Raw genomic sequence first — 288,358 nt, 5'->3', positions numbered from 1 at the left:
CTTAGTCATTTTAGATCGAAGCAAATTCTTGGTAATAACCATGCATGAAGTCTAGCTAAAAAATCCAGTGTGGATGAGCAATGAACATGTCTGAAGTATAGAAAGAATCATAGGAACAGGGGCAGTTTATCAACATTTTACAAAGCTTTAAACTCCATAGAAATGTGTAGGACAAGATGACTGCATTTCTACATTTGTACATTCACAATTTTACTACCTGAAAATTTTCTGTGACTTTGAATTTCTTACCCTATTCTTCTGCTTAGTTTATCTAAGCTGCTCAAGGTAGTTTTCAAGCAAAAATAAGACTGTGTTTACCATTCAGTTTTAGTTTATTTCACATATTTTGAAGATAAAGAGGCAACCGAAATCATGATAGTGAAATCTATCATGGTGAACAGTGGGTCATTATTTCAAAGAAAAGTGCATATCAGTTTGGGAACCCTGATGTGTTTACTTACTTTTAAAGTACTTTACCATCTAATTAGTTATTATATTAAATATTAAATATAACTATATTTGATTAACCAAAACAAATTTTGTTTCCCTTCTAACATTAGCAGTTAAAGGCAATAATTTTCAAGCAAATAATAATTCCAATTCAGGGGAACATTAATACAGATTCCATCACAAACTTATAATGACTGCTGATTCACAAATGATTGTTTTTGGATTCTTGATCGTTTTTATCATTTAAATTGTATAAGCAACACTGGAACATTCACTTTTGTTTACCATTTTGCTGTTTATTGAAGAGATATCTAAAAGAAGATACCATGAATATTGATAAAGTAATGGGAAACAAAACATGCAAAACTAGTGCCTGGGTTAAGATGCCTCCTAATAATTTACGAGGCCCAAGAGATAAGACATGTTCCTTGTTACTCCTCAGGGAGCACTGTAAAAAGAGGGGTTACAAAGAATGAAAGACCAGAACATAAATTGAAGGGCTGTCAATTGGAAAAGACTAAGCCGTTGCAATCATGAATTGATAGCAGCCATTGATAGATTCCTGCTTCGGTTCTGTTCAAGGATGAACCCACTGACAGGCAGGTATAAAGGACCTGACCCTTCATTGTGGAATATTAGTTACTAGCAGATTCAAAAGGTGTGGGATTGAGTATTTATTACTGGACTTACTAGGTTCCAATAGATACCTGTAATCCAATATCACACAGCTAGCTTCACTTAAAATAAGTGTGTTATAAAACAATACCCGAAGTAATGAATATGTAAACAAAGGGGGTCACTAGATGAGGGAGTTGAAGCTATTGGAAGGGAATAAGAATGGGTGGGAAGAGAATAACTAGAATACAATATGTATGTTTGGTATTGTCAAAACAAAATTATTTTAATATGTAACTCAAACACAATTACTGAAAAAAACTTAAGGCACAGCTAATATAACTGAAAGATGTTGCTGAAATGAGGCTTGATAGGAATGCATATTTCTGCCATAATAACATAATTTTACTGTATGAACTTTTAGTTTTAAGTACTAATAATTTAGTACTTTTATAACTTATAAACTAAAATAATGTAATATACTTTTAGCTACAATAGAATTACAAGATTTCTACCTCCAACTTCTATGACACTCCCACTTTCAAATTGGTAGCCTCCTTCTCTTAATTATTATTATTGTTATACACGTGTGTACATGACATATATATGTGTGTATATACATATAAAACTTTTTAGTTCATTTATGTTGTGTTATGTGCATATAATTTGTCTTTTAGATATATTACAGTGGAGCAAATGTAATAAAACTTTTAAGTAGAAGTTGAATAGGAAAAGTTTGAATGGTGTCTACCCGAACTGAAATTTCCCTTCCATCTGATGTCCTATCTTCATGCAGGACTCACTGGACACATCTTACAGCAGAAATCTTTCAGTTATCATATAAATCACAGTCTGTGGACAATACTCTGAATTTAAATTTTTACATTAGACACGTTTCAAGGATAATTTACATAATACAGGTTACAGTCAATGTGCAAATTGTAATGATAGCATGAAATTGGAAATATAATTACTCATTAGCCAACCCTTCTTGCCAGAACGAAGATGATCCCTTGAGATGCAGCTTTATTTGAGTGAGAATTGGGACTGTTGCCAGAACTTTGGTACTGTTTTTTTCCTTGATTACTGGACTCTCTGCTGTGCCCTCCCTCTCTCTCATTCAGAGAGGCAAGATCCTTTGAACTATAATGTATACATGCAAGAAACACAAGACTATGGACAGCTTGCCTTTTGACATAAACATCACCACTCAACAACCAGAATCACAAAACTGTCTGCCTGACTGTAGAAATCATTTGTCTCCAGAGCAGAACTTTCAGAAGTGTCTGTAAACTAGAACTTCTCTCCAGTAACTTGAGAAGAACACTAATTAAGGCTTCCTTGTGAAACTCAGTGGATACTACCGTTGGTGACAGTGTTGTGAAGACAGAATACAATGTGCACTGTAACGACTGGAACCGGAAGCCACATCAAGTTGCAGACAACTATGATCTCTTAAAAAGTAACACAACTGAAGAAGGACATCCAGGCTCAAGGGAAATACAGACTGAATAATCAGGCTGAATACAGAGAGATTCTTTTCCAGAACCTCTGGCAGTTACAAGACCACACTGTCTCCTGCTATGACATAAATATAAGAGCCAGAATATTTTCTGTGGAAAAACTACCTGTACACTTCCCATACTGTTTGCCATAAAACACAAATATGCTGTGCAAATAAAGACTACATTTAGTATTGAATTAAGTATTGTGGATTTTGGATTTTCTTATCACATTTCCTCTCATTCTTTTTTTTATAATATCTTAAATCACAAATCTATAAAGTTAAAAATCATATGCCAACACTAATAACTAGGCAATATACAATTATATAAACATGTAAAGACACTAAATCATAGAATTAAACAACATATTTTTATCTTGTCTATCATAAGTACATTTATATACCAGAATGATATCACCTCAACTTCTGATAATTCACAAAGTAACAGTTTTGAAGCATGGGCCCAAACTTAATACTGATGAAATTTCAGTAAGAAGAATAGGATGTATATGGATAGAAAAGAGTCCATCAGACCATTAATGATAGGTCAACCATTGGCAAACGCAGGAAAGATGCTGTAAAAAACATGCCTATAGCTTTCTTCCGGTCTTTCTGCTTGCAGGAATGGTGGGATTCATCAGTCTGTGATGTTTTGCTATGGCAACCCTATGAATACTAATGCAATATTAGTACTTTTGGCATTGTTCTATGGGTTGAAAAATTTGAACTATGTATTTAAGTTTTGTATCTTAGCTTTTCAGGGCAATACCACATATAGAATGAGGTGTGAGAAACTTTTGTGAACAAAAACTTTAGGAATTTTTACATATGAATATATAATGCCAAAGACAGATTAAATGAAAAATTTGAGACCTATATAATTAATTTTTGAATTAGTGACTATGGGTTCAGAAAAAAATGCAGACTACTTTATATTTAGAATACAGTGGGTCTCATGATGCTCTTTAGAGTCTCACAAAACACTGAATAATCAGAGAAGAGGCACTATTATTTCATATTTTCTAATGTAATATAGTTTAATTTGTTTGTTTTTATTCCCTATTTAGATTTTTCTAGGCATATAGTTAATGGTCTCTAAATTTCATAGAGTATTGTTTTAATTCAGTAATTTGTCTCATATATTTATATAATTATTCCTTTTAAAATAAAACCATGTGAAGCTTTCTTTTTCCATTTAAGTCATCTTTACAGAGTTATTTGGAATGACTTTAAGGTAGAACTCCCAAGTATTTATATTTACACAGAAAATATCTTTACTTAAAAGTTGAATGTTGGTACTGTGTGACAATGTGGAAAATGTTTAGTCATTTTCAAATTTGTCTGCCTTTGAATACAAAGTGTATATGTTAGATAAAAAATTATATAAAAATGTATATTTGATAATATAAAACACATTTGATTTCAATATACATTAGATATTATGTGTTATTAGACAGTGTAAATCAGGCAATTCCCTCAAACAGATGATATATTAGAGCATGAAATTCACTGTAATCTTTATGAACAAATTCTAGGCAAGCAGAACAAGCCATGAAACTAATGAATGACAGCCTAAATGTGTTTCAATACATGAAAGTAAAAAATGACCAGATTTATTTTTATTATCTCTCCTTATTTCCTTAAGCCATGCAGTCTGTTATCTTGCCGATTGATCAAGTCTAGTTTACAGTTATAAATTGGAAATAAAAGTAAAAAGGTAAAATGTGAAGGAAACTGTGGATAGTGGAGTGTTTATTTTTTAAATCATTACATCTGAGTTTGCAAAGAAAAGAGGAGTTATGTATACAACTACTAAAAGCACCTTCAGTTCAAATATAGCTCCTGGGGAAAAATCTGTAAAGAAATAATGATGTAATTCACAGCCTTGTAAAATGAAACAAACCCTCTATGAAATAGTTAATTGATATGTGTTCCATACTTGTACGTGAAGGTTCAGTACATTGTTAAAGCTAAATCCCCTCCTGGGGCAATAACATCTACAAGTCAGCCCTGCTCGCTTTCCTGCCTATAACCCATTAGATGCCCTTGTGGAATTTGTCATCTGTCATATTTTTATACAATCCATTAACCACACTGGTAGATAACAATTACATGCCATCAAACAACTTGTGAAACCTAGACGATGTGCTAAAACTTGTCCCCATAGTTGTACTTCAGATACAAATATATACCAGCTAGTCTCTTTTTCCATGCTGCTAGCTCTGTGGATAGGTGACATATGCATCAGCCTTTCTTCAGCTGAAGAACGATGCATGACATGAAATAAGGTTTTTGCTTTAGAAGTGAAGTGTCAGGTTACCTTTCCATTATCTATTGGTATATCTTTCACAACTCTCCAGGGACATCAGATTTCTAAATTTCTTGTGCGCTTCCAAAATCAAGCGATAAATAATTCCAGAATCTACATTAGCTGTCTCATCTTCTATTACTGTGATGCTTACAAAGATTAAATTTATGTTGCTTTTAGGAAACTTTAATGAATAGTTCTATCCAGTCTAATGGTCTGTCCTGTGAGCTCAGTCAACACCATCTAATAAAGAGGGCTTTTCTGAGTGCATAATTGGTAGTCTTTCCTTCTCATATATTTGTAATATGTTTTGTCTTAATGTTACAATATACCCTATGTGAACTTACCTTGAATATTTTCCAACTTACTTGCTTATTCTGTCTCCAAAAAATTCTAAGTGTCGATTATAGATTTATATATCTCTTATAGATCTGCAGTATCATAAATTATATCTAACACCAGATGGATACTCAGTCACTATTTATATAACAAACTAAGCAATTGTAAATATTTTGAAAATTCCAAATTCTATTATCAATATAATTCTTGAGTGACCACCAATTTTCTATTGCTATAACAGAAAACCTGAGGTGGATAACTTTAATTAAATGTAGTATTGCAAGTACAAGTGCATACCATTGGATCAGGTGAGTTTATTTGTTTGTTTGTTATTAGTTTATGTTTGTGAGTACACTGTTACTTTCTTCAGACACACCAGAAGAGGGCATCGGATCCCTATATAGATGGTTTGAGCCACCATGTGGTTGCTAAGAATTGAACTCAGGATTCCTGGTGCTCTTAACTCCTGAGCCACGTCTCCTGTTTGGCTAAGCCACATTGCAGTTGATGGTACTGTCAGGAGAACATGAAAGAATCGGTGGTCACCTATCTGTACTGTAAGTTAGGCAGCTGAGTAAGAGAATGAAATATTTTATAATTATAATGCTTCTACAAAAGCATCTAAGGAGTGATCCAGGTAGATTTTAGAAGCCCATAAGTAATTTATTTCCAAAAGCAGTAATACCAACAATCTAAGGACCTCCATCTAGGTCTTGCCTTCTCACTCTTTCATCAGCTTTCACATTACCAGCATGAGAAGCTCATTACAAACCAAAGAAGTTTAGAAAATATCCTAAATGTCCATGTCTATTGTTCTGAACAAACTATGGCAAGTATATAGTTCAGTGTCATAGAACTGATAAAATCTCTACAGACATTGTTTTCTATCTTCATTTTGTCAAAATAATGTCGGAATGTTGTTTTATATGTATGTTCTGAGGTTCACTGATTATACTAGAATGGCTTCTGTCTAGGTCTTTCTCTTAGTATGTTAAAACATCATGACCAAAGCAACTTATTAAAAAAAACATTTAATTTAGCTTATAGCTTTGAAGAGTTAGCTTTTATGATGGCAAAATGATAGAATAGTTGAGACCTCACATTCTGACTCATATGGAGGATGCAGATAAAATATGTTCAGAATGAATAGGGTTTTTGAATCCTTAAAGCTTACCCCTACTGATACACCTACAACAACAAAGTCACACCTCTTAATCCTTCCCAAATAGTTCTACAAACTGGAGACCAAGTGTTCAAAAATATGAATTCATGCTGTCATTTTCATTCCAACCACTATAGCTAGTCAGTGTTCTCCAGGAACCTGGCTGTTTTGGAACCTTTATTTTCGCATTAAAAATATAGGCCACCACATCCAGTCTCTTAGAATGAATTTTAATGACTTGTGTGTACATGTATTTGTGTATGTGTGTGTATGTGTGTGTGTGTGTGTGTGTGTGTGTTGTGTATGTCTCACATGTTTGCCGATATTCAGAAGTGGTTGTTCAATTATTTATAGCTTGAGATAGATGGTTATGTGTGAGCTGCTTCAAGTAAGTATTAAAACTGAGCTCATACTGAGGAGTAGTAATCACTCTTTCTTGCTAAGAGTTCTTTCAAGTCCAAACACCCAACATATTTACATTAATTTCTCTGTGACTCTGATTCCTGTGCTTGTATGGAATCATGCTACTAAGTTATCTTATTTGTTTCTTTGTTTCTTTGTTTTTGCATCTGTAGATTTTTGGTGTGTCTCTTAAATTATTATGTTCTATTGTCTGTTTCAAGCATACCTCGAGCCTTGTTGTTAAAAGTAATTGGATTATAAATCCAACTTGATATGAGGAGAGAATGCAGTGGAAAATAGAGAAGTATTCCCCCATTGCTAGTGGGATTGCAAACTGGTACAACAACTCTGGAAATCAATTTAGAGGTTCCTCAGAAAATTGGAAATATGCATACCTAAAGATCCAGAAATACTACTCCAAAGATGTCCCACCATGCCACAGGGGCATATGTTCTCCTATATTCAGAGCAGCCTTATTTGTGATAGCCAGAGGCTGGAAACAACCCAGATGTCCCTCGCCAGAAGAATGGATACAGAAAATGTGGTTCATTTACACAATGGAATACTACTCACCTGTTAAGATCGAGGACATCTGAATTTTGCAGGCAAATGGATGGAACTAGAAAATGTCACCCTGAGTGAGGTAACTGAGCCCCAAAAGGACATGCATGGTATGTTCTCACTAATAAGTGGATATTAACCAACCAACCAACAAACAAACAAACAAACAAAATGTACAGAATACCCAAGGTACAGTAAACAGAATTCATAAAGGTCAACAAGCTGAAGGGCCAAAGTGAAGATGCCTCAGTTCCACTTGGGAGGGAGAAGAAAGCAACCACAAGGGGAGAGAAAGGGGATGGGAGTGAGGAGAAAGGAGAACATGATCTGGTATTTTTGTGGGGAAAGGACTGAAGACCTGAAGACCAGCAAAGAGAATAAAAACAGGCGACCTCAGAAGGAAGGATGTTGTGAAGACCCTCTAGGATATACCAGAGACCTAGGAAATGAGAGACTCTCAGGACTCAAAATGGGGAACCCTAGATGAAAGGCCCTACAGTGGGGAGATGGAACTTATTAAATCCACCTCCATCAGAAAGACAAGGCATCAGTGAGGGATAGGGTTGCTATCCCACAACCAGAGCTCTGACACATAATTCTTCCCGTCTGAAAGAAATGAAGGGATGGAAATGGAAAAGAGCCCGAGGAAAAGAAGGTCCAGCAACAGGCCGAAAGTGGGTTCCAGCTTAAGGGGAAGCCTCAAGACCTGACACCATTACTGCACCTATGGGACGCTCGCAAAAATAGACTTACCATGACTGCTCTCCAAAAGACCCAACAAGCAGCTGAAGGAGTCAGATGCACATATGTGCACCCAACCAATGAACAGAAGCTGCTGACACCTCTGGTTGAACTAGGGAAAAAGCAGAGGAAGCTAAGATGTAGGGCTATCCTGTAGGAGGACCAGCAGTCTCAATTAATCTGGACCCCTGGGATCTCTTAGGCACTGGATCACCAACCAGGCAACATATACCAGCTGAGACGAGACCTTCAACACACATGAGGCAGAATACTCCTCTGTCTGGCTTCAGTCAGAGAAGATGCAACTAATCCTCAAGAAACTGGAGGCCTCAGGAAGTTTAGAGGTCTGGTGGGTTGGGTTAGGTAAGGACATCCTGTGGGGACTGGGGTATGAAGTATGAAGGGGCAGGGAGAAGGTATGAGATGTGGAACCTTGTGGGGTGGCCTGGGAGGGAAATAAAATCTGGAGTATAAAAATTAATTAATTAATTAACTAATTAATTAAAAATATTACTTCAAAAATAGAGAAGTATGTAGAAGCAAAAAAAAAAACTCTTGAAGTTTTTATTTTGATGGTTTTATTTTTGTTTCTATGCCTGAATATTTTCTTTAAAAGAAAGTCAAGTATATAAAAATAAGCAGATGCTTCATAATATCCTATATTTCATTGCAAAGATGAATACAATTCCCCCATCAGCACAGGTTATATATTTGGGTCCTGATGGCTTGGCAGAGTACATGTGGAATATAGAAAAGTCAGTGGGGTTAGGATTTGTCCATTTGCTGATTTAGTTATTTTATTGGAGAGTAGGCATTTTCTATATTTTTCTGGCTTTCTTCAACTCACCGAGGATAGCCAAGGCTGAGTTTTATCTTGGCATGAACCTCAGCTCTCAGCCTCCTGGGAGGTAACAGTTGTGCCCAGATAGAACTGTTTTAGAAGGGAATTATAAAGACGTTTGTTACCATGAGTGGTTCAGAAGGAGTTGAATGCACTATATGGGCACACCCATTTGTGTTTCTGACCTATGTGGGCCAGAACGGATTCGTTTGGATATTTGCCCAAACCCCAAACTGTCTCTTTCTTATAGGGCCACTGAGCCACAGAACAGTAGAGACTAACTTCTCGGACTCAGTTCCTCACTCTTTCTCCTCCTAGTTGCCTCTCATCCCCTATGCCACTGTAAAGTTGAGGTCAATATGTCCTCTGGTTTCATGAGTGAAAGAAGACATGGTATGGGCCAGCCGATAAGCCATAAGGCATGTAGAGTTGAGTGATAATGAATCTATAGGGCAAGCTCACTATTCCTACCCTAGCGAACATGGAATTTGGGGGCAATATGATGACATTAATGAATTTTAATAAGTGATCCTTTGCCCTAGAGACCTTACCAATCCTCATATATACCCTGAGAAAGAACATCCTTGGAAATTATAATGCTCTGCTCATTACTACTTTTATGGATATTCACCTGAGTGTCTTTCTCACCCCCAGAGCTGTAATAAATGTCAGTTTGGGTCTCCCAAGCTTCCCCCTTGACTTTTCAAATCCCCTCTCCATTCCACATAGTATCACAGGTCATATTAAAACTTAAATTAGATTATATCATTCATTTTTCTAAGAATGGCTTGGCTCTCATTAGCCCTTGAGAGAAAATGTAAAACTGTTATGTGACCAATCCTGTACCACATGATCCACGTTTGCTGCCCCTTCCCTCTCCACCTTCAGATTTAGCTAATACTCCTCTCCTTTGACATGTTATTCTTCGGACATAGAGAAGATATATTTTAATTTAGCTTAGTTTATCTTATTTCATTAGTTCTGTAGTCAAATCTTACTTGTGAGCCAAGACCCAAGACAAGCAGGGGCTGAACAACAGAGCAAGAACTGAATTAGTTGGACTGCTTTGTACAAGTCTGGGACTAGTTGTCTGCACACAAATTTAACCTGTATAGAATCTCTCCATAGTCTTTTAACTTTTATTATGTAGGGATCATCTTTTTCTGCATAAGTTAAAGTTTAAAAGTTACTGATCACTCTCAGATATTAAACCTTCTTCCAGTCATTAGAGATGGAAGAGTTCTTTTCTTAGTACTTTAAAGGCTTCCATTGTCTGCACACTGTTGGGCGATCTAGCAAAGCAACAGATATGGCCAGATATAAGTAGTGAGAGATTCAGTGTTGAAACTGCCTTACACAAGTGGAAGTGCTGCTTAGGGTGAGACAAGGGAAATTATTAGAAAGGACAGGTATGAGACAGTAGTGACAGCTGCTCTCACTGGCAGGGATTATTACTCAGTGGGGATTCTCAGCTCTACTCCTACTCATGTGCAGTACAACCTTCTACTCAGTCAACTGTACATTTAAATTATATGTACAGATACTTTCACTGAGGCACCTAAAGTATGTTTGACTTAGATCAGACTCCAAATTGAGCCTGAGTAAATGTTAAATCTGAATGGAGGTTTGTGTCCTAGTTAAGTCTATACAAAATTAAGGAACATACATGATTGTCTAACTTTCAAACTTGGCTTGACCTTTTCCTTTCTTCTGTTGTATTTATTTCTCAGCCTTAGTCTGTGAATAATGAGGGTGTGGCCTAAATATATTCATTTTATTCCTTTCTAGCATTTACCATATTATTTTCTCTGTTGCTTTCAACAAATGAAGTTGCTTTGCTTACATGATAGATATTTGCAAACTTCCTATAAGTTTTTAAGTCATTTAACCTAACCGTGTTAATCTACTTGGGTGGCTATAAAAGCCAAATATCTTTAGACTATTCACTCAAAAACAACGGAAATGTATTGTATACTGTTCTAGAGAGAATCAAGTAATGATGACAGCAGTGGACAGTAGATGCTGATGAAGCTTTCTATCTCCTTGGTGTGTCCTCACATGGTGAATGGAGACAGCCATCTCCTGATTCTATCTTTGAGTTATTAATATTATTCTAAGAGGTTAAACAATTAACACTTAGTCACTTTCTGGTTGTTCACCTCAAGCCTATTACTTTAGCAACTAGAGCTTCATGCAGGGCTATGGGTAGTTCCCACAACTGTTCAGTTCAGAGAACTCCACATATCAAAGAAGAAAACAAGTTCAGTGTGTCAATGAAAGGAGAAATTGTGGAAAATGATTTTTTATTAAGTGCAACAAAATAAAATATGTATTTGCTCGGGCATGTCTCGTTAAGAATCCACAGAGCTGTTGAGCATAGATTCACAGAAAATTGGGGTCAATGTGTGTGCTCCAAATAGAATGTGGCTGAGGGCAAGGCAGAGCTCTGTTAATATCATGAGCAGCTTGATAGTCTTATTGGCTACAAGAGTGCTTTTAATGCTGACATGGCAAAGGACTCTGAGTATTATTATAGAAATATTTTTCTTTTATTTAGAAATATTTTTTTTATTTTTTACCTGAAAAATATATTGCTCTGGAAAACTTTTTCTTAAAGTAAATAATACCTAGAATTTAACTACATGACTTTTATTTCTATTTGTATTCATGATCTACAGAAATGACAGAGCCTTCTGCCAAGTCTTATTTTCATGCTTTTTAACCATGTAAAAAATGATTTTATTTTGTTAAGCTTCTGGCTGGAGATACTGAGATTTAACAGAGTTATTAAAATTGGTCTAATTTTAATAGGCCAATAGTAAAATAGATAACTATAAAAGACCAAACAAAACATTTCTTAGGTTGATAAATTATTTATTGCAAAATAAGGGTATTTTGTTATTTTGAAAACATCAAATCTTTGCATACCATTCGGAATGCCTTTGGCATTATACAGCTCTGTGCTATACTCATGTGGGTGTTCAATAAAGTCTAAGTGAATGTAATAGCAGTGCCATTCCAATCAAAGAGTCAGAATAAAAACAGAACATCAGTGCAAGTATACAGCACTTGATGCTAGGTTTATACAGAAGTCTGTGTACCGCATCACAACAAAAATTTCAACATCTGCTGGGATCTGCTGTCACAGTGCACAAGACAACAAAGATAATAAACCAAATCTTTCTGTCTGAGGTGAATCCATTATTTGCCTTCCCAGTCACTCATAAGGGGAACAGAGCAACAAATTTTCGATAGCCACTGGATTATTCAATAAGCCGTGTTACGCTTTATTCTCAGTCCAGAAGATTAGCATGCTTTGTTTATGGAAGACTATTGTAGTGCAATCCATCACTTAGTGTAGTGGTCCTTACTGCGCAAGTGTTCTTCTGATTCTGATTCTCTGTGGGCTTTTTCTTTTTTTGGGGGGGACACATTTTTAAAATATGCATTATCCCCTTTCTATTTATTGAAGATAGTGATCTTTCAGATTACCATCTATGTAATATCAACTCCTTCCCCCAAAGAATACTGGGTGCTGGGAGGAGTATAGTTTGCATATAAAAAATCTAGACACTGGGTTAAAATAGAGATTGAGATGAAAGTTGACAGGTGGATTTTGACTTTAGCCGATGCAAAGTACCTTAACTGAAAATGTGGGCTTCTTCCCTCCTCACCCCATAAACTTTCTCAGACTCTCTTAAAGAATGATAGTTCAGTCTAAGGGAGGGAAAAGCAGATGAGACTTGCTATAATTCTCTCCCACATATTTTTCATTTCAAAGCTCAAAGACTCTCTGCCTTTCATGGGATGTTCGAAGAGACCTCCACCGCCTCTGTCTTTGACCATACATCCTGGCCATTCAGTGCTTAGATCAGGACTTCTGTCTGAGTGTACCAACTCTAGCCTGAGATCCATCCTGCTTATTATCTATTGAAATACCTATTGCCTGCTGCTGCCTGAAGTTAATGGATGTTGTCAGTCATGGCTTCTGATAAAGTTGTTTCCTGTTTTGGTTTGGTTTGGTTTGGTTTTGGTTCATTGGAAGAACTTTGAATCTAGATTCCATGCTCTTTCTAAGATGACAATCCTTTCATGTTCTCTGGTGACAGATTTTGAGTGGAAAAAACCCTGGGAAAACATTTGTTTTATTTGTCATTAATAGCTTGTTCTATCCAAATATTAGACATTTCATAAGTTAAACATAACTGGTAGGAGCATGCATAATAAAATGGATTTTTCATCAATCAGCAGAGCCAACTCTCAACACCCACAGAGTCCATTTCCCTTATGCTTTCTAACTCTCTTGCATTTCTACATTCCTTTTAACATTTAGAGCTTAATTTGTGAACTACTATACCAGGTCAAATTTCGTATACAGTGCATCTGTACGGTGTTTGCTTGTGTCCTATTTTAATGTGTCACTGTATGTTACACACACCTGAGGCTGAGATACATAAGTGAATAAAGAGTGAAATTTGTGCAGCAGAACTTTTGGGAGGATTTCAGACTGTGGAATCTTCAGAGAAGCAGTCGAGCCATGAAAATCCATTAAGGTAATTCACTATATAAACAAAGTCAAAGAAAAATTCACATGATCATCTCATTAGATGTAGAAAAAGCATTTGACAAAATACAACACCCCTTCACATTAAAATTCTTCCCACTGCCCTGTTTTTATCCCCAAGAGATGATTTACCCTTACATGAACACTGCCTCAATAACTATCAAGTGTAAGAAATGTACTTCTAAAAATAATTTTCCAATTAAAATGATGTTATTTTATGAAATTAAAATATAATTATTTCCTTTTCCCCTGTATTATCCCTTCTCCCAAACCCTTACATACACACTTGTTTTCTCTCAAAAGCCTGGTTCTTTTGTTTTACTGTTGAATATATATATATATATATATATATATATATATATTATTTCCTAAATATATAAATCCAATCTGCTCAGAAAAAAATGTATTGGAGACATCAGGAATTCAAGGCCAATACCTAAACATAATAAAAACAATGAATAGAACACTAACAGCCAATATCAAATTAAATGGAGAATTACTTGAAGCAATCCAACCAAAATCAGGGACAAGACAAGGGTGCCCACTTTCCCTGTCTATTCAATATAGTACTTGACGTTCTATCTAGAGCAATAACACAAGAAAACGCTATCAAGGGAATACAAATTGGCAAAGAAAAAGTCAAGGTCTCACCCTTTGCAGATGTTATGATCTTATACATCAGCGACTCCAAAATTTCTACCAGAGAACTTCCAAATCTTGATACTATTACTAATTCTATGGTGTGTTTACAGACAGAAGCCTTGTATGACTACCCTCCAGCGGTCCAACAAGCAGCTGACTGACATGTAGATACCTACACCCAACCAATGGAAAGAAGCTGAGAATCCCTATGGTTGAATTAGGAAAAGGATGGATGAATTTGTGGATAGGGTGACCCCAAAGGTGCACCATCAGTCTTGACAAACCTTGACTTGTGGGATCTCTCAAATACTGAGCCACCAACCAGGCAGCATACATTGGCTGGTAGGAGACACATATAGTAGCAGAGGACCTCCTGGTCTGGCCTCAGTAAAAGAAGAAACATCTAACCCTAGTGAGACTTGAGGCCCCAAGGAGTGGGGGGCCCTGACAGGATGGAGGTGGGGTGAAGACATCCTTTTGGAGATGAGGAAGGAGAAATGGGATGAGGAATTGTTGGAGAGCAGCCCAGAAGAGATAAAAACTAGACTGTAATAAAAAGATTAAAGATAATTTTTTAAAAAGTGAACATTTGTGAAAGATATACCCAAACGATCAAAATAGCAATATTTATTTTATTATTTTACATAATATATGCAGTATCTTAGCCTTTCATTCTGCATTATTGTGTCATATTTCAAAATATTATCAGGCTAGACTTTAGGCTTTAAACAAAACTAAATCCTATGTGCACATGACTGAAACCTTATACTTTGTCAAGCTTTTTTTCCTCCTCTTTGCTGACCTTGTATCAGGTTTGCATATTAAATCACAATGCTTTCATTGTGATTATGGGGCAAAATGATTATATAACATTAAGCATCTTCAATAAGTAGGATTGATAGTATTATGGGTCTAAAAATCTATAACAGTATGAGTGCCACATAATGTGGTTTGAATGTGAAATGTTCCTTATGGGCTTGTGTATTTCAATACTTGTTCTCTTCCTAGGAGAAACACTTAGGAAGCATTTAGAGGTAGATTCCTAATAGAAGTAGTGGGTCATTGTGAGTCCCTAGAAGTTTATAGCCCTACCCTTCCTGTTTTCTCACTAGTTGCTGACTCAAGACACTTTGTGACCAGCTGGCCTCCTACCACCTTGATTTCCCTGCCTGTATTGCCTTACCTGGAAACTAGAATCACTCATTTCTCCTATAAGTAGTAGTACTTGGTCATAGTAACTAGAAAAGTCACTGATATATTTCTAATGTCATTTTCCAGTTTTGATAACACCTATGTGTTTAATTTAATTTGTATATAAGGTGGCTAAGGTAGATGTTGGCATTTGTTGAGTATACCAGAGACGTTAAGTGTTGCAAATCCCCTTTTAAGACATCCCTACAATTCTTCTAATAGATATGTACTAACATTTTTGGCCTAGCTTCTCTATATAATGCCATTTCTTTTTGCTGACCTATTTTTGGAGAGACAATAGACCTGTTCCAACAAACATAATGTCTATGTTAATAAATGCATTCCTTTTAAAGAATTGAGCTTGTCACTGCTATAGAGACTTTTAAAGGACTTTTCCCTAGAATTTTGACTACTATTATACTGTTGCAAGTGACAGCAGGTGCTCAAAAGAATATTAGTGAATCAACAAATACATTTAAATGTGATTTGAGATTTACTGCCATTCATTAATCTGCTATTCTATTTATTTTTCTCCTACTGCATGTTTTGAATAACATCTTTTATTCAAAACTAAAAAAACCCAAAACACTACTTGAAGCCTCCAGGAAATTTGTCAGGCTATATAGTAGAAATCTTACATGATACAAGAAAATAGGACAATATAAGTAAGATAGTTATTGAGACTATACATTAGTCATTTAGGAAGTTTGATGAATGATAGTGACTAGGAAAGTGTCAGGTCACAAAACACTTTGTCTTGTACAATATGGTTAAAGATTTTATATAGCACAGATTTTATGTCTCTCTGATATATAAAGACATTTATGCCTCAATATTTTAAATTGTATTCTGCTAGAAACGTACCCTCAAATAACAAAGTAAGTATAAGTCTTAGAGGAAAACGATACCAAAAACAACAGTAAGAAAACTGGAAGTGAGACAGTGAAGATAAGTAAGTCAATAAAGAATTTTCTCTCAGATGAGAAGATGGCTCAGTGAGGAAAGAACTTGCTGTGTAAACATTAGTTCTGAATTCAAAGTCTAGGAATCCTTACAAATGTTTAGCATAGGCTGTGTGCTTCTGTAATCATAGTATCATGATCAGGAGAATTAAGACAAGTGAACCATAGGGATGCCCTGGCCAGCAAGTCTAGGTGTAGTCAGAGATCATGTATCAAAAAAAATAGAGAATCAGGTATGAGTATATGCCCCGTAGCAAACACAGAAACCAGTAAAGTAAAGTGGAAATATTGCAAAAATAGGGTGGGCAATAGAGAAAGTTAATCATGGGGTAAGCGATCTGAACAGAGAAGTAAAAAATGGGGCTTCCTTAGGGAGAGATGGAGAAGTATATATGGAAGAAGAGACTAGCAAGATACCAATAATTTGATAAGGGAAGTGGGAAAGAGTGAGTACTTTAGAAAACAGGGAGAAAGAAGGAGATAGGTAAATAGCAATAGGCCCATCTGAAAATGCCACAAGGAATCATACTATTAACTATTTGTGTAAGGTAGAAAGCCTATAATACATGTAACTCCTCGCATAGATATACAATACATTATTTTAATGAAATTTTTCACCTGGACTGATGAACACCCTATACTAGATCTGAGACCTCTTTTGAGTTACTGGCAAGGATTATCCAAGAGTCTTTCAAATCATAAAACCTATTGTTGTTGCCCTTGGTCACTACTGGTCAAAGGTAAGCCCTATTGCTGAAATCAATATGCACTTTAGGAGCAAGAGCCACAGACTCTTGAGCTAGAACTGACCTCAACACCCCTCATTAAACTAGCCTTCATGTTACCAGAAGTTACTCAGCAAGTTTCTAGAGTAGACAGCAACCAACAATCCTACCTAGCTATGATTATCTATGAACAACATCAACTGCCAACTTGGCATGATAACCCTAAAGATTCAGCATTGATCTCCTACCCTAGAAGCAACCAAGAGTCAAGTCTAATGAATTGGACTTAAACCCCATTCAGGAAAGACTGTCCAGTGAGTGGCACAAATAAGGATCCATCCCATGAGTTGGCACCAATCCCTGACACTATTACTGACACTATGTTGTACTTACAGACAAGAACCGAGCATTGCTGTCCTCTGAGATGCTATACCAGCAGCTGACTGAGACAGATGCAGATACTTACAGGCAACTATTGGAATGAAGTCAGAGACCAATACGGAAGAGTTAATGGAAGGATTGAAAGAACTGAAAAGAATGGTAACCCCACAGAAAGACCAACACTATCAATTAGCCCCTATTTTCCAGAGCTCCCAGAGCCTAAATCACCAACCAAAGAACATACATGAGTTACTTCACGGCCACTTGCACATATGTAGCAGAGGACTGCCTTGTCTGGCCTCAGTGGAGAAGATGCACCTAGTCATGTAGAGACTTGAAACCACAGGAATGCCTGGGTTGGAATAATGTAGCAGAAAGTCTCACAGTCCTTATCTGAAATTAAACTTTGTTTTCATAAGGCTTTGTAGGGTCTTAGACTGGATATCCTAAATTTCTTCATGGTTAGTTGGGGTGAAAAGGGGATAGTAAGCATGATTAAAATTGTCAGGGAGGGAAAGATAAAGTTATATTTGATGGTATTTATATTTGATGCATTTATATGATAGGTAACTATTTTGAAGTTATTATCAGTTGCAGATATAGTGATTAATACTACCTAAATGAGGTGAGTATAAAAGAATAAATTTAGTTGCAATATTATGGCTATTATGGGAGTCAGGTAAGGTGGAGTAGGTGGATAGTGGTGGGTTGGAAAACACCCTCTAAGAGGCAAAGAAGATGGGGATGGTGTGAAGAATTCTAGGAGTAAGACAGGAAGGGCTGCAACATTTGGAATTAAATAAATAAAACAACTTATAAAAACAACCTGAACACTATAATAATAATAATAATAATAATAATAATAATAATAATAATAAGGAGAAGGAGAAGGAGAAGAAGAAGAAGAAGAAGAAGGAGGAGGAGGAGGAGGAGGAGGAGGAGAAGGAGAAGGAGGAGAAGGAGAAGGAGAAGGAGAAGGAGGAGAAGGAGAAGGAGAAGAAGAAGAAGGAGAAGAAGAAGATGATGATGAAGAAGAAGAAGATGAAGAAGAAGAAGGAGGAGGAGAAGAAAAGATGATGAAGAAGAAGAAGATGAAGAAGAAGAGGAAGAAGAAGTAGAAGAAGAAGGAGGAGGAGGAGGAGAAGGAAGAGGAGGAGGAGGAGGAGGAGAAGGAGAAGGAGAAGGAGAAGGAGAAGGAGAAGGAGAAGAAGAAGAAGAAGAAGAAGAAGAAGAAGAAGAAGAAGAAGAAGAAGAAGAAGAAGAAGAAGAAGAAGAAGAAGAAGAAGGAGAAGAAGAAGTAGTAGTAGTAGTGGTGGAGGAGGAGGAAGAGGAGGAGGAAGAGGAAGTGGAGGAGGAGGAAGAGGAGGAGGAAGAGGAAGTGGAGGAGGAGGAGGAAGAGGAGGAGGAGGAGGAGGAGGAGGAGGAGGAGGAAGAGAGCATACCTGGTATTAGAAACATAGTTAACTCAGTACTCAGTACACTAATTATGTTTTGGTACTTATGGTTATTGAAAGAAAATTTACTACAACCATTTATATATTAAGATGGCATAATCCCAAACAACAATCTGTAAACATTTGTCCTTAAACTCACAGATAAGTATAGTTTTCACCACTCATCAAGTAAACTTTGAGACAAATGAAAAGCACTCTAGAAGACATTGGCCAATTAGTGGAGAGTTGTAGACCATAGTCCCAATGGATATACCAATGGATAATCTCTTGTGTACTGTGTGGAAGCATAACCTGTCAATAAAAACATTGTGACCTATTAGAAAAAGATAAAAAACAGAAGGTGAGAATTTGCACCTCTGGGAGACAGTCAGGCATAGCAAGATTTGTTACCTGGACTCTAAGGACATAGGGCAGATAAAGAATAGTTCAAATAGGGCTGGAGAGATGGCTCAGTGGTTAAGAGCTCCGACTGCTCTTCCAGAGGTCCTGAGTTCAAATCCCAGCAACCACATGGTGGCTCACAACCATCTGTAATGGTATCCAAAACCTTCTTCTGGTGTGTCTGAGAACAGCGACAGTGTACTCACTCTACAGTGTACTCACATACATAAAATAAATTAAAAAATCTTTTAAAAAAAGGAAACTGAGGCACATGAACCTGGCTCTTCATCACTGGGCTCCCCCTTTCTTTCAAAAAATAAAATATAAGAAGGAAAGAAAAGTGAAAAGAAAAGAATAGTTCAAATAAGTTAAATAAGTTATTACAAGCTAGTTGACAAAGAAGCTCAACAAAATAAGTATTGTTAATGAGCAATAAGCCTCCAATGTGTTACTCAGAAATGAGGATGTGGGAGGAAAAGTCTACAGTTCCAGGATACATATACAAACACTCACACATGTGAGACTCAAGGAACACTGGGAAAAAGCAGGTGGGCAGATATAAGAGCCAGATGAATGGGGATTTTCTATGAGATTGTGTTTTCTAGTAATATCAGAAGCTACACCCATAAAGTTTTACTAACATCTTTGCCAAACATGAACTAAAAAAGGATGATACTAATGTACATGCCAAACTAGATAGAGACAAGTCCATGAAGCATCACTTCTGTACAAAAACTGTAGGCAACTGTGAAAAGCTGGGATTTTGCCAAAGGCTTTTTCAGCATCTAATGATACAATCATATGAATTTTTTTCTTTCAGTGTGTTTACATGGTGAATTATGTGGATAGATTTTCATATATTGAAACATCCCTGCATCCTTAAGGCGATGCCCACCTGTTCATGCTGAATATTATTTTAATGTCTTTCTGGATTCTTTTTACAAGTATTTTTATTGAGTACTTTAGCATTCATATTCATAAGAGAAAATGGTCTGATGTTCTCTTCCTTTTTTGAGTGTGCAGTATAGATATTAGACAGACTGTGGATTCATAGGACAAGTTTTTCAGTGTTTCTTCTGTTTCTATTTTGTGGAATAGTTTGAGTATTGGTATTAGCTCTTCTTTGAATGTCTGGTAGAATTTTGTGATGAAACCATTTGACCCTGTTGTGGTTTTGCTGCTGCTGTGGTTGTTGTTTTAAAAGAACGTTGGTGATATCTTCTATTACTTTAGGGCTTATAGGGCTGTTTACATAGTTTACCTGATCTTGATTGAACTTTGTTAAGTAGTATCTGTCTAGAATATTATGCATTTTGTTAAGATTTTTCCAATTTTGTAGAGTACAGACTTTTAAAGGAAGACCTAAGGTGTCTGAATTTCTTCAGTATCTGTTATTATGTCTCCCTTTTCATTCCTGAAGTTTGGATAAATTTGGATACTGACTCTATGTCTTTGGTTAGTTTGGCTAAGAATTTGTCAATATTGTTGAGTTTCTCAAAGAACCAGCTTTGCTTGCATTGATTCTTTGTGTTGTTTTCTTTGATTCTCATTGATTGATTTCAGCCCTGATTTTGAGATTTTCCTGCCCTTTATTCCTTTATGGTATGTTGCTTCTTTTTCTCTAGAGCTTATGGGTGTAGTTTTAGATTGTTGGTATGAGAACTTTCTAATTTCATTATGGAGGCACTAATTGCCTTATAGAGTTTGTCTGCAGAGATACAATGCATTATTTCAATTTTCTTGTATCTCTTGAGATTTCCTTTGTGACCAATGGTGTGATCTCTTTTGTAGAAGAATTTATGAGGTGCTGAGAAGAAGGTGTATTCTTTTCTGTTTGTGTTAAGTATTCTATAGGTGTCTGTTAGGTCACTTTTTATTTATAATGCTGTTATTTCATTATTTCGCTGTTTAGTTTTTCTCTGGATGTCAGTTGGTGAAAGTGGGCTGTTGAAGCCTCCTACTATTAATGTTTGGGTTTGATGTGAGATTTAAGTTTTAGCAATTTTTGTTTTTACAAATGTGGGTGCCCTAGTGTTTGAGGCATAGATGTTCAGTAATATTATTTTTATCATTTTACACAAGCATTATTATATACTCAAACCTTCATCTTATATGTGAGAATTTACTCAAGGATAATAAGAGTGTCATCATCTGGTATTATGTAGACTAAAACACAAATTAGATGGAGAATATTTAGGTCAGCAACACAAGAGGCACATCTATCAAATACCAGACAAAATGATTTTTTTTAGATAAACAGATATACAATTTTTTTGTGACAGTTCTATACTCTTTTAATGTAAGAACAACATTAAGTTCTAAGAGTAGAATCTTTGCACACTTTTTGCATATTTGTGTCATGGACTGTGAGTAAAATATTTGGAAGTATATATTGATTGAATTGTCTTGTACTTTTAGACCATGCTCATTTTTCTTAACGTTTAAGGATTGACGGGTGATTTCTCTTACTTTGTGCTATATCTGCATGGTAAACAATTTTAAACTCATACCTGATCTTGTCTCCTCTTGGTCTACCAAATGTATCAATTTAGAAAATCAGTTTTGCATTTGTGTTTTTATGTTGGCCCTAGCAAAGTAGTTTTGTAGTAGATTCTAATACATTCAACAATTCAATGAATGCAGCTAATGCTCTTCACAGAAGATGGGACATGGAGATAAATATGTCTGAAAACAAACATTGCTGTGGTTGATCATGGCATGGTATATAAGAAAAAATGTGTGCAGTTTTAGGAGCATCAAGGCCATTGGAGACAGAACAAAACTAAAAACAAAAACAAAGAAACAAACAACAAAAAAATACAAACTAAAATTCCAACCCCAAATATGATGCCTCTAAATTCTTCAAAAAAATACCTCAATAAAATTTCAAGTATAGATTTTTTTCTTAAAATCCTCTTTATAAGAGTTTAGAAAAATCAACCATTGTTTATGAATTACAGACTATGACATAATAATAAATCTCTGTGAGTTTCTAAAAATGTCAATATTGTACAACAGTAGAAAAAATTATCATTGCCCTTGATTTAAAGTTTATATATATATATGTAGATATGTATATGTACATATATATACATACATATATATAGTGTGTGTTTGTATGTGTGTGCATGTGTGTGTGTTTAGTTTCAAGAATAAAAAATATCTGAAAGCTACTTCAGTACATTTTGATGCTCAGAATGACATCACATATGTTTCTTTAAGATAATGAGAACGTGAGTCCAGGTGTGAAGCTGAACATATTTGAACTATTGATGATAATAATGTTGCATAGCAGCCAACAATGGGGTTGGCAGTTAACAAAATAAAATTCTTAAACCCTCAAGTTTTAAGGGTCACTATTTTATTTACCCCTAGTTCCAAATACTATATAATTTTTAAATAGCTAGGTTTTTTTAAAAAAAACTAAAGTAAAGCAAAATACTTTCTCTCCAATTGGGTCATGGCCTTCCAATGCAAATATCAATTCATATTTAAGCTGGAGCAACGATATGCTGACACCATAGAAGTCCAGCACTTGTAAAATTCAATGTTTGATAAGAGAGCACAGGAAAGCTTTATTAAACAAGGCTATGAATAATGTATGATATCCTCATATTCTATATCACTTAGAGTTTTCCAGATAAACAAAATTGGTAGCATATACAATCTCTGGAAAGATAGAAAAGCTTCAAGCTACTCAGTTCAGGAGATAAAGCCTCAGAAGGACAGTTAGATGGGGAACAATTATGTAGTTCTGGTCTGAGGTTGAAGTCTCCTCAAGGTACTTCATGGGTAGTTTCTGGATTTATTCTGCACTGAAGTTCAATGTTCACAGGCAGTGACAAAAACAATAGTTGTACTCATTTAAAAATAATGGAGTTTTTGTGTACTGGCAACTAACTCTTCTGTGCTCTTTCTTTTATGACTCCTTGACTTCTCTTTCACAACTTCTACATTGAAGGTACATTGTCCCTGTTCAGCTGCTCTCTTCCATGTCAATTCTTCTTAACAACACTGTCATATTCATATGTGGAAAGATGCCTTGCTAATGCACCAGGTATCTCTCGGTCTAATTAAGTTGGCAATTAACATTATCCATCATTTGTTCTGGAAGGAATGGTGTAATCACAGCACTTGGGATATGTAAGCAGGGGATCAATTCAAGGTCACTTTCAACTACATTCAAGATTGACTGGAGTGACATGAAATATGGTCTCAAAAAGGCAAAACAAACAACCAACCAACCCCCACAATAATATGCATTATTGTATTTCTGAAGATATATGTAATATTAAATTTGGAAGAGACAATCATTTAAAGTTTGATTTAGCTCTTGTCCAAAACAGGTTGTAGACCAGATAAGGAAATTCTTGATGAGTTCTTTCCTGTTAAAGCATTTACACTAGAGGACACAAGTTGTTTTGAGAGCCTAAGATTATTTTGTAAGGTATAGGGAATATCGGAATATACAAATGGAACATAGAGAATAAATTCAAAACAGTCATTGCTTCAGAAATAGAAAAAGCTTGACCTTCATTAACAATACCTACAAAGCTTGCCTCAGAAGGGGATATCGACAATATGAGTCAATATTTGCCTCAAAGAGTAACAATAATTAAAAATATTCATATTGATAATTACATCAAATATAAACTGATTCGTGACTGATTTACTGTGCGCATTGAAGAAAAGGCTACTCATTGGTAAATTGCCACAATTGTTTTTTTCCTGTGACTATCAACGTCTGGCTCATTTTCAAATATCAAAGTTTTCTTCCAGCAAAATCAAGTGTTGCATAAAGAATGTCCATATGCTATAGATACAGAAAAAAAAATACTGTATAGAGATAAATTCTACCAGCACATGTGAAATTTCACTTCCTGGTTATTACTGAACCACAGTTGTTTTCATCTAAAGATGATATTTCTTACCAACTTTTTCATGTATTTTGTTCATATTCTATTTTGTCCCTCAACTTCTCTCCAATACTAACCCTCTCTCTACCAAGCCAACTTCCATGTTCTCTGTGTCTCTGTCTTTCTGTCTCTCTCCCTCTCTTCTTCCTCATGAAACTAATTTTTTCAAGCCTTGCTTTTAGTGATGGTTCTTACATGTTTTAAAATTCCTTGTAGCCCATCATCCACCAGAGGTAGTGGAAAAGAAAGGATACAGCAGGGGTAGAGGGCCTGTTTAGGAAGGTTCTTTGGAGAAACTGTGTTATCTGGTAATTGGCAGATTGGTTCGCAGGTTCGCAGACAGCAGCAGCTCGATGAACTTGCAAACACTTCACTGATACACCAACAGTCCAGTTCCGTAGAGTGGGGATAGCAACAGTGGTGACATGACCTAGGAGAGACAGCCAGGCTTCAGCAGGAGGGATCAACAGTAGCACCAGGAGAAGCTCTCAGTTGTGCCTCTCTCAGGAAAGAGAAGCTCAATGAAGACAGGAGTCCCACAAGTGTTGCGCAGCTAACTGTACCAGCAAGTCATGCTTTGCCTCCTTCCTTCTGTGGAGTCATATTTATACCCTCCAAACATCATGGTGTCCTCCACATGTCTTACCTCAGCACATTCATCCAATCACTCTGAGTTCAGAGAAATAGTCCTTTATGCGTCTGCCTTAGCCTTTCACACTTGTGTCCACTTTAATGCTAAGTCCCTCCATGTGTTTGCCCCAGCAAAACACCATCCAACTGACTTTCCAAAGAACACTTAAGTTTTCACTTCACCCCCCCCCCACAAAAAGACAGAAATAAAACACATCGAATCTAAAAAATTTCATAAAGATCATGGAGGCTATTTTATATTTGCCAACTATTCTTAAACATGAGACCAGCTTTGAACTGTGGTTATAGAACAAGCATCGTTCCAGTGGAGAAAACTGGTATTCTTTCTCCTAACAGGTATCACCTGCAAATAGCTTTCTGGTTGGTGGTGAGACTGTGTCTGCTTTGCCATCTCTGCACTTCAGTTCTCCTTGGTTTGAACTTGCAGAAGTATTAGGCATGGTGACATAATTTCTTTGAGTTTATTTGTGCTTAGTCCTCATATGCATGGAAAATACTGTTTTCACAGAGTTGCCTCCCGTCTCTATCTATTCAAACAGCTCTACCTTCTTTACCACACTGGTCCTTGAGCATTGAGGAGAAAGGCATGAAAAAAACATCTAATTTTAGAGCTGTGTGCACCAAAGTCTCTTATTCTCTGCACGTTGGTGGATATCTGTGTTAAGAACCACTGATGGCGAATAGAAGCTTCTCTCAGGAATGTGTATAACAATTAATCACTAGAAAGCACTTTGTTGTTGTGCTCACTAAGCTGAAATATAGAGGTGGATTTTCAGATTGGCACGGGATCTATCCACCCTCTGCTTTTTGGCATCATTAACAGTGTCAGTTGGGGTTTCCATCTAATAAAGTGAACCTTATTAGAGACCATTTGTAAAACATGGTTGGCTACTCCCACATTATTTGTGCCACTGTGTAGCCAATATTTCTTGCAGGCAGAACAATTGTAGCTGCTCCCAGGGCCCATAGCTAGGAGATATTGAAGAATGCTTTTCTCATCTTGTTTCAAGTTTAACAATATGAGTGTTTCTTGGTCAGGATGAAGCGTCTACATAGGTTCAACTTCTCCATCACAGATGACACAAGTATGTGGCACTTTTATCAACAGTGTCTCCTCTATCAGGCTGTCCAGGACAATCAGTAGCCTTGCAGTAATGATGATGCTTTCTTTCAAGAAGTGTGTAGGAAGACTTGGGCCAATGATTCAAGAAGATAGTACCCCTTCCTGGCCCTAAAGGTTTTACTTGGTAGCATGTGATGTCTAGTTTGTGCCTCTTCTCCCTTGTGATATAGCAATTTCATTTGAATTCTTTATATGTGTGCATATATTTAAATAGACACCTAAAGGAGCTTTTATTGTGGCTTTCAAAAGACTTTAATTGTCAGTTTTTTTTCTCTCTTTCCCCCTCCCTCCCTCCCTCCCCCTCTCTCTCTTTATATATATATATATATATATATATATATATATATATATATATATATATTTCTTCCTGCCACTCCATCTCTATACCCATCATCTTATTACAGTATTCCCATTATTCCTCTATAAAATTATATTTTTTCCCAATCTTTGGGCGATCTCATCTTCTACAGTAGTCCCTTAACTGATCTCTAAGGATATTCTAAAATAAGAACACATATCTAAAGTTTTAAAACTTGTATCCACATGTAAGAAAAAAAGGAACAATATCTGTTTTTCTGGCTCTAGATAAACTCACTCAAAATGAATTTTTTCTAGCTACATCCACTTACTTTCAAGTCTCACTTTTTCTTAACAATGGAATAATATTCCATATTATAAACATACCATATTTTCATCAACCATTAATCAATCAATGAATACCTAGGCTGTTTACAATTTCTGACTGTTATGAATATATTAAAAGTGATCTTGGATGGATATCTTTGGAGTAAGATGTAGAGTCCAATTGGACATAGTTCTGTTCTAGTTAGTTTACTATGGATATAATGGGTCACCACAGCCAAAAGCCACTTGGAGAGGAAAGAATTTATTTGACTTACACTTTCACATCAGTGTCTATTTCCAAAGGAAGTTAGGACAGAAATTCAATTAGGCAAAGAGTCAGGCCTAATACAGAAGCCAGGCATGGGTTTGCTTAGTGTTTTGGTTATCATGGCTTGCTTAGCTTGCTTTCTTAAACAATTCAAAAGCATCAACTTGTGGTGGCCCCACTCAAAATGTGCTGTGCCTTGTCCTATCAATCACTAATTAATAAAATATCCCAATATCCAAGGAACATATGTGGGAAAGTCCGAGGTTCCCAACACATGTAGCAAAGGGCTGCCTCGGTGGGAGAGAATGCACCTAATCCTGCAGAGACTCAATGCACCAGGGTCAGGGGATATGGGAGTGGAAGCTGCCATCTCAGAGACAAAGGGGAGGTGCAACGGGGAATAACCCTTTGAGGAGAACCTGGAGGGGACAACATTTAGGGGTAAATAAATAAGTAAGTAAGTAAGTAAATAAATAAATGAATTTTAAAATGCCCTACAGCTGGATCTTATTGAGATTTTATTTCATCTGAAGTTTCCTGCTTTCAGATTACTCTAGCTTGTGTCAAGCAGATATAATAGGATCTCTGTTACACCTATTTTCAGCATTTTGTGGAACTTTCATACTGATTTTCATCAGGATCACCCTCTGCTTCCATAAGCAAGGTATTCTTTCTCTGTATCCTCACCAGCCCTAAAACTCTCATGTTTTATTGACCTTGGCCATTCTGATTCTGGTGAGATGAAATCTGAATATAGTTTTGGTTTGCATTTCTTTGATGCTTAAGGATGGCGAGTCTTTAAAATTTATTTCTCTGACAATTGTGTTTCATCTTTAAGAGCTCTGTTTAACTATATGCTCTGTTGTAATGGGCTTATTTTTTTCCTTGATGCTCAATTTTACAGTTTTAAAATATTCTTTTACTAACCCTTACTTAGATGTATACCCTTCTATCAAGAAAATAAATGTTTGCCATTTTATAGCCTCTTGCTTTGCCTGGATGGTGTTGATCTTCTGCAGAACAAAATCATTTTAGCTTCATGGACTGTAATTTATTAATTATTGTTCTTAATGTACTAGCAATGTCTTGTTCAGAAAGTTTTTCCCTGTGTTAATGAATTAAACTGTGTCCCCTATTTCCTCTATTATTATATTTGAGTATGTATTCTTATGTTGAGGCCCTTTATCTATATAAAGTTCAGTTTTGTGTAGGGTAATAAGTATAAATCTATTTTCATTCTTAAACCTCCAGCAATTTAACTCAATCAGCACCACTAGCTAAAAATTCTCTTATCTATAGTGTATATTTTTGGCTTCTTTGTAAAAAGAAACAAATCAAGTTTCATTATGTTTATGGAATTATTTCTAGATGTTCATTTTGATTCTCTTGATCAATGTATCAGTTTTTATGTGAATAATATGTTGTTTTTATTGCTTAGCTCAGTGATACAACTTCCAGTCCATGATGGTAACACCTTAGTTGTTAGGATTGTTTTATATAGTTTATTTTCTGTGTTTCCTTATGAAGCAGAAAGTTGGTTTTCAATTTTTTTGTAAAGAAATTTAGAGGAACTTTATGAGGATTACAATGAATCTGTAGGTTGGTTTTGGTAGATTGGCAGTTTTCACATTATTAATCCTGCAATTCATGTACACTGAAGGTCTTTCCATCTGCTGATATCCTCTTCAGTCTCTTAATACTTACTATGGTAGTTTTTCCCCTGCTTTGCTAGAGCCATTCCAAGTTGGTTCTTGTTTGTTTGATTGATTTTGAGGTTGTTGTAAACGTTACTGTTTCTCTTTCTAAGTATATTTCTCATTTGTATATGAGAAGACTATTGGATGTTTTTCTCCTGCTAGAAGAAAGTAATTATGAGCTGTGGGAGAATCCTAGTAGCATTAACATGTATAAAATTGTGTCCTCCAAAAATAAAGATACTTGGCTTTTCGTTTCCTACATGTATCCACCTTATGTTTTCGGGTTGTCTTACTGTTCTAGCTAAGCCTTCATATAATGTGTAGAATAGGTATGGAAAGAGTGTACAAGTTCTTTATTTTACTGAAAATGCTTTGACTTCTCAGTTTGAAATAATGTTGGATGTGTTCTTGCCATAAACTGCCTTTATTATGTTGAGGTATGAACCTGTCCATGACTTATTTTTTCCAGTTTTTTTCTTTTATTGGATTATTTTAAATTTACATTTCAAATCTAATTCCCTTTCCTTGTTTCCTGGACATAAGCTCCCTATCCCATCCCCCTCCCCTTCTTCTATAAGAGTGTTCCCATCCCCGTTCATCCCCCATTTCCACCCCATGACATTCCCCTTCACTGAGGGTCCAACCTTAACAGGACCATGTGCTTCTCCTTCCATTGGTGCCCATCCTCTGCTACATATGCAGTTGAAGCCATGGGTCAGTCCATGTATAGTCTTTGGGTAGTGGTTTAGTCCCTGGAAGTTCTGGTTGGTTGGCATTGTTGTCCTTTTGGCATGTCAAGTCCCTTCAGCTCTTTCAATCCTTCCACTAATTCTGTTCTCAGTTCAGTGGTTTGCTGCTAGCATTCACCTGTTTATTTGACATGTTCTGGCTGTGTCCCTCAGGAGAGAGCTATATCCAGTTCCTGTCAGCAGCATGCACTTCTTAGCTTCATGAACCTTATTAGTTTTCATATATATATATATATGGCATATGTGGGGCAGGCTCTGAATGCCTTTCCTTCAGGCTCTGCTCCAAACTTTGCCTCCATATCCCCTCCTATGAATACTTTTGTTTACCCTTTTAAGAAGGACTGAAGGACGGAAGCATCCTCGTTTTGGTCATCATTCTTGAGCTTCATGTGGTCTGTGGATTATATCCTGGATAATTCAAGCTTTTGAGCTAATATCAACTTATCAGTGAGTGCCTACCAAATATATTTTTTTGTGATTGGGTTACCTCACTCAGGATGATATTTTCTAGTTCAATCCGCTTGCCTATGAATTTCATGAAGTCATTGTTTTCGATAACTGAGTAGTACTCTATTATGTAGATGTACCACATTTTCTGTATCCACTCCTCTGCTGAAGGGCATCTGGGTTCTGTACAGCTCTGGCTATTATAAATAAGGCTGCTATGAACATACTGGAGCATGTGTCCTTGTTATATGTTGGAGCATCTTTTGGGTATGTGCCCAGGAGTGGTGTAGCTGGGTCCTCAGGTAGTGTAATGTCCAATTTTCTGAGGAACCTCCAGACTGATTTCCAGAGTGGTTGTACCAGTTTGCAATCCCACCTACAATGGAGGAGTGTTCCTCTTTCTCCACATACTTGCCAGCATCTGTTGTAGCCTGAGGTTTTTATCTTAGCCATCCTGACTAGTGTGAGGTGGAATCTTAGGAATGTTTTGATTTGCATTTCCCTGAAGACTAAAGATGTTGAATATTTCTTTAGATGCTTCTCAGCCATTCGATAATCCTCAGCTGAGAATGTTTTGTTTAGCTCTGTACCCCATTTTATTGGGTTTATTTGGCTCTCTGGAGTCTAACTTCTTCAGTTCTTTGTATATTTTGGATAATAACCCTCTATCAGTTGTAGGATTGGTAAAGACTTTTTCCCAATCCGTTGGTTGCCGTTTTGTCCTAACCACAGTGTCCTTTGCCTTACAGAAACTTTGTAGTTTTATGAGGTTCCATTTGTCAATTCTTGATCTTAGAGCATAAGCCATTGGTGTTTATTTCAGGAAATTTTCCCAGTGCCCATGTATTTTAGACTCTTCCCGACTTTTTCTTCTATTAGTTTGAGTGTACCTGGTTTGATGCGGAGGTCCTTGATCTACTTGGACTTAAGCTTTGTACAAGTCAATAAGAATGGGTAGATTTGCATTCTTCTAGATGCTGACCTCCAGTTCAACCAGCACCATTTGCTGAAAATGCTCTCCTTTTTCCATTGGATGGTTTTAGGTCCTTTGTCAAAGATCAAGTGACCATAGGTATGTGGGTTCATTGCTGGGCCTTCAATTTTATTCCACTGATCTTCGTGCCTGTCTCTATACCAAAACTATGCAGTTTTTATCGCTATTGCTCTGTAATACTGCTTGAGTTCGGGGATGGTGATTCCCCCAGAAGTTCTTTTATGGTTGAGTATAGTTTTTGCTCTCCTAGTTTTTTTGTTATTCCAAAGCATTTGCAAATTGCTTTTTCTAACTCTATGAAGATTTGAGTTGGAATTTTGATGAGGATTGCATTGAATCTGTAGATCACTTTTGGCAAAATGGTCACTTTTACTATATTAGTCCTGCCAATCCATGAGCATGAGCGGTCTTTCCATGTTCTGGGATCTTCTTCAATTTCTTTCGTCAGAGACTTGAAGTTCTTGTCATACAGCTCTTTCCCTTGCTTAGTTAAAGTCACACCGAGGTATTTTGTAATATTTGGGACTATTGTGAATGGTGTCATTTCCCTAATTTTTTTTCAGACTGTTTATCCTCTAATTAGAGGAAGGCTACTGATTTGTTTGAGTTAATTTTATACCCAGGCCCTTTGCTGAAGTTACTTATCAGGCTTAGTAGTTCTCTGGTGGAACTTTGAGGTCACTTAATTATACTGTCATATCATCTGCAAATAGTGATATTTTGACTTCTTCCTTTCCAATTTGTATCCCTTTGAACTCCTTTTGTTGTCTGATTGCTCTGACTAGGACTTTAAGACCTGTATTGAATAAGGAGGGAGAGAGTAGGCAGCCTTGTTTAGTCCACAATTTTAGAGGAATTGCTTCAAGTTTCTCTCCATTTAGGTAGATATTAGCTATTAGTTTGCTGTATATTGCTTTTAATATGTTTGACTTTTATCATGAAAGGATGTTAGGTTTTGTCAAAGGATACTTATGTACTTAATAAGATAATCATCTTGATTTTGTCTCTTTTTATTTTCTGTTTGTCCTGGATTACATTTATTGATTTACATAACTTGAACCATTCTTGTATCTCAGGGACGAAGTCAACTTGATCATGTTTGATAATATTTTTCTAAGTACTTTATTGGAAAATTGCTTATATGTTCATGAGGATATTTCATATTTTTATTTTTTGTTGTGTAGTTTTTTGCTTGTCATGTTAATAGTTGTTTTTCAAAAACTTTATATTATCAGTTAATATTTTATGAAATAACATAAAGAATATAAAAACTATTTCCTTTTTTTTTATTAACTTGAGTATTTCTTACATACATTTTAAGTGTTATTCCCTTTCCCGGTTTCCGGGCAAACATCCCCCTCCCCCCTCCCCTTCCTTATGGGTGTTCCCCTCCCAACCCTCCTCCCATTGCCGCCCTCCCCCCATAGTCTAGTTCACTGGGGGTTCAGTCTTAGCAGGACCCAGGGCTTCCCCTTCCACTGGTGCTGTTACTAGGATATTCATTGCTACCTATGGGGTCAGAGTCCAGGGTCAGTCCATGTATAGTCTTTAGATAGTGGCTTAGTCCCTGGAAGCTCTGGTTGCTTGACATTGTTGTACTTTTGGGGTCTCGAGCCCCTTCAAGCTCTTCCAGTTCTTTCTCTGATTCCTTCAACGGGGGACCTATTCTCAGTTCAGTGGTTTGCTGCTGGCATTCGCCTCTGTATTTGCTGTATTCTGGGTGTGTCTCTCAGGAGCGATCTACATCTGGCTCCTGTCTGTCTGCACTTCTTTGCTTCATCCATCTTGTCTAATTGGGTGGCTGTATATGTATGGGCCACATGTGGGGCAGGCTCTGAATGGGTGTTCCTTCAGTCTCTGTTTTAATCTTTGCCTCTCCCTTCCCTGCCAAGGGTATTCTTTTTCCTCATTTAAAGAAGGAGTGAAGCATTCACATTTTGATCATCCGTCTTGAGTTTCATGTGTTCTAGGCATCTAGGGTAATTCAAGCATTTCGGCTAATAGCCACTTATCAATGAGTGCATACCATGTATGTCTTTCTGTGATTGGGTTAGCTCACTCAGGATGATATTTTCCAGTTCCAACCATTTGCCTACGAATTTCATAAAGTCGTTGTTTTTGATAGCTGAGTAATATTCCATTGTGTAGATGTACCACATTTTCTGTATCCATTCCTCTGTTGAAGGGCATCTGGGTTCTTTCCAGTTTCTGGCTATTATAAATAAGGCTGCGATGAACATAGTGGAGCACGTGTCTCTTTTATATGTTGAGGCATCTTTTGGGTATATGCCCAAGAGAGGTATAGCTGGATCCTCAGGCAGTTCAATGTCCAATTTTCTGAGGAACCTCCAGACTGATCTCCAGAATGGTTTTACCAGTCTGCAATCCCACCAACAATGGAGGAGCGTTCCTCTTTCTCCACATCCTCGCCAGCATCTGCTGTCACCTGAGTTTTTGATCTTAGCCATTCTCACTGGTGTGAGGTGAAATCTCAGGGTTGTTTTGATTTGCATTTCCCTTATGACTAAAGATGTTGAACATTTCTTTAGGTGTTTCTCAGCCATTCGGCATTCCTCAGCTGTGAATTCTTTGTTTAGCTCTGAACCCCATTTTTAATAGGGTTATTTGTTTCCCTGCGGTCTAACTTCTTGAGTTCTTTGTATATTTTGGATATAAGGCCTCTATCTGTTGTAGGATTGGTAAAGATCTTTTCCCAATCTGTTGGTTGCCATTTTGTCCTAACCACAGTGTCCTTTGCCTTACAGAAGCTTTGCAGTTTTATGAAATCCCATTTGTCGATTCTTGTCTTAGAGCATAAGCCATTGGTGTTTTGTTCAGGAAATTTTTTCCAGTGCCCATGTGTTCGAGATGCTGGCCTAGCTTTTCTTCTATTAGTTTGAGTGTGTCTGGTTTGATGTGGAGGTCCTTGATCCACTTGGACTTAAGCTTTGTACAGGGTGATAAGGATGGATCGATCTGCATTCTTCTACATGTTGCCCTCCAGTTGAACCAGTACCATTTGCTGAAAATGCTATCTTTTTCCATTGGATGGTTTTCGCTACTTTGTCAAAAATCAAGTGACCATAGGTGTGTGGGTTCATTTCTGGGTCTTCAATTCTATTCCATTGGTCTATCTGTCTGTCTCTGTACCAATACCATGCAGTTTTTATCACTATTGCTCTGTAATACTGCTTGAGTTCAGGGATAGTGATTCCCCCTGAAGTCCTTTTATTGTTGAGGATAGTTTTAGCTATCCTGGGTTTTTTGTTATTCCAGATGAATTTGCAAATTGTTCTGTCTAACTCTTTGAAGAATTGGATTGGTATTTTGATGGGGATTGCATTGAATCCGTAGATTGCTTTTGGTAAAATGGCCATTTTTACTATATTAATCCTGCCAATCCATGAGCATGGGAGATCTTTCCATCTTCTGAGGTCTTCTTCAATTTCTTTCCTCAGTGTCTTGAAGTTCTTATTGTACAGATGTTTTACTTGCTTGGTTAAAGTCACACTGAGGTACTTTATATTATTTGGGTCTATTATGAAGGGTGTCGTTTCCCTAATTTCTTTCTCGGCTTGTTTCTCTTTTGTATAGAGGAAGGCAACTGATTTATTTGAGTTAATTTTATACCCAGCCACTTTGCTGAAGTTGTTTATCAGCTTTAGTAGTTCTCTGGTGGAACTTTTGGGATCACTTAAATATACTATCATGTCATCTGCAAACAGTGATATTTTGACCTCTTCTTTTCCGATCTGTATCCCCTTGATCTCCATTTGTTATCTGATTGCTCTGGCTAGAACTTCAAGAACTATATTGAATAAGTAGGGAGAGAGTGGGCAGCCTTGTCTAGTCCCTGATTTTAGTGGGATTGCTTCAAGTTTCTCTCCATTTAGTTTAATGTTAGCAACTGGTTTGCTGTATATGGCTTTTACTATGTTTAGGTATGGGCCTTGAATTCCTATTCTTTCCAGGACTTTTATCATGAAGGGGTGTTGAATTTTGTCAAATGCTTTCTCAGCATCTAATGAAATGATCATGTGGTTCTGTTCGTTCAGTTTGTTTATATAATGGATCACGTTGATGGTTTTCCGTATATTAAACCATCCCTGCATGCCTGGGATGAAGCCTACTTGATCATGGTGGATGATTATTTTGATGTGCTCTTGAATTCGGTTTGCCAGAATTTTATTGAGTATTTTTGCGTCGATATTCATAAGGGAAATTGGTCTGAAGTTCTCTTCCTTTGTTGTGTCTTTGTGTGGTTTAGGTATAAGAGTAATTGTGGCTTCCTAGAAGGAATTCGGTAGGGCTCCATCTGTTTCAATTTTGTGGAATAGTGGTTAATATTGGTATGAGGTCTTCTATGAAGGTTTGATAGAATTCTGCACTAAACCCGTCTGGACCTGGGCTCTTTTGGGTTGGGAGACCTTTAATGACTGCTTCTATTTCCTTAGGAGTTATGGGGTTGTTTAACTGGTTTATCTGTTCCTGATTTAACTTCGATACCTGGTATCTGTCTAGGAAATTGTCCATTTCCTGAAGATTTTCAAGTTTTGTTGAAAATAGGTTTTTATAGTAAGATCTGATGATTTTTTGAATTTCCTCTGAATCTGTAGTTATGTCTCCCTTTTCATTTCTGATTTTGTTAATTTGGACGCACTCTCTGTGTCCTCTCATTAGTCTGGCTAAGGGTTTATCTATCTTGTTGATTTTCTCAAAGAACCAGCTTTTGGTTCTATTGATTCTTTCTATGGTCCTTTTTGTCTCTACTTGGTTGATTTCAGCTCTGAGTTTGATTATTTCCTGCCTTCTACTCCTCCTGGGTGTATTTGCTTCTTTTTGTTCTAGAGCTTTTAGGTGTGCTGTCAAGTTGCTGACATATGCTCTTTCCTGTTTCTTTCTGCAGGCACTCAGCGCTATGCGTTTTCCTCTTAGCACAGCTTTCATTGTGTCCCATAAGTTTGGGTATGTTGTACCTTCATTTTCATTAAATTCTAAAAAGTTTTTAATTTCTTTCTTTATTTCTTCCTTGACCAGGTTATCATTGAGTAGAGCATTGTTCAATTTCCACGTATATGTGGGCATTCTTCCCTTATTGTTATTGAAGACCAGTTTTAGGCCTTGGTGGTCCGATTAGCACGCATGGGATTATTTCTATCTTTCTGTACCTGTTGAGGCCCGTTTTTTGACCAATTACATGGTCAATTTTGGAGAAAGTACCATGAGGAGCTGAGAAGAAGGTATATCCTTTTGCTTTAGGATAGAATGTTCTATAAATATCCGTTAAGTCCATTTGGCTCATGACTTCTCTTAGTCTGTCGACATCACTGTTTAATTTCTGTTTCCATGATCTGTCCATTGATGAGAGTGGGGTGTTGAAATCTCCCACTATTATTGTGTCAGGTGCAATGTGTGTTTTGAGCTTTAGTAAGGTTTCTTTTACGTATGTAGGTGCCCTTGTATTTGGGGCATAGATATTTAGGATTGAGAGTTCATCTTGGTGGATTTTTCCTTTGATGAATATGAAGTGTCCTTCCTTATCTTTTTTGATGACTTTTAGTTGGAAATTGATTTTATTTGATATTAGAATGGCTACTCCAGCTTGCTTCTTCTGACCATTTGCTTGGAAAGTTGTTTTCCAGCCTTTCACTCTGAGGTAGTGTCTGTCTTTGTCTCTGAGGTGTGTTTCCTGTAGGCAGCAGAATGCAGGGTCCTCGTTGCGTATCCAGTTTGTTAATCTATGTCTTTTTATTGGGGAGTTGAGGCCATTGATATTGAGAGATATTAAGGAATAGTGATTATTGTTTCCCTTTATATTCATATTTGGATGTGAGGTTATGTTTGTGTGCTTCCATTCTCTTTGTTTTGTTGCCAAGACGATTAGTTTCTTGCTTCTTCTAGGGTATAGCTTGCCTCCTTATTTTGGGCTTTACCATTTATTATCCTTTGTAGTGCTGGATTTTTAGAAAGATATTGTGTAAATTTGGTTTTGTCATGGAATATCTTGGTTTCTCCATCAATGTTAATTGAGAGTTTTGCTGGATACAGTAACCTGGGCTGGCATTTGTGTTCTCTTAGGGTCTGTATGACATCAGTCCAGGATCTTCTGGCCTTCATCGTTTCTGGCGAGAAGTCTGGTGTGATTCTGATAGGTCTGCCTTTATATGTTACTTGACCTTTTTCCCTTACTGCTTTTAATATTCTTTCTTTATTTTGTGCGTTTGGTGTTTTGACAATTATGTGACGGGAGGTGTTTCTTTTCTGGTCCAATCTATTTGGAGTTTTGTAGGCTTCTTGTATGTCTATGGGTATCTCTTTTTTTAGGTTAGGGAAGTTTTCTTCTATGATTTTGTTGAAGATATTTACTGGTCCTTTGAGCTGGGAGTCTTCACTCTCTTCTATATCTATTATCCTTAGGTTTGATCTTCTCATTGAGTCCTGGATTTCCTGTATGTTTTGGACCAGTAGCTTTTTCCGCTTTACCTTATCTTTGACAGTTGAGTCAATGATTTCTATGGAATCTTCTGCTCCTGAGATTCTCTCTTCCATCTCTTGTATTCTGTTGGTGAAGCTTGTATCTACAGCTCCTTGTCTCTTCTTTTGGTTTTCTATATCCAGGGTTGTTTCCATGTGTTCTTTCTTGATTGCTTCTAATTCCATTTTTAATTCCTTAAACTGTTTGATTGTGTTTTCCTGGAATTCTTTCAGGGATTTTTGTGTCTCCTCTCTATGGTCTTCTACTTGTTTATTTATGTTTTCCTGGAATTCTTTCAGGGATTTTTGTGTCTCCTCTCTATGGGCTTCTACTTGTTTATTTATGTTTTCCTGGAATTCTTTCAGGCATTTTTGCGATTCCTCTCTGTAGGCTTCTACTTGTTCTCTCAGGGAGTTCTTCACGTCTTTCTTGAAGTCCTCCAGCATCATGATCAAAAATGATTTTGAAACTAGATCTTGCTTTTCTGGTGTGTTTGGATATTCCATGTTTGTTTTGATGGGAGAATTGGGCTCCGATGGTGCCATGTAGTCTTGGTTTCTTTTGCTTGGGTTCCTGCACTTGCCTCTCGCCATCAGATTATCTCTAGTGTTACTTTGTTCTGCTATTTCTGACAGTGGCTAGACTGTCCTATAAGCCTGTGTGTCAGGAGTGCTGTAGACCTGTTTTCCTCTCTTTCAGTCAGTTATGGGGACAGAGTGTTCTGCTTTCGGGCGTGTAGTTTTTCCTCTCTACAGGTCTTCAGCTGTTCCTGTGGGCCTGTGTCTTGAGTTCACCAGGCAGCTTTCTTGCAGCAGAAAATTTGGTCTTACCTGTGGTCCCGAGGCTCAAGTTCGCTCGTGGGGTGCTGCCCGGCTCTCTGCAGCGGCAGCAACCAGGAAGATATGCGCTGCCCCTTCCGGGAGCTTCAGTGCACCAGGGTTCCAGATGGTCTTTGGCTTTTTCCTCTGGCGTCCGAGATGTGTGTGCAGAGAGCAGTCTCTTCTGGTTTCCCAGGCTTGTCTGCCTCTCTGAAGGTTTAGCTCTCCCTCCCACGGGATTTGGGTGCAGAGAACTGTTTTCTGGTCTGTTTCCTTCAGGTTCCAGTGGTGTCTCAGGCAGGGGGTCCTGCCGCTCCTGGGCCCTCCCCCACGGGAGCCCAGAGGCCTTATACAGTTTCCTCTTGGGCCAGGGATGTGGGCAGGGGTGAGCAGTTTTGGTGGTCTCTTCCGCTCTGCAGCCTCAGGAGTGCCCACCTGACCAGGCGGTTGGGTCTCTCTCTCACGGGGTCTGGGAGCAGAGACAACTATTTCCTTTTTTGATGATCTTGTATGATTCTTCACTGAATTTGTCCATCTCTCCCTAGACTTGTTGTTATTGTTGTGAAACTTTTGATTACTTTTCTATTTTAGTAGAGGTATTATGGCTGTGTGAATTGTGTGTTTCAACTTGATTGAATTCTGATAGGTCATATATAGTAAGAAATTAATCCATTAATATTTCCACTATGATAGATTATGGACTTTTGAAGTATAAGCATATTCTTTTCTGAATTTCCTTGGCATCTGGTTTGATGTCTCATTTTCATTTCTAATTTTTTTATTTTGGATCCCTTTTTCTCATTCCTTAGTTTTTGTAATGATTTATCAATCTTAATTAGGCTTTAAAGAATAATCACTTGCTTGTTTCGTTGATTGTTTTTATGTTATATTTTTGTTTATATCTCATTAATTTCAACTTCTAGTTGTTCACTTCCTCCTTTTTATTTCACCTTTTGAGTTATTTCGTCTTGATTTTCTAAGTTTTCAGGTATATTATTACATTATTAATATATGATCTCTCCAGATCATTTGATAGGCACTTAATGCTAAGACCTTGATTCATAGAACTCTTTTGTACCCCATACGCTTTGGAATATTGAGCTTTCATTTTTCACTTAACTCAATTTTTTTCCCTTTTGATTTATGTTTTTCATGAGTTGTTTAATTCCCACTGGTTTGTGTACTCCCTGCCATTTCTATTACTACTTATATATAGATTTAGTTTATGTTGGCCAAAGAGTGAAATTTCTTTTTTTTTTCCGTTTTTTTTTTTTTTTTTTTTTTGCAACACGCTTTGGATCCTAATAAATGGTCAGTTGTAGTGAAAGATACATGGGCTGCTGAGCAGAAAGAATAAATTCTTCAATATTTCAATGGAATGTTCTGTAGATATCTGGTAGGTCCACTTGATGTATAAAGTTATTTAATAACAGTATTTCCCCATTTACTTTGTCTGATGTCCTATATATTGGTGTGAGTAGAGTATAAAGTCACCAAATATTACTATGTGAGGCTCAATATGTGATTTGGTTTTTGCTCTAGCAGCATTTCTTTTATGAATATGGCACCAGAATGTTCAATGAAGAAAGGTTCACTAATTGAATATCCACTTGAACTTTTTCTTTATTGAGTATATTCTGTTCTCTATTATTTTCTGATTAGTTATGATTTGAAGTTTAGTTTGACAGGAGTTAAAATATTTAAACAGATTGTTTCTTGGTTCTATTTGCTTGGGGTACACTTTCTCAATCTTCTACCTCAAGTCAGTTACTGTACTTGACAATAAGCTCTGTACCATTGAGAGAGGAGAAAATAGATCCTACTTCCTAATACGATCTATTCTCCTTTACCTTCTTAGACCAGATTTGAGGTTACTAGTTTCTAAAGTTGTTTCCTAATAGAGTTTATTAACATTACTCATTTTGTTATCGTGACTTTGTGTTGTTATTATTTGGACTTCTTTTAGTTAACAATTCTGAAATTATCCTCGTGTTTTCTTGGCTGAAAGAGACTATTTTCACATCAGATTGGAATTTCCCTAATGACTGTTTTTATGACCTGAATTTTCATAAATTTGATTTTGTTATGGAATTTCTTTTATTTCTTCTTCTATTGTGATCACTAGTTTTCCTGGGTAAAGTAATCTCCCCAGGCATCTGTGATCCTTTAAAACTTATAGAGCAACTTTCCAGACCCTTCTGGATTACAGTGTCTCCATTCAAAGCTGTTCTAATGAACTTACTTTTATGTATGTTCTGGTCTTTTTCTATTGAAGCTTTTAACATCCTTTCTTTGTTACAGATATTTTGTGTTTTAATTATTATGTGTCATGCAGAGTTAAGTCTGTAATCTGGTCTATTCAATATTCTGAATGCCTCTTGCCATTTGTTAAGCATGCCTTTTTTGCCACTTTAGATGTAGAAAATGTTCTTCTATAACGTTTTCAAAAATATATTTGGTGCCTTGAAACTGAATTGTCATCCTTCCTCTACACATGTATTTGTACATTTTGAGTTTTCTTACTGTCCAGATTTTATACATGTTTTGTGCCTGGAGATTTTTAGTTTTAACATTTCCTTTGATTAATTTTTTCTACCTTATCTTCATGATCTGACACTCAATTCTTTTTCACTTCACTCAGTCTGATGGTGAATCTTTTCTCAAGCTTTTATTATCTGATTATTTAAAGTTTTTCATTTCTATTTTTATATCAGTTGGGCTTTTGTTAAATTTATTATTTTATATTCCTAGTTGCTATTATTATTTCATTCAACTTCTTATAGATGTTTCCCCAATCTACACTTGGGAATATTTAAAGTCCTTGGATACCGCTGGGCATGGTAGCACACTCCTTTAATCCCAGCATTCTGGGGGCCAGGTAGGTTAGCAAAAGTGGGTGATATTTTAATGGCTGAAGGCCAACCTTGTCTACAAAGACAATAGAGAACAGTCAGGGCTATGTTACACAGAGGAACCCTATCTCAAAAAACAAAAACAAAAAAGGTCTTATTTATGCTTACTTTGAAATATTTGCCTTGTGTTTCAAAGTGTATAGGAATTTTACAATAGAGAAGCTGTTTTTTGGAGATTGCCATTGTCTTTATTGTTCACATTTGCTTTTGTGGAAGGGACCTGAGAATCTGAAGTCATTTAGTTCCTGGCATTTCTTGATGTGGATACCTGGTCACACTGTTATGGTCTTGCGTCTTTGCTCTTAGTCTGTCAGGCTGTGGATCAGTGAATGATGTTTATTTTCTAGTCGTGGAGCCCTTCTGGGTTTTAGTGTCCTGGCTCTCGGTGGTTGATGAACTGGTTGAAAGGTAGATGGATAAAAATAATCTTTGAGATTGCTGCCTGAAGTACTAGTTGGAACTCTAGCCCCAGACTCCATGCACTCTCAGGTCGGCATAGTAGGGTGAATACTTGAGAGCATTAGGGTGGATAAACCATGTTTCCTGCACCCTGACCTGCAGCATAAATTACTTCCTTTAGTTGTTTGATCAAAGGCTGCCTCAGGGTTGCTTTACTCAGCAGTTTAAAGCAACTATTATTAGTAAATGCATACACTGGATTTTTTTTTTTTTTTTTTTTTTAGTATTTGCAGTTGTTATAACTAGCAACCCAACTTAATCAGTTAACATTGGGAGATGTCCTGTCCGCACTGGCCAAAACACTTAAATAATAATAAAGTTTCTCGTTTGCTTTATTGACTTGACTTAGAAGTAAATGTGTTTCTTGAATGTACATGACATGTTCAGCAAATCACCCTGGAATATGGTTGCCGTTTAGAGCCTTTTCATACATAACCATCAGTATTGTATTTTAGCCTGCCTGCCATGCACGCAATGCTCAAGGTGCTTTGTTTCATAGAATGAAATTTGAATGAATCCCCTCAATCTATAAGCATTCCCCACTCTGTTCAGGACACCAGTTGCCTGAGGCAAACTGCTCTTTCTCGTGAGATCATTTCTAGTTTATTGTATTTCCTTCATGCCAAATTGTCTTGGTTTCAGATATTTCCAGGCGTGCTCCATTTCTAAGTGATTGGTTAGTTAGCAACACAGAGACGGAAGGGAGAAAAAAAAATAAAGGCATAAACAGCAACCGGGCCACCCAAGTGTACACGCAGCTGTTACAGACAGGACAAATAACACAGTACAAACAGTGTCTCGGTCCTGGGCAGCGTGCTCCTCCCAGGTGAGGCAAGAGGAACAAACAGGCTCTTTGGAAAGAACAAGTGTTGTTTCCATTGATGTTCATAATAAATCATCATTCAAAAGATTCTGTCAATAACACACTGCCCCAATCGCCTCGCGCCTGCAGCACTGTGCTCATGCTATGGCAACTAGATGAGCTATCAAAGCCTCATGCAGTCAAAGAGAGTAGTTTAAAGAGGTACAATAGCAGGCGATTTGCAAACAGTCCAAACCTTTAGCTTCTTCCCCCTTCCAAAAGTGTGCAGTGAATTTACATTAACACCTGCCACTGGAGATGAAAGAATGCATTTTGTACTGCAAGGGGAATGCCAAATCCTCCTATAAGGGCATCATTTTCCTAAATTATGTGATATTATGCCAAACCAGACATAGCATGTTACATCTAGTATAGGAGGTCAATTTGGATCTTTCCAAGATAAAAATTGGCACTATATAATTGAACTCGTAGACCTCAAAGATACCATCTCTGACTATTTGGTATACATTCACCAGATTAAATTCAGTATGCGTGCAAGTGATTTTTTATTGTCCGGGGATAATATATATCTATATGCTTTTTACTACCTACTCATTCAGATAACTATGGCATCTCAGATTTTCATGCTGTTAAATTCAATTTATTGCGGAACATAAGGGCAATTAAGGGAGAAGAGATGACATTATATTATGTGGAATGCAACTACAGGAAAAGAAGGAATACATTGCTACTAGTGCATTATATACAAACATAATTTTTAGTATTTTCCATGGTGAGGTGACAGATACTATTTCTAAGAACTCACTTTGTGTCAAACACTGTACCTAAAGTATTTACTCTAGGTTAGTATTCTCCAATAGATCATTAATTGAATCTTTCAATGGGTGTAGACCAAATAAACTAAAAGCTACAGTAGTCATAAGAATGTTACAAATCACAAAATTTACAATTATTAATTGTCTGGCGATAACTACATACTGTGTATAACAGAAATAATTTCCTTTATATTTTTGGAATGTTTTAATAGTTTTTAGTTGTTGGGTATCAAATTACTGGAAATTTAGTGGTTTAAAAGGAGGCACAGTGATTATTTAATTTTTTAGGTCAGAAGTCTTAAAATGCCTTAACTGTACTCTTGGAACTAAAGTCTTCCACACCACTAATTTTGAGTTGTGAATTGAGTGCTTCAACTGAGTGTTGGACTGCGGGGGAGGGGTTATCCATTTCCAAGCTCCTGTTGTTGTTGGCAGAATTTCAGTCTCTACAGTGTTACTACATTGAAAGTATTGATTCCTAAGACTGGAAAAGCCTATACTATTCCCTGACAGAACCCCCAACATGACATTTTTATTAAATCCAACAAGGAAGAGAGACTGATAGCAAGTTAGACGTCACTATTTTCTCTAGTACAATCACAGATCACACACTGAGCAGGGAAGTAATTACCCAAGATTACAAGTCTAGGTAATACAACATAAGACTGGTGATAACTAGAAAATATTAGAGAGTCTATTTGATGCATAACAATATTGATATGATGCTTAGTAGGGGCTGTGTTCACAAATATTGTGAAATTTAGACATTTTATGTTCCAGAAAATGTCCCACTATTATTGAGGAGAGTTATCCAGTGACAGGAGTTAAAGGAAAATGCCAAACATATCCATATCCATATCCATATCCATATCCATATCCATATCCATGTACATGTACATATACATTATACACATACACATACACATACACACACACACCAATATACATACACACCCAAATATATATATATATATATATATATATACACATACACACACACACATATATATATATATAATTTTTACTGGATATTTTTAGTTACATTTCAAATGTTGTCCGCTTTCCTGGTTTCCTGTCCATAAGCCCCTTATTCCGTCCCTCATCCCTCTGTTTCTCTAAAGGTGTTCTCCACCCACCCACCCACTCCTTCCTGCCTCTCCACCCTGACATTTCCCTACAATGGAGGGTTCAGCCTTGGCAGGACCAAGGGTTTCTCTTCCCACTGATGCCCAACAAGGCCATCTTGTGCTACATATGCAACTGAAGCCATGAGTCTGTCCATGGGTACAGTTTGGATGGTGCTTTAGCCCCTGGAAGCTCTGGTTCATTGGGATTGTTGCAAATTTCTTCAGCTCCTTCAATCCATTCTCTAACTCCTCAGATGTTCTATTTCATGACTTTGTTGTGGAGCTTGCCCAAGAGTCTCAGCATCATGGCCACATGTTCTCTCTCTCTCTCTCTCTCTCTCTCTCTCTCTCTCTCTCTCTCTCTCTCTGTCATATTCTGTCTCTGTCACTCTGTCTCTGTCTCTTTGTCTCTCTGTCTCTCTTTGTCTCTTGCTCTCTGTATTTCTGCTTCTTCATATTTATCATTCACAGATAGCAACAAGTCCTACCTTTTACCCCCAAATGACTTACATTTTTATATCCACTTCTTAGAAGTACTGAACTAATACACAACTGTAACTCAAAAAATAGTTTTATGAAGATATTAGTCACAAATTATATGGTAGTGTCATACTAGATACTATTACAAATAACAAAATCCACTAACCTCTTGTTGTTAAGAGAGGATAAGAACAAAAGTAGGAACCATACTTTTTCTGTTTCTTATGATAGAGAAGTGAGTGGTTTCCCTTTGGATTGTCTATCTGGATATAACTTGATCATCAATTTCTCAGTGTTCAGATTACTTTGAAATCAACTCTCAGGGGTCAATAGAGGCTGTCTGTTGGGTTCATATAAATTCTGGCTATAGGAAAGTCTAAACAGGAAGGAAAATGTTTAAAGGGCCTAATATTCCTGTGAAATACCCTGATATATTGTATGCTGTTCAGGCATGGAGGCCCTGCTTATAGCCATAACCTTAACTCACAAATGCTCTATTAGTTAATTTCCTTTTGCTGTGAATATACATCTGACCAAGACAACTTAAGAGAGGAAGGGTTTATTTTGGCACACAGTTACAATCCATAGTAGCAGGGAGGGCATGCAAGCAGGAGCTAAAAGCAGCTGGGCTCTTTGCATTTACAGAAGTGAAGGTGAGAGTGAGAAATGAATACAAGTGCTCAGCTTCCTTCGCCCTTTTTATTTAATCCTATATCTGATCCATAATGGCGTCATCCATGTTAGAGGTGATTATCTCTCCATTTAATTTTGAAATCTACAGTCCTTCACACACATATCCAGAGGGCTGTATGCTCTGCCATTTTAGATCCTATGATGTTTGGTTGTCTCCTCTGTGGTTTTAGATTTTAGTAGGTTGACAATCTATATTAAATATCACACATGCTCTGATGGGATAAAAATGTAAGCCAATCTGTCCCATGCTTAACTTCAAAGAGGTTATGTCATCTATGCTTTCAATGAATGGTAAAAATATGACCTTTCTTGTGGGAGTGTTGCCATAGGCTTCTGGCAATCATTTCTAGACAGGTTAGTACTAGGTGAAGGTAACATCAACCAATATCTCATTAGCCCAGTGTCTCATCTAATAACACTGATTGGTATTTAGACCTGGGATGAGGAAAAACCAAGTATGCTCATACATCTGTATTCCCAGGGATGCTACTGCGGCTTGATTAATAGCAAAGAAGAATTTATTCTACTTTATTTTTTATAATTAATTATTTTATTAATCTATATACTGAATTTTATCTCCCATCCCAGCTTAGTTGACACTGTTGGTCTTTCTATGGAGTTGCCATTCTTCTCAGCTCCTTCAATCCTTCCCCTAATTCTTCCATAAGGATCCCTGACCTCAGTCCAATGGTTGGTCATAAGTATCAGCATCTGTCTCCATAAGCTGCGAATAAAGCCTCTCAGAGGACAGCCCTTCTAGGTTCAAGTGTGCAAGCACAACATGGCATCAGTAATACTGTGAGGGTTTTGTGCCTGCCCATGCGATAAATCACTGGATGCCCTTTCCTTCAGTCTCTGTTTTCTTTTTTGTTCCTGCATTTCCATTAGACAGTAACAATTCTGGGTCAAAAAATTTGAAGTTGGGTTAACGTTCCCATTCCTCCACTGGGGGCCTGTCAAACTCCTGGAGGTGGTTTCTATGTTCCATCTCCTCACTGTTGGCCATTTCAGCTAAAGTCACCCTCATTGAGTCCTGGGAGCCTCTCACATACCAGGTCTCTGGGACTCTCTAGAGCTTGCCTTCAGCCTCCACACCCATTCCTACCCCTGTAGCCACATATTTTTATTCATTCGTCTAGTTGTCTGAGCTTCTCTCCTGCTTCCTTCCATACCTGATCCTTCTCCTCTTTCCCCTCCCTGACCCGTTTCTCACTTATCAGTGAGTACATACCATGCGTGTCCTTTTGGATCTGGGTTACCTCACTCAGGATGATATTTTCTGGTTCCATCCATTTACCTATGAATTTCAAAAAGTCATTGTTTTAGATAGCTGAGTAGTACTCCCTTGTATTTGTACGATATTTTCTGTATCCATTTCTCCGTTGAGGGTTCTTTCCAGCTTCTGGCTATTATAAATAAGGCTGCTATGAAGATAGTTGAGCATGTGTCCTTGTTATGTGTTGGAGCATCTTTTGGGTATATGCCCAGGAGTGGTAAAGCTGGGTCTTCAGGTAGAGCTATTCTCAATTTTCTGTGTAAATACAAGATTGAGTTTCAAAATGGTTGCAATCACACCACCGATGGAGGAGTGTTCGACTTTCTCTATATCCTTCCCACCATCTGGTGTCACCTGAGTTTTATCTTAGCCATCCCAATTGGTATAATGTAGAATCTCAGGGTCTTTTTGATTTGTATTTCCCTGATGGCTAAGAAAGTTGAACATCTCTTTAGGTGTTTCTTGGCCATTTGAGATTCCAACAGTCAGTTGAGAATTCTTTGTTTAGCTTTGAGCACCATTTTCAATTGGGTTATTTGGTTCTCTGGAGTTTAACTTGTTGAGTTCTTTGTATATTTTGGATATTATCTGATGTAAGTTTAGTGAACATCTTTTTCCCAATTTGTTGGTTGCAGTTTTGTCCTATTGACAGCGTCCTTACCCTTACAGAAGCTTTTCAGTTTCAAGAGATCCCATTTTCCAATTCATTTTGGAGCCTGAGCCATTGGTTATCTGTTCAGGAAAAATTTTCCCTGTACCTATGCATTTGTGACTATTTCGCATTTTCTCTTCTATTAAATTCAGTGTATCTGGTTTTATGTTGAGGTTCTTGATCCACTTTGACTGGAATTTTGTGGAGGGTTATAAATAAGAATTGATTTGCATTCTTCCAAATGGCAAACCACCAGTTAGACCTAAAACATTTGTTGAAGGTGCTTTTCTTTTTCTACTGTATATGGCTGTATATGGTTTTGGCCTCCTATGTCCCTGTTTAGAGCAGTCTTCCTGTGTCCTTGGTTAGAGCAGTCTTCCTGTGTCCTTGGTTAAAGCATTCTTTCTGTGTCCTTGGTTACTGCAGTACTCCTAGGAAACAGGCAGGCTGGGTTTGGGCAAGCCAGGCAGAATGATGTGGCATTGGTGCAGGTGAACGTGCAGAACAGAAGGGCAATGGGACTTCCCCAGAACTGACATAGATCCAACATATACCAGGCTCCGGGGAGGGGGACTTTCAGCTTCTATAGGTATTTTGGTGGGGTTCTCACCTGTGTCCCTGGTTAGGGCATACCTGCAAGGAGTCAAGCAGGCTGTGGGATATAGAGGCATGCACCCCGATCTGCTGAGTTGTTTTTTTTAACCTGGTTCCTTCCTTGTAGCTTCTATAACAGCTCTACAAACAGCTGTTAATGTATGACTTTAACCCAGCATTTTGGAGGTAGAAACAGGGCATTCTCTATGAATCTGAGTTTGAGGCCATCGAGTTCTACATAGTGTGCTATTTACTAAAATTATAAAAATATTAGTTCATGAATTTAAATGTAGATGGAACTTTGCATAGGTGAGAAAAAGAAGCTATTTAGTTTTTAAATAAGAATCCCAATACAATGAATAGGACACATCCTTGTATGATGTTGACCAATGGTGTTCAATAATTCTGTAAACCGTAAGGGTTTTGGGCATCACTGATTATCAGAAATCAGAACTCGATGCTATGGCACCATTTCTGAGGACATGCTTTGTCTTGGTAGTAGAACATGTGTAAATTAGGCTTGAACAGACCTGAAGCCATTTCCCTGTTGGCCAACTTTGTATTACTGAAAGGTGTTTTGGAGGCTATTGTGGAAATCTATTACGAGTATTATTTTCATACTTGGTTGTTTACTCTTGGCTTTCTACATTGTCACGGTTGGTGAAATGGAAAGATATAGCTGTTTTCAGTGAAACAGAATTTTTTTATTATTTGGTGTAAGGTTCATGTTACAGGAGGGAATTCACATTCAATGCAGTGAGTACATAAGAAACCAACGGCCGTGGAGGTCATTCAGGTCCACGGTTATGGTAATGAAACTATGGGTTCTCCCTGTGCTTAGAAAGACAGGAAGGGTTATAGAGCCTTCTCTTGGGATTCTAACTATTATTCTTCCTTATGTTCTTCTCCTCTTCTGTTCAAGTATATAAAAAGTGAAGCAGGTTGGGATGTGGCTTTGCAGTGAGGCAACTATTTGGGGGGGTTACTTGTATTCCTGTAAGTTACCCTTCAGTCTTGTTCTGAAAGTCTATTAAACTCTCATTTTACTAAGCTGAAATATTCTGGATCAATTAGTTTTGTCACTGATGGCCAACCCAGAGTCAACAGATCTTAGGTCATGTCTCTACAGAAAAGTTCACCTATGAGCATATATCTTTTAAATTGACATAAGATACAATTGCATTTTTTCATATTTATATGCAAAGATTGAATTCCACACTTGTAAATACGTTTTTATTGTACTATTGCATTCCAGGTACATTTAAAGGATTCCAGATGCATTCAAGTAGCTGTATGAACACTTTAAGCTCCTACTGCTTTCAAATGTATTCCCACGCCATTCTTCTAAACTAATATCATTATTACACTTTAGGATTTTGCATAATCTACTGGCAGCAATGATCAACTAAGTCAGAGAAGAGATTTAAGGCTGAATGTTTTCAGTGTCTTGTTTTAGAATAAGTAAATAAATCATGCCTGAATTGGAGATCTTGGAGTTGGGCTCATCAGAATTGAGTTCTCTCTTGCACAAGCAGGAATGCTAATGCAGACTGATGCCTTAGATGACTAAGTGCCAAAACTTATATGCTGCTGCAAGGCTGTTTGTGGAGTGTCAGAACAGCTGCCCTGAACATGTCTGTTGTTATAATACAACGTAGGCAGAAATGTGTCATTTGCAGCACGGAGCACATGGCTAAATGCCTGTCAGCTACTCTACTGTGCCCTGTTTTCTAAGGCTCTAAATAAATTTTTGGACTTAATGCTCAATTTCATGGCATTTGTTTCCCAACATGTTGTATTTTAATGTTGCTCATGATGGCAGCTCAAAAAAAGAGTATATAAAATTGTATTATGTCTATTCTCTCTAGCTATAGGTGTGTGAATGCACTTCACTTTTTATGGGGGTAGGTGTAAAAAATTGAAATTGGCAGATGATCCTGCTATTTTCAAAAATGCTGGCTTTTATTAGATAAGAAGACCCAGAAAAAGGCAAATTTTCATATTTTTAAGAGAGGACATAGATATAAAAAGTTTGTATATATTTTCTAAAATGAAATTTTAGGATCACCATACAGCAAGTTAGACTATGAATGTTATATATGCATATACATATCTGCTTTATGTAGCCATGGATGTCACCCACTTCTCATCTAGATCTCAAGTTTGTTTTAATCAAGATAAAGAAGAGAGAGCTGGAGTGAACTGGGAAGAGTGGGCAGCATCTGGCTCTATGAGTCCACACAACCCACTCCAATCAATACATGTCTCACTTGAAGCTCTCTTATAATCTACCTTGTCCAGTGCAGTTCTTTTAATTGAGGATACATCTTGCAAATAAATGGGTTATAACAGAAGGGAGGCAAGAATTTTCAATGAGACAGTGTAAGGAAAACAGTTGATAATATATCTATATCTATCTATATCTATATGTATCTACATATATTATAATGTTTCCCTGAAAATGCGACTATATTTATTTTATAGCTTCTGTTAGAGGTGAACATAAAATCCAGTGGGGGAATATGATTAGAATATGGCTGGAGATGCTGGCTGTATTTTGAGAAAATGTGATTGAGATGTCTGAAGAGCAATACAAAAACCCGGAGTAATGCATAAGGACAAGTAAAGCGAAGAAAGAGATAGACAGAAAGGGAAATTGCATTACCTGCACGTTACATCACAGGTAAGCTCAGAACTGTGATGCAGAACACTGGACAGTGAATCAACATACACATACTGTTATATTAGAAAGAACTAACTGGGGGAAGTAGTCAGTTTTCTGGAAGAAACATTCAAAATATAAAGTTAAATACATAAAATCATTCAATTAAGAACCATAAGCAAACGTGTGCAAAGGTGGAGGCATACATTTTGGTGTGTGTTTTATCAACTTCTTGCAATAATTCCTCATTTTTCTTTTTTATTTGTTTTGTAATTATTTGATATATCTTAGCAAAGACTACGAATACATGTTTTTTTTTACTACGTCTTTCGCTTTGTTTGATTCTTCAAATAAGTTTCTAAGTTTCTAAACTGTGCCTTCTTCAACCTTGCATTTTACATTATCCACGTGAATTGCCTCGAGGCTAAGAAACCCTAGAGAAGTGGACCAAAGAAAGCTAGCTTGCCGTCATCTATGGGAGGATCAAAGGGAGAAGAGGGCCTCCTTCTCCTTTCATAACTTACACAATCCAGTAGCTGACAAAGGAATGTAGCTTTGTGGCCTCAGGGTCAGTGCCCTGGACAGCAATGCTGGGAAATAAGGAGAGGAGAAGCTGATGGACAATGGTGCCCTCTCCTTTAATCCTGGCACTTGGATGCCTGGAGAAGGATTTCCGTGAGTTCAAGGCCACCATGGGAACGTAGCAAGACTCTTGTCTCCATAAACCAAAATAAATAGATAAGTAATAGAACTAAACAAAGGGGATAGGCAGCTTTATAGCTTGAGGCAATTTAAATTTACCTGTGTGTATACATTAGTGTGTTCATCAATTAAATAGTAAGGCAGTCCCCTAAGACTAGCATTTTTTTGGCACTGCAGAACTATGCTACACTGCTCCTTTTCTGTAAAGTTAACACTATTTCAGAAAGAATGTTAAGTGCTGGAGCTGAAAGATAAGGTGCTCTCTGACTTAGATGACTGGTGATTCCACTCATCTTTTGGAATTCTGATGGTTATTCATGATGTTCCGGGCAAGTTCTCTAGCCCAAGGTATAAAGAGCCTTCATTGTGAAAAAGGAAGTCAAATAAATGATAGTGCTCCTGAGTAATTAGGTTTCTGAACCAGGAAACTGAATGTAGAAAATGTACCAAATGGGAGTGATTGGCAGAAATGATCGATTGTGTTACCTGCCACACCATATCCCCTTAGCCTACTTAAGAACGTGTTCCCTCAGGAAATATTCCTTCAAAATGTTTTGTCAAGAAACCTCAGCTTCTAGGAATAAAAAAAAATGGTCGAAGATTGTGGTAATCTTTAAGGAAGCCACATTTTCAAGTTTCTAACTTCACACACAAAATGGTGAATTGGGTAGTAACACAGGAGAATCCATAAATTGGAAGGTAGGGAAGATGGAAAGGAATCCTGTATGGGAAATGAGCTGCGTTAGTCCTGTTGTGTGAGTGCTTAGAAACCAGCATTTAGGTCACAGGCCTCCTGGGGCAGAAACTTGTCTGATTCTATATTTGATAAGGTGCAGAGTGTATCTGGCATTAAGTTAGTGTGTTTGTCTATAGACAATAAAACTGTCTATTTACCTATATATGAACACATTGGGTACAATGATAACATTTTCCATTTTCACTAAAGCTGTAAAAGGTAAGTGCTGATGTCCATCAGAAAGTGTTGAGGCATTTCCTTCATGCCCTTTAATTCCCCAAAGGGTTAGACATTTTATTCTCCTTCTAGCAATCAACTTTTACTTTCCCAGAAGGACACTAGAGAACAGGTATTAGGGGCAAAACATATCTCTATGAAATTATTTGAAAATGTCCCCAACTGTTTGGAATCTGAAATAAAGAGCTGGATTCTTTCAGGGATAACATAACTACCCAACCACTTCAAAGCTGAATGGATGCCACAACAATGGGTATTAACTACTCCAATCAAAGGTAGCTTCACAGAGCCTACACATACTGTTTTGTTTTCCTTGTCAATCATCTGAACAATACAATTGCTAGTCACATTCATTTAGACAATCTGTTCCCAGAGAGTCAGTAGAGCAAATACCGGCAAACACATTGTTATTAGCATCCTTCTTAGAAAGCCATCAGAAGGAGCAAGTTGCAGTTGAGACAATAATTAATATACCTCAGCACATGTGTGCACTAGATTACATCAGGCAGAAATTACTCCAGGGCAGAGGCTGTTCTGGCTTCCTGAGAATGAATCTATACAGTACTAAAAAGGGTAATTCAGAAAGCAAACATGGTATCATAGTTTAGGCAACCGTTAAATATAATAAATGAAATGGAATGACAGTCAGATTGGAAAGGAAGCTGACAAAAATTCCCTTCAGAAAATGCTGTTTATGAGAGAAAGTGTTTGAAGGTGAGAAGAATATAAGACAGAAGTCCTAAAGACTATGGAGAGCTTTCTCTTTAAAAGATGGACACATAAGTCATTTAAAGATGAGGGTGAGAGACAGACCCTCCTCCACAGGATCCAATGGGAGCTTCTTCTGAAAAAAATTTTCAGAGCAACATTCCTGACATATTCTAAGAAAAAAGAAAGCACTAACCTTTCATAAGTTATCCTAGATTTGGTGGCGGAGGTTGTAAGTCTCATATCATGTAAATTAGTTCAACACCCCTGAAGAAACATATGGGAGACCCAGGTATTGGTTAGGGTTAGGGTCGTAATCAGGCCTTGCAGCTAACATGTGAATCAATTTGTCACTAAGTTCCAGGCCATACACAGGTGGAAGTGAGCCGTGCTTCTACAGGATTCCAACTCTGTTGGTTGCTTGCTGAGAGATGAAGAGCAAAATACTTTTCCAGAATATATAGAATTAAATCAATGTCCTAAACCACCATTTTGATTCCATACCTTAAAAGCTACCTATAATCCAGCACTCTTGCCCCCATCTTCAAAGTTGATGGTTTCCTACATGCTGAAGAATTTTTACTTAATATGTCTACCTTTTTCTTCTATGCCCTCTGCCAAATGTTGATATCCCAAGACACACACTATTTTATTAAGCAAAACATTTATATATTACATGCTTTAGGAAATCTCCAATAACATGGTAGACTTTCCAGAAAGTAGTCCATCTGTAGCTTTTGATAACTAGTATCATAATACTTCATAGTACATATAAATTATGTTTCTAGTGTGTATTAAGGGATATAGTTATTACAATACTACTCACCAGAGAGTTAGAGTACAGTGAACAGGCCATTTTATTTAATCACTCAATATAACGGTCTATTGTGAGTGACTACTCTTTGCTGTTGTCTTCATATGTCTTTCCTATTACCTTAATACGACTTTTTTTTTACATTTAAATGTTGACTTATTTTATGTGATGTCATTATAAATGATTTTTGCCAATATTGAAACCAGACTCTGCTGATAGCACACACCATTTCCCTGATTCTTCTCCTGGAAAAATCTTACCTGGTCGCTGCTCTTGTGGAGCTGTGTTGAACTCCTTATTTCGAGGCTATTTTGAACCTAAGACAGGTGTCACTTCGAACTCCCCGTGCGACATTCAAATGGATCATCTTGTGCTCAGTTACTTCAGGGCTTCTCTATGGTAAAAGAGATTACATTTAAATAACTGCCCTCCTGACAAACTTGTTCAAAGTTTCTCCTCTCCAAGGAAACGTGCAAACTTAATCTGACTGGGGAGGTACTTCTAAACTTGAGCAAAACCAACGTTTTCATATAGAAGCAGAATTTCTCTTGAGGGAGTTTACACAAACCCTTTTATCACTACACCATGGAATCTTCTATTTTCTCTCTGAAAAACTGTTATGCTGAACATAGCTTTGAACATTTGGTAAGAATTTAATTGTCCAAAAAGGTGTAAAAAGCCTGTCCAAATTACAAGGAACTTAAATGTTCAATATTATACAAATTTTTTCTAGTGCCTATCTCTTAGAAATCATGAAACTATTACTCATATTTTCCACGACAGCCAAGGTACTTCAAAGTCAAGCAATGACAACATCCTGTAAAATTGGTTCACTTTAGAATAAGAAAAGATTCCCCAAAGAGTCATAACCATTTCAGACCAACATATGACTGTTGTATCAAGGCTTTATACCCTATGTTTTAAATAGCATGAATAGTATTTCTGTAATAATTTGTGTAGTTATCAATGGATTCCACTACAGTCAAACAATACTACCCTTTGGATAAAATATCTACATACCCATAAGACTAAATAACATCACCTGCTGAAAAATAAGACATTAAGTTACAAAGAAACAAAGAGCAAATTCGGCCTTTTATTGTGGTTATTTATTAATGAGATTTCCCTGATTACGAAATTGTTATTAGCACTGACATATCTTGTTCGCTGCTATGCCAGAATCCATGCACACAAAGGATAGATACACAGGTCTATAAGGAGCTCTTTGCTCCCTCTAGGTTGTTCCATTGCCTATTAGAACTGTCTTATATTAATCACATGAAAGGTCACGTAAGCATAGCTCCCCATCCACTCAGGTTGGAAATTGAATATAAGGTACTACATATGCTAAGCAAGAGCTTTACCACTGGGCTGTATCCCCATCTTGTAAGTCTGTCTGAAAAACACACTGTTAAACTCAATTATTGTGAGTTCACTAGCAGAAAGTTCAAGTCCCCATTCTCTCAAGAATCAAATCTTTGTAAATATTATAAGATTTCTTGCAAAATACTGTCAATTATACTGCATTCCTTTATTTAGCCACCAGTTTATCACCACGCAGTGATCCATCACTCACTCAGTGCTCTTGACCCAATTGATAATGTGTGAGCTCGTAATTAAAACAGTGCAAGGCATGCTTTTTAGTTTTAAATAAAGGTCATAGTTGAAATAAATAAAACGTAGTTGTGAGGGAATGCAGGGGAATGTCCATTTTTCTGAAAGTGTAACTTTCTATGTAAAATGGTGTGGTTAAAGAATTTGCTTAAATAATTGAATAATGGCGAATTTTTACAACCACAAGATGGTTATAATCAGCTTAGTAAAAACAAAAATATGTTAGTTAAGGGAAATGAAAGCAGACATTATAATAGCCCTTATTTCAATACCAATGCTTTCTTTGTTTAGCCTCAGATCTTAGTGAAGATTAAACAGCCTTTGAAAATTATCCAAAATGCTCAATGTTTGAGAGGGAGGGGACCTACATTAAGTTGATAAGCCTGGTCAAATTAATTGCCGCAAAAGTAAACCAAGAAATCAATCATTTTGTTAAAAATAAATCAACTCCATTTAGAAAAGTTTTATTGGCTGTGTCAGCTACAAACCACTCTGGTTCTAAATATGTTTACTGACAAATCACTTTCTTACCTAACTCTCAGCTTTTAAAAAGTGGGAAGACTCTGTTACAATGCCATTGACGGTGATTTAGAAGTCTTTATTTCCCACTGTAAATAATCGACACATCTTTTTTTGGCTTTCCTTTCAAGGTGCATTTGAATTCAAACTATGCATCTCTTTATTATTATTCTGCACTTGTTCATAGAAATCAGCCACAGAAGCACTTACTGTCTAGATGCATGAATGTGTAAACTGCGAGCTCTCAGGCTTCCCAAGCCCTGTTGGGGAGCGGCATTGGCTTGGCCTATGGAGACGGTGAACTTTGATTCTTCTCTAATGCCTGTTCATTGTCACAGTTAACCTGCACACCTTAGGGCTGGGTGACCTGTAGAATATAAATTCTCTCCCACGTCTCATCACCCCGGGTAGCTGCTTTTAATCGCTTCAGTCTCCTAATAATCCTAAAGAGCCTGTCATCAAGTATGCTAAAGCACTGCCAGCAAGCATATTGAACCAATCTTAGAGAAGCATCCTTAGAGTGTGGTCTGTATTTCTTGTTTTGCCATCTTGACTGTCATGCTAACTGCATCCCTGAGTAAATGGGAAGTTCCACAACTCGCCTAGCACTTCTGATTTTGTTATGTTCCCTTATCGCTTGATTCTGTGTCTTTGAACTTTAACAACATCTTGGTGTCACTCTATAAATCAGGCAATTTACATAGATATTTAAATCATAAACTCAGTTATATTAATTATAAACTGACCACATATATCAACCATAATTCTAAAAGTATAATCAATTGAAATATAAAGAGGTTTTTAGAAGCACCACTGATATACTTTAAGAGGTATAGTTTATTATTATAAAATATAACCTTTTATTAAGATCAGCACCTTTCAAAGTTTAGTATGACCACTGGAAAGTTGATAATAATCTACCATAGATACAAGATAGGAAACAATGAAAAAAGAAAATCATATCTCTCTGCTCTGTTACTAAAAGCAGTCAGCTAGGATGTGGAAAGAGTTTAAAATCTAGCAGCAAACTGAATATGACACATAAAAGACCAGTACACATATCACAAAGCCAACACAATGCACACCATTCTATGCAGAAGTTCAATAGTACTGCTTAATAAAACAGCCTAATAACTTATTCTGCAAAAGAACCTAAGCTTTGGTTGATCATCCTTATTGTTCATTATTTACAAATATAACACTTGGCAGGTATGCTGGAATTGAGAATAACTTAAAAGCTAAGGCTGGTGAAAGTTGTAACATTAGATAACCTACAAATACAAACTGGAAAAAAATCAGTCTGTAGATAGCCTGTTTGTTACAAGACACAAAACAAAGGGGAGAGAGAACCTATAGAGACCATATCCAGTGGATAGGCACGGCTCCAAAATATTAATCCCGAATTCCTCCTTTCAAAAGGAAATGCAAGGACAAGGAATAGAGCAGAAACTTAAGGAAAGGCCATCTAGAGACTGGCCCACCTAGGGATCCATCCCATCTGCAAACACCTAACACAAACACTATTGCTTATGCCAAGAATTGCTTACTGTTAGGAGCTTGGTATAGCTGTCCCCTGAGAGGTTCTGCCAGAGCCATAACAATATAGACGCAGGTGTACACAGTCCAACATCGGAATAAGTATGAGGACCCCAATGGAGAAGTTAGGACAAGAATTTTAGGAGCTGAAGGGTTTTTGCAATCCTATAGAAATAACAACAATATCAACCAACCAGAACCCCAAAGTTCTCAGGGACGTACCACCAACCAAAGAGTACACAGAGTGGGGTAACCCATGGCTTCAGCTGGTTATGTATCAGAGGATTGCACTACCTGGCATCATTGGGAGGGGAGACTCTTGGCCTGTGGAGGCTTAATGAACCAGGATAGGGGAATGCTAGGCCACTGAGGCAGAAGTAGGTAGGGGGCTTGGGAAGCACCCTCATAGAGGCAGGGGGAAGGGGAGCAGGATAGGGGGCTTGTGGAGGAGAAAGTGGGAAGGGGATAACATTTGAAATGTAAATAAATAAAACAGTCAATAAAAATGGGTAGAAAAACTCTTTCAAAACTCTGGGCTAAGATGCTTAGGATGAAGGCCATTGTTTTCATTGCACTTTAGGTGTCTGTCATTTTGTCTGTGCAATTACTTGTCATGTCAACATTTATAAAACAGCATCACACTGAAAGGTCTTCTGCATTTTCTTGCAATTTTTCTTCTTTATCTGGCACACAGAGATGCAGGAAAATGCATACAGCATTAAATTCCATGGGTTTTTAAATAGTCTTATTTCTCCACACATAAACTACAGGATTTCCAGATTCTTCTGTATCCTGTTAAAGACAACACAATATTTTCAATTACCTATGACATGTTATCTGTGACATGTATACAATTGTATAGATATATACATGTATACATGTATAGATAGCAAAAATAGGTGGAAGTTAAACTCATCTACCCCAACAGTGATTTGCAGTCTGTGATGTCCCTGTGCTTTGGTATTTCAGAGAGGTCACTCCAGGAACTTTCTGGTCCTTTGCGAAGACAGACAATAGGGTATGAGTAAAACGAATAGCAACTGTGAGATGAACTGTGCATCCTAGGGTATACTGGAATTTCATTAAAAGAATTGCTGAGTTTAGATTTTTCTCAGCTGAATTCTGTAGTTGGGTGGCTGCCATCCATTCTTCAAAATAAGGAGAAATATCTTTACAGTGGTTTAATGCAGATTGATACATACACCACAGAAATAGATCTTCACAGATCATCTCATCGTCTGTGATTCTCTAAACCAAGAAAAGAGCTTCCCTCGTGGCAAAAATAAAATGAAATGCAAATTCATCATGGGCACAGTAGATTTATATACAAACCGAGCAGATTTTAAGCAAGAACATCTGTGTAAACACGATTGCGAAAGGTAATTTCAAGGCTACAAAGAAGAGTGAATGTGCTGATTGGATTTTAAAATAGATGTGTTAAGTATGCACTCTACTCAAATATGGAATACATGGCATAATTTAATAAGTTTACTTAATGAACATTTACAGAGCATCTTTAACAAGGAAAAGGCTTGTTCTCTTTTATAATTTTTGGTACAAATTATTTAACATTAAAGAAAAAATGACATGATGAAATTTTCTCTTTGAGTTTAGATTTTCATATGAAAGTTTATTGTGTATTAAACACTGTTGTAGAAGATATGCTTAATTCTGACTGAACTCCAGACTCCCATGAATTACAAATAATTCCAAGAAATCCTGGATTCTGTAAGAGCATACTCGAGACCCTTTGAACCCAGACCATCAAAAGAGGCAGAAAATGTCTTCCATGTAAAAATGGATCTGAATTCTGGAGAAATTGTCAATGTCTGTTATTGAAAGGAGAAAGTAGAGGTGCCATTAGGCAGACAATGGGATTACAAGTCGAAGTCATAAAGGTCTGCAATAATGTAAGGAGGGAAATACGAAAAGCTCAGCCCTTCTTTCTCTGAACACTCTTCTGCATATAGTGTACCAGTGCTGGGAGTAAAGGCATGTGTTAAGTGTAAGGTCCAATCATGACACTGGCATGCAATAGGGAAAGCCACTGAGAAAAACAGCCATAAAAGCAGGAAGGGTAAGTAGAGGATGTCTGTACAGCTTCCATTCTGGCCTAAACCACCACAGGGTGGGAAGCACATAGGTTATTCCAGGTCACAGTACATAGTTTAGACAAGTGAGGGCAGACACTCAAGCAAGAACTTCAAAGCAAAAACAATGGAAGAAAGATGCTAACTGGATTGCTATTGGGCCTAATCTTTGCTAAGTATGTTATACGCTTATGGTTGGACCCACTTCCATGAATTAACAATCAAGACAATCTCTTACCTACAGGTCAATCTGACTTTAACAATTCCTCATTCCAAGCTTTCATCTCACATGACTCTAGGCTAACTCAGACCGTGTCCCGGGAAATTAGTGCAGAACAAGTTTCAGAAAAAGACAATGCTACGCTTGCACAACCAGGCAATATGCAAAGCAGGTAAGGGCAGAGGACTGTATGTCAATGATGGCAGTACAGGAACTCAATGTTAGATTATGGGATTCTGGCAAGCAAAATTGGAAGGCCTGATTTGGGAAATAATGAGATAGATTTTATTCATAATTATAAAGATGGAAGCATTTTAGGAATGTTTATATCATAAACAACACAAAGCAAAGGATCATAACACTCAGCAGGGAGGCATTCTGATGAGTGAGCCACTTCCTCAAGCGCCTGAGGGAATGTTCAGCATGTATCAGGAAAAGGAGTCGAATGGGCTATCTTTGTCTCATAAACCATTACTGAGAATTTAGAACACACCACATCTGTGGAAATAATTTCCCCAAACGTTGAATTCACACCATACAAACTCATGGCTGACAAATATGCTTCCTTAACAACAGCACGTTCTGCTAGTTTCATCCAACTTTTTTCTATTCATCCAATCAAGTCCTGAACACAATGCATAATACTGTCGTCTGATGATCCTTTGTAAGTCGTCTCTCAAAATCCATTAATTTTCAGCTCATCCTTGAAACATTTGTCTCTAGATTGTAGGCTTAAATAAAAACAAAAACATTAAATTTTGCTGCTAGAGTGTTAAAAATGATTACAAATGATTTTTCTTTTTTGGGGGCATGGGACAATATGTGGACTCTCTAAACTGTGTATATGTTTTACGAAAAGTCCCTTATCCTTCTGTCTATTCTCTTGTCATCTCTACTTTTGGATTTTATTCCAAAAAAAATTTTACTGGAAAATTAGCAAATGAAAAATCCTTATCAATCTACTCAACTTCAAAAGGTTTTAAATGCAATTTTACTTGATATGAAACAACAAAATAACATATGAAATCACTGTATACTAATGAAAATCAAATACATTTAATCAGATTTTACTGTTTTTATTTCATAAATAAATTTAATATGTAATAATGGTACTAGAAATTGAAACTAGGAATTCACCTATGAAATAAATGGTCTACACATGAGCGAGGGCATCATCACTCTTGTTTTTGTTAGTCTTAATGTAAGATCTCACCAAGCCTCTTATTTATTTGTAAATTTATCTGGCTATTTATCTGTGTTGAACCCTACTGTCTCTTGGCAGTTCAACTTGGAATCAAACTCTTGATCCTCAGCTTTCAATATTTTTGGATTGTAGACTAGGCCCACCATATCCACATTATTTATTATCAATGATGTCTCCTCAAAAAGAACCTAATAGACATGAAAAAGATTAAACCTGTCACAAGCATGGGTGTGCATTTCTGCTAGGAAGATTAGTAATATTCTCCACACAAAATTCCAACATTATTAGAGTATACTTAAGAACAATTCTCACAAATTTAATTATTTATTCATACATTGATACTTATCTACTCTAGCTCTCATAGGTCTAGAAAACATTATGAATGCTACGTTGAGGAGAAAAATAATCATCAATTTATCTAGCTGTGAACCTTAAGAACTACAGCAGTGACTATCCTGGCAAGACATACCCAATGGTGTAGTGATATAATGAATGATACAGGAGTAACTAACCAGTTTCTGATTGGATTTCATGCCCATTCCTGAGATGAATTCCATACTTCATATCATTGTCAGGAAGAAGAACCTGTGGCTAGACAAATTATTGACCATAAAGGAGAAATTGCTACTACCATTCTCCTAAGTGGACATAGTGTAAATGTGATCAAAGTCTATTGCATGAAATTATGAAAAATTGATAAATTATTGTTAAATTTAAAAATGGAACAAAATATAAAGCCAATGGATTGAAGAATTGAATGAGATTATTCCCGTGACAATGTTATGTTAAAATAAAAATGAATATTTAGTATGATAATTATTTCTATATTATGTTCACTTGGATATTTTAAAATTTAATAAAAGACAGCCAAACACAGATATAAAGGGGTATTCTTAAACAGCATCACAGCTGCATACACTCAGTCTTCTTGAGCCTTTTCCTCTGCAGTTCCCAAGAGATAAAATTATTTTATGAATCTTTATTTTGGGACTGATTGTCTTAAACTTTCATTAAATTTCAAATAACAGAAAATGTTTTTTTCAGGTTTTGAGATGGCTCAGTAGACAAGTATTTCTACTAATCTTGTAGACATCTTGACCAACTCCTGACACCTAGCCTAACAGTTATAAACTCCTGTAATCTAGTTCTACAGGTTCTGACGCACTCTTCTGGTCTCCAAGGGTATCTACACTTATGTGTACCTACCCATTCACAGATACACATGTACATAATTTAAAAAGAAAAAGAAATGTTAAACAATGCACTTTGGCTGAATAAGGTAGTCTACTCAAGCTTCATGATACACCATATGGAGCAGGAATCTCTGTGCCATCCACAAATCTGTCATGTGACTGGCCTTGTCAATCAGATGGGAAGGTACAAAAAGAAATGAAGTCATGGATGCTACTAATTACCAATTTGTGTCACCCTCTAGCTCTAGAAAAATAATGAAACTAATTTCATAAATTTTGAGCAAAGCTATTCTTATTTTTCATTTAATGTGTCACACTGAATAATATTACTTATATTATAATGCAGAGTTGTCATAAAGTGAATGTAAAAGTATTAACAAAGCAAAGCAAAATCATAATAGTAACCAAAACAGAGTGTAGTAGAAAGAGAAATCAATTAATTTACAATAGACATGAAGAAGAATCTGGTAGATAAGATGAAGGTATTTTCAGAAGTTGTTTAGAGATAGTTGGGGAATATGGCATCCTTACTCTTAACTGAAATCTTTAAAATGTGGATTTTGAAGCAAAACGAAGTCATGGCCTTAGTTATCCTCCTTGGTGTGTGCTTTTGCTCTCTCAATACAAAAAGCCATACGCATTTATTTGACATTTCCATCATGATGCCAATGAGAAAACCACAGTACTACTAGCAAGAATGTATGCTTCAACGCTCTATCTGCAGACAAGTCTTGTAATGACCTGCAACTGAATAAAAGTCCGTCTCTGCTCTTTTAGATTTGTATGTGTTCATTCCAATCATCAGTAAGATGACAGTTGGAAATGTGCCTTCTCGAGGACCTTCAGTTATACCTGTGGGCCTCTCCTAAATGTCTATCACTGAAGTCTCAGAGACTCTCTCTCTCTCTTTTCCCTTAAAACATTCCCTAGTTAGGGTCAACTGGAAAGTAGGCTTTCATACATTTAATCTGTAGGCTCCAAGATCTTGGAACTCAAGCCTTTGAAACTATTTTATTTATTTATTTATTTATTTATTTATTTATTTATTTATTTATTTATTTATTTATAAGTTGCCAATTTATCGTAAAATAGAGCTAAAAAATGAAAAGGAAGGAAGGAGGGAAGGAAGGAAGGAAGGAAGGAAGGAAGGAAGGAAGAAAAAAGGAAGGTTTATAAGATCCTTCTTATTTGCAGAAATCACAATAAGAGTGATTACACACATTCCAAAACGACAATTGAAATCCAAGCATGGCCTGCGGAGTGTGGTCAAGCTTCATCATATGAGATTTCCAAATAAGTAATAAAAGTATTATGTTGGGGAAAAATCCACTCATACTGTTTATTTAAACATGTTCAAGCACATTTAGAAAAAAAAATCACATGTTAATTACTTTATTGTTTGAGACAAAGAAAGATCAAGATTTACAAAAATAACATAAAAAGAAGCAGGAAAAAGTATTTAATGATTTTAATGACTTAATTTACTGATATTTAAGAAAATATGGGGGTTGGGGATTTGGCTCAGTGGTAGAGCGCTTGCCTAGAGAGCGCAAGGCCCTGGGTTCGGTCCCCAGCTCCGAAAAAAAGAAAAGCAAAAAAAAAAAAAAAAGAAAATATGTTCATTTTATCAATCAATGAAATATCTTCCTTCTTAATCCCAGTTACTTGTTGCTTTATTCTTTCTTTTTCTATATTGTTTCTTGTACCTGATTTTTGAAAACATTTCTGCCTACAAATTTTTATCAGTGGTTACTACCTCCAAACTCATCTTCTCTTAAAATTCTTTTACAGCGTAGCCTCTGAGAGCAGATGCCATGAAACATTGGAGGCAGAATTAGAAAATTCATATGCAAGATATATTTAGCAAATGCAAAAATTGAATGAAAAACAAGAGTGGAGAAATGTTGAGAATAACATTAAAGTGAAGAACCTAAATAAGAAAAAGAGGTACAGATACAAAAGATTTGTGAAAAGAAAAAAAAATGAAGGAGTTTAATACAGTGTGTAGTAATAATATCTTCATACTAGTTGTGATATCACAGGTCCCGATCATAGGGAGGGATCTCAGAAGTCTTCAAATAATCAAAGTTAAGTCAAAAATAGCTTTTCATTGGTCTTCATTAGTATATGTAAGTTTGGTAGCTTACATACAGGAAAGTTTCACTATTTGGAGATGAAATCCCTTGTCTGCATTTAAAGAGGGCAGGAGGTTTTTGAGCTCAGATCTTGGGATACATCAGCAGGAACAAGATTTGGAAAGAAATGACAACAATTAATCTCAATGGCACTGTGATACAAGGAGGGCTAGTGGAGCATGAGGTGGCATCTGCTCTCAGAGGATACACTGTAAAAGGGTTTTAAGAGAAGATGAGTTTGGAGGTAGTAACCACTAATAAAATTTGTAGGCAGAAATGTTTTCGAAAATCAGGTACAAGAAAGAATATAGAAATGAAAAGAATAAAGCCACAAGTCCCTGGGATTAAGAAGGAAGATATTTCATGAGTACTGAAAAAGTAAATAGAAATCAGGAGAGTGTTGAGATTTTAACAGCCAAGGAGGTGAAAGGAACAGTGAGTTTTCTCTTTGTGCTGAAGGTAAAGCACACGCTGAGAGGAAAGCACTGAGTGTGCATTGAAATGGCTCAGGCTCTAAGATCAACAGTTGAAAAATGGGGCCACATGAAACTGAAAATGCCTTCTGTAAGGCAGAGGACACTGTCGATTAGATAAAACTGCAACCTATAGTTAGGGAAAAGAGCTTTACCAACCCTACACCTGATAGAGGGCTAATATCCAAAATATACAAAGAACTCAAGAAATCAGACTCCAAAAAAACCCAAATAACCGTATTAAAATAATGGGGTACAGAGCTAAACAAAGAATTCTCAAGAATTCAAGAGGAATCTTGAATGGCCAAGAAACACCGAAAGAAATGTTCAACTTCCTTAGTCATGTGGGAAATGCAAATCAAAAGGACTCTGAGACTCCCAGGTTATAGCATTCAAAATGGCTAAGATCAAAAAGTTAGGCAACAGCAGATGCTGGGAGGATGTGGAGAAAGGAACACTTGTCCATTGCTGGTGGGTTTGAAAGCTGATACAATCATTCTGTAAATAAATCTGGAGGTTTCTCAGAAATTTGGCAAGAATGCTACCTGAGCACACAGATATACCACTCCTGGGCATATACACAAAAGCTGTTCCAACACATTAGAAGGACAAGTGATCCACTATGTTCATAGCAGCCTTACTTATAATAGTCAGAAGCTGGCAACAACCCAGATGTCACTACAGGAAAAATAGATACAGAAAATGGGGTACATTTACACAATGGAATACTAATTAGCTACTAAAAATTAAGACTTTACAAACTTTGTAGGCAAATGAATGAAACTAGAAAAGATCATTCTGAATAAGGTAACCTAGTTCCAAAAGTACATACATGGTGTGTACTCACTGATATGCTGATAATAATCCCAAAGCTCAGAATATCCACGATACAACTGAAAGATCATATGAAGCTTAACAAAAGAGAAGACCAAGGTATGAATGCTTCAAACCCACTTAGAAGGTATTTTTTGGATTTTTTAATTTGCATTTCAAATGTTATTCCCTTTACAGGTTTCCTATCCATAAGCCCCCTATCCCCTTTAATTCCCCTTCTTCTATAAGGATGTTCCTTCTCCCCAACCATCCCCCCTTTCCTGCCTCCCCGCCCTGATATTCCCCCACACTGGGGGATCCAGCCTTCTCAGGACCAAGGGCTTCTCTATGGTGCTTGGCAAGGCCATCCTTTGCTATATATGCAGCTGGAGCTATGGGACTGTCCATGTGTACTCTTTGGATGGTGGTTTAGTCCCTGGGAGCTCTGGTTAGTTGGTATTGTTCTTATGGGGTTGTAAGACCCTTTGGCTCCTTCAATCCTTTCTCTAAATCCTCTAACAGGGATCAGTTCAATGGTTTGTTGCTAGAATTCGCCTCTGTATTTGTCATGCTTTGGCTCAATCTCTCAGGAGACCGCTGTATAAGGCTCCTGTCAGCATGCACTTCTTGACTTCATCAATGTTGTCTAGTTTTGGTGGCTGTATAGATATATGGGCTAGATCACCGGGCGGAGCAGGCTCTGAATGGCCATTCCTTCAGTCTCTGCTCCAAACTTTTTCTCCGTATCTCCTTCTATGAATATTTTTGTTCCCCCTTTTAAGAAGGACTGAACCACTTTGGTCATCCTCCTTCTTGAGTTTCATGTGGTCTGTGGATTATATTTTGCCCTAATGACAGTGTCCTTTGCCTTACTGAAGCTGGGCAGTTTTATGAGGACCCATTTGTCGATTCTTCATCTTAGAAGTTCTTTTATTGTTGAGAACACTTTTTGCAATCCTGGGTTTTGTTTTGTTATTCTGAATGAATTTTCAAATTGCTTTCTAACTCTATGAAGAATTGAGTTGAAATTTTGATGGGTATTGCATCTAATATGTAGATTCCCCAGAGGAGGAAGATGCTAGAAGGGTGAGGCAGGCATGTGTGTGTAGGTGGGGGAGCACCCTCTTAGAGGCAAAGAGGAGGGGGAGTGTAGGGGGCTTTGTGGAGGGGAGACCATAAAGGGGATAAGATTTGAAAAATAAACAAATAAAATTATTAACTAAAAAAAAGAAATTTTGAAAAATAAGACCTCCAGAAAATCAAGGAAAGAGACGTTTGGCCCATGACACTTCTCTCTGAAATAAACCACCTTTATCTGAGACTCAGAAAGTAAGTAGGAATGTGATTAATTTGATAATTCTTTTGCAGTTCTGTATTTGAAAGAAGTTATCAAAGACAAAAGTCCATGAACAAGATTTGGGACATAACAACGATTGACTAACTTGGTGACTGAGAAATTGTAAAAAAGTCTGAAATACTTGCTCCAGGGAATGGCTGTTGAAACTGGCCTGAGTTACATCTCAAGAAATAAGCCCAAGGCCCTTCTGGGATCATGGACCACATATGTCTAATGACAGTGGAAAAACAGGAACAGATGGATTATTATGAACGCTTAGTTTACAGGTGGGTGGTTAAAGAGGCAAAGAAGCTAAGAGTGTTGATAGAAAAGTGGTTATGTATCTGTACTGTAGTACTCATCTTGGAGACTCATGGACAACCAGAGGAAGAGATTAGAAACAACAATAGCAACAAAGGCAGCCTGGATGGAAAAATCTGCTTTAGGAAGAAAATGCTTGTAATACAAACCCAGCAAAGGATGCAGAGATCCACTGATACAGCAGCACGCACAGCATTACCTCAGCAGAGCAAAAGCTGGGGAGCTTATGTGTGCAGGGAGGAAAGGGCAAGCAAATTCACAGACTGAGAGCTGAAGGACCACCAGAATCCAAGCATTGGGGGGGAGGTGCAGTTGTGCTGACACAGGGAAAAACCATCTCAAAAGTAAAAGTATTCTAGAGCAAGAATATTTATAAATGATGGTTATGTGAGAATATAGCTATGGGATGGATTAATCAATCACGTGAAGAGGAGCACTGGCAGTACTATGAAAGAAAAAGATTTTTTCCAATATGCATGGCTGCTTTCTAACAAGATGTTGAAAACTTCTCAACTTTAAGTAAAATGACAAATGTGAGGGGTTTTGAAACAATGTTTATGACAAACAAGTGATCTCTCAGATATGAATAAAGCCCTCAGATATTAAATTTCTGTCACATTAAGTGTGGTACAAAGGCACATCAGTCTTCTACCTGAAGGAAAAGAAAAACATTGTAACCATTTGGAAGCCTGCCTATCCTTTCAAATTGTACTAGAAAGGGACAAGTTGTGTTGGAGAAATAAAACTTTCACAAATCATGAAGTAATGTATGCCTACAAGACTGCAACCTCCTCACTCCCCCTCTCATCTTTGCAATGTAAATGAGTTTGAGTAATTTTAACTGTTAAAAGTTTTACCAGGTAGTGGGGAGGCCTGGCAGGGGTTGGGTTAGCATCCTTTAGGAGATAGGGGAGGAGGAATGGGATGAGAAACTGTGGGAGGGTAGACAGGGCAGGGATAATTACTGGACTGTAAAAGAAATAAAAGTAATTTTAAAAAACCCTACAGTTGTTTAAAATAGAAAACAAACAAACAAACAAAAATTTTTACTCTAAGTTTAGTTCATTACATTCAAGTTGTACTGACTTTCCATGATTATACTTTATATTTTCAATAAACATAAGTATTTTGACACTATTTTTTCCTGAAAATGTCTTACGAAGATTGTAAAGTTTATGAAAAACAAACACAAAGATATCACAAACTGAAAGGAATCTGGGTAGGAATCTCTGGAACATGATAATTGTATCGTTCATAGATTCTGATGTGTCTTAGATATACTTTAAAATATGCATAACATTAATACTACCATCGTTGAATTTTCTGAAGCGTAAGAATGGAATATTAAGATTAAATGTTTTATTGCGAGTGACTATGTGTGCTGCTATGAAGCCTTAGCATATTGTTTTACTCAAGCTGATAATTATTTGACTTCTGCCATTAAAATCGCAACAGAGAAAATGAAGTGGAAGATTAAAAATGATCTGATCCATTTACACTGCTTAACAACAAACAATTCACAGGAATTGGGAGAAAATTGCACCTGTCTTGTTAATAGCAGGCTGTGCCTATGAGTTATTCACTTGACAGGCTTGAGGCAAAGACTTACTGACCAATGTTCACACTGAGGTTTTCACATAGAACCAGAGGGAGGACGGGCTTGTAGTCAGGGGAAAACCATTATTATCGATTATCCCTAAACTTCTTCTCTTCCCTGACTTCCGCTGTGACAAATAAACTCCTAGCATCTTCCTGTATCTGTATCTGTATATGGTGAGAATTTAGTCTCAAGGACAATTTTTCTCAACTGTTTCCAGTGATTGAAAACAAGTGGTTGTAATAAAAGTAGCTTTGCAGTCTCCACTCTCGCACTTACAGTTTCGAATGCTGTAATTATGGAAGCATCCGTGTGTGAGCTTCTGTAACGTATTATGACAGAAGATTATATTCCACAATAATGGCTAAAAATATGACTTCTCTCCTTTTCTCTCCAGCATTCCAAATTACAGTTTGACTAAAAATAGCTTGAGAGCTAAGACATAATTGTTCACTGAAAGTGGCATGTAAGTGTCTCTGTGGCTACCAATGTGTTGTTCTGAATTCGTCTCCAGTAATAAGGTTGCTTAATTTGGGGTAGATACAAGATGTAGTAGTGGGATGTTGGTCCATGTACATGTATATCAGCACAGTGTTCACACTCTTGGACATATAAGCTGAGGTTTGGATCCTTTAACTGTTAGATGCTTTGCAATGTGGTATTTTAAACTTTTCCAATTTTAAATATTTAATTTAGTACCAATCACCGTTAAATGGGAAGTGTGTTGTTACCTTATGTTTTGTCAGAGAATGACCATCTTCTATTTATGCTATCATGGGGAAGGATTGTGAGAATGTTAGACTTCTTTCTCATTAAGTTTCCATAGGCAATGATCATTTATATTGTTCCTTTATTCACTAATGTGTTTAAAAGGAGAATTCAAAGACACAGTTAATAGGGAAAGTAGCAACCATCTGGTATAGAGAGCCTGAAATCCCCATGTGCCAAATGCAGGAAAGTACTGTGTTGCTGTTGCTGTTTTTAGTGTGCATACCTTAAATTCTTATTTTTGTTTTCATAAAATTCTCTGGGAGGGAGTGAAAATTCAAGTGACTTAAAAGATAGTGAGGAAAAAGAAACTGAGATTTACCACACATTTCTGTTTGTTGAAATTCTGTGTCAGAGACTCAGAATGTTTGCCTTATTGAAGCTCAACTTATATATTTACCACAAATCTACCTTGAGAATATTCTAGTCTGTGAATGAAGGATATGCAGCTACTGCCTGGCTGCCTATGTATTTTGTTTTTGTTTACCCTCCCTTGTAGAAAACCACATTTTAATTGCTTCCAAACTCATATTAGTAAACACATGAACCATGTGGTAGAATTGGAAGAAGTCCAAAACTGGAATATGAAAAATTGGTAGAATTTTACCTTCCCAATTGGAATGATAATTGTTTCCCTGTTTTGACCATGAACGTGCTCCAGAGTACCCCCAAGAGCTCCCAGATACGTTTTACATTACAATGGTCTTCATAAGGTCACCACACATGTGAATCCAGCATCCCTGAGTACCATGGGTATGATGTACCATCTGGTGTCATTAAGAGCAAGAAAGCAATGTTCACTGGGGAATGCGATGAGATACTTTACACTGCCACAGCTGTCTTCCTGCACTGTGGCTTCCTGCCATCATGGCTGCAGGATCTGACATGACTCCAGGAAGATATTCATCCATAGAAGAGGATGAGGTTTCCTACACAGAGTCCCCTGCTACCTACTGTCCCCCTATTGCCCTGTACTGGAGCTAGTTCTAGTACTTGGCAGAGAAACTCAAATAAAGATAACGTCTAGGCAATCAACATCATTTCTTTGATTCATTTTAATCACTCTTTATGTTCCAGAAAGTTTATCTAAACAATTCGATAGTATAAGTTGCAGCTCAGCCACTGGGGAGCAGGAGGGCAGGTCACACAGACACTAATGGTTTTTGTGTGCTACTTATCTCATGACAAAGCCGTAGTTCTCTCACATCCTTAGGTCCCCAAAATCCAGAGAGCTTTGAATAGAACTCACTGGTCAGCTACATAAAAAGAAGATTGAGAAATAGCACCCTCAATTTTTCTTTTTATCAAATATGAAAAATCACAGAGAGAGAACAGATATAGAAATGATACTTTGGAATTTTTCCACTCTATGAGTTTGAAATCTAAGGAAGTGAAGAAACATCCCTTACAATGACAGAGCTTACATTAGAGACTAGCTACAATTCTGTAAGATAGTGAGTATACTTTCCTTCCCTTTCTCCTTCTCCTCCTTCTTCTCCTGCTCCTTCTCTTTCTGTTACTCCTATTTTTCCTTCTTTTTTCCCATCCTACTTTTCTTCTCCTCCATTTTGTCTCTCCTTCTTCCTCCTCCTTGTACTCCTCCTCCTTTTCTCCTCCTATGTGCAAAGGATGGTCTACTTTTCCATTAACAACAAATTAACATTAACCTGAATTGCCTTCCAAACAAAACGCCCGTAATTCATTTCCATAAATTTTATGCCACATTTCTAATCTTCAGTTTTGGTTCTTTTGCCGAATAAATTGCTCTAAATATAAAGAATGCTTTCATCAAAACTAGAAACCGTTTTTCCTCTGCCCATTTTGAAATTTTCAGGCGAAAACTAAGGACCAGTCAGGAAAACAGTAATATAGTTTACTTTATAAACTTTGGTTAGATTTAAGAATTCAGCAAACCATGTATTGGCGCTATTTTGTTTTTTTTAACTAAGGTCGTAGGTTAGAAATTTACATAGTGACTATTGATGTCCATTTGACATTTTAGAACTTTAATAAATATTTGTAAGCCACAGAAATCTAATTGTATCGGTTTGAGAGAAACAGGCAGGTGGATATAGTGGGAGAAAAAAAAGCAAATTTGAAAATTAGAATTCTCCAATTTTTTTTTTAAGAAAACATACCCTAGGAAGACTGCATAAAAGACTAGCAAAAGGAGAGTGCCCTTAAAGAGAGAGCAACATTATTTTTTCATTATTCTTTAAAAGAATAATTCTCTTATTTGAACTGCATTGGTCTGTTATCTTTCTGTTTCTCCCTCCAGTAACAAGGCTGAGATTGTCACTTCACTGACATGCAGAATTGGCCATTCTGATCCATTACTGTCTTTCAGGAAGCTAACCAGAATAAACTGGAGTTCCTTAACTCATGTTAAAGCTCACAGAAGGAGCCAGATTGGTTTACTAATGTCAGGGATCCATGCTAGTCCTTTGGTCCGAGGCAAAATAGTTACAAAGTATGAGCAAAAACACCTGTGCCCTAGAAAGTCAACAAAACTTGGTCCAGTTTCCTAAACTTGCCAATATTTTAAAGTTTTCTAATTGTAGTTACTTTGATCAGAAAAAGACATAGGTAATCCATGATTGTTTGGTTTGAATATGAACCCCTCCCAAGTGCTAAATACAGATCTTCTAGTTAGTGGTGCTTGTGGGGATGAGGCTTACTGGGAGGAAATATCTTAGAATATCATATTTCAAAATCCTCAATCTATTCTTCTATAGTTCCTGTCCACCAAATTATAAAGATCCTCCAATGCTCCAATGTTTGCTCCAACAATCATGATGTTTTGACTTACCTTTCGAACAGTAAGCATGTAGCTATAATAATTGTTATCGCTGACATTGTAAGCTAATATAAATACTTTACCTTTGAAGTTGTTTGAATTCAATGTTTATCGCAGCTATAATGCTTTAATCTATGAACCAGCTATTCCTCCAAATATAAACAAAATCATTGTAAGTTCTTTTATTCTCTCAGGAGACACAGAATTGGGATCTCAGTTAAGAATGAACATAACAAACCCAAATCAATGTGAAGCTTTTGAAGTGGAAATTTCTGGTTGCATCATGTGATACAGATTCATGTGATGTTTTGCTAAAGCAGCCTCTTAGGTATGTTTTGCTGAAGCAGGACCCATGATAGTACAGGAGATGTTAGGAAAAATTTAAGTTGGACACAACAAATAGTGACAGCACGCTTGCATAACTAGCAGTGCATTACTTCATTGGTGTCGCATCTTTGCTGATCTTTGCAGTATTGAGAAAGGCACAGCAGAGACCTTCTCCTGGCATTCTGGCTGGTTCTGGTTACTCCTGCTAATTAGTGCTGACTTGGCAGAGGCCTGGCTGTTTCTGCTGGATCAGGCTGCCTTTGCTCATACATGTTTGGTGACACTTTTTGAATTGGACTGCTGGTATCCTGACACTACTGAGCTGGAGTGCTGATACCTTGACAAAAAAGATTGGAATTGCTCAAAGAACTGCTTCCAGACAGTTCCACATCTCTGTTGTCTGACTGCCATCTTTTTGTCCCTTCCTATGGATGGTGGGCTACAAAGGGTGCTGAAGAGTATGAGAACCCTTATTAAATTAGGTTTTTAAAAATCTAATCCTACAAGTAGTTTACAGTGAAAGTAATATCAGCACATATATAATGGGATACACTAGTTTGTGTCATACTACAATAAAATTCAAAGCAGTTTAGGGCCTTGGGAAAGCAATTTAACGGATATATTGTTGTTCTAGAAATTCATGAGGGAGATTCTCAAAAGATAAGTCTTCCAGGTAGACAACTAAATGCAGCCAGAGTAGAGGCTAATAGATCTTTGGTACGAAAATGTTTATAGGTCCTGAAATAAGACTTGCAGTTTGAGCCGAGATGAGTATAGAGAAGGTGAATTGGCATTTAGAGTGTAGAACTAAGAAATGGAGGAGATCAAAGACCATGCATGCATGAAGTACTTTTGATTTTATTATGGGAGACATAATCAGTAAAATTCAAGCAGGAAAATGGAGCAACATAACTGCTACTGATAGTCATCATTGTGGCAAGATGGAAAGATGAATTGCATCATTGATAACGGTTCTAATAAGAATGATGGTTTGGAGTAAGCTGGAAGTGTAAAGGATGAATGTTAGGATCAGAAGTAAATATAGTTATTGTGTGTAGAACCTGAGGAAGCAGCGGACACGAGCACAGACCCAAGCATTTCAGCTTGAGTCGCTACTTGAGTTGAAATTGCACTTAAAAAAACAAATCACACTGGGCAAAGTACAGGTTTGGAAAACAGTAAATTCTTTGGCTTGTAAGTGGCATGCAGGTTCAGAAGCAACCACAAACATCTCAGGTAACTTGATTTACCAGTGAGTTAACTGCATTAATTATGAAAATTTGTAGGATACAGTGGTACTTCTATGGTATAAATAGAAAGTAGCAGGATTAGAAAATAAATTAGGAACCTTTTTAAACATTTAAAGTGCTGACTGCAGTGTCATTGTTTAAAATGCCATTGCTTCTGCAGAGCATGGAGTAGTTTATATCTGTTTACAGTTGCTTAGGAAATACCTACTTAAGGAATGGAATGCAGCCTGTGTTACCTTCCAAATTTAACCAATGCACTTGGTTTATCTCTCTGTTACAGTGTCTGCATCCTAAATCTGCCTTCTACTAAAAATGCCCTTTTCTTCAAGAAAGAAGAAAGCATTTCTGACTTTTTGCTTGTTTTTAATCTTAATATTCTAGTATTTAATTCAAGTAATTCTTTTGAACAGATAATAGTATAGTGGACCATATTAAAAACTGTGGGGCAGGCAAACGCTGTAGTTGATGCTGAATTGGAATCAAGTATAGACATTAGAGAGTAGAAAAACATAGTAAGGATGGTTATCTAATTGTATAAGAGACATACATATATCTATCTACATGCCTACCTGTTATCTATCTGTCTGTCTGTCTATTTATCATCCATCTTTCTATATGAATGCAATGCATCAATGTATAATGGTTAGGTAAATTTTAATGTGTGATAAAAAATATGAGGAAACATAGAGGTAGGGAAATAAACATATATCATGTCAATAAAGAAACTTAACATTTTGTGGGCTAGCAAGATTTCTTAGCAGGTTAAGGTACTTGTCCCAAGCCTAATTGCTTGAGTTAAAGATCTAGGATCCATATGGTAAAAAGAGATTATAAACTTTTAGAAGTTGTTCTTTTATCTTCACATGAAGCATAGCAACATGCATCTATATACACACACGAACACAGATACACACACACACACACACACACACACACACACACACAGAGCTGAGTGAGAGGCACATAGATCCACATATACACATAACCAAGAGGTGGACAAATAGATAAGCATACACAACAAAGAGAAAGGCAGACTGATACATACATATATATATATATATATATATATATATATATATATATATACAGCAGAGAAATACACACAAACATATGTGTGTGCACACTCACATACACACACACACATACCCACACATACTAATTATAATTAAAATTGAGAAGTAAATCTCCCATTTTGTAAGTAACTTAAAATTATAAATAAAATTTGCTTTGAGTAGAGAAACATTTTGTGAGTGACCCCCTCCCAGTACCCTCTTTACAGAGTCCCTTCCCTATCCTCTTCTCCTCTGAGCCCAACCCCATCCCAGACCATGAATTTTTCAGGATTAGGTGCATTCTCTTTCACTGCTGCCAGAAAAGGCAACCCTAGTAGGGAATGTATTCTACATCTTTAGGGACAGCCCCTGCTCTAGTGGATGGGGGCTCACACTCACATAGAGATTGAGTTGCACATCTTATACATATAACCAGGGGCCTCAGTCCACCTCATGTATTCTCTTTGGTTGGTGGCTCAGTCTCTGAGAGCTCCCAGGCTTCCAGGTTAGTTAACTCTGTTGGTCTTCCTGTAGAAGACCTATTCTTTCTATTCCTATTTCCTTCAGGGCCATCAATTTTTACCCAAACACTTTCATAAGAGTCCCCAACCTCCATTAAATATTTGGCTGTAGGTATCTGCATATGTTTCAGTCAGCTGCTGGGTAGAGCCTCTCACTTGATGGTTATGATGCTCTTTGAGAAGGTATAGATGTAAAGAAAAAAATTTTAATTAACTTGAGTATTTCTTATTTACATTTCGAGTGTTATTCCCTTTCCCGGTAAATGGGCCAACATCCCCCTAACCCCTCCCCCTCCCCTATTTTATGGGTGTTTCCCCTCCTCATCCTCCCCCCATTGCCACCCTCCCCCCAACAATCACGTTCACTGGGGGTTCAGTCTTAACAGGACCCAGGGCTTCCCCTTACACTGGTGATCTTACTAGGATATTCAATGCTACCTATGAGGTCAGAGTCGAGGGTCAGTCCATGTATAGTCTTTAGGTAGGAGCTTAGTCCCTGGAAGCTCTGGTTGCTTGGCATTGTTGTTTATTTGGGGTCTCGAGCCATTTCAAGCTTTCCAGTTCTTTCTCTGATTCCTTCAACGGAGGTCCTGTTCTCAGTTCAGTGGTTTGCTGCTGGCATTCGCCTCTGTATTTGCTGTATTCTGGCTGTGTCTCTCAGGAGAGATCTACATCCGGTTCCTGTAGGCCTGCACTTCTTTGCTTCATCCATCTTGTCTAATTGGATGGCTGTATAAGTATGGGCCACATGTGGGGCAGGCTCTGAATGGGTGTTCCTTCTGTCTCTGTTTTAATCTTTGCCTCTCTATTCCCTGCAAAGGGTATTCTTGTTCCCCTTTTAAAGAAGGAGTGAAGCATTCCCATTTTGGTCATCCTTTATGACTTTCATGTGTTCTGTGCATCTAGGGTAATTTGAGCATTTGGGCTAATAGCCACTTATCAATGAGTGCATACCATGTGTGTTTTTCTGTGATTGGGTTACCTCAGTCAGGATGATATTTTCCAGTTCTGACCATTTGCCTATGAATTTCATAAAGTCATTGTTTTTGATAGCTGAGTAATATTCCATTGTGTAGATGTACCACATTTTTTGTATCCATTCCTCTGTTGAAGGGCATCTGGGTTCTTTCCAGCTTCTAGCTATTATAAATAAGGCTGCTATGAACAGAGTGGAGCACGTGTCTTTTTTATATGTTGGGGCATCTTTTGGGTATATGCCCAAGAGAGGTATAGCTGGATCCTCAGGCAGTTCAATGTCCAATTTTCTGAGGAACCTCCAGACTGATTTCTAGAATGGTTGTACCAGTCTGCAATCCCACCAACAATGGAGGAGTGTTCCTCTTTCTCCGCATCCTCGCCAGCATTTGCTGTCACCTGAGTTTTTGATCTTAGCCATTCTCACTGGTGTGAGGTGAAATCTCAGGGTTGTTTTGATTTGCATTTCCCTTAAGACTAAAGATGTTGAACATTTCTTTAGGTGTTTCTCAGCCATTCGGCATTCCTCAGCTGTGAATTCTTTGTTTAGCTCTGAACCCCATTTTTTAATAGGGTTATTTGTCTCCCTGCGGTCTAACTTCTTGCGTTCTTTGTATATTTTGGATATAAGGCCTCTATCTGTTGTAGGATTGGTAAAGATCTTTTCCCAATCTGTTGGTTGCCGTTTTGTCCTAACCACAGTGTCCTTTGCCTTACAGAAGCTTTGCAGTTTTATGAGATCCCATTTGTCGATTCTTGATCTTAGAGCATAAGCCATTGGTGTTTTGTTCAGGAAATTTTTTCCAGTGCCCATGTGTTCGAGATGCTGCCCTAGTTTTTCTTCTATTAGTTTGAGTGTATCTGGTTTGATGTGGAGGTCCTTGATCCACTTGGACTTAAACTTTGTACAGGGTGATAAGCATGGATCGATCTGCATTCTTCTACATGTTGACCTCCAAAATTTGACAACTTCCCCTACTCTTCATAGGTCAAGGAGCACACAAGAGCCCCAGACACTATAGATAATTGTCACTACCCTGGTTTCCACCAGACCAAGACCATAACACTGTGTTGTTGAATATCGAAGTATTGCAGGATATTGAGAAATCAGCTGAAATGAGCTGTAAGTTTCCCCCCTCTGATAATTTATCACAGTGTTAGAAATTGTAGGCTTCTAAGGGGGAAAGTCAACAACCCTACCCTATTGTAGACCTCATGATTTATAATACTCTACTTGAGAAGATATGACCACTGGAATATTAGTGGCTGGGCTAGCATGGGTGTAAACAAACATCAGAGGGCAACTCATACTTAGTACTCTATACCTAGTCACGTACACATGGGGAGGTCATAAGACGCTACAGGAGAATCTACTAATGTTATTTTGCTAAATGGACATTGTGTCAAGATGTCTCTTATTTGTGTACCAAAAGGTCAGTGAAATCTCAGCCTTCATCAAAAAGGCTTCATTTTCTAGTGGGCCATAATTAATACAGAGTCTCACAACTGGTTGTAATGTGGAAAACAAAGACCTGTGCAGAGCATGAACTAAAGTAGGATCAATGAAAAAAATTATATAAATTAATTTTTGATGTTCTCTCTGTGATCCAATTTTCAACTTTTAATATCCATACATTAGAATTTATTCACGTATCGTTATAGTCCAGATTGTGTTTGTGTGTGTTTGGGTGTGTGTGTGTGTGTGTGTGTGTGTGTGTGTGTGTGTGTGTGTGTGTGTGTAAATGTTATAGAGGCTAATGGAAATAATCACTATATCATTTCTATGAAAATATGATGTCAGGTATGATAATGTATGCTAATGTGTCCTAGGTAGATGGACAGGGGATCCCTCAGGCTTACTTTTCAGCCAGTCTTATAGAGAGGACAAATCTAGGCCAATGAGAGACAGAGGAACTCTCTTTAAAAATCAAGATGAATAATACCTAAAAGGTTTATTCCTTGTGTCTATTGATAAGCATTAAATAAATCTCCGTGAGTTACCTGAATGAGTCATTAAATTTCATGAAGTAAATAATTAATTCCATCATTTCCACACATATAATTTACCAAAGAAAAGCTGGTATTTGAATTATCTTGACTGCAGGCTTAGAAATCTTATTCCACAAGAAGAATCACAAGTCATTGTTATGTTGATACTTAAGACAGGCTAATATTTCAGCTATGGAATAGCAAGTAACCTACTTTGCCTAATTGAAAAGAAGACATGTTAAACTGAATGCTTTGCTTTTAAGACACTGTACTGACTATTCATGAGATTTAAATGTTTTTCTGGGGGATAAATATGTGTTAAAAGCTTTAAAATCTTTCTAAATCTTTAGGAACTATTTGCAGCAAGAGTGAACATTTTTTTTTATATTGCTACACATATGGTTCATTTCCGAAATCTCAGCATTTAGGAGAAGAAAGCGAGAGGTACAAAATCTCAAGGCCAGATAATCTAGGGTACATAGTAAGCCCATTGGGGGCCAAAATGGACTATGAAACCCTATCTTAAAAGCAAACAAAACAAAAACCCCAAAAGAGGAAAGAGGAAACCACTTTAATTACTCGCTCAAGCACAAAATTTGGAAACACTGTTCGATCTTTCTTTCTAGCTTTTTTTTTCCCCATACGTGTATGCCGATATATATGTGTGTGTTTGATTTGTATGGAGAGTAAGCTAATGGAAGCTTCTACAGCAAGAAAACTACTTTGAGATAAATCACCATTAAAGGTTCTCAGCTAACCCCTTAGGCACAAAACTGCAAAAGACTTCCAGTCTCCAGAGGTTAAGTCTAGTCTAGGGGAAAAAAATAACAAGACTCATCCCATAGCCTGTTTCACCAGGATGAAAAAACCAGGTGCAAGGTCTGCATTTTTGACTGCTTGGTGCCTTGTTATTATTGTTATGAATTGTCACTGTATCAGGAACTCTACAGGGATTCAAGCTCTTCCTAGAGCCCAATCAAAGGATTAGTATGATTCAGGCAGAGATTGAATCTGTGGAAAATTGTCCATGCTGAGTGCTATTAGGAAGTGCTGCTGAGTGAGATTTGTCACTAATAATAATGCAAAATTACAGGGTCTAGAAATGAGAAGACAGTAAACAAAATGATATAAGTCATTTTAATTACTAAATGACAGTGTCATAAATTATATGTCATTTATCATTGTCACACCGAAATACTGAAGAGAAAAACATATCAGTATGAGCCACTCACTTGTATGGAATTGTGAGTAATATATTGTTGCAATAATTTTTAATATGTGACTAATGATTAAATTGAAATTTTTCTTAGACCATCACTATCTGTTTTTTTTAATAGAGAAGTGGCATTGTTTGAAGCAGTACTTTATATAGCCTGAAGAACTGTGGAAACTCTGGACAGTCTCTTTTATATAACTCACTGTTAGTGCTTAACCATATTGTGATGAATTATTCCACTTCTAATAAAATCAAGGTCTGGTGTTTCTGTTACCCTCCTCTGCACATTTTCCATAGATACTATTATTTTGCTGACTAGCTCCTATTGTTTTCAAAGTCTTTATGATCGGTAAGTCAGCTATGGCATATAATTTCCCTTGTTTTAAAACCAAGCATGTTTGGTAATTTTCTCACGTCTTCAAAGCTTACTAAAATGTCACTAACATTTGCTAAAAAAATAAGTGTAAAATTCCAAAAGAAATATCCAGATTTTTAATATTAATTTTACAGATGGCTAAAAACTATTACCTGTCTTGTAATAGCTATTCAACGTTAAATGTGTTTACTTTGAAGTTCTATCTCCCATTTTCTCTCTATCATCAATCATCATCATCATCATCTATCATCTATCTATAAGTTATCTAACTCTCATCTATTTTTAATCTATGAGCTAACTGTTACCAGTCTATGAGCTATGTGTTTAATATACACAGATACACATGCACAAACACACACACACACACACACACATACACACACAAGCTATCTCATCATTTACATATCAATCTTACGTTCTTGAAATAAAAATTTCAGTTTACACATAAATTTTTAGAAAATGATACTTATTAAAGAAAATATTCTAATCATGTTCATTACTTGATAGTCTTTCTGAAGCACATAGAATGAGATCATTAGGAAAAGGGATTGCCTTTTGTAATGACTAATAGTTAATCATAATACCCATTAAGATATGCATGCCCTATTCTTCTCTTAGTTTTATAGTATGCACATTTTAAAAGCTTGCTCCATGCCAGGTTGAAGTTTGAATAAAATGTTCAATAATTCACAAATGCTGTACTCCTCCCCAATTTTATTTTTTCATTATGACTGGATGTTCCAATGTGGGAAAATCATGTGGACGAAGTGACTCAATGTTACAATGTTTGATTAGATGATAGTGGAGATGACCTTTGTTCCTCTTTATTGTAAGGCACTTTAAGAAAGGTGCAAACTGAGTGTCACAGCAAATCTCTGGTTTAGGAGAACTTCTGAGTTCCCCTAAAATCAACCACTACATTGGTATTCACATCTGTTTGGGGTGGGATTGAGCTTGCAATGAGCTGTCAGGGTGTAGGCTTGTGGTGACAAGTAATGCTTTTTCCTTTTGCATCTGCATCTCCTAAGAAGAAGGGGTGTTCAGATATTTTTAAACTCTTAAGGGAAGTAGAATAAAAATAGTCTAGAATAGAATAAAAAGTGGCAGAATGCTATTTACAAAGAATAAACACAGTATTATTTTACCATTGTTTTTAATCACCTAAAAATAAGACATATCTTTTTACTTTGCTTTGAAAGAAAATAATATATGTTAAATATATTCAAGACAGTAATTGGAGAAAACTTGGGAAAATACAGTAGGAAGGATGAAGGAAGAAAAAGGTGGGAGGAAAATCTGGAATAATTGTTTCAGTTATGTATGCAATAAAATATATAACAAAATGTATAGTGATATATATTTTTAATTCTAGTACTCTGAAGGGAGAGGCAGATGAATCTCTGTGAGTTTCAAGCCACCCTAGTTTATAGGATAAGTTTCTTGCCAATCAGGAATACATGGTAAAACCCTATCTAAAAAAGTATGTGACTTTGAAAATCAGACATTAAAGAAAGGGAAAAATGTTAAACATTGGCAATGAAAGCCTCATAGTATCTATAAATAATTTTATTGTATTCAAATGTAAAATTTCTTCTAGATTACTTCTGTATTTTTAATATGTTTAAAATATTTCATAGGTACCATTCTGTCAGGGAATACATGCAGAGATAATTTCCATGAGTATTGGGAATGATCATGCATTGTAAAGACACATTATTCCAAGCACTTCTGATTTTTTTATCAACCATTTTTCGAATTCTTGTTTTATTTGATTTGATTTACATGTGCAGATCTATACGTAAATGTGTTTGTAAATATATGTGTGCAGGTGCCCATGGAGGCCAGGCAGGGGTATAAATTCATTTAAATTATTTACAAGTATTTGTGCGCAATTTGATGATGATTAGAATCCAAAATCCAGTCTTCCACTGAACCATTAAGCAGTCTTAACAGCTGAACCATATCGCCAGCATTCTTCTCAGTAACCTACTTTTTCCATTGTTCATCAATCTTATTCATTTAATCTTTTTTATTTTAAATCTGACTTCTTTATTCACTTTACATTGTGATCACTTCTCCCTCCCTCTTCCTCCTCTCATCCCAGTCCCACCCTCATATATACCTCTCTGAATTACCCACTCCCTTTCTCTTCACAGAAGGGAAACTGTTTTAAGATGACTGAAGTTTCACAGTGTCCCCCTGAATTCTAGAACTTTTAAGATTCTTTATGGCATTTTATATTCCTAAATAAACGGTACTCAGATGTGTGGGTGTCTCCTGACTTTTTCTCAAGAAACTTATTTTTCTTCAAAGATCATTTTTTCCTAAAATTGGTTTTGCATCCTGTTACACAATCTACAGACACTGTGATATTTTAATCACTGAAAGAACCCACAGCACTGATGACAAGGCCCTCATTTAGAGCTGCAAGGTTCTGAGCAGTATTCGGGATTTTCCAATACACAATTCTCTACAGTTCCTTACTTCGCTAACACTGATGTGTTAGTTGACTTGTTCATAGTCACATTACTCACAGCTAGGAAAACTGCTGTTCTATTTACAACACTAGCTCTAAATGGTATTTGGGGTTTCTTGTTTATTTCTTTCTATTGAAAATGGATTATTTTCTCATATAATACATCCTTAATATGGTTTCCCTCCCTCTACTCTTCCCAGTTCCTCCTAAACCTCCCCTATCATCCTCACCCATCCCCTTTCTGATTATCACTTGAGAAAACAGTCTTCTAAGAGATAATATAACACATAACAAAGTTAAATATTATAAAACAAAAATTTCAAATCGAAATTGGCCAATACAAACTAACAGAAGGAAAACAACCCAAAAGAAGGCAGAAAACTAACATACATTCACATGGTCACGAATTCGAAAAACGCTTAGTGAGAAGCCACAATACATATGCATACCACATGACCTGGTGCAGACCTGTGCAAGTCCTATGCACGCTGCCACAGACTTCATAAAGGGTTGCTCGTGTCAATTTATTGGGTCTTGCTTTTCTTTGCTATCTTCCATCCCCTCCGGCTCTTATATATTTCCTAGCTCGTTCTCCACAGCGTTCCCTGAACTCAGAAGCAAGGGATCTCTCTCTCTCTCTCTCTCTCTCTCTCTCTCTCTCTCTCTCTCTCTCTCTCTCTCTCTCTCTCTCTCTCCCCGTCTCCCGCTGTCTCTCTGTTTTTCTGTCTGTCTCTGTCTCCCTCTCCCTGAGTCTGTCTGTCTCTGTGTCTGTCTGTCTGTCCCTGTCTCTCTGCCCCCACCTCTCTGCCTCTGTCTCTCTTTCTGTCTACCCCCGCCCCCACATGTCTGGCTATGGGTCCTATCTGTTTCAAGAGGAAGCTTCTCACAATGGCTGAGCCAGTGAACTGATCTGTGTTTACAACGATATCATTAGGAGTAATTTGGGAGCCATTTTATCACTATGATTTTTATGTTCGTTATGATTTTTTAAAAGACTAGCAGTACTTGTTTTTAAAACCATAGATTTACAGAAGCACCCATTGATTATATATGGATAGCTTCCATGACCAACTATGAAATTACATCTGTAGAGTCAGGAATGAAACTTGGTTTAGTAGATTTTTAGTTAGCCAGGTTGATTCAAACTTCTGAGCTTTCACCTTAATCTATTTATTTTTTACATATTTAAATATGAGTAAGCTTTGGGAAAATGTTTCCTTGTGACAATTATCATAGCAAAGCTTAGGACATAACTACATCAAAATTCCTTTGGAAAGTACATGTCTTTTGCTGTGAACGTGTCGCCTCTTCCACAAGAATGGGTTCCATTGACTGAGACACACTGCTCAAGAAGAGGCTGAATGGAGAAGGTTTAGCATAGGGATAGCAGTCTAGGTAGCAAGAATTTGTAATAAGTAAAATAGCAAGTTTTTTTTTACAAAGTATTTAGGGCCTCTTTCATCAGGATGGGTTATATTGACTGCTAAAAATGCTCTGGAGTCTGGGGGATTAGGGCAAGCGCTGGCTCCACACAATAGCACAAAGACCATTAGGGCATTAAACAACACCCACACCAGCCTTCCGGGTAAATGGGTGTGACTTTTTCTGTTGAATTAAAAGGCCTGCTTGTTTAACAATTCTGGTTTCTCTGTGAGCAGATGCACCACATACCATTCGGTAGGCATATCCTTTTCAAGATCTGTGAAGTTTCCTCCTGATTTTATGGAAATTTTTCTATGCCATAGCTATGACCATTCTGTATAAATTTGGACTTCTCAGTAATCCAAATTTCTCTGCTTATTCCTGTTGCACATTTACTTTTTTGCCTGCACCATTTCACTTGACCAGCTGAGCTTTTCTTTTCATCGTCAGTTCTTTTTGAGCTTTCTTCAGTATTTTTTTCCCATTATCGATTTCTATTTTTACATCATGAGCTAAGTTGACATATAAAATTAGTTATCATGCTTTCCTTTTTGTGAAACTCTCTCTACTTTTTTTCTTTCCTTGTGAGAGTGAAATTATGGCATTCAATTATCAATCAATTAAGACACATTTTTCTGTTCAAAGTCCTTTTTTTTTTCCAGAACTTTAGTTTTATTGTACTTAATACTATCTCTAAGACTTAATTTGATCTCGTCTATTACACTCCACTCTAGGTTTTATACTCACCTATACAGCAGAATATAGAGGAATAAGGAAAATCTTGTTTTACAATTTCGTGTATCTCATTAAATAGTGAAATGGTTTTTTTTAATTATCTAGTTTTATTTTAGTGTATATTGGCTAAATAGGTGTTTACAAATAAACCATACTGCAAATGACCGAATATTAAACACATGAAAATAGGTGCAATTCTGTAAATATACCTTTCCAAACATTCCAAGGAAAGTATGCTAAAATATCCCCTGGGGACTCTCTTAACTCTATGCTCATAAATGTAAGCATGTTCCCTGTTCTATTTATTCAGAATATTACTAGAAACTGTTTCAAAAGATTTATGCAAAGCTTTTGTGGTTATGTGAGTTAATTAATTTAGTTGTTTACTATCTCAAATACATTGACCCTTCGGTGAATTAATTGCTTTTTGTTACTAGGAAAAAAAGAACTAAATAGAAAATTACTTGAAATGACTAAACAGATAGAAGTCATAGATAAAAATAAAATTAAGTTTACTCAGTTAATTTATTCTCTGATAGTTATTGAAAGTGGGGTTCGGTAATTCCTAAGTGAAACCTACGAGTAGACTGTTTAGCAGTTTCAGCTTCTCTCTCAACATCAGTGACATGGTTAGGGGTTAATATCTCATGGGTTACGAGTGTATGAGTTTACACACATACTCCATCCCACTGTATATGCACAGCTGATATATACAATGTTTATGCTGTTTCCTTTATGTGCTGATACTCAACGTGATGAGGTTCCTCTGAACGTTCCTTCACTTAGTGTTAGACATCAGAGAATACTTGGCTTTGTTCTAGTAGTTTTCTTCGTTTTTAATTAAACCAATAGCCTCTTTCATTTGATAATTACTGTTACACACAAACGTTGTTTGTCTGTCTCTCTCTGTGTGTATATATGCCCAAATATCATATGTATAAATACAAACTATTCAGCCCATTTATGCTGTAGGTTGAGTATATAACATTTTATCAGATAACCAATTAGTTTGCTCATATTTGGGGGAGGCTAATTCTCCCTCCCTGAGTAGTCTTTAGTTTCCTATAATTTATTGCCTAGGTTGGGGACCTTTGAGACTTTCACTGTTCCACATTACCATACCTATTTGTATTGTTGCTGTTCAGGTGTTGTTTCTGTAGACATCTCAATGAATGACTCTTATAACAGGTATCATGTTTTCTAGCCTTTACAATTTTTTTAAACGATGTTCCCTGAGCCACAAATTCAGGAGCTGGGTCAAAATGCCGACTGAGACTAAGTTCTCCATGATCCCTTTATTTTTGCATGATTTCCAGTTGTGTTTTTCCATGAAGGTCTCCACACTTGTTGTAAGGAGAGGATTGTTTTTTATTTAGGGTGAGGACTGTCCTTGTTGTTTGAACTAAGGTTTCATTTTTTAGAACAATCTGAGCTTAAAATTCTGGCCGTGTTGTCCTTCTGCCTGATCTGTATAATTAGCCAGTACTCTAGGATTATGCTGGCTATAATTTTTCAATTTATTCTTAAGATAATAGCACTTGTAAAGATCTCCCCATTGCCAATGTTACTCCTGTGAAAAACACTCACTTTCATGAGTATTTGCTGAGATGAATGATCTCTAATTTTTTTAAAGTAAAATAAATATCTTGAACTAAGAACTTTTATATCGTATATTCTGGACAGGGTTGTGCTTTTCCTCCTTCCTCCAAGATCCTCCCTATTTTCCAGACCCACCCAACTCCATGCTTTCTGTTTTCTTTCTCTTTAGAAAAGAAACAGGCAAATAAAAATACAAACAAAACCAAAAGTAAAAAGCAGTAGAAACATACCATTGTGTTTGAGCTAATGTGTGCACAAAATCAAAAGGACAAAATCAGAAACCATAAGATAAAAATAAAACACAAGTAAAATTTAAAAAAAAATCGGCCCAATCAACAAATAAGAGACAAAATTCTACAAAAACATGATAGATTTTCTTTTAGGTTGGCCATCTACTGTGGACATAGGGGATGCCCTTAAGGGTGGTTTATATATCATGTGATTCTTCTGGAGAAAAGTAATCTTTTCTTTGCAAGTGGCAGTCAATTAGAGATAGTTCTTGCTTAGTGATGGAGACTTTTATCTACCATGTACTTTTAGGGATGGGACTGAATATATATATTCAGTCATGGTATGTTCTTGGTGCCATCCTTGCCCTATGATTCTTACCTTCTTTCTTCTTGATGTTCCATATAGCCCCCTCAGCTGACACTTTTTGCCCATACCTATTTTTCCTGACTTTCCCACTGTCTTTCACAGAAATCAGAATTTATATTTAACTGGCTCGCTTTATTACTTAGTTTTATAAAGGCATACCTTTTAGCAGAATTCAAAATTGGTTATCATCTCTGAAAGGCATTCTTTAAGTGAATCTTGACCTACAGTCACAATACAAAATGAGGGCACAGTTGGTGCAAAAAGTTTTCAAATGGGGAAGGAACCATGGACATCTCACCCTCTGTATGCTCTCACTGGAGATCTAACTCACAGGGTTTACCTTAGCTGGCCTTCTTAATCCTAAATCGTCCTTTAAGCAAGTCAGAAATGGAGTCACTGCAGCTTCACAGAAGTCCAGTGGAGCCAGCATGCTGACTGAAGTAATGTTCTCACCTTGAGCAGAGGTTTTTCCTTATTGCTTTTTTTTTGAATTTAGCAAAGATGACTTTGATATACCCTCCCGTCTGTCATGAAAGACTCCACTTCCCCTGGCTTGTGTTCTTCCTGCCTGCCTCTGATTGACTTCGTGTAATCCTGATGTTCTCTTTGCTGTTACCTTTCTTGAAGCTAATCTCCTGCAGGGGGTCGTTCACTGCTTTATCATAATACAGTGATAGCTTGTGAGATCTTTTTTTCATCAGTAAAGCTGAGGAATTATCTGCAGAGATAATAAAAATATTTTTCCTTAGAGATGTCACCTCATTAAATCTTTCTGAGTTCTTTTGATAGCTTGCAAATGATACCTTGCCCACTTGAAAAATTAGGAATTTGAGACATTAAAAGTAAAACAGGTTGTCTTTCTATTGCAAGAAATTCTTCAGGATGAGAATATTATTCTAAAGTAGAATTCCAACTCTGTTTCTCTTTGCCATTAAACTAAGTCTAGAGAGGTTTATTCGGGAACTTATCCATTGCTGAATCACTGTAGATGATAAGTATGTATTAACTTCCCTACTCTTTCCCTAACACAGCAATAGTTCCTGAAATTTTCAGTTTTTGTGAAATATTTCTCAGTAGAAGTATCACAGTCCCAATATGTGTTTGGTTCCCGGTAGTGTATATGGGACTCCTATTGATAAGAGGAGAGATGATCAGTCCATGGTTGGCATATCCCTTCATACAGATCATGACACCATTCATCTTAGCACCACACTGACTCAAGAATGAATGAAATGACTACACTACCACTGGCATCACCTGTCTCATCAATTGGCATCTTAGATATTTTGCATATAAAGGTTTAGGATGATATAGTCACTAACTTGGATTTCCATCTCCTACAACTTTCAATCAGTTGGAAAGTAATTCTAACTCATTAAGAACACACTAAGCTACTTACTAACTTAGCACTGTTCCGATACACATCATTTTCCTCAGTTCCACAATGGTTGTTCTAGCAGCTGAACAACACTGTGAAAGAAAGAATGCTTTGTTCTTTGTTACAAAACCAGCTATTGGCTCTGCTAACTTTAAATGTTTAGCATTTTATTTAAATAAAGTATTTTATTTAATAGATTGGGTTGTTTACTGTACAATTTTAATTTTGTAAACATGAACATTGATACATAAATCAATATATATTTGGAAACAAAATTTATATAATTGGTATGTTTTCATAACTGGTTTGAATCACAGGAGCAAAGAATATCCTCTTATTCTGCATTTTAATCAAATACTGAAATAAATAAATCATGTCTTCTTTATACACATTACTTTATTTACTTGCTGGAGGTGGGAGCCTTACTATGTTGCCAAGGCTGTTCTCAAACTACTCAGTTCAACTCCTTTTTCCAGCTCATCCACCAAATAGGTTGTATAGAGGAATTTTCATCCAGCAACATGACTGCTCTGGCTGGGATATAGACAAACACTTATTACAAATCTTTATTTCTTAACATTGTAGGTAATTTTAGTCTGTAGGATGAAGCAACCATATTGGAATGTATTGTCCAATTGAGTGGCATATGAAATCAGAGAAAATGAAGAAATCTGAAAAAGATATGACAAAATGAGCAAAAGTAGGATATCCCCAACTCTCAGGAGAACAGCTTAGTAAAGAGAGTCTACTTAAGAGCAATTCAGGGAGAGAGAGAGAGAGAGAGAGAGAGAGAGAGAGAGAGAGAGAGAGAGAGAGAGAGAGAGGGAGAGAGAGAGAGAAACAGAGAGAGAGACAGAGAGAGAGACAGAGAGAGACAGAGAGAGAGACAGAGAGAGAGACAGAGAGAGACAGAGAGAGAGACAGAGAGAGAGAGAGAGAGACAGAGAGAGAGAGAGAGGAAGACAGTTCAGTCTAGTGAATTTGAGTTCTGTTCAGTTCTATTTACATCATTCATTCAGTTGGGAGTCATTGCAATGAGTACAGTGTAGTGGAGTTGAGTTCATTTGTGTGTTCACGCAATTCAGTAGAGGTCAACCGAGGCAGTTGAAGCCAGAGAATAAGAAGGAGACTGAAGATTAAAGCAAATTGTCAAAGTTAGTATGTGGCCAAGCAGAGCAATTCAGTGAAAAGCTTAGAGAAGCCAGATTGAATCAGTTAGCTTGGAGAAGAGTTTGAGCCAGAACGGTTGAGTCGAATGAGCTAGCCAGAGTTCATCTAGACATACAAAGGGCAAGATTATTTAGCAGTAGCCTGCAAGATGACAATTACTTCAGATACTCTTACAAGGTGGGACTGCAGGTGTGCTCCATTGTAGGAGTACAGGTGTGCCCCACTATGGGAATCAGGTGTGTCCCAATGTAGGATTGTAGGTGTGTTCCACAGTGCCCTACTCTGTTGATTCTTCATGATCTCCAGACTTTGGTTGTCCTTTTGCCTAGAAAATGAGGTATTATTTAAGAATGTATATGTTTTGCATTCAAAATATTTTAGCTTTCATAAGGTCAAAGAAAGTACAATTTAATAATAATGGGAGTTGTGATTTCATGTGTTTGGATGATTATATATTTTTACTTAAGTTATATATTTTTTCATGTTTCATATGTGGTAAATGCCTATATGTATTAACAAATCTATTAATGAAATATCTACTTATTGAATAATGTATTTGGATTCATTAGTTTGGTAAACTAATAGTTTTTGTTTACTCCATACCTCTTGCTATTATAAATTTCAATAGAATGCTACTATTACTTGAAAATAATTTAAAGTAAATTTCATGTTAAAAGTTCTCTAGTTATTATGTGTTTTGCTCTATAGTTACAAAACTTATTTTTAAGAGAAGTAAAAATATATTGACTTCTATTTTAATTAACTTTAGAGGAGAGGCTCATCTTAACTTTAAAATTTTAAGTTTTTTAATATAATCTGTTAATTTGGGAACAAAAGAAACATGACTATAAAGAGGGTACAGGGAATGGGGGTGCAAGTTATGAGGAAGCTTATTTTGAGAGATGACTCTTTTGGGGGATGGGGAAGTGTTAGAAAATGAAGCAACATCAGCAATTAAACAAAGGGCCTGAGAGACTGTGACAGACTGAAACAGATGTGTACTATTCTTCTTCAATGAAAAAAGAAGTCTGACCAAGGTCATTTAAGAACTAGGAAGGAAGAATTAATTTTAGCATGACAAAGAGAGATTTTGATTTCCCACACTGGGGACAACTTGAAGGAGACAGAATAGAGGTAGGAAGGATGGTGGAGAGAGCCTTGAAAAGGGCAAATAGAAAATGCATGGCATTTTTGCAGTGTGTTAATAATAACAAGCATGACCTAGATTCCATGTGGTGTGATTTTATAATAAGATAGAGGCAAAATGTACAGCTCTTCTCCAGGTGCGAAAATAGCACATGCTCTTTATGTAAAATTTTAGTAGATCAAAAGTGTAATTTCTTTGTATCGGTTTCTGCTGTTTGCTATTGAATAATTCGTTACTGTTAATTAGAATATGTAGCTGATAGCATAGCAACTTTATTCCACTCAGAGGAGGACCCTCAGATGACACAAAGTAGAGAAAGAACAAACATAGAATATTCCAGAAAAAGAAACCATTTTAACTTCTTCCACTGAATATACAAATGTGAAAGCATCAGGATTGGTTTCCCTTGATTTGAATCACTTTCCATCATAGAACATATTGCACTGACTTTGAACAGCCCCTTAATCATTACTACTTTTTATCCAGAGTAATAATTTCTCATCTGTGTCTGTAGCTGCCGTCAGAGAACAGAAACTGATTTTCTGGAGGTGAACATTCACAAGTGGTTTTGAAGGGCTAATGTAGGTGCTGGGAACCATCCTCTGGTCCTCTGAAGGAAAATGAGCACTTAAAACTGTGAGTCACATCTGAGTGTATGTATACAATATGAGTGAAATAATTTAGGAGCTGATACATAATATTGAGAGGGAACAGTGTACTATCTAGTTTTATGTATCAACTTGACACAAGCTGGAGTTTTCGCAGCAAAAGGAGCCTCAGTTGAGGAAATGCCTCCAAGAGACCCAGCTGTAAGGCATTTTCTCAACTAGTGATCAAGAGGGGAGGACCCAGCCCATTGTGGGTGGTGCCCTCCCTGGGCTGGTGGTCTTGGGTTCTATAAGAGAGCAAGCTGAGCAAGCCAGGGGAAGCAAGCCAGTAAGTAACATCCCTCCATGGCCTCTGTATCAGCTCCTGCTTCCTGACCTGCTTGAGTTCCAGTCCTGACTTCCTTTGGTGAGGAACAGCAATGTGGAAGTGTAAGCTGAATAAACCCTTTCCTCCCCAACTTGCTTCTTGGTCATGGTGTTTGTGCAAGAATAGAAACGTGACTAAGACAAACGGTAATAATCAAGAAGTGGCCTACCTTATAAATATCTTCCTATAATCTATATTCTATCAGATTGACAAATGTGACAATCAGATGTCAGAGAAAGTCATTTCACAAATGGTCTGGTACTTCTGTTTTCATGTTCTTGATCTGGGCATTTGAATTGCAGAAATCTGTCCATGTCAAATTTATGGTTTTGGTTCCATGTTTCCTTACTAACCTCTCTAAATGCCTCTTTATCTAAAAAGAATAACTTAATTTTTATCATTTCTTATATGATTTTTTAAAACGTAGATGTATTCAAAAACCGTGTGGGATAAATTTTGGTTAAGTGCCACTGAACAAAGCGTGCTTTTGTTTTCTGAATGTCTAGGCAAGGGGGGTTATATATCACAATTCTCTGAGGCTTTACTACTCCTAGTATAGAGCTTGTTACACCCTCTGAGGTACAAAATACCAACTGGTATGGGAAACAAGTATCAAAGACACAACCATGGATTCAGATGTCTTCCCACATTATTATTAGAAATCCCTGAAGGGGTTAAAAGTTTTGCTTAACTTCCAGATACAATCTCCCGGGATTTAAAATAAATGTGAATTTTCTAGAATGTACTAGCTAATTCTTGTGATCAGGAATGATTTGAATTAATATATTACAAAGAAACCTGCTAAATACTTTTTGAGAGAAAGTACAATTTATAAATAAAAATTTAAAGTCTGTTAGATAAGGCTTTCAGGATCATGGTAGAATTTTATTGCTTGAAGCAGAAGTAAATTTATACCTCATTCAAGCTACCCAGCATGCAAACAAATATATGTGTATTTTACAAAACCAGAATATAGAACTATAGAACTGTCTTGTTTCCTGTGGATGCTAAATAAAACGCAGTCTAATGTGGTATGGGGTAGACCGCATATTAATTAAAAGTACAGTTCATTGGTCAGGCCTGTTGTCAAATAAAAAAAAAAGAAAAAGAAAACAAACAAACCAACAAATAAATAAGCAACAACTACAAAAAAGATCCCTTCCCTCTGGTATAAGTTAGCTAAAATATGTATGTTTGTTAAATATTGCTACTATGTTTTAGCAAAATTAAAAGACTATATTTGTTTTTCAAAAGACAGTTTGTAAGACATACATGTAGGCAACAAACCTGTATAATAAACCCACATTGTGTCAGGAGGAACATTTTTACCAAAAACTTCCTTGGAGTAAATCCCTTTATAATGAAACCTCATTGTTCCTTTCTAGATGCAAGAGAAAGAAACAAAGTATGGAGAGCATGATTATGAAACTCATATTTAAAAACTCCCTCAGGATTGAAAATACCAATATTAATAACTTCTTTGCAAAGTTAATACTTATAGACTCTCAACTAAGTTGTTATCATAGTTGTTAACATTCAAAAGTGTCATGTAACATTATACATTTCCATGTATATTTTGAAAACTCATTACTTCTTGTGTCTATTTTATATTTCCCGCTAAGTAGGGTTTTATAAACTGTAATATTTTTCTCCTGTATGTAGCACGTAATGTATACTGCTATCTCTTTGCAATTTTATGACTTTTTTTCTCAAGAATAACATCCACCTGATTTCGCTTCCAGATCTATTTACTAGGTCCTATTAAGTGTCAGACATTACAGTAAAGCTCTTGGATACTGTCATGTGTGACACAGACACTTGAAATAAATTTTTTACTGAAGATGCTTAAAGAGATACATGCAAGAAGTGCAGACATCACTTCTGCTCACATTCTTGGCCCAAGAGGAACCCCCCCTGGAGCCCTCTGGATACAGGAACCCAGGAATAGACAGGGACAGGATAATTCCGGTTACCATCTGTGCCTAGAGCTGATCTCATCTGACAGATCTCTGTACCCAGACCCCCTGGGGAGAAAGCAGGACTCTCAGAAGTGTGGGCAATCCTGAGAGCACAGGGTAGATCATCACTTCTGCTCACATTCCTGGCCCAAGAGGAATCCATCTAGAGACCTTTGGACACAGAAACCTAGGAGCAGGCTGGGACAGGATCCTTCTGATTTCCACATAGGCACAGAGTTCCCTGTACCAGATCCTGCTGGGAGAAAGCCAGTCTCCAGGATGCTGACACACAGCTTTACAGGAGGGTAAAGCCACTGTCAGAGACAGCAAGACCAGCTAACACCAGAGAGAACAAAGAGGCAAGAGGCCAAGCCTAGGAAATGAAGCAACAGAAACCAAGACTACTTGGCATAATCAGAACCCAATTCTCCAATGAAAGCAAAACACTACAGAACAAGATTTGAATATATAATCACATCTCATGATGATTATAGAGGACTTTAACTAGGACATAAATAATTCCCTTAAAGAATACAGGACAAGTAGAATCCTTTAAAGGGGAAACACAGAAATCCCTTAAAGAATTACAGAAAAACACAACCAAATAGGTGAAGTAATTGGACAAATCCATCAAAGATCTAAAAATGGAAATAGAAACAATAAACAAATCACAAAAGGAGAGAACGCTGGAGATAGAAAACCTAATAAAGAGATCAGAAGTCATCACTAGCAGAATACAAGAGATAGAAGAGAGAATCTCAGGGGTAGAAGACACCATAGAAAACAATGACACAGCCGTCCAAGAAAATGGAAAATGCAAAAGCTCTTAACTCAAAACATCCAGGAAATAGAGGACACAATGAAAAGATCGAACCTAAGGATAGTAGGTATAAAAGAAAGCAAAGATTCCCAACTTAAAGGGCTAGTAAAAATATTCAACAAAATTATAGAAAACTTCCCTAACCTAAAGAAATGGATGCTCATACACATATAGGAAGCCTTCCTTCAAAACTCCAAATAGATTGGACTAGAAAAGAAATTCTCCAGTCACATAATAGTCAAAATGCCAAATGCATAAAATGAAGAAAGAATATTGAAAGCAGTAAGGAAAAAGTCAAGTAACATGTAAAGGCAAACCTATCAGAATTATACCAGACTTTTAACCAGAGACTATGAAATCCAGAAGATTCTGGGAAGATGTCATACAGACCCTAAGAAAACACAAATGTCTGCCCAGGCAACCATATCTAGTACCACTCTCAATTAATATAGATGGAGAAACCAAGATATTCCATGACAAAACCAAATTTATACAATACATTTCCACTAATCCAGATCTACAAAGGATAATAGATGGAAAATTCCAACACAAGGAGGGAAACTAAACCCTAGAAAAGTCAAGAAAGTAATCCAACAACAAAAATAACAGGAAACAACATTCATTATTCCTTAATATCTCTTAACATCAATGGACTCAATTCTCCAATAAAAAGACATAGAGTCACACACTGGGTACATAAAACAGACTCAAGATTTTGCTGCATACAGGAAATGCAGCTCAGTGACAAAGACAAAAACTACCTCAGAGTAAAAGTCTGAAACACAATTTTCTACACAAATGGAGTAGCCATTCTAATATTGAATAAAATTGACTTTCAACCAAAAGTTATCAAAAAAGTTAAGAAAGGAAACATCATATTCATCAAAGAAAGAAATTGTCCAAGATAAACTCTCAATCCTGACTATCTATGTGCCAAATGCAAGGGCACCTACATTCAGAAAAGAAACCTTACTAAAGCTGAAAACACACATTGTACCTCACACAATAATAGTGGGAGACTTCAACACCCTACTCCCAGCAATGGACCGATCATGGAAAAAGAAACTAAACAGAGAAACACAAAAACTAACAGAAACTATGAAACAAATGGAATATATATATATATGTATATATACATATATGTAAATAGATATACCTTCTTCTCAGCACCCGATGAACTGGCCTTAACAGATACAACAAGATTGAAATAATCCCACACATCCTATCAGGTCACCATGGACTAAGCCTTGTCTTCAATACCACCAAACTGGACAGAAAGCCCACATACACTTGGAAGTTGAGCCAAGCTCTACTCAAGGATAACTTGGTCACGGAAGAAATAAAGAAATTAAAGACTTTTTAGGATGTAATGAAAATGAAGGCAGAGCATACTGAAACTTATGCGACACAATGAAAGCAGTACTAAGAGAAAAACTCATAGCTCTGAGTGCCCCCACAAAGAAATTGGAGAGAGCATACACTAACAGTGTGACAGCATACCTAAAAGCTCTAGAAGAAAAAGAAACAAATACACCCAAGAGGAGTAGAAGACAGGAAATAATCAAACACAGGATTAAAATCAACCAAATAGAAACAAAATGAACTAGACAAAGAATCAACAACATCAGCAGATGGTCCTTTGGGAAAATCAACAAGATAGATAAACCCTGATCCAGGCTAATCAAAGGGTACAAAGAGTATATCCAAACTAAAAAATCAGAAATGCAATGGGAGATATAGAAGAGAATCTGAGGAAAGTAAAAAAAAAATCATCAGAACCTACTACAAAAACCTATACTCAACAAAATTGGAAAATCTGGATGAAATGGGCAATTTTCAAGACAGATACCACGTACCAAAGTTAAATCAGGATCAGATAAACCATCTAAATAGCCCATAACACCTAAAGAAATAGAAGCAGTTATTAAAAAGTCTCCCAACCAAAAAGAGCCCAGAGCTGGATGGGTTTAGTGCAGAATTCTGTCAGACCTTCAAGAACATCTTAACCAATGCTCTCCAAACTATTCCACAAAATAGAAACAGAAGGGACACTAGCCAATTCCTTCTAAGAAGCCACAATTACTCTCATACCTAAACCACACAAAAACCCAACAAAGAAAGAGAACTTCAGACCAATTTCCCTTATGAATATTGACACAAAAACACTCAATAAAATTATTGCAAACAGAATCCAAGAACACATCAAAATGACCATCCATCACAATCAAGTAGACTTCTTCCCATGGATACAGGGTTGGTTCGAAATAAGGAAGTCCATTAACATAATCCACCATACAAACAATCTCAAAAAGCAAAAACCTCACATGATCATCACATTACATGCTGAGAAAGTATTTGACAAAATTCAATACCACTTCATGTTGAAAGTCTTAGAAAGATTAGGAATTCAAGGCCTACGCCTGAACATAGTAAAAGCCATATACAGCAAACCTATAGCTAACATCAAACTAAATGAAGAGAAACTTGAAACAATCCCACTAAAATCAGGGACTAGACAAGGCTGCCCACTCTCTCCCTGCTTATTCAATATAGTACTCGAATTCCTAGCCAGAGCAATCAGACAACAAAAAGAGGTCAAAGAGTTACAAACTGGAAAGGAAGAATTCAAAATATCACTATTTGCAGATGATATAGTACTATACTTAAGTGACCCAAAAACTTCCACCAGAGAACTACTAAGCCTGATAAACAACTTCAGCAAAGTGGCTGGGTATAAAATTAACTCAAACAAATCAATAGCCTTCCTCTACTCAAAGGATAAAGAGCATGAGAAAGAAATTAGGGAAATGACACCCTTTACAATAGTTACAAGTAACATAAAATACTTCAGGGTGACTCTAACCAAGCAAGTGAAAGATCTGTATGACAAGAACTTTAAGTTTCTGAAGAAAGAAATTGAAGAAGATCTCAGAAGATGGAAAACCTACCATGTTCATGAATTGACAGGATTAAAATAGGAGAAATGGCCATTTTACTAAAAACAATCCACAGAGTCAATGCAATCCCCATCAAAAGTCCTACTCAGTTCTTCATAGAGTTAGAAAGAGCAATTTGGAATTTCATTTGGAATAACAAAAAACCCAGGATAGCAAAAACTATCCTCAACAATAAAAGCAGTTCAAATGGAATAATCATCCCTGACCTCAAGCAGTATTACAGAGCAATAGTGATAAAAACTGTATGGTATTGGTACAGAGACAGACAGTTAGATCAGTGGAATAGAATTGAAAACCCAAAAATGACCCCACACACCTATAGTCACTTGATCTTTAACAAAAGAGCTAAAACCATCCAGTGGAAAAAAGATAGCCTTTTCAACAAATTGTGCTAAAAACATTTTATTCTTATGCCCCGTGTAAACATCCTCGGCGTTAGTCATCCTTACAACCTTTTCATTCCTGAATCTTGTTTCTTGTGCTCTTATTCTTCTCCATTTTACTTTTTCTTTTTTATGTATTTTTAATGTTTTAGGTATATGAGAGTTTGCCTTCATATATGTTTGTGTATCACACATGCTGGCACTTGAGGTGCTGGTGAAAATGAACAGGACCAATTACAACAAGTGCTTTCAATCACTGAGGCAATCACTCCAGCTTCTATTTTCTTTCTCTATTCAGTTCATCTTCCCAGATGTTCAGAGATTCCATCCACTCTCCATGCTAGAGATGACTGTGTCTTCAGGGGTTTATGTTTTCCGTTTGTTCTACTTTGGAACATATATTTGCTTTGATAGCCTTCAATTTCCCAAACATTTGAAGTACTTTTATTCACCTCTATCAACACTCATTTCCTATTAATTTAATACAATAAAACTTTATATAAACAAAAATTAATAAAAGCATTAATATTTAAGTAACATCCTCTCCTATCAAATTCTCAGGAATGTTATCAAATATCTTACCAATATCTTCTAACTGTAAATTCCCCTTTACAGCATTTTGCATTTTAACTAATCTAGCCTAATTTTATCTCAACACGTTTTCAGATTTCATTCTGAAATATTTGATCAGGGTTCTTTACCAGACACCAGCACTGTCTGCTTAGTGTGTGGGCACCTTCACGAACTGCAGTTGTATTTGTTTTCTCAGAATTGTATTCATGATCTTCCTTCACTGTAAACCATACTTAAGAAAGGTTTTCTGTGAAATAATCTATAATATTTTTTGAGAAAAATTTTAAATAATTGATAAAGTTGGTAACATTTAAGTGAAAAATAGAACAGTATAGCTAATTAATGTTTTCATTTTCTTCATATATACATTTTCAGTTATTTTGAAAGAAAAATGAAAGTTCAGAGGAATGTATTTAGGGTTAATGGACAAAAGTATTTTCCCTGCCAGCCATTAACCTTCACATGGTGTGTTAATCCTAGGTCATTACTGTAATTATAAGGCCAGTGTTTAAATAGCTTGGTTGTACTAGTATATATGTTTTTGTACTTAGGTGGTATTATCATAATTAGCATGTGTATAAGATATCTGAAAAATTATGATTAACTTATTAACCATAAAAATTGGTAGTCTAGATTATCACTCATTTTCCGTTCCCATTATTATAATTAACTCGTTAGTCCAGTTGGAGTAATGTGAGAATCAGAGTTACTTTCAATAATAAGCTTAATATTATAGTTGAGTAGGCTGGGACTTTACTATTGAATTGAAAGTATTTCTTATTAGATGTATTTCATTCACATGAAAACAACTTCAAGGGTGCAGTTCTGCTAATCCCATGAGGAACTGATGTTAAAGAGAAAGGTGGTGGTTTAGAATATTTTGTAACACGTGCTCCAGATAGAATGTATTACGTTGGGGCTGTTAGATGTTGTAGCAGGTGCTGGGTCTCTGATAGTGTTTTAAACCCTATGATTTCCATTTTAACAATTCTAGCAGAATGAAGTCAACAGAGCCATAATGCAAGCATTTTTTTCCAACCAGGCTAACAACTGAGTGAAATCTGTATAATAGTAGTCCTTACTTTTTTTAAAGATTTATTTATTTATTTTATGTATATGAGTACACTTCAGACACACCAGAAGAGGGCACTGGATCTCATTACAGATGGCTATGAACCACCATGTGGTGACTGGGATTTGAACTCAGGACCTCTGGAAGAGCAGACAGTGCTCTTAACCACTGAACCATCTCTCCAGCCCAATAGTAGTTCTTCTTTTCCATCAAATTAGCACCCTACAACGTACCTCCTGCAGTTCTATGTTTTCCTTACCCCCTATAGGGTCACAGTCACTATCCTTTGACCTTCAACCAAGTTTTCTTGTATGCAGGTTAAATTCTAGAGTTTCTTTGATATTAATAATGAAATGTTATTTTTGAACCACTCTATATCAAAGGAGTTAATTAAATAGTTTTCACAGTATGTAGACAATCTGCCTATGAATAGCTTTAAACATACAAAGATGCTAACTGCAAGCCAGGCACTTGTAGACTAGCTTCTTCACATATTCTTTGGGTCATGTTTGCTTTCAGACTCCCAAATCCTAAAATAGCTAATCCAGAAACCTATGATGATTGCAAGAAATTGATTCCAATAAAGACATCAACTCTGGTTGACAATTCACTAAGCATAGTCGGCAGTAAGAAACAGGGTCAGAGATGTTGTATATGCAGGTCACGGGGTGAAAATCTTATGCTAAGACTGCTTCAAAATGATTTCTGATTTGATCTCGATATATTTGCTTTTAAATAAATGAGTCATGGAATTTTCAAGATTGCCAGGCTACTGGCTCTTTGACCCTAAATCTAACAACAACACTGTAAATAGTATCTTTGCATAAGGAGGGTAGGAAAATTTTATTTTAATATAGATAAGCAAATTTAAAACCAGAGGAACTTAGCAGGAATCCTGCTTTTACTCCATGGTTTCTGTGTGAACAAGGGAAATCATGCAATATTTCCATTTTATACTTATATAATTTAACACATACAAGTCTTTTACACATTAATAGGAGATGATAATTTACAGATCATCTATATTAGTGTATGATTATAACTGTTAATGTCAGAATGAAAATGCTTGATATTCTGCAAGGGAGAAATGTGAGGTTTATTACACATTGACAGGTAGATATTTTAGAGGAATTGTGGCTCTTTCTCCAGAGTTAACTAAACATATGGGGAACAGCCATATATAGGGGATGAGTGAATATGATTAATTTGGGGGATGAATATTTTAGATTTATCAACTTTGCATGCAGTTTTAACAGCATAACAATATTTAAAGTTTTCCTTTTTGACAGTAGTTTGTACTTGAATGCCATGCTTGATATGTACTTTAGTAGAATTGTATTGGTAAAAATAATTTCTAGAATTGCATTTTTTGCAGTTTAATTTATTTTTAACATCTATGTTTCACATGCTAATCAAACCCATCATTATCTTTAATCACCAGACCAGATTACTTGATAAAAACTAAATAAATGAGATGCTAATATCGTAGCTTCGGCAGACTTGGATTCTTTGTGGTCAAAAACTCAAGGCATATAATGAGTAAAGGGTTTCTTTGGTCATGATTCTGAACCAATGTTTAGTACATTCCCATAAGTAACTGATCTGACTGAAGGCTTGCTAGAACTAAGTAGTCAGGCTCAAGTCACAACAACTAAAAGCTTAGGAATTTTGGTTGGAGTGATGATCCAGGCTCCTTATTGTTATTTGTGAAATGGCTAACATATGTGTCCAGATGTTTTAGCTACCTTCTAATGGTCTCATTTCCCAGTAGGCAGTAGGTTTATCATGCTTTTCCCATTAATTTTAGCCTCCTCCCAGCATCTGTAACATCTCTGCTGTATGATTTCTTCTGCCACTTTTGTTGCAAGGGCAACAAAACTATTTTTGCCCTTGCACCTGCCTTGACCAGTTTCCAGAAAGAGCTGGGATTGTTGAATCCTGAGCATTATCAGGCAGATGTCTTACCCTCCAGAGAGGCTGGTGCTCCACTCAAGAGAGGCAGGTGCTCCACTCAAGTCCTCTTCTCATCACACTGCCATACAGTTTTATCTGGACTCTGCATTTTGTTCTATTTGGACAGCAACTAGAACTTTCTAGGTAAGCTATTATTTTACAATTTTGAGTAAGCTCTTTTCTCAGCAAAGTAATAAGTATTTGGGAGAAGTAAGCATCAATTTTCAGATCCCTTTTCTATGCCATTCCCCCTGAAGAAGGTAGCAGGGTACAGTTGCTCATCCTTTCCAAATGCCAATTAAGGCAAAGTTAACTGCCTCAGCTGCTTTCAAGTCAAGCAACCCCCAACTATATTTCTTTGTCTAGAAATTTTAATATATATGTATATATAATGTCATATAATGTATAAAATATGTAATATATTAATATGACCCCTTAAATTGTAGGAATTTATGTTTATATATTTGAACCACTATATCTAACAAGTGGGATGCTTACCAAGAATGATAAATACCCTGCCAACCAAGAAGACCCAATCCTAACCTAGTTGATTTCCTGTACTAGATACTGAGTTGCTTAAACCTGAGAAACAGTCTTTATTTGTTTGGTTTCATTTATTTAAGAGATAATAAACCTCACTAAACTCCAGGTTAATAACACAGACATAGAGAAAGGAAGCACACAGTATTTTGGTAAACTACATATTAGTGAAGCAAATCAGTCTGTTGATCTGAATAACTTTTATCCTCAATACAATGTCACTTTAAAGAAGTATCCCCTTCATTCCTGCCTGGCTGACATCTAACAAGCTTGAGAAGAAAGGGATGCCATGTTTTCACTGATATTACCACTAGTTAGATGCTCTCAACTGGCATTTACAATTATTCTCTATTAAGTATATGGAGCATCAGCTAATTTGTCTAAATTGTTCAAACCATGGTTAATTATATAAATTATTCTAATTCGTGCTTAATTCTTTCCTAAACTAACTGCACAGCATGGCAACAAGTGGCAAACAGGAACCAGGAGAAAGGTATCAGTATTTGGGAAACTTATACTGGCAACCATTCTCCACTTGCTGACAGAATGGGATGCAAGAATCAATGTAATCGAATTCCCAGATCGATGTGGAAGTTATTGAAGGAATGGAGGGACCCATGGCTCCAGCTGCATATGTAGCTGAAGATGGCCTTATCTGGCATCAGTGGGAGGGGAGGTCCTTAGCCGTGTGACGGGTCAATGCCCCAGCATAGGGAAATGCTAGGTCGGTGAGGTGGGAGTGGGTAGGTGGGGAAACACTCTTATAGAAGCAGGGGGGATAGGGTAATTGCAGAGGCGAGACCAGGAAGGGGATAATGTTTGAAACATAAATAAGTAAAATAACCAATAAAAATAGCTTTCTATAATTGGACGTTACCATCTTTTCTCTATTCTTGATGAAATGTTGACAGTTTAAAGATCTCAAGTAATATTCAGTTTACAATACTAAAATCATTTAGTTTTTATTCTTACTTAGTAATTGCTTTTAGAAATAAAAATTATCTCTGATGTCTACTGTAGCATTTTCTTAGTATTACCTGTTACCATCTAAATTCTCTAGCCTTCTTCCAATGCTGGCTCGATTTTTATAATATAAACAGGGTTGTGTGTGATAATATTTTCTTCAATTCTAAACAGTTATGTACAGAGCGTATATCATTTTAAATTTTTAAAACTAGATTCTACGGTATAATTGTTACCAGTAGGTCCTGTGTCTAAGAAATCATGCACAATTCAGTATATTTACTTCTGAGAGCATATTATAATGTCATTCCAGAAGAACAAAAGAATAATGGTATAAAGCAAATTGGTTTCACATATTAAAATCATTGAATTATTGAATTTTCTACAAAATCATTAAATTAGTTTTATGAAAGTGTGTAACCAGTTACACACACACATACACAAACACACACAACCACAATCAAACATGTGCATGTATCCTACAGTAACCAAACCTAATTTTACTTTGAACACACAAGGATTTAATCCATATCTTTAAAAGAAAGAAAAAAGATCATGGTGAACTCCATTACAAAAGTCACATTATTCTGACATAAAATAGAGCTTGACATTTGGCCTAATTATACTTTTCAAGTCTTTAATAATCTGCTTATCATTATGGATATTTAAATAAAGAAAACTTTTGATACCTTTTGCCCTTTTACTGTTTCATAGACTTCTTGGAATTAAAAAGGAAATTAAAGTTGTTTCAACTGGAAGTTTTAAGTGATATGTGAATAATAGGTAAAAATGCTGAAACTTCCCTGTCCACATTTTAGAGGAAGGCTATGTTGTATATAAATAAGAGCATCTCTCACATTTGCAAAATGCTTGAAACATTTCAAGGTAGAAAGCAGTGAAAAATTAAATTTTTATCTTTTCAACCAACTATACTCCTCTTAAATATTTAGAGATTTTCTTCATCCTCTTGATTCATATGGTTTAATATTATTTCAATGCATTTCCAGAAATCAACATGTAGTGTGCCTGGCAATGATAAGATCATTAACTTATATTAAGTGCACAGGGAAATCCTTTATTTATTTTTTCAGATAATCAATTAAGTTCTATAAGTTTGGCTTTGTACAATTCTTAGACTATTTAAACATCTATATTTTTGTTAGAATTATTAAACTAAAATTAATTTTACCTTTTTCTGTCCATATTCCTCATTTTATTTTAAATTCTGCCTACATTTTTCCTTCCTCCTCTGTTCCCAGTCCCACTCTCTCTCTCACACCCATAAACACCTCCTCTGTTTCTCTTCCAAAAATGGCTCACCTTGTTAGATACCACCCAGCCTTGATATATTAAGTTGCAGTAAGACTAGGCACCTCCTCTTTTATTTAATTTTTAATATTTGATATACAGAGAATATCATATACAGAGCATGTTACAACAAATGTCAATGTTACATATTTTAATAAAATTGCAACTTCTTTATGTAAATATCAATGAAGTGCTTAGGTAAACTATAAAATAATTATTTAAATAACAATATAAAATAAAGGTAAAGAGAAACTTGCTAAACTTGGTTGGATTCATCTCATAAAAATTAAAGAGTGATTTTTTTTGAAGAGTGTAAACTGAATATAACTATTTTTGTCTATCTTGTCCATAACTGAAATAGTTACAATAGTTTACTAGTTTTAATAAGTACACATAACAGATTAGGTCTGATGTACACTCTCTTCCATTTTATTTTAAGATGAAACCTTAATTCATGCCCTGGGAACTCAGCTATTCCCACACTTTAATATTTTAAATTTCCTATTGCAAGCACCCACATTAACACTGAATTATTAGCTATATTTGGTGCCTCTCAATTTTGGTGCCCTATAAAACACATATTAATATCAAAGACTAAAAATTGTTCTTAATGTCCTCTTCAAAATCTGAAACAATACTTTCCCTGACCCATGTTATTTAGACAATGATCCCTTAAATCCCAAATCCTTAAGCTGTAACATTCCTTAAATTATCAATAATTCCTTATTCAGGATATCTAAATAATTAAGATATAACAAATTTATTTTAATGTATTTCTTTGAAGCTTTAATAACTGCTTTAAATATTCATTTTATTTATTTATTTTATTCATTTAGTGGCAAAATGGCTTCTCAAATTAGTATTTCAAAATTGTGTTGTCTTTACTATATTATCCCAAATCTTGTCAAATTAATGTTTATGATTATATATGGAATAAATATGTGTTATATTCATTTTAGTCTTTCAAAAAGATCCTGGATTTATATTACTTAATACTTTGTCCCAACACTTAGTGTCCATTGGATATTAATTTAAAAATTATACCTGAATGAATAGTGACTAAAGAGACACAACATTCAATGTATTAGTAAATTATGCCTCTCCACAGATGCTACCATAATACAGATATACGTGCATGATGAATTCTACATAAAATAATACCTCATGTCTTATGATTATCCCTCTATTCCTTGTGAGATGTGTCCAAGCTATATATTCATTAAATTATTGGTGTCCTTTATTTTCTAATTAAATATTACCTTAATTTAGATATTTTCTCTCAGGCTGCAGAAAAATTCAAGCTTCATATCCTTTTGTTTTCTTCCAAATTATTATTATTACACTCTTCCTTGAGTAGCTAGTTATGTAAGTGGAACACTGTTTCTGATACATCTGTTTGTGTTTATATGTATCTTCAGGCTCAGAAGCAGTCATCTTCAACTACGCAGTGAGTTCAAGGCATGCTTGGTATACATGAGATCTTATGAAAGAAAGAAGAAGAAAGAAAGGAAGGAAGGAAGAAAGAAAGAAAGAAAGAAAGAAAGGGAGAAAGAGAGAAAGAAAATAAATAAATAAACATGGTAATTTTCTCGTGTTCTTTTTATCATATCAAAGTCATTAGCCCCAAAATTCTTCAGCTAATACATTCCTATTCACAGATAAGACAACTATGATCTTCATTTTTCTGCTTTTGCTTATTTTACTATTTGAATAACAACACTGAAACATTTTAAAATATTGATATATTTTTAAAGTCTCCAGCACTTAGGACTTAATGAACATTGCAGAAGAGAGCATGGAAATATCATAAGACCCAGAGGAGTATGCTGTGAAATTGTGTTTCTTAGTAATCTTAGGCCTATACCCATAAAGGTTCCAGATGTGAGCTGAACAAAGATGAAACTGATGGACATACCAAAGTGGCTGGAGAAAATCCCATGAACCCTTACTAGTACATACATACATACATACATACATACATACATACATACACACACATACACACATACATAAACACACATGCATGCATGTACACACAGAAATAAACAAAAAACTATACAGAATTGTGAAAAGCTAAGAACAAGAGAGATGGTCTTTCCCAGGGAAGAACGCACCATTTGTCCTGTGGCAAACAGCACTAAAAACATATATATGAGTAGTATAATATAGATTGGAAAAGTTATATCTAGAAATATTACGTATTATTACATATTATATATTATAATACATTACACATTATATATTATAATATGTCATTATATATTATATAATTGTTATACAGTTATACAAATATACTATAATTATATATAATTATATTATATATAATTACATGTATGTAATATATAATTACATATAATATATATGCATGTAGTTATAGTGAAAAATGAGGCTTTGAATTTGAAAGAAAATTTGAGACACAGGAGCATTTGAACAAAGGAAAACACAGGGAGAACTGATATATATATATATATATATATATATATATTTAAAAAAAACACAAAATACGTTTAGCTTCCATTATAGAACATTGCATCTTCATAAAGTTCTCAGAAATTGTGCTTCTCACAGAGCAATATAGTGGAAAGTATACAGCATAAACCAAAGTAGTAACTTCCCCATAGTTCTAAATTTGTTCTCACCTAAGTCTTAAAGATGCAGTTCTGCCCAATTAAAGAGCCTGTTACAAAAATAACACCTTGTTCTTCTAGGCTCAGCTACATACATCAGCAGAACAACAGCTTCAAATAAGATTAAAATATTCCAGACCTAATTACTTCCAAGACAGGATTCCTCCCTCATAGTTTACTATTGTCAGCAGTCTGCCGTCTCCCAGGAAGACACATGCTATCTTATAGCCTCGGCTTTGACATGGGAAGAGCTGTCCATTGACTTCTCTTTGACACAATGTCCTATATATCCTCAGCACTGGTTTCTCTCTCTCTCTCTCTCTCTCTCTCTCTCTCTCTCTCTCTCTCTCTCTCTCTCTCTCTCTGTGTGTATGTGGTTGTGGCTGTGTGTGTGTGTGTGTGTGTGTGTGTGTGTGTGTACACAAGGGAGTATTTATATGGATTCAAAAGTGCTCATGTGACTTTCAGTATATGTGAAGGGAAGAAGTCGGACAGAGTGCAGCTGTCTTCTTCAGTTGCATTTCATTCTACCTATTGAGGTAGAAAATCTCACTTGATCCCAGAGCTCATTAATTCACCTAGACAGTTTGCTCTAGGGGTCTCCAGTTTGTGTCTCTAAAGCAGTGGGAATACAAACAGACTACCCACACTTCTGCCTCATCTGTAGGATTGGAGAGACATCTCATTTTCACACCTAAACAGCAACCATTTAAACTCCTGAACCACCCCTTAACCCTTAATGTCATCTAGGAGGGCTTCAGAGGAAGTCATAGATCTCTGCAATGGAGAAATAGAATAGATTTTGCAGGTGGACTAGAGGTGATTGGGGATGGAAACAGGAGGGATCAGGCAATGCGTGGTGAGTCATGGCTGCAGGTTGGGAGAACAAAGAGAGATGAATGGAACTCAGAGGCGTTTGAGGTGATGTGAAACCTAGTGCAGTGGAAAGTCCCTGCAATCTAGAAGAGTGACTCTGTTGAGGGTTGTTAGTGATGGAGGATACAGAGCCTGAACTCAACATCTTTTGTAATCAGGGATGGCTTTCAGTGGAGGACTGGGATACCAATCCATCCATAAAACCATTGGTTGAAAATGTGTCCTGCCTGCACGATGTGCTGGAGTAAAGGTGATACAGAACTTAGGAGAGCAGTCAACCAATGATTCGTCTACTTTGAAGCAGCCCACACCCGAAAAGGGAACCCATGCTTGATACTGCCTGGATAGCCTGGAAAAACAGATTCGATGGCCTAAGGACCTAGGATAGAATTAAACACAACTGGTAAAAACAAACAAACAAATGCAATGATTCCTAAAGATATTGTGCTATACTCATAGATCAGAGCCTAGCGCAATCATCATCAGACAGGATTCACCAGCAACTAATGAGATCAGAGGCAGAGACCCATAGCCAAATATTTGGATCTTGGAAATCCAACAGAAAATAGGAAGGAAGAATCACAGGGGCAAGAAGGGTTGAGGACACCAGGAGAACAGTCCACAGAGTCAAAAATTAGGGCTCATAAAGGGTCACAGAAACTGAAGTGGCAGTCTGGTGTCTGGATGGGTATTCTCGGTCTTCTGAATATATTTTATGGTTCTATTGTTTGATGTTCTTGTGGGTCTCCTAACAGTGTAGGCGGGGTTGTCTCTGACTCTAGGCCTGCTCTTTGGACCCTTTTCCCCTTACTGGGTTGGTTTTTCAAGCATAGGTATAAGGGATTGTGCCTTTTGTACAATGTTTGTTTGATATCCTTGTGAGGCTTGACTTTTCTGAAGGCAAACAGAGAAGTGGATTTGGGGGAGAGGGGAAAGGGTCTGGGAGGAGTGAAGAGAGATGAGACATGGACAGCCTGTGTTATATGAGAGAAGGATACGTTTTGTAAATTACAGAAAAAATTAACTTATTTTAGTGAGTAGATGTCAGAGGACTACTTGCTGTAGTCTGTTTCTTTTTCTCTTATGCAGCTTCTTTGTATCTAACACAGGTCTGCAAGCTTTGTAGAAGGCCTTGATCTGAAGAGCAGTCTTGCTGCCTTCATCCCTCTATTTTTAAGGGATATGACCATTACTCAGTTTCTTGTAAAGTTTTATTTATTGTTTTATCAGCATAAATTCTATTTGCCTTTCCATAAATTTGTTTTATTTTATCATTACATCTTATTCTGTGGATGAATAGTTTTGCTAGTAGTACTTCTAAAATAATTTTGTTTCATCATACCTTTTTTAGCATTCTTTTTTATTCTCCATTCTGTCCCAACTTTGATACTAACAATTGCACTAGTCACCATTTTTCCCATTAGGCACTTGCTTCTTGGTGTTCTGTATAGACATCCTAGCCAGTGATAGGGTATTGGTTGGTTTTTGTAAACTTGACATAAACCTAGACATATCTTTGAAGAGGAAACCTCAATTAAGGAAGCATCTCCATGATACCGGCATGTAGCCAAGTCTGTGGGGACATTTTCTTGGGTACCCAGATCACTGTGGGTAGTGCCGTCACTGGGCAGGTGGCCTCTGGTTATACAAAGAAGCAGGCTGCGGAAGCCATGCAAAGCAACACAGAAAGCAGTGTGTTTCTATGCCTTCTACTTCAGATCTTGCTGCCAAACAATTTGTTGAGTTCGTATCTTAGCTTATTTCAATGAACTGTGACTCAGGACATGTAAGCTAAATAAACCATTTCCTCCCTGAGAGATTTTGAGTTTTTATCGGAAAAATAGCTGGTAGTTGCTTTTTTACTCCATACTTCAATGGCTGACATTCTTTTTCCTCCCCATTTTGGGAGAACTTGTGGAAAAGCTTTCTTCTGTTACACAAACACTCCAAATCCTCCACCAACCAAAGGCCCATTATTTCTTCATCAAATCCCATATCCTCTCACATATTTATGAAAGTTTATGGGGAAATTTTATTTCATGCTTACATGGCACAATTTTATTTCAAATAACATAAAGAAACTCTGTGGCAGAATCCTTCTGTTAAGTCTTTTTTCATGTTAACTGTGATTTAAAAGTGAAAATAAGTGTGTACTAATCTTAATGTTGTCCTCTTATCAAATCCAACACATTAAGACAGTAGAACTTCTGAACATAAAACTCTCTATTCTATACGAAAGTCATATTTGTAAATAAAGCCACATTTGGAGGTAGTAGGAATAAGATTTCGACACACTGACTTGATGGTCACAACTAAGTTCATAAGAAAGATAAATTAATGGGACTGAATTCATCATAGAATTTTGAAGCTCTGTAGTTACCACTAATAGAAGATTATCAAGAATATCAAGGGGTTGGGGATTTAGCTCAGTGGTACCACGCTTGCCTAGCAAGTGCAAGGCCCTGAATTCGGTCCCCAGCTCTGAAAAAAAAGATAAAAGAAAAAAAAAGAGTATCAAGACAATCGAAAACCAGAAAGAAAACCTAGAGCTCCGCCAGAGACCTGCTATTTGGAACCAGTATTCTTTAAGTTGAACAAATGCTCTTTTTAAAGAAAACTTTTGAAACTTGTAGTTTATTCTGTATTTTATTTATGCTGGTCCTTTTTACAGAGTAAACATGAAATAAAGGATGCTTCCAGGAGTGCATCCTCAAATACTTTAATCATCTGTCTCATATTTCTTCCATAGTCTGAGAAAGTGGAAGCCATGAAGAAGTTGTGAAGTTTTCTGTCATATGTAAATTCAGAAAAGTTGATAAGACACTAAATACAAGGTTGCTGTGGGAAGAAAGGCTAAAATAATAAGAGCCTTAGACCAAGAACAAACGAGTAACGTCTATCCTGTTTTCATTACTTTTGCTCCCTCTGACAGAGATAAAGTTAATTATTCTGAGATAAGCAGAGAAGTCTGTTTATTGAATATGACATGCTAGATGCAATTCTGGATTGCGGAATATTGTAATATTAAAGATCAAGGAACTTTTAATGGGTATCAAATGCAATTTTTAATTGAGCCCATTTATTATACACGTGAGCTGTGTTGAAGATTATCCTAAATCAAAAGATTAGGAAAGAGGGTAACAATTAAAAAGTGAATCTAATAAGCTGAGTCTTTTTTTACTTAGATTTTCCTTGAAGTATGTTACATGTTAAACAACAACAAATTACTTTTGCTGACAGCTAAAACTGCATGAGCTCCAAGCTCATATTTGCCTCCTTGCTCAGATCTGTCCTCTCTCTTTGACCTTCAGCTGATATCATACTACTTAGTCTTCACCGCAAATGCTCTATTGATACATTGTCTATGTGGTGCCATGACATCTGAATGAAGGATTTGGTATTTGCGCTCCAGATGCTTGCCTTGCTGACGCCATCTGGATGCTTGGCCTTGTTCTTATAAACCATCTGGGCTTGCTGCTACACTGTCTACTTTCCATCCAGATGTTTGAACATTAAGTGGACAAAGCATGTGGCATAGTCGGTCAAACATAAGTCCATACAAATAAGTAGCATTGTGTAAGTAACTGGAGTGACATTATCCCCTCTACTCATCTCAAATTTTTTGTAATGTAGTCATGATGCAATAGATGTTCTCAGATACATATTATTTTTTTAAATATCACATGTCAACAATTAAGAAATGTATAAAACAGTCATTAACATTTAATGAGACCCTACAATATTTAAGACATTTCAGTAGAAAAAATATGTAGTTTAAATTATTTTACATGAGGTTCACTGCCTTTCCCCTGTGCATCTCCCAGGGACCTGTTCCATCTGCAGGACACTGCCAGGCTAAGCTGCAGACACTCATACACGACATACCCCTGGCAAGTCCACAGAGAAGCAAGCATGTACATGATACCTCCATACTACAAAGCTCAGTCGTCTCACTCAGCTTCTGCACAAGCCTGCCCAAAGGACTGCCTCGACGTAATGCCCCAGCACACATACTATGAAGAAGATATTTCTTTTTTTGTCTTTATTAACTTGAGTATTTCTTATTTACATTTTGATTGTTATTCCCTTTCCCCGTTTCTGGGCCAACATCCCACTAACCCCTCCCCCTCCCCTTCTCTATGGGTGTTCCCCTCCCCATCCTCCCCCCATTACCGCCCTCCCCACAACAATCACGTTCACTGGGGATTCAGTCTTGGCAGGACCAAGGGATTTCCCTTCCACTGGTGCTCTTACTAGGATATTCATTGCTACGAATGCAGTTGGAGCCCAGGGTCAGTCCATGTATAGTCTTTGGGTAGTGGCTTAGTCCCTGGAAGCTCTGGTTGGTTGGCATTGTTGTTCATATGGGGTCTCGAGCCCCTTCAAGCTGAAGAAGATATTTCTATGTGAGTAGGTTGTATTGCAAAACAACATTCGGTGTAAAAACAGTCTGTTCTATTACCAAAGCCCACTTGCCATAGAGAAATGGTCTCCAATGGGAATCACTTACAGAAATCTGAAGATGTAGACTATAAAAAACAATTATTAAACCCATTAGGAAATTCAAGGAGCTTAAAGAGGAAATGAAACAATAGCTCAGTAATAAGTCAGGCTAGTGATAAATGCATGAATAATGTTGAAGACAAGATATGTCTGAATGAAATGATGAAGACAACTCAGGATTTGAAACTGAATTCAGTAAAAGATAATTATTCATAAGAACTTAAACTGAAACAAAGATATTATTTAAAAAATTCAAAAGTAGAATTGGAGAACACAGGTCAAATTTTTATAATAAATTAGGTAAAATGGTAGATAAAATAATGGATTACAAAATAGAATAATTGGACCACTGAAACAAAAACTGTGGGAGAATATTAAAAACACATGAATAACAACATGTAGGAACTAACATGAAGAGACCAAATCTTAAAGTTATAGTACTCAATTATGGAAAACCCAGTAGTCCCTCTGGTTTGAACCTACACCCAGAGAAGACATGGGGTGCTGGCTCTGCACCCACTCCTATAACACCCAGAGGGAGCCGGACTCCCAAGTTCTATGAAACACCCAAGATCACATGTGAGGTCACAACATCTGCACCAACAACAGGAGTAACTGGGACCCCGAGGATCCATGGACTCAGAAACCCCTGACCAGCAAGTAGCACAGATTTCTTCCAGTTTGAACCTGCACCTAAAGCAGACCTGGGGCATTGGCACTGCACCCACTCCTACAACACCCAAAGTGAGCCTGATTTCCAGGTGCTCAAAACACTCAGGATCACAGGTAAAGCCACATCTGCCCTAACACCAGGAGTAACTGGGTTACCCCAGGATCCATGGACTCAGGAATACCCACCCAACCAGAGAAATGGGTTTCTTCCAGTTTGAAACTGTGCTAGAGCAGACCTGGGACATTGGCTCGGCACCCACTCCCACAACACCTATAGGAAAATCCCAGGTGCTCTGACATGCCCAGGATCACAGGATCACAGAGGAAGCATGACTCCCAGGAAATGAGAAATACCCAGGATCACTGAAGATCTGACACACTCAAGACCACAGTTGAGGCCATCAACATCTTTCTCAATGCCTGGCATAACTGGGACCCCCATAGGAACCAGAGAAGCACAAGTCCTTGCCTGGTCAGAGGCATGGGTTACTTTCAGATTGCACCTGTGCCAGGAGCAAATCGAGGACACCAACTCCATAAACCTGCAACACTCAGTAGAAAAAAGACACCATTTTTGACAAATGGTACAGGTTCAACTGTTGGTCAGCATGAAGAAGAATGTAAAATGACCCGTTATTATTTACTTCTACAAAGCTCATATTCAAGTTGATCAAGGACTTCCACATAAAACCAGATACAATGAATCTAATGGAAGAGAAAGTGGGAAAGAACCTCAAACACATTGAGAAAAGAAAAATTTCCTGCTAAGAACACCAATGGCTTATGCCCTAAAATCAAGAACTGACAAGTGGTACCTCATAAAATTGAATTTTAAGGCAAAGGACACTATCAATAGGACAAAATGGCAATTTACAGATTGGTCAAAGATCTTTACCAACCCTACATTTGAGAGAGGACTAATATTCAAATATACAAAGAACCCAAGAAGTTAGACTCTAGAACACCAAATAACCATATTAAAAATAGGGTACAGAGTTAAACAGAGAATTCTCAATTAACGAATCACAAATGGCTGAGAAGCACTTAAGAAATGTTGAACATCCTTAGTCATCTGGGAAATGCAAATCAAAACAACCCTGAGATTCCACTTCACACGGGTCACAATGGTTAAGATCAAAAACTAAGGTGATAGCAGATGTTGGCAAGGATGTAGGAAAAGAGGAACACTCCTTCACTGTTAGTGGAATTGAAAGCTGGTACAACCACTTTAGAAATCATACTGGATTTTCCTCAGAAAATTGGACATAGTACTACCTGATGACTCAGCTATACCACTCCTCGGCGTATACCCAATAGATGCTCCAACATATAACAGGGACACGTGCTCCATCATGTTTATAGCGGCCTTATTTATAATAGCCAGAAGCTATAAACAACCTAGATGTCCCTCAACAGAGGAATGGATACAAAAGATGTGGTACATTTACACTATGGAATACTATTCAGCTTTTAAAAGCAATGGCTTCATGAAATTAGCAGACAAATGGACAGAACTTGAAAATATCATCCTGCGTGGGGTAACCTAGACACAAAAGAACACACATGGAATGTATACACTTATAAATGGATATTGGCCAAAAAGAGGCTCGAAATACCCATGATACAACTCACAGACCATGTGAAACTCAAAAGGAAAGAAAACCACACCAAAGTGTGAGTGCTACCGTCTTACTCACAAGGGGAAAGAAAATAATCTCTGGGAAGCAGACCAAGAGAGGGAACTGGGAAGGAGAGAGGAGGGGGAGGGAAAACAGGGGCTAGTTCAAATATGGGAGAAGAGGGGGAAAAGTACAGAGGGTCAGGAATGTGAAAGTAGGTGTGTAGCAGTGGGGTAGGGGGAACTAGGGGTAGCCACTAGAAGTTTCAGATGCCAGGGACCCAAAGAGGTATCCAGGACCCAAGAGGGAAGACATTAGCCAAAATACCCAACAAGTTGGAGATAGAACCTGTAGAGACCATGTCCAGTGGATAGGGTCGGCCTCCAGTTGAGGAATGGGACCAGGGTCACCCACACACCTCACAAATATTGATGCAGAATTCTTTCTGTCAAAAGGAAATCCAGGGACAAAGAGTGAAGCAGAGACTGAAGGAAGGGCCATCCAGAGACTGCTTCACGTGGGGATCCATCCCATGTGCAGACACCAAACCCAGAAACTATTGCTGATGCCTAGAACTGCTGGCATCTGCTAGGAACCTAATATAGCTGTCCCCTGAGAGGCTCTGCTAGAGACAAATACAGATGCAGATTTACAGACCCAAACATCGGACTGTGTGTGGGGACCACAAGGGAGAGGTAAGTGCAAGAACTGTAGGACCTGAAGGGTTTTGCAACCCAATAGGAAGAACAACAAAATCAATCTACTAGATGCACCCGCCCCGATAAAAAAGAATCCAATATCATTGTTACAACATCGTTCAAGAGGATTGCAAGACAAACCTTTTCCAAAGTAAGGGAGGATGTACTTAGGCAAGGAACAAGGAACTCACAAAATATGAAAATGGTAAGATCAGAAAATAAATTTATCATGACACACTATCGTTAAGATAGTAGCTATAAAACACAGAAGGTTAAAGTGTCAAGGAAAAAAAAGTGCAAGTCAGACCTGTAAGAATAATAGTGGATTACTCGGGGTTGGGGATTTAGCTCAGTGGTAGAGTGCTTGCCTAGCAAACGCAAGGCCCTGGGTTTGGTCCACAGCTCCGGAAAAAAAAAGAATAATAGTGGATTTCTCAATAAAAATTTAAAATCTGAGCAGACACTGAAACAATGCATTTCAGATTTAAAAAAAAAAAAACAAAAACTGTTGGCATTCTATAATACTGTACATAGTAGAATATCAAGTTCATAGACATTTTATTAAGAACATGTGTTTCAAGTAGCTAAAATTCTACACGCCACAGTAGTGTTTAACATGTAAACTCACAGTTTCTTGTAGCTATGTGAGGTTATATAGAAATAAAAAAATCTGTCTTATTATGTAAGTTTGAAAATTTAGTAGTCTATTACACGCACACATTATCATGTAGCCATTCATTTCTATTTTACTGTTGCTACTGCTGCTATTCCTCGTCCTCCTCTTCCTCCTCGTCCTCCTCTTCCTCCTTGTCCTCCTCTTCCTCCTCATCCTCCTCTTCCTCCTCCTCCTCCTCATCCTCCTCATCCTCCTCATCCTCCTCCTCCTCATCCTCCTCCTTCTCCTCCTCCTCCTCCTCGTCCTCCTCGTCCTCCTCGTCCTCCTCCTCCTCCTCCTCCTCCTCCTCTTCTTCTTCTTCATCTTCTTCTTGTAAGGGCAAGGAGAACATGACCTCAGGTGGGTAGGAATGTAGGGACATCGACATAGAATTGGTGAGTGTAAAAAATATGATAAATGTATACTGAATAAAAAAAACTATGAAAGTTAAAATGAACCCTAAGACTATTTGTGAAAAGATCTAAGTTTAGAAAACATGGGCTAAAAAAGAACAATGTGATAGGATCATTTCTGAATTTGATTTGTACATACATTTCTAAAGGCCAACTGTGAAAAGGGAGATGAAGGTCCAAACAATTTGACAAAGGAATTATTAAAAATAAAGATTTTACTTTGCAGAAACTGAATGCTTGAAACCTTAATATTTATAAGTGACAGGGAGCTATTGACCCAGCAGGAATAAAGGGGTCATCTGTCTACTTTCACAATATCACTGTATATGCCATGTATCTGAGATGTAAGGGATCAAAGATGAAATTGTACAACCATTAACAAAGATATCACACAACCCAGAAGAGATCACAGCTTAAACAAGGACTGAATTGAGGGATCAGAAAGTACAAGATTGCTTCAGGAGACACGAGTTAGAATTTATAAGCCTGAAGATCAGTAGTTTATAGTAGATGAAAGGCAGAGACACTAAGAATTAGCTCTCAGATATCTGACCTTCGCAGGCAATGCCCATTCCAGCAGTCACAGAGAGAAGGTGAGCAGAAGGAGGAAGGCTGAGGGATGTTAAGGAGAGTGCAAGCACCATAGTTACTATCAAAACTTCCTATGGACCCTTTGATGCATCAGTAATGTAAGCTACCCATAATGCAGATAGATGTAAACACCAGTTTTCTACTTGTAGAGAGTCTTTTCTGTTTGCAATCTTATTCTTATGGGAAAATATTATCTGTTTATAAAACTGTTGCTCTCCTGTTTAAATAGTCAGTAACTGCTGACTTTACTGCTGTGATCTAATAAAAAAGAAAAAGAAAAGAAAAAGAAAACCTTCACTTGGTGAACAGGAATTCAGGCTTAGGCAGTACCTGAGTTAATCCCTCTTCAGTAGAGGTGGGCTTGAATATATCCTCTCAGGAGCCCACTGGCACCTTCCTTATGCAAGGACAAAGAAGGTTACTGTGATAAAGAGGGAAGACACCTGAACCACTGCTTTCAGTGCAGGGAGGCTCTTTAAAAAGCCAAGGATTGAGTCAGGCTAACGGCTAGCCAAGAAGCTTAAATGATATAAGTTAGGTTCTACACAGAGCAGATATAAATGATATTCCAGCTCAGACATTGCCTGCAGTTTCAGATAAACTTTCTCTAACCATGTTTCTAAATGAACAAAGGTAGAAACTCTGGTAAGCTAAAAGTATACTGACTAATATGCTACTTCTGCACATGGGGGCCCTATTCCTGTTCCTCTTTATCAAGAACTCTTTTGTCCTAATCCTGCAGTATTTTATTGGATACACCAGTGGGTGTGGATCTTTGATCTATATCAGTACAATATAGGAATGAATGTGACTGTAAATACACATGAGCTCATGCACACACAGACACACACAGAGACAGACACAGACACACACACACAGACACACACACATGCACATGCACACACGCACACACACACACATGCACACACACACAGAGCTGGGGGTGAGAATAATGGGAAAGGGAAAGAGAAAAGGGAGGAGTGATTTAAGTGCCATACTTCCACTAAAAATGTCAAATTCTGCTTTAATGAAGATAATATTAGAGAAAACGATAACTAGAATCGAATATCCAGATAAGATACTTAACTTTTATATTGGGTACTTTTTTTGATTTTTGCCTTGTTTCATACTAAGTTTTATTGACATCTATCAATTGTATAAAATGTTTGCTTCTGCAGTGTCGTTGTTACTTCCTCTTTACATTGACTCTCTTGGGTCCTCACAAGTACCCATCTAGAGATCATCAGCTAATCCAGCTCTCAGAGAGAAAGTTTTCCGCTCTTCCTTCTCTGATGTTGTTGCTTGTAGCCTTGTTACACCGAGGAACATTCCTTCCATATCTAACTTGTTCAGAACATTTACTGTGAAGTGATGTTAGAAGTTATCAGTGGCTTTTGTGCACCCGTTTTTATGATGTAGCTTCTGTCCTTCCTTTTTTTGATCTATTAGATCATGTTTTTCATCCAGATTTGTTGACCGATCCTTTTATCAGTATAGTATTGTACTGAATTTGATATTATATCATTAAGGAACCCTGCACCCGTGTTAAGTATATTTGTAAGTAGATTTATGTGTATATATTCATTTATCCAGTGAAACAGGTTCCCTTCCTAATTCACACACGTGCACACACACACACACACACACACACACACACACACACATATATATATATGTGGTATTACACACAAACATGCATGTGTGTGTGTGTCCCATATATACTATACTTATAAATATATTTCATTCATTTATTGACTTTTTCAAGATGACAACAAAATGCACAGTTGCTCTTTATACCAACAACTGTCTGAATGATGAAGAAAAATCCTGTCATCCATTTTGGAATGTGATGCAGTTCACGAGCTTCCAGGGTTATTGGAAATTTTCTGGCTTCGAACTCTTATAACTACTGAGCCAAGCTTGCAGGTGTCTGTTGCATCTTTGACAGGGAAAGCAGCAGCTGTCTTTGTCTCTTACACTTATTAGACAAATGAGGAGACTTGTATAAAATACTCCAAGTCTTAGATTTTTAATTTGGAATACAATGTTAAGCAAACCATCAATAAATTTGAAACATTGACTAACAAAAATAATTTTGTTTTTATTTGTTTAAATAAAAGTTGTTAAAATTTGATGTGTATTATTCATTTTTATGTAACTGCTAGGAAAAATATAAGTTTGAATTGAATATATCACTTTCTGTTGGTTTAGTGGTTTGTAAAGAAAGATTTTAGGTAGCCATTTATGCATTCTATTGTTTTCTCCTAGTGTTTACCTACATAACTGAGGTTAGAGTTGAGTACTGTATGTAGCCTAGAAAATCCTTAAACTCACTGCCCTCTTCATTCAGGTTTCTAAACTCTAAATGTACAGTTATGTACCCCTTGCTTAGTTTATCTAAAAGTTTTAAATATATGCATATATGATGTGAGGTAATATTTGGGTCAACAAATGGCATTATATGTAGTGGTTTTCATTTGATGATACAATTGAGATAAAATTTTTACTGTCCAGGGTCATAAGACTAACTTCATAGTGCTAAGTGTCTTGATATGTTTGCGGTTAGGTTAATATAAGCAATCCTAAAGCACTGCCAGGCATACAAAAATAGACTATAGATAGCTACATTTAGTACAACATACTCTAACCTGACAAGTGACCATGCTAGTAGTTTATGCAACGGTACATCATGTATGGCCTATGTATTTTAACTTTTAAAGCTAATTGCCCATTTCTAACATGGGCTCTGTTAAGCTGGTTATAACCTCATAACTTTGGTGTTTGTCTGATGATTGTATACTTTCATCTTATTGTTGATGCCTTTATATACATATACTTTCCTTTATAATGACCACGGTGCACACAACATTCACTGTTAGTGTTGAAAATAAGAGGTCGCAGTGAATCTTAATTGTAAAATTACAATTAGAAATGATTAAGACATGTAAAAATGGAAAAGGCAGTGGTGATTACTACTACTCAGACACGTCCTTTTGTACCTCAGAAAAATCTAGAAGAATAAGGAAAGAAGACAGAGTTGCTAACTGATTCACTTCACTGAAAATATCAAAAACAATACAAATTCCTGAAGGACTTACACCAAATATCCAGAAACTTCTCCAAACTCATGTTAAAGAGGGGACAGATATCTCTATCAGTATTAATATAACCATAGCAAAATCAATACAATGGTGTTGAGAAAAATTGCTGGACCTAATAATGATGTTGAAATTCTGCTGTAGCTCAAGTAATTTGAGAATCATTACTCATTTTATAATGTCAATGAGAACATTCAGAGTGAGTTTGCTTATGCTGATATTAGAGCAACTGTAGACCTTTTGGAAATCATTGAGAATGAACATGAAGGAAAGCTATTTGTCAGGGGACATTATGATAAGGATGAGATGGCTATTTTGGAAATGGATAGATAAAAGGAGTTTCATCTATAAGGAAGCAGAGTCAATGCCAGACTTTGAAGTTTTTAATTTCTTCAAAATAGTTTTATTTGGAAGCAATGTTACATATTTTTAACCAAATACCTGGTGCCATAAAATGCCAGGGACCTCAAAGACCTTTCACTAAATACACAGTGTAGTTTTAATCAGAAGCACTTACTAGCTAGGGATAAATTAGCCTCTCTTCCAGTGTGCTCTCTTGACATGCTGTGTCAACAAAGCAGGCAATTACTGATTGGAAACTAATATTCTCTTTCTAATTTTGCTTATAACTGGTAATGATCCATAGTTCCTTATAAGATTCACCCCAGGATTAAGGTGGTTTCTGTCCTCAAACACCAAGGTTTTGATCGAACTAATGGAACAGGAATTGAATAAATTTGAGGGAGCACCTCTACATATGGTGTTACATTAGCTGAGGAAGGTGTTGAAAATACACTGACTCAGTTATCGACTACATCAGAAAAAAGGTCTAGGCTTGATGTCGTGCTATAAACGAGAGTGTGTATGCCCTTTTTAGAACTGAAGAGATCCACCATCACAACAATGTATTCTTCAAGGAGGAAAAGGAAGTAAAAACTCTATAGTCTGTTGTGAAATGATAACTTCCACCTTCGTGTGGATAAGGAGAGGATGTAGGACCCCCACAGAATTAGATAGAAGAGCCACCTATAGTAGAAAAGAGATTGCAGAAAATAAAACTGGAATAAAGGGAGAAAAGTTTTATAGTAAAAGATTTTGAAGCTTTTGAGCAAATCCTTAAAACCTGCATAGTCTGCAGCAAATGGAATTGCAGCACTGAGAGACATGGATACATCCCACAATTCTTAACTCAGAGACTGACTTCTACTGACAATCATGACAAATAAAATATTAGTTTTCTCCAATGGCCACTCAATGGGATTACAGCCCACTGTTAATGGCAGGTTCCATACCTAGCAATATATGGCCAAAACAACAAATTGAAACTTTGGCGGTTCTTTGCCTTACAATATTTTGTTAAGGCATTTTTCTTTCTTTCTATTTTCTTCTCTTTCTTTCCCCCTTTCCTTACAGGCACTGGGTTACACACTATAGCTTTCAGTTTTTTGTTTTTATTGGATTCCTATGTTTCTCTGCATCTGTGTGCAATTCTCTTGTTTTTTCTTTGAAACTTTTTTTCCTGTTCGTTGTTTTGCCCTATTCCAATTGGTCTGCTTTTGTTTTAGCTTTATCTTGTTTTATTATTATTCTTTAGATGCCTGCTTGTTTTATAATATTTATTAGCACTTTTCTGCATCCACTTTGAACGTACAGCTTTTTTTTCCTTTCTTCTTTTGATGTGGCGTATCATGTTTTGTATTGATGAACCATTCTTTTATCTGCAGTAAGTTCTTGGGTGTTATTCCTTTCAATGTGTTACTGGAGTAAGTTCGTTAGTGCATCATTAAAGATCAGTGTACCTATGTTAACTATATTTGTGTGTAGATTTAAGTTAGTGTTTTCATTTGTGTTTGCATATTGTTTTCTAAGGAAAGTGAGAAAGGGTATCTATTTTCCTGGGAAGGGCAGTGGAAAGAATCTTCTAGGAGATAGAGGATGGGAAACCATATCAGAATGTATTTTATGAAAAAGATTTATTTCATTAAAAAGAATATTCTACGTTATTCATTTTTATTTATATTTCAAACGTTATCCTCTTTCCCCCACCCAACCATCCACCCCTTCCCACCTCCTTGCCCTAACATTCCCCTACACTTGGGGGGGGTTGTCCAGCCTTGGCAGGACTAAGGGGCTTCTCTTCCCTTTGGTGCCCAACAAGGCCATGCTCTGCTACATATGCAGCTAAGTCATGGGTCTGTCCATGTGTACTCTGTGGATGGTGGTTTAGTCCTGGGAGCTCTGGTTGGTTGGTATTGTTGTTCTTATGGGGTTGCAAGCCCCTTCAGATCCTTCAATCCTTGCTCTAACTCCTCCCATGGGGACCCCATTCTCAGTTCAATGGTTGAGTGCTAACATTCGCCTCTGTATTTGTCATGCTCTGGCACAGCCTCTCAGGAGACTCCTGTCAGCATGCACTTCTTTGCATTAGCAATATTATCTGGGTTTGGCAGTGCCAGCGGCCAGCCCTGACATTAGTCTTCTTTCTCCTGTTGGTCCTTCTTGAGGCAGTGAAGGGGAAGAGCATTGGCGGGGCGGGGGTTAAGACTTCGTCTTTCAAGATATTTAGGGTTGCTTTATAATAAGTTTACTTATCTAAGTCTAAGTTACTATGTTACTATAGCTGATTTACTTATCTATGTCTAAGTCACTATGCTCTGCTACTGTAAATGACCCACCTTCTGTGTTCCTCTCAGGCCAGAAACTGCAGTCTTTGGCATTTAGCACCCCATTCTAAAATAGCAGGAGATAAAGTAGAGGATTAACTGCTAGAACCTTTTCCCTTTTGTCCCTATGCCTCTTGCTTGTCAGGCTAGGGGGAAGTTTGGAGGAATAAACTTCTATTTAACCAAGAGAAGTGAATAGCGCTTGCAGAAGGGAAAACTTTTACCTCGGCACATATGCATAAACTTACTTAAGTTCGTACACAGATTCGTGAATGCACATTTATTCATTTCCACTCAAACCAGTTGGGTTCGGGTTACAATTCTCACAATAGCATTCTTACACATACATATGCATACATTCTCACAATTACATACTTACACATACATCCATACTTACATATGCATATGGAGCAAAAGACCAAGCACCATTGCAGAAAGAACTCACTCATTCTGGATGAAAGATTAGCTCCAATCTTTATTGCATAGGGAAAGAAATAGCTTCTATCCTTTTAAAGCTAAATGAATTAAACCCAAGTTTGTAAGAGAAAAGACGTGTTCCTTTTGACAAGATTAAGCCTGCCTGGCTATTGAGAAATAACCTGTTCTGTCTCATGGTAAGGAAAAACCTGCCTGTTCTGCTCTCTCCAACTTCTTCTTTTTTCCTCTTTCCCTCTGCATTCTGCACATTGCTCTGTTATGTTACCTACAGTCTCTAAGTTGTTCCACTCTGCATTTCTTGTTAGCCCAGATCTTTTTTAAGCTCAGCTCTCCTTAGCTCAATTCACCTTCGCTCAGTCCTCTCCAGTTCAGTCCCTTCCCAGCTCAGTCCTGACTCTTTTTGTCCTCAGCACTTAAACATCTTTCAGAATACATGGTCAGTGTTAAAAAGTTCATCACAAGTTCACATGAAAAATCAAATCATAAATTGAAATAGAAGTTTACAACAGAGTATGTTTACATGCAAACCCATTAGGAGTAATTATTTGGCTAAATATCCATCACCTGTCTTAGCTCTACCGGTTCACTGAAGGTTTAAAACCATAACTAAGTTATTAGTGAAGTTTTGTATAGATAAACCCAGTCAATATTTTGTCCTCTGTCCTAGTATCTATAATAAATTGTTAGTTCCCTTATCATGACCTTTGGTTAATTGTTTTACAACCTCTTGGAATGTGCTCTTAGTAGGAGAAAGTCTGATTATCATCTAAGAGCAATTGACTAGTGACACTTGGGAGACTGGCAGAGTTCTCACTGCAGTTTTGACTATCAGAAAAAGACTTAATAGCAGTCCCAGTATAAAAGAGCTTGGTAATCACTGATATAATTTTAGGAATTCTTATAGGATCATCATTAAGACTAAAGAAGCCATCTGTTTGTCTATATAGCATCACTACGAGACAGTAGATCTTCATAGATCTGCAGAGATCTGCTCCAAAGGGGTGTGCTATTACTTAATGATTGTTATATATGTTTAATAATAACAACAGGAAAAGCATTTTAATAGCAGGAATCTTTCCTAAAATGAATCCCTTACAGCCTTGCTTAATAGGGGCAAACCAGTCGCAGATTATGTAATAATTGGAGGCTGGTTATCTCAGGATGATCACCCACTAGTTATTAGCTTATCCCGTTACAGCTCCTGACATGGCAACTCGATGTATACAGGCTGGATCTACAGGTTGGGCAGGCTCTGATTGGCCATTCCTTCAGTCTCTGCTCCAAACTTTGTCTCCATATCTCCTCCTATGAATATTTTTGTTCCTTCTTCTAAGAAGGACTGAAACATCAACACCTTGGTGGTGCTTTTTGAGCTTCATGTGGGTTGTGGATTATATCTTGAGTATTAAAAGAGGAAAATGCTCATATTACCTTTCAAGTAATCTATGACATACTGTTATAGAAAACGGCAAAAGCAATTGAAACGAAGCAAATCTTTACTGCGTATTCCTCAGAAATCCCTGTACCAGCACCATCACAGAGAAATGGCAATGCAATGCACTGGTGTGAAAGTAGACAGATGGTGCTGATGATGGGATCCCATCACAGCAATGAATAATAAGTGTGTATTGATTTTTATAAATTAATGCAAGTTAGAGAAAATTAAGCAGCAAGTTCTTATAGAATTAATATTTTTAAATATTTTTGATTCATTGTGAATTTCACAGCATGCACCCCAATTCTAATAATTTCTCTTCCCTTCCATATCCATTCAATACCCTCATAATCCCCCTTCAAAATAAAATAAAAATAATAAAAAGATTATCTCTCTCTGAAAACTATAGTGTTCATGGTGTGTCACACAGTATACTCTTGTCCAAACAGCTCACTTACAAATTCTTATTAACATGATTTATTGGTGTGATTTGAAGCCTTTGACTTCTGCAACAGGATGTATACTGGATTATCACCAGGAATCCTCTTCAACACCCTGATGTTGTCCCGTGTCATGCATATCCTGCAGCTTTGGTTCTGCAGAAATCGTCCCTTCACAAGCTCCACCAGGTTATAGATATAGTAGACGTTGGGGGGTTGGGGTGTGTGGCAACTCAAAGCTCTGAATCTGGGTTTTGTGGTAGCTGAGTTGGTCATGCACCAGTTCTCCTGCACCCATGACCTAAGGCCATCTATCCCAGGCAAGGAGCATGGCCAGCTCTCCTCTGCTTATACTTTCTAACTCTCCTTTGCTGCCGTAGTGAGGGACACAATTTGTTCTCTCACACCTATGAGACCAGAGCGAGCCCTTCTGAGTTGCCCAGGTGAGGAGGGCAGGAGCACCCTTCTAATACTGATAAGATCAGGGCCAGCTCTTGAACAGAATGACCCCAGTACCAGATCTCTCACCTTGACACCACCAGGGCCTTCTCTCCAATACTTCCCAGGTGAGGAGTGGTGCCAGCTTTTCCAAGTGTTGCAGCTGGAAAGGGAGAATGAAGATTTATAGAAGCAATATCTGTTTTGTTTGGCTATGCAAAGTATTTTAAATGAATGCTGCAGATGCAAATTTATTTTGAAAAACTATACATTCATAAGAGTGAGCAAATGGTAAGATATTACTAAAGAAATAAAATAATTCTCATGATTTTACTGTATCAATATAGTAAGTGATCTATACTTAGATACAATAATAATTTATAGTACCATACACGAATATACTTCATAACAATATTTAATAATAATACAATGTAATACACAGTCTGGAGTAATGTGAACTAACAATTCTTAGTGTGAACTAAGAATATAGTCTGTAGCACTGTAAACTAATATAGTCTGAAGTAATATTCAGTATTATAAAAAGGAAATGTGAACAATAGCATAGACTGGAGTGATAGACAGTGATTAAGTCTGGAGGACTGTCCAGACAATAATTCAGTTTGGATTACTGTATGAGAATGCAGGTTGGAATATTGCACAGTAAGAGTGCTGAAAACTATATCATGATATAATCTCCGTTAGTTTCTAAGAATACAGTCTTAGGTAATGTATAGGAATACAGATCTGTACTAATATGTGCAATGCAGTCTCTAGCACTGTACACTGATGCTCACCGGTGAGTACAATAAGATTTTAGTATTCCACATTCATTCACCTCTTACTGACTTGCTTATGTACTTTCTATTCTACTGAGATCAATTTAAAAGTGTACTCCATCAGTAGTGACATTAAAATAAACTAAGAGGAAAACTTTTTCTGAATGGCGGGAAAATAATGAAATTGCAGTTTATATTAAACTTAGAATTATAATCAGTGGTCATTAATCTGAAAATAATTATAGGCTATAGGAATCAAGGATGTAGATTGAGTGGGAACATGCAAGATTGTAGCATTGCCTTTAATTGAGAGGCAATAAATTTTCAAAAGGGGGCACAGGAACTGATTTATATGTGGAAATAGAAATCAAGTAAAATTTGTTACCTGTGAGCTTTAAATGTTCTGACACATCATAATGTATTTAAAGTAAATTAATATTGAAAGTTCACCTAATTTTTTTTCACAAAATGGAACTTTCATGGAAAATGAAAAGCAGAACATAGTTACAAGATAATTTTGCAAAAATCCCATCCTTAGAAGAAATAAAAATAAAATAGAAAAATCGTACATGGAATAATTGAATTTTATTATAGAATTGAGTAGTCACTCCCATGTACCTTAAACAGATTTGTACCATAAACAATACACCTTGATTAAAAGCCTGACAAAGTTTTTAGTGAATAAATGTCAATACCCAAATGCATTTAATGATCAATTATAAGGTTAGTGGAACAGATACGTTACAGACGCACAAAATGTTAGACAGGAAACGAAAAGCTATCAGTTCCATTAGAGGCTGAGAGTTAGAGTTCACAATTGTCCAAGGTTTCCGTAGATGGAGGGAACATAGATGAGGCCCTTGCTCTTCCTTATCTATTTGTTTGTTTGACTTCAAACAAGTAGCTATGACTTTGCAAGCGGTTTGCAAGTCACTTCTCTGCTCTTGATAAACTATAGGGATACATTTTTCTGTTGGTTGCATGATTCTTAAGTGTTTTAACGTATATGTGTTCATTTTAAAATTTAATATGAAGTCATAAGCTGTTTCCCATGAAGACACTATTCCATTATACTTGAAAGGGCCTATGTAATCCCTGAAGTACATTCTTCTACTTAAAAATAGTAAAGACACACCACGGAAGACCTTGGCATCTGATAGCTCAATGAGAAACAATGAGAATGTCCCACATATTTTAGAGGTTTAAGACCATGTCTCCATTCCCTTACCATCCATTGAGATCAATTGCACTGGTAATATGCCTCTTTCAAGATAGGGGGGCTGATACTATAGTCGACCCTGGTACCTCATACAACATCAACACTGATGTTATGGCAAAGCACTGTCATAGACTTCACTAATACCATCAACACAGTGAGCATGACCCATAAGTTTCAGTGCAATGACTCCCTTATCCTAACTTGTTCTGCTTTCCAAACACAAATTGTTAACAGCTATCCCAGAATGATCACTAAATACCCCTAGATTTTAACAAGATTAAAGATTAGAGGGAACATATTAACATACTCAAATCTGTATATCAAAATCCTACAAACAATAGCATGGTAAATGGAGAAACATTCAAGGAATTTCTACTATAATCAGGCACAATAAAAGCATATCAATGCTTCATCCTGTTGAAGAGAGTGCTGGAAGTCTTAGAACAGTAAGACAAAATACATAAAAAATAAAACTTGATGTATACAGAATATAGATTGAAAGGGAAGCACTCAAAATATCCTTGCTTGCAAATGACTTACTGTATATTAGTGATGCTAAGGCTTTGCCAGTGTAGGGAATGTCATGGTGGGGAGGCTGGAAGGGGAGTGGTTGGAGAAGGGGAACACCTTTGTAGAAGAAGGGGGAGGGGAATGGGATGGGGGTTTATTTGAAGTGAAAATAAAAAAAAATCCAATAAAGAAAGACTTTACCTGACAACTCTTAGAGCTGATAAAGTGGCAGGTTACTCAGTAACATTCCTCTATGCCAATGACGAGCCTGTGAGCAAAAGTACTTGAAAAAGAGTCCATTTGTGCTAGTCTGACAAGAAAAGGACATTGGAGTAAACATAACCAAGGATATGAAAGACATCTACACTGAAACTTTCAACACTGAAGACAGTGAAAAAGATACTAGAATACCATAATGACATCCCATGACATGAATTAAACACCTTTTAGAAATGATGCAGAGAAACTAGGTATCGAATACAGTAGAATTCAATAGATACCTATCTGATACTTGGCACAAAAATCAACTCTAAATCAGTCAAACGGTTCAGCAGAGAACCCGAGACTCCTGGAGAATTCATAGGCTACTAGTATGCAGAAAAACAAGCACAGGCAAGATCTTTTTAAATAGGCCTGTGGACACTCAGGGAAGAATGCCAACAACTGTGAAATGGGACTACATGAAACTATAATGCTTCTTTCTCTACAGCAGAAGAAACTCTCATTTAATAGAAAGCCAATCTACAGAAAGGGAGAAAAATCTATGCCTGCTATACATCTAGTAAAAGATTAGTGTCTGGAGTGTAAAGAGAACTAAAACAACTATGCTTCAAGAAAATAAACAACCCAATTAAGAAATTGGCAATGGTGCTGACAGTAAATTCTCAGAAGAAATAGGAAGAAATAGAAGTGGTTTATAAACATTATAAAAAACATTACATATTTTTATCCATTAGAGATATGCAACATTAAAAGTGTTTTGAAATTCCACCGCAAATCAAGTCAGAATGGTTATTGTCAAGAAAAAAACTTACAACAGAGTCAGAGAAGAATATGGGAACGAGATATTATGTTTATTGACTATTGTTAGAAATATAATTTGTATAACCTCTATAGAATTTCATGGTGATTTGGCAAAGAGCTCAAAATAAATCAACCTACATAGAAGACAAAACCTATATATAACCCAGTTATGAAGGAATCAATCTACTCCATGTACATTGTTATTCCATGACTAGGAAATGGAATAATTCTAAATGGTCATTGATTTTCCATTACATAACAAATATATGGTAGATGTATGTAATACAATTCTTTTTTAGAAAAACCACGTTACTTTATGTTCATATGTTTGGTTTTAATCCCAGATGTGGGATTAAAAAGCTACTACACAGCAGGTGACTGTGATTTGTTTCCTATGCCATCTGATTTTGTCAGTGGCTTTTAGTTTAATTATGGAGAATCTGCAAAAGGTATAAATGGGAGAGTACCAAGAAGGACTGTGCTGGCTGCTGTTCCGTCTACTACTCCTGGTTACCATTCTTGTGGTGGCCAAGTGTTTGTGAGCAAAGGGATGAGAAGAAATTGGAGATATTCTGATGATGAAGACTGTACTTGCCCCCAAGGAACTCTACATCCTTAATCAGCAAGAAGTAGTCTAAAGAGGTCTATATCCCCTTTTCCCTCTAACCTTCTTTCTCTCCTACCTAGCATTGGGAGGTTGGAAGGTATTAGGGTTAAAAAAGGGTTAGAAGGGTAGAAGTATAAGAGGGAAATGGGAGAGGGGTGGGGAAAGAGGGGAACATGATCTACTATTGGATAGGATAAAATGACTGAAGCCCTGAGGCCCAGCAGAAAGAATGGAAACAGGAGACCTCAGGAGAAAGGAGGTTGGGAGGACCCTCCAGAATATACCAGAGACCTGGAAAGTGAAAGGCTCTCAGGACTCAAATGGGGTGACCCTACATGAAATACCCTACAGTGGGGAGACGGAACTTGAGCCCACATCCAGCAGAAAGACAGGGCATAAAGTGAGGAATGGGGTTGCTTTCCCGTAGTCAAAGCTCTGACCCACAGTCCTCTTGTCTGAAAGAAATGCAGGGATGGAAAGAGAGAAGAACCTGAGGGAAAAAAGGTCCAGTGACAGGCCCAATGTGGAATCCAGCTCAAGGGGAGGCTCCAATACCTGACACCATTACTGAGGCTATTGGGAGCCCACAGAAAGGGCACTATCATGATTCCCTTCCAAAAGACTCAACAAGCAACTGAGAGTCAGATGCAGATATGTGCACTCAACCAATGAGCAAAAGCTGCTGTTGAATTACGGAAAAGTTGGAGCAAGCTCAGGAGGTGGGCAACCTTGTAGGAGGACCAGCAGTCTCAACTAACCTGGACCCTCCCTCCCCCGAAGATCTCTCAGACACTGGGTCACCAACCAGGCAGCATATACCAGCTGAGATGAGAACTCCAACACATACAGCAGAGAACTCCAGCAACTGTGTTCAGTCAGAGATGTACCTAACTCTCAAAATACTAGAGGCCCCAGGAAGTTTAGAAGTCTGGTGGGGTGGGTGTCCTGGAGACAGGCGGGAGGAGAGATAATGGATGTGGAACAGTCGGAGGATGGACCAGGAGGGGAACAAAATCTGGAATGTAAAAAAAAAATACCCCCACGAATAGCCAACACATACATATGATTGAATTCTACTTATCAATAAAAATACTTATGAAACTGACAGAAATATATTACACTGAATAAAGTAAGGCAGTCATGGGTTTGTTCTCTCTCAATCATGGATCATATATTAAAATATTTAGATTTTGGTATTAAAGTCAGAGTGTGTGTCTGTAGAGGCCAGGAGGTATTAAAGGATCCATGAGAGACATGAGAGGAAGAGAGTTGCCACACATGTGATATGTAAGCAGAGAAAGATTATGAGGAATACTTGGATTTCGGCAGTGATTGGGTGGGAAATGAGGTAATGTTATTGGATGGGATGGGTCATTCAAAACAAAGGATATGGGAATATACCCTACAGAATTCTCCCACTCTGTAAGCTAACTAACATAAAGAAGTAATTTTAAAATTTGTATGGGGGTGCTGAAGAGATGATTGTCAGGCTAAGAGTGCTTGCTGTTCTTTCAGAGGATTGGAGTTCAGTTTTCAGCACCCAGATTAGATGACTATCAGCAACTGCCTGTAACTTCATATTGAGGAGATTAAAAAAGGAAAAAAAAAACTCTATTCTTTGGACACACACACACACTTGCACACTAATACATAAAGATATTAAAAAATGAATACATAATTGGAACTGAAAGTTGACTCAGTGCCCTTGACGCTCTTGCAGAGGACTTTGATTCAGTTCCAAATACCCAAATGTTTGGCTCACAACCACCAGTAACTGCAGTTCCGGTGAATCCAATTTTCTCTTCTAATTTATATCAGTACCAAGGACATAGTAGTATACTTATATACATCCAAGCAAAATAATCATATATAACTTTAATTTCAAGTTGTTGGTTGGGTATCCAATAAAGGCTCTCGAAACTGGGGCAGTTTTCCATTGATTTGTTTTTTAATCCACAAAACCTTGATGGTAAAACTCTTCAGCTAATGACAGAACACTCTGGATGCACAACACAAATAAATCAAATTGTAACTGAGATAGGAACATTTGCCCTACTGACTTATGTTTACAATGTAGAAGCTGCTATGTTGTCTGCTTGAAAGATGTACTTATTATTGTATTGGGTCCATGGCAATTTTGCATGCAGTTTTCTTTTTTATGTTTGATTTGAAGCTTTATTCATGGGAAGGAATACACAAATCTCAAATGTTATTATGAGTATGAGCAAAATAGAACTTAGATGTATTGGAAGGTCAGAGGCACTTATGGAGAGCATATTAGTGATGTTATATTAATCAGAACCATAGCAAACTGCTTTTGAAATATTTATCTTTAAATCCTTATAGTAGTACTGCTCTTATCCTTGGTGAAAGAAACATCTTTTCACTGTAAGGACAGTAAGCCATGGTTAATATAGAAGTCATATTAGTCAATGTGCTGAGAAAAAGTGACTGTTGTGAGCTCACTCCTAATTAGGACAACTATGTTAGGTATTCTAAGTTCCAAAGAACATCATGACAAAAATACTACAAAACCGTAAAATTTGAAGATTTAGTAAGAGAACTATGGAAACTTTCTGTCTTTCTGGATCGGTTATGGTGTCAGTAGGAGAAGACTAATTGAGAAGAAGAGGCCTGCATGTTTAGGAAGGGGAAATGAGAAGTTAATCATAGTTGAATATGTTTATAATATGTTGCATACATTTATTAATTGTCAAAAATAAAAAATATTCTTTCAAGCCTACACAAATGGTGTAAGAAGATGAATTTTCAAGTAATTGTCAATGATGGCCATGTTTTACGTGCATCATATCACTCAATATTGAGAACCATCATTAGGGTGAATGTCACAAATACCTTCTTTTCATTTCTGAAGAAGAAAGCATAAAAATAGTAAAGCTGGCCAATCTTTCATAATGTAACATATAGACATGGATTCACACTACAAACTTGTGATTAGGGAGCCTATGTTATAAGTATACTCAGAACATCTAAATTGCATCTAGGCTGGGGATTTAGCTCAGTGGTAGAGCGCTTGCCTAGGAAGCACAAGGCCCTGGGTTCGGTCCCCAGCTCCGAAAAAAGGACCAAAAAAAAAATTGCATCTATAACATAGTCATTCTGATTTGCAATGGAGAAAATAAAATATGAAAAGGTCTTTAATGATCAAAAGAATATAAAACTCTAAAATTATGTCAGAAAATTATAGAGTTGAGCATAGGCAGGGTTGTAATTTATCATTAAGTGACAAGTTTAATGTTTTAGGGAGTTATTAAGTTTATAGTATTAGTTTGAGGATAAATAAATCACAGTTATAGAATATTGAGTGATCTAATATCTGAAATGATGTTTTTGTTTGTTTGTAGAGTGGTCTGCCCCCAGGCATCTGAGGCTACCTAGAACTTACTCTGTAGATGAAAATGACACTGAATTGATCTTTCTATGTCTTGATTTTTGTGCTTCGTAAAGGATGTTGTTTTAAATGAACATAGAATGAGTAAGGAGGGGATGGACTAAAGAGAAGAGGGAAGGCCAGAGAGAGCCAAAGGATGGAGGTGGGACAGATCCTGCGTTTATGCTATGACCACCAGATAACTGATTGGTTGCTCTCTCATCAACAGCCAGGTAAATGGGACAGCCTTCTCCTCTGAAGTGTTAATTCTAATGCTTCCCTTACCTTATAATTCTGAGAATTTCAATAGGAAAATGAAAAGCATTCAATGATAGCAAATTCCATATGCAATAATATATTATATAATAGTAAAAGTAGAGAGAGGAATGATATATGTTGGCTACTATTGAAAGGGTTCTCTCTGATAACGAATTGTGGACCAAAACATTTAATGTGTTCCTTACACATTGTACCATTAAAGAAGCCTGTGTCTCAAAATTGTCACTGTTATATCATCTACGGTTGTAGCTCTGGTTTCAGAAGGTGGGGGTGTTGTGGAAGGAACTGCAATTCTGAGAGCAGTGCACACTCTAGGCAAAGTAGAAAAATGTTAAGCGTCTTATGATTAGATTACTTATTACTTTCTACCTAATTTCAGAATTCTGTAGGGGCCTGGAACTCATATTTAAAAGGTGTGCACAGGATGCCATTCATTAAAGCCCAAGCAAACCTAGTTGGAACTTTATTAAAAATTGACTAATAGACACTCTAGATAATTGAAATGACAGCTTGTTTTGACAGCTGCAAGCAAGAATGTTCTTGTTCAAAACAGTGAGTATAAATCTCTTTAATTTCCACACAGAATAACCACGTATAGTACTAATTTAGTTCGGTCAGTTTAAAGAATATATAGTAAAATGAAACTCCGTTGCTGCCTGTGGAGGCTAGTAATTTGAGGTTTTACCAATCATAGGTGTTCATAAGATCTGGACACAAGAGCCTTGGAGTGGAATGGGAGGAAATGGAAATTCGCTCACGAGTGACCAAGTATATAAAGAACAGAACAACCATTATAAATAACACCGTGTCAAATTGGGAAATCATGAAACACTTTCGAAGGTTTTGTCGCCAAAATCCCCTAACAAGCAGCATGAACAGGGGCGCGTTTATCATCTGTAAGCCCCTGTAGGCATTTCATAATTGTATTGCCAATGCTAAGGAGTGAAACAGAAGAAATAACTTAATTTCTTAAGTAACAAAACGAGTCAAATCCCAGGTCAAGTATAAACCACATAACATGAAGTTGTATCAGTTTTCCCTTGTTAGGACATGGCTGACTTGGTTTTATTACATTTACATCCATAAAGGAAATCATAAGGGCAAAAGTAGGTGATGAGCAAATTAAAGCTTGCCAAGTGGATTCACATCAGATTAAAGAGGAAGCTGAAACCTACATGCCAATCTTGGGCTGTGTGCTTCACGCTCTCCTGATATTAGCTCACTCAATTCATGCATTTTATTTCTTTCCGGTTGCATCCAAGTAGTCATTTTATTGGAGACACAACAAGCTGAAAATTTAAATTTCATTGGTATTACACTTAACACTTTTTTTGCTGAAAGATTAAACTCTTAGAGAATGGAAAACCAGTCCATGAATTCTATGTGGTTGTATGTTGAAATTTATCTATTTTCTATGTTGGACAGATCGGTACAAGACATGTGTTTAAAACTGTACAGAGCAGAGTTGCCAACACCAGTTTAACTTTGTTAAATGCTTCTTCCAAATGGACTAGCAAAGGCCACTAATCTCACAATAAAGGTAATGAAAAGGCAATGTTTCTCTTTCAAATGAAACAAGCTTAAAAGGCAGAGAACTAACAGGTTGCTGCAGTCAGAATCACTCACAATGAAGAGCCTTTGCTTCTCTTCCTTCCTACCTCTTTCTCAGTGTAACCCGATCTGAATTCACAACAATGTGAGTGCAATGAGTTTTGAGATTTTCTGAGAAAATGGTCCTTTGTACTCACAGGTAAATCCAGTCCTATATAAAGTAATTCGTTTGACATTAAGTGTAAAATTTACTTAGTCTTTAAAATTCCCAGGTTTTATTTTTCTTTCTCGTTTTTGTTTACTTGTGCATTATAATTTAATTACAACATTTTTCCTTTCATGTTCCTCCATTCAAACATGCCCACATAGACCCTCCCATGCTCCTTCCAAAGCATGGTCACTTTTTGGCAGTAATTATTTTTGTGTTCATACCTGTATTTCCATATATGTATATGAGTATGATATACATGTATGCATGCACACATACATATATACATATATACTTAAAGTATTCTTAAATATAACATTGAACCAATATAATGTTCCTGTTAAGTATATTTTCAGGGCTGTTATTTAACACTGGGCATTTTGTTGGTGTGACCTTCCCTGAGGAGGAACACTTCTACTTCCAGCTATACTCTCTTACCTATACTTTTTGTGGAGGGGCGTCACTTCACTGGCCTTTCCCTGTCTAGTCTGAGTGGTTATGTTGGTATATCTATTTCATAGATTCTGATGTTAACAGAAGGCATGGTTTCACTGCAAATTTTCTAATTCTCTGGCTCTTACAATCTTTGTACCCCTTCTTTCATACTGTTATCTGAGTATTGAGTACTAGCCCATACCAACGAACACCATGGAACAATAACTCTACCATATAACTAATGGAAATCATACCTTGACAATAAGAAACAGCCCTCTAAATTAATTTAATACTTGCCAAACCAAAGGTATACCATGCCTGGTACTGGGAACTTAACCAATTATTCAGAGCTAATAAAATTGAAGGAGAATCTGCAATTGCTATGTTATTAAACAAGTATAATCTGTACAACAATCTATAAATAATTGTCCTTTGTACACAGATAAGTGTAGTCTCATCCCTTCATCAAGAAAACTTCTCTTTACAACAGAGACTACTACAAAAATAAAATAACAAACCAAAAGGCAGAATTATGGTGATGTAGACCTGTTTTCATCATAAAACATTCATTTCTTTGTTCAAAGCATAATATTTATATGGCATATGTTTAATATCTTAAATGTAAACAAGGACCATGACTTACTGATTGCTTGATATGGTCCATGAAAGAGTGTATTGTTATTAAAGTATACTGGTTTTATTCCTAAAACGTAAGGACCAACCAAAATATTTAATGTCAGTGAAGCATTTTATAAGGAAAACATACCAAAATATTTAAATATAATTGTAAGAAATGGGATTTTTTATTGAGTTGGAGTTTTCACTGATGAAAGTAAATTTCATTCAATATAAGATAAAAGATTATTTTAGTATTGATATTGAAAAATACACACACACACACACACACACACACACACACACCTCCTTTACTGTGTTTTAAAACATAGTTGGGGAGAAGTCAAAAGCCAGATTCACACTTAAAACACAGTGAGACAAAAGAGAATGAACAGGGAAATTGCATAAAAAGATTAGATGTGCATCAGTCTCACTCTTGCACATAAAGCAAGGAAGGCATCCATTTGATGTAGAGGCTAATCTGAAAGTTTAAGATGTAAACTACTGAGAGTTTCTGAGATGAAAGATGGCAGTAAAATTTTGGGAAGGAAATGACTGCCAGGCATGGTGATGCAATGGTGGCCCTTGAACTCCTAATCCATCTAATATGTGAGATGAGGTATGTTGATGGATTTGCACTCATTGCATGATCAAAAATACAATTCTGGATTTGCAAGAATGACAGAAGGCTTCCTCAACCAGAGTCCCGGGGATTCTTCACAAAGACCAGTCATTCAAGGTCCAAACGAGTAGGGACCTTGATATGTTTTCTAATATTTTTTGCATGGATATATTAGGGATGAATTTCTTTGCATATGCAACTGTACTACTTACAGGATAGTTGTGCATGGCATTCTAATGTGATTTTCAATTTTCAGTGGCATAGTGCAGTGAAGAATTATTTGCAGGATGAAAGGACAAAATGCAAACTCAAGACAGTAGATGTAGAAGGACTTGACAATTTAAGTATGAATAGGTAAAAATTGATTTTAATTAAAATTAAAGTTAATTTAAAGATTGATATCACATGAGAAAGCTCTCAATGCTGCTTTGCTGATATGAAATAAATAAATTTTAATAATGATTTATTTAAATTACCAAATAGATGACAAAATAAATAATTTGAAATTAAAATACTGGTATTAGACAAAATAAACTGCAGGGGATATTTATTTCAGTTTGGTTTTTTCATTTGTAAAGCAAAGAAACATAACAAAATATATTTTATAGAAGAGAAGATAATAATTTTGAGAAAAACGAAAATGGGAATTATCAATAGTAGGGGTTGGAAGGCTATGCGCCTTCGCTTTCCCTGAATTTTGTTATCTGAAAGTGTAATGCTGTGAATATATGCACAAGTATATTAACAACTATAACTCACATCTTTTAAGTGTCTTTATCATTATTTGAGAAATGAAATGCAGAATAATTGTCAGTATAGACATAACTGAAAAGCAGATATTTTCTAAGCAAGACATCCATAAATGAAATGAACGACCATGTTTCTTGCGTAATATAAGTCACAGGCTGAGTCCTGAAAGGTGATGACTTTATTCTAAAGTGTATTATGATAAACTATCATCCACGGCTCCAGCATCATGTCCAACCATCACATAGTTCCACGGGCCGTACCACCACAGCAATCCGGCAATTGTACAAATAATCTTACAAACTTCCCTTGACTCAACTATTGGAAGCAGTCATTAGAATGTTCTATAATTGTGTGATACTTTTGGATCTTCGAGAAAGTAAACAATACAGATGTTCAATACTATAGAGTGCTGGTTTAAGACTTGAAACATTACCATAAAGGATTGTATCATTTCTTCAGTATTCTACATATTCCTCCCTTAATGAGCCCATTCTTCCCTCGACTCCATTAGTCATGTGGACATAACTAGAGTGTTCACCATTGCCAAGCCGACTGGTATTATGATTATGTGGCTGGATTTGCTGGGCAGGTCACTCTGGGCATTGTTAGGCAGGTATATCTAACAGAATAATGGAGAACAGGTAAACAGTTTCAAAACAAGAAACAATAAAGATGAGCAGTATAATGAGAGGGGGGATGAAGAGGAGAGAGAGATAGGTGCACTCTGGATTCCAAAAAGCTTTCCTATTTCTGGTTATAGGTCCTTGTGATGTGCTTTTCTCTTTAAGTTTCAGTTTTCTAAAAAAAAAAAGACATTTTTATTGTTTATTTGTGTGTGTGTGTGTGTGTGTGTGTGTGTGTGTGTGTGTGTGTGCAAGTTAGTTGAATGACTTTTTTTTCCATAAGCTTATAAATAGGCAATCTAGTACAGTCTGTAAGATCCAGAGTGAAGTTTACCTTTCTGCTTTAGGATACGTTAAGTAATAAAGAAGTTACCACTGTAAATAAAAAGAAATGAAAATTGTTACTTCTGTGTGGTTAAAAAAATAACTCAATTTCTTATTTGTTTTTGCTTTTATTATATGTACCATGTATATTCTGTGTATTTTGTATGCTCAAAAATATGGTAAACTTTTATACTAATGATTTTTTAATATTTTATTAGATATATTTTTTACTTACATTTCAAATGTTATTCCCCTTCACGTATTCCTGTCCATAAACCCCCGTTTCCTCCCCTTCCCCTCCCCCATAGGGATATTCTCCCTATACATACCCCTTATTGCCTTCCCCCATATTCTCCTGCACTTGGGGTCCAACCTTTGCGTGACCAAGGGGTTTCCCTTCCACTGGTGCCCCAACAAGGTTATTCTGCTATATATGCAGTTGGAGTCATGGTGAGTCCATGTATAGCCTTTCAGTAGTGGTTTAGGCCCTGGAAGCTCTGGTTGTTTGGCATTGTTGTTTCTATGGGATTGCAATCTCCTTCACCTCTTTCAGTACTTCCTCTAATTCCCCCCAAGGGGGTCCTTTTCTCAGTTCAGTGGTTTGCTGCTAGCATTGACCTCTGTATTGGTCATGCTCTGGATGTGTCTCTCAGGAGAGATCTATATCTGGTCCCTTTCAGCATGCATTTTTTAACTTCATCAATCTTATCTAGTTTTGGTGGCTGTATATATATGGGCCACATGTGGGTCAGGCTCTGAATGGCCATTCCTTGAGTCGCTGCTCTAAACATTGCTTCCATATCCCCTCCTATGAATATTTTCCCCTTTTAAAAAGGAGGGGAAGCATCAGTATTTTGGTCATCCTTCTTCTTGAGCTTCCTGTGGTCTGTGGGTAATTTGAGCTTTTTAGCTAATATCCACTTATCAATGAGTGCATGCCAAGTGTGTTTTTCTGTGATTGAGTTACCTCACTCAGGATGATATTTTCTAGTCCATTCCATTTGCCTATGAATTTCATGAAGTCATTGTTTTTGATAGCTGAGTAGTACTCCATTGTGTTGATGTACCACATTTTTTGAATCCATTCCTCTGCTGAAGGGCATCTGGGTTCTTTTCAGCTTCTGGATATTATAAATAAGGCTGCTATGAACATAGTGGAGCACGTTTCTTTGTTGTATGTTGGAGCATCTTTTGGGTATATGCCCAAGAGAGGTATAGCTGGGTCCTCAGGTAGCGGAATGTTCAGTTTTCTGGGGAACCTCCAGACTGGTTTCCAGAGTGGTTGTACAAGTCTGCAATCCCATCAACAATGGAGGAGTGTTCCTCTTTTTCCACATCCTTGCCAACATCTGCTATTACCTGAGTTTTTCATCCTAGCCATTCTGACTGATGTGTGGTGGAATCTCAGGGTTGTTTTGATTTGCCTTTCCCTGATGACTAAGGATGTTGAACATTTCTTTAGGTTCTTTTTCGGCATTCAACAATCCTCAGTTGAGAATGTTTTGTTTAGCTCTGTATCCCATTTTTAATAGGGTTACTTGGCTCTTCAGAGTCTAACTTCTTGAGTTCTTTGTATATTTTCGATATTAGCCCTCTATCAGATGTAAGATTGGTAAAGATCCTTTCCCAATCTGTTCATTGCTGTTTTGTCCTAATGGCAGTTTCTTTTGCCTTACAGAATTTTTGCAGTTTTATGAGGTACGATTTGTCAATTCTTGATCTTATAGCATGAGCCATTGGTGTTTTGTTCAGGAAATTTTCCCCAGTGACCATGTATTCGAGACTTTTCCCCACTTTTTCTTCTATTAGTTTGAGTGTAACTGGTTTTATGTGGAGGTCCCTGATCCACTTGGACTTAAGCTTTGTACAAGGCAGTAAGAATGGATCGATTTGCATTCTTCTACATACTGATCTCCAGTTAAACTAGTACCATTTGTTGTTTTAGCTCCTTTATCAAAGATCAAGTGACCATATGTGTGTGGGTTCATTTCTGGGTCTTCAATTCTGTTCCACTGATCTATCTGCCTATCTCTGTACCAATATCATACAGGTTTTATGACTATTGCTCTGAAATACTGCTTGAAGTCAGGGATGGTGATTACCCCAGAAGTTCTTTTATTGTTGAGTATAGTTTCGCTATCCTGAGTTTTTTGTTATTCCAAATGAATTTGCAAATTGCTCTTTCTATCTCTATAAAGAATTGAGTAGGAATTTTGATGGGGATTGCATTGAATCTGTAGATTGTTTTTTGTAAAACGGCCATCTTTACTATATTAATCCTGCCAATCCATGAGCATGGAAGATCTTTCCATCTTCTGAGATCTTCCTCAATTTCTTTCTTCAGAGAGTTGAAGTTCTTGTCATACAGATCTTTCACTTGCTTATTTAATGTCACATCAAGATATTTATATTGTTTGCGACTATTGTGAAGCGTGTCATTTCCTTAATTTCTTTCTCAGCTTGTTTATCCTTTGAGTAGAGGAGGGCTACTGATTTGTTTGAGTTAATATTATACTCAGACACTTTGTTGAAATTGTTTATCAGATTAAGTAGTTCTCTGGTCTAACTTTTGGGGTCACGTAAGTACACTGTCATATCATCTGCAAATAGTGATATTTTGATTTCTTCCCTTCCAAGTTGTATCCCTTTGACCTCCTTTCTCTGTCTGATTGCTCTGACTGGGGCTTTGAGTACCATTGAATAAGTAGGGAGAGAGTGGGCAGCCTTGTCTAGTGCCTGATTTTAGTGGGTTTTAATTTTTGTTAGGTCCTAGTAAGAAATTAACCTGTTTATTTTAAAATGAGTCATCATATCAAATGATAGGAATCCCTCCCACAAAGGGGAAGAAACAGAAATTGCCTACAATAATGAAGCAATTACTTGCTCTACGCCATCAATAATATGAAGGAAAATGGGCATAGTGTGTCCAAGTGAGAGGGAGAAACTTGACTTGCAAATTGTCCAAATAAGACTGTATATGTTCTTAGTGCTTTAACCCATTTGACACAAGGTCTAGATGGACCCCATCCGTCCTTCAGATCATGTATTTGCATCAGAACATTTCAGAAAACATATGGATATTTTATTCTCATTGTATCTTATTTTGCCATCTGTCAGAGATGACCATCATGAAGACTTCTATTGAAGATAGAGCACAGGTAAATCTTGGTCCAGAAAAAGTTCCTCAGAAATCTTGATTCTAATTTTCATAGTGATTTGATACTTTTCCTCATTTAGTTATATCAATAAACAGCAATAAACCAACAAATAACCTGAACTCATTCATACGCGCGCGCGCGCACACACACACACACACACACACACACACAGACAAATGAAACGAGTACTGTTATTTGTCAAGTTCAAGTTTAGAGAGATACCAAGTTACAGAAACAGTGAAGATGAGGATGGGTGATAGGAACATTAGAACAGTCAGGAGATGGATCACCCAGCAAGTCAATCCAGAAGTCTTCTGTTTGAGAAGGAAAAATTCTTGCTTCTATTTCTACTACATATGTAATCTTTAATCTTGTAAACACAAAAGCAAGCATTAGACATGCAATTTATATTGTTTCATTTTCTGTCTGAGTGCATTGCAATCTTTAATGCAATTGCAATGTGCTGATGTCATATGAATTACATTTTAATCCTTAGAAAGGTTAACACCCTTTCTGGGAGCTTCTAAGGTTCTATATCTGTGGAGGTGGTAAAAGAGAAATGTGAACATCATCTCCCCTGTTATAAGAACCACAAGCAGTAATAGTAAGCCACTCTTTTATCTGCCCCCTTCTCTCTGTCTCTTTGTTTATATAAAACATTATTTCATATTGAGGCTTATGCATTTATAACATTAACAGTTTTGCATGCCCAATTTCTGATCCCTTGTTACCAAGCCTCTTTAGCTGTAACACCTTAATACCAACTTCTCTGTGTCAGATACAGTAGGACATTCCACATATGTTCTGAAGACCAGAAAAGTCATAAAATATCTCTAAATTCTTGTTTTTCCCTTGGTGACAACTGAATTTTTAAAGAAACTTACAGTACAAGCTATAAATTAGCAAGCACTAACTAGCTTATTTAGGATATTTTATGATCAAATAATCATTCAACAGTGAAATTTCTGATTTTGAGACTTAAAATAAAAATTAAAACATTAGGGGAAAGGTTATTGTTTTGAGAAAACCTATTGGTTTAGCATTGGACATGATATATTTTATAAAAATATATTTAATAAAATAAGTGGAAAGTAAAATTTTAATGTTAGTAGTATAAATTGATATACAAAGCAGAGGAAGATATAATAAGGTAATTAGAGATATTGATAATTTGAACAATATCATATATCCAGGGAGTGTAAAATTTTGAAAGCTGTACTGTACACATTGTTGGAATATTAGAATCTCAGAGTATACTTCCTCAGTGCAAGTTTTGGTTGAATAATTTGGTATATGACGAAAAATAAAGGAAGCATGTTTCTCTTCTGAAAGGCGCAGCTGTGGTATTTAAAGATGCACTATCAAACTCAGTTACTAACGTGCATAAGAGTTATAGCCAATGGAGCTTCAGAACACAATAAGAGTAAAGCATCAGAGATTTACACGTCTTTGTTATCATATTAGGGAGAGGAAAAAGTAGATGAAGCCACGTATCTTTTTCTAGAAATACGAACAATAAAACACAGGGAATAAATGACAGAACGATAGCATCAACACCTCACAAATCTTAAGAAATTAAAAAATCCAAACTTTAAATATGAACATTCCTGCTGTATGAAAATAAGAGTTAGACCCAGACTGGGAGAAAACATTGAAGGTACCCTATATGAAAAAGTGTTTAACATAACGATAATACAAACTGAACTTCAGTATCTGTAAAAGCACAACTGGATGGTAAAATACGCAGATAGTTAACCACAAAATCAGCAGAACTCCCTGCAGCCAGGGAAAAGAGGCTGGGCTTGAAGAAAGGCTAATTTGCCCCAATGGGAGCTGACTATGCTTTATTAACTGTTTCCAGTGACGCTGAGAAGTGTTTACCTTTGTTTATTTAGGAAGCTACATATTTGTCTTATGCTCTCTATGTTTTATTAACAGTAAGAATATTTTAAAGCACTAGTATGAAAGTTAAGTAGAGGACACGCCCCTTTAGCACACTCCTATATTTGGGCTAAGTTTTGTTAGAATATATTTCTCACTACGCACTCCTTTATTCACTAATCCTAATATTTAATTCCTTTCTCTAAGTTTGTCGCTAGAAGACATAGCATAACTATAGATTCATGCTACACTGAATGACTATATTTTCCACTTCCTTTATTTAGTTGATTAGAAATATTTATCAACTGAACTTTTTTTTTTCTCGGAGCTGGGGACCGAACCCAGGGCCTTGCGCTTCCTAGGCAAGCGCTCTACCACTGAGCTAAATCCCCAACCCCTTCAACTGAACTTTTGCAACTTGAAAATTCACACCGGGAGCTGAGATAACTGATATAAAAGTGATTCAAAATGAATGCATGTGCCAATATCTGCAAATAAATGTATAGGTGGGTAAGACATTAAGATTTTTAAGACATTCAGGATCATAGCACAGTGTTGTGCAAATCAACATAAGCTTGGTCCATCAAAGACCTTTGTAAATGGAGAAGAACAGGAACAATTGATACATATTATTATATAAATAATGCTGTGTTCATGTATCCAAGTGTCGTAGTCTACTCTCCTAATGCTATGATAATACACTGACCAGAACCAAGTTGGGGGAGAAAGGGTTTGTTTTTTGCCTTACTGCTTACATTCTATCAAGAAGAAGTCAGGAAAGGACCTCAAGGAAGGAACAGAAGAAATCAAAAACCATGGAGAAATATTTCTTGATAGCTTATTTCCCTAGGATTTCTCTGCCTACATTTTCTTTTTTATAACCTATGACTACCTGGCCATGGGTGCCACCTCTCAAAAATGCTCTGGCTCCTCCTATATCAACTATCAATTAAGTTTTGCCTTCAGATCAGTCTGGTAGAAACGTTTTCTCAATTGAGTTTTTCTCTTCTCTGATGACCATAGCATGTACCAAGTTGAAAAGAAAACTAAGTAGCACTACAAAAACTACTAAATTCATTGTCATTTTTCCCAATACTTATAAAAATGTATATCTAAGCAAAATAAATGAAAGAATGAACAGAGAAACTTTATGATGTTAAATATCATAGTAGCATAAAAAACTTAAATTAAGTATGCTTAAAAGTATAAAAATTTTCTGAATTGCCTTCTGCCTAGCATCCTCATAAGTCGTGGCACAGACTCAAGTCTCAAAATTCTGAATTTAATGCATTCATGTAATAATTTCAGACCTAATATTGTATAGCAAAATATAAGTAAAACCTGAGTGTCCTTCATACTCTTTTGAAAAAGAATCCATATGTGGAAAATATCTCATATGTAAATTGCATGCACTAGAACATAGTATACCCTGAGTCTTCCAGGCCCTTTTATACTGAAAATTATCTCAACTATAGAATTCTTCTAGAGCCATGTGTGTTATACACAAAAATTTATTATTAAACACTAACCTATTGACTCTTAATCCATAATAGTGTACCCTGAAAAGAGAAGTTTCTTACCAAAGAAGAAAGCCACCCTTCTTGGAATTAGAATTATAGATTATATTATATTATATTATATTAAATTATTAGATTATATTAAATCCCATACGGTATTAGACTTCATAGCACTTCTAGGTCAAGTGCTGCTGTAGCCAATGAACAATCGATAATGTTTGAGTAGGAAGCCTAATCATTATACATTCCACCATGGCCTTCAGTAAATTCAATAACCTTCTACTTTGATCATCTGTTTGGAATGCTCTCTTATCAACATTTGGTGGAATGTGACTGTCTCATTGGCATCTCCTTAATTTTCCTAAAACTTTCCTCAGTCTATAAATTGCCTTCTCAGTTTTTGTGTTCAAGATACTGATAGTGACACTTTTCAGAATGAGATAATATGTCACAGGACTTGATTAAATGAATTCCATAACTTCAAAAATGAGCCCTGAGACCTGAACATTTACATATTTTTATTAAAAATACCTTCCAAATTTGTCGCAGATAATTCAGGCAGGTATTTATTAACTGTGGATGCTGGGGAACAGAAATATGTTTACTTGTCCATTGTGCAATTCTTTACCCTTCTACTCCATTAGATAGTTTTTGGAAAATACTAGGTCAACGTCTTTTTACTCATTTTTTTAAATTGTATTTTTCTTGCACATTTCATGTATTTAAAATATGTATCCCAAACCCATACACCCTCCCTCCCCCCGATTCTATGAGAATGTTACCACTTCCATCCACCCAGTCCAACCTCAACGCCTTGGCATTACCCTATGCTAAGACTGAGCCTTCAAAGGACCAAGGACTTTTCCTCCTATTGATGATGGACAATGCCATCCTCTGTTACCTATGTGGCTGTAGTCATGGGTCCCTCCACATGTACTCATTAGTTGGTGGTTTAGTCCCTGCGAGTTCTGGTAGGATCTGGTTGATTGATATTGTAGTTCTTCCTATGGTGTTGCAAACCCCTTCAGCTCATTCAATTTTTTCTCTAACTCTTCCATTGGGATCCCCCTGTTCGTCCAATGGTTAGCTGCAACCATCCTCATCTGTATCAGTAGGGCTCTGGCAGCGTCTCTCAGGAGACATTCATATCTGGCTCCTGTCAGCAAGAATTTCTTGTCATCAGCAATAGTAACTGGGTTTGGTAGCTGCAAACCAGGAGAGATTTTATAAGGTGTGAAATATTTTCTTTAAAATTTTTCTTTGCCTACAACCTACAGAATGGCTGTACCTTGATGCTCAAGATGCTTCCAGGCAACTGAAAATATAGCCCATGCTATAAATTTCAGAAATAAAATATCATTTCACTATTCATTTAAATTTCAACTTTTTTTACTATCTACTGTTGTTAATCTACATGGCCTAACAGTTGACTTCACATTTCTTAACTACACTCTCGTTATTTTCATCCCCTATATATGTAATTCATGTACTTGTTACATATATTGAATTCTTTCTACTTGTAAAACTTATGTGTTTTCTCTTCTCCTGTACAAAACCAAGGTGACTCAACATGTTTTGAAGAACATGTGCTACCTCCACTTGGCAAGCAAGAACCCACGTTTGCCTGGCTATCAGAAGGCTTTGGAATCATTAAGCTCATTGAGTGCCCTTACTGTTCATAACTTAATACAGGAACACAGAATTTTGCTGATGAAGAAGAAAACCGGTAAGGGAATGTGCATCCCATATGTTATGCTGCCCTTTACACAGGCATTGTACTGATTCACAGAGGCATGATTTTTCTGTCATGTCAGTTGCAGTGAAAAAGAAGCCAGGAAAAGAAAATATCTAAAGGAGAAAGCTCCAGACCCTGTAAATATTCCTTTGGAAAATTTGCAAAGAAATTTGATAATTTTATTTTCACTTATTTTTAAATATTACATATCTGTTCAAATTGGATGCTGGTAATGTTTTATCCAAACATAGAGAACTTTCATGCAATGCCAAAACAATGAAGAATACAAGATTAGAAGTCCAGTTGGTATACCCCAGGTATGTCCTTTCATTCTAGCAGGAAAACCATCAGTAGCTTTCTTCTTTTAGGGAACGAAGAAAGAGACCCATGGAGATAATGTGGAGTTGTGTACATGTTCCATGGAGAATGCACACTGCAGTTAAACAGGGAAGTGGGGAGTGCTAAATATTAGAAACAAATTGACAAATGGAAAAATAACAAACTATAAGCCAGTGGCAGACAAACTGGCTCTGACTCGAACAGGCGATGCCACCAGTAAGACACTCCTTTCTTTCATATATTCTTAGTACCAAAGCAGCTAATAACACCAGACCAAGTAAAGGCAACTTCTAAGGAAACCCCTATCTATTTCAGAAAATAGATTCCTGAACATCCCATAGATGTGGAGTTAATGAAGCATAAGTACAGGAACTTTGGCAGCTGCAAGGACAAAAGGAACTTAGTATAATTGACAGTTCTTAACTCATGGACAAGGTCAAAGGGCAGCAATGCCAGCCCAGTAACTAACAGACAGCAGACAGACAGTTAAGGTCAATTACCAGTGAAGCCCAAGTCAGAGATATGCGGAGTTGTACTTTAATCACCCCTGAGTGGACAGCACATGAAGAGGTCAAAATCATTTCTCTGGTTGGGCTAGTGTGCAGGCTTAGAGTGTGGGAGTCTTATATTTATTCACTTCATTATAATGAAAGCTGACATACAGAACCAACTAGTCTTATAGGAATTGTCTCATCCTTTATTGCATATCTGCCACATAACCACTATATAAAGAAATTCAAAAGCTTTTCTTCTTTTGGGAACCCCTTCCACTCTTGGGTATGTTGTGTACATTTTTTTAACTGAATATTTTTTAATGTAAAAAGTATTTATTTATTTATGTTTATTTTTACACACTCAAGATTTTATTCCTTCCCAGTCTACCCTCCTACTGTTCCGCATCTCATACCTCCTCTCCATGCCCCTTGTCTCCACTAGGATGTCCCCAACCCACCCACCCTACCAGACCTCTAAACACCCTGGGGAATTCAATCTCTTAGGATTAGGTCCATCTGCTCTTATTGAACCCAGACCTGAGAGTTCTCTGCTGTGTATGTGTTGGAAGCCTCATATCAGCTGGTGTATGATGCCTGGTTGGTGATCCAGTGTCTGAGAGATCTCAGGGGTCCAGGTTAATTGAGACTGCTGTTCTTTCTAAAGGGTTGCCCTCCTCCTCAGCTTTTCCCTAATTGAGCCACAGGGGAGAGCAGCTTCTGTACATTCGTTGAGTGCAAATATCTGCATCTGACTCTTTCAGCTGCTTTTAGGGTCTTTAGGGAGGCAGTCGTAGTAGGTCCCATTTTGTGAGCACTCCATAGCCTCAGTAATGGTGTCAGACTTGTGGTGCCCCTGCCCCCTGGAGCTCGATCCCCTTTTGGACCTGTCCATGGACCTTCTTTTCCTCAGGCTCTTTTCCATTTCAATTCCTGCATTTCTTTCTGACAGGAAGAATTATGGGTCAGAGTTTTGACTGTAGGACAGCAACTCCATTCTTCACTTTAATGCCCTGTCTTTCTGCTGGAAGTGGGCTCTAGAATATCCCTCTCCCTACTATAGGGCATTTTATCTAGGGTCCCTCCTTTGAGTTCTAAGGGCTTCTCACCTCCCAAATGTCCCACGACAGAAAAATGGATACAGAAAATGCGGTTCATTTACACACTGGAATACTATTCAAGCATTAAGAATGAGAACATCCTGAGTTTTGTAGGCAAATGGATGGAACTAGAAAATATAATCCTGAATAAGATAACTGAGACCCAAAAGGACATGCATGATATGTACTCGCTAATATGTGGAAATCAGCCAAAAAAAAAAAAAAGCACACAATACCCAAGATACAGAGAACTCAAAATGGTCAACAAGCCGAAGGGCCCAAGTAAGGATGCCTCAGTCCCACTTGGGAGGGAGAAGAAGACAACCACAAGTGGGAGGGAAGGAGGGATGGGGAGGGGAAGGGCATGGGCTGTGGGGAAAATGGATCATGATCCAGTATTGAGCAGAGGGAAAGGACTCAAGCCCTGAGGGCCAGCAGAAAGAATGGAAACAGGCGACCTTGGGAGGTAGGAGTTTGGAAGGACCCTCCAGAATGTTGTGTACTTTTAAAAGATTTATCTTTACCCTAATTTTCCCCTCTCCCCTAATAGCTCTTAATAATTCTAGCCCTTGTTTTTCTATTTCCCACTACTGTCTTTATTTTTAATCTTCATTAGCGTGATCCAGCCAATGCAGGAGCCACTGTCCGAGGATGATCTTTAGTGACCTGAGTGTCTGGAACCCTAGCTTTCAGATTCATGCACAACTGAATTAAGAATTGCCCTGTGAAACTAAAATAATAATAATTACTATTATTATTATTAGTAGTAGTGGTATAGTAGTAGTAGTAATATTTTTATTGTAATAAACAGATATCTAGGAAGTTTTAATAGCTATACAATATATTATTTCAACATATAATAGATATATCAATATGAAGAGTATAATAGTGGCCTCTTCCTTAGAAGGGAAACAGCGTATTCCCTCAAGGAGCAGGTAATCTTTTGTAAGTCTCCATGGGTCTTTGTGAAATGACAAAGTATGTGGTAGACAGAGTTAATGAGATTTGGGATATGCAAAGTTATCCTCAAAGTCAGCAGAGACATGAAGGAAAAGTGATATGAGGGGAGGACTTTGAAAATCACCTGTGAGAAAACTAACCTCAGAGAAGATGCTGCAAGAAAGAAATGGTTCCAGAGACAGCAGTTAGTGGGTCTCAGGATGCTTAGGGCTAGGAATTCATATGTCCAATTCATACCGGAATGCCCACTGTACACACTGAGTTCTGTCTTTACCCAAGAAAATGGGTAGAAATCTAAATCCTTCCTTGAAAGGTTATTATGTCTAACTTAATTCTGAAAGAACCAGAGATCACAGTGGAAATAAGTACTAAGGAATGCATAGACTAATTCAAGACAGATTGAAGGTCCAAGACAGATTGAAGATGTGACACAAGTCTCATCTACTGCTTTTGTTTATTGCAGTATGTAGTGATAATTTCTTGAAGCTTTCTCTTACTCAAACCTTGCGTAAGAAATTGTCATTTAATTAGGAGTAATCAAGTTCCTTTCTTGTAACAGTTTAAACATCTAGGATAGGACAAAAGTAATTGTTTCCAACATTCTTGGTTATTACAGTATTCACCAAATAAAACATAGAAAGCACTAATGGTCACAGAATCTAAGCTTCAGAAAGTATCTACTATGACTACTGTCTTTTTATTTGGAATCAGAAAGACTCATCAGACAGGCGGTGTTCAAATGTCACTTCCAAAGTCAGTCTTCTTTTACTCCCTAGACCTGTGTACCCATTCAGTTTTGTTTCACTCTGACCCGAGTAAAAGTTTGTCTCAGTAATTGCTTTATTACTGCTATATTTATTGATATTAGAAGTCTTTGTATAGTTTTAAAAGTCATCTACAAGCATTAAGTTTCCTAGTGGTATAAAAATTTACCTTTAGTGTACCCAACTAGAAAGCACATATTAAGATTGTAACCATTCTATCTCAAAACTGCAGATATATGTCTTCATTAACATATATTATTTGTATAAAATGGGCTGGTTAGTATGTAGTTTGTTAAAATAAGTGAAATGTTACTGATCCAGTACTATTGAATGAAAATCATATTTGGAATACAATGATTGCCTAGAAATGCAAAGGAGAAACAAAATCCCATTTTATCTTTTCCTTGACTACAGGCAAATAAGCAGTGTTCATCAGATAGTCTCTAAATAACTTTCTGTGATCATAATTATGTGTGAAAGGTAGTTCTTTCAGAAATAACAGAAAGAAAAGTGTAAATTGTCATTATTTTATTTTCTATATTTATATGTTGTTTTGAATTACAGTGAACGCTAAAAATCAGTTTTTCTCTGCCTAGTTAAAACACAGACCCTCTCTGTGATATCTGTAAAGTTAATATTTCTTACCAGTCATGTTATGCAACCATCTACGCTGTTAACTTTAAAACCAACTTCACATTTAGAATCCATACAGTATACAATGCTGCCTGTGTTCCCTTTGTAGTGGTGACCTATATTTTTTGAATGGAGAAGCCATTCTTATTCGACAATGATAACTGTCTTAAATAATAGTTTCCCCCTTTAAATTCCCATTTAAAAGGCAGAAGTAGTCATCACTAAATAAAAATTCCTTTACTAGATTTTATTATCCTTCTGTTCTTATTTTGGAAAGTGTTTTATGTACATAGTGATATAATACATTTCATGCACTTACTTCGAATGGCATTCTGAAGCCCTCAGCAATGTTGTCTCTTTTCCAGTATTATTGTCCTCTTATTATTTCATAATAGAATTTGGTTTTCAGTGGTTTGCCAAGTGATTTCATTTAAATTCTAAATAGTCTAAATTTTCACATGCCTTGTCAAAATATAAAACATAAATGTGGGGGGCAACAGCAAGAAAAGCCTTCAATTGTCTGCCGAGAAATACTATATATTCTTAGAAGGGAAGAAAAAGAAAGGGAATAATATGAAAACCAAAAACTCTAGCAATATGGCATATCTACCATAGGACTTTTCTAGAAATGGCTCCCTAGACCAGTAATAATGTCCTGTGTTAGTATCTAACTAGATGTAGGCCGACCTCTTTTTGTTTTAACAGAAAAAGAAATGTAGATTGTAATGTAAATCATGTACCTAATGTCATCAGATCTGGAGACCTGGAAAGGTTTAGCCACTTCACCTGGATATAAAAACAGGCCTCTGCTAAGTGCAAGGTACTGTCTCTTAATCTGACTGGTAATGTCTTCCATAAGTGATGAGAAATTTTTATTAGAAATTATAGCAAAGCTGGTATAACTTCAGTTTCTTTTATCACAGACTTTTTAATAATATTAAAAGAGTCTCTGTATCAGTCCCTGTATTTACACCTAAAACTTGTAATCTTGTGTTCTGATCACCGGGCACTTATCCTACAGACTGAGAAGTTACAGGAATATACAAGTGTGTGGTCTTGAAGGTCATTACAATATTCCCAAAAGAGTAAGGACCATTTCACTTCATTTAGTAGCTAACACTAACCTGCTCTCTTCAGATATCACTGTTGGATGAATTTCTCCATAGTCTTGAAAATAAAGGTGCCCAGACTTCAAAACAGTTAAATAAAGCTTTATCCAATAGCTGAAAGCTAAAATATTCAATGTTATTTTTAGAGGCTTTTTGAATATTTTATTTTTTTTTAAATTCACTTGGGCCAATAAAATTTGTTGTTTGAATCCTCCAAACTAGAAATAACAGAGGAAGACTCCAAAAAAAGGGAAAAAGTAAATATAATATATGGTTCAAGTTTGGAATGGATGTGAAAATCTAGGTGGCGCAGAGTAACAGTAGCTCCAAACCAGAGAAAGACTTCCCATTAGTTAAAGCACCAACTTAAAACTCATATCATACATTGAGAGAGGTTAGCTTAATGATCTGTAAGGAACAACGTTTCTGTAGAGCATGTTTGATCATATTTATTCAGAGTCTCAAACTACCAACAAACACTAGAATGGAAATGAGGCAATCAATGACAGAAAAAAAACATAGAGAGAGAGAGAGAGAGAGAGAGAGAGAGAGAGAGATGTATGAGACAGAGACAGAGACAGAGAGACACAAAACACATATAGACACATAGAGACAGAAACAGAAAAAGGGTTCTTCATGTAGGTGTAGCACTGAAGAACAATTGTAATAGTGTTTTCTCACAGCAAACTTGCAGCTCTGAAGCCTTTGGAGGTAGATAACAATGTATCTTTAGTCTTCAAATCCCTCCCTCCTAATGAAGGATTGGAATAGGTCAGTTTCATAAACACCGGCTATCATGCTATGAGTGTGGTTAAGGAATGGCTCCTCACAGATATGAGTACCAACCTGTGTTTCCACACAGGGAAAAAGAAGAAACCCAAAACAAAACAAAACAAACAAAACAACAAACCCTCAAAACCTGAGGGCTATATCTGCGATGAAGTCAAGGGACAAATACACGGTAAATAAAATTCTAGGACATCGTTATGTTACTATTGATCTATCAAAATTCTATGTAACACTCACTATCTCGGATCTCTTTATGGATGGAATATTTTAAGACAATTCATTTTCTAATATCCAGCAGTCTGAACTATTTTTGCCTTCAGGTTTAGGAGGTCAATTTTTTGTTAATTCTGTTCCAATGATAAGGCAGAAGGTCATGGTGGTATAAGCATGTAGCAAAGAATGAAGTAGAAAAAAAATTGGGTCTGGATACAAAGAAAATGAAATGGATCAAGTAATCAAAGAATATGTTACATTTTAAATTACCCAAAGATAATTATTGAGGAAATCTAGCCCACAGTGGGCAAACCTGTGAATAATAGGTATGGAGAAAGGAGGAGAAACCCAGGGCAAAGGCACAGACACATGTTTAGCAAAGTCATGCAAGAAAACTTCCCAAATCTAAAGAAAGAAAGATGCTGATCAAAGTCCAAGAAGCATATAGAATACCAAATAGAAAAGGCTAGAAAGGAAACCCCCAATGGGACATAATAACCAAATCCTAAATGTACATAACAAAGGCAGGTTATTAAAAGCTTCAATGGAAATGGACCCAGTTACATATAAAGGCAGAAAAATTAGAGTAACAACTGATTTGCTAATGGACTCGGAAAGTCAGATATGAATGAACGGATACTATATCAGCTTTGAAAGACTAGACAGCAGCCCAGCTTCTCCATGTAGAAAACTACTAATTATAATTAAAGGGGAAAGAAAAATATTTCATGGTGAAAACAAATTTAAACAAGTTATGTACACCAATCCAGCTACACAGAAAGTACCAGACAACTTCAATGTCTCAGGCTCTCAGATCAACAACTGATAAATGGGACCTAATGGAATTAAAAAGTTTCTGGAAGCCAAAGGGCACAGTCAATTGGACAAATCATCAACCTACAGAATGGGGAAAAAAAACCTTCACTAGCCTCATATCCAATAGAGGGCTAACACTCAAAATATATAAGAAATTCAAGAAGGTAAGTCCAAAAAAACCACATAATGCAATTAAAGCATGGGATACAGAGCTAAACAGAGAATTCACAGCAGAGAAATCTTGAATGCCTGGGAAGCACTTAGAGAAATGTTCAACATCCTGGGTCATCATGGAAATGCAAATCAAAATAACCCTGAGATTCCACTTCACACCAGTCAGAATGGCTAGGATCAAAAACTCAGGTGAAAGGACATGTTGCCAAGGATGTGGAGAAAGAAGAACACCTGTCCATTGCTGGTGGGACTGCAAACTAATACATCACTTTGGAATCCAATGTGGAGGTTCCTCAAAAAATTGGAAATAGATCTACCTGAAGATCCACCTACACCATTCTTGGACATATACCCAAAAGATGCTCCCCACACCATTGGGACATATGGACCATGATATTCAGAGCAGGGTTATTTTTAATAACCCAAAGTTGGAAACAACCCAGATGCCCCACAATGAAAAAATGGATACAGAAATTGTGGTTCATTCACACAATGGAATGCTATTCAGCTATTAAGAATAAAGACTTCAGGAAATTTGCGGACAAATGAATGAAACTAGGAAATAACATTCTGAGTGAGGTAACTCAAATCCAAAAGGATATACATGGTATGTACTCATTAATAAGTGAATATTAGCCAAAAAGTACAGAATAACTGGGGTATAACCCACAGAATTTAAGAACTTTAACAAGCAGAAATGCCAAGTGAGGATGCTTCCCCCACTTGGTGGGGGAAGAAAATGATCACAGGAGGTAAAGTAAAGAAAGGATTTGAGCAGGACAGGGGATTAGAGGGGAAACAGAATCACATACGGTATGGGGGACAGGAGAGAAACACAAAGGGCCATCAGAAAGAATGGAAATATGGGAAATATGCAGTCTCAGAAGATAAGAGGTAGAAAGATCATCTAGAAAGTACCAGAGACCTGGGAGGTAAAGAATCTCATGACTCCATGGGAGTAAACTTAGATGAAGTACCCAACAGTGGGAAGTAAGAACTTGAAATGTCCACCTCCAGTAGATAGACACGGCCTGAAGATGAGGGATGTGTTACCAACCCACAGTCAAAATTGCTGACTCAGAAATATTCCTGTCTAAAAAAAACTTAATACTAAAAAATATTTTTCTTTCCCCTTTAATTATAATTAGTAGTTTTCTATATAGTCTTATATAGTCATAGCTACCTGTGGCTATTTAAAGCCACATGGATGTGGGTTGTCCTGCTCTTCATCCACCTTTCTTCCTCCTTCCTCCTTATACTGTCTGTACGGTCTCTAAATATTCTCAGCCCGCTTTCCTTTTTCATTGCCCAATCGCAGGTCTTGCCTTATCTTGTGCCTGCCCTCACCTAAATATAGATATCAACACATATATATGTGCTACAATCAAATATATATTATATATATACATATATATATATATTACACCTATCATGTGGTAACATGTAACAAAAGAAATATAAACCTAGAGATAAGTGAAGAGAGATGCTATCAAGAAATGCCCTGGTAGAAGACAATATACTTACAAGTAAATTAAAATCAAAGGTTAGATTTCAAGGTGGTAAATTTTTATCAAATATAGATTCAGAAGCAAATGATAAATAGATAGCAGTGTCTGATGAATGACAGGAAGTTGTTAGTCAAATTATATGTTTTTATCATCCATTTTAAGTATTCTTATAAATCAATATTAGCCTGAGTTTTATTTTTATTAATTATTTCATTTATAGATCCCAAATCTTGCTTCCCTCTTAGTCCTCCACACACATAGAATTCTTACCCCATTTCCTCTTCTCTCTGACTCAAAAAGGATGTCCCCCAATCCCTACCCTGGGAACTCAAGTTTCTAAAGGATTAGGTGTATCTTCTTCCTTTGAGGTCAGATAATGCAGCCCTCTGCTACGTATGTGTCAGAGGCCTTGGACCATCCCATGTATACTCTTTGGTTGGTGGCTCAGTCTCTGGGAGCTCCCAGGGATCCAGTGTAAAATAATGTGGATGTGAAAATGGAAGAGACCACCTTAATAGTCAGACACACTCCCCAATAGAAGGATGGGGACAACCACCTGCAAAACTTTTGACCTAAAATTGCTCCTGTCTAAAAGAAATACAGAGACGAGGAGCAGAGACTGAAGGAATAGCCGACCAATGACTGACCCAACTTGGGATTTATCTTACGGGCTGTTACCAATCCGATACTTTTTACAGATGTAATGTTGTACTTGCAGAGTGTAGCTTAGCATGGCTGTCCTCTGAGATGCTCTACCCAGCAGCTGACTGAGACAGATGCTGACACTCACAGCCAAGCATTGGATGGAGGTTAGGGACCGCTATGGCAGAGTTAGGGGAAAGACTGAAAGAATCGAAGGGGATGGCAACCACACAGGAAACCTTAGCTATTCTTACTCATCTCATACCAGCAGGAAATTACTCATTTCAGGCAGAAGTGCCTGGATTTGTTCTTCATAAAGATAAAGTCTGTATGAACTATCTCTAATGCCAGGGACAATTAACCTAATAGAAAGGAGAAAATATAAATTAGAATTGCTTTTTCTTCTCTAATCATTCTCTTCTTAAATATACCAAACTATAAACATTGAATAATTATTCTCACATATTTAACATCCACTTTCTCACAACACCAGAACCAAGACTTGTAGATACAGGCACTGGCTTGGTAAAAAAAAAAAAAAAAAAAAAAACAAAATCCCAAACCCCTACAAGGTTCCTAGTATTATAAACCAATCATCTTAAATTTTTTGGTAAAAATACACACATCCACAAAAAGCATGTAGCTTCAATGGAAAGCATCTTGACAGTTCTCACAATAATAAATAATCTATCAATTATACCTCTGGAGATATGGCAAGATAGTTTCAGACAAGAATTGAGTTCATATTGGCACTTATTTTTAAGGAAGCATTGTTTAGAACAAACAAAATGTGTGTGGGGGGGATGTTCACTGACAGATTATTGGATCAGCACAATTTAGTATAGATATAAAATGAAATATTTGATCTAAAACATGAGATTATGACTCATACTACAATGTGGACAGATGTTGGAAAGTAAGACAGACACAAGAGTATTTCATGGGGAAAAATGAATAAACCTCATATTCAGAATTGTGTAATCCCAGTAATATGAGGTGGCATGAAAGAAAGACAGTAGTGTAGTGGCTTTAAGGGGAATGGGGGGAAGACAAAATGAAATATTATTTATAAGTATAATTTGATGTGAATATGAAGTTTTAAATGCTTATTTATTTTTATTAGTGTGTATCTTTGGGTGTCTGCAGGTCTGGCTGTGCACCATGTAGGCATAGGGGCCTGCATATGCCAAAAAAAACAATGTTGGAGCCTAAAACAACCATAGTTACAGCTAATTTTGAGATATGTGTAGGTTCTGAGAAGCAAACACTGTTCCTCCACAGGAGCAGCAAATGTGCTCAATCAGTGAGTCATCTCTCAAACCTCTGTGATTTCGTTCTTGAAAAGAAATTTGAAAAAAATCTATATCATTTCCAAAACCTATAAGGTGATAGCAGAAGGCATTTTAATAAGTGGCAATTTTAGTATTTCATAGATGCTGTTCTTCCATTTGTTTGTAGCCCAGATCCACTGAGAAAACTAATTTAATCTAAATCTCCTCTATATCCTATCTTCCTTTGATATCTTGACTACTTCCTTAGTTGATACATCACGATTAATTAAAAATAAGGTTGCATAGGTGCAGATAAAATTTCAATTAGCAATTAATAGTAACAGTGTTAATGATTTAAAACTTTAAAAAACCCTAAGAAAAGCTCATTTATTAATGTGGTTTTAATTAATAATGAAATTTAATTTATATTAATCAAAAGATTCAGAGTTATTTAGAGCAGTTTCATCAGGCTCTACTCTGCCAGAAGTTTTTCTCTTTTGTTCATACCGTGTCTTTCATGGAGTTTTTATAATGATCCCATTTTAGCTTATATCCATGTAAATGAGCATACATATTTGGTCACAAACATACCAGTGGACCCTTAACAGCATGTTTATTCATTTTTATATTCTTGTCCTTGCAAAATTTCTAATGAATGTCTGTGTGATAATGTCAAAAATGTCATCAGGGACTCTTCACAAATGTTCTGCAAACAGAATTTTCTCTCCAATTCTTTCCATGTTGCCAACAATTATTAACCTCCTCCAATAAAACTATTTTTCCATTCACCTGACTCACTAATGATTCACAGTTTCTGTCCAAAGCATGTTTCCTTCTCTCCATTGCGTGCGCGCGCACACGTGTGTGCGTGTGTGCGTGTGTGCGTGTGTGTGTGTGTGTGTGTGTGTGTGTGTGTTTGTGTGTGAACACAAAAGTCCAAAGTATATCAATGGATTGGAGTATCATAACTCTTTCTAATATAGAGGTTTTGAATCTGGAAGTTGTGTGACTTCTCCTACTGCCATCTACAACTGAAGTTTTTTTTTTTAATATGGAGAACTGGAGAACACTACTAATTCCACTCAGGATATTAATATTCTGAATGTCTATGTATCATAACTTGTAAATGAAACTCTGGGAAGCTATTTTCCTTTGTTGACTTACATTCACATACAATGATCCTTTTGTACTCATTCCTCACCTTTAATTTTGACAGTGGCCATGGTTTTGAAAAGAACCTAATTTAACTAGTTAAGGCACAGTGATCTCGGATAGTAGCAGAATAAGTATTCTGAACTAGAAGAACGACAGTGGCCTCAGAACCCACAGGACAGAGTTCTAGTTTCAAAAGTCATCTTGTTTGGTTTCCTGTTTCCAAGCTCTTTACATACATGATATATTTTCAGCATCAACTAATTATAATGTCCTACTATTTTTTCATGGCTTTGATACGATTGTGATTCAGGAAGAATTATACTATTTCTGTTCCTTTTACTTTTGTCTTTGTTTCAAAGTTTGAGCCAAAGCCTTGCATATGCTAGACAAGATCTATACCACCAAGTCCCAGGACCAGATTATCTATTTTCTAGTATACAACTATCAGTTAGCAGAGAATGTAAGACATTCTAGTAACTGCTTAGATTTAGGGCAAAATTCCTAACCAACTTTTTAGGCATAAGGTAGAGTATTGAGTTAGTTATATGTAAGTATGGGGCTCCAATATAAGCAAGAAATTATGATATATTTATATATATCTTCTGGTAGCTATGAAGTTATTTAAGAATCCAAGGCAAAAATTCCTTTAGACACTAATATAGTTGTGCAGATTCTGAAAATGAAGTCAATCTATGTTTCTAGAATAAAGAATTATGCAGGACTCATGCCACTGAGTTCTTCATGGATATTACTGAAGGGAGGTGGCTATTACCCCCAAATTAGCCCTACAATATGTAACAAGTGTAGGGAAAATTTACTGCTAATAAATAACTGTGAGAAAGAGGCTTAAGACATAAGGGGCAGGAACATGGGAACTATTTAGGCAGATGGTAATATAGATAATTAGTTTTTAAAGGTAATGCATATAGCTCTTTTCCTTATAACTTAAGACTTTAATCACCATTACAGAAAACTCATATTTGTTGTCTTTGTTAGAATGACTTCTGTTAAATTTTTCTGTTTGTTTTATAAACTTTCTATGCTACCAAGTTTTACATTATGAAAACTATAATTTCTAAACTAATTTTTCTTATAAAATGTTGTTTGGGCCCAGGAGCGGCAGGACCCCTGCCTGAGACACCACCGGAACCTGAAGGAAACAGACCGGAAAAACAGTTCTCTGCACCCAAATCCCGTGGGAGGGAGAGCTAAACCTTCAGAGAGGCAGACAAGCCTGGGAAACGAGAAGAGACTGCTCTCTGCACACACATCTCGGACGCCAGAGGAAAAAGCCAAAGACCATCTGGAACCCTGGTGCACTGAAGCTCCCGGAAGGGGCGGCAAAGGTCTTCCTGGTTGCTGCCGCTGCAGAGAGCCCGTGGGCAAAACCCCACGAGCAAACTTGAGCCTCGGGACCACAGGTAAGACCAAATTTTCTGCTGCAAGAAAGCTGCCTGGTGAACTCAAGACACAGGCCCACAGGAACAGCTGAAGACCTGTAGAGAGGAAAAACTAAACGCCCGAAAGCAGAACACTCTGTCCCCACAACTGACTGAAAGAGAGGAAAACAGGTCTACAGCACTCCTGACACACAGGCTTATAGGACAGTCTAGCCACTGTCAGAAATAGCAGAACAAAGTAACACTAGAGATAATCTGATGGCGAGAGGCAAGCACAGGAACCCAAGCAACAGAAACCAAGACTACATGGCATCATCGGAGCCCAATTCTCCCATCAAAACAAGCATGGAATATCCAAACACACCAGAAAAGCAAGATCTAGTTTCAAAATCATTTTTGATCATGATGCTGGAGGACTTCAAGAAAGACGTGAAGAACTCCCTTAGAGAACAAGTAGAAGCCTACAGAGAGGAATCGCAAAAGTGCCTGAAAGAATTCCAGGAAAACATAAATAAAAAAGTAGAAGCCCATAGAGAGGAGACACAAAAATCCCTGAAAGAATTCCAGGAAAACACAATCAAACAGTTGAAGGAATTAAAAAAGGAAATAGAAGCAATGAAGAAAGAACACATGGAAACAACCCTGGATATAGAAAACCAAAAGAAGAGACAAGGAGCTGTAGATACAAGCTTCACCAACAGAATGCAAGAGATGGAAGAGAGAATCTCAGGAGCAGAAGATTCCATAGAAATCATTGAATCAACTGTCGAAGATAATGTAAAGCAGAAAAAGCTACTGGTCCAAAACATACAGGAAATCCAGGACTCAATGAGAAGATCAAACCTAAGGATAATAGGTATAGAAGAGAGTGAAGACTCCCAGCTCAAAGGACCAGTAAATATCTTCAACAAAATCATAGAAGAAAACTTCCCTAACCTAAAAAAAAGAGATACCCATAGACATACAAGAAGCCTACAGAACTCCAAATAGATTGGACCAGAAAAGAAACACCTCCCGTCACATAATTGTCAAAACACCAAACGCACAAAATAAAGAAAGAATATTAAAAGCAGTAAGGGAAAAAGGTCAAGTAACATATAAAGGCAGACCTATCAGAATCACACCAGACTTCTCGCCAGAAACTATGAAGGCCAGAAGATCCTGGACTGATGTCATACAGACCCAAAGAGAACACAAATGCCAGCCCAGGTTACTGTATCCAGCAAAATTCTCAATTAACATTGATGGAGAAACCAAGATATTCCATGACAAAACCAAATTTACACAATATCTTTCTACAAATCCAGCACTACAAAGGATAATAAATGGTAAAGCCCAACATAAGGAGGCAAGCTATACCCTAGAAGAAGCAAGAAACTAATCGTCTTGGCAACAAAACAAAGAGAATGGAAGCACACAAACATAACCTCACATCCAAATATGAATATAACGGGAAGCAATAATCACTATTCCTTAATATCTCTCAATATCAATGGCCTCAACTCCCCAATAAAAAGACATAGATTAACAAACTGGATACGCAACGAGGACACAGCATTCTGCTGCCTACAGGAAACACACCTCAGAGACAAAGACAGACACTACCTCAGAGTGAAAGGCTGGAAAACAACTTTCCAAGCAAATGGTCAGAAGAAGCAAGCTGGAGTAGCCATTCTAATATCAAATAAAATCAATTTCCAACTAAAAGTCATCAAAAAAGATAAGGAAGGACACTTCATATTCATCAAAGGAAAAACCCACCAAGATGAATTCTCAATCCTAAATATCTATGCCCCAAATACAAGGGCACCTACATACGTAAAAGAAACCTTACTAAAGCTCAAAACACACATTGCACCTCACACAATAAAAGTGGGAGATTTCAACACCCCACTCTCATCAATGGACATATCATGGAAACAGAAATTACACAGAGACGTAGACAGAGTAAGAGAAGTCATGAGCCAAATGGACTTAACAGATATTTATAGAACATTCTATCCTAAAGCAAAAGGATATACCTTCTTCTCAGCTCCTCATGGTACTTTCTCCAAAATTGACCATATAATTGGTCAAAAAACGGGCCTCAACAGGTACAAAAAGATAGAAATAATCCCATGCGTGCTATCAGACCACCACGGCCTACAACTGGTCTTCAATAACAATAAGAAAGAATGCCCACATATACGTGGAAATTGAACAATGCTCTACTCAATGATATCCTGGTCAAGAAAGAAATAAAGAAAGAAATTAAAAACTTTTTAGAATTTAATGAAAATGAAGGTACAACATACCCAAACTTATGGGACACAATGAATGCTGTGCTAAGAGGAAAAACTCATAGCGCTGAGTGCATGCAGAAAGAAACAGGAAAGAGCATATGTCAGCAGCTTGACAGCACACCTAAAAGTACTAGAACAAAAAGAATCAAATACACCCAGGAGGACTAGAAGGCAGGAAATAATCAAACTCAGAGCTGAAATCAACCAAGTAGAAACAAAAAGGACCATAGAAAGAATCAACAGAACCAAAAGTTGGTTCTTTGAGAAAATCAGCAAGATAGATAAACCCTTAGCCAGACTAACCAGAGGACACAGAGAGTGCGTCCAAATTAACAAAACCAGAAATGAAAAGGGAGACATAACTACAGATTCAGAGGAAATTCAAAAAATCATCAGATCTTACTATAAAAACCTATATTCAACAAAACTTGAAAATCTTCAGGAAATGGACAATTTCCTAGACAGATACCAGGTATCGAAGTTAAATCAGGAACAGATAAACCAGTTAAACAACCCCATAACTCCTAAGGAAATAGAAGCAATCTTTAAAGGTCTCCCAACCAAAAAGAGCCCAGGTCCAGACGGGTTTAGTGCAGAATTCTATCAAACCTTCATAGAAGACCTCATACCAATATTATCCAAACTATTCCACAAATTTGAAACAGATGGAGCCCTACCAAATTCCTTCTACGAAGCCACAATTACTCTTATACCTAAACCACACAAAGACACAACAAAGAAAGAGAACTTCAGACCAATTACCCTTATGAATATCGACGCAAAAATACTCAATAAAATTCTGGCAAACCGAATTCAAGAGAACATCAAAACAATCATCCACCATGATCAAGTAGGCTTCATCCCAGGCATGCAGAGATGGTTTAATATACGGAAAACGATCAACGTGATCCATTATATAAACAAACTGAACGAACAGAAACACATGATCATTTCATTAGATGCTGAGAAACATTTGACAAAATTCAACACCCCTTCATGATAAAAGTCCTGGAAAGAATAGGAATTCAAGGCCCATACCTAAACATAGTAAAAGCCATATACAGCAAACCAGTTGCTAACATTAAACTAAATGGAGAGAAACTTGAAGCAATCCAACTAAATCAGGGACTAGACAAGGCTGCTCACTCTCTCCCTACTTATTCAATATAGTTCTTGAAGTTCTAGCCAGAGCAATCAGACAACAAAAGGAGATCAAGGGGATACAGATCGGAAAAGAAGAGGTCAAAATATCACTATTTGCAGATGACATGATAGTATATTTAAGTGATCCCAAAAGTTCCACCAGAGAACTACTAAAGCTGATAAACAACTTCAGCAAAGTGGCTGGGTATAAAATTAACTCAAATAAATCAGTTGCCTTCCTCTATACAAAAGAGAAACAAGCCGAGAAAGAAATTAGGGAAACGACACCCTTCATAATAGACCCAAATAATATAAAGTACCTCGGTGTGACTTTAACCAAGCAAGTAAAAGATCTGTACAATAAGAACTTCAAGACACTGAGGAAAGAAACTGAAGAAGACCTCAGAAGATGGAAAGATCTCCCATGCTCATGGATTGGCAGGATTAATATAGTAAAAATGGCCATTTTACCAAAGCAATCTACAGATTCAATGCAATCCCCATCAAAATACCAATCCAATTCTTCAAAGAGCCAGACAGAAAAATTTGCAAATTCATCTGGAATAACAAAAAACCCAGGATAGCTAAAGCTATCCTCAACAATAAAAGGACTTCAGGGGGAATCACTATCCCTGAACTCAAGCAGTAGTACAGAGCAATACTGATAAAAACTGCATGGTGTTGGTACAGAGACAGACAGGTAGACCAATGGAATAAAATTGAAGACCTAGAAATGAATCCACACACCTATGGTCACTTGATTTTTGACAAAGGAGCCAAAACCATCCAATGGAAAAAAGATAGCATTTTCAGCAAATGGTGCTGGTTCAACTGGTGGGCAACATGTAGAAGAATGCAGATAGATCCATCCTTATCATCCTGTCAAAGCTTAAGTCCAAGTGGATCAAGGACCTCCACATCAAACCAGACACACTCAAACTAATAGAAGAAAAACTAGGGAAGCATCTGGAACACATGGGCACTGGAAAAAATTTCCTGAACAAAACACCAATGGCTTATGCTCTAAGATCAAGAATCGACAAATGGGATCTCATAAAACTGCAAAGCTTCTGTAAGGCAAAGGACACTGTGGTTAGGACAAAACGGCAACCAACAGATTGGGAAAAGACCTTTACCAATCCTACAACAGATAGAGGCATAATATCCAAAATATACAAGAAGTTAGACCGCAGGGAAACAAATAACCCTATTAAAAATGGGGTTCAGTGCTAAACAAAGAATTCACAGCTGAGGAATGCCGAATGGCTGAGAAACACCTAAAGAAATGTTCAACATCTTTAGTCATAAGGGAAATGCAAATCAAAACAACCCTGAGATTTCACCTCACACCAGTGAGAATGGCTAAGATCAAAAATCAGGTGACAGCAGATGCTGGCGAGGATGTTGAGAAAGAGGAACACTCCTCCATTGTTGGTGGGATTGCAGACTGGTAAAACCATTCTGGAAATCAGTCTTGAGATTCCTCAGAAAATTGGACATTAAACTGCCTGAGGATCCAGCTATACCTCTTTTGGGCATATACCCAAAAGATGCCTCAACATATAAAAGAGACACATGCTCCACTATGTTCATCGCAGCCTTATTTATAATAGCCAGAACCTGGAAAGAACCCAGATGCCTTTCAACAGAGGAATGGATTCAGAAAATGTGGTACATCTACACAATGGAATATTACTCAGCTATCAAAAACAACAAGTTTATGAAATTCGTAGGCAAATGGTAGGAACTGGAAAATATCATCCTGAGTGAGCTAACCCAATCACAGAAAGACATACATGGTATGCACTCATTGATAAGTGGCTATTAGCCCAAATGCTTGAATTACCCTAGATCCCTAGAACAAACGAAACTCAAGAAGGATGATCAAAATGTGAATGCTTCACTCCTTCTTTAAATGAGGAAAAAGAATACCCTTGGCAGGGAAGGGAGAGGCAAAGATTAAAACAGAGACTGAAGGAACACCCATTCAGAGCCTGCCCCACATGTGGCCCATACATATACAGCCACCCAATTAGACAAGATGGATGAAGCAAAGAAGTGCAGACCGACAGGAGCCGGATGTAGATCTCTCCTGAGAGACACAGCCAGAATACAGCAAATACAGAGGCGAATGCCAGCAGCAAACCACTGAACTGAGAATAGGTCCCCCGTTGAAGGAATCAGAGAAAGAACTGGAAGAGCTTGAAGGGGTCGAGACCCCAAAAGTAGAACAATGTCAAGCAACCAGAGCTTCCAGGGACTAAGCCACTACCTAAAGACTGTACATGGACTGACCCTGGACTCTGACCCCATAGGTAGCAATGAATATCCTAGTAAGAGCACCAGTGGAAGGGGAAGCCCTGGGTCCTGCTAAGACTGAACCCCCAGTGAACTAGACTATGGGGGGAGGGCGGCAATGGGGGGAGGGTTGGGAGGGGAACACCCATAAGGAAGGGGAGGGGTGGAGGGGGATGTTTGCCCGGAAACCGGGAAAGGGAATAACACTTGAAATGTATATAAGAAATACTTAAGTTAATAAAAAAAATGACAAAAAAAATGTTGTTTGGTAGAGTTGAGAATTTAGAAAACTATATGCATCAGTAAGGTAAGATACAATATAAGAAGGGTGATGTTGATGGTAATGTGTTACCTGACTCCCCCTTGACCTTGTTTTCTTGATATTTAAAAATTAGAGTGGTAAGCATAGTGGACCTTCTCCATTTCTTCACATAGCGATTCTCTTATGAAAGAATTCTATCTATATTACTGTCAAGTGGGAATCTTTTTCCCACATGCTCCGTGAATATAAATACTCCTTTAGAGTGGAAAGCAATGAGGTTCATTGACGAGGTTGGGGTGAGGTTCAATCATGTCTTGGACAGTGGTCTTCAGTGGTTGTTTCCAGACTCATATAAAATGTAGTGAACTGTGAAGGCTTCAGAAGCCTCTTGCACTGACTTATCATTTAAAGGAGGTTTGAGCCATATGGGAACAGTTGTATGGTTTCCAGAAGGAAATTCTAAATTAAAGGTTTCACCTGATAGCTTAAAAATATCACTCCAAACCCAGGAAATCTGAAATATATAGTACTCACAAAGCAATTAAGTTTCTCTTAAAAATATCCTACATTTAGATTTAAAGGTGACTGTAACTTTCAGAAGTGATTAGGGCATAAGCATTTGGATGCAGACGTATCATTAATAATTATATGGTAATGCTCCAGTTGGTGCATAAACACATGATTCCTGGCCACTGGGTATAAATGAGGCATAAACAAGCACATCTGGAATGTTCTCGATATGTAGGAGGTTGATTGATTGATAATAACAAATGGATCATACCTGGCCATTTAAAATGATTTAGAAGAGAATCCAGCTGTAAATAGGCTGTAAGGAGAATGCTGTATTATTAAGAGTAATTAATGAAATAAGTTTCAGTACAGTTTTGACAATGGAATTGGAAGCCTTCGGAGATGCCAAAAAAACCAGATTTTTCTCCCTAGACATAAGATTTTGAAGAATTAACTTAATGTCTATATAAAAATTCATCCTAAGAGAAATATTATGTGAACTCCTAAAATATAATAGAGGTTATATGTATTTGTTTTTATATTTATGGAGAACACATTCATGTTGAAGATGAATTGAAACATTCTTTAGCTTGATCACATTAAAGTTGAGGAATAAAAATGCTGTCCCCTGAAGTAGTTTTATATTTCAAGGGAAAATGTTTTAACATGATATTTTATAAAACTGTATGAAAAATGCACTGAATTTTAAAGAAGGAAACTGTAAACAAATGTCAGTAGCCATTAACCTCTTTTTATGCATTTGTGGATAAAGGTGCTAGCATTTCTGTATTTTACTCCTGTGGCTAAATGTATCTCCCTCACAGTGAGATGAGTTCAGTCCACTGAATGAGCTGACCTTCCCCTGAGCTGAATGGGGGTTGCAGTCACACTGTCCCATGAGCTGACTGTGGGTCATCATTACAGAACCACTCTGTGTCTGCTTCAGTATGACCAGGTCACCATCTGCTTTAAAATTCTGCATTGTAATTAACATTTGTTTCCCTTACAGGGTCTTGGACATAGTGCTAAGTGTTAAATGCCAAACTTTATTATAACAAAGACACAACGGATGCAGTTCTTCATCCAATCCCTTTCCCTGGCTTTCAATAATGGGCATCATAATTGGTTATTGTTTAGAATATAAAATACACTGAGATTTAAGTGGACTTTTACTGAATAATGTTATGGTCCACTCGAACATTCATTAAGTGTCCATATTTTTTGGACATATTTTGCCACCCACTTTAGTTTATCCAAACTCATTTCTATATTGTTATTTCTTTCAATGTAAAAACTACCCCTAGATAACTAAGTGTCTTATATTTATCATGATAATTATGAGCCAAGTGTGGAAACATACCTGTAAATGACAGCTCTTAGAATATGAGAGGAGGACACTGAATTTAAGGTCACTTCCAACTAAGTTAAGGTCAGTCTGAGTCACATGAAAGCCTGTTTCAAAACAAAACAAAGCAAAATAACTAAATTAGAAACTCATAATAATATGCTGATGCAGACCCATTTTATTGATTTTATCAAAATTTGTGTTTTCTCTTAACAATAATTGTATAAGGTAGGTATCTTAAACCAATTGTCTGACCTACAAACCATAGCTCAAATTACCAACACTTCTTGGGAGGTACTTACTTGAACCTGTACCTTCAGACTTTACCTTAGAGATTAACATGATCTTTTAATTAGATAGAATTTTTGTTTGAAATGGATTCATTTTAAAGTGACTTCAACAGTCATTCAATTATTAATTTTTGGTCCAATATGTTAAATATATTTATTGGGTTTTTGCATTTTATTGGATATTTTATGTGTTTACATTTCAAATGCTATCCAGTTCCCCAATTCCCACTTCCCATCTCCCCTTCCTGATCTTCTATGAGGATGTTCCTTCTACCACATACCCACTTCCGTTTCACCACCCCGGCATTCCCCTTCACTAGGGAAATGAGCCTTCACAAGGCCTTCTCCTCCTATTGATAACAGACAATGCAATCCTCATCCTCTGCTACGTAAGTGGCTGGATTCATGATTCAGTCCATGTGTACTGTTTGCTTGGTGCTTTAGTCCTCGGAAGCTCTCTGGGGTCTGGTTGGTTGACATTGTTGTTCTTCCTATAGGGTTGTAAACCCCTTCAGCTCCATATGTCCTTTCTCTAACTCATCCACTGAGACCCCATGCTCAGTCTGATGTTTAGCTGCAAGCATCCTCATCTGTATCAGTAAGACTCTGGCAGAGTCTTCCAGTAGACAGCCATATCAGGCGCTTGTCACCAAGCACTTCTTGGCATCATCACGGTAACTGGGTTTGATGTCTGCATATGGAATGGATCCCCCAGGTGGAGCAATATCTGGATGGCCTTTCCTTCAGTCTCTATTCCACACCTTGTCTCCATATTTCCTCCCTTGAGTATTTTATTTCCTCTTCTAAGAAGGACTGAAGCATGCACATGTTGGTCTACCTTCTTCTTGAGCTTAATGTGAATTGTATATTAGGTATTCCAAACTTTTGGGCTATTCTATGCTTATCAGTGAGTCCATATCATGTGTGTTCTTTTGTGACAGGGTTATCTTCTTCCAAAGGATATTTTCTAGTTCCATCCATTTGCCTAAAAATGCCATGAAGTCATTGTTTCCCATAGCTGACTAGTACTCCATATGTAAATATACACTATTTTCTGTATCCATCCCTCTGTTGAAGGATATCTGGGTTCTTTCCAGCTTCTGGCTATTATAAATAAGGCTTCTAGGAACATAGTGAAGAATGTGTTTTGGTATATGTTAGAGCATCTTTTGGGTGTATGCCAGAGTGGTATAGCTAGGTCCTCGGGTACAATTATGTACAATTTTCTGAGGAATCTGCAGACTGATTTTCAGAGTGGTTGTACCATCTTGCAATTCTACCAACAACGGAGGAGTGTTCCTCTTTCTTCACATCCTTGCTAGCATCTGAGAAACTAACAGTGTAGTATGTAGTACACACACAGACACAGACACAGACACAGACACACACATACACATACACACACCAACATACACATACACACACACACACACCAACATACACACACACACACTCACACACACCAACTTGTATACACACACATAAATATACACATGGGGGAGAGAGAGAGAGAGAGAGAGAGAGAGAGAGAGAGAGAGAGAGAGAGAAAGAGAGAGAGAGAGACTTGGGGGTAATAATATATGTGCACTTGATAATATTTCACCTTAATCATAACCTTTACCAGTGCTATTAAGTACACATTTGTGTGTGTGTGTGTGTGTGTGTGTGTGTGTGTGCAGAATGCCAAACCTGCTAGACTGTGTACATATTTCTGCATTTTTCCACTAATGTCAATATTGACTCATATTTTACTATAAATTGTGTGCTATTATACCTCATGACACCAAAAATGTGACTTTTGCATATTTACCTTGTAGTTAAACAGAAGAAGGACTATTATATAATTTGTTCTTTGCTTAGCATATGGGATATGAAAATTACAAAAAGAAAACAAAAAGTAGATAAAATTGTTCACTGTTCGAAAATCATAGCATTTTAGTTGGGTTTTCCATTGCTGTGAAAAGGTACTGTGTCTGTGAACTGCTTGAGGAGGAAATTGTTTATTTCAGCTTATAGCTGGTCAGAGTGGCAACTCAAAGGGGTAAGAGTAGGCAGCAGCTAATGCAGAGACCATGAAGGAGTACTTCTTACTGGCTGCTTCTTCGTGGATCACTCAGTCTGCTGTCTTGTATCACTGGAGTCCAGCAGCTCATGGTTGGCACTGCACACTGTTAACTGGATCTTCTGTCATTAATAATGAATCAATGAATCAATGAATCAATAAAATGCACCATAGGCTTGCTCTGAACATAGTAGAAGCATTTTCTCACTTGAAGTTCCATTTTCTAAAATAACTCTTAGCCTTTCTCAAATCGACCTAAAACTAACCAAATTGTCTAATTGTCAACTTACATACAAATGTCACCGCTAAGCCATAATCTCTCTCTTCTAGATTCCCCTGAGATGTCATGTTAATATCAATTATACAACATAAAACACGTTTCAAATTTTAAATGCCAAATGTTTTTAAAATTAAAATACTTGAAAAGTTTAGCCACTTCTTAACTTCTTTCTAAAATATTCAAAGTTTCTTAATTGTGGTTCCTGGTAAAGTCACAATAAACTTCCTACTTTCTTCCTTCAATAATGAAGAAACAGGACCTAGTAACAACCAGAACAAAGAAAAACAAAATTCCAACAAGGTAAAAGTCAATGTCAGGTTTCTGGGACTCATGGTTTTCTAGACTCCAGATGACTTGCCACAACAAACATACAACAGCTCCTAGGCATAGGTTGGATTTACTTGTCTGTTATTACTGCTTTTCCTTGGTACTGGCATCTCCAAAATGCTTTGGTCTCTGTTTATGGGCTGTATCTTCACAAGTAGCCTTCCCTGGGATCTCTTCAGGGATTCTGACCCATCCACATGATGTCAAGCCTCAACTAACCATGACCCTTTCAGTCTTGAGTCTTACACTGAAACTGGGGCTATACTTTCAACAATGGTGCCACCAGGCTTTTCTTTAGGGACACCAGCTATGCCACAGTTCCAACTCTCAGCTGTGCTTCATGGACCTCACTGCCATGCCCTCTATCCTTCTCTTAAGTAGTGCCAAGTTCAGCTATCAGCATGAGATACAGCCATGACACTCTGATCACAGCTTCTGTGGGCTTAGCTGGAGCAAATACTTTCAGAATAATTTCACCTCAGTGATACTGGTCTTTTTTTAATCATCCATAGTTTCTCAGGTCTAACTGACCAGTCCTTAATGTCCCAGTAAAGCAAAGGTTTCCCTTTAAGGAACTGATCTCTTAATCATAGCTGACACATCATCTCTAGTTGACCAGAACCAGAGTTTCTTACTTCAAAATATTGAAAGGTTTTCTGATCTGAGTGTTTGAAAACTCTCAAAGTTCCATTTGTGACTTCACAAGGTAGGCCTCTGTTACCTGCTCTGATTTCAGTATTATCTTGCAATTCCCACAGAATAGCACACTGCTTTACGTGCTCAACAGTTTTGCAGCTCAAAGTTCAAGTGCTACCACAATCCTCTCCAAAACCCATGGTCAAATTTACGACAGCAGTGTCCATAATAGGTACCAATGTCAGGAAATAGAATGAAGAGAAATGTTTTTATTCATACACATGTGAATTAATTGAAGTTTCTATTGCTGTGCTAAAAATTTATGAGCAAAAAACTTGGGGTGGAGGGAAGAGTTTATTTCAACTTAAAACTTTCAGGTCTCAGTCTGTTGCTGAGAGAAGTCATAGCAGGAACTTAAGGAAGGAATCTCAAGCGAGGAAATGGTACAGAGGCTATGGAGAAGTGGTGCTTACTGGCTGGCTCATCATGGCTTAATCAGCCTCTTTCTAGAGCACCCAGTACTACTAGCACAGGGTTGGCACTGCACAGAATGATCTGAGGCTCCCATATCAACATTCAATCAAGAAAACACTCTGTAGACTTATTTAGAGGTAAGTTTCATGAGGTCATTTTCTCAACTGAAGTTCCCTCTTTGAAAATGACTCACCTGTTTGACATAAATCCAGCCAGCACAAGTGGTTCACAGTCACTTAGCTAGTAGACCATTGCATGTTCCTTGGACTGGGCAATGGACCACTCACATTTTTCATAACTTGTCACACAATTATCCAAGGCATTAAAACAGAACTCGTCCATTGTGACATACCTAAATAAGTAAAATCCTGCCTTAGGGTGCTGTACTTAATGGCTCTTTAAGAAAAAGTCACTCTCTTCTACATTGGTGATGGATAATGTGACAAGAGTATTTCGATTAAATTCTAACTTTGGAATACTTAATAAATTAGTAAGAGCGATGTAAGTAAGTGCCACTCAAATTCACCTGTCACGATGCAGAAGGCTTCAACTGATCTTTCTCCCCTTTTGCCTGCTTTCCTGAGAGCTGCTAGCAGGTGAGGGGTCATAGCTCATGAAAGAACAGCATGAGAGCAAGAGGTAAAGTTCACATGTAATAATTCTCTGCTTATTTGGATCTTTTCTTCAGTCTGAACACTTGGAGAAGACATAGTTCTGAAGACAGAGACCTTACTTACCTCTCAATTCTTCACCATTGGTTCATTCTCTTTTTTAATGGTTATTTTATTTATTTACATTTCAAATGTTGTCCCCTTCCTGGTTTCCCCTCAGCAAACCCTCTATCCCTTCCCCCCTTTGCCTCTAAGAAGATACTCCTACACCCAAACCCCATCGCCTCAGTGCTCTAGCATCCCCTTACACTGGACTATCAAGCCTCCACAGGACGAAGGCCTCCCCTCCCATTGATGCCAGATAAGGCCATCCTCTGCTACATACGCAGTTGGAGCCATGGGTTCCTCCATGTGTACTCTTAAGTTGGTGGTTTAGTCTCCAGAAGCTCTGGGGGGGGGGGAGTCAAATTAGTTGCTATTGTTGTTCTCCCTATCAGCTCCTTCAGTCCTTCCCCCAATTCATCCATTTGGATCCCTGGGCTGATTTCTATGGCTGGTTGTAAGTATCTGCATCTGTATTAGTCAGGTGCTGGCTGAGCCTCTCAGGAGACAGCTATACCCAGCTTCTGTCAGCGAACTCTTCTTGGCATCAGCAATAGTCATTATTTCTATCAAATGTTTTTGTTCTTTTAAAGTTCATGTGGTAGAAAAATTATTTTCAGCTAGTGTTTTAGGTATTTGTTAAGGAAATCAAACATATACACACACACGCACACACACACACACACACACACATGTGCATGCGCGCACACTAATTATAGTAGCATAGTAGCATATGCCATACAAACAACCTTGTTATGCTCAATACAATCAAAAGTATGAAGAGATCTCAAAAATCTGGACATCCGGCCTTTGCACCTGTCTGTGGAGACCATATTCCTTCATTAATTTAACTGAGGTAGAAACACATGTTCACTGTGAGGGGCACCATTCTCTGGGATATTAAAAAAGAGAATGTGCACTAAACCCAGTGATTCATCTTGCTCTCTGCTTCCTAACTGTGGATAAAATGTGGCCAGCTTCCTCTTGACCCTGGCACCATGGCTGCCTACCGTGATGAACTGAATACCAGATTTATAGTCAGAAAAGCCCTTCCTCCTTCCTTGGGTTGCATTTGTGAGGGTATTCAGTCCCAGCAAATGAAATGTAACTAAGTTTAGTCTGATACTAAGATAAAATGCTATAATGATTGAAACTAAAGATAATCTTTTAAAATTTATAAATATAGCATTTTACAATCCCATATGTTACATAATATTTATGGAGAAATCTAAGTAGAAAATGTAAATGTGTATGCACACACACACACACACACATATATAATATGCATGCATATGAATTCTCAAAGTCTTAGGTAGAATGGTATACTTATAAAACTCACACTGAAAATTGAGGTTCCTAGGATTTCATCCTCTTTTCAATATTAAGAACATGTCTAAACTTCATGAAACTGCCTAATTTCTGTTACAGATGAGACTGTAAATATACCTCTAGGTGCGCATGGATGAAGACTTGCTGTCCTGGTTACAGAACTCTTGGCAGAGGAAACAACAGGAGGTGAGGACTATTTATGTTGTTTTAGATCACTGTAGGTACATTACTTAAGGATTTGTCCAATAACACCTCTTCCCCTTCCCCTCTCCCCGTCTTTTTCTCTCCATCTCCTTCTCTCCCCTCTCCTTCCTTCTCTTTGTGTGTTACTGTGTGTGTATATGTGTGTGTGTGTGTGTGTATCTGTCTCTCTGTCTATCTGCCTCACTGTTTCTGAAACCATAATTTTGATCTAGATTGAATACCTAGTCTCCCTAGTCTCTATAACAATGATGTTGACTATATAAACCTTGGTTCGGTCAACTTACCTCATCGGTCAACTCGGCATTAACTTGCTATTCAGAACTACTTGCATTGATCCTTGATTTATTTTTCTATATTTTTTCTCCTTTTTCTCACCACTCATCTTTTCTTTATATCAATATGATCTTCACATTTCTGATCATAACTGTAATAGGCAATTATTTATTTTCCTTATTTGAATCGTTGCCTCTTTAGTGCTTTATGGGATAGGAGCAATGTTTTATCCTTGGATAATTCTAATGTAGGTAGTGGAAATGATAGTGTAAATGCAATTGGCTGTACAACTATGGAAAAATTCACAAAAATTAGAATCAGTATTTATGTTCTGACTTAGCTTACCACCTTTTGAAATACTCAAAATTATTGTGATAGATGTTTCTGAACATAGTGTACATCATTGAACTAAGATTTACAGTGCATCCCTTGAATAATAATACAAGTTATTAAGAGAAAGGACATTCTCAATGCCGTGATTTCCCAGTTGCTTTTACTCCAGAGAATCTTTAACTTCCCTCTGTATTGTCCACTTTGACATCACACGGTTCACATCTCACTTTCTTAGGATTTGATTTTTCAGATTCTATGAGTAAAAGTATAGGTCTATTATATATATATATATATATATATACACACATACATACATATATATAATTAGTAAAGCATTAATGATTTGGGAAACACATTCTTGTACAGGAAGTTATTATGTTCTTAATTCCCATATAACTTTAGTCTATTTGATGTAACATTTTGGCAAATAGTATCAAATCTTCTTTTCCAAAAGAAATTCTCTTCAAGCACCATGTATGCTAAAGCAGTCCTTGTTTCTGACTATGGGTCCTACTACACCTGTACCTATTTTAATACTTATGACCTACAGTGGAAATCTTGAGTTAATAAGGTCCCTTTATATTATATGAAAGATATCTATCTTTTTGTGTTTCTTTTCTATGTAGTATAATATTAGGTATGCAGCAGTCAGTTGGTCAATACCTCATATATAATCACATTATATAATTAAATTGCTGCTAATAATTAAATGCGCTAATTCCAATTTCAGAGCATCCAAGTATTTTATACATTTCCTTTATTTAGAATCATTGATAGCAGAGCTATGAAGGGAGAGGCTGAAGTATGTTTACACACAGTGTCTAATTCATCCATTTTTCTTAATATGGGAAAATACTATATTAAGGTGTCATAGAATGAGGGATATAACAACAACAACAACAAAATCTTTGTTCTCGCATCTTCTTGTTTGTATCACAGAAGGGCACAGACCCAATATGATGTTAGGTGATTACTGCGGAGGTAAGATATTAAATACATATATAGCCTCACGTGACATGGGAGAGTTGAATCAAAATGAAAGCAGAACATGCATATTGTTTTTGCATTGTACCTGCCAATCAAGCTAAATATTTGTGAGGAACTGAGAAGCAATTTTCACTAGTGTACATTATACCATGTAGGTCAGATTCTTTTATGTAAATTTTTCACCTGGGTGTTTAAATTTCCATAATAAGGGTAGTTCTGAAAAGTATTGTTCTTTTTATTTTTCTCTCTTAAATTTATTCTGAGTTGTATGCAGCAAAGGTTTTACCAAGTATGATATCTATAAGATGTATTATTTTAATAGTTGCGGAAACGTAAGCAGAGTGTGGGTAGCAGTGCTATTACAGGAACATCCTCTTTATGCAGTAGTGCATTGTATCTTAAGCTTGGAAAGAGGTAATAGAGGCTCGGACATATGTGTTAATTGAAAATAAAACTTCAAAGTAGTTTGTCTCGTGGTGAGTCTCGATATTCATTAGCTTAAAGTAGCTTTTTTAAAAATTTTTCAATGGATCTAGTTGACAATTTGCACATTTTTTTAAAATCCGTTTTCCTAAAGTGTTCTATCAATCTTCATAGGAAAATCTCTTTTTCGTGTTGTGACTAATACTTTCTAGATTAATGATTTATTGACTAACTTGAGAGGCTCTAGAGACAACCCTGGAAGAAACCTTTGATTCAACCTGGGAAGCATTGTTAGATTAGGCTAGTGTCTTTGCATTTCTGTGAAGAATTGTATTGGATTGGTTATGTGCAGTGGGAAGACCCACCCTAAAATTGGGTATTACTTTTCCATGGGCAAGGCATAAGGTATCCCTAGGAAAGTTTTGCTTAGACCTCTTTGCCTTTTTCTGTTGCTAGAACATCTCTCTACTCTGCTACTGTTAATGCTTCTACCTTTGCCTAATATCAGAACCTAAGTTCTTCAGCTTTCCACTATGCACTGAAGGTTCAATAGCTACTTTGGAGTGTTTCATTTTAGACAGATTATGTTTCTATCTTTGTGCTCTAAGCAGCCACTGTGTTCAGTTGCTGGTTTCCAGTATGAAGAGAGTCACCTGGACAAGCCAGGCTGTGTTTGTAAGTCAACATAGTACATACACTTTTAAAATCTATTCAGTCTACCAGGTCTTTCCCTCTAGAGAGCTCTCACTAACACAAGCAGTTAGTTTTAGCTCCAGGCTTAGTCTTTCTTATGTGCTAGCATACTGCTTCTTTCTCAACAGAAAGTTATCAGACATGTTTCTGCTCATTTTTCGTCTAAGACAAAGAGTATCAAGCCAAAGACATTTTCCAGAACATCCATGATTTATTCATAATTACTCCTACAATTTTAGATCATTATATAGGAATTTAAAAAAATGAATATAGGAACTTAAAAAATGAACTATTTCGTATTTTTATTCGTTAATCATTTATTTCTAATATTCATAGGAATATGTGTATAGGAAAGAAAAGCTTCACATGAAAAAAATGAGAAAGAGCAATAAAGGATCCATTGAAATGGTAAAACCAGGTAAAAAGAAAAAGAAGACTAATGGACTACCCTATACCCATAGTTAAAAAGTTTTTTTATCTGTGTAACATTTTTTAGTCAAATAACAGGCTCTACTCCAAATGGGTATTGCTGTATCCTCTTTCAACATATGAAAACAACTTCATAAACTTTCGAAGCCAAAATTCTTTGGACTGTCTCTAATCATCCTCCTGTATCTAATCCGTGAGAAAAATTCCACTGATTCTACCTTGAAAAGAGTCTTCATCTTAGTTCTCTTTCCATTACTTTTGTAACAACAGAGCCAGATCCCGGATGCCTGGCAACAGTCTCTCTGCTGCTCCACCTGCATTTTCTGCATTTGCCATTGCTCCCCACATACTGTTTGCTTGAAATTGTTTCAAAAGTGTGAACCAGATCATGTCACTGCTGAAATTTGCAATGGCTCAAACCACACTGAAAGGCCGATAGGTAATTAGTAAGGACTTAGCCAGTTCTTATTTTCCTCTTCTGTCATTTTTTTCTCAAAGTTGCTATAAAAACACAGACCATTTTCCTAAGCAAAGTATTCTATCCTCTTTGAGATTTCAGACTGCCATGGCCCTGACTAGGATGTTGTTTCCCACCATTACCTGGATACACATATATTTTATAGATGGACCATTGTATTTCAATACCAAACTTGTGTTGATTCTGTCAATAGCTTGCTACCCTTGATAGACATCTCTTGCAACCAATCCATCTTTTATAACCATGGTTCACTTGCTGTCTCCTCTTAGTTTGGAGTGTTTGGTATATCATTACAGTATGCTTCACTGTTTTTACTTTGCATAGAATTAAGCCATATCTAATATGAAGATTTATATATGTTATTGACTATTTGTTTTCCACAAATACTGGTTTGTCAAAACCTTAACCTAAAGTTCCATTAAGAGATGGGATTTTGGGTTTTGATCCAACTAAATTGGGGTCATGATAAGGCAAAATGTCTAAAATTTATTTTCTTTGCTATTGGAATTGGCAAGGAAGTTGGCCTTAACCAACTCAGGTGTCCTGTTACTTTTATAGGATACTTTTCTGCTTCTATACTTGCCAATAATAAATATTTCCTAAGCCAAACATTCTATTTACTCCTACGAATAGAAACCAAGAACTTCTGAATGACTTTCATGACTTCAAACAAAGCTTCAACTTCTTACCTAGTTTTGTTTTTATTGCTCCTCCTAGTATTAGGATTATATGGAAACTTATTATTCTATCTAATGTGGTTTATAGACTGTCCTTACAATCCTACTTTTATTTCCATTAGGTTTTTGATAAATCATATAGTGTTTGCTAACGCTTTCTTCGGGTGTGTCTAGTACACCATTCCTTTTGTCACCCTTGGAGTAGTTAGTTTCAAAGATTTTATTTCTTATCTTGGGAAAGGTCATTGAATATTTCCAAAGTTAGATATAGTTGTTTCATTTTATCTTCTGTTATGCTCTGTATTTAAAAGCTCAGTGAAATGAAGTTCTACCATATCTTGGTGGTTCTTTGTACTGACTCTTTCAAAGTGAAAGGTTTATTATACCTGTATTTCCAAGAAGTGTCTTTTATATAGTGTAAACAATCAAAATTCACCAACTATGAATTTTAGGGAACAGACAAAACAGGACATCTAACAAGATGACGCTCCTAAAACTGCCCTCATGTAATAGCTGGATTGTTGAATGTTTTTAAAGAGAGTGATAATATGTTGGGACATGTACAATGTCCCTAAGAAGCAAGAGGAGGAAACATATATTGTAAAAAGCCAAATAGACTGATTCACCATTTCTTCCACCTGTCCTTAAGATTATGGAAAATTTTGTTTTATCCAGCTAAACTGACACTCTAATGGTGCCTTAGGCAATGCTACACAGATGACTGTTGCCAAGGAATAGCAAAAGCCTGTATATAAAAGGCAGCAGCCAGCAGGTAAATGTGCACTGAATTAGGTAGCAGACAAGCTAAAGCCAAGCCAGAAACACAAAGAGCACTTATTCACAAGCCAAGGCTATTCTTCCACACGGGCTTTGTGGACAAGCCTGCTGTTCTCACGCTGATTTTCTCTGTTATTCCATCCCATTCTGACAAGCATACTGCCAGCAGAAGCCATCCAGCACAGGCAACTCTGTGTTTCTAGCCTTTGCCATGTTTTTGTAACCCTGAAGTTTAACTGCCTCCCAGCTCTTTATTCCATTCACTTTTTTTCTTCTGTAAATGCATGCAGAGAGGAGTCACCAGAAAATTGTCTGGGACTGTAAATGAGTTAATGTTGCATAGCAGAGCTTCAGCATTGTCTTACTTTCTGCTCTTTCTCTTTTGTCTTTCTTTGTGTTTCATCTTTGTCGCTTAATTTATTTGTTTCTGTGGCAAGATTTCAACTTTCAAGAAAAGGAGCTTTTCTTTAATCTTCGTTTGCTGGTTTACAATGGCATATATTTTATCCCTTTGACTCAGTTCAGATTTGTACAAATTACTTTCTTGCTTTCAACTTTAGTTACCTGATAAAATGAGCTTGTATTTAATAGTGATAGCATGCACAGTTTTCTAAAGACCAGAACAAATGTTTTGTCAGTGTTATATTTGCTAAAAAGGAATCAAGGTGTTTCAGGATGAATGCTGTTGTGGTTTGAAAAAGAATAGCCACCTTAGGGTGATAGGTGTGAATGTTTGGGTCCCAGATGATGGAACTTTTTGGGAAGGATTAGGAGGGGTGATCTTATTGGAGGAGGTGTGTCAAAACATTTACAGTTCTCTAGAGAACTCTCTCTCTCTCTCTCTCTCTCTCTCTCTCTCTCTCTCTCTCTCTCTCTCTCTCTCTCTTTCCCTTGCACCCTTCCCCTCTCTATGCTTACAGTTGTTTCAACATGTAAGCTCTTATTTATTTTCTCAGTGCCATGCCAGCCTACCTGCCACCATGAACTCCACTATGATGGTCAGAAAGCCATTCTCTAAAACTATAAGCAAACTCCAAATTAAATGTTTTCTTTCAGAAATAAAAAAGTAACTAAGATAGATGCTACACTCTTCCTGTGACTTCTCTAACTTGGGTTCTTAAGTCGGTTTAGCTATATATGTACTTTACCTTCTGGGTTCAGTATCCCTGCAACCCACTGAAATGTTTTTCTTTCCATAGCACAACTTATCATTGATTTGATTGCTTTAAATTTTCTAATATATTCTGAAAGCAGGCTTATTGAGTGTGTTTGCAATGATTATATGTTAGGACAACTACAAATGTCACTGAGAAGCAGGAATAAGGACAATCTTGATAGGAACAAAAATCACATAAATTTCAGGAGTTGTCATAAATACAAGTAATAAACACACTCAGAAAAATTCAGAAAAATAATACCATACATAATAGCCAGGAAGGAGAAAAGAAGGAAAATAAGGAAGGTAGTATGGAGAAAAGAAAGTTAAGTAGGAAGGAAGGAAGTAAATGAGTAAGACAACAAAAACACCAGAGGGCAGAATAATTTTCTTTTCTCATGGATTGTTAGAATTAATATTATAAAACTTTCTATCCTATCATAAAGAATCCAGGGATTCTGTGAAATTCTTATCAATATTCTCATGCATTATTTCACATAATTGAGAAAAATTTTGCAGAGGAACAAAAGATTTTGGATAGAAAAATAGTACTGACCAATGAAAAAAATCTGATGAAATATCACCACATTTGACTTCATACTATATTATGAAAAACAAACAAACAATAAAAACAAACAAAAAAACCCTCCAGAATGACAGGACATAAAAACAAAAGTCATATTGATCAATAGAATAAAATTGAGGACCTAGATATAATCCAACACAAGTACATCTGCTTAATTTTTAAATGAATAATATACCCAATATTTATTTTATGGGCATGTGAGTGTGTTTTTGTGTGTGTGTGTGTGTGTGTGTGTGTGTGTGTGTGTGTGTATAACACATGTAACACATATGTACAAAAATCTAGCAGAGGTAAGAAGAGAGCCCCAAAGCCCTGGATGTCCTACAACTGGAGTAACAGACACTTATGAGCCCTCCAGGTGATTTCTGAAAATAATTTCAAGTCTAATATAAGAACAGCAAGTATTCTTTTTTTTTGTACCATTACTCCATTTTAATCTTTACCACTATGTTCTATCTTCCCAATGACACCTTACAAAATGTTTTACAGGATCACTCCTACATCCACCATGGTTTTAACAAAGTAGCTTATAATCCACACCAGATAAAAGACAGCTTCTTCAATAAATGGTACTGTTCAGATTATATAACAATGTGTAAAATAATAAAATATGGAGACAGGAACTGAAGCATAAACCAGAGAAATTGCTGCTTATTGACTTTCTCTTCATAGCTTGTTCAGCCTGCTTTTCTACACCATCCAGGATGGCCTGCTCAGGAAGGCACCACCTCCTTTGGAATGGGCCAATAGCAGGTATTCTTAAATGCTGAGCCATCTCTTCATTGCTCCCTACTGACCTGATTTTTGGCAAAGATGTCAAATACAGATTGTCAAAAAGATAATATATTTAATAGACGATGTTGGAATAACTAGAAAATAACAGGTAGAGGAATGAAACATGAAGCTTCTCTTTCACTCAATATAAATCCGTTCTAAATGGATCAAAAACCTCAGCTCTTATCCAGAAACATAGAACAACTTCTAGAAGAAAGAGTAAGGAGTCCATTTAGGGATATAAGATCAGGTAAGGATTTTCTTAATAAGATTATTGTTACCATGAGACTGAGAACTGTAATCAGTAAAAGAGACCAGGAAATTCAAATGCTTCATCTCTACAGAGAAAACATCTTTTCCAGCTTTACATCTGATGGAGGATTCATGTCTAGAATTACAGAAAATTAAAGAGAAGAGCACACTCACACATGCACATGCACACACACCAAAACAAAGCAAAATACTCAACTCCTATTAGAAAGTTGATTTTGAAACTGAACATATAGTTTTCAGAATAAAAAATACAAATATAAAAGTAGATTTGAAAGTGTTCACTATACTTAGCTATCTAGAGAATACAATTAAAATTCCTTTGAGATTGCATGTTACTTCAGTTGGAATTGCTCACATTAAGAAATCAGATTATAGCAATGATGTTGAGCATGTGATGAGAAGGAAAGTGTCATGCTGTATGATTAAGGGAGACTAACTTAGTATATGCACTGTACAAATAAGTCTGGTATTCCAAGCAAATAGTCAATCAAACATTACAAGAAGGTTAGATGAGGTAGTACACTCTTATAATCCTTGCACTAGAAACACAGACACAGTAGGATCTCTAATGAGACGCCATCTAAACAAAAAACAAAAACTATATGAAGGCCTACACTGTGAGGAACTACACCAGTCCTGGGAATATACTGAAAGGACTCTATGTTAAACAAACTTTATTTACACCAATTGGTTAGGGCACCAATATAACTATAAAGTGATGAATGACTAATAAAATATATAGTGCCTATATGAATTTTATTATGATATAATTAAAGCAGAAATTGTGGTACTGTTTAGGTAAATTGTTAACCCAGACTTTGAATGAAAAGTGTCACTTGTTACATTCTTCTGTGGATCTTAGATTTATATGTTTAATTTCAATTATCTATAAAATCTAGGAGAGTATAGATGGATCATGAATGGAGTTGAATAATACGTTTCTGAAGAGAAGGTCAGTGGTAAAATGCAGATGATATGAAGGTAGAAATAATGGGGATGTAGTTTTAAGTGATGATAAGACTGGAAGGGCAGGGCAGGAGGCAAGTCATTGGCTAGATAAATAACACGAAGGATACTTGAAACAACTCATAAGGAAAGCTATTATTATATAAATATGGAAAACTTTCCCTTGCATTGTTGTCATAGATATCTGGTGCTGCTATTGGCTTTTATTTATTTATTTATTTATTTATTTATTTATTTATATTCATTTTTAAATTCTTTAATCCTCTTTTACAGTCCAGACTTCATTCTCCTTCTGTTTCTTCCAGACCCCGTGACCATTACCCATTCTATGCATTCTCCTACCCCTTGTCTCCAAGATGTCCCCACCCTCCAACTCCCACCTCATCATACCTTCCTACTCTCTGGGGCCTCAAATCTCTCGAGGGTTAATTGCATTCTCTCTCACTGAGACCAGACCAGGCAGACCTTTACTGTATATGTGCCCAGAGCCTCATATCAGCTGTTATATGCTGCATGGTTGGTGGCTCAGTGTTTGAGAGATCTCGGGGTCTAGGTCAGTTGAGACTCCTGGTTTTCCCATGGGGCCACCCTCCTCCTCAGCTTTTTCTAGCTTTCCCCAATTCAACCACAGGGGTCCTTAGCTTCTGTTTATTGGTTGGGTGCTAGTATCTGCATCTGATTCTTTCAGCTGCTTGCTGGGCCTCTAAGATGGCAGTCATGTTAGGCTCCTGTCTGCGAACACACCTTGGCATGAGTAACTGTTTCAGGCACCAAGGCCTTCCCTTGAACTGAATCCAAATTTGGGCCTGTCACTGGACCTCCTTTCTCCCATACTCTCCATTTTTGTCTCTGAAATTCCTTCAAACAGAAACAATTATGGGTCAGAGATTTTTGACTATGGAATGGCAACTCCATTCCTCCGCTTGATGTCCTGTTCCTCCACTGGAGGAAGAGCCTACAAGTACCCTCTCCCCCCTGTAGAGCACGCCATCCAAGGTTCCTCCCTATGAGTCCTGACAGGTCTCCGGTACATTCTAGAGGGTCCCCCCCACCTCCTCCATTCCAAGGTTGCCTGTTTCTATTCTTTCTACTGACCCTCCAGAATTCATTTTCCCTTCCACACCCCAATATCTGATCATGTTCCCCTATTTCCTCACTGTCCCCTTTCTCACCCAAGTCAAGGACTTCAAAATAAAACCATATTCACTAAATCTAATAAAAATGAAAGTGAGAAAGAGCCTAGAACTTATTGACTCACAGGGAAATTTCCTAAACAGAACCAATGGCTCGGACTCTAAGATCAAAAATTGATAAATTGGAACTCATAAAACTGGAATGCTTCTGTAAGGCAAAGGACATAGTCAAGAGGACAAAGTAGCAACCTACAGATTGGGGAAAAAATACCCACTAACCTCACATTTAATAGAGAGCTAATATCCAAAATACAAAAAGAAGTCAAGAAGTGACCCAGAAGTGCGGACCATCCTGAGACCACAGGACAGACTGCCATTTCTGCTTACCGTTGCCCACATCCCTGGCCCAAGAAGAAACTGGCCTAGTGCCTCTGGGCACAGGAATATAGGGGCAGTCAGCAGCAGACACGTGTGGTTCCAGTCTGCACCTGGAAGTGAATTGAACCAGTCAAACATCTCCCTGCAGCCAAATCCATGAGGGAGAAAGCTGGATCCTCAGAAGTGTGGAACCTCCTGAGAAATCAGAGGAGACTACCCTCTGTACACATTCCTGACCCAAGAGGGAATCACCCAGTGCCAGCTGTGCCCTCTGGGCACAGGGACCTAGGAGCCGTCAGGGGCAGGAAGCTTTTGATTCCTGCCTGTACCAAGAGCAGCTGAAGGAAAGTCACCAGGAGCGCCTACACACCTGAGAGCAGAGGTAGGACCAACTTTTCTGCTCCAAGTGACCTGACTGGTGGACTCAGGACACACAAAGACAGAAGTCCTCTGGGACAGGGCACTTCTGGTTTCTGGCTGCGCCCTGAAATGAACTGATCCCATCCCACAGCTCCCTGCCTCCAAATCCAGTGCAGGAAAGAGCTGAACACTCAGAAGTGCTGACCTTCCTGAGACTACAGGACAGACTGCCACTTCTGCCCACTTTGCACACATCCCTCGGCCAAGAGGAAACTGCATAGTGCCTCTGGACACAGGAATATAAGTACAGTCAGTGGCAGCTACCTGCAGTTCTAGTCTGTGCCCAGAACTGAACTGAACTGGTCAAACAGCTCCCTACACCCAAATTACGTAGCGGAGAGAGCTGAACCCTCAGAAGTGCAGACCCTCCTGAGAAATTAGAGGAGAATACCCTGTGCCCACATTCCCGACCCAGGAGGGAATCACCTAGTGTCAACTATGCCCCCGTGGCCGCAGAGACCTAGGAGCAGTCAGGGGCAGGACTCTTCTGATTCCTGCCTGCACCAAGAGCTGAAAGAGAGTCACCAGGAGCATTTACACACAGGAGAACAGAGCATTTTGTTCCCAGGAACAGATGAAAGAAAACTGGAAAACAGGTCTACAGGAGTGCTGAAACAGAGGCCTACAGGAGGGTCAAGCCACCGTCAGAAACAACAAGACAAGCTAACACGAGAGACAACCTGATGGCAAAAGGCAAGCACAGGAACCTAAGCAACAGAAACCAAGACTACTTGGCATCATCAGAACCCAGTTCTCCTGCCAAAGCAAATTTTGGATATCTAAACACAACAGAAAAGCAAGATTTAGATTTAAAAGTCACATTTTAGAATGATGATGGAGGACTTTATGAAGGGCATAAATAACTCCCTTAAAGAAATATAAGACAACACAAAACAAGTAGAAGCCCTTAAAGAGGAAACACAAAAATCCCTTAAAGAATTACAGGAAAACCCAACCAAACAGGTGAAGGAATTAAACAAAACTGTCCAGGATTTAAAAATGGAAAAAGAAACAATAAAGAAAACACAGAGGGAGTAGATAGAAAACCTAGGAGAGAAATCAGGAGTCATAGATGCAAGCATCACCAACAGAATACAAGAGATAGAAGAAAGAATCCCAGGGCAGAAGACACCATAGACAACATTGGCACAACCATCAAAGATAATGTAAAACGGAAAAAGCTCCTAGCCCAAAACATCGAGGAAATCCAGGACACAATGAGAAGATCAAACCTAAGGATAATGGGAATAGAAGAGAGTAAAAACTCCAAACTTAAAAGGCCAGTAAATATATTCAACAAAATTATAGAAGAAAACTTCCCTAACCTAAAGAGAGAGATGCCCATAAACATACAAGAAGCCTACAGAATTCCAAGTAGATCAGACCAGAAGTAAAATTCCTCCCATCACATAATAGTCAAAACAACAAATGCACAAAACAAAGAAAGAATAGTAAAGTCAGTAAGGGGAAAAGGTCAAGTGACATATAAAGACAGACGTATTAAGAATTACACCATCACATCCCAAATGCTTGAATTACCCTAAATGCCTAGAACAAATGAAACTCAAGACAGATGATCAAAATGTGAATGGTTCACTCCTTCTTTAAAAGGGGAACAAGAATACCCTTGGCAGGGAAGAGAGAGGCAAAGATTAAAACAGAGACTGAAGGAACACCCATTCAGAGTCTGCCCCACCTGTGGCCCATGCATATACAGCCATCCAATTAGACAAGATGGATGAAGCAAAGAAGTGCAGACCGACAGGAGCCGGATGTAGATCGCTCCTGAGAGACACAGCCAGAATACAGCAAATACAGAGGCGAATACCAGCAGCAAACCACTGAACTGAGAATAGGACCCCCGTTGAAGGAATCAGAGAAAGAACTGGAAGAGCTTGAAGGGGCTCGAGACCCCATATGTACAACAATGCCAAGCAACCAGAGCTTCCAGGGACTAAGCCACTACCTAAAGACTATACGTGGACTGACCCTGGACTCTGACCTCATAGGTAGCAATGAATATCCTAGTAAGAGCACCAGTGGAAGGGGAAGCCCTGGGTCCTGCTAAGACTGAACCCCCAGTGAACTAGACTGTTGGGGGGAGGGGGACAATGGGGGGAGGGTGGGGAGGGGAACACCGATAAGAAAGGGGAGGGGGGAGGGGGATGTTTGCCCGGAAACTGGGAAAGGGAATAACACTCGAAATGTATATAAGAAATACTCAAGTTAATAATAAAAAAAAAAGTATAACTGACCCTGAAGACCTATGGTGGGCTCCCATTAAAGGTGGCTGATTCCCTTCATGCACCCAAGAGTCTGTAATTGATAAGTGCTCCTACTTCTGCTTTTCAAAATGGGCAAAATCTGTGCTCAGAAAAAAAAAAAAAAAAGAATTACACCAGACTTCTCACCATAGACTATGAAAACCAGGAGATCGTGGACAGATGTCACACAGACCCTAAGGGAACACAAATGCCAGCCCAGGCTAATATATCCAGCAAAACTCTCAATTAACATAGATGGAGAAACCAAGATATTCCATGACAAAACTAAATTTGCACAATATCTTTCTACAAATCCACACCTACAGAGGATAATAGATGGAAAACTCCAACACAAGAAGGGAAACTACCCTGTAGAAAAAGCAAGAAAGTAATCTCCTTGCAACAAAACCAAAACAAGAGAGATACGCAAACATAATTTCACCTCTACATATGAAAATAACAGGAAGCAACAATCTCTATTATTTAATATTTCTTAATTTTAATGGACTCAATTCCCCAATAAAAAAGGCAACAACTAACAGACTGGATATATAAGAAGATCCAGCATTTCTCTGCATACAGGAAACACACCTCAGAGACAAAGAGAGACACGACCTCAGAGTAAATGACTGGAAAACAAATTCCAAGCAAATGGTCCCAAGACACAAGCTGGAGTAGCCATAATAATATTGAATAAAATTGATTTTCAACCAAAAGTCATCAAAAAAGATAAGGAGGTACACTCCATATTCATCAAAGAAAAAGTCCACCAAGATGAGCTCTCAATCATAAAAACCTATGCTCCAAATGCAAGGGCACCTACATTCACAAAAGAAACCTTATTAAAGCTCAAATCACACATTGTACCTCACAAAATAATAGTAGGAGATTCATCATCCACTCTAGTCAATGGACAGATTATGGAAACAGAAATTAAAAAGAGACATAGAGAAACCAACAGAAATTATGAACCAAATGGTTTTAACAGATATTTATAGAACATTCTATCCTAAAACAAAGGGATATTCACATGGTACTTTCTCCAAAATTGACAATATAATCAGCCACAAAGCAGACCTCAACATATATAGTAAGATAAAAATAATCCCATGATCCCATGCATATTATCAAATAACCACGCTCTAAGGCTATTGCTTAATAATAACAATAATGTCAGAACACCCACATGTACATGGAAGTTGAACAATGATCTACTCAATGACAACTTGATCAAGGAAGAAATAAAGAAATAAATTAAAGCCATCCTAGAATTTAATGAAAATAAAGGCACAACATACCCACACTTATGAGATAAAATGAAAGGACGGATAAGAGGAAAATTCATAGCTCTGAATGCCTGCCAAAAGAAACAGGAGAGAGCATATATCAACAACTTGGCATCACACCTAAAAGCTGTAGAATAAAAAGGAACAAATACACTCAAGTGGAGTAGAAGGCAGGAAATAATCAAATTCAGGACTGAAATCAACCAAGTAGAAACAAAAAGGTTTACACAAGAATCAACAAAACCAGGAGCTGGTTCTATGACAAAATCAACAAGGTAGATAGACCTTTATACAGACAACTAGAGGGCACATAGAGTATATAGAAATTAACAAAATCACAAATGAAAAGAGAGACATAACAACAGAATCTGAGAAAATACAAAAAACTATCAGATCCTACTACAAAAGACAATATTCAACAAAACTGGAAAATCTGGAGGAAATGGATAATTTTCTGGACAAATACCAGTTACCAAATTTAAATCAGAAAAACCATCTAAACAAACCCATAACTCCTAAAGAAATAGAAGGATTTATTGAAACTCTCCCAACCAAAAAGAGCCCAGGACCAGACAGGTTTAGTGCAGAATTCTATCAGGCCTTCATAGAAGACCTCATACAAATACTGTCCAAAGTATTCCACAAAATTGAAACAGATGGAGCACTACCGAATTCCTTCTATGAAGCCACAATTACTCTTATACCTAAACCACACAAAGACACAACAAAGAAAGAGAACTTCAGACCAATTTCCCTTATGAATATCGACGCAAAAATACTCAATAAAATTCTGGCAAACCGAATTCAAGAGAACATCAAAACAATCATCCACCATGATCAAGTAGGCTTCATCCCAGGCATGCAGGGATGGTTTAATATACGGAAAACGATCAACGTGATCCATTGTATAAACAAACTGAAAGAACAGAACCACATGATTATTTCATTAGATGCTGAGAAAGCATTTGACTAAATTCACAACCCCTTCATGATAAAAGTCCTGGAAAGATCAGGAATTCATGACCCATAGCTAAACATAGTGAAATCAATATATGGCAAACCAGCAGGTACCATCTAAATGGAGAGAAACTTGAAGCAATCCCACTAAAATCAGGGACTAGACTCCCTACTTATTCAATATAGTTTTCAAAGTCCTAGCTTGAGCAACCAGACAACAAAAGGAAGTCAAATGGATAAGAATTGGAAACGAAGAAGTCAAAATATCACTATTTGCAGATGATATAATAGTATACTTAAGTAACCCTAAAAGTTCTATCAGAGAACTACTAAACTTGATAAACAACATCAGCACAGTGTCTAGATATAAAATTAACTCGAACAAACCACTAGCCTTCTTCTACTCCAAGGACAAGCAGGCTGAGAAAGCAATTAGGGAAATGACATCCTTCACAATAGTCCCAAATAAGGTAAAATACCTCAGGGTAACTCTAACTAAGCAAGTGAAAGATCTGTATGACAAGAAATTCAAGTCTCTGAAGAAAGAAATCAAAGAAGATCTCTGAAGATGGGAAGACATGCCATGCTCATGGATTGGCAGTATTAATATTGTAAAAATGGTCATTTTTGCCAAAATCAATCTACACATTCAATGCAATCCCCATCGAAATCCCAACTAAATTCTTCATAAAGACAGAAAGAGCATTTTCCAATTTCATTTGGAATAACAAAAAACCCAGGATAGCGAAAACTATACTCAACAATTAATAAAACTTCTGGGGGAATCACCATCCCTGACCTCAATCAGTATTACAGAGCAATAGTGATAAAATCTATATGGTATTGGTACAGAGACAGGCAGATAGATCCATGAAATAGAATTGAAGACCCAGAAATGAACCCACACACCTATGGTCACTTGATCTTTGACAATGAAACTAAATCATCCAATGAAAATCAGATAGCATTTTCAACAAATGGTTCTGGTTCAACTGGAGGTCAGCATGTAGAAGAATGCAAATCGAACCATTCTTATCACACTGCACAAAGGTTAAGTCCAAGTGGATCAAGGACCTCCACATCAAACCAAATACACTCAAACTAATCGAAAAAAAAAAAAACTGGGGAAGAGTCTCGAACACATGAGCACTATAGAAAAATTCCTGAATAAAACACTAAAGGCTTATCCTCTAAGATCAAGAATTGACAAATGGGGCCTCATAAAGCTGCAAAGCTTGTGTAAGGCAAATGATACTGTCATTAGGACAAAATGGCAACAAACTGATTGGGAAAAAGATCTTTACCAATCCTACATCTGATAGAGGACTAATACCCAAAATATACAAAGAACTCAAGAAGTTAGACACCAAAGAGCCAAATAACCCTATTAAAAATGGGGTACATTGCTATACAATGAATTCACAGCTGAGGAATATCTTATGCCTGAGAAGCACCTAAAGAAATGGTCAATATCCCAATATCCATAGTCATCAAGGAAATGCAAATCAAAACTACCCTGAGATTCCACCTCTCACTAGTCAGAATGGCTAGGATAAAGAACTCAGGCTACAGTAGATGCTGGTGAGAATGTGGAGAAAGAGGAACACTCCTCCATTGTTGCTGTGATTGCACACTGGTACAACTACTCTGGAAATTAGTCTGGAATTTTCTCAGAAAATTGGACATTCCACTACTGAGGACCCAGCTATACCTCTCCTGAGCATATACCAAAAAGATGTTCCAACATACAAAAAAATACATGCTCTACTATGTTCATAGAAGCCTTATTTATAATGGCCAGAAGCTGGAAAGAACCCAGATGCCCTTCAACAGAAGAATGGATTCAGAAAATATGGTACATCTACACAATGGAGTACTACTCAGCTATCAAAAACAATGACTTTGTGAAATTCATAGGCAAATGGAATGAACTAGAAAATATCATACTGAGTGAGGTAACCCAATCACAGAAAAACACACATAGTATGCACTCACTGATAAGTGGATGTTACCCAAATGCCTGAATTACCCAAGGTGCTTTGGAAGACCAAAATGCAGATGCTTTACTCCTTCTTAAAAGAGGGAACAAAAATATCCATAGGAGGGGATATGGAGGCAAAGTTTAGAGCAGAGACTGAAGGAACAGTCATTCAGAGCCTGCCCCACATGTGATCCATATATAAAACCACCAAAACTAGATAAGATTGATGAAGCTAAGAAGTTCATGCTGACAGGAACCGGATATAGATCTCTTTTGAGAGACACAACCAAAGCATGTCAAATACAGAGGTGAATGCTAGCAGCAAACCACTGAGCTGAGAATAGGACCCCCGTTGGAGGAATTAGAGAAAGGCTTGAAAGAACTGAAGGGGCTTTCAACCCCATAAGAACAACAATGCCAACCAACTACAGCTTCCAGAGAGTAAACCATTACCCAAAGACTGTACATGGATGGACCCATGACTCCAGCTACATATTTAGCAGACAATGGCCTTATAGGGCACCAGTGGAAGGAGAAGCCCTTGGTTCTGCCAAGGTTGGACCCCCAGTGCAGCAGAGTGTTTTGGGGGGTAAATGGGAGTAACACCCTTGTGGGGAGTGGGAGTGGGAGGGGATAGGGGAACTTATGGGCAGGAAACCAGTAAAGGGAATAACATTTAAATGTAAATACAGAAATATATCCAATAAAAAAGTCCCCCCTAAAAAATATGGAACTTAATAAAAAAAAAAAAAACCACCAAAAACCCAAACAACCCAATTAAAATCAGGTATAGAACTAAAAAGAGAATTCACAGCAGTTGGATCTTGAAGGGCTCAGAATCACCTAATGAAATGTTTAAAGTCCTTATTGATCAGGGAAATGAAAATTAAAACAACTCTTACACCAATAAGAATGACTAAGATCGGGGTTGCAGATTTAGCTCAGTGGTAGAGAGCTTGCCTAGGAAGTGCAAGGACCTGGGTTCGGTCCCCAGCTCTGAAAAAAAAGAACCAGAAAAAAAAAAAAGAATGACTAAGATCAAAAAATTCAGGAGACAGCACATGCTGGTGAGAATTTGGAGAAAGAGGAATACTCTTCCTTTGCTGGTAGGATAGCAAATTGGTACAATAACTCTTGAAATCAATCTGGAGGTTCCTCAGAAAATTGGAAATAGATCTACCTGAAGATGCAGTTATACAAGTCTTAGGCATATACCCAAAAGATATCCCAGCATGCTACCAGTGCTTGTGTTCCCCTATGTTTATAGTGGCCTTATTTGTGATAACCAGAATCTGGAAACAACCCAAATGTCCCCATGACAGAAGAATAAATACAGAAAATTTGGTTCATTTACACAATGGAATACTATTCGGCTATTTTGTTAAATAATATTACTTCATTAATAGCACCTGTACAAGCAAATTCATCTGAGTTCATGAAATTCAAAATGTTATTCAAAGAATAGAAAGAAAGAATTTTGGAAATAGGAGAAAACTTGTTGAATGAAACAACAGTGAAAGACAAACAGAAGTAACCTGGTTAGGGGAACGGCAACTGGCCATAGTGATAATTTGAGTTTTCTCTCTGCAAACTACTTTTTAAAAAATCAGAATTTTATTATATCATAATTTAGTAACAATTTTTTGAAAATTTTTTATGTATCTTATTGATATATTTTATATGTAATTAGTTGGATTACATCTCTGTGACTTCTGTATGCCGCTCTTTTGCCACCATGCATCTAGCTTGGTCAGCACGTAATCTGGAATTTCATTTGCATACCATGAGTAACTAGAGATGTAGAACTTCTGTGCCATTTTCTTCATTCTCGTGATGACCAATGTTTTACAACACTCATGTTTTTTTTCTTTTTGCACTTGGTGCTTTGTCCCACACAAACAAAAATAGGCCATGGAAGCCATTTTCTCTAGAGTGTATGATTGATGAATTACCACTTATCTTCTAATTGCGTGTTAAGAATGGAGTTGCCTCTGGCAGATTAATAAGACAACTTTTGAGTGAGTCATTAGTATGCCTAATATTTCATGTGAATTAATTTGTGACTATACATGTATACACATATACATACAGCATAGGACTAAGAAAATAAGATGTACTTAGTAAACATTTTTCTATACATGGAGTGCAAATAATGATTTTGATGATGTTTGAGTGTATGGATTTTAGTGTGTTTGGTGTGTTTAGTGTGTTTAGTGTGTTTGGTTAGCCCACATGCCTAGTGATGGTTCCAGACTCAATAGGCTAGCTATGTTTTTCTGCATCAATTAACAATTTTAAAAAACGTTGTCTCAATGCCCCAGTGTAAGGGAATGCCAGGGCAGGGAGGTCAGAGCAAATGGGTAGGTAAGTGAGGGAACACCATTATAGAGGCAGGGGGAGGGTGGAAATGAAACATTTGTAATTTTAACATTTCTGGGGAATATTGAGCTTGCCACCAATGATGGTTTGTACATGTTTGGCCCAGGTAGTAGCACTAATAGAAGGTGTAGCATTGTTGGAATAGGTGTGCCACTGTAGGTGTAGGCTTTAACACCCTGGTCCTAGCTGCCTGGAAGTCAGTATTCTGCTAAAAGCCTTCAGATGAAGATGTAAAATTCTGAGCTTCTCCTGTACCATGCCTGTCTGGATGCTGCCATGTTCCTGTCTTGATGATAATGGACTGAACCTCTGCACCTGTAAGTCAGCCCAAATTACATGTTGTCCTTAATCTTTATAAGAGTTGCTTTGGTTATGGTGTCTGTTGATAGCAGTAAAACCCTAAGACAGAAGTTGGTACTAGGGACTAGGGTATGCGCTGATAGGCCTGACTGTGCTTTTGTTTGGAAGAATGTGGATTTGGGGATTTGGAAAACCATGGAATGTTTAATGGGACTTAATGAGCCATCTTAGTAGGAATATGGAAGATTTGATTTCAGTAAGTGACTTGAACTGTGCAGAACTGGCCTAATAGGTTTTAGAAGAATTTCAGTATGTGGCAGAGAAACTGTTTTGTGGTATTTTGGTGAAGAATGTGGCTACTTTTTGCTGTTGTCTGAAGAGTCTGCCTGAGGCTGAGGTGAAGAGATTCAGATTAACTGCTTTGACAAAAGATGTCTCACAGACACCAATATAGACTTTGTTCTCTGGTTAAAATGAGAAAGTTAAAAGATGAAATATATGATTTAAGAATTAAAGGGGCACCAGGAAGTGAAATGAAGCTGAATCCTGCATTCTAGGAGATAGCAGATTGGAACTTTGGGGAAAGATCCTACCCAGCAAAAATTAGATCAAAGATACACACCTTCGATCCCAAAAGATAAAGTCCAGCAGATCTCTCGGTGTTCAAGGCCAGTCTGGGACAGAGCAAGTTGTAGGTGAAGGGAAGCTTAAATCCATGCATGTTGGTACACACTGTTAATCACAGAATAAAGGCAAGCAGATCTCTGAGTGCAAGGCAATCCTGGGACAGAGCAAGTTCTTGGTGAAGAAAAGCTTAAATCCAGAAGTGGTAGTATACACCTTTAATCCCAGGAGACAGGCATGCAGATCTCTGAGTTCAAAGTCAATCTACAGAGCAATATCCAGGACAACCAAGATTAGGTAGTGAAAGAGTTGGAAAACAGAAAGCTAGTGATAATGTAATAGAACAAGGTGGCCAAGTTCCAGCTCCTACAAGCAGCAGAAGAAGGTGACTACTGGGTCAATTGATGCTGGTTACCTAGAGCTAAGAAACTGGAAGTGATTAGGTAGAGACTAGCATCACTGAGGTGAAATCTTCTGGAAAGTGTTTTCTGACAGCAAAAAGAAACTGGGTTCCAGGGATAGCCAAGGTTGTACTTAGTACTGCTGCTATACTTGGTAATGTGTAAGAGTCACCCAGGCTTGAAGCTTGGCACTGTCAGAGGCTATGGAAGACTACTGGTAAAGATGAAGCCTCAGTTGTAGTTGAAGGCTCAGTACTGAAAGTGTCCTGCAAAATAGTTGAAATTTGGTACCATGAAGAGAGCCTATAAGAGGCCATTTGTGAATCCTAGTTGCAGTGAAAGACCCCAGCATATTGGAAATGCCAGTACCATGGGATGCTCACCAAAAACAGCAGTGATAGTGGAATTGATCAACCTGAGCTTAGACTGCTACAGAGGGCAGAGCTGGAGAAATGATGCCAGCCCTGTGGAGGAGTCCAGAAGATCAAATATGGAGTCCTTGGGGACTTTAAGATGTTTGAGATGCCAGAGTCATGGGCTATCTGCTGAGGAAAGCTGCTAACAGAATAGAACTAGCCCAGGAGGAAGAAGTTTGTTACAGTCAACAAAGATAAAAAGGAGTTGAAGATCTGAAGACTGCCTTGACATTAGACATAGAGATGCAGAGTTTGGAGATTGCCCAGCTGGTTTCCTGTCTTGCCTTGGAAATTACAGTTAAATGAATGGATGAATCTCAGAAGAGACTTTGATCTTCAGACTTTAAACATTCTTGAAAGTGCTATAGACTATGGGAACTTTGGAAGTTGGACTGTATGTATTTTGTACCACGCTATGTTTAGGTATGGCCCCCATAGATTAATATGTATGAACAAGCATATGTGGAATGTGATGGTTTGTATATGTCTGGCCTAGAGAGTGGCACTATTAGGAGGTGTAGTTTTGTTAAAATAGGTGTGTCACTGTGGGTATGGGCTTTAATACCCTAGTCCTAGCTACCTGGAAGTCAGTATTCTGTTAGCAGCCTTCTGATGAAGATGTAGAACTCTCAGCTCCTCCTACACTATGCCTGTCTTGATGCTGCCATGTCCCCACCTTGATGATAATGGACTGAACCACTGCACCTATAAGCCAGCCCCAATTAAATGTTGTCCTTATAAGAGTTGTCATGGTGTCTGTTGTCAGCAATAAAACCCTAACTGAGATACCACCATGTATTATCTAGATTTAGAGCATTTAAATGATGTTATTAATTCAAATAGAAACATATATTGAGAAAGCAAAGTTACACACGAGGAAGCATTTCATAGTTAATACACTGTAGAGGGACAACTTGAAAGTTTGTGGGGAAAAAAAAGCATGATTGGCAGTCTCAGTCCTCTTCCTTCCCTAAGTATATCATCTTATTAGGTAAGTATGTATTTCTCTGGAAATGAAGTGGAATTTTCCTTTTCACTTTGTAGAGAAAGGGTTATTATACACTGATTAACTTCAAGTCTTAAGTATTTTGTATAAATTTAACTATTTCCTCTAATGAACTGAGTTTTATGACATTTACTCACCTATGATGCCATCAAAATGGACCACTAGAGCACCATTGGAACAGGAGTGAGTGGCAGAATGGTTGTTCTAAATTGTTTATGGGCATTCTCAAGTAAAACCATATTTTAGAACCTGCTCTTGTGAAGTTGTCTACTCCACGTTGACTGAAAACAAAAGTGATATTGATATTTCTGAATATCTTTGCACCAAGTGATTCATTTTAAATCATGTTCTTTAAAAGCTGTAAGTTCAGAAACAGACGTCTGTAATCATAGATATCTATTTTTTGTAACATATTATTTTTAGTTCTCCTAGATATGGCCCTCTGTTTCCTCTGCCCCCCCCCCAAAGAAGAACAATCAATCAAACAAAAAACCCTACAAGTCTAATACATTTTGCCCATATTCTCACTGGAGCATGGTCTGAGCCCTTCCTACCTGTACTCCTGCCAGAAGTCATCAATTGTGGAAAGCATCCATATCATGAACTTTAACAGGTCTCTTCGATGTCTTCCTGTCTAAGCTGGTGTATTTTGTGGGAGGACCAGATGAAGAGAGAGGAGGAATTGTCAAGAAGCCTCATATGACTTTCTTTCTTTTTTTTTTCTTTCTTTTTTTTCTTTCTTTTTTTCTTTTTATTAACTTGAGTATTTCTTATATACATTTCAAGTGTTATTCCCTTTCCCGGTTTCCGGGCAAACATCCCCCTCCCCCCTCCCCTTCCTTATGGGTGTTCCCCTCCCAACCCTCCCCCCATTGCCGCCCTCCCCCCATAGACTAGTTCACTGGGGGTTCAGTCTTAGCAGGACCCAGGGCTTCCCCTTCCACTGGTGCTCTTACTAGGATATTCATTGCTACCTATGGGGTCAGAGTCCAGGGTCAGTCCATGTATATATAGTCTTTAGGTAGTGGCTTAGTCCCTGGAAGCTCTGGTTGCTTGGCATTGTTGTACTTTTGGGGTCTCGAGCCCCTTCAAGCTCTTCCAGTTCTTTCTCTGATTCCTTCAATAGGGGACCTATTCTCAGTTCAGTGGTTTGCTGCTGGCATTCGCCTCTGTATTTGCTGTATTCTGGCTGTGTCTCTCAGGAGCGATCTACATCCGGCTCCTGTCGGTCTGCACTTCTTTGCTTCATCCATCTTGTCTAATTGGGTGGCTGTATATGTATGGGCCACATGTGGGGCAGGCTCTGAATGGGTGTTCCTTCAGTCTCTGTTTTAATCTTTGCCTCTCCCTTCCCTGCCAAGGGTATTCTTTTTCCTCATTTAAAGAAGGAGTGAAGCATTCACATTTTGATCATCCGTCTTGAGTTTCGTTTGTTCTAGGGATCTAGGGTAATTCAAGCATTTGGGCTAATAGCCACTTATCAATGAGTGCATACCATGTATGTCTTTCTGTGATTGGGTTAGCTCACTCAGGATGATATTTTCCAGTTCCAACCATTTGCCTACGAATTTCATAAACTCGTTGTTTTTGATAGCTGAGTAATATTCCATTGTGTAGATGTACCACATTTTCTGTATCCATTCCTCTGTTGAAGGGCATCTGGGTTCTTTCCATTTTCTGGCTATTATAAACAAGGCTGCGATGAACATAGTGGAGCACGTGTCTCTTTTATATGTTGAGGAATCTTTTGGGTATATGCCCAAGAGAGGTATAGCTGGATCTTCAGGCAGTTCAATGTCCAATTTTCTGAGGAACCTCCAGACTGATTTCCAGAATGGTTTTACCAGTCTGCAATCCCACCAACAATGGAGGAGTGTTCCTCTTTCTCCACATCCTCGCCAGCATCTGCTGTCACCTGAGTTTTTGATCTTAGCCAATCGCACTGGTGTGAGGTGAAATCTCAGGGTTGTTTTGATTTGCGTGAGTCTACTGTCATTGCTACTACTGCAAAAATAACTTTCTTACAATCTATGGTCAGGAAGAACATGGATGTCCACGTGGTTTCTGGTAACAGCATTGACCATGGACATCCACATGAGTTCCAGTGATGGCACATGCCATGGACCTCTCCATGATTTCTGGTAGGAGTACAGATCAAGGACATCAAAATGGCCCTCTGCCAAAACATAGGCCATGGAGACTATTATGGCCCTGGCTGGTAACATAGACAACAGACATCAACATGGTGTATGAGGCATGGGACTAGGACACCAATATGATTCTGAGTGGCAATGATAAATTCATGATATGGATGCTTTCCACAATTGATGACTTCTGGCAGGAGTATAGGTAGGAAGGACTCAGACCATGCTCCAGTGAGAATATGGGCAAAATGTATTAGACTTGTATGGTTTTTTGTTTGATTGATTGTTCTAGGACATCAACATAGATTTTGATGGCAGAAGAGACCATAGATATACACACGATGGTAATACGGTTAATGGGTAGACATCAACACGGCCTTCTACAGAAACACAGACCATGTACATGCACATAGACTCGATGGATAAGACAGATTGCAGACCTCAACATGGTCTCTAACAAAAGCTTAAACCATGGACCTCAATACTGCCCTTAGCTACAGCCCATACCTCAGACACCTTCATGGCCCACAGTGAAATCACAACCCATAGTCCTCAAAATGTCCTCCAGGACAACATGGCTTAGAGTTGAGGCATAGTCATCTGCATGGCCTATAGTGGTAACATGGGTCATTGACAAAAGCACTGATCACAGCTGCAGCCAAATCATAGACCCCAAAATGTATCTAGGAAGTAGCATGGATCCCAAATATCAACATGGAGTTAGGTGACAGCACAACCACTCACAGCATGGCTGACCCTAGACTATTTTCTACTTTTTTTTCAATTTGCAATTTAGAGTTGTAGGCACTGTTATGTGTAAGTAAAAGTATAATGCTTTATTTTTTTTCTTTCAAATCTAAATGATCATTTAACCTGACAAATGTGTGTAGCTTTCCAAGCACCACATGGCTTATATTTTTATACTAGAATTGGATAAGCCCATATTGTTTTCAAATCCATGGAGGTGCTACTCAAAGGTGCCTCTGTGCATTTTGCAATGAGAGCTGGGGAGTCACGGGCAGCATTAAGCAGTACATTGATGAGCAAATATGGGATAGCAGACTGCCGATTGTAGAGAAAGCATTAATGAACCATCCCCAGATGATCTACTGATGACCCACAGGACTGCAAAATGAATCATATGACCTATTTTTTAATTAAAAAATGTATTTTAAATGAATTATTTATGAACCCGTACAGCTGTAACCTTGATAATATTAAACTCTACTGGGCTGTTGGAAGGTACTCATTGCACTGACTCTTCCCAGACAAACATACAGAATGCAGAAATGTAGCTGGCTGAAAAAAAATGTAAAGTGGTCTCCTAAGAGGTGGAGATAAATGAGCCCATCAATTCACATTGCCTTCTTACCACAGTCAGTCACAAAAGCTTTGTGTTAAATGTTTTATTTGGGGTTACTTGAAGTCTTCTAATGTCTATGCTTCTGCCGTTCCAGTTTTGTAATACAGCTACTCAGCACATCCGTGCTGTATTTTGCTTGGGATAAAATTAATGAGCATGACACTTAAGTTTATTTTGATGATTCATTAAATCTGCGAAAAAAATAAAACCTAAAAAATTACTTGGATGTTTGGAAAATAAAAGATGTGTTTTACAAGAGCTAGTCAAAGAGATGGGAATCTTTTTAAGAGAGAAGTAGCTTTAACGTACGGATACAGATTAGTCACTATATAAGGCTACATAACAGTCTAGTTAATTTTTCTTACATCTAATTTCTAATGCCTCTTTACATAAAAGTCTGTTTTGAGAAAGCACACTCTAAAGACAGGATGAAATTCTTCTCTAATTAAAAGTATTTTTAGTCAGAGATTATATTCTGTGTGGACTAAAGCCCAGGATATAATTTTAAGGTGAAATAGAAGGCAGAGAAGAAGTGAACAAAAGAGTATGAACAATTAGATAACTTTAATCTAATGAAGCCACAAGCACTAGTTCAATTTTTCTTTTAGTTAGAATGTGGAGTGGGAAAGAAATAGGGAAAGCATGTGAAAACCGTGATGAAGGTACAGGATAAGGGATCAGTGGCTAAAGTGTTTGCAGTCAAAACTTGTAGACACAATTTGCTTCATCCATGTCAAAGTGTGGTACCGTTTCAGTGATGCGTATATGTAACTTGAACTCTGGGTATTTGGAGACAAGTGGAACCCTGAAGCTTTCTGTCCACCTAGTTTAGCTGAAATGACAAAGTCAAGATTCAGTGAGAGACCTTGTTTTGAAATAGAAATATAGAAAGCACTACAGTCTAACACCAGACATCAACTTCCATATCCACAGCTACACTCATGGGCATGCATATGTGCTCCACACACAGGTGCTCAACAAACACAATAAAGAAAATAAATCATAATCATAATAGGATATGTACTTAGCTCTAATTAAAGAAAAAAAACCTAAAAATCAGAAACGACATTGATTCTATGTGTGTATTATTAAACACAAAACTCAAAATACTTCATATAAATACTTCATTTTTTGTTACAGAATCCAGATTGTGATTATTCTCTTACTAGAGCACTAAGAAAAGCCTTTAAGAAGTTGGGGAGCAGTAGCACAGATCTAGACTGGCTTTAATAAGAAGCAGGGCTCTGACAGTCATGTGACAAGGCCATCCCATATCCAGCGCACAAAATAGCATAGCTTCTCATTAGCATTGGTAAAAAAAGGATGATAAAAATATGATAAAAGAATGTGAACATAAGTTTAAGAACAGCAGAACTATTTGTATATATAAATTACGTGGCATGAAATTTGGGGGTGTAAAAATAAGGATGTATAGTACTGCTGTATTTTTTTTCTTTTTCTTTTTTATTAACTTGAGTATTTCTTATATACATTTCGAGTATTATTCCCTTTCCCGGTTTCCGGGCAAACATCCCCCTACCCCCTCCCCTTCCCTATGGGTGATCCCCTCGCAGCCCTCCCCCCATTGCCGCCCTCCCCCCACCAGTCTAGTTCACTGGGGGTTCAGTCTTAGCAGGACCCAGGGCTTCCCCTTCCACTGGTGCTCTTACTAGGATATTCATTGCTATCTATGAGGTCAGAGTCCAGGGTCAGTCCATGTATAGTCTTTAGGTATTGGCTTAGTCCCTGGAAGCTCTGGTTGTTTGGCATTGTTGTACATATGGGGACTCGAGCCCCTTCAAGCTCTTCCAGGTCTTTCTCTGATTCCTTCAACGGCGGTCCTATTCTCAGTTCAGTGGTTTGCTGCTGGCATTTAACTCTGTATTTGCTGTATTCTGGCTGTGTCTCTCAGGAGCGATCTACATCCGGCTCCTGTCGGTCTGCACTTCTTTGCTTCATCCATCTTGTCTAATTGGGTGGCTGTATATGTATGGGCCACATGTGGGGCAGGCTCTGAATGCGTGTTCCTTCAGTCTCTGTTTTAATCTTTGCCTCTCTCTTCCCTGCCAAGGGTATTCTTGTTCCCCTTTTAAAGAAGGAGTGAAGCATTCACATTTTGATCATCTGTCTTGAGTTTCATTTGTTCTAGGCATCGAGGGTAATTCAAGCATTTGGGCTAATAGCCACTTATCAATGAGTGCATACCATGTGTGTCTTTCTGTGATTGGGTTAGCTCACTCAGGATGATATTTTCCAGTCCCAACCATTTGCCTACGAATTTTATAAAGTCGTTGTTCTTGATAGCTGAGTAATATTCCATTGTGTAGATGTACCACATTTTCTGTATCCATTCCTCTGTTGAAGGGCATCTGGGTTCTTTCCAGGTTCTGGCTATTATAAATAAGGCTGCTATGAACATAGTGGAGCACGTGTCTTTTTTATATGTTGGGGCATCTTTTGGGTATATGCCCAAGAGAGGTATAGCTGGATCCTCAGGCAGTTCAATGTCCAATTTTCTGAGGAACCTCCAGACAGATTCCCAGAATGGTTGTACCAGTCTGCAATCCCACCAACATTGGAGGAGTGTTCCTCTTTCTCAGCATCCTCGCCAGCATCTGCTGTCACCTGAGTTTTTGATCTTAGCCATTCTCACTGGTGTGAGGTGAAATCTCAGGTTTGTTTTGATTTGCATTTCCCTTATGACTAAAGATGTTGAAAATTTCTTTAGGTGTTTCTCAGCCATTCGGCATTACTCAGCTGTGAATTCTTTGTTTAGCTCTGAACCACATTTTTTAATAGGGTTATTTGTCTCCCTGCGGTCTAACTTCTTGAGTTCTTTGTTTATTTTGGATATAAGGCCTCTAGCTGTTGTAGGATTGGTAAAGGTCTTTTCCCAATCTGTTGGTTTCCGTTTTGTCCTAACCACAGTGTCCTTTGCCTTACAGAAGCTTTGCAGTTTTATGAGATCCCATTTGTCGATTCTTGATCTTAGAGCATAAGCCATTGGTGTTTTGTTCAGGAAATTTTTTCCAGTGCCCATGTGTTCCAGATGCTTCCCTAGTTTTTCTTCTATTAGTTTGAGTGTGTCTGGTTTGATGTGGAGGTCCTTGATCCACTTGGACTTAAGCTTTGTACAGGGTGATAAGGATGGATCGATCTGCATTCTTCTACATGTTGCCCTCCAGTTGAACCAGCACCATTTGCTGAAAATGCTATCTTTTTTCCATTGGATGGTTTTGGCTCCTTTGTCAAAAATCAAGTGACCATAGGTGTGTGGGTTCATTTCTGGGTCTTCAATTCTATTCCATTGGTCTATCTGTCTGTCTCTGTACCAATACCATGCAGTTTTTATCACTATTGCTCTGTAATACTGCTTGAGTTCAGGGATAGTGATTCCCCCTGAAGTCCTTTTATTGTTGAGGATAGCTTTAGCTATCCTGGGTTTTTTCTTATTCCAGATGAATTTGCAAATTGTTCTGTCTAACTCTTTGAAGAATTGGTTTGGTATTTTGATGGGGATTGCATTGAATCTGTAGATCGCTTTTGGTAAAATGGCCATTTTTACTATATTAATCCTGCCAATCCATGAGCATGGGAGATCTTTCCATCTTCTGAGGTCTTCTTCAATTTCCTTAATCAGTGTCTTGAAGTACTTATTGTACAGATCATTTACTTGCTTTGTTAAAGTCACTCCGAGGTACTTTATATTATTTGGGTCTATTATGAAGGGTGTCGTTTCCCTAATTTCTTTCTCGGCTTGTATCTCTTTTGTATAGAGGAAGGCAACTGATTTATTTGAGTTAACTTTATACCCAGCCACTTTGCTGAAGTTGTTTATCAGCTTTAGTAGTTCTCTGGTGGAACTTTTAGGATCACTTAAATATACTATCATATCATCTGCAAATAGTGATATTTTGACTTCTTCTTTTCCGATCTGTATCCCCTTGACCTCCTTTTGTTGTCTGATTGCTCTGGCTAGAACTTCAAGAACTATATTGAATATGTAGGGAGAGAGTGGGCAGCCTTGTCTAGTCCCTGATTTTAGTGGGATTGCTTCAAGTTTCTCTCCATTTCGTTTAATGTTAGCAACTGGTTTGCTGTATATGGCTTTTACTATGTTTAGGTATGGGCCTTGAATTCCTATTCTTTCCAGGAATTTTATCATGAAGGGGTGTTGAATTTTGTCAAATGCTGTCTCAGCGTCTAATGAAATGATCATGTGGTTTTGTTCTTTCAGTTTGTTTATATAATGGATCACGTTGATGGTTTTCCGTATATTAAACCATCCCTGCATGCCTGGGAGGAAATCTACTTGATCATGGTGGATGATGGTTTTGATGTGCTCTTGGATTCGGTTTGCCAGAATTTTATTGAGTATTTTTGCGTCGATATTCAAAAGGGAAATTGGTCTGAAGTTCTTTGTTGGGTCCTTGTGTGGTTTAGGTATAAGAGTAATTGTGGCTTCATAGAAGGAATTCGATAGTGATCCATCTGTTTCAATTTTGTGGAATAGTTTGGATAATATTGGTATGAGGTCTTCTATGAAGGTTTGATAGAGCTCTGCACTACACCCGTCTGGACCTGGGCTCTTTTTGGTTGGGAGACCTTTAATGACTGCTTCTATTTCCTTAGGAGTTATGGGGTTGTTTAACTGGTTTATCTGTTCCTGATTTAACTTCGGTACCTGGTATCTGTCTAGGAAATTGTCCATTTCCTTTAGATTTTTGAGTTTTGTTGAGTATAGGCTTTTATAGTAAGATCTGTTGATTTTTTGAATTTCCTCTGAATCTGTAGTTATGTCTCCCTTTTCATTTCTGATTTTGTTCATTTGGACACACTCTCTGAGTCCTCTCGTTAGTCTGGCTAAGGGTTTATCTATCTTGTTGATTTTCTCAAAGAACCAACTTTTGGTTCTGTTGATTCTTTCTATGGTCCTTTTTGTTTCTACTTGGTTGATTTCAGCTCTGAGTTTGATTATTTCCTGCCTACTACTCCTCCTGGGTGTATTTGCTTCTTTTTGTTCTAGAACTTTTAGGTGTGCTGTCAAGCTGCTGACATATGCTGTTTCCTGTTTCTTTCTGCAGGCACTCAGCGCTATGAGTTTTCCTCTTAGCACAGGTTTCATTGTGTCCCATAAGTTTGGGTATGTTGTACCTTCATTTTCATTAAATTCTAAAAAGTTTTTAATTTCTTTCTTTATTTCTTCCTTGACCAGGTTATCATTGAGTAGAGCATTGTTCAATTTCCACGTATATGTGGGCATTGTTCCCTTATTGTTATTGAAGACCAGTTTTAGGCCGTGGTGGTCCAATAGCATGCATGGGATTATTTCTATCTTTCTGTACCTGTTGAGGCCCGTTTTTTGACCCATTATATGGTCACTTTTGGAGAAAGTACCATGAGGAGCTGAGAAGAAGGTATATCCTTTTGCTTTAGGATAGAATGTTCTATAAATATCCGTTAAGTCCATTTGGCTCATGACTTCTCTTAGTCTGTCTACGTCTCTGTTTAATTTCTGTTTCCAGGATCTGTCCATTGATGAGAGTGGGGTGTTGAAATCTCACACTATAATTGTGAGGTGCAATGTGGGTTTTGAGCTTTAGTAAGGTTTCTTTTACGTATGTAGGTGCCCTTGTATTTGGGGCCTAGATATTTAGGATGGAGAGTTCATCTTGGTGGATTTTTCCTTTGATGAATATGAAGTGTCCTTCCTTATCTTTTTTTGATGAGTTTTAGTTGAAAATTGATTTTATTTGATATTAGAATGGCTACTCCAGCTTGCTTCTTCTGTCCATTTGCTTGGAAAGTTGTTTTCCAGCCTTTCACTCTGAGGTAGTGTCTGTCTTTGTCTCTGAGGTGTGTTTCCTGGAGGCAGCAGAATGCAGGGTCCTTGTTGCGTATCCAGTTTGTTAATCTATGTCTTTTTATTGGGGAGATGAGGCCATTGATGTTGAGAGATATTAAGGAATAGTGATTATTGCTTCCCGTTATATTCATATTTGGATGTGAGGTTATGTTTGTGTGCTTTCATTCTCTTTGTTTTGTTGCCAAGACGATTAGTTTCTTGCTTCGTCTAGGGTATAGCTTCCCTCCTTATGTTGGGCTTTACCATTTATTATCCTTTGTAGTGCTGGATTTGTAGAAAGATATTGTGTAAATTTGGTTTTGTCATGGAATATCTTGGTTTCTCCATCAATGTTAATTGAGAGTTTTGCTGGATACAGTAACCTGGGCTGGCATTTGTGTTCTCTTAGGGTCTGTATGACATCAGTCCAGGATCTTCTGGCCTTCATAGTTTCTGGAGAAAAATCTGGTGTGATTCTGATAGGTCTGCCTTTATATGTTACTTGACATTTTTCCCTTACTGCTTTTAATATTCTTTCTTTATTTTGTGCGTTTGGTGTTTTGACTATTATGTGACGGGAGGTGTTTCTTTTCGGGTCTAATCTATTTGGAGTTCTGTAGAGTTCTTGTATGCCTATGGGTATCTCTTTTTTTAGGTTAGGAAGTTTTCTTCTATGATTTTGTTGAAGATATTTACTGGTCTTTTCAGCTGGGAGTCTTCACTCTCTTCTATACCTATTATCCTTAGGTTTGATCTTCTCATTGAGTCCTGGATTTCCTGTATGTTTTGGACCAGTAGGTTTTTCCACTTTACATTATCCTTGAGAGTGAGTCAATGATCTCTATGGAATCTTCTGCTCCTGAGATTCTCTCTTCCATCTCTTGTATTCTGTTGGTGAAGCTAATATCTACAGCTCCTTGTCTCTTCTTTTGGTTTTCTATATCCAGGGTTGTTTCCATGTGTTCTTTTTTGATTGCTTCTATTTCCATTTTTAATTCCTTCAACTGTTTGATTGTGTTTTCCTGGAATTCTTTCAGGGATTTTTGCGATTCCTCTCTGTAGGCTTCTACTTGTTTATTAATTTTTTCCTGTGTTTCTCTAAGGGAGTTCTTCACGTCTTTCTTGAAGTCCTCCAGCATCATTATCAAATATGATTTTGAAACTAGATCTTGCTTTTCTGGTGTGTTTGGATATTCCATGTTTGTTTTGGTGGGAGAATTGGGCTCCGATGATGCCATGTAGTCTTGGTTTCTGTTGCTTGGGTTCCTGCGCTTGCCTCTCGCCATCAGATTATCTCTAGTGTTACTTTGTTCTGCTATTTCTGACAGTGGCTAGACTGTCCTATAAGCCTGTGTGTCAGGTGTGCTGTATACCTGTTTTCCTGTTTTCTTTCAGCCAGTTATGGGGACAGAGTGTTCTGCTTTCGGGCGTGTAGTTTTTCCTCTCTACAGGTCTTCAGCTGTTCCTGTGGGCCTGTGTCTTGAGTTCACCAGGCAGGTCACTTGCAGCAGAAAAGTTGGTCTTACCTGTGGTCCCGAGGCTCAAGTTCGCTTGCGGGGTGCTGCCCATGTGCTCTCTGTGGTGGCAGCAACCAGGAAGATCTGCGCCGCCCTTTCCGGTAGCTTCAGTGCACCAGGGTTCCAGATGGCGTTTGTTGTTTTCCTCTGGCGTCCGAGATGTGTGTGCAGAGTGCAGTCTCTTCTGGTTTCCCAGGCGTGTCTGCCTCTCTGAAGGTTTAGCTCTCCCTCCCACGGGATTTGGGTGTAGAGAACTGTTTATCCGGTCTGTTTCCTTCAGGTTCCGGAGGTGTCTCAGGTGCAGCGGTCCTCCTGCTCATGGGCCCTCCTCCACGGGAACCCAGAGGCCTTATACAGTTTCCTCTTGGGGCAGGGATGTGGGCAGGGGTCGGCAGTGTTGGTGCTCTGCGGCCTCAGGAGTGCCCACCTGACCAGGCGGTGAGGTCTCTCTCCCGCGGGGTCTGGGCGCAGAGAGCTAGTACTGCTGTATTTTAATACTTTAATATTTTCTACTGATTTTTGTAAAATTAAATTTGGGTGGAATGTCGAAAAACATTTTTGATGTGGAACAAGTTTGGGAATATGTTTTTCAGGTTCTTCATTCATTTAGGAAAAGCTTTCAGGACCAAAGCTCAGGTTTGAGAAGAGGGTAGGTAGTAATCACATCTGAATGTTATATATATCATACTTTGAACTACCTTCAGATATTAACCTATGTTTATTTTCATTTTTAGAAGTAAAATATTTAAATTCTAAGCAATTTTACACAGTCTTCTGTGTAACATTTTATGCAATTCCACATGTTAAGTACAGTATATTGTATGAAGATAATCATAATCACAGTTTTAATTACTTTTTTTTCTTTTACTGAATTGGCACTGAAGCTCCACCTATTTGGAAGTAGTGACCTATCGAAGAACTAAAGTCACTATTAGCAGAGAGTCAGCTAACATTCAATAATTAAATAGTGATAATAATTAATGTGAAAATTAAGCATCAAGTGCACAGAATGTTTTCAAGTTACTGAAATATCAGTTGTTGGCTTTAACAGCTCAATTCTTCCCCTGCCTTTTCTTCTCCCCTTTCTAACTAAAGATTAAGATTTAAACGACCCCTGCCTAAGACAATGGCTGCTATAAACCAGTGCTCCTGAGAAAGTTTCTATTTACGACATGGTCAGGCTTATTGATCTCTCAGTAAGACACATTCACTGTAATTTATGCTTTAGCAATAGTTGTGTTCATGGATAAAGAAATTTCAGAATGAATTTGCAGCTAACGAACTATATAAATGTCTAAGTAATTACCTTGGGCAGGCTTATCGGTCAATTAGAATTATTACACTTGTTACTGAGTTTTTAAATACTGTGTGTATACAGGTGGCAGTTGTTCCTTTGGTACATTGCATTTTTCTGCTATAAACAGAGAACGACCCAATAAAATGTCAGGACCCCTTAAGTACTTTATATGAGTGTATGTGATTACAGAGGAGTATATGAGGATTTACTAGGTAAATATAAATGGGGATGAATGCCTGTGAATGCATGTGCCGGTCTGAAGTCTTACTGAAAGCAATTCTTTTTACTATAGTTATTACTATTAATATTTTTTTCTATTTAAAATGAATTTATTGGTCTAGGTGCCTATGTTTGCTCTGGTTACAACTTTAAGATTTTTTTTTTATTAACTTGAGTATTTCTTATATACATTTCAAGTGTTATTCCCTTTCCCGGTTTCCGGGCAAACATCCCCCTCCCCCCTCCCCTTCCTTATGGGTGTTCCCCTCCCAACCCTCCCCCCACTGCCGCCCTCCCCCCATAGTCTAGTTCACTGGGGGTTCAGTCTTAGCAGGACCCAGGGCTTCCCCTTCCACTGGTGCTCTTACTAGGATATTCATTGCTACCTATGGGGTCAGAGTCCAGGGTCAGTCCATGTATAGTCTTTAGGTAGTGGCTTAGTCCCTGGAAGCTCTGGTTGCTTGGCATTGTTGTACATATGGGGTCTCGAGCCCCTTCAAGCTCTTCCAGTTCTTTATCTGATTCCTTCAACGGGGGTCCTATTCTCAGTTCAGTGGTTTGCTGCTGGCATTCGCCTCTGTATTTGCTGTATTTTGGCTGTGTCTCTCAGGAGCAATCTACATCCGGCTCCTGTCGGTCTGCACTTCTTTGCTTCATCCATCTTGTCTAATTGGGTGGCTGTATATGTATGGGCCACATGTGGGGCAGGCTCTGAATGGGTGTTCCTTCAGTCTCTGTTTTAATCTTTGCCTCTCCCTTCCCTGCCAAGGGTATTCTTTTTCCTCATTTAAAGAAGGAGTGAAGCATTCACCTTTTGATCATCCGTCTTGAGTTTTGTTTGTTCTAGGGATCTAGGGTAATTCAAGCATTTGGGCTAATAGCCACTTATGAATGAGTGCATACCATGTATGTCTTTCTGTGATTGGCTTAGCTCACTCAGGATGATATTTTCCAGTTCCAACCATTTGCCTACAAATTTCAGAAACTCGTTGTTTTTGATAGCTGAGTAATATTCCATTGTGTAGATGTACCACACTTTCTGTATCCATTCCTCTGTTGAAGGGCATCTGGGTTCTTTCCAGTTTCTGGCTATTATAAATAAGGCTGCAATGAACATAGTGGAGCACGTGTCTCTTTTATATGTTGAGGCATCTTTTGGGTATATGCCCAAGAGAGGTATAGCTGGATCCTCAGGCAGTTCAATGTCCAATTTTCTGAGGAACCTCCAGACTGATTTCCAGAATGGTTTTACCAGTCTGCAATCCCACCAACAATGGAAGAGTGTTCCTCTTTCTCCACATCCTCGCCAGCATCTGCTGTCACCTGAGTTTTTGATCTTAGCCATTCTCACTGGAGTGAGGTGAAATCTCAGGTTTGTTTTGATTTGCATTTCCCTTATGACTAAAGATGTTGAACATTCCTTTAGGTGTTTCTCAGCCATTCGGCATTCCTCAGCTGTGAATTCTTTGTTTAGCTCTGAACCACATTTTTAATAGGGTTATTTGTTTCCCTGCGGTCTAACTTCTTGAGTTCTTTGTATATTTTGGATATAAGGCCTCTAGCTGTTGTAGGATTGGTAAAGATCTTTTCCCAATCTGTTGGTTGCCGTTTTGTCCTAACCACAGTGTCCTTTGCCTTACAGAAGCTTTGCAGTTTTATGAGATCCCATTAGTCGATTCTTTATCTTAGAGCATAAGCCATTGGTGTTTTGTTCAGGAAATTTTTTCCAGTGCCCATGTGTTCCAGATGCTTCCCTAGTTTTTCTTCTATTAGTTTGAGTGTGTCTGGTTTGATGTGGAGGTCCTTGATCCACTTGGACTTAAGCTTTGTACAGGGTGATAAGGATGGATCGATCTGCATTCTTCTACATGTTGCCCTCCAGTTGAACCAGCACCATTTGCTGAAAATGCTATCTTTTTTCCATTGGATGGTTTTGGCTCCTTTGTCAAAAATCAAGTGACCATAGGTGTGTGGGTTCATTTCTGGGTCTTCAATTCTATTCCATTGGTCTATCTGTCTGTCTCTGTACCAATACCATGCAGTTTTTATCACTATTGCTCTGTAATACTGCTTGAGTTCAGGGATAGTGATTCCCCCTGAAGTCCTTTTATTGTTGAGGATAGCTTTAGCTATCCTGGGTTTTTTCTTATTCCAGATGAATTTGCAAATTGTTCTGTCTAACTCTTTGAAGAATTGGATTGGTATTTTGATGGGGAATGCATTCAATCTCTAGATTGCTTTTGGTAAAATGGCCATTTTTACTATATTAATCCTGCCAATCCATGAGCATGGGAGATCTTTCCATCTTCTGAGGTCTTCTTCAATTTCTTTCCTCAGTGTCTTGAAGTTCTTATTGTACAGATATTTTACTTGCTTGGTTAAAGTCACACCGAGGTACTTTATATTATTTGGGTCTATTATGAAGGGTGTCGTTTCCCTAATTTCTTTCTCGGCTTGTTTCTCTTTTGTATAGAGGAAGGCAACTGATTTATTTGAGTTAACTTTATACCCAGCCACCTTGCTGAAGTTGTTTATCAGCTTTAGTAGTTCTCTGGTGGAACTTTTAGGATCACTTAAATATACTATCATATCATCTGCAAATAGTGATATTTTGACCTCTTCTTTTCCGATCTGTATCCCCTTGATCTCCTTTTGTTGTCTGATTGCTCTGGCTAGAACTTCAATAACTATATTGAATAAGTAGGGAGAGAGTGGGCAGCCTTGTCTACTCCCTGATTTTAGTGGGATTGCTTCAAGTTTCTCTCCATTTAGTTTAATGTTAGCAACTGGTTTGCTGTATATGGCTTTTACTATGTTTAGGTATGGGCCTTGAATTCCTATTCTTTCCAGGACTTTTATCATGAAGGGGTGTTGAATTTTGTCAAATGCTTTCTCAGCATCTAATGAAATAATCATGTGGTTCTGTTCTTTCAGTTTGTTTATATAATGGATTACATTGATGGTTTTCTGTATATTAAACCATCCCTGCATGCCTGGGATGAAGCCTACTTGATCAAGGTGGATGATTGTTTTGATGTGCTCTTGAATTCGGTTTGCCAGAATTTCATTGAGTATTTTTGCGTCGATATTCATAAGGGAAATTGGTCTGAAGTTCTCTTTCTTTGTTGGGTCTTTGTGTGGTTTAGGTATAAGGGTAATTGTGGCTTCATAGAAGGAATTCGGTAGGGCTCCATCTGTTTCAATTTTGTGGAATAGTTTGGATAATATTGGTATGAGGTCTTCTATGAAGGTTTGATAGAATTCTGCACTAAACCCGTCTGGACCTGGGCTCTTTTTGGTTGGGAGACCTTTAATGACTGCTTCTATTTCCTTAGGAGTTATGGGGTTGTTTAACTGGTTTATCTGTTCCTGATTTAACTTCGATACCTGGTATCTGTCTAGGAAATTGTCCATTTCCTGAAGATTTTCAAGTTTTGTTGAATATAGGTTTTTATAGTAAGATCTGATGATTTTTTGAATTTCCTCTGAATCTGTAGTTATGTCTCCTTTTTCATTTCTGATTTTGTTAATTTGGACGCACTCTCTGTGTACTCTAGTTAGTCTGGCTAAGGGTTTATCTATCTTGTTGATTTTCTCAAAGAACCATCTTTTGGTTCTGTTGATTCTTTCTATGGTCCTTTTTGTTTCTACTTGGTTGATTTCAGCTCTGAGTTTGATTATTTCCTGCCTTCTACTCCTCCTGGGTGTATTTGCTTCTTTTTGTTCTAGAGCTTTTAGGTGTGCTGTCAAGCTGCTGACATATGCTCTTTCTTGTTTCTTTCTGCAGGCACTCAGCGCTATGAGTTTTCCTCTTAGCACAGCTTTCATTGTGTCCCATAAGTTTGGGTATGTTGTACCTTCATTTTCATTAAATTCTAAAAAGTTTTTAATTTCTTTCTTTATTTCTTCCTTGACCAGGTTATCATTGAGTAGAGCATTGTTCAATTTCCACGTATATGTGGGCATTGTTCCCTTATTGTTATTGAAGACCACTTTTAGGCCGTGGTGGTCCGATAGCACGCATGGGATTATTTCTATGTTTCTGTACCTGTTGAGGCCCGTTTTTTGACCAATTATATGGTCAATTTTGGAGAAAGTACCATGAGGAGCTGAGAAGAAGGTATATGCTTTTGCTTTAGGATAGAATGTTTTATAAATATCCGTTAAGTCCATTTGGCTTATGACTTCTCTTAGTCTGTCGACATCACTGTTTAATTTCTGTTTCCATGATCTGTCCATTGATGAGAGTGGGGTGTTGAAATCTCCCACTATTATTGTGTGAGGTGCAATATGTGTTTTGAGCTTTAGTAAGGTTTCTTTTACGTATGTAGGTGCCCTTGTACTTGGGGCATAGATATTTAGGATGGAGAGTTCATCTTGGTGGATTTTTCCTTTGATGAGTATGAAGTGTCCTTCCTTATCTTTTTTGATGACTTTTAGTTGGAAATTGATTTTATTTGATATTAGAATGGCTACTCCAGCTTGCTTCTTCTGACCATTTGCTTGGAAAGTTGTTTTCTAGCCTTTCACTCTGAGGTAGTGTCTGTCTTTGTCTCTGAGGTGTGTTTCCTGTAGGCAGCAGAATGCAGTGTCCTCGTTGCGTATCCAGTTTGTTAATCTATGTCTTTTTATTGGGGAGATGAGGCCATTGATATTGAGAGATATTAAGGAATAGTGATTATTGCTTCCCGTTATATTCATATTTGGATGTGAGGTTATGTTTGTGTGCTTTCATTCTCTTTGTTTTGTTGCCAAGACGATTAGTTTCTTGCTTCTTCTAGGGTATAGCTTGCCTCCTTATGTTGGGCTTTACCATTTATTATCCTTTGTAGTGCTGGATTTGTAGAAAGATATTGTGTAAATTTGGTTTTGTCATGGAATATCTTGGTTTCTCCATCAATGTTAATTGAGAGTTTTGCTGGATACAGTAAACTGGGCTGGCATTTGTGTTCTCTTAGGGTCTGTATGACATCAGTCCAGGATCTTCTGGCCTTCATAGTTTCTGGCGAGAAGTTGGTGTGATTCTGATAGGTCTGCCTTTATATGTTACTTGACCTTTTTCCCTTACTGCTTTTAATATTCTTTCTTTACTTTGTGCGTTTGGTGTTTTGACAATTATGTGACGGGAGGTGTTTCTTTTCTGGTCCAATCTATTTGGAGTTCTGTAGGCTTCTTGTATGCCTATGGGTATCTCTTTTTTTAGGTTAGGGAAGTTTTCTTCTATGATTTTGTTGAAGATATTTACTGGTCCTTTGAGCTGAGAGTCTTCACTCTCTTCTATAGCTATTATCCTTATGTTTGATCTTCTCATTGAGTCCTGGATTTCCTGTATGTTTTGGACCAGTAGCTTTTTCTGCTTTACATTATCTTTGACAGTTGAGTCAATGATTTCTATGGAATCTTCTGCTCCTGAGATTCTCTCTTCCATCTCTTGTATTCTGTTGGTGAAGCTTGTATCTACAGCTCCTTGTCTCTTCTTTTGGTTTTCTATATCCAGGGTTGTTTCCATGTGTTCTTTCTTGATTGCTTCTATTTCCATTTTTAATTCCTTCAACTGTTTGATTGTGTTTTCCTGGAATTCTTTCAGGGATTTTTGCGATTCCTCTCTGTAGGCTTTTACTTGTTTATTAATGTTTTCCTGTGCTTCCCTAAGTGTGTTCATGTCTTTCTTGAAGTCCTCCAGCATCATGATCAAATATGATTTTGAAACTAGATCTTGTTTTTCTGGTGTGATTGGATATTCCATGTTTGTTTTGGTGGGAGAATTGGGCTCCGATGGTGCCATGTAGTCTTGGTTTCTGTTGCTTGGGTTCCTGCGCTTGCCTCTCGCCATCAGATTATCTCTAGTGTTACTTTGTTCTGCTATTTCTGACAGTGGCTAGACTGTCCTATAAGCCTGTGTGTCAGGAGTGCTGTAGACCTGTTTTCCTCTCTTTCAGTCAGTTATGGGGACAGAGTGTTCTGCTTTCGGGCGTGTAGTTTTTCCTCTCTACAGGTCTTCAGCTGTTCCTGTGGGCCTGTGTCTTGAGTTCACCAGGCAGCAGGCAGCTTTCTTGCAGCACAAAATTTGGTCTTACCTGTGGTCCTGAGGCTCAGGTTTGCTCGTGGGGTGCTGCCCAGGGGCTCTCTGCAGCGGCAGCAACCAGGAAGACCTGTGCCGCCCCTTCCGGGAGCTTCAGTGCACCAGGGTTCCAGATGGTCTTTGGCTTTTTCCTCTGGCGTCCGAGATGTGTGTGCAGGGAGCAGTCTCTTCTGGTTTCCCAGGCTTGTCTGCCTCTCTGAAGGTTTAGCTCTCCCTCCCACGGGATTTGGGTGCAGAGAACTGTTTATCCGGTCTGTTTCCTTCAGGGTCCGGCGGTGTCTCTGGCAGGGGTCCTGCCGCTCCCCCACAGGAGCCCAGAGGCCTTATACAGTTTCCTCTTGGGCCAGGGATATGGGCAGGGGTGAGCAGTGTTGGTGGTCTCTTCCGCTCTGCAGCCTCAGGAGTGCCCACCTGACCAGGCGGTTGGGTCTCTCTCTCACCGGGTCTGGGAGCAGAGAGCTGCTGCGGGCCGGGATCCGCGGGTGTGGGACTTCCGGTAAACACAGAACGTGCCCGGTCCTAGAGAAATTCTGCTTCCGTGTGTCCCAAGCTCACCAGGCAGCTTTCTTGCAGCAGAAAATTTGGTCTTACCTGTAGTCCCGAGGCTCAGGTTTGCTCGTGGGGTGCTGCCCAGGGGCTCTCTGCAGCGGCAGCAACCAGGAAGACCTGTGCCGCCCCTTCCGGGAGCTTCAGTGCACCAGGGTTCCAGATGGTCTTTGGCTTTTTCCTCTGGCGTCTGAGATGTGTGTGCAGGGAGCAGTCTCTTCTGGTTTCCCAGGCTTGTCCGCCTCTCTGAAGGTTTAGCTCTCCCTCCCACGGGATTTGGGTGCAGAGAACTGTTTATTTGGTCTGTTTCCTTCAGGGTCCGGCGGGGTCCTGCCGCTCCTGGGCCCTCCCCCACGGGAGCCCAGAGGCCTTATACAGTTTCCTCTTGGGCCAGGGATGTGGGCAGGGGTGAGCAGTGTTGGTGGTCTCTTCCGCTCTGCAGCCTCAGGAGTGCCCACCTGACCAGGCGGTTGGGTCTCTCTCTCACCGGGTCTGGGAGCAGAGACAAGAATAGAGATTCTTAGTGTGAAGTTTCTAGGTTGAAATTCTTAATTACTTTCTAATTGGATGAATTTTTATAATTCTATATGTATGAACCTTCTATTTGCAATTCTGTTTTTCTCAATGCCCATATTTGTAAAATGGAGCTGAATAAATGTCTCTGGGGTTTAAGGAAAGTTGCTGAATAAATCTAGTATAAATGTTCTTAATTATGATCATGGAAAAATTATATTACTAACGTCCAACTTGGAAGTGTGAGTATGTAAATGTATGTGTACATGAATGTACCTAAATTTGTATATATGGGAGTGTACACGCATATGACTCTATTTGTTTATATGTGCATATGTGCACAGATGTGGGTTTAAAGACAATCTTCTTTATAGAGTATTTCTTTATTGTTTCCCCATTGAGAACACACAAGAGTAATGTTATCACTTGATACAAATAATATTGTGGTGTGTGTGTGTGTGTGTGTGTGTGTATGTGTGTGTATGTGTGTGTGCATGTTTGTGTATATGTGGGTGTGTTTGTGAGTGCACTTGAACAAAGGGGTGATGTGTGTGTCTGTGTCTGTGTGTGTGCCTATGTATTTCTAAATGTATAATACTACAATTAAAGAATGAGGCCCTAAGTTTGAGAGAGTGGAAGGGTGGCACAAAGGAAATTTTGGAATGAGAAAAGGAAACGTGGTAGTTATGTTTAAAAATAAAAAAGAAATAAAAGAAATTTACAGTAAAATCTTTTCCATAAATAAAATTGATATTTATAAATTTCAAAATATTAGCAAAAATTAAGAATATCCTTACAAATATAGTAAGAAAACACATAAGCATCGTGGTTGATTTTGTGACTCTGCTCTAGTTCACACCTGCTGCTATTCTTACTTGATGACTTCTTGCCTCCTGGCTGCACTGTCTTGCATTCTAAACAGTCTGGTTTCCTGTGGAAATGTTTTGCCTTTTCTATTGTGAGAAATTATCAGCTCAGCAAGGTCTGACTCTATTGCCAAGACAGTTTCTCCTCAGTTCTATTCTTTTGTGGGGAGAAAATGTAAAAGACAAAAATTCTAACATTTTCCAATATTTGAGGGACTAGGAACCTGTGAGTGTGTGTGTGTGTGTGTGTGTGTGTGTGTGTGTGTGTGTGTGTGCATGCATGTGTGTGTGTATGTGTATGTGGTGTGTGTGTGTGTGTAAAGAGAAAGACAAAGATAGATAGATATGTAGATAGATAGATGATAGATAGATGCATACATACATACATACATACATATATACATACATACGAGAGAGAGAGAGAGAGAGAGAGAGAGAGAGAGAGAGAGAGAGAGAGAGTCAGAGTCAGAGTCAGAAAGAACGGGCAATAAATTCATCTGCCTATAATTGTGGATTAGAACTTGTTATGACGAGTGTCTATATTTGTAAGATGTGGCTGGATACCCATCTTTGGTGTGACAGTAAGGCTGTCAAACAACAAACAGTCAAGATATATCTTACCATGATCCACTTAAAAAACACCTAAGAGTAGAACAGAAACAAAGTACAAGTGATATAATAAAGCCAAGGATGCATAACTTTTCTTGGTACACTTGTGACTGCTGGGACAATTTACTGTCATTTGGGTTCTGTTTTCAGGATGGTTAATAACAAACATAAATTATTTTTAATTAATTATTTTATTTATTTTTCATTGGTTATTTTATTTACCTACATTTCAAATGTTGTCCTCCTTCTGGCTTCCCCTCCATAAACCCCGTATTCCATTCCCCCTCCACCTGCCTCCATGAGGGTGCTTCCCTACCCACCCACCCACTTCTGCCTCACTACCCTAGCATTCTTCTACACTGGGTCATCGAGCCTCCACAGGACCAAGGTCCTCCCTTCCCATTGATGCCAGATAAGGCCATCCTCTGCTACCTATGTGGCTGGAGCCATAGGTTCCTCCATGTGTACTCTTTGGTTGGTGATTTTGTCCCTGGGAGCTCTGGGGTGTCCGGTGGAATGATTCTGTTGTTCTTCCTATGGGATTGCAAACCCCTTCAGCTACTTCAGTCCTTCCCCCAACATTGGGGTCCCAGTGCTCTGTCTGATGTTTGGCTGCGACCATCAGTGAACTCTTACCACCAAAGAAACAGCTATAGTGGCCTTGTTTCCATGAAAGGCATTTCTTATCTACATGGTCCAGTTATGTAATGTTCACAACAATTTAACTGTAATATATCTTCTGTAATTTCGATCACAATCTTGCCTATTAACAAATAAAAACCTTGACTGGTTAGATTTTGGAGTCTTGACACTAAAACACTAGGCAGTTGTTAATGACTTCCAAAAGTGACTCCTGACTTATGAATGAAATCCAGAAGGTTCTTAGCCAGTCATCACTCATCCTACTGTAACCTTCCTATATTTTAGTTTCTCTCATTTTGATAGTTCTGTAAATGCAACAGTAAGAATAATGTTAAGGAATCAGTATTTGTCTAATAATTATTTATTTGTATTTTTTTTGAGAACTGGGAGGGTAACAATGTTATAAATCAGGAAAATACTTGATTTGGTTTATCAAAGAGTAATTTAGGACGAATTGAAGAGAGAGGTAAAGCCAAAGGTAACCGAGTATTATAACTGAAAACAGCTAAGGTAAAAATGTAATAACAGAAAATCATCAGTCACTCAGATGCAAGATAAAACAGCTAATACTGAATGTAGATGCTTTCTTGTGTAAATGAGAAAGCAAGACAGTGGTCATTCTATTTAGACTACCTCAAAAAGACTCTCTCACAATTATGTCATTGAATTTTATTAAAATATGGCAAGCCTAAATTTTTACAATTAATATATAATGTAAGAGAGCCTCATTTGTTATTTGAGAATGATGATGTCATTATGTGTAGAGATTCTGCTTCACATTCCCAGTATAAATCTGTTCAAGACATGTGACATTTGCCCAGGAAATTCAGCAGCCCTTGAGAACACAGGTAATTCTTCAGCTATCTTTATTTGATGTTTCCCTAATGTTAACAAGACTATTATTAGCCTCATATAACACAGTGAGGGAGAAAGGAAAGAGGGCTCTAAGATAGAACAAATAATTTGAACTCCTTGCAATTAAATAATTTTGTAACAAATAGTTTCAGATAGATTTTCTTTCTCAATATGTTTGAGATCAAGGAAACACTTTATTACAGTATGTCTCAAAAATCTTATAATTCTGTTTTTATTCATTTATGTATTTATTAGATAACTTACATGTCATATTGTCATTAGAAATATGTTTTTGTGTTATATTTGAAGACATCAAAGCTCTTATAAATGAAATAATGATCTGAATGACATTCTGTTAATATGTATTCAATTTTAAAACATAAATCTCCAATTTTTGGAAAATTTTCCTTGTGAGTTTTTCAAATTATATTTGTTATATTTCATGTATATATCTTTTCCACAGTGAACACATTATTCCTATATTTCCCTTTACAGCTGTACTTTGTTGTATTAGGACCTTTTGGCCTTTGGGACAGTTAAGTTTTTATTTTATTATCACATGTAAGAGTTTATTCTAACAAGTGAGCATATGTAACTACTTTTATTTAAGATATCAAATTTCAAAGTTAACAAATGGCTATAAAAGAAACTAAGGTTCACATTAAGCTATGGACACTGAATATAGATTTATGTTTAATATTAGCCATTTTCCATATTTAGTTAATAATGAGTCACTGCTTTAGGATGCATATCAGATGTAGTAGCATCGATGGCATCCTTGTAACATGAGCTATCCTGAGAAACAACATAGTAGAATAGTGAGATAGGAATGGAGTATCAGCCATGGTGCTAAAATATATATTATATATATATAAAATATATATTATATATATAAATATATAAATATATATTAAATATATAATTAATAAAAGGGAATATAAATTTGAACAATAGAAAAGACAGGCACATGGGAGGGGTTTGTGAGATGTAAATGGAAAGAGGAGATGAAAAATTGTAATCTAAAAATAAAAGAAATAATTTTTTTAGAAAATGTAGATTAACAGTATTGTTTTCTTAATTTAGGGAATACATCATTACTGCCAGAGCCTGCTGTTTCTCATTTACAGTGTGTTTGAATTCAACATACTTGAGAGGATCTTTTTCTCCTTATAGGTGAGAATCTATTTTTGCTGCATTATCATGGATACTATTGACAATATTGTTGGTAGTTATTTTGTGAACTCAGCAACAATGTTTGAAAATAAAGTTATTGCTGTCCCTCAAGTTAAAAGTCAAAGCTAGGGCTGTCCCTAAAGCTGGTGTGTGATTGTGGTATTTGTTCCCTAGCAGGGCGGCCTTGATTGGCCTCAGTGGGAGCGAATACCCCTAATCCTGAAGTGATTGATGTGTAAAGGCTGGGAATACCCTGTATGGCCCCACCCTCTCAGATTAGAAAGGAATGAAATCGGAGGAGGGGCAACGTTAAGGGAGGGGAAGGGTGGGCAGAGTTTGGGATGTTAATAAATAAGTAAACAAAGTAAATAAAAAAATAAAGTAAGAAAAATGCACAATTACACCTGCATTTTATAGAGTTAATTTAATATTACAACTAACTTAAAATAAGAAATCAACATTAAACACTAAAATAATCTTCAGTGTTAACTGGCAGTGTTGGGTGGATTGGTTACTTTAATGAAGATTAGCATTTCTGTTTTTTAAAGAATTTTTTCAGCATTAATATTTGTTTTAAATATTTTGAATTAGAAAAATAAGCCACTGTTGATTATTGGCAAAGATGATAAGTTGTAATAGCAACTGGAGGACCAGTTGCAATTAGACACTTGAAGCTAAATGCAGAGAAAATGGAGCAAGGGACATTCTGAACTACAAAATCCACAACAGTCTGAAGATAGAACAGGGAAAGAAGAAATAGGAGCATTATGGAAATTGACTGTTAGAGAACCACTAGCTTATGGATACTAAACATTGAAGACAATATACATGACACTTTGGCGCATTAACATTGTTACATCCTGAAAAACCCCATTTCCTAACCTTAAGCATATAGAACTACATCAAACAATATCATGTTAGACTCAAATATTTTTTTCATGAGTATATGCACTGCCATTGATACCCTAAACCTTGCAGGCAAAGAATGAGAAAAGTCCAACGAGTAAATCATTTGGAGACCAAGAAGACTGGAAGTCACAACTCATTCCGGGCTTGATAACTTATAAGGGTGACAATAGGAGTTGGAATTATTAGGTCAGTGAAAGGTTTAAGTTCATTATCACCTAGGACAGCAGCAGCACAATGATATCTAGGCAGAAAGAGTTGAGAGAGTGACTCCTAGCTTAAAAAAATGTTTGACTGATACTAGAGAATATATTACATTTTCTAATGAAGGTATGCCAAGAGTTGTTAATTACTTACTGGAAAAGCTGTGTCTTAGTCACCATTCTATTGCTATGAAGAGACATCATTACCATAGCAACTCTTAGAAGAGGAAGCATGTAGTTGGGACTTGTTTAAAGTTTCAGAGGTCCATTATGATCCTGTTGGGAGAATCATGGCACATAGGAAGTCATCAAGCTGGAGAATTGCTAAGAATTCTACATCTAGATCTAACAGGTAGCAGGAAGATAGTGAGTCTCTGGACCTGATTTGGGTTTTTGAAACTTCAAGGGATGCTCCCAGTAACACATTTCCACCAAAAAAAAAAAAAAAAAAGCCATTCCTACTTTAGCAAGGCCCCATCTTGTAGTTTTTCTCAAGAGATGCCACTTTCTGATGACTAAGCATTCAAATACATAAGCCTGTGGGGGCCATTCTTATTCAAACCACCACAGGGTGTCACCCTACATTAAGTTATTCCAATAAATTTTCTGGGACTTTTAGATTGTTACATAATTAAATTGCTGTGGAAAATAAATGACAATTAGTAGCTGGAAGGAAATAAGACCAAGTTTCCCTCAGGTTGGAAAGAGTTAACTATAATCTGTTAACAGCAAAAGGGTATTTCAGCAAATTATTTGAAACTCTAATCAGAAGTGAGTAAGAACTTTGAAATGAGGGCGGAGGGCAAGATATAGATGAACAGACTAAAATACTGACCTCAAAATACATCAATCGATAAAAATAGAAAGTGTTTTATCTCCTCTGCTTCCTTTAATAACAAGGATCAGATCAAGAAAAAAAAAAAAGCTCCCTTTGCTCTGCAGCTTCTTAAATCAGTAACTTCAAAGAATTAAGTCTCTGCTCACATCATTAAGAGATAGAGGAGAAAGCTAAGTGGGCTTCAGCTTCAGTGTCCCTTTGTCCTTGATCAGCTAAGAGTTCTGATTCTATTTGTCTCGAGCCCACACATCCCTGCAACAGTTTTTCAGAGAGCCTGCGAGGTCCATGTTTCTGAGCTAACAGGGATGTACTTTGGAGCACTGAACGCTGTCAGCTTGACAAGGCTGCCTTTCTGACAAGGTGAAAGATGCCGTCGTAGCGTCCAATGAAATTCTCAATTTAACTCTTCAAATTTGAGCTTTTATTTCTATAGTTACACAGGAGAGACCCAAGAGATACAGATGCAGACTTGTAAACTGTGTGGAATTAAAGAAAAATCACGTTAGAAATATACTTATTTTTGTTTGTCTTGTTAAATTGCCTATAGCACTATGTCAGGGACACTAAATATGTATTCTACTGATTCATATAAAAATGACGATATTAATTATGGCATGTTGAGTACAGTCCTCAAGAGATATTGCTGGAAAATTGCATATATTAACAAAATGACTATTCACTGCTTAAGTAACTTTTAAGACAGGAAACATAAGCAGGACAAGGAGCAGAATAAGGTAGGAAATATTTTCAGAACCATTCACAGAGAAAATTAATTTCTCTCAGTGATAATTGGAACATGTTTAATCTTTAAGATAAAGAATTGAACTAATGACCTGGTCTTGACCCTGACTGAAAGAGTTGTACAATAATGAGAGAGAGCCAACGAGATAGAGAAAATTAAAATTATTTCCTAAGTCATTTTTACATTATTAAATATATTTTGTTCACTCTATTGTCCCAACAGTTGAAAGAATGTGTTAATTATCTTTTTGTTGAAACAAAGAACCGTGCCTCAGACAAGAATTTAATACATTTGGTTTCTAAGATGTTTTATGATTATTACAAACGACCTCTATTAATGTAACAATTACTGTTTTCTAATACAGATGTTTTGGTGACATAAGAAATCTGGAATGTTTAATATACTACTACAATCTTTATAAATTCTGGTACTTTCTTTATCACTACTACTTACCATTGCTGGGATTTTCCTTTTTTTAAATTTTTTTTTATTTTTTTTTATTTATTTTTTTTTTATTAACTTGAGTATTTCTTATATACATTTCGAGTGTTATTCCCTTTCCCGGTTTCCGGGCAAACATCCCCCTCCCCCTCCCCTTCCTTATGGGTGTTCCCCTCCCAACCCTCCCCCCATTGCCGCCCTCCCCCCATAGACTAGTTCACTGGGGGTTCAGTCTTAGCAGGACCCAGGGCTTCCCCTTCCACTGGTGCTCTAGCACTTACATTACAAACGCCTGTGGATTCTAACAAGAATATTTCCTACTATTGCTCTCCACCAATACTGCCACAGGGAACGCACTTAGAATCAGGTTGGATAACCAAGAGGGATATTTTTGCTGAAGTGTGGTATGGAGATTTGAAGGGCCATACGTAACTGATGACTTAGTGAGGAGAAGGGAGGCACTCTCAATATTCGAGAAAATATTTTCAATACCATAAAATCCTTCAGGCTAATTCTCAGATAAGCATGGAAACCCTTTCTGTGATTTTCTTATGAAAACTGAACTGTTTTCTCCTTCCTTGTCCTTATTTTTATGCATCGTTATCTTTAAGTGTCCTGTGTTCAAATGGAAAATAAAAAGTAGATACATGCTCTGGATGATAGATTACAAGTCATCTAGAATTTAGATCCAAAAAGAATTGGAACAGCATGTCCATCACTCTAAACTTTTCCAATTTAACTGACTATATTTATAAAATGAATATGGATAGAAGACTATTTTTTAAAGGTTACATGGAATTCTGTAGTGCTTACTCATTTGAAAATAAGTATATTATCATGCATATATTATACAAAATAATATATGTCTTGGTCTTGAATGTTCAATATTTATTTCATTATATTCACTGCCAATTGCCCTTATTTAATACCCCAGTCCCTATGTCCTTCAATGAAAGTAACAGTTTTCCTCTGAAAAAATTACAGATCTCAGTAGACAAAGAACTATTTCATATTAAAAAATCACTAAACAGATATTACATGAAATGCAATGCTGATTTCTCACGTGGATTATAAACCTCAAAATAATATTTTAAAGGATAATTTTACCTGGGTATGTTAGCATATGTCTGTAATTCCAGCTACTTATAAATGTTGGGACAGAAAGATCATAAGCTCAAGACTTGAGGGCTACAAGTTGATTTTAATGTTAGTCTGGGTAACATAGTGAGACGCAGATTCAATGTGAATCTGTACTTAATATAAACACATATTTTCACATATATTTCTTATCAGTAGCTCTGTTCCAAAACTAGGGGATGTAATAACTGGCAGTTTTGAATATTTGTGTATTAGATAACTTGACAATGTTATATAAATTAATTTTCTAATTTCTATATTGATTGTGTTGTTATGTGAAATATATAAGACCTAATAAGTTGTATTAGAGAATATAAGCACCTACCATGGAGTTTGGGGTCTGAGTTAAATCCTGAAGTCCATCCATAGTGTGTAAGGAGAGGGCTGACTCCTCAAATTATTTCTTTGATTTCCATACGTAAGTTGTGAAGCTTAAGTGTTAATGTACATCGTGGGTGTATGCACTAACTCTCACACATAAACATGTACACACAAACACACATATACACACAAGTATACATACACAAATACACATAGATAGATAGATAGATAGATAGATAGAGATAGATAGATAGATAGATAGATAGATAGATAGATAGATAGATAGATAGATAGACAGACAGACAGATCTAATAAAATATTTAAGGTATTAAAGATATAAATATTGTTTTTGGGAAGCACACACTAAATGTTTTCATGATTCAAGGTAATCTTCCTTAAATTACTCTTAAATTATCTGGGAAAGGAAGAAGACAATCCACACAGTGAATAGATAGATTTATTAATGAGTTTATTTTTCACCAGTTAGCTCACAGTGTATAGGGAAAACCTTTCTTATATCTTAACAGCATGCATACACAGAAATAGGTTACACCTCAAAGGACATATACCTTAATCAACAGACTGTATGGTAGAGGTTAACTGAACACTGGAGTGCAGTCTAATTTTTATGTCATGGTTTTGAAAAAAACTAATAAAATGTTTGGCGTTGTTTTGTACAATGTTCTAAAAGAGTGTAGTTCTGATGTGTTAATTTGTACTTGAAGTCAGAAGTGATTCATCAGGCAAGGAAACAAAATATGTTTTCAGTGAAATCTTAAGGATAGCAACTCTCCTATTTGGTAGAATAATTTTCAAGGTACCTAATGGATTTTTAAAACAATCAATTGTAATGAACTGTAACTAGGTTTTCATTTTCTATGCATGCATATTGTGATAAAATGTGATTTTTTTAAGTGACATAGTAAAAGACTGACAATATATAATGACATAACTATAACAACCTGTTGTAGCAATTGTTGTTCAAATAACAATGTTTTAACTGGGATTATTTTTCATTAGCAGGAATCACTCTCCCTTTTCTTTTTGACGTAGGTGGGCTTTACGTATCGCTATCCTGGTGATTTGTGGCCACTGTTAAGATAAAATTATGATTAGAGCTTAAGGACCATTAAAGTTGCCACCTGAATAATGGGAGCATGGAATATACAGCTGGAATCTATTGTTGAAAGAGTATTCATGACCCGAACAGACTCATAAAGGATGGCACAAGATTCTTTCCAAGTATTAAGAACATTACAAAATGTTAAGGCTATAAATACTCTGTTTCTTGAATTGTCCATTTAATGTTAATATCAGGAAAAGGAAAATGGTTGATAAGAATGAAAAACTAATTCCGAACTTTGGGCATAGAAAATAGTTTTGTAAAATAATTAAGACAACTAAAATAAATTTTCAAAGAAGTGGAGGCAGGTTAAAAGCACAAAGATCAAATCATACCTTCTTTACTACTAGATGATTCCTTTTTGACCCATGATCATGAGTGTCACGTAGGGCTGTAGAAAAAGACTGTTGAAAATGTTGTCTGCTCTGAGAACTTCTGTGCTTTCTCCCATGGAGTTTGCTACTGGAATAAAGAAAATGCTGTTTCTGGCTGCAGGAGTAAAGAATACGGCAGCTATTTCAGATGTGATAGCAGTTGGAATGGGACAGATAAGAGATCTGTGGGACCCCAGAAAGAGAAAAAATGAAAAGAGGAAACTTGGGGAAGGAGCTCAGAACCGTGAGGTTTGCACAAGATAATTTCCTTATCTACCAAGTGACTCCAGATCTAGAAACTGTTTCTGGAGCAGAGTCTAGAGTCAGCAAGTCCACAGTTCATTTCGGATTTAATTAGTTCTAAGTCTACATGTGGTTTCAAATAAATATAATTTATAGGTCTTTGGTTTTTAAATATTTTATCATGTATGACTTTTTAATTTACAGATTTAAATATTTCAAATACAAAAAATGTATATAAATTTCTTCCTCCTTCTGATTACACTTTAATAACATTGTGTTATTAAATTTTTTCTTCCATTAAATGGTTTTATATAAAAAAAACCTTTAGATGTCATAGTCATCTATTCGACCATAGTCATTCATATTTAAATTTAAAACAAATCTTTCTGTTTTAAATAATTTGAAGGACAAAGGTACTGAAAATTCTACTGAAATGTTGAAAAGTAAAAGTTTAACTTGATTTTTCTATATCAAATTATTAGCATTACAAACCCTGGTCTTTAACATACAAGTTCAAAGTACATTCATTTCTCATCTAGAATGAAAGTGAGTGTGATATGGCATCCCTTCTTGTCCTCTCAGGCAACTTGGTTGCTGTAATAGACAGCAGAGGCTCCCTAACATCAGCAGGAGGTGTGAGCATTCCTGCCTCTTTGGTTGCTAAATCCTGGCCTTTTCCATAGCCTCTCCACAAACCCTCTAGCTTTTGCTTACATCAGCTATGACTCTAAGCCTTTTTATCAACACAACCTCTAATCTCAGACCCTTGACCCTTCCTGAGAATTAATAATATAAACTTAACTCGCCCCTATTTGGTGGTTCCGGAACTGTCAGCAGGTAAGGGTTTTTTTCTGTGCCTCACTTACTCCACCTTCAGGGGTCTCTCTTACCTGTCAGAGGTCATGATTAGATGCGAGAGGGCAGTAAATTGACTTGGAGACAAGATGCCTCTTGTTGATCACCTTTCAAGTACAGACTTGTTCTCAAATAGCTCTAGTCATTTGACAGTTTTGGTCAAGAAGAATTGTCATGCTGTCCATGTCACCCACCCTATAGTCTTACACCCTGTTCTTTCTGACTTCTCCAATGCTCTTCTTATAATTATCCTCAAAGAAAAATAATGTCTCAATAAGGCTATTTGGGTGGGCAAGGTGAATTTAAAATATTTCTATTCAACAACACAGGTGACTTTTCAAATTTTCCTATTCTATTTTGAGGCCCTCTGCATGAAACCAAGTTTCTGGATGGGTGTAGGGGCAAATAATATTTCATTGTTAAGGCCCACAATAACATCAATCTAATTGGTGACTAAAAACAGATCTTGGCTGCTTCAAGATTTTGGAAATATGATCAAATTGCATTGAAAATTTTGCTCAGTTTTATGTTAGATGTAAATTTTCAAATTACCTGTGTATGTACTTGTGATTGTGTTACATTTGGTAGTGTAACAGGGCTTGCTTAGTTTTATGTTAATGAACATATGTGCTGCAGTCTGTTTAGTGTCTCTCTGCTTTACTTTGCATTCTTGTGCTGTCCTGTAGATGTGGGCTATGCTAAAAGCTGAGTACGAGTGTCTCATTGTTCTCTCTTGCCTTGCAGGGATTTTCCAATATTTTCTTATGGTGAAGCATCTTTTATTCACTTAAATGTAATAAATATATAAACCAACACTACATATATTGATACCATGACTCAGGAATTCAACTTGTGTTTAACAAGGAAACCATCAAAGCATCTGTTTATGAATCAATAGGAAATATAATTTGATATAGTTAACTTAAATATTTCAAAAATTATTCTGTAAAATCTAAGACTTTTAAAAATGCTTGAGACTATATGGCAGCAAGAAAACATTTACGGCCATGCTCATAGTTTTTCAAATTTGAGAGCAAAAACAGCCTAGTTTTCATAACTGCATAAATAAAACATTTAGTTTAAATAACAACCTTAATTCTCAACAGTAGTCTATTGGACCGTTGTGGATATAATTGTGAAGTACATAGAGGGAAACGTAACCTCACATATATTTTTGCTTTGCAAGCTTCTTAATTCAGTAAGGATATTTTTTTTACTCAAAGGTCATATTCCATTAAAAATAAAAAAAGCAAAAACAAAAAAGAAAGAAACCCCCCAAAACCATTTTCACTGTCAAATATTAACCAGATTTATACTATATGTTAGCATTTGAATAGTACTACAAGTTTATTTTTAACAGAAAGAACTTCCAAATAATTGATTTACATTATTGAGAAAATGTATGATGACATTTATTGGAACTGACCTGTCTGAATTGTTAATAGAAAGATAATATGTTAGTATCATTATATTTCAGAAACTTTTACTGATGAAGTCACAATGTTAAAAGCTATCTCTACACTTTAATCCATTTGTAAAGAACACACAGAGATGAAAAGAAAAATAAGAAGAGTTGTTTGATTTAAGTGAAAACTATTTCCCAAAAAATAGAGTCTCTATAGTTCCTGGTTTTAAAGCATTATATAAGGGTTTTATCTACAAATAGATGTGTTTGCCATACTAGGCAATGAACTAGAGTATTGTATACTTTAACATTAGTACTGCAACTTTCTCAGTAGACTAATGTCATCATCAATACATAGTATATTAGAGCTACCAGGGAAACTGGTGACAAATTAGGCAGAAAGTATGATGGTCAGGCACAGAGCACTGAGAAGGCCTTGGGTTGCAGGACATCTGGCAGGAAATATATGGTAAGACTGGAGTTAAGTGGGCTCTCAGAGGTGAAGGGATTAATTAGTTTCAGGGAACCAGAGCACAGAAACCATGAGGATAGAATTACAAACATAGGAATTTGTAGAGATTCAATGAGAGTGCAGGAGTCTGTGTACGAACCACCTTTCTAGTAAAGGATCACCCAGGGAACCAGGAGGCATATAACCAAACACAAAGGATACTAGGGATAGCAACCTCTACTATGACTTAGAAAACATATTTATATGTATCTGTGTATGCATTCAAATTTGACTTGAATCCTCAGAATGTTCTTACAGGGATAAATATAAATACATATTCCTAGATTAAATGCTACTCTGGTTCTACCTGAGAAATCACAAGACCAAGTGCTCAGAGAGATAAAGGAATTTCCAAGTAGCTAAACTGTTACTTAATAACATTTGCAGTCATATAAAAATTATAGTAATAAGTAAGGTACAATATTCAATGCTTGGCAAGTTGCTAAAACGCTCAGCAGAAAAGGAGCAAGCAAATGTGGTCTATAATTAGAAGGAACAATGAACAGAAACCTGACCATTGAAGAATTAGCAGAAAGAACCCACTGTAGCATACTTGTTTAAAAGCCTTTCTTACTTTAAACAGATAATGGAACTAGAAGTAATGTGAGATAGGAACAATGTGTGAGAAAGCACAAAAATAAACCGAGTTAAATTTCTTTGCAGTCAATATGAAATATTAAATAAAAATAAATATGTTGCTATTAGTTCAATTTCAGAATAGATATTGAAATTGAAGGAAAAGAGTGTGAGAACTTTCCAAAGTGAAATAGAAAAATCAATTAAAAATAATATGAAAGTGTATAATACATTTAGGATATACTGAAAGTCAATGATTAACATCATCATTCTAGGTTGAATGATTTCCTTTTTTCAAGTAAATGAGTTTACAATTAGAAATTATTGTACATTTTTGTATTTGTGTATTAAGGCTTAATAATTTAAAAGACTATAGGCTTTTATTTTTTTGCTAAATTATGTTGTGGTTCAACATTCCTGACAGTGGGTTTGCTGAAACTCAAGAGCAGCCTTGGCTTCATAGCAGACCTCTGTCTCAATGGCACTGGAAGAGAGAAGTGGGAAGGTGGGGCTGAAAATATAAAGTGCAGAGTACATATGTATCAAACCCTTAAGCACAATTTCAGTGAAGACATAAGGAAAAATAAAACCACAGAACAAATGAATGAGAAGTTAAATTTTTACTAAACAGGAGTAAATACGTCCGAAGAGCTCAAGTAGAAAAGACAGGAGATGAGGTCAGTTACCAAAGATTTCTTTCATAAGGTGAGACTTAATTGTATTTGAGTGAGATACTGGACCAGAATGTGCTTATGACGAGTTTGTGTGTGTGTTTTCGCATTTGTTTCTTGATTTTAGGGCATCGGATGAAGAAATCTGTGATGATCCTTAATCTGCCAGTCAGCAATGCTCATACAGGGGCCACGCTCTTAATCATATGACTGACAGTAAGTGGGCCTTGGGCCATGACTCACACTTATTTAGTTAACACTAGCTGACAGCTGCACTTTGGAGGTCAGCCAGGAAAATTAAGAGAAAGAAGAGGCATCACATGGACTTTCTTTTCCGTGGAATACCCACATTGAATGGAGACATACAGAAAGACAGTATGTGTAAATTTTGATTCAATACAGTCCACATATATTTAGGAAGTTATTCTAGGACCAAAAAGCGGTTAACAAAAAGAAGAAACCGCTATGGTAACAGAGGATGCCTTCATTTATAAAGACTGGTTAATTCACTTCACAAAACGGTCCTAGCATAGTTATATTTTTCCAGGTTGGAAGCTGGATATGAGACAAAGGGAGGTCAAAGATGGCATTAGAAACAGTAGTCTGGATACTTTAAACAGCAACATATTTTTCCCATCAGGTTTATACACAATATGCAGAAAGGCCATTTTTTTAGAAATACGATAGTGTGTGACAGATCTTTGGAAGATTCAAGGCATATTATCTGTTGAGAATCTCTTACAGGGAATGTTACTGCAAAGCATAACATAGAGAGTTCTTCTGAAGAAAAAAATTTTCAAAAATAAATACATCTCTCAGTCTTATGATATTCTTATAATTATGACAGTCTCAGTCAGCGCAGGAAGGACAGAGCTTCCTTTGTCTACTTATGTCTTGACCAGTGCCATTGGTCATTTCTGCTTTTTAACCACTGTACAATACATTGAAATAATACAATACATCCTTCTTTTTTTTCCCCATTTCATATCTTGTCACCTTATTTCTCTTTGCAGTTATACTTCCACTTCATTGTTCATTTCTTTTTTAAAAAAATAACATTTAATATTTTTCCCGTTTGTTATCTTTTCTTTCTTTTTTCTTTTTTCTTCTTTTTTTTTGTATTGGGTTTTTTAAACTTACATTTCTAATATTATTCCATTTTCTGGTCTCCTAGACATAAGTCCCCTGTCCCATCCCCCTTCCCTTTTTCTATGAGGGTATTCCCCCTCCCCAGCTAGACCCCCAACCTGCCCCCTGACATTCCCCTACAGTGGGGGGCCCAGACTTGGCAGAACCAAGGGCTTTTCCTCTCATTGGTGCCCAACAAGGCCATCCTCTGCTATATATGCAGTTGGAGCCATGGGCCTGTCCATGTGTAGTCTTTGGGTAGTGGTTTAGTCCCTGGAAGCTCTGGTTGGTTGGTATTATTGTTCTTATGGACTTGCAAACCCCCTCAGCTCCTTCAATCCTTTTTCTAATTCCTCCAGTGGGGACCCTATTCTCATTTCAGTGGTTTGCTGCTAGCATTCACATCTGTATTTGACATGCTCTGGCTGAGCCTCTGAGGAGACAGCTATATCCAGCTCCTGTCAGCACTTCTTGACATCAGCAATATTGTCTAGTTTTAGTGGCTGTATATGTGTGGGCTGGATCCCCACATGAGGCAAGCTCTGAATGGCCATTCCTTAAGTCTCTGCTCACAAACGTTGTCTCTATATCTCCTTCTATGAATATTTTTATTCCCCCTTTTAAGAAGGACTGAATCATCCACATTTTGGTCATCCTTCTTCTTGAGTTTCATGTGCTCTGTAGATAATATCTTATGTAATCCAAGCTTTTGGGCTAATATTCACTTATCAGTGAGTGTGTGTTTACCATGTGTGTTTTTCTGTGATTAAGTTACCACACTCACGATGATATTTTCCAGTTCCCTCCATTTGCCTATGAATTTCATGAAGTCATTGTTTTTGATGCCTGAGTAGTACTCCATTGTGCAGATGTACCACATTTTCTGAATCCATTCCTCTGTTGAAGGGCATCTGGGATCTTTCCTGCTTCTGGCTATTATAAATAAGGCTGCTGCGAACATAGTGGACCATGTGTCTTTGTTGTATGTTGGAACATCTTTTGGGTATATGCCCAGGAGAGGTATAGCTGGGTCCTCAAGTAATGCAATGTCCAATTTTCTGAGGAACCTCCAGAGTGATTTTCAGAGTGATTGTACCAGTCTGCAATCCCACCAACAATGGAGGAGAGTTCCTTTTTCTCCACATTCTCACCAGCATCTGTTATCACCCGAGTTTTTGATTTTGGCCATTCTGACTCGTGTGAGGTAAGAATGTAAGGGTTGTTTTGATTTGCATTTTTCTGATGACTAAGGATGCTGAATATCCTCCTTAAAAAGAACTTGTTCCATTGTTTTTATACAATTTGGCCTTTATCTACATGTGTCCCATTTCTGTATCTTGGTACAGGTTGCAATTATTCAATAATATGCTATTTAATTTCTTGGACACATTTGTTATTTTCTTTATTACATAGTTATTTATTGCACTTACCTGTACTAAGTGTGTACTTAGTACTACAGAGTGTACTAAGCACTCTTCTCAGTGTAGAGGACAGAGTGAGGCGGGATATGCCATGAAAGGCTGTGAAATTTCAAATTAAAGTAGGTTACAGGACTCCAAGCTCAGCAGATGAATCTTCTCTCCTTAGCAAGACAGAGTGAGAACTAGGCTAGGAAATGTGCTAGCTACCCAGTGAAGCCTTCTGTGAGTGAGGCAGACGGTTGATGAGGTCTTAAAAATGGAAGGGGACAAGTGTGGGGAAGAGCAAGTGATGGAGGAAGTAAGTAAAGCCAGATGAGAAAGCAAACCGCATCTCATCCTAAATGACATGAAAGCCATTGGATGTATGCAAAAATGATTAGAGCAATTTCATATTTTCATTATGACTAGAATTAGAGAGTGGCCTGGAGAAAGTAATGCCAGGAAATGATAAACAGGCTTTGTGTTGAGCTCTGAACAAAGATTGTTGTTATTTTGTAATAATAAAAATAATAGTAATATTAATAATAATTTTATTTAAAGCAATATTTTAAGTATGTTATTATTATGATTATTATTACCAAAACTTGCTTGCAGAGTATATTTAAGGTTCTTTGAACAGAACGAAAAAGGAAGACAGAGGCAGGGGGAGTAACCAAGAACTGTCTGACTCCCCCTCCTTTTATTCCACTTTCTATGTGGCTGGGATCCTGTGCAGACCAGAATATTTCTTTCGAATAGAGAAGTTGTGGAAACAACCGATTTTAAGGAATCCTTATCAATGGTTCTACCTTCTTAAAGAAAAGCTGTGATACACAATATAGTATAGTGAAGCACAAAATGTTAGTTGGAGTTGTATTGTAGCTTGTCCTATTCGTCAATGCAATGTGATGATTCTATACATTGTAGAAACCAAGCTGAGTGATGCTATTCCTTTATCCCTAGTGAATAAAATACATTCAAGAATCCAGCTAGTAAATGCCCTACTCCTTTCCTTGGAGCCTCCGTTAATGCTGTGTGTTGTTTACCTTATGTTACTGGTAAAGTAAGGAAATTTTGGTTTCTTTCCAGAAACAATACTATAATGAAATACAAACTTAAAGGTTAATTATGGAATTTTACTACAGAGAAGACAATGGATATACACTATGTGCCACTTCTAAAATGAGAAGCAAGCACATATCTGTCTCTCTAGAACTTGGAAAATGAAGTCAGAGAATCAAGAGATTCTGGCCAACCTAGAAGAAAATAGAGACAATTTGAGATCAGTTTGTGCTAATAAAAACAAAAATGAACAAACAACAAAACCTAAAGAACATGAATTAAGATAGTAAGAGATAACTTCAATCAAATCACAATATCACATCAGGACAATTGAGTTTATAACGTGGTGAAACTTGGGAACAGGGTGCTAGGGTTGCTGAGATCTCTGGAGTCAGGAAAGATTTCACAGTCTTGAGTCCAAACCAGTTTTGCTTTATTTTCTTCATATTTAAAAGGAGATATTAATAGAAATGACTGCATGTCTTCAGATAAAGAGTGCAAAACAGAGCATTAAGAAGCTCAAAGTTTTTCCCTAATGTTTAAGGTGAAAATCTAGGCAGGTCAGCTGACTGTCTTGATTATATAATAGAACTAATCATCTCAGAAAGAAAAATCTGTTTACTCTTTTGCCAGTTTTGAATAATGAAGTCATTCAAAATAGAATCAGCCACAAATAGAATTTGACATGCAGTTTTCTCAGCTAATTGAGGCCAATTAGTAGAGAAGTATTTTTTCCCTGCAAATGTTCAAACTGCAATCTTTGAGCTCCTTTTCCTTTGTCTGTCACAGTGTTTCTGTGAGGCAGAGCACTGACCACACTGGCCATGTGTGTGAATTGAGAAGCACGGGTATGGGGGTCTCATTCCCGCCATTTCACTGAATTAACTGTGTTCTCCTGCTTTATACTGACAAAGCTGTTTATTTTCCCTAAGTGCTAAATATTCATTTCATTTCTCACGTGCTTAATCCTTCTCAGTCAACTCCATTAAAAAGGGATTAGGCATGGCTAAACACAACAACAAATATTTTAAAATTTGTTTTTGTTTTCATAAAAGCATATGCTTCCTGAATAACTTAAAGAGATACAAATATAAACAGAACACTGGGATGTTACCTCAGTTCTGACCTTGAAAATTGTATTTGTGATACATGTCGGTTATATTCACACATATAAGTGACATTGGAGACTAAGACACTTCAAGTATTCTGTTAATGAGAAGTGTCAATATGTAGTCACAATTTCTATGTAAGCATAGCAAGAGTTACTTTTCAGTATGTGTTAGGTTGAAGCAATAGCACACAGGGCATAAAACTCAACAGATTATTACCTTCCTTCTGGACTACCAAAGAGTAGTTTTCATTGACATCTATGAAGTCAGCTGAAATCCCTGGTTATGTAACTGTTCCCTGTGTCCTTTGTCTGGATTCCTTTCATGTTCTTTGCAATTGTTATGTGTGTTCTATCTAAGTGAGTCATTGATTAAAGAATTAGAGATATTTCATAGCATTTGGTTATTTCCTACTCCACAAAGTGGAGCCGTCCTAAACCATTTTAAACTTTTGAACTTATTTATATGTTTAACAAAGATCATTTTGGTATGCTGTACACATATAAATCTATTCGGTTATTACATGAGTAAATATAATAAAAGAATAATTTGGGAAACAATAATCCTTTTGAGCGGATGTTCTGATTTTGGAACTAAAAGAGTCTGAGTAATAAAATATCACCTATCAAATCAGATCTGAAAATAATGGAAGCATTTTGAGGGTGGATAACAATCTTGAGTTCCAGATGACAGCAGATGCTGGCAAGGATGCGGAGAAAGAGGAACACTCCTCCATTGTTGGTGGGGTTGCAGACTGGTACAACCATTCTGGAAATCAGTCTGGAGGTTCCTCAGAAAATTGGACATTGAACTGCCTGAGGATCCAGCTATACATCTCTTGGGCATATACCCAAAAGACGCCCCAACATATAAAAAAGACACGTGCTCCACTATGTTCATAGCAGCCTTATTTATAATAGCCAGAAGCTTGAAAGAACCCATATGCCCTTCAACAGAGGAATGGATACAGAAAATGTGGTACATCTACACAATGGAATATTACTCAGCTATCAAAAACAATGACTTTATGAAATTCGTAGGCAAATGGTTGGAACTGGAAAATATCACATTTTGATCATCCGTCTTGAGTTTCGTTTGTTCTAGGGATCTAGGGTAATTCAAGCATTTGGGCTAATAGCCACTTATCAATGAGTGCATACCATGTATGTCTTTCTGTGATTGGGTTAGCTCACTCAGGATGATATTTTCCAGTTCCAACCATTTGCCTACGAATTTCATAAACTCGTTGTTTTTGATAGCTGAGTAATATTCCATTGTGTAGATGTACCACATTTTCTGTATCCATTCCTCTGTTGAAAGGCATCTGGGTTGTTTCCAGTTTCTGGCTATTATAAATAAGGCTGCAATGAACATAGTGGAGCACGTGTCTCTTTTATATGTTGAGGCATCTTTAGGGTATATGCCCAAGAGAGGTATAGCTGGATCCTCAGGCAGTTCAATGTCTAATTTTCTGAGGAACCTCCAGACTGATTTCCAGAATGGTTGTACCAGTCTGCAATCCCACCAACAATGGAGGAGTGTTCCTCTTTCTCCACATCCTCGCCAGCATCTGCTGTCACCTGAGTTTTTGATCTTAGCCATTCTTACTGGTGTGAGGTAAAATCTCAGGGTTGTTTTGATTTGCATTTCCCTTATGACTAAAGATGTTGAACATTTCTTTAGGTGTTTCTCAGCCATTCGGCATTCCTCAGCTGTGAATTCTTTGTTTAGCTCTGAACCCAATTTTTAATAGGGTTATTTGTTTCCCTGGGGTCTAACTTCTTGAATTCTTTGTATATTTTGGATATAAGGCCTCTATCTGTTGTAGGATTGGTAAAGATCTTTTCCCAATCTGTTGGTTGCCGTTTTGTCCTAACCACAGTGTCCTTTGCCTTACAGAAGCTTTGCAGTTTTATGAGATCCCATTTGTCGATTCTTGATCTTAGAGCGTAAGCCATTGGTGAAAAGCTATTTCTTTTATGTCTTGGAAGACCTACAAGTAATAGTTCTAGACATGGTGCTTCCTCTTAGGGATACCTTTGTAGAGGTGCCTACAGGATCATTTGTTTGATATTAAAGTAGTGTGTCAAGGCATGCAGTCTGAGAATTTTTTTTTATGAACATAGGGATCACACACAGAAAGCTGTTAGCAAAACTCTTCTGCTCTCTGCAGGATGCAGAGCTCCACTCTGCAATTTCCCTTTTGATCACTGTTCTTCAGAAATAACATTGGCTGTCGCCCCTCACATGAAAGGGTTGAAGAAGGGGTCTAGATCTACCTCTCATATTTGACTAATGACTGGTTCTTTTGAAAATCTCACAAATTATTTTTTTACATATTCTCTATGCTAATTAAAAACTATCACTTGCATCAATTTTCCTCTAGTTTCTCATTTCTATTCTGATCTTCGTGATACAATGTTGGTCCATTCACTTGACCAACTAGAGTCACTACTTGTCTGTCACAGACACTAGTTCCCTGCTCTGCAAGCCTTCAACTAGTGTAAAAAAGGTCTCTCTAAACCAATATACATGTATTATGCACTCTAAATGTGTGATTGATTGTTATTGTTTTTTAAATGGCAAAATGTTTATAAACTTTTGAGAGGCTCATGTAAATTTATAGTGTTTCCTTCTAAATTCATATTGTGGTTACTTTCTCAGGGAATTGAAATTTTAATACACGGAAGAAGCTTATTTCCAATTAGTAGCTTAAATAAAAGCTGTGGTGGTTTCAATAGGTATGACCACCCCACATATTGAAAGCTTGGCCGAAGGGACTGGCACTATTCGGAGGTGTGGCTTTATTGGAGGACCTGTGGCCTTTTTGGAAGAAGCGTTAAACTGAAGGCAGAGTTTGAGGTCATAAATATGCTTAAGTTCTACCCTCACTGAAATCTTGTCCCCCTTCTGTTGGCTTCTAGTCAAGATGTAGAACACTCACTTTTTTTTTCCAGCACCATGTCTCCCTGGATGCTACCATGGTTCTTAGGATGGTAGAAGCAGGATGATAATAGATTAAACCTCTGAAACTGTAAGCCAGTCACAATTAATGCTTCCTATTATAAGAATTGGCATGGTCATGGTGACTCCTCAGAGCAATTAAACCCTGACTAAGACAAAATAGAGAGAAATATGTATAAAATCACTCAAAAATAGCATTTCCTTAATGGGACAAGTTTGAAAATGAACTCCACTACAAAGCATGTTGTTTGATGTGAGTCTATACACCTAATATGTAAGTTTTATTCACACACACACACACACACACGAAAACATAAACATACACACATACATACTGACACAAAAGCACCTATATACTATAATATATACTGTGGGAACATGAATTATTCACAATATTTACACTTACTTCAGCTTTGAAAAGTAAAAGACAAAAATGATTAAAAAGAACCAAGTTAATATATAAAAAGAAAGAGCAATGGAAAAATTTAGGATTGTACACCACTATGGTGGTTTAAATATTCTTGGTCCAGGTAGTGGTATGACATCTTTTGAGGATATGTGGCCTTTTTGGAGGAAGTATGTCACTATGAGGATGTTTTTTTCAAACCCTCCTCCTAGCCATCAGAGGAAAGTCTACTCCTGTCTTTCTTTTGATGAATATGTAGAATTCAGAGCTCCTCTTTTGCCATGCCTACCTGGATGCTGCTGTGCTTCCTAACATGATGATAAAGGACTGAAAATCTGAACCTGAAAGCCAGCCTCAATTAAATGCTGTCCTTTATGAGAGTTGACTTGTTCATGGTGTTTGTTCAAAGCAGTAAAACACAAATTGAGAAAATCATGTATAGCTTTGTAATTTTTCTTGTACTGTTTCTCTCATTCACTTATTAATTTATTAATTTTACATTCTGCTAACAGCCCCTCACCCAGTTCCTTCTCTCCTCTCATTCCCAATCATTCAAATCCCTTCTCCCATTATCCCCTACCCTTCAGCAGGATTTAATACATCCTCTCCCACTGCCCCAACTAGACAGGCCATATAGGAGAAGGTGATCCAATGACAATCAACAGAGTCAGAGACAGCCCCTACTCTAAGTTTTTGGGAACCCACGTGAAGATCAAGATGCACATCTGCACCAAACATGTAGGAGGCCTAGATCCAGCCTCTGCATCCTCTTTGGTTGGTGGTTCCGTCTAGGTGAACACCCAGGGTCTCAGGTTAATTGACTTTGTAGGTCTTCTTCTGGTATTCTTGACTCCTCTATCTTCCTCTGTTCTATCACCCACTCTTCCACAAGACTCTCTGACCTCTGCCTGATGTTTGGCTGTGGGTCTTCTGTATCTGTGTCCATCTGGTGTTAGGTGAAGCCTATCAAGAAACAGTTATGCTTGGTTCCTGTCTGTAAGCATAGCAGAATATCATTAAGAGTGTCAGCAGTTGGCTTTCTCACATGGAGTGAGTCTCAAGTTGGGCCAGTATCTCTGCACATCTTGTGGGCAGAACAAATTTGGAGTTGAAGGTTTTATGATGAGTTGATGTCTGCCTCCCTCCACTGGAAATCCTGCCTGCGTACAGGAGGTTTTTACAGAGTTTCCATGTATACACTGGGAAGAATCTCAGCTAGAGTCACCTTGCATAGACTTTCAAAAGCATCCCCCAACCCAGGTTAGCAGACAGTCCCAGAACTCATGCTCCACTGATTTCCATTCTCATTCATAGCCCTCTCCTGCACACCTTTCCCCATACCTGATTACCATGACCTTTTACCCCATCACCCCTCTGCTGCTCAGTTCCTTCTCTTTATCCCGTGAATATTTTATTTCCCCTTCTGAGTGAGGTTCACACATCATCCCTTGAGACCTTCTCATTACTTAGTTCCTTTGGCTATGTGGCCTGTAGCATGGTTATCCTGTACTTTATGGCTAATGTGCACTGATCACTGAATACTTACCATTGCTGTTTTGGATTCAGGTTGCCTCACTCAGGATGATATTTTCTAGTTCCATCCATTTGCCTGAAAAATTCATTATCTTTTTGTTTTTAACAGCTGGATGTATCCCAAGGTGTAGATTACCACATTTTCTTTACCCGTTCTTCATTGAGGGACATTTAGGTTGTTTATAGTTTCTGGCTAATATGAATAAAGCTCCTATAAACAGTTGAGCGAGATCCCTTAAGGTGTAGGGAGCATCTGTTGAGCATATTCCCAGGAGTGGTACAGCTAGGTCTTGGGTAGAACTGTTCCCAACTTTCTGAGAAACCACCAAGTTGATTTCCAAAGTAGTTGTGCAAGTTTGTGCTCCCATCAGCAATGGGGGAGGGTTCTCCTTGCTCCACATTCCAGGCAACATGTGTTGTCACTTGAGTTTTAGCCTTAACCATCTGACAGGTGTAAAATGAAATCTCAGAATTATTTTCTCTTGCATTTACCTGATGACTAAGCATGCGCTTTTCAGTCATTCAAGATTCCTCTGCGGCACGTTATCTGTTTAGACCTGTAAACCTGTTTTTAAATCGGGATATTTGAAGAAGGAAGACCACACCAAAGTGTGAATGCTACTGTACTATTCAGGGTAAGAAAATTATCTCGAGAGGGAGAGGGGGAGAGGAAGAGGAGGGAAAAGGGGGGCTAGTTCAGATACAGGAGAGGATGGGGGAGAAGTACAGAAGGTCAGGAATTTAAAAGTAGGTGTGTAGCAGTGGGGGAGGGGGGAAAAAGGGTAGCCACTAGAAAGTCCCAGATGTCACGGACCCAAAGGTTCCCAGGACCCAACAGAGAGGACATTAGCCAAAATATCTAACAAAGTCGAGATAGAAACTGTAGAGACCATATTCAGTAGACAGGCACTCCCACCCCATTGAGGATGGGGACACCCACACACCTAACCTAGACACTATTGATGATGCTAAGAAGAGTTTGCTGACAGGAGTCTGGTAGAGCTGTTTGGAGAGTCTGTGCCAGAGTCTGGCAAATACAGATGCAGATGCTTGCAGCCAACCATCAGATTGAGCACTGGGACCCCAATGAAGAAGGTAGGGCAAAGACTGAAAGAATTGCAATTCAATAGGAAGAACAACAATATCAACCAACCAGATACCACCCCCCCAAATCTCCCAGGAACTAAACCACCAATCACAAAGTACACATTGGGGACCAATGGCTCTAGCTGGATGTGTAGCACAGGATTGCCTTCCTGGCAATCAATAGGAGGGGAGTCCCTTGGTCCTGTGGATGCTTGAAGACCCAGTGTAGGGGAATGAATGCTAGGGCAATGAGGTGAGAGTGGGTAGTCAGGTGGGGGAACACCCTCATAAAGGCAGGGAGTTGAGGGAGGGAATAAGGGATTGTGGAGAGGAAACGGAGAAGAGGGCTAACATTTGAAATGTAATTAGAATAGACAACATATACCAGCTAATAAGAGACCCCCAACACATATACAGCAGAGAACTGCCCGGTCTGGTCTCAGCCAGGGAAGATACATCAAACCATCAGGAGACATGGGACCCCAGGGAATGGGGAGATCTGGTGGGGTGTGGTTGGGTGAAGGCATCCTCTTGGAAATGGGGCATGGATGTATAACAGCCAGAGGACTGGGAGGGAGATAAAATCTGGACTGTAAAAAGGACTAAAAAATAAAATAAATAAAAAATAAATGCAATATTTTTATTCCATGTGTAATTTTATATAAATGTAAATAGAAGTTTAACAAAAAATACAACTTAATATCTTAATATAAAAAAGAATAATGAAAAGAGAAAAAATTTAATTACAAATAAAGAAAAATAAAATAAAAGGACAAATACCTTGAAAAATAAATTCAGTTATTTTGTTTTGTATCTAATTTCTTGATATATACATATATATTGTGTTTTAGTCCTCTGTTATATGTAGAGGGTTGGTGAATATCTTTTCCCATTCTGTAAGCTTTAATTTTGTCGTTTTGATAGCATTCTTTGAGTTTCATAAGCTCTACAGTTTCATGAGGTTCCATTTATTAATTTTTGACCTTCATACCCTTGTTGTTTCCATAAATTTGTAGGCTTTTTGTTTTTAAACTCCACCTGTAATCCATGGTGACTTTAATTCCTCTTTTCCTTGAAGGTTTTAATATTCTTTCTTTTTTCTGTAGACTTTTGTCTTGATTATTATGTTGCATGAGGACTTTATTTTATAATCCAATCTAACTAGTGTTCTGTAATCTTCTTGTATGTTTGCATGTGTCTCTTTCTTTAGGTTGGGGGAATTTCCTTCTACGATTTTGTTGAAAATTCTTTCTGGTTCTAGGAACTGGAACTATTCACCTTCTTTTATTCTTATCATTTTTAAGTTAGACCTTTTCATAGGATCTCAGATTTCCTGGGTGTATTGTGCCAGCAATTTTTTTAGGTTTAACACTTTCATGAACAAATGTATTGATTTCTTCTACTGTATCTACTATGCCCGAAAATTTCTCTTCCATCTCTTGAATTCTCTTGGTGTTCGTTGTATCAGCTATTTCTGTTCTCTTCCCTAGGCTTACCATCTCTAGGATTTGTCCAGAATCCATTTCTTAATTGACTCTATTACCGTTTAACATCCTGAAGAGGTTTGTTCATTTCCTTCACCTGTTTCATTTTATTTTTCTGTATTTAACTGATTTATTCATTTTCTTTTTTAAGGCCTCTATCATTTTGAAAAGATTCATGGTTATTTTCTTGTGCTTCAGTTGCATTAGGGAATCTAGAGCTTGCTGAAGTAGGATAGCCATGTGCTGAAGGTTCCACATTTTGCTGGATGTGTTGAATATGTTCTTATGTTGGCCATTAGCAATCTGGTTGTCTCTGGATGTTCCTGGTGAAGCAGAACTCAGGTGGCCAACTTTGGTACTCACAAGGCAGTGTATTTCTCAGAGCAGCTGGCATGGTAAAGGAGACTGGGTAGGCAAGTATGTGGGGGTGCAGAGAATCTTACCTTCTTCTTGGTGCAGTGGACTTACTGGAGACAAGCAGAGACATTACTTGGATGGAAATTTTCATAGTTTTAAATAAACAATAAATCTATTATATATTTTGATTCAGATTCATAGAAAAAAATTGCATAGTACTTTGAATTCACCAATTACTAGCTAATAGTCTTTAAAAGAGATTTCCAATGTGCAAGATAATAGAATTATAAGGTAAGATTCAGGTTCTCCTAGGTAAATTACTATCTAAATAGCTCTACACACTCTGTATGAGGGCCAAGTATAACTTATAAAATATAATAGATAGAGTTTTGGACTCAAGTACCTAAAAACGACTATAAGCAAATGTTTGTTAATTCTGGGTAGTGTTGACAACTAATGACTTATTATAAATTATTAAAATAGCATTTAACCCCTTTATTTTCTGTGCCACGAATATTTGTTATTATATAGCTTCTTTTAATATTTTAAATATTAAATTAAATTATTTTATAATTAAAAAAATCTCTGAAATTAGGTTGTATCTTTATTATTTAATGTAGACTGATATATATTTGTAAGAGTGATAATATATTTATAAAATAAAATAATTATAAAGTATTATAATAAAGTAAAAGGGAATAAAGTAAATGTAAATGAAGTGAAAACATTATATGTTATCTAAACGTATAAATTTTAGTCTCATGTTTTTAGATAAAAGCTCACCTTCAGTAATATCTGAGGTTAAACAAAAGTGATAAATTTGAGATGGTTAAGATTTAAATATTATTCTTACCACATAATTGATTAACATACTCTAGTTGGAGAAGTAGTTATTTTGGGAACATAATTGACTTTCCTTAAACTCTGTAAATTTGTATAAATGAAATAATAATTTGTTTCTAAGACTTTATTTATAAAATACTATTATATTGTAATTTTATTAATTTTCACAATATCTTAATAATAATACTTCCTTACATTGGAAATGAACATTAACAATTACAGAAATATTTAGCATAAATTTCCACAGATTAAAGACTTCCTGTGATCTGCTCACAGAAGAATTCTCTTTGAAGTCACCATTTCTTGTGGACTTTATGGTGTTGATGAGGAGTACTTGATTTTGCCACTTTTTCTGTGACAAATCGATATATCCTGTTACACCTCACTCTGAAATCCCTTAATATATTGGACCAATTATATTATTTTCTAGCTTTCATTATAATGCATATGCAAAGTTCTTAATTTTCAATATCACTTCTTTTTCTGTACTGGCAGTTATATCCTGACCCTCATTTATAACTTCTTAGATGGTATTATCTTCTTTATAGGAACAATAGAAGTAAAGGAACTCTATATAAATACATAATTTTTACCTATAATTGCTTTAATATTTTAGTTTATTTCAAAATTTCAAGTTGACTAAATTTATTTTTAACAAATTTAACATTTTACCAACAATGATTGCTTAACATAGATTTTAACAGTGAATATTGAGGAACGAGTAAATATTATCCATATGAGAAATGAGTGGGTATAACTCACTCTGGACAGATGGCCAATGAATACTTTCACATTATATCTCCAAAGTTAGTCTCAATAAATTGTCCCTTTCTATTTTTGTATATCAATGTTGGCTTCTTTTGGACAGTGACAATTAGAAACAGCAGGATATCCAGGTGTTCTACTGTAACAAACTGATTGTGGAATATTTGCATCAATGATACATTGAAGTATCTTTTTGTACAATTGTAAATCACACCCAGGACATATAATTTTCTAAACATAAAAGTAAAATACCCAATTCAAACATTGTGAATACTTAAAATATTTAAGGATCACTTAAATACAGAAGTCAAAAGAAGCATTGAAGGGTAACTGACTGTAAAAGTATATGTCAATGTAGGAAAGGATTGCCTTTTCTGGCATGAATGGGAGGGGAGCCCTTTGGTCCTGTGGAGGCTTAATGTCTCAGCATAAGGGAACACTAGAGTGCTGAGGTGGGAGTGGGTTGGTGGGTGGGTGTGCACCCCTATAGAGGCAGGGGGAGGGGAGGAGGATAGGGGGTTTGTAGAAGGGAAACTGAGAAGGGGATAACGTTTGAAATGTCAATAAATAAATAATATTTTAATATACTGTATGTCTACAGCCCTAGCACTTGGGAAGCTAAGACAGGAGAATCATGAATTTAACCTGAAATACGGCAAGATATTCTCTAAGAAAAAGTCAAAACATAACAAAAAACGTCACTGAAAATGTTTTTTCTGAGCCACCATGGAGTCTAGATAATTGGAACCAGAGAAAAGTCAATTGACATGAAGAAGTGATTCTCAAAAGCTTTAGCCAAGGAACTGATAGATCATCTGCATCCCTCATAGAAAGACTACAGCAACTTTTTTCTCATTTCTTTTTTATTTACTGGCCCATATCAACAGAAAACTCAGAACGTAATGTAATATACTTTGCTCCCACCTGATTTTCAAACATCAAGCAGATTGTGGAGATTGTTGGTGTCTTTTTTTCTCAAAACTTAGTTTAATAAAATCTCACTTAAGACTTAACTTGTGGGTCTAGAGACTGGGCAACCGCAAGGTGAACACACAGTGGAGATGCAACTTCTACAGATGAACGATGTATTCACGACCTTTAATGAAGAGGCTGAGGAGAGGAAAAGTCAGAGAAATGAACTCAAGATTGTTTTTTTTTTTTTTTTTGCCTTGCAATATCTCTTGCAAACTCAAGAGGGATGATCAAAATGTGAATGCTTCACTCCTTCTTTGAAAGGGGAATAAGAATACCCGTGGCAGGGAATAGAGAGGCAAAGATTAAAACAGAGACAGAAGGAACACCCATTCAGAGCCTGCCCCACATGTGGCCCATACATATACAGCCACCCAATTAGACAAGATGGATGAAGCAAAGAAGTGCAGACCGACAGGAGCCGGATGTAGATCGCTCCTGAGAGACACACCCAGAATACAGCAAATACAGAGGCGAATGCCAGCAGCAAACCACTGAACTGAGAATAGGTCCCCCGTTGAAGGAATCAGAGAAAGAACTGGAAGAGCTTGAAGGGGCTCGAGACCCCATATGTACAACAATGTCAATCAACCAGAGCTTCCAGGGACTAAGCCACTACCTAAAGACTATACATGGACTGACCCTGGACTCTGACCCCATAGGTAGCAATGAATATCCTAGTAAGAGCACCAGTGGAAGGGGAAGCCCTGAGTCCTGCTAAGACTGAACCCCCAGTGAACTAGACTATGGGGGGAGGGCAGCAATGGGGGGAGGGTTGGGAGGGGAAGACCCATAAGGAAGGGGAAGGGGGAGGGGGATGTTTGCCCGGAAACCGGGAAAGGGAATAACACTCGAAATGTATATAAGAAATACTCAAGTTAATAAAAAAAATTAAAAAAAAGAAATAGGTTTTCTTTTAGTGATATAAGTGACCATATGCTTACAAATAAAAGAAATTATGAAATATCTCAATATGATACAGGATATAACATCCATTTTGCCAACCAACCTTTCCCAATGGTCTCGCTCAAGTAGACTCATAGATGTATACACAGACCCACCTCTGAGCACTACAGACATATCAGAGAAACCTGGCAATGATACACATGCCAGTGAGCAAGTATTTCCTGCAATGTGATTTTAATTGAAAAATGTAAAAATCCTACTAGGTAGATGTTGCAGTAAAATTAAATATAGTTTATTTTATCCCACACTAGTGCCAGCACCATAGGGCCACGTGGCATCTGTGGGATATTTTCATCTCAGTCAACAAACTGTCTCACCCACTAAACTCCATTCCATATCACACTGCCTATGACGACTCTCTGACACTGACAACAATCTCTCTACCCATCTAGTTTCCAAGGCAGGTTGCCACCGTGCCAGACTTACACATTCCACCATGGCAGTCCAGTGTGTCTAGCCACCACACATTCTCTTGAACTCAATTAAATCACCACATGATAAAACACACAACACCATAACCTCTGATCCAATTGATACGATATAATTTGCTCATCTAGACATACAAAAGCCATCTCTTAAGAATAATCTTAAGAACCTGTACAGGGAGAAATTGTAACATCTGCTGCCATATTCTCCTTTGGTAGCTCCCTCTCCTCTCACTCCAGTCTCCTCCTCTAGAACTTTTCTCCTGCCCATCCTTCCTTCCCATCCAATGACAGGCCTCGTTCTATCCTGTACCTGCCTTCACCTGCATAATGACATCAACCTACAAGTAGAATTCTCTTTCCTTCTGTATTTTAGCTTTTCCTTTCTTTGTTTAATTTTTCCCTATATTTTGCCCTATTCACTCCATCTTTAGCGTTGAGGAATTTATTTATAATACAGCAATGAGATTTATTTATTTATTTATTTATTTATTTATTTATTTATTTATTATGCCTAGAGACTTGGATTTTAATTCATTCCATACATAACAGTGGTGGTAAACAACTTTAGTCATCACTAGCTCCAAACGACTTGCTTGAGGACACCAGAGACGTCCATGAGATCACATGCTCCATCGGTTCACTTGATACATGGTCTAAGATATGCTACATTTATGTATTTTTTAAACATTTTATTAGATATATTTCTTCATTTACATTTCAAATGTTACTCCCCTTCCTGGTTTCCTGTCCATAAGCCACCATTCCTTCCCCTCCCCCTACTCCATACGGGTATTCCTCCCATCCATCCCCCTTACTGCCCCCCACATATTTCCCTGCACTGGGGGTCCAACCTTGGCAGGACCGAGGGCTTCCCCTTCCACTGGTGCCCCAACAAGGATATTCTCTGCTACATATGCAGTTGGAGCTGTGGGAGAGTCCATGTACAGTCTTTTGGTAGTGGTTTAGTCACTGGAAGTTCTGGTTGGTTGGCATTGTTGTTTTTATGGGGTTGCAAACTCCTTCAATTGTTTCAATACTTACTCTAATTCCCCCCAAGGGAGTCCCGTTTGCTCCTAGCATTGACCTCTGTATTGGACATAGCTGGGATGTGTCTCTCAGGAGAGAGCTATATCCAGTCCTTTTCAGCATGCATTTTTTAGCTTCATCAATCATACACACACACACACACACACACACACACACACACACACACACACACACACCACAGTGGGGAAGGGTCTGAATGGCCATTCCTTGAATTGCTGCTCTAAGGTTTGCTTCCATATCCCCTCCTATGGATATTTTTCCCCCTTTTAAGAAGGAGTGGGAGCATCTGCATTTTGGTCATCATTCTTCTTGAGCTTCCTGTGGTCTGTGGATTGCATCTTGGGTAATTCGAGCTTTTTGGCTAACATCCATTTAGCAATGAGTGCATACCAAGTCTGTGATTGAGTCACTCAGGATGATACTTTCTAGTTCCATCCATTTGCCTAAGAATCTCATGAAGTCATTGTTTTTAATAGCTGAGTAGTACTGCATTGTGTAAATATACCACATTTTCTGTATCCATTCCTCTGTTGAGGGACACCTGGTTTCTTCAGGCTATTATAAATAAGGCTGCTATGAACATAGTGGAGCACGTGTCCTTGTTGTATGTTGGAGTATCTTTTGGGTATATGCCCAGGAGAGGTATAGCTGGGTCCTCAGGTAGTGCAATGTCCAGTTTTCTGAGGACTTGCAGACTGATTTCCAGAGTGGTTGTACCAGTTTGTAATCCCACCAACAATGGAGGAGTGTTCCTCTTTCTCCGCATCCTCGCCAGCGTCTGCTGTCACCTGAGTTTTTTGTCTTAGTCATTCTGTTTGGTGTGATGTGGAATCTCAGGGTTGTTTTGATTTGCATTTTTCTGAAGACTAAGGATGTTGAACATTTCTTTAGGTGCTTTTTGGCCATTTGATAATCCTCAGCTGAGAATGTTTTGTTTAGCTCTGTAACCGCATTTTTTATAGGGTTATTTGGCTCTCTGGAGTCTAACTTCTTGAGTTCTTTGTATATTTTGGATATTAGCCCTCTATCAGATGTAGGATTGGTAAAGATCTTTTCCCAATCTGATGGTTGCCATTTTGTCCTAATAACAGTGTTCTTTGCCTTACAGAAGCTTTGTAGTTTTATGAGGTCCTATTTGTTGATTCTTGATCTTGATTCTTGAGCATGAGCCATTGGTGTTTTCTTCAGGAAATTTTCCCTAGTGCCCATGTGTTTGAGACATTTTCTCACTTTTTATTCTATTAGTTTGAATGTATCTGGTTTGATGTGGAGGACTTCGATCCACTTGCACTTAAGCTTTGTACATGGTGATAATAAAGGATCGATTTGCATTCTTCTACATGCTGACCTCCAGTTGAACCAGCACCATTTGTTGAAAATGCTCTTTTTCTTTGGATGGTTTTGGCTCCTTTGTTAAAGATCAAGTGACCATAGGTGTGTGGGGTCATTTCTGGGTTTTCAATTCTATTCCACTGATCTATCTGCCTGTCTGTGTACCAATACCATACAGTTTTTATGACTACTGTTCTGTAATACGGCTTGAAGTCAAGGATGGTGATTCCCCTAAGCATCCTTTTATTGTTTAGTATACTTTCATTATCCTGGGTTTTTTCTTATTCCAAATGAATTTGCAAATTGCTCTTTCTATCTCTATACAGAATTGAGTAGGAATTTTGATGGATATTGCGTTGAATCTGTAGATTGCTTTTGGTTAAATAAATACTATATTAATCCTGACAATCCATGAACATGGAAGATCTTCCATTTTATGAGATCTTTCCCAATTTCTTTCTTCAGAGACTTGAAGCTCTTGTTATACAGATCTTTCACTTGCTTGGTTAAAGTCACACCAAGATATTTTATATTATTTCAGACTATTGTGAAGGGTGTCATTTCCTTAATTTTTTTCTCAGCCTGTTTATCCTTTGAGTAGAGGAAGGCTACTGATTTCTTTGAGTTAATTTTATATCCTGACATTTTGCTGAAGTTGTTTATCAGGTTAAGTATTTCTCTGGTCGAACGTTTGGGGTCACTTTTTTACACTATCATATCATCTGTAAATAGTGATATTTTGATTTCTTCCTTTTCAATTTGTATCCCTTAGACCTTCTTTCACTGGACTAGGACTTTGAGTACTATATTGAATAAGTAGGGAGAATGTAGGTAGCCTTGTCTAGTCCCTGATTTTAGTGGGATTGCTTCAAGTTTCTCTCCATTTAGTTTGATGTTAGCTACTGGTTTGCTGTATATTGCTTTTACTATTTTTAGATATGGGCCTTGAATTCCTGATCTTTCCAGGACTTTTATCATGAAGGTGTGTTGAATTTTGTCAAATGCTTTCTAAATATCTAATGAAGTGATCATGTGTTTCTTATCTGGGAGTTTGTTTATATAGTGGATTACATTGATGGATTTTCATATATTAAACCATCCCTGCATACCTGGGATGAAGCCTACTTGATCGTAATGGATGATCATTTTCGTGTGTTCTTGCATTTGGTTTTGCAAGAATTTTATTGAGTATTTTTGCGTCAATATTTATAACTTGGAACTTGGTCTGAAGTTCTCTTTCTTTGTTGGGTCTTTGTGTGGTTTAGGTATAAGAGTAATTGTGGCTTCATAGAAGAATTTGGTAGTGCTCTGTCTGTTTCAATTTTGTGGAATAATTTGGACAGTATTGGTAAGAGGTCTTCTATGAAGATCTGATAGAATTCTGCACTGAAACCATCTGAATCTGGGCTCTTTTTGATTGGAAGACTTTTAGTAACTGCTTCTATTTCTTTAGGAGTTATGGGGTTGTTTAGATGGTTTATTTGTTCCTGATTTAGCTTTGGTACCTGGTATCTGTCTCGAAAATTGTTCATTTCCTCCAGTTTTTCCAGTTTGTTGAATATAGGCTTATGAAAAAAATCTATCACTAGTACATTTAAGTGCTTTAAAGACATCCCCTTCTTTTAGTGTCTTTGTGTATTAAATGCAAAAATGCAAACACATTTTTTGTTGGATGGAAAGTGAAAGAAATATGTATAAACACATATATATGTAAGACTAAAAGTATACATAAAAATATTTTATGTACATATACATAGAGAGGCAGGTATATTAGCAAAATATCTTTTTGTGCAAAAGATTAATAAAATAACATTTTTATTACCTGTTGGAAAATTTCTTACTAATATCTTGATTATATTCACCTCTACTCCTAAACATAAGTCAGTAGTTTTCAACCTGTGTCTTGAGACCCATTTCAGGTTGCATTTCAGATATCCTGATCAGATATTTACATTATGATACAAAACAGTAGCATAATGACAGTTATGAAGTAGCAACAAAATAATTTTATGGTTGATGGTTACCATAAACTGAGTAACTATATTTAAAAAATCACCAACCAGGCAGCATACACCAGCTGAAATGAGGCCTTCAACATATATTCAGCAGAGGACTCCGGGGTCTGTGTTGAGTCAGAGAAGATGTACCTAATCCTCAAGAGACTGGAGTTTCCAGGAAGTTTACAGGTCTCGTGGGGTGTGTTTGGTGAGGACATCTTTGTGGAGGGGGGTTTGAGTGTGTGTGAGGTTATGGGGGAAGAGGTATGGGATGTGGAACCCTCATGGGGTGGACTGGGAGGGGAATAAAATATGGAGTGTAAAAATAAATAAATAAATAAACAAATAAACAAACAAACAAAATCCCAGTAGTAGAAAGTTTAAGAAACTTAGCAAGTCCTCTAGCCACACTTTCACATTCTAATTCAAAACAGAATTTCAGATGAATTTTACAGGCAATGTTACTATAACAGCTAGCATTTAATGCATGTTCAACCTATATGTCTTACTATACAATGAATAACAATTTCAATAAACATCTTCAGCAAACAAGTAATAGGCATGCACACTTTTATACAGGTTTGGAAGTTTGCGATTTGATTTGCAGAAAACCATACAGGAATAAATGTTTGTTTGAGAAGATTAGCAATAGGTAACTAATACTTGTTATTATTGTCAAATTATTTACTCTTCACTTTCTATTAAAGAAGTTTCATATTTAAGATAAATAAACAGAAACATTTGACAAGAAAACAGGATAAGAAAAATATTCCTATTTCAACCTTAGGTGTGAAGCTTCATTCAGAGATACCCAGACTTCCATACTGAAGAATTTATCCCATTCCTCAAACGTTATATAAATTTAAAAATACTTTTCCAATGAATAAAAAAGATGCCTACAAAAACCAAATTGTTGAAACCACATTAACCTAAATAGAAAAGAGAATACTGTTCAATTCTCATATCTGAAATATTTCTGAATTTATTATTATCGTCAATATTTGTCATTTTAAATAATAAGTAATTTCAGGGTTATAAAAGTCTCCAGAATATTTTATGATACTCTGCTGTTCCCAAAAGAAGATATTTTAAAAGATTAAAAAAATCAACAGAAACAATATTGAATATTTAGGAGCAAAAATAAAGGTAAGAAGTTACAAACATTAAAAATAAAAAGAGACAACAGTATTGTAGCTACCATGAATACTAAAAATAACACTCCTAACATTTCACACAGGAATTCTATAACTTGTTTTAAAAAAATAAAACATATAAAAACAGACAATTTTCAAATCATACAAGCAAAAAGAATAAAAACAAAACAACTGAAGAAAACCACTGGTTCTTTTAAGTAGTTACAGTAAGCAGTTAACAAATACCTGAAGCAGAAAACACAAAACCCAAATGAGTCAATTGGAGTAGATAATTATGGAAAGTGTTTCAAGAACTATGCATAATACCTATAAAATATGAAGACAAGGAACACATGTTAAAATTCACCCAATAGATACAGAATTAGCACCAACAAGAGAAAAAGACACAATAAACAAAAAACAAATAAATAAATGAATAAAACTATAGATTGGTATCTCCATGAGTGCCTATGGAAATTTTCCAATAAGATAAAAATGAATCATTTTCAACATTGAAAAACTAATTTACCAAGATTAATTGCAATATGCCAAAGTATTCTAAGTCGAGAAGACTGCTTCAACATTTTAAAGATATATAATATGACACATTATCAATTTTTATAGAAAGGGAAAAAGTCATATGGTTATTTTAATAGATGAAAAATAAAATAATTTGAGAAAATTAAATGAAACTCATGGCTAAAATCTCTCACAATATGAATTAAAGAGAACGCAGTCAACTATGCATGTGAAAATGATGTGTGTGTGTGTGTGTGTGTGTGTGTGTGTGTGTGTGTGTGTGTGTGTATGGTGTGAAGAACAAATAAACTGTAAAGATAACACTCTATTTAATAGCAAGTATGATCATGAACTAGGTAGGAAGATTCTTTCTCACCTCAGCTTTATAAATGGAATATGCCAGTTCTGGTGTGTCAGCTTTTATTGGTAACTTTACACAACTTAAAACCATGATGAAAGAAGACCTGCATGCAGAATTGGTTACAGGGTTCAATTTATTCACTTGTTTTCATGGAATTGTCTTAGGTAAATAAATTGATGTGGAAAAGCCATTTGGCACAGGGCTACTGCTGTTGCTGCTGCTCTTGTTGTTGTTGTTGAGATTTTTTTTATTGACTGTTACATTTCCTTAGGAGTTATAGGACTATTCAGATGCTTTATCTGATCTTGGTTTTCTTTGGTAATTGATATTTGTCTAGAAAACCATACCTTTTATTTAGAATTTCCAGTCTGTGGAGTATATGATTTTGAAGTAAGACCTAATTTCCTCAGTGCCCCTTATGTTTTTCTTTTAATTTTTGATTTTGTTAATTTGGCCACTGTCTCTCTGCCTTTAGTGTTTGCCTCTCTGGCTAAGTGTTTGTCTAGTTGATTTTCTCCAAGAACCAGCTCTTTGCGTGACTCTTTCTTTATATTGTTCTCCTTGTAATTGATAGATTTCAGCACCGAGTTCGATTATTTCTTACTGTCTACTCGTCCAGGCATTTAGTGTTATGAACTTTCCTCTTAGCACTGCTTCTGCAGTGTCCCGTAAATTTGGTCATGTATTGTCTTCATTTTCCTTGAATTCTAAAAAGTTTTTAATTTCTTTTTTTCTTCTGTGACCCAGTGATCATTGAGTAAGGGGTTGGTCAGTTCTCATGAATATATAGGCTTTCTGTTATTTCTGTAGTTTTTGAAGTTCAGCTTTAATCCATGGTGATCTGAGGAGATGCACTGGATTACTTCAGTATTTTTGTATCTGTTGAGGTTTGCTTGGTGAATGATTATATGGTCAGTTTTGGAGTAAGTTCAGCGAAGTGCTGAGAAGGTATTCTTTCTCTGGTTGGATGAATTGTTCTATAAATATATACTAAGTCCATTTGATGGATAACCTCTGCTAGTTTCATTATTTCTGTGTTTAGTTTCTGTCTCAATGATCTGTCTATTGGTGAAAGTGGGGTGTTATGAACTCTCCCTGTTGAAGTGTAGTTTTGATGTGTAATTTCAGCTTTAGTAACATTCCTTTTTACGAATGTGGGTACTCTTGTATTTGAGGCATATATGTTAATAATTGAGATGTCCTATTGGTGGCTTTTTTTTTACTTTGATGACTATGAAGTGTCCTTTCATGTCTCTTTTGATCACTTTCAGTTTGAAGTCTATTTTACTAGATACTAGAATAGCTACTTAAATTCTTTTCCTGGGTCCATTTGCTTCGCCAACTTTTTTCTAGTCCCACACACTGAGATAATAACTATATTTGTTGCTGAGATGTGTTTCTTTCTTTCTTTCTTTTTTTCTGGAGCTGGGGACCGAGCCCAGGGCCTTGTGCTTGCTAGGCAAGCGCTCTACCACTGAGCTAAATCCCCAACTCCTGAGATGTGTTTCTTATATACAACAGAATAATGTATTCTCTTTATGCATCCACTCTGTTAGACTGTTTCTTTTTACTGTGGAATTGAGTCCACTGATGTTGAGATATATTAATGACTGATGATTGTTACTTATCATTATTCAGATTGGTGATGGTTGAGTATGTATATATGTGTTTCTCTTCTGTTGGTTTTAATGATGTGAAATTATTTCTTGTATTTTCTTGAGTGTAATTAGCCTCACTGGATTGGAGTTTTCTAGTATCCTCTATAGGGCTGGTTTAGTAAAGGATGTTTGAACTTGGTTTTGTCAACAAATATACTGCTTTCTCCATCTATGGTGAATGAAATTTTTGCTGGGTATAGTAGTCTTGGCTGATGTCTGTGGTCTCTTGGGGTCTGCAAGACCTCTGCACAGGTGTTTCTAGCTTTTAGAGTCTCAGATGAGAAATTACATGTAATTATGATAGAGATGTTTTATATGTCACTTGCTGCTTTTAAAATTCTGTCTTTGTTTTGTATATTTAATGTTTTAGTTATTATCTGAGTGTCTAGTCTGGTATTCTGTTATCTTCTTGTACCTTTATAGGCATCTCTTTCTTTTTTATTTGATTATTTATTATTTACATTTCAAATGTTATCCCATTTTCACATTTCCCCTCTGCAAACACCCTATCCTATTCCCCTCCCCTGTTTCTATGAAGGTGCTCACCCACCCACTGACTCCCACCTTACTGCCACCACATTCCCCTGCACTGAGACAAGGAGCCTTCACAGGACCAAGGGCCTCTCTCCAACTGATGCCAGGTAAGGCTATCCTCTGTTGCATATGCATGTCTTCAAGTTAGAGAAATTTTCTTCAATGACATTTTTTTTAAAGATGTTTGTAGGCCTTTGAGTTGGGAAATTTTTTTTTTCCATCCCTGTTCTTAGATTTGGTCTTTTCAAAGTTTCCCAGATTTTATGGATATTTTGCATCATGGAAGTTTTAGATTTTTAATTTCTCTTGATTTCTTCTACTGGATCTTCAACATCTGAGATACTCACTTCCATCATCTGTATTTGGTTGATGATGCTTACATCTGTAGTTCCTGTTCTTTTTCCCAAGTTTTCCATCTCCGGGATTGCCTCAGTTTGTGCTTTCTTCTTTTCTTTTTTTTTTTTTTTTGATTATAACTTTTATTTATTTATTTTTTTTATTAACTTGAGTATTTCCCATATACATTTCGAGTGTTATTCCCCTTCCCGGTTTCCGGGCAAACATTCCCCCTCCCCTTCCCCTTCCTAATAGGTGTACCCCTCCCCACCCTCCCCCCATTGCCGCCCTCCCCCAAACAGTCTAGTTCACTGGGGGTTCAGTCTTAGCAGGACCCAGGGCTTCCCCTTCCACTGGTGCTCTTACTAGGATATTCATTGCTACCTATGAGGTCAGAGTCCAGGGTCAGTCCATGTATAGTCTTTAGGTAGTGGCTTAGTCCCTGGAAGCTCTGGTTGCTTGGCATTGTTGTACATATGGGGTCTCGAGCCCCTTCAAGCTCTTCCAGTTCTTTCTCTGATTCCTTCAACGGGGGTCCTATTCTCAGTTCAGTGGTTTGCTGCTGGCATTCGCCTCTGTATTTGCTGTATTCTGGCTGTTTCTCTCAGGAGCGATCTACATCCGGCTCCTGTCCGTCTGCATTTCTTTGCTTCATCCATCTTGTCTATATGGGTGGCTGTATATGTATGGGCCACATGTGGGGCAGGCTCTGAATGGGTGTTCCTTCAGTCTCTGTTTAAATCTTTGCCTCTCTCTTCCCTGCCAAGTGTATTCTTGTTCCCCTTTTAAAGAAGGAGTGAAGCATTCACATTTTGATCATCCGTCTTGAGTTTCATTTGTTCTTTCTTTATTGCTTTCATTTTCCTTTTCAGATTTTTGACAGTTTTATTCATATCCTTCACCTATGTGATTACATTTTCCTGCAATTCTTCATACTTTTTTGATTCCTCTTTTAATGCATCTATTTGCTTGGGTCAATTTTCATGTATTTCATTATAGGGTTTATTCTTGTCCTCTTGAAAAGCCTCCATCATCGTTATAAGATTGTATTTATGATCATCTTCTCATGCTTCAGTATTAATAGGAAATCCAGGGTTTGTTGTAGCATGAGAGCTAGACTTTGGTAGTGTCACATTGCTTATTTTTGATTACCTTCTTAAGCTGTCCTTTAGCCATTTGATTTTCTCTGATATTGGCTGGATAATCCTGATGGCAACTGGACTTCCCAGGGAAGATAGTGAGCCCTGGGTCAGTGGATATCAGGGTTCCCTAATATGTGGGATATGCCTAAGGCAGATCCACTCTAGAAGCTGTGTCCTCATCAGACCCACCTGGGCATGAAGGGTGGAATATCCAACTAGAATAGATGGTCATTAAGGTATAGAGGGATTATAACTGTCTTATTGGGAAAAATTAAAAAGATAACAATGAAGTAAGATAGAGAAAAGACAAACTATTATAGATAGAGTTTGGGGATATTTATCTAAGCAATGCAAAGCTGAGAGAGATGGGAGGAAGGGCATTGTAAACAAAGACCTTACCTGTCTTCTCCAATAAAATTAAGTCAAGTAGGCAAACAGATTGGAGACTTAAATATAAAACAAAAAGTACAAAACCTTCTTTTTAATGTTAACATTGGACTGCATGGAGATGATTTGGCTTTGTGACTCCATCACGTGTGCGATGGGCATACCCTGTAAAATAATGTATAAACTATATTTCATTAAATTTAAAACCGTTTCTACCAAGGATCAGTCTCAGTTTCAAGAAGAGTTCTAAGAGAAAGGGTATTTGAGAACCGGGAAACAAAGGACTCAAAATCAAATTGTAGGTCCAAGCTGGCAGCCTATGTTCTGCTAGAGACGGGTTTTCAGATTGCTCTCTCTATGTTCTGCTATGTAGCTTATCCAAGCAATTCTATGTTGCTATTTTAAAATTTCTCTGGATAATTCATCTCTTATAGATTAAAAGCCCTGTTTTTATGTACATAACATTTCAGTATTTTACCCGGTCCCCTAGTTATAAACCCATGAATCAGCATCCCATGACACCTGCTCCTCAATGCTTAGGAGACAGCAAGGCCATATTTTATAAAACATTGCAGAAAAAATTCAGAGATCTGCCTGCCTCTGGTAAGCAGAGATGACAAATTAGCTGGTTAGAACCCTACTCTGAAATTACCATTTCTACTCTGCATGGGCCTAACCTTCCTCTGCTCCAGTCTGACCTTGGACTCAGGAATCTGCCCGCCTTTATAAGCAAAAACAGAAGCTTAGTTGGGTCGGATCTCTTGTGATCACCACTCCCTAAAGCTCTTTATGTCCTTCTTTACTATCTTTCCAACAAGCTGACTCTTAATGTAGCTGTCTCTGTTTCTTTAGATATGTGAAGCCCCTTACACAATTCCTGTTGCATCCTCATATTTTACATAGTTGAGAAATCATGTAGTTTTGAACTTATGTTTTTAGTGTCCTTTCCCACGGCTTTAAGGTCTGTACTGAAGGTTCCAAAATTTACAGTTTTGCTAAAGACACAGGCATACCCTTGACTCCTAGACTAGTGCTGTTTCTAATTATCATGAAGTAATTAATTTTAACAGACAGGATATTCCTCAAAGAAGGAACCTAAAGTAAAATATACACACAAAATTTACACCTACAGAAACCATTGACACTCATGGAGGCCCTGTTGGGTGCGTTCTAGGGGTAGAACCATGTTATGATGTTTCTTACACATGGCCAAGCAGGACTCGGGAAACTTATGCTTATTAAACATAATTATATGGATGAAAAGATTATAAACAAAAAAGAAACTTACAAATATATCTGAATTTTTTTCTCACTGCTATCGAAAATACAAAAAAAAAAAAAAAAAATACCAAATTCTACCCATCCCGCCCCACCCAGGATGAAATGTTGAAGCAGAATTAATTAGGACAAGACTCAATCAGCAAATACTTGGGGAAGATATCTGGAGAAGTAGCCAGTCTAGCTGAGAGAGAGAGAAAGAGAGAGAGAGAGAGAGAGAGAGAGAGAGAGAGAGAGAGAGAGATTCCTGAGACTGCAGAGCAGAAGAGACCACCAATTCTCCCCACCCAGCCCACATACCTGGCCCAAGAGGAAACTGTATATGGCCTCTGGGAACTGGTAGATAGGGGTACTGGAGCTGCAGGTCCCCTGTGCCCCAGAACCCCCGGAACCTGAAGGGACTGGATCAACAGTTCTCTGCACCCAAAACCCGTGGGAGGGAGAGCTAAACCTTCAGAGTGGCAGACACGCCTGGGAAGCCAGAACTCTGCCCACATTTCTGACTCCAGAGGAAAACACCAAACGCCATCTGGGACTCTGGTGCATGAGGGCTCCTTGAAAAGGCACCGCAGGTCCTCCTGGTTGCTGCCCTTGCGGAGAGCACAAAAGCAACAACCACGACCAAACTTGAGCTTCTGGACCACAGGTAAGACCAACTTTTCTGTTCCAAGCGACCTGACTGGTGGTCTCAGGACACACAGAGGCAAAATTCCTCTAGGACCAGACACTTTCAGTTTTTAGCTGGAACCCAACCTCTCTGATCCCCACCCACAGCTCACTGCTCCCAAACCCTGTGGGAGAGAGAGCTCACTGCCCAGACAGGTGGGCACTCCTGAGACTGCAGAGCAGAAGAGACCACCAATACTGCCCACCACTGCCCACATCCCTGGCCCAAGAGGAAACTGTATATGGCCTCTGGGAACCAGAAGATAGGGGAACTGGAGCTGCAGGACCCCTGTGCCCCAGAAACCTCCAGAACCTGAAGGGACTGGATCAAAAGTTCTCTGCACCCAAATCCCATGGGAGGGAGAGCTAAACCTTCAGAGAGGCAGACACACCTGGGAAGCCAGAAGAGACTACACTCTGCCCACATTTCTGATTACAGAGGAAAACACCAAACAGCATCTGGGACCCTGGTGCACTGTGGCTCCCAGAAAAGGCAGCACAGGTCCTCCTGGTTGCTGCCCTCGCGGAGAGCTCATAAGCAACACCTCACGAACAAACTTGAGCCTCGGGACCACAGGTAAGACCAACTTTTCTGCTCCAAGTGACCTGCCTGGTGAACTCAGGACACAGGCCCACAGGAACAGCTGAAGACCTGTAGACAGGAAAAACTACACTACACACCCGAAAGCAGAACACTCTGTTCCCATAAGTGGCTGAAAAAAAGAAAAAAACAGAAAAACAGGTCTACAGCACTCCTGACACACAGGCTTATAGGACAGTCTAGCCACTGTCAGAAATAGCAGAACAAAGTAACACCAGAGATAATCTGATGGCGAGAGGCAAGTGCAGGAACCCAAGCAACAGAAACCAAGACGACATGGCATCATGGGAGCCCAATTCTCCCACCAAAGCAAACATGGAATATCCAAACACACCAGAAAAGCAAGATCTAGATTTAAAATCATATTTGATCATGATGCTGGAGGACTTCAAGAAAGACATGAAGAACTTCCTTAGAGAAACACAGGAAAACATAAATAAACAAGTAGAAGCCTATAGAGAGGAACCACAAAAATCCCTGAGAGAATTCCAGGAAAACACAATTAAATAATTGAAGGAATTAAAAATGGAAATCGAAGCAATGAAGAGAGAACACAGGGAAACAACCCTGGATATAGGAAACCAAAGGAAGAGACAAGGAGCCGTAGATACAAGCATCACCAATAGAATGCAAGAGATAGAAGAGAGAATCTCAGAAGCAGAAGATTCCATAGAAATCATAGACTCAACTGTCAAAGATAATGTAAAGAGGAAAAAGCTACTGGTTCAAAACATACAGGAAATCCAGAACTCAATGAGAGGATCAATCCTAAGGATAATAGGTATAGAAGAGAGTGAAGACTTCCAGCTTAAAGGACCAGTAAATATCTTCAACAAAATCATAGAAGAAAACTCCCCTAACCTAAAAAAAGAGATACCCATAGGCATACAAGAAGCCTACAGAACTCCAAATAGATTGGACCAGAAAAGAAACTTCTCCCATCACATAATAGTCAAAACACCAAATGCACAAAATAAAGAAAGAATATTAAAAGCAGTAAGGGAAAAAGGTCAAGTAACATATAAAGGCAGACCTGTCAGAATTACACCAGACTTTTCACCAGAGACTATGAAAGCCAGTAGATCCTGCACAGATGTCATACAGACCCTAAGAGAACACAAATGCCAGCCCAGGTTACAATATCCTGCAACACTCTCAATTAACATAGATGGAGAAACAAAGATATTCCGTGACAAAAACAAATTTACAGAATATCTTTCTACAAATCCAGTGCTACAAAGGATAATAAATGGTAAAGCCAACATAAGGAGGCAAGCTACACCCTAGAAGAAGCATGAAACTAATTGTCTTGGCAACAAAACAAAGAGAAGCACACAAACATAACATCATATCCAAATATGAATATAACAGGAAGCAATAATCACTATTCCTTAATATCTCTCAACATCAATGGTCTCAACTCCCCAATAAAAAGACATAGATTAACAAACTGGATGCGCAATGAGGACCCTGCATTCTGCTGCCTACAGGAAACACAACTCAGAGACAAAGACAGACACTTCCTCAGAGTGAAAGGCTGGAAAACAACTTTCCAAGCAAATGGTTGGAAGAAGCAAGATGGAGTAGCCATTCTAATATCAAATAAAATCATTTTTCAACTGAAAGACATCAAAAAAGATAAGGAAGGACACTTCATATTCATCAAAGGAAAAATCCACCAAGATGAACTCTCAATCCTAAATATCTATGCTCCAAATACAAGGGTACCTACACACATAAGAGGAACCTTACTAAAGTTCAAAACACAAATTACACCTCACACAATAATAGTAGGAGATTTCAACACCCCACTCTCATCAGTGTACAGGTCATGGAAACAGAAATTAAACAGAGATGTAGACAGACTAAGAGAAGTCATGAACCAAATGGACTTAACAGATATTTATAGAACATTCTATCCTAAAGCAAAAGGATATATATTCTTCTCAGCACCTCATGGTACTTTCTCCAAAATTGACCATATAATTGCTCAAAAAACAGGCCTCAACAGTTACAGAAAGATAGAAATAATCCCATGTGTCCTATCAGACCACCACAGGCTAAAGCAATTACAATAAGGGAAGAACGCCCACATATACATTGAAGTTGAACAATGCTCTACTCAATGATAACCTGGTCAAGGAAGAAATAAAGAAAGAAATTAAAGACTTCTTAGAATTTAATGAAAATGAAGGTACAACATACCCAAACTTATGGGACACAATGAAATCTATGCTAAGAGGAAAACACATAGCTCTGTGTGCCTGCAGAAAGAAACAGGAGAGAGCATATGTCACCAGCTTGACAGCACACCTAAAAGCTCTATAACAAAAAGAAGCAAATATACGAGGGAGGAGTAGAAGGCAAGAAATAATAAAACTCAGAGCTGAAATCAACCAAGTAGAAACAAAAAGGGCCATAGAAAGAATCAACAGAACCAAAAGTTGGTTCTTTGAGAAAATCAACAGGATAGATAAATCTTTAGCCAGACAAATGAGAGGACACAGAGAGTGTGTCCAAATTTACAAAATCAGAAGTGAAAAGGGAGCCACAACTACAGAATCAGAGGAAATTAAAAAAAATCATCAGATCCTACTACAAAAGCCTATATTCAACAAAACTTGAAAATCTGCAGAAAATGGACAGTTTCCTAGTCAATAGGTTCAACTGGAGGTCAACATGTAGAAGAATGCAGATCGATCCATGCTTATCACCCTGTACAAATCTTAAGTCCAAGTGGATCTAGGACTTCCACATCAAACCAGATACACTCAAACTAATAGAAGAAAAACTAGGTCAGCATCTCAAATACATGGGCACTGGAGAAAATTTCCTGAACAAAACACCAGTGGCTTATGCTCTAAGATCAAGAATCGACAAATGGGATCGCATAAAACTGCAAAGCTTCTGTAAGTCAAAGGACACTGTGGTTAGGACAAAACGGCAAACAACAGATTGGGAAAAGATCTTTACCAATCCTACAACAGATAGAGGCCTTATATTCAAAATATACAAAGAACTCAAGAAGTTAGACTGCAGGGAGACAAATAACCCTATTTAAAAATGGGGTTCAGAGCTAAACAAAGAATTCACAGCTGAGGAATGCCGAATGGCAGAGAAACACCTAAAGAAATGTTCAACATCTTTAGTCATAAGGGAAATGCAAATCAAAACAACCCTGAGATTTCACCTCACACCAGTTAGAATGACTAAGATCAAAAACTCAGGTGACAGCAGATGTTGGCGAGGATGTGGAGAAAGAGGAACGCTCCTCCATTGTTTGTGGGATTGTAGACTGGTACAACCATTCTGGAAATCAGTCTGGAGGTTCCTCCGAAAACTGGACATTGAACTACCTGACTACCCAGCTATACCTCACTTGGGCATATACCCAAAATATGCCCCAACATATAAAAAAGACATGTGCCCCACTATGTTCATAGCAGCCTTATTTATAATAGCCAGAAGCTGGAAAAAACCCAGATGCCCTTCAACAGAGGAATGGATACAGAAAGTGTGGTACATCTACACAATGGAATATTACTCAGCTATCAAAAACAGTGACTTTATGAAATTCATAGGCCAATGGAGGGAACTGGAAAATATCATCCTGAGTGAGGTCACCCAATCACAGAAAAACACACATGGTATGCACTCATTGATAAGTGGCTATTAGCCCAAATGCTTGAATTACCCTAGATGCACAGAACACATGAAACTCAAGACCGATGACCAAAATGTGGATGCTTTACTCCTTCTTTAAAAGGGGAACAAGGATACCCTTGGCAGGGAATTGGGAAGCAAAGATTAAAACAGATACAGAAGGAACACCCATTCAGAGCCTGCCCCACATGTGGCCCATACATATACAGCCACCCAATTAGACAAGATGGATGAAGCAAAGAAGTGCAGACCTACAGGAACCGGACATAGATCTCTCCTGAGAGACACAGCCAGAATACAGCAAACATATAGGCGAATGCCAGCAGCAAACCACTGAACTGAGAACGGGACCCCTGTTGAAGGAATCAGAGAAAGGACTGGAAGAGCTTGAAGGGGCTCAAGACCCCATATGAACAATGATGCCAACCAACCAGAGCTTCCAGGGACTAAGCCACTACCCACTATACATGGACTGACCCTGGACTCTGACCTCATAGGTAGCAATGAACAACCTAGTAAGAACACAAGTGGAAGGGGAAGCCCTTGATCCTGCTAAGACTGAACCCCCAGTGAACGTGATTGTTGGGGGAAGGCCAGTAATGGGGGAAGGATGGGGAGGGAAACACCCATATAGAAGGGGAGGGGGAGGGGTAGGGGGATGTTGGCCCGTAAACCGTGAAAGGGAATAACATTCGAAATGTAAATAAGAAATACTCAAGTTAATAAAGAAAAAAAAGGAAAAAATAGATTAGGGTAATCTCCCATTAATTATTTAAGAGCTGATTAAATAAAAGCATAGGACTATATCTTAGTTATTGGAGGGCTGGCTGTATCATATTAGTAACTAATAGAGTTTATTAAACTTCATTTGCAGTATGTAGCATCTTTCCTTTGTCTCTATATCAGCTCCTGCCTCTAGGTACTTGTCCTGTTTCAGTTCCTGTCCTGACTTCCTTCTATGATGAACAGCAATATGAAAATTTAAGCCAAATAAACCCTTTCTCCGCAACTTGCTTTTTGGTCATGTTTTTGTTTGTTTCCTTGCTTATTTCTTTGTTTATTGATGGATTGTCATTTGGCATTTTATTTGTTTGTTTTGTCACAGCAAGAGAAATTCCAAGTAAGGCAGCATACAATAGTCTCTCCTGGCTTCTACATGCAAATATATAAGCATGTACACACTCACAAATTCAAAGAATTCACACCCTTAAATTCTCTCTCTCTCTCTCTCTCTCTCTCTCTCTCTCTCTCTCTCTCTCTCTCTCTGTCTCTCTCTCTCTCTCTCGCACACATATACAACACAACACACACAGACAAAGTGAACAGTAAACTACTTTTGGCTCTGATTTATAATGATACATCAATGATTCATGTATTGTTTTACAAAATATGCTATTCTGGGTAAGTCCTTGATCATCCAAGGTTGGACTCCCCAGTGCAGGCGAATATGGGGGGGCAGTAAAGGGGATATATGGGGGGAATACCCATATGGGGGAAGGGCAGGGGAGTGGAGGGAGCTTATGGACAGGAAACTGGGAAGGGGAATAACATTTGAAATGTAAGTAAAGAAATATATCCAATAAAAAATTTAAAAAAAAATCAAAGACAAAAAAGTATGCTATTCTGGTAATAGGTATTAGACAGATTGATGGATGGATAGATAGATAGATAGATAGATAGATAGATAGATAGATAGATAGACAGACAGACAGATAGATAGAGGATTAAGGGATTAAGGATTACCAGTCCAATTCATCATTGAGAGAGTCAGGATAAGAAATCAAACAGGAATTTGAGGCAGAAATCATGGAGGAACATTATTTGCTGACTTGCTCAAAAGCTCATGCTTCCATAGCCACAGACCACTTTGTCAGAGAAAAAGGTAAACACAATTATCCCAATTTCTGTCTTCAGACACTATCTTTAAGCTGTCAAAGTCCTATACTGTTCTGTAGTTAATCCAGATACTGTTCTTCTTGTGATATAGGAAATTAGTCTTCTGTCAATAGAATTGTACTGACAGAGCAAAGCATTGTGAAACAGGCTCTTGTGTTATCAAACCTTTCAAGAACACTAAGGCACTGAATGCAATGGGCAAGCTTTTAGTGTATTGATGTCTGAACACTGACCTTACTTCCTTGAGAATTACAGACCTATTGCATCTATGACTTTTTCCTTTTAGTAGGACATTTTCCTACATGCATTTGTCCTCCTCTGCAACATGCATTCCTAAGGAAGTGTTGCTGTGATATGCATTCTTTTACTAAGTATTTTCTACGTGTTAAGTATGTAAAAGGTTTCCTTTTTAAGCATATGTGTATTCAAGCATATATGTTGTTGGTTAATTACAATTGAGCCAACATGAATGATATACATTTGAATCTTATCCTTCCTTAGAAATATTTATCTGATATCCCTTTATTTTCTGTTTGTATCAGGGTATACTGTTGTTCAGTATATGACTTTTTTATATATCATTAGAACTCTTGGAAAGATACTTTTTGTTAGTCCCCTCAATATGTTAGAGCTTAGAGGGAAGGAAGAAAGGTACAAAACATGATCATGATGTTGATAATATTTTCACTGACAGATTAAAATTATTGAATGTTACTAACCATTAACAATAGTAATCTGTTATATTTTAAATAGATAAACTTCATTAGCTGAACCTTGAATTCTTTGACTTTCAGAAATTATTTCTTATATATACAATTCTATCTAATAGAGTGAATATTCTTTAATTGTCTTTACAATTGTTTGGTATCTCTCTAACCATGTAATTGTCATGGAAAAATTTATAAATATATTTCAGATCACTTTAATCTATTTAGTTATTTCTAACCTAAATACATTGAATAGAGTTTATTATATGTGACACCAAGCCTCTAGCACTAGTCAAGATTTATTTTATGACTTATAATGCAAGTCATTTGAAGATATACCTCTGTGTTCTTGAAAAAAGTATGCTTGTCAATTGTTGAGTAATAGATTCTTCATTTATTTATTATACATTTCTATCCAATTGTATTATTCGAATCTTATTTTCCTTCCGTGTATATGAAATAATACAGAAATGTAGATGAATGCATTTATCCTTATAATTCTGCCCATTTTATTTGATAAATGATATATTTGATAATGATAAACTGATATATTTGAGGCTCTGTTCTTATTTACACATGTATTAACTAATGTTTACCAGAGCTTCCTGGGAATTGAAATGTTTGTGTATATCTGAACATGTCTCATTATGGAGGAGGCTATCTCACAGTCGGGCTCCCTGAGGCCTCTGTATTCATCACTGACCACTGTCTCCTTCTCAGGACAGTGCTTCCACATCACCTCTGGCTTCTATTCTGCCTCTCCATCATGTGTCACACCACCCCTCTCTCAGCTTTTTCTGCTGGTTCTGTCCCTCTCTCTCTTACTCCAACCTTCCATCCCATTTCACTTCAAACTTCAGCATCTATGGTCTGGCCGCTCTAGATCCTTGTGGACTACAGCATACTTGTTCACCACTAAAATTCTAGTAGCCTTGGGGCTCACCAAGGTGGCTGCGAAGATCCTCTGCTATCCTCTGACCAAGCAGTACACATGTATGAATATATTGAAACAAATACCTATCAACTAGAAATTGTTCTTATCTTAACACTTTTCCATTCACTTTATTTCAAAAGGTTTATTAAAGTGTATATTATTTTCCTTTTTTAAGTGAAAAAAATGGAATTGAAATTGAAACTGAAATTTCTGCCATCAAGTGCAGTGCCTTTCTGGTATTATTCCGGTACATAATTGGGTTTTGAGCATCATATAAATTTTCTAGTGCAACCATTCATAGTAAAGGATTTAAACTTGATGGCTTACAATAATGTAGCTCTATTTTTCTGGAGTTCTAAAGTCAACAAATCCGAAATTACAATATCTGAGTAGCCATGTACATTGCTTTTAGGGAAATCTATAGCTTGGTTGTCTCAGCTTCTGGAAAAATAACACTTCTATTGTCTTTTAACACACATTTCCAGTCTGTATCTTCATTTGACATTCTTTTCTAGTAATTTCAAATCATCTTTTCATATTTAAAACTTTCAGATTCAATTAAGGGGCTTAATAGTCCACTACCAAATTCATCTTTAATTTCATCTGCAAGGATCCTTTTCCAAATGGGATTCAGAATATTTGTGACAATGGGCTTCCTTCTAATATAATCAATCAAAGTCAATGGACCAGAGAAGTATCTGTACATATGTAGCTCCAGAAGTTTTTCATGGTAAACATATTTGTACTGTGTTTAGCATCTACTGGACAGGTCTTTATTGCTTGTGAACAAATGTTGCTTTTAAACAACTCATAGAAAATCTAATTCTTAGTATTCCTGTTAAAATATTGCACTTATACTAAGGAAAGGATTAATCGAAAATTAAGAATATGTATTCCTATATAAAATATATGTATTTCCCCATAATTAAGTCTATTTGTTCTGTTTTATAATCCTCCAGGCATAGAATCTTGTGTAACTCCAGCTGCCTGTGACTTCTCCTATAAGAGTAAATACTAGCAAACTATCTATATAACATTCTGAACTACAGCGTGTTATGCTCATAAAGAACAATTTTGCCAAATTGTATTCATGGTAAAACCTTATCAGTATAGTATTTATCGTAGGGTATGTTGTCAAGCCCACAATACAAGATTCGATTACATCTACTCTTTATTTTCACTCTTCAGGCAGGCAATACATTTCTATACACTCATTTAAGGATATTTACAAGTTGACATACAACTCTTGGCAGGGATATTCAAAAGTGTTGTAGTGATTTATTCATGATCAACAGGAACTTACTGAAACTGTATGCTTTCTCTGCCAGTGAACAAAGCTCAGGAAGGACTCTCAACTTAGGAATTTTGCTTTTGAATGAAAGAAGTTGAATCTTTTTGGTAATTTATTAGCAAATCATTATACTACCTAAAATGAAATATTTCCTGCTTCTCTTTCCTTCTTGTTTATTTTTGAGTTTTCATATTGATTGCAACACTTCTCTTGCCTTTTCCGTTTCTAAAACCTTTTCCTTTCCATATACCACTCTGCATTCTCCTTTAAAGCTGTGACTTTGACTTAAATTAATTTTTGCTGCATGCATGTATTTGTGTGCATCCATATGTAGAAATATTCCTAAGTACAACCTGCTTAGTGCATATAATTGTATTTGCTTGTATGAGTTCAGTGTTGACCATTTGGCATTGGGCAACCAACTGGTATGCTCTTCACTGAGGGGGGCGTGTCTCTTGTCGCAGCTTTACTCAGTTACTTTTAGTTGTTTGTGTAAAGTAAAGGTTATGTTCGCTTATCCTCATGTAGTTTTGGAATGTTCTTTCCTGTCATCCCTGTGCAGCTCACATTGGGCAGTTAATAGTAGTGAGAGTTTGTAGATCTAGCTTATAATGTTGCTAGGAGACAATTTATACCAAACTTTTTGGTCATCTGGCCCTTATTGAACATTTTGACCCCTTTCTCCAATGTTCTCTAATCATAAGCTTTAGAAGTATTTAGTAGATGAGTTTGTTGGCACAGAGATCCATGATTCTGCACTTTTCTTGTTTCTGATTTTGCAGTTTTAATATCTTTTCTCACGTTGGCTGATGACATCTGTGTGAGTTCGTGCTCACATAACACAAATACAAGTCTTTTTATGTTTTCAAAGTGAAAACAATTCATCTTCTAAATTGTCAATAACATTCACAAACTTAAAATGAGAAACTTTCTTTAGTGCGGAAAATAGACTATAACTTGTACATTCTCTATAGTTTCCAGTCAACTATTTCACCAATATTTCAGCAGTAAAAAACACCAAGGTAAACACTAATTTGAATATATTTGTGACCTATTTTGATATTTTAAATATGTCTATATTTTTAAAATTGCCATTCTAGTGCTTAATTATTAAATAAACTATTTTACCATTTGTATTGGTGTTCAATTTGTTACATAATGACATCTATTTTCTTTGTTATTTAACATGGTTTACTACTGTAAAATAAAATGAAACAAGCCTTCTTGCATAAATTAAGCTGTATTTTCTTTTAAATTTTTCTTACTTGTAAGATTGCTTTGTAAGTATTATTATATTAAATCATGATTTGATAAGAATATTGTTAAATTATCATACTTCAATTGTGACTTGCACCTATCAAAATGCTGGTTATTAACTTTTCTGTTAATAGTTTTATTCGTTGTCATATTCATTAGGAGACTATCAGCATTGCGTTTCTACTAGTGGGGTTAAAGCTAGATAGATCATCACCAACTTTTGTGTTTCATCTCATAACTCATATTATATTTTTTCCTATAAAAGCATTAGTTGTGATAATAGCATCTAGAAGTGGGAATTCCTTAGAGCTAGAAAGTATTCTCCAGAAGTCATTAAACATTGTCAGGATTTTATCCATTTCTCTTTGGCAAAGCTAGGCAAGTTGTTAATTATTTAAGTGTTACGACAGATGGGATAACCAGAGCAGCAAAAGAAGGGCTCTGCATTATTTTTTAAAGGAATGATGTTGCATTTTTGGTTTCTTCCCATTATTTTCTCATTTTTATTTTTATTATTTGTCAATTTGCTTTATCCTAACATTATCATGGACTCTTTGAATGCACAATATAATGGAGATCAAACAAGAAAAGACCATAGAGCGTAAATGTAAGTTCTACATATGCTAATAATAGTAATAATAATAATAATACATTAAAAGTTTAAATTTTCAAGGCATCTTGACAAGATTGATTTATATGCATAATGTATATTCGTGTGTCACCTCTTTAAACAAATATTGCAAATATAAGATCATTTGTTTCAAATGAGAACAGTACCAGCCTTCAGCCAGTGAAATACAGAGTCCCTATAAACTAAACAGACCAAATTAGTAACTAGAAATTATAATTGTCAATATATTTGATATGTATTATAAACAAAATTCTATGCACTACACTTTTATGTGTGCAAACTATATGGAAAATAAATACTATATTTTACTTTGAAAACTTAATTTCTTGAAAATCATTAGACTTGTGGTGTTGAAGATTAATGAAGGCTGATAATAAGAATAACACTGAATCCATTTTAAACTAAATTTACTAGAAACCCTAAAGTATAGATATCAAGAAAGATGAAGGAAGAAAACTATTTCACTTTTAAATTGCTTATTTTCACAATTTTTTGCTCCTATACCAGTGATAATGTTTAGAAAGCGAAAATATTCATCTCTAATTTCTTTTCTTCCTCTCATATTAGTGATTTGCATTCTCGGTGCATATCATTGAATTTTCCAGGTAGCTACTACATGGCTGTTACACTGCTAACAATGTATAGATCATCAGTCATGTAGTACTGAGCAGGCCAGGTTACAGAAGAAAAGGTGGAGACTTTTTTACCTTCAAAGTTCCCTTTGCTTTCAGAGTACACATTGTCCAAGTAAAAACTTTGATTTTACACTTGTACAACTAGCATGGTGCTACCTAAAGCATTGTGCCAGGTAGGCAAGGTTATTTGCTTATAAGAACAATTCTTTATATTCTAGGTGATTTAAAAATATGATTATATAGATTCATACATTTTTAATTTCAACTTGTATATATATTAATAAATTAAAAATAATGTATTATTATTATTAGTCAAAATGTTTTTATTCACTGGTTAAGTAAATATGTCAGGTGTTTCATTTAAGGAAGGGTTTGGAAGAATGTTAAGACCAGAATTAACTGCACATGCTAATGTTAATATAAATATATACACATATATGTGTGTCTGTGTTTGTATATCAACAAGTATACATTTAAAATTTTATATTTAATTTCCTGATTATTATATTTTGAGTGTTTTGTGTGCATATGTGTATATGTACCAGGTAGATGCCTATGTCTGGAAAGATCGAAAAAGGATATCAGATTCCCCTGGAACTGCAGTAATGAATGGATATGTTCCACCATGAGGATGCTGGGAATTCAATTGTGTTCTTTGAGGGGCAATAAATCCTGTTAACGACCGAGCAATTTCTACAGACCCAAAGTGATATTTTTAAAGAGATAGGTACAAAATAATACTTCTAATGTTTGAAACTCTAATTCTTAAGTAATAGAAATGGTAATAAATGTCTTAATTCTAATGTATATGATTCTAAAAAATAAATCTATAATTTGATAATGAATTTCTAGACATACATTTTTCCTAGACAATTCTATTCTTGAAACTTATTGTTAAAATTATTAGTATATGTCTTATGATTTTTAATTGAATATTTTTTACTCACATTTCAAATGTTATCCCCTTTCCTAGTTTCCTGTCCATAAACCACCTATCCTATCCCCTCTCCCCCTTCTTCTATTAGAGTCTTCCCCCACCTATCTGTCCACCCCTTCCCGCTTCCCCACCCTGACATTCCCTTACACTGGGGGGTCAAGCCTTGGCAGGACCAAGGGATTCTCCTCCCATTGGTGCCCAACAAGGCCATCCTCTGCTACATATGCGGCTGGAGTCATGGGTCTGTCCAAGCGTACTCTTTGGATGAAGGTTTAGTCCCTGTAAGCTCCGGTTGTTTGGTATTGATGTTCTTATGGGGTTGCAAACTCCCTCGGCTCCTTCAAACCCTTCTCTAACTCCTCCAATGTGGACTCCCTTCTCTTGGTTCAATGGTTTGCTGCAAGCATCTGCCTCTGTATTTGTCACGTTCTGGCAGAGCCTCTCAGGAGACAGCTATAGCAGGCTCCTGTCAGCATGTACTTCTGGGTTTGGTGGCTGTGTGTATTTGGTCTGTATCCCCAGGTGGGGCAGTCTCTGAATGGCATTCCCTTCAGTCTCTGCTCCCAACTTTGTCTCCATATTTCCTCCTATTAATATTATGTTTTTCTAAGAAGAAGAGAGTTCCCGTCTTATAAATATTCACATGATGCAGTACATCTTCACTGTAGTTTCTGGTTAAGAAACATTTCTCTGCCTCTCAAATGTAAAGATGGGTGAATTGGGTATAAGCACATACTTTGCATCTAACTTGCCTTTGTTACAGTTCTGTCTTAGTAACCTAGAATCTGTGTGATACTGGACAAAGTGTTTAGTGTGTCTATGTTAAGACTAAGTACATAATAGTCAGTGAACACAATAGTTAGTCTAGAGCAATATAAAATATAAAATGATAGTAAATGCCAACTGTAAGGACTATGCTGACATTCTAAAATGATCATTAAACGATCATTGAATTCTTGTCTATATGTTGTAAAGTGTTCTACATATGGTAGTTATAAATACACTTATTTTAATAAGCAACTGGACAAACTGAGTTATCCCTTTAATAAAGTCCTTAGAGTTCAAATTATTTGGTGCAATACTTGTTAATTAGAGTTATATAGTGAATATCATACTAACTTCAAATCTTTTAACTAAATTGTGGGGTTAATTGACTTGTTAAATATATACTTACATTTATGTGTCATACAGTAGTTCATTTATAAGAAAAATTTGTAAAGTTCAACTGATATTTTGTTCTAAATTGAAAATTTTTATTATGGGTATTGAGCCAGGTCTCAGAAAGTTCAGGGAGTTATTGCTTTTGCAGAAAACCAGAGCACATGTCTGGTGGCCCATGATTGTGTGTCTGTCACTCAAGCTCCAGGGCATCTTTTTTGATCTCTTCTAGCACTTAGACTCATAATCACATTTTCATGCACTGAAACACGTAAATATTTACAATTTAAAATTTTAAATAAAACAATATATAAGGAATCTTTAAGATGCTTACTAAAATAGAGTTTTGGATACTTGCTTACCCAATTCTTTTTGTTTTGGAGAAAAGTACATTTTGAGTAATTTGTGAACCATATACACATATAATTCTTTTATGTATTTCTTTTTAAATATTTACATTTGAGATTAGTATTTTCATTCACATAAAATATAATTATTTATTTTTAGTGTATTAATATTTGTGTCAGAGCATATGTGACTATGTGTGTGTGTTAGAAGGTATGGATGGATGTAAGAGAAAGAAACATACACAGAAAGAAAGAGAGAGGGAGGGAGAGAGGGAGGGGGAGAGAGACAGAGACAGAGAGAGACAGAGAGAGACAGAGACAGAGGGGGAGAGAGAGAGGAGGTGGATCAGAACTCTTAGTAATATTTCTCTCCTCCCAACATGTGGGCTCTAGAGAGCATTCTCAGGTCTTTAGGTCTGGTGGCTTGCAGCATTACTGTTCTCACTAGCTTGAGCTGAGTATTTTCAGTGGAACTTTGCCTGCCTGTACTTCCCATCCAATTTGTTGTTCTGATTTTTTTGTGTTTAAGTAAGCCCAAATTTCAGAAGTCTAAATGTAACTCATAATAATAAAAATGGAGTATGCCAGAAGTGTGCATAGCATATCAATTTTCATAAGTCATCTAATTTCGCTTATGAATTAAGTGTCCAGGAATTTTTATACCAGGTTAAAGTGACTTTTTCAACCCAAAATTTCATTATAATTAATTCACATTGGTAGATGCCTAATGACTATGTAAAGTATAGCTCTGCGTCTACTGTAGAATGACTCAGTAGACTTTACTATGTTTTATGGAGATAGAAAAGACAACGGAGGGAATCTGTCTCCCTTCTCATTACAAAGATTACCAATGATCCTTGTGAATAATTGATTTTTGCCTTATGGACACTGTGAGTGCTGTAAATAATTCACGGCTCCCCTTTGGATTGGCTGCTATGGTATTAAGAGCAAGTCTTCATCACATCTCGCATTCCACAGGACTTCACAATATTATTTTTTTTATGTTACCAATCCTGTTTCATCACAGTTTTTCTACCTTTTTTGTTTTCCCACATTCTCAACTTTTCAATTAAATATAATATTTTGTGTGCATTTAGTTGTTTCAAACATTTCAAAATATCTAGAATAATATATTAGAATAAATACTATTTAAAATTATAGCTTAAAGGAATACTCAGGGTGGGTTCAGATCTCTCAAAGAGTTAAGAGACTGATTAAATGAAGTAATTCAGGGTCCTATTTGTTACTTGCTAATCATCCTGAACCTGGTAAGGTTTCATCATTAACATGTATAATTCGATTCTGATTTTTTTGACACTATCACAACTCATTTATTAAAACACTGTTTTTATGCAGTTAAGTAAACAGTTTTCCTGTATTCAGTCTTTGTTAATTTGTTGTAATTCACAAAGAATTTGACACAGCTCCCTCATCAGTGTCCTAAGACATAGGTTAGTAATTCTCCTCTATAAAATCCACAGATATAAGTGAGCTATTAATCACTTTTTAAAGGGCTGATTAACCTCATTATATTTTCTACCAAATGACTGAATTGTTACCTGTCTTGCTTTTTACAAAATCTGAAATGATTAATATTTTAATTATTTTATATGATGAAATTTCAAAGAATATGATAACACTGTAAACAACAACAACCAAGCCCTCAAATTCACAAGAAATAAAAAGATTCCTAAAAAGGAACTAGTCTATGGGGGGAGGGCGGCAATGGGGGGAGGGTTGGGAGGGGAACACCCATAAGGAAGGGGAGGGGGGAGGGGGATGTTTGCCCGGAAACCGGGAAAGGGAATAACACTCGAAATGTATATAAGAAATACTCAAGTTAATAAATAAAAAAAAAAAAAAAAAAAAAAAAAAAGGAGTCTCCTCTGCCAAAGTAACCATATCTGAGAGTAATTTTTCTCTCTTGAAGCTTGTTTTTATTGTCTTTGGGAGAGCTTCAGTGCTTAGTTTTGAACATTATGAAAATGATGGAGACACTTGTTACTGGTATTCTTTGTGCTGTCTCATAGAATAAATGACTGTACCATTATATGTGTATGGTCAATGGATAATATGTCAGAGGTGGAGTCACATTTTCATTTGAATCATCACATTAATTAGTAGCGATATATTGTTTTAAAAGTTTTCCAGTTTAGTTTTTAAATGTTGCGAGGTTTCACATATTAAAATAATTTGGGAACTTAAGCACTATCCCCACTGCTTGTTGAGATAGAAGATAATTTTTATGAGTAATTTATTTCGTGAATTATTTACTGTTTCCAAGTTTCTTATAAGTTTTAGTTCTTATGTTTAATAATGAACAATAGACAACTGATGAGGTAGCCTTAGTTTAAAAATAATATTTTTATTTATGAAGCAATGCTGTCATCAGCTTGTACACTTGTCACGGAATCTTAGTTTAAAATATATAAGCACTTTTTATAAATTAAATAGGAGCAAAATTGGATTACACATGGTTTCTGTTCCTACTTCTGTGCATAATATTCTTGAGAAAATATATTTGTTGTAAATAAGTATTCCCAATTTAATATGCTGGAGAACTGAATACAAATTGGCATTTAAGTATGAACAACTTAAAGTTCAACTACCAAGTGCAGCCATTATATAAAAGTAATGAAATACTTGATTAACATTTTTTAAATATTTGAGAATGAATAAGAGAAATACTAATTAATTCAGTACAAATACATAGTGTTTAACTTACTATAAGTATTTATGCCACAGACTTTTGAAATTTCCACATGATGTAGAAGTATCCTTAATATGTATTTTGTAATATATGTAAAATATGTAAATTGAGACACTTTATATAAAGGAACAATTCCTCTTTCAGATACCATATGAAAACTAATAAAACACCCAGTGTCAGGTATGAGTTAATTCTTTTTGAATTGTTGGTCAATCGGGTCTTATAAACTGTTCCAAACATTATAGGCTATTGTTATTGCTCTTTAGAATTCAACAGTAAGAACCTATTGCCAACAATATGTGAAACAGGGAACATGAAAAGAAACTGGTAATGCCTGGGAAATTTCATCCTTAGACTAGCTTTCAAGGCACTGGAATCTATGCTTGCTAGAAGGGGAGAAAACTCCTCAGTAGTTTTCCTCTACTGTGAAACTATAAGCTACAGTGAGGACTGCTAACAAGGTAAGCACTGGTATAACAGTGGCTTGAATGTTAGAGGAACAACCAATTCACCACTTTCTACTCACAGTCATCCCACTTTACAAGATGAAATCCATTTCTGGAACCATTAAATTAGTCAAAAACTACTTGACTGCCTATGTTATGTGCTCTTAAATGAGAACCTAGTAGTATTATTTTCGACCTATTAAATTGCCCTTAAAGTTCTTATCTTTATGTACATCTCTCAACCCTTTTCAGAGATGATTTATTTTGTGGTAAATATTGATTTATAGAGACCTCCACAGAAAGGTTTGAGAGTAGATAATAAGCTATAGGGTGTTCATCTCTAAGTGGTACATGTTTCACATCTTTTTCCACAAGGGCAGAGAATGTCATAGAAGATGGCTGAAATGACTGAAAGAGCACGTACAATTAAGAGTAGCAAAACATGCTTGCACAATAACACAGTTGCACAAACCAACTGACACTGCAACTCACTACATGTACATGTCTGGCCTAAGACCAAATCAGCCAAAATCTGGGATCAAGAAATCCAATCATCTGAGGCAATTGATGACAGATGGGAAACACAGTGAATGTTGTTCAGAAAGGCAGGCACAAAAGGACTACCCATGTTCTAGTATATAATATCAAATCATGGACATACAATAAGTATTTACAAAGAGAGGGAGAGTGGGCATGGACACATGAAGTTGGGAGAGAAGATCTGGTAGTCCAATGGGGAAGAATTGGAGAACTGGAGAAGAGTAAATAGAGGGTTTGATTTAAACCCATTTTATGTGTATATGACCAGAAAAAATATTTAGAAACTGTGTCTTAGAATAGTTTTGTTTCTTGAAATGGAGACTTGCTCTTTCTTAAGTTACACAAAGCAGTCCTACCAAGTTTAACAGATCTTGCAAAACACTAAGGATGGAACAAAGCCCACAGAAATCCAGTCATCTATTTGTCACTACATATAGCAAATATGTAATTGCATATAGCCATAGATAATTAGTAAAACATTCACTTCTCATATTATCACAAAATATACATTATTATGAAATTTCCTTTTTTTTATGTTTCCACGTGTGTATCTATTGAACATCTCTGTGTGTGCACATGGTTATGGAAAAGCACACAACTTGTGAACACATCCAGAGACTAGAGGTTTAAGTTAAATGTCTTCACTTTTTCTATCTTTCTCCATATTGTAGTTTATGACTGGGTCTCTCACTGACCCTAAAAATTACTGATATAGTTAGACTGGATGTCCAGTCAGTCCCAGTGATGCTTCTTCCTCTAAACATCCAGAATTGGTATTATACGTATACCCTAGTGCTTTCATTTTGCTGCAGGGAATTCAAACTCTGATACTAATACTTATAAAATAAGCACTTCACCCACTAAAAAACTTTCAGATGTTCACATATTTCTGACAGTGTTTGAAATATAAATTTACTACTGACAGACCTAGGAAAATCTTATCATAAAATACATTTTAAGATTTCACCAGAGTATCAGAAATTACTACTTTATTATTAGATAAACTTAGGGTAAGAATCTCATGAAACTTGGGAAGGTTTCTTCCAGCTTCTTGGATTTCTGAGAATCAGCCTCTCAGTAGAGAAGCATTTTTTACTAACTGTTGTGGTGAGGTCTAAGAAGTTAGATATCAAGGCACATGGATAAGTTTCTAGTTATTTCTGATGAAACCATATAATCCTAAAAATATTTTCTTCTCGTTATGGAGCTCAACGGGACGTGAATTTACTCTGAAAAGCATATCTCATTTCTATCTATGAAGCACTGGGTGAAACATGAATGTCTACAGAAAGGACATTTTAGATTGGATTCCCAATAGGAAGAAAAAAAAATAGAAGTACTGTGAGAAGGGCCACCTGCCATATGTTGAATGTTCTTTTATTAGTTAATATATAACACAATAAAATTCACTTTTATCATCAAATGATATAGGGATATAATGTATACAGTTTTTTACTTTGTAGTGACCGGTCAATATCAATTCATTAATGACTATAAGGCTGGCTTAAGTTATGCTAAATCTATATCTTTAAATTCTTATAGCCTACATATTATTTGAGATTCTCACAATTACATTCAGAAATTAATACAGTACTCAATTTATTACCATAATGGCCCTCCATGAAGAAATTAATCACTGACTAGAATTTAGTAGATTCCTTTCTTATTAGTGAACTCTGGCTTGTGTAATTTCAGCCCTAGCCCCACCAATTAAATGACTTTGGACCTGGTTTGTGGGTTTAAGTTGTTTGAAATTTTCATCGACATTGCCATCAGCATACATTATTCCCATTGGCATCTGATAGACACTTGATTGTTTCTCTTTCCATATATCAGACATGAAAGTAATTGAGTAATTGTATTATCTTAGCTTTTGCATTCCTAATTTTACTTAGAGACATCATAAAATGTCAGAGAGATATCATAGGATCATATGGATGAAACATATTATAACTAAATATCTAAGAGTCCCTTTGAAGCTATAGGTAATTACAATCACTAATTTTAAGTTAAGTTTATTGAGCATTTGTTGGGAATGCACATATTTTTTGAGTAAGTAGGTTTCAGGTAAAATAAACACAAATCTAAAAAGTCCATTTCAACAACAGTAGTATTAACTTGTCTTATCCATATTTGTCCACTGTAAAACACATTTTGCTTTTTTAAGTTTTACAGAAGTGGAAAATCATGACAAACTGTGCTGTCATCCAGTGAAAAGGTTATTTTCTGATGTGCAGAAGAATTTTAGAGCAAGAGAAATATTTCTGCCCTCTGTGATAGAAAATGTAGAACTCATGCTGGTTAATCTCTTTCTCTTAGTCCTCACTTGCTGTCGTTATCACAGAAGATCTTAAATCTTTGTTTATACTTTTAGAAGTTGGTCACCTGTCTGGAGTTTCTCTCTTTACAAAATTGTGATGTTACTTTTCTTGTGGCTTTATTGACTGGATGTTGAGGAAGTTTATACATCCTCTCTTTCCTTTCTGACAACCATCGATCTGAGAAGCACAAGATGATGCAGTCCTCTGTTTCAACCTGATCGTTCACAGAGGCAATTTCGGTAATCTTGGACTTCGGGCTCTCTGTACAATTGATTGTTTCCAAATGACTGCTGGGTAGGAGTTGCCATGTGGGTCAATGCAGAGCTATTTCCTAGACTTAATTTAGCAGTGTTGTCCCGGGTTCAGCAATTGAAAGGCATCCCTGGCTGTGTGAGGGGGTGCGGCTTATAAATGACTACTTTGATCTGCAAAGAAGAATAACTTTCTGAAGAAGTTGTTAGATAAAGTTCACCATGTTGGATTGGAGACGAGTCAGAAAAGAAACTGGCTTATCATTTTTCATGCTTACAAATTCTTCTGTGCAACTTCTTTTCTTTTGTCCTTTGCTGTTTTGACATAGACAGTTTTTAAGTCTCTGAAATTTGCAACAGGACAGGTTAGCCACATTAAGGTTCTCCTAGGCTAGGACTGCATAGACGTAACAGCCCTTAACTGCTCTCTTTTAACTATTAACTCTCATTTCCAAGGACTCTGCTGCTTGTCTAGTGCACTACATGACATTCCTACGTGACACATGAAATCTTTTCTCTTTGCTGCATCTTGTTAGAACCCTCTGGTTTATGTGTGTGGTTAAGCTACTGAAGAAGTCCAGGTGTAGGATAATGACAAACAAGTTAATGATGGCGAAGTGCTGGTAAAATCACCCCAGAGAATGCTTCAAAAGAGGGCCACAGTTTCCTATTTGCAAATGAGGATCATGTGGCCCACAGTTACCTTAATTGATTGCCTTTGAACATTCAAAAGCTGGTTATCTCAGAAAAAAATCATTTGAAGTTATTACGGGACGCGAAGAATTTTATTAATTTCACAAGCTTTCTGTATAAATGCTTCTAATCAGACTTGCATAGAGCTTAACTAATGCAATAGGCTATTAAAATTCCTGGCATTTAGCTATAGCCTAGAGAATTCAGCATCTTTATTCCATAGGTTTGTGTACCCAGGAAAAGATACTTAAATATATACATGATCAATATAACCCAACTCTGATGGCTTTTTGCCTTTTCTTAAATTACAACCACATTATAATTTTAAACGTTCAACCAACAAATTTTTGATATAGTAGAGAATTGAAAGATATGTCTGTTTATTTACACAATTTTATTCAAATGAAGTATCTGCACACAAATAGTGGCTGATCTACTAAATCTATGATATAGGTCTTGCACGGCATGCCTGGAATCCTAACAGCCAGGGCTTTGTGACAAGCAAGGACTGCAGAGTGAGAGCCCTTCTCAAAGTCAAACAGAACAAAAAACAAGCAAAAAAAATGAAGCTTAATGAATCAAATTGCATGTGGATAACAGACTTTTAAAGACTAAAATTACAGCCCGTGCATCTTGTATTTTGCTAAAACTGTCGTAGTCTGTCGTGACACCACCATGTCCTCAGAAATTTAAACTTTAGTGAAAATACTTTTATCATTTCATTGAAAAGTAATGATACAACCCCAAAGCTTTGAGGTTTGAGAGAGAAAAATGTATGCTCTGAATATGTGTTTGTATATCATAAAATATTATTAAGTCCAAAGTTTATAATCACCTCTTTTAAAATGTTAGAAAGCTAGAAGTAAGAATGCTCTAACAATTCAAATGCTCACTGCACAAGCATACCCAACACTGAGGGCATTGGTGGGATGGATTTCTCTGAGTTATAACACTGATTTTTTTTTTTAATTATTGAAAACTACTCTTGTTCATTTGCCTATTTTTCAAGGATGTTAGGAGGCTTGTATGTATATGCATGTTTGTTTGTGAGTTCATGCGTTTCTGGGTATAGGTGCACATGAAGACACAAGGCTGATGTCAAGAATCATCATGGAAAATTACTTCCACCTTGTTTATGATGGCCAAGTTTTTCAATCAAACTCAGGTTTCATCTACGTGGCTGCTCTCTTTAGCTGGGCTGCTCATCCCTTTCTGTTTTCCTAGGTTGGAATTTACATTATTTCCGATGATCTAACTCTGCTCCTCAAATTTGCATGTCAAGTGCTTAACCTCTGAGATATTGCTCAAAACTGTTGTAATGCTCTTAGTTGTTTTCTTTTAAATTATTCATAATCATGTCTCCATATGTATATGTGTGTACATGTGTGTATATGTATGTATTTATGCATACACACATGCAAGTGCTTCCTGGATGATCTTTATTTCTCCATTATTCCTGTCGTGCCTTCATCTCTTCTTAAAATTCAACAAACAATTGAAAATATAATTTGTCTGAGTTAAAAAATTGTGCTAGATGATGAAAATAGTGGAGTGATGACAGTTCTAATTTGCAAGCGTTCACAGTCTAATGGAGGAAAGAGGCAATTAAAAATTAAATGAAATAAATTATATGCTATAAAATTCAAAAATGTAGAAAGGCATGGGCTGTCCAGAAATGGTAAACAACACAGATCCAAGATGCATGTGATATTCATAGAGTTTTTCTGCCAGATCGTCAACCTACTGTAGGACCCAGGGCTACAGTAAGTGATGTAAGTTGAGAACCAACATTGTAATACAGAGACCTGATGCAGCTATTAGGAACTGAAGTATAGGGATGGTGACTCACTTCTAGGCAGTCAATACATGCATTCGTATTTTGTGTAAGGAGTTATGTCTCTCCATTTTTTATTTGTTTCATTTGCTTGCAAGGTGGAATTTATATCAGTTATTATTTCATAAACCTCTCTATTCTTATGGAACCTCAAATATGATCTCAAAGCATAGGAACAAATTTTCAATGTGATGTCACCCTTTTTTTTTATTAACTTGAGTATTTCTTATATACATTTCGAGTGTTATTCCCTTTCCCGGTTTCTGGGCAAACATTCCCCTCTCCCCTCCCCTTCTTTAAGGGTGTTCCCCTCCCCATCCTCCCCCCATTGCTGCCCTCCACCCAACAATCTAGTTCACTGGGGGTTCAGTCTTAGCAGGACCCAGGGCTTCCCCTTCCACTGGTGCTCTTACTAGGATATTCATTGCTACCTATGAGGTCAGAGTCCAGGGTCAGTCCATGTATAGTCTTTACGTAGTGGCTTAGTCACTGGAAGCTCTGGTTGCTTAGCATTGTTGTATATATGGGGTCTCGAGCCCCTTCAAGCTCTTCCAGTTCTTTCTCTGATTCCTTCAACGGGGGTCCTATTCTCAGTTCAGTGGTTTGCTGCTGGCATTCGCCTCTGTATTTGCTGTATTCTGGCTGTGTCTCTCCGGAGCGTTCTACATCCGGCCCCTGTCGGTCTGCACTTCTTTGCTTCATCCATCTTGTCTAATTGGGTGGCTGTATATGTATGGGCCACATGTGGGGCAGGCTCTGAATGGGTGTTCCTTCAGTCTCTGTTTAAATCTTTGCCTCTCTCTTCCATGCCAAGTGTATTCTTGTTCCCCTTTTAAAGAAGGAGTGAAGCATTCACATTTTGATCGTCCGTCTTGAGTTTCATTTGATCTAGGGTACTTCAAGCATTTGGGCTAATAGCTACTTATCAATGAGTGCATACCATGTATGTCTTTCTGTGATTGGGTTAGCTCACTCAGGATGATATTTTCCAGTTCCCACCATTTGCCCACGAATTACATAAAGTAATTGTTTTTGATAGCTGAGTAATATTCCATTGTGTAGATGTACCACATTTTCTGTATCCATTCTTCTGTTGAAGGGCATCTGGGTTCTTTCCAGCCTCTGGCTATTATAAATAAGGCTGCAATGAACATAGTGGAGCACGTGTCTCTTTTATATGTTGAGGCAACTTTTGGGTATATGCCAAGAGAGGTATAGCTGGATCCTCAGGCAGTTCAATGTCCAATTTTCTGAGGAAAACTCCAGACTGATTTCCAGAATGGTTGTACCAGTCTGCAACCCCACCAACAATGGAGGAGTGTTCCTCTTTCTCCGCATCCTCGCCAGCATTTGCTGTCACCTGAGTTTTTGATCTTAGCCATTCTCACTGGTGTGAGGTGAAATCTCAGGGTTGTTTTGATTTGCATTTCCCTTATGACTAAAGATGTTGAACATTTCTTTAGGTGTTTCTTGGCCATTCGGCATTCCTCAGCTGTGAATTCTTTGTTTAGCTTTGAACCCCATTTTTTAATAGGGTTATTTGTCTCCCTGCGGAGTAACTTCTGGAATTCTTTGTATATTTGGGATATAAGGCCTCTATCTGTTGTAGGATTAGTAAAGACTTTTCCCAATCTGTTGGTTGCCGTTTTGTCGTAACCACAGTGTCCTTTGCCTTACAGAAGCTTCGCAGTTTTATGAGATCCCATTTGTTGATCCTTGATCTTAGAGCATAAGCCATTGGTGTTTTGTTCAGGAAATTTTTCCAGTGCCCATGTGTTCCAGATGCTTCCCTAGTTTTTCTTCTATTAGTTTGAGTGTATCTGGTTTGATGTGGAGGTCCTTGATCCACTTGGACTTAAGCTTTGTACAGGGTGATAAGCATGGATGGATCTGCATTCTTCTACATGTTGACCTCCAGTTGAACCAGCACCATTTGCTGAAAATGCTATCTTTTTTCCATTTGATGGTTTTGGCTCCTTTGTCAAAAATCAAGTGCCCATAGGTGTGTGGGTTCATTTCTGGATCTTCAATTCTGTTCCAATGGTCTATCTGTCTGTCTCTGTACCAATACCATGTAGTTTTTATCACTATTGCTCTGTAATACTGCTTGAGTTCAGGGATAGTGATTCCCCCTGAAGTCCTTTTATTGTTGAGGATAGTTTTAGCTATCCAGGGTTCTTTGTTATTCCAAATGAATTTGCAAATTGTTCTGTCTAACTCTTTGAAGAATTGGATTGGTATTTTGATGGGGATTGCATTGAAACTGTAGATCGCTTTTGGTAAAATGGCCATTTTTACTATATTAATCCTGCCAATCCATGTGCATGGGAGATCTTTCCATCTTCTGAGCACTTCTTCAATTTCTTTCCTCAGTGTCTTGAAGTTCTTATTGTACAAATCTTTTACTTGCTTGGTTAAAGTCACACCGAGGTACTTTATATGATTTGGGTCTATTATGAAGGGTGTCGTTTCCCTAATTTCTTTCTCGACTTGTTTCTCTTTTGTGTAGAGAAAGGCTACTGATTTATTTGAGTTAATTTTATACCCAGCCACTTTGCTGAAGTTGTTTATCAGCTTTAGTAGTTCTCTGGTGGAACTTTTGGGATCACTTAAATATACTATCATATCATCTGCAAATGGTGATATTTTGCCTTCTTCTTTTCCGATCTGTATCCCCTTGACCTCCTTTTGTTGTCTGATTGCTCTGGCTAGAACTTCAAAAACTATATTGAATAAGTAGGGAGAGAGTGGACAGCCTTGTCTAGTCCCTGATTTTAGTGGGATTGCTTCAAGTTTCTCTCCATTTAGTTTAATGTTAGCAAGTGGTTTGCTGTATTTGGCTTTTACTATGTTTAGGTATGGGCCTTGAATTTCTATTCTTTCCAGGACTTTTATCATGAAGGGGTGTTGAATTTTGTCAAATGCTTTCTCAGCATCTAATGAAATGATCATGTGGTTTTGTTCTTTCAGTTTGTTTATATAATGGATCATGTTGATGGTTTTCTGTATATTAAACCATCCCTGCATGCCTGGGATGAAGCCTACTTGATCATGGTGGATGAGTGTTTTGATGTGCTCTTGGATTCAGTTTGCCAGAATTTTATTGAGTATTTTTGCGTCGATATTCATAAGGGAAATTGGTCTGAAATTCTCTTTCTTTGTTGGGTCTTCGTGTGGTTTAGGTATAAGAGTGATTGTGGCTTCATAGAAGGAATTCGGTAGTGCTCCATCTGATTCAATTTTGTGTAATAGTTTGGATAATATTGGTATAAGGACTTCTATGAAGGTCTGATAGAGCTCTGCACTAAACCCATCTGGACCTGGGCTCCTTTTGGTTGGGAGACCTTTAATGACAGCTTCTATTTCCTTAGGAGTTATGGGGTTGTTTAACTGGTTTATCTGTTCCTGATTTAACTTCGTTTCCTGGTATCTGCCTAGGAAATAGTCCATTTCCTGCAGATTTTCAAGTTTTGTTGAATATAGGCTTTTATAGTAAGATCTGATGATTTTTGGAATTTCCTCTGAATCTGTAGTTATGTCTCCCTTTTCATTTCTGATTTTGTTAATTTGGATACACTCTCTGTGTCCTCTCATTAGTCTGGCTAAGGGTTTATCTATCTTGTTGATTTTCTCAAAGAACCAACTTTTGTTTCTGTTGATTCTTTCTATGGTCCTTTTTGTTTCTACTTGGTTGATTTCAGCTCTGAGTTTGATTATTTCCTGCCTTCTACTCCTCCTGCGTGTATTTGCTTCTTTTTGTTCTAGAGATTTTAGGTGTGCTGTCAAGCTGCTGACATATGCTCTGTCCTGTTTCTTTCTGCAGGTACTCAGAGCTATGAGTTTTCCTCTTCGCACAGCTTTCATTGTGTCCCATAAGTTTGGGTATGTTGTACCTTCATTTTCATTAAATTCTAAGAAGTCTTTAGTTTCTTTATTTCTTCCTTGACCAGGTTATCATTGAGTAGAGCATTGTTCAATTTCCACGTATATGTGGGCATTCTTCCCTTATTGTTATTGAAGACCAGTTTTAGGCTGTGGTGGTCTGATAGCACGCATGGGATTATTTCTTTCTTTCTGTACCTGTTGAGGCCCGTTTTTTGACCAATTATATGGTCAATTTTGGAGAAAGTACCATGAGGAGCTGAGAAGAAGGTATAACCTGTTGCTTTAGGATAGAATGTTCTATAAATATCCGTTAAGTCCATTTGGCTCATGACTTATCTTCGTCTGTCTACATCTCTGTTTAATTTCTGTTTCCATGATCTGTCCACTGATGAGAGTGGGGTTTTGAAGTCTCCTACTATTATTTTGTGAGGTACAATGTGTGTTTTGAGCTTTAGTAAGGTTTCTTTTACGTATGTAGGTGCCCTTGTATTTGGGGCATAGATGTTTAGGATTGAGAGTTCATCTTGGTGGATTTTTCCTTTGATGAATATGAAGTGTCCTTCCTTATATTTTTTGATGAATTTTAGTTGAAAATTGATTTTATTTGATATTAGAATGGCTACTTCAGCTTGCTTCTTCTGACCATTTTCTTGGAAAGTTGTTTTCCAGCCTTTCACTCTGAGGTAGTGTCTGTCTTTGTCTCTGAGGTGCGTTTCCTGTAGGCAGCAAAATGCAGAGTCTTCGTTGTGTATCCAGCTTGATAATCTACGTATTTTTATTGGGGATTTGAGGCCATTGATATTGAGAGATATTAAGGAATAGTGATTATTGCTTCCTGCTATATTCATATTTGGATGTGAGGTTATGTTTGTGTGCTTTTCTTCTCTTTGTTTTGTTACCAAGATGATTAGTTTCTTGCTTCTTCTAGGGTATAGCTTGCCTCCTTATGTTGGGCTTTACCATTTATTATCCTTTGTAGTGCTGGATTTGTAGAAAGATATTGTGTAAATTTGGTTTTGTCATGTAATATCTTGGTTTCTCCGTCTATGTTAATTGAGAGTTTTGCAGGATACAGTAACCTGGGCTGGCATTTGTGTTCTCTTAGGGTCTGTATGACATCTGTCCAGGATCTTCTGGCTTTCATCTTTCTGGCGAAAAGTCTGGTATAATTCTGATAGGCCTGCCTTTATATGTTACTTGACCTTTTTCCCTTACTGATTTTAATATTCTTTCTTTATTTTGTGCGTTTGGTGTTTTGACTATTATGTGACAGGAGGTGTTTCTTTTCTGGTCCAATCTATTTGGAGTTTTGTAGGCTTCTTTTATGCCTATGGGTATCTCTTTTTTTAGGTTAGGGAAGTTTTCTTCTATGATTTTGTTGAAGATATTTACTGGTCCTTTGAGCTGGGCGTCTTCACTCTCTTCTATACCTATTATCCTTAGGTTTGATCTTCTCATTGAGTCCTGGATTTCCTGTATGTTTTGGACCAGTAGGATTTTCCACTTTACATTATCTTTGACAGTTGAGTCAATGATTTCTATGGAATCTTCTGCTCCTGAGATTCTCTCTTCCATCTCTTGTATTCTGTTGGTGAAGCTCATATCTACAGCTCCTTGTCTCTTCTTTTGGTTTTCTATATCCAGGGTTGTTTCCATGTGTTCTTTCTTGATTGCTTCTATTTCCATTTTTAATTCCTTCACCTGTTTGATTGTGTTTTCCTGGAATTCTTTCAGGTATTTTTGTGACTCCTCTCTATGGGCTTCTACTTGTTTATCTATGATTTCCTGGAATTCTTTCAGGTATTTTTGTGACTCCTCTCTATGGGCTTCTACTTGTTTATCTATGATTTCCTGGAATTCTTTCAGGGATTTTTGTGACTCCTCTCTATGGGCTTCTACTTGTTTATCTATGATTTCCTGGAATTCTTTCAGGGATTTTTGTGACTCCTGTCTATGGGCTTCTACTTGTTAATTTATGATTTCCTGGAATTCTTTCAGGGATTTTTGCGATTCATCTCTGTAGGCTTCTACTTGTTCTCTAAGGGAGTTCTTCACGTCTTTCTTGAAGTCCTCCAGCATCATGATCAAATATGATTTTGAAACTAGATCTTGCTTTTCTGGTGTGTTTGGATATTCCGTGTTTGCTTTGGTGGGAGAATTGGGCTCCGATGATGCCATGTAGTCTTGGTTTCTGTTGCTTGGGTTCCTGTGCTTGCCTCTCGCCATCAGATTATCTCTAGTGTTACTTTGTTCTGCTATTTCTGACAGTGGCTAGACTGTCCTATACGCCTGTGTGTCAGGAGTGCTGTAGACCTGTTTTCCTGTTTTCTTTCACTCAGTTATGGGGACCGAGTGTTCTGCTTTCGGGTGTGTAGTTTTTCCTATCTTCAGGTCTTCAGCTGTTCCTGT

This window comes from Rattus norvegicus, chromosome 5 (assembly GCF_021556685.1).
Source record: "Rattus norvegicus strain SHRSP/BbbUtx chromosome 5, alternate assembly SHRSP_T2T, whole genome shotgun sequence".
NCBI lineage: Eukaryota > Metazoa > Chordata > Mammalia > Rodentia > Muridae > Rattus > Rattus norvegicus.
The sequence above is the reverse complement of the archived record's forward strand: the minus strand, read 5'-3'. Positions refer to the sequence as shown.